Here is a 257,018-nt window from a genome sequence, read left to right on the forward strand (position 1 = left end):
TCCTGTGAACTGAAACGCTGAGCAAATGCGCGTTATTTCCTGTGAACTGAAGTGCTGGGCAAACGAGCTTTATTCCTGTGAACTGAAGCGCTTGAATGTCGAGGCCTGGGGCTCTTTATCAATATGGCCTGAAACGGTTTGCTCGTTATGCTAAGAGGGTGCTTTAACTTCAGAAAAAACAACTCCCTTCTAGGTTGGGCTCACCAAGCCTGTGAATGGAAGCGCTTTAAACGTCGTGTCAAGTGCACTTTACTCCTGTGAACTGAAGCGCTGGGCAAATGCGCTTTATTCCTGTGAACTGAAACGCTGAGCAAATGCGCGTTATTTCCTGTGAACTGAAGTGCTGGGCAAACGAGCTTTATTCCTGTGAACTGAAGCGCTTGAATGTCGAGGCCTGGGGCTCTTTATCAATATGGCCTGAAACGGTTTGCTCGTTATGCTAAGAGGGTGCTTTAACTTCAGAAAAAACAACTCCCTTCTAGGTTGGGCTCACCAAGCCCTTACCGCCACGAGTACGACCTACTCGTATCTGAATTCACCATGGAAACAAGGGTCCTCTGAGTTACTGCCAATCTACTCTGAAGGAATTCTGCTCTTCTTCACAGGAAACCCCCATGAGGTCTGACTGCATCGAAGTCTTCAAAATAGTGAGTAACGTGCTTAGGTGTGGCTGGGCTTAATTTGCCTGCCACACCCCAAGATGGCTGCTGCCTCTAAAAACATGGGAATTGTAGTCCCTTCATAGGATAGCACTGATAAGTGCATCTTGTCCACCAATGCCCTGAACCTGCAGCTACATGAGCTTAACCACAGGTCAGACGACGCTGATGGCCATTCTTGGAACAAGCGGGGATGACCAGTGGTGCGCATAAAGCGCCACAAATCTGCGCAGCGGAGTTTCGGGTGGGACCTGGACCGCGCACAGCCTTATTCCTGAAGTTAATATGCCTTCTGCAAAGAATGTGTTCTAAGCAGATCAGAGTGCATATAATGTAAAAATGATACCGCCGATCGAGTTCGGGCTGTGAGCGTCATGCCAGCTGTGAAGCACAGACAAAAGAAACAAGCATTTGCAATGCAAAAGGTTTCGCATTTACTTGAGATCAAGCTACTGGCATTGGAAATGCATAACTGGACTTTTCTTGCCACATAAATTGGTCAACCCTGCTGCATAATTTGGCCCTCTCTGCCACATAATAGCAGTGACCCTGCCTATAACCAAAGCACTTCTATTTACCATCTTCTGATATCTTCAGGAAAATATTGCCAATATTTATTATATTTTTTATATTATTATTTTGGGGTCCCACCCCACCCAGTCTAGTGTGGGGGACCCAGAGATGACCTAGACATAAAGAGAACATTGTGTGTTGTTATGGGCAAAAATGTTTTGTAAAAGGAATACCCCACAAAGCACTTCCAAGTGTAGCGAATATTATAGTAGCTTGGCTGTAATGTTCAGAACAGCCACTAGAGGGCACAAATAAATAACATTTGTAAGAAACATGGTTATGTAACCATATAGTCAGCCCCTAAAGAGCATAACCACATGAAAACAGAATGGCAGAATGTAATGCAGTGTAACCATATATTTAGCCCATACAGGGCATAGTACATTACACATTTTCTGGCCTACTAGAATAATATTACAAACAAGGCTCTTAAAACACAAACTATGCCCACCTGTAAAACAAGTGTTCGAGCCACAAGAGAACTTAAAGACACTGACTAGTAATGCAGTGGAAGTTAATAAGTGTGTCATGCTCATTATTTTGGTGGTGGTCCCATTGTCCTAGGACCACAACACGGTGAGTTATGTGTAAAAATGTTTTGTAAAAGGAATGCCCTGCAAAGCATTATGGTGCAAGTTTCCGAGTGCAGCAAATATTTTAGTGTCTTGACTGTAATACTCAGAACAGCCACAAGAGGACATCATAATGAAAATAGCATTTGTAAGAAACATGGTCATGTAACCATATAGTCGGCCCTTAGAGGGCATAACGACATGAAAACAGAAGGGGTGAAAGTAACGCAGTGTAACCTTATATGTAACCCCTAGAGGGTGTAGTGCCTTACACATTTTAACATGCACACACATACACACACACACACACACACACACACACACACACACACACACACACACACACTCTACAACTCATCAGAATGAGACCATAAGATATTGGAAATGCACAGACCTGGTGAACAAGGGGCAGCACCCAGTGCTTAATTTGATCCGGTGGTTGCCAGTGGGCAGACGTTTTTTGCAAGCAAAGAGGGAAAAACACACAAAGGGGAAAGATAAAGGAAGTGAAAGATGGAAAACTCACAAAGGAAGAAAGCAGGAGCCCACAAGAGAGAGCTCAAGGGACACAGAGTGTCTGACAGTGGATTAAAGATGCGAGGGGTGGATTCAAGAGACTGCAACCTTGCTATTCAGACCATTGACATTTAATAGTGCCGGAGTGTAATTATGTTGCATGGTATGGATTAATGTGGACTGGCTTAGATTGGAACTATGGGGCATATTTATAGTCCCCTTGTGCCACATTAATGTCATTATTTTTTACATTAATGTGGCCCAACGAGGCCAAAATCCCTGCGCCGTATTTACAGAGTGGCACAATGCATGCATTGCACCACTCTGTAATCCTTTGCCCTAAATTATGCCTGCGCCAGGCATAATGTATGCAAAGGGGGCGTTCCCCCATTAGGGGAGCCGGAAAAATGATGTAAGGAAATCTTTGAGATTTCCTTTCGCTATTTTTTACAGCACTTTTTAATGCCTACGCAAGAGCAGGTGTTAAAAGGGGGCTACCATTCTTTAGAATGAGCCCCTATGTACACTGCAGGTGTAGTGGCAATATTTTGCCACTGCTCCTTCAGAGTACATCAATAGTGTCATGAAAAATTATGCTACTGTCCTTACCCTGCGCCATGGTGCACCGTATTTTAAATATGGCGTACACGTGGTGGCGGTCGAGGGTGCTAAGTGGCGCAGGTAAAGTGGCGCTGCTTCCATAAATCTGGCCTATGTGTTATGATGATGAATTATATTCTGTGGATTATTTGTGGAGTGGAATTATGTGGGTTTCAGTGGAAATGTGTGGTGTGGAATTGTTTGGCTTTGAATTGTATGTGCTTCAATTATGTGGCATTGAGCTATGTGTATTGAAATTATATGGACAGGAATTATGTGGTATTGTGTGTAGTGGAATTATGTTGAGTGGGATTGTGTGTCATGGAGTGTAATTATGTGGAGTGGCATGTGTTGTGGAGTGAGGTGAGGGAGATTTATGTGGCATGACATTTAATTATATAGCATGCTGTGGAAGTTTGCAGTGTATTGGATGTATGTGGTGTGTAGTGAATGTGATGTGCAACAAACTGTGCTGTAAAAGGCCGATAAAGCATCAGAAATCACAAGCCCTTGAGGAGAGTCGAGATGATTGCACTATCTAGTGTAACAGTATGAAAAGTCTTGAAAGCATTCTTGCTTCGCATTTCAATGAGCAGAGCAGCCTGAGAAGATTTATGCCTCAAGGTAAAGGAAATTAGCTATGCCCTCTGTGCAATGTCGCGAGTGCTGGTTTGGTGGGGCCTGGAGAGTGTGACTCAAGGTGTGATGTGAGGCTAAGCAAGTTTCACATCATTGCTTCTAGGTTTAGCTACATCCTACCAGAAAGGGCATGTTGTGGTTTTGTGAGCAGTGAGCTAAACAACCGGGGGGTTGTTTTGTAAAATACGCTTATTTTAGGAGTCAGAGGTAAACGAGGACAGCACAGGAATAAAGCCAAAACAAATGTCAGCTACATGGGAGGAATGTAATGCTGCAATAAAACGGAAGCAGCTACCAGTCTAAAACACCCACAGTGAAAGGGGAGCACCAGAGAAATAACAAAAAGACACCATCACAGCAACAGATAAAGAAACCAATGTGGAATAATACAGTAGTTGGTCACTGCTCTGAAACATAAAAAGGAGTGAGAAAAAGACAGAACTGACCACTAGCAAGGAAGAATTTTTAAAGGACACTGCATCCAACAAATTAAATCGCCATAAGAAGTATACTAAAAGTTAACACATGAGGTTAAACGCTTACGCTCGACCTATAAAGTAGTTTACCCTCGCAGAAGTATATCAGCAATCATGCAATTATCCCTGTAACAGGGTCGGTGTCCGAGGTGGTAATCAAACCACCCCAAGGTGGGACAAACTAAAAGTATTTACTCATGACATCAAGTGATTTTTGAAAGCCAAGCCTACGAACAAATGAAAGTGATGGGCGTGAGGTGGGTGTGGTTAAAAGTCCACAATATTTACAACAGGTCAAAGCGCTTGCAAGCCTGACCTAAAACTGAGTACCTGTAGGAGCCTGCGGCCAATGGTAGGACACTGCCCAAGAAGCCCAGGAGGAGGTCAGAGGCGAGGAGGAGTTGCGGACCGATAGGAAACGAAAGAGATGTGGCAGCCAACTAATGGTAAGTAAAGGTATGAAAGCCCTTTTTAAGATTGTTTTTCTCCTTTACAAAATATTTGTAAGGGCTGTGCATGGGAAACCTAAAAAGGAGCTGTGAGCTTGAAGGCCACCCGGTCCCCACTCTGGGGTTGGCTCAAGTTCCACCCATTCTGGTTTTATTTGCATTCTTCCTATACCAGCAGAGAGAGAATGGGAACAATATCCTGGTGACAAAAGTAGTCTGCAACCAGTTCTTGTGTGGCTTGCCTGAGTCACGAATAGTCAGACACAAATTGGAAGCGTGGTTGGAGCTGGCTAACCTCCGCATGGGTGACTGTTCATGATTTAAACATGGTTTTTTTTAACCTGACCTGGACAACCCATTTTATGGGTGAAAGAGAAGACTGCTCTCGCAGAAGACACAGGTGCATATTCTAGTCGTACTGGACTTGCAGGATTTTTTATTCACTTGCTGTGCTTTGGCTCCCTCTTCTGTCAGAATTTGTAACTACAGGTAAGGAAAACACCTAGGTACAGTGGTTCCCAACCTTTTGACTTCTGTGGACCCCCACGTTATCAGTACTGGAGCATGTGGACACCCCCACTGAATGATTATTGGAATCTGGGGCCCTCCCCAATGAGTCATTACTGAAAGCAGGGGACTTAATCTGTTAATATTATTGGATAGATTTAAATTTTCTAAGCAGTTGCGGCCCCCTAAGGAGGCTTCACAGACCCCCAGGGGTCCCCGGACCACAGGTTAGGAACCACTGGCCTAGGGGCTTTTCTGGTTAGACCCCAAAATAATAAACTTAGAAACTCTCCTGCAACTTTCAAGCACTCTTTGGCTACCTTATGCCCGGGCTGCTGCTGTGCCTGTAGTGGGTGGCAAAGAGATTTACAGATATTCTGGACCGTGGTGAAGGTGGGTCATTCTCTCACCTCAGGAGAAGTGCATCCACATTACAACAGTCTGTCCTTTTGCTAAGACAACCTTTTTCTGACTCATTTGTGTTAAAAAATAACTTTTCCTCTTTTGCTGAGCTAGCACAGCTATCTCGAATTTAGAAAAGCCCCTTGTCATCTCACTGCAGGTTTTTGTTTACTAGTTAGAATCTTCTACATGACTGTCGGGCATATTTTCACTACAGAAGTGAGATTGTCAGTTCACAACTTTCCTGTTGGGGTGTTGTATATCCAGTGGCAGCCTGTACTCTTTTAAAGTGGTTGGGCGAGTAAGGTGCCCCACCATTTTGCAACCCCCCCACCCCTCAAACCCTAAAGTAAACCACCTCTCCCACCAAAAGCCCAAATAACACTAACTAAAACTTAAACACTTCACTTACATACACTACACATTTACATACCTTACATACATGCATTACACAGACATGTATCACACACAAAAAAAGGTACTTAAAACAAGCGGCGCACCCTGCTCCTGCTCTCCGACAGAGGAAGAGCTTCCCTAACCAATCCAGACGCTGCTCTCATGCTGTTAACCAGCATGAAAGATGCGCTTGATTGGATGGAGTATCTTGGCTGGACGGTCCTTCAGACCCTGAAGGCCTGTGCCTGGTCTCCACCCAGCTGTCTAGAGCAGCCGGCCAAAGTGACATGCGCACTTTGGAGCATCCAGGCCAGGCACTGCTCCAGCCCTCTGCTGCTGGAAGCAGAGGCAGTCCTCTGCTACCTCTACTTCCGGCAGCAGAAGGCACATCCCACGTCCCAGCATGTGTCTGGGATGGTGTACACTGCATAGGAAGAAATAAGATGGCAATGAAATCTTTTCATTTTCTATTTCTTCCACCTTGGATCACGAGGTGGGGTGGGGGGGTGATGCCCCCCCCCCGATGAGAAACTGCCACTGGGCTATATCATGCGACTTCTAAAGGATGTCCTCCCTTTTCAGCCTCTTTGATCTATGCAAGTCCTTTGGCAAGGTGAACTACGGCCTTTTGATTTCAGCTACTTCTGCCTCAGGGATTGCTCTGGGGTTTTTCATACTTTTTAAAGGGCAGAGAATTGAAGGTGAAATTGGGTCATTTGTCTTCTCGCTGCCCCTTTGTGGACAATGGTCTTCCCAGGTTCTTCGCCCACTATCCTTCAACATTTGTCTGGCACCCCTCATGTGCTTTGTTTTTCAAATATGTGGTATGACAAACTTGTGTCAGTGGTCCCTAGAAGAACGTTTTTTCAATTTTCGATCTACGAGCTTGTCTCATATGTAGAGTTATCTGTAGGAGTTTTCAATTTCCATCTGGAAGAACACATAGACTCGAACACCTCCAACTTCTGAGACCACCTCACCTCACTCAGACTCACACATTGTGTGAAAAGACCCCAGCTAGATTGCAGGACATCATCTCTACCCTATCTTCTCAAACTTTGAAAGCATCTGGACAGATCACTCCCTGGTCAGCTTCAACCTACACATCCCCACCAACGTGGACCCTCACCTTCCATGACCATGTATAACAACTGGAGCAGAAACTCGGAAGAGGCCTGGATTACAGAACTTTAAACCAACCACATGCAACTCTCACAATCCATCACTCAATTCAATGCCTGGATAACCTCCTACATGGACTTACTGGCCTCTCTCGAAGCCACCAGCACTTGCAGAGCAAGACCACATGCAAGTTGGTATAAGGAAGATCCCAGTTTCTACAAACACCACAGACACACACACAGGATTACGCTGCCTGAAGAATCTTCTAGTCAGCCCTCCAACACGGTCACCAGCAAATCAGAGAAATCATGCGCTCAGCCCTGACTGACCAAATCACAAACAGCTTCTACAATGCCAAAGAAATCTTTGAGACTGCAAAAGACCTACACCTCTCTTGCTGCCAACACCACCACTACCACATTCCCCCTCACAGGATATCTGCAACAAGCACTCCAACAACAAAATCAGCTATCTCTCCAACAACTTTGCAAGCCACCTGGACACATTCTCCCTCACCAACTTCCAACCCAACAAGACGATCTACCAGGGAAACACCCTGACTTGCTGGCCCACAATATCTGTGATGGAAGCAGCCTCAACCATGTGATGCATCCACTCTGAAGCCTTTTTATACCCTTGCCTGCACTTCATCTTCATTAGAAGACTCAACCCCACCTGCTCAGTGCTCGCACCAATACTCGACAAGTCCCTCACATCTGCCACCTGCACGGAAGCCTGGAAACACATCACCAGTCTTCTCCAACTGAATCTCGGCTAACCAACAATAGGGGTGAACTACCGGCTTATCTCACTGCTTTCCTTAACTAGCAGAAATCATTGAAAAACTCATCAACAGACATCCGTCTGACCACCTCAAAGGCACACACCTTCTCTACCCCTCTGAATTGATTTTGGGACCAACCACAGCACCGAAATAGCCTTCATTTCTGCCACCACCCTTATTCACATGATCATGGACAGAGGGGACACAGCAGTATTCATCCTGCTCAGCATCTTCTTACCCCATGCTCATCCAACTCCCCCACAGAAATAGATGGCCTGCGCTCCAGTGGATTTACTCCCTCCGTACGGGGGAGCACACCATCAGTCAGCTGGCATCTTAAACGTCCACAGTCATTAAACTGATCTGCAGTCACTCAGGGTTCCTCGCTCAGCCCTGCTCTCTTCAATATGCACATGACTCTACTCGCCAGCATCATCAGATCCCACAGTATAAACATCATCTCCTATGCATATGACTTCCCCTGCCTCTCCCTCAACACACCCCACACCTGGCCCACCTTCTCCACCTGCACATCTGAAGTCAGAAACTGGATGAAGGTCAACTGTATCAAGTGCAACTCTGACAATACAGAATTTTTGCTGTTTGGAAATTACGCCACACTCTGAAGTTCATCCTGGTGGCCAGCAGAACTTGGTCAACCTTCCTAGCCCACCAATCAACTGAGAAACCGGAGTATATTGGTGGATAAGCAACTCCTGACCAGCAGAGCTAACACTGTGGCATCATCTTGCTTCTACACTCTCCAACTCCTGAAAAAGATCTTCAGTCACACAGACCTTATAACCAGCAAAGTTGACTATGGCAATACACTCTATGTTGTATCTCCACTTACCTTATCAAATGCCTACAGGTCACTCAAAACAGAGCAGGCAGACTCACAGTCCAGCTCTCTTACCATCCTCCTCACCAGCCACCTCAAAAAGCTTCACTGGCTCCCAATTCACAAATATGTGGTCTTTAAACTTCTCACTCACACTTGTAAGGCTCTTTGCACCACTGGCCCCCCGTACCTGAAAAGGGGCTCTCACTTAGCCTGAGGTTAGCTCACATATGCCATTCCGCCCACCCACGCACAGCTATATTCAGCAGGTGCACGTCGACTACTTTGCTCCAAAAGCCTGGAATGCCCTCCCTCTGCAAATGTAGCTCTTTCTTTCAGTTTTGCAAGAAACTCAAAACCTGACTTCTTCCTCAACTTGGGTCCCAGCCCGGACACATGTCTAGTGGCACCAGGGTATCGCTCCTGGGTGACATGTGCACCCTAAAAGTACTTTTACCATTACATATGCTGGAGGAAAATGACCCTTTCATGCAAACAGATGGTGGTTCCTGTGCTGCTTGCAGTATTCTTTATTTGGTCGGTACAACATGGGGTTTGAGGAGACCAGCAGATTGACTAGTGCCTTTGTTGAACTGGACCTCCATTTACCCTTAAGAATGCTTAGCCATCAATCCAGAAAATACGTTTTGTAAGTTTCCTCAAGATCTTGATGTTCGATGTCTTCTGTTTCACCGCTTATGCATGTACACACCCTAGTGCTAGTACTTTCTTAAAGTTCACATTTGTTGAAAGGCATGGACGAGAAAGCCCGCCTCCTTTTGAGGTGCCCCTTGGTCAATTGGAAAGCTTGACTTTTCTTATTACGCAGTCTGCTGATTTCAGATTACATGTTTTATGTTCTTGGTGATTGCGCCTTGAAGCAGATACTGATTTCTTATGCACAATATGGTCTATCCTTTTTGATGCCCGTAGCACTGTATAAAAATATACTCCTTTTGATGCCTATAGCACTAAGAGTATATCCCTTTGGATAACTGTAGCACGGAGTAAATGTATACCTCTCTTGTTACCAGTAGCACAGTAAGGGGCATATTCAGGAGCTCCTTCTGTCACTGCTGTGTCACTTTTTGTGATGCAATGGCAGCCCCAACTTTGAAATCATATCTAAGAGGCCACGCAAAGCCACCTTGCATGGCTTTGAATGGCCTCATAGATCTGGAGTAAGACAAGGCAGTGCAAATCTCTGCGTTGCCTTACTCTGGGTCAAGGGCTAGGTTCCATGGGAGTTGCGGTGGGGGTTCAGATGCAACACCCATGGATTTCAACACAGTGGCAGATTTACAACAGCTTTTAAACCTGGGTATGTACCAAAACCTTGTAACTCCCCAGGGAAGGTGCATTAAGGAGAAGTATCTTTATTTCCACCCATTTTTTCCTTCTGTAGCACGCATTGGATGTGCCCCTTTCTGCACAAAAAGAATCCTGCATGCAATGCACGCAACCTTGCACCACGGTGCGAGGGGTGGGGGCTGCATTGGGGCTACACAGCCAGCACACCGGGAAATGACAGGAATATGCCATATTGCTTAGGTATGGCACAGGCCTGCCGCTTCCCTTTGATGTATGGCAGCGCAGTAAGGCGACAAGAGCCCATACATTTGGGCCAGAGATTTCAACACTTCTAGCAAATGCTTCAGACTACCTTTCGTCAGCGTTGGCTCTCCTTTGTTCTGTGCCCTTTATCCCTGGATCATAATCGGAGCACAGGATGTCAACCTGCTGCCAAGCAAAGCATTCTTGGTCACCAAATGACAACTACTTCGCATCCTCCTGGCGAACATGAGGGTAGGTCTCAGGTGAAGCCCAGGAACGTGATGATCACCAGAGCCTCAGGTGTTGCTCAAGACCTGCACACTTCAGTGCTTCCCACTATATAAGCTATGGTGACTCCTAGCTAAAATTAAAAACCTTCCACAAAAGTAGCTCTGGAATATGTTTCGTCTCATTTGTCCTGGTTCACTTTCAGTAGCAACCTACAGCCCCCATACCCGCACCCCACCCCTCCCGGGCCTTGTTGGTAGTTGCAACATAAAAAGCCCCAGAGTTAGTTCCACAGAGCAATCCAGAGGAGGTATCTCGAAAGTCCTTTCAGGGCACACCCCAGAGGTCAGATAAAGGGGGTATTACAAGGGAAAATGGTCCCATAGTCTTCATTCAGTGCCTGGGTGTGTCCCTCAACCTGGCTTCCTCCCTTTATTAGACTTGTCTTTCAGCCAAAAAGATCTTTGTAATCCCTTATTGAATTATTGTTCTCCCCACAGTGTTGTGAAGCCCCGGAGAGGATGACACCCCTCCAATGTACTGATCAGACCACTTCCCACCTCAAATGTCAACTGACCGTTTTTGTCTTGGCCGGTGCATTGGTTTGCTGCTCTCAGGGGTGCCTATGTTTTCATGCTCATTGGAGATGCCCAGGCTGCTTCTTCATTGACAACCGCCTCCCCCCTCGAGCTTTCAAGGGCAGGAGGAATAATGGGTCTGAATTTTCTTCTCACTTCCGGTCTTGTGTAGCACCACTGGCAGGTGGTGACTTCATTAAACTGCCCAAAGCTAGTAGGACACAATGACTCGAGTGATAGCCATATTAGGCTCCCTCAAGCCACGCCTCCATGGACACTGTTCTCATATAAGGCGACCTGACCCTCGCAGCCCAGGTGTAACATGTAGGCCCAGATTTATGGGTTTCTGGGGCAGGGCAGTGCATCAAGTCACCTCACTGTACTGCCCTGTGTCAAAGGGAAGGAATCTGCCATATCTATGCCCCATGGCACTGTCCATTCCCACTGGGCTGGCACCGTTTTGGCAGCCTAGCATCAACGCAAGCGCCATAGCGATGTGGTGCAAGGGTGTCTGTGTTATAGGCAGGATTGTTTGTGTGGAGGAAGATTCACTTTCCTGCACAAGAACAATCCTGGGAGGCATTTTTCTCTTCCTATGTATGATGCAGAATGCAGCACATATAAAAAGACTAAAAAGAAAGAAAACAGAAAATAAATAAATATTTCTCCTCATTGTGCCCCCCCCTGTGGAGACGTAATACTTTGGTGCAATTCCAGGTTTACAGTCTCTTGTAAATCTGGGGATACGTCAAAATTCACAGGTGTTACATGGGAACACCCACAGAACGCTTCCTTTGCGCAGAGTAAGGCAACAAAGTGATTTGTCCTGCATTGCCTTTCTATGTACAAAGTGGTTTTACATTGCCTCATAGATATGGTTGAAAGGTTTGAGCCCCCGTTGCGTCAACAAAAGTGACACAATGGTGGTGCAATCCTCTCGTAAATATGCCCCATAGTTCTTAAAGTGTTAACACTTCAAAGCAGAAAGAACAATTTGTCTTTGTTCATGGCCCAGAGTCACAGAAGTATATTTTCTGCAAAGATAAGCATGTCCTTCCTTTCACTTCACTTCAAGGAACTGTTACTGGGGCTCTACACTCAATGAAGATGTTTGCGCTGATCTAAATCAAAGACTTAGAACTCTGAGGTAGGTCACCATCTTGACACCTAGGCCCTAATTTATTAAGGAGTGCATCCCCTTTGTGCCATGCAAGGTGACACAGGGCAACGCAAAACCAAGAATCTGATTTACCATGTCACGCAGAGGCACCCTGCGTGGCTCGGTAAATCTGCTGTAATGCAAGTTACTGCCTTGCCTTACTTTGTGCTGGGAAGGCAGTACATAGGTGTTCCCACACATCCACTCATGTGTTCTGAAGCATTCCAAGATTTACTAACACTGGTAGATGTGGGAACGCATCCAATTTGTACGTCTTCCCGCCAGAGATGCAACAAGGAGAAATATCTTTATTTCTTTGCATTGTTTCATCTTTCTAATTGTGCTGCATTCTGTACTATACTCTACACCACTCTATGCTACTCTACTCTGTACCACTCTAGGTCACTGCCCTCTGCATCACTCAATTCTAAGCAACTCCATTTTGTACCAATGCACACTACTCTGGGCCACTGCAGTCTAATATGCACCACTCTAATCTATGACACTGCATTGTATGCCTCTGCACTCTTAACACTTTATGACAAACCACTCCACTCTACGCCACTCTAGTGTATGCAACCCCACACTATGTCACTCCAATATACAACACTCTCTGCCACTCCACTCTACTCTTTGCCACTCCACTCCACTCCATTCTACAACATCCCAAGCTACTCTCCTCTATGCCACTAACTTTTAGCCAAGCTCAACAGTGAACAGAAGCCACAATGGCGTATAACATGGTTAAATACATTCTGCATAGATGCAACCTATTGGCTTTGCCAATGCTTTTTTTTTCCCCTTGCTACAAATCACCTATTGACCAGATTGCCTACAGTGCTGCTCATGGGGTTTGGCGAAAGGTCTCTGATATTTAAGTGACTCTACTCGTAGTCCCATAAGAAATGATGCTCTAGTACTTGGCACAAGGCTGCGTGCAAGGTGACCTGGGCTCAGATGCATGGCATTGCAGCTTTTGCTTCTGGTGTTTCCGACTTGTTGAATAGGTGCTGGCAGAGCATACTGAAAGAGCTTGAGACCCGTAGGTGACGACGTAGTTGACTGCGGCGTAGCACACACGTGACCGCTTATATAGTTACAAGATACAGTATTGTGATTGCACAATTTTCCAACACCATTGAGAAAATGCCCCTTCTCATTAGTGGACCTCTGAGGTTAAATCAAATCAAATCATTAACATTTATAAAGCGCGCTACTCACCCGTGCGGGTCTCAAGGCGCTAGGGGAAAAAGGGGGGGTTATCGCTGCTCGAACAGCCAGGTCTTTAGGAGTCTCCGGAAAGCGGAGTGGTCCTGGGTGGTCCTGAGGCTGGTGGGGAGGGAGTTCCAGGTCTTGGCAGCCAGGAAGGAGAAAGATCTCCCACCCGCCGTGGAGCGGCGGATGCGAGGGACAGCAGCGAGTGCGAGGCCAGAGGAGCGGAGGAGGCGGGTGGGGACGTAGAAGCTGAGGCGTCTGTTGAGGTATTCCGGTCCCTTGTCGTGGAGGGCTTTGTGTGCGTGGGTGAGAAGTCGGAAGGTGATCCTTTTGCTGACTGGGAGCCAGTGCAGGTGTCTCAGGTGTGCGGAGATGTGGCTGCTGCGGGGTATGTCGAGGATGAGGCGGGCCGAGGCGTTTTGAATGCGTTGCAGGCGATTTTGGAGTTTGGCTGTGGTCCCGGCGTAGAGGGTGTTGCCGTAGTCCAGGCGGCTCGTGACGAGGGCGTGGGTCACGGTTTTTCTGGTGTCGGCGGGGATCCAGCGGAAGATCTTGCGGAGCATGCGGAGGGTGAGGAAGCAGGCGGAGGACACGGCGTTGTCTTGCTTGGTCATGGTGAGAAGAGGGTCCAAGATGAAGCCGAGGTTGCGGGCGTGGTCTGTGGGGGTCGGTGCGGTGCCGAGGGCTGTGGGCCACCAGGAGTCGTCCCAGGCGGACGGGGTGTTGCCGAGGATGAGGACTTCAGTTTTTTCAGAGTTCAGCTTTAGGCGGCTGAGCCTCATCCAATCTGCGACGTCCTTCATACCCTCTTGTAGGTTGGTCTTGGCGCTGGCGGGGTCCTTGGTGAGGGAGAGTATAAGTTGCGTGTCGTCGGTGTAGGAGGTGATGATGATGTCGTGCTTGCGTACGATGTTGGCGAGGGGGGTCATGTAGACATTGAAGAGTGTCGGGCTGAGTGATGAGCCTTGGGGTACGCCGCAGATGATCTCGGTGGGTTCTGAGCGAAACGGAGGGAGGTAAACTCTTTGGGAACGGTTTGAGAGGAAGGAGGCGATCCAGTCCAGGGCCTGGCCTTGGATTCCGGTGGAGCGGAGGCGGGTGATTAGGGTGCGGTGACAGACGGTGTCAAAGGCAGCCGAGAGGTCGAGCAGAATGAGGGCGACTGTTTCACCGTTGTCCATCAGGGTTCTGATGTCGTCAGTGACTGAGTAAGTACCAGTAATGTCCACCATCTAACTGAGGCTGAGCATTTCTGTAGCCCAGGATATCTTGTGGGGTGAGAAGCTTTTCACAAACTGAAATTTGCTGAGTGAATAATTGTAAAACCTTGTAAATTGCATTATCACATTTGATTTTTACCTGCCTTGTATCTGTGCTTGCCTTCTTCACTGTTAATTGAATAAAGGAACAAAAAAACAGGGAAACACGTACAGTTGTCCTGAAGTATTGTAGGATTAGAGAGCTAATGAATTGTCAGGGCAGGAAGCTTCAGATTGTGCTTCTCCTGCTTTACTGTTTATTACATACAAAACTACAGAAGCCAATGAAAATGAAGCTCTGTATAGAACTACATTTTCCAGAATAGTTAGTATGACATCATGACCTCTGCACCAATCACAGCACATAACCATCTATATAAACTTGTTGGCACCATAACTCGTCCTCTTTCTTTGCTGCTTTCGCACAAGTACTCTTGGATTTCCCATTTACTTTCATGGTGTTTCATGCTCTTATTTTCATGACTGGTTTAGCTTTCCTGCACGAGCACTCTGGGTTTCCCGACCTGTTTGGGCCAAGCGAGTGGACGCGCGGCTCTGCAAGAGTGAGCCCGGCTCCCACTCAGTACAAGCATTAGAGCAACAATTGCCTCCCCCACACCCACACGCTAGGGCAAGTCAAATGGCTATACAGGTTCTCCTGAGGGGCTTGAGACATCGCATGTTCAGGCACCGTCTCCTCTGACACCTTGCCTCCGCCTACAGCCATCTAAGGGTTGCATTCCCCCCCCCCTTCACCTACCACAGCTTTCCATGCTGTCTTTCTGTTTTCTTCAAATTTGACTGCACCCCAACTTTGTTCTCCTCGTGGCCAGCCGCTGTGCCACTCCAGAAAGATCCCATCAGCTCGAGAGGTGCACAAATGGTCAGATACTACTACAGAGGCCTCGGATGCATCCATGCCTCAACCCACCACTGTGACCTTAACGGAGGTTCTACCACCATTCCCTCCACACCCAAGCCAAATTTTAGGTTCCACTCTTTCCCCCACAAGTTACCATGCCCCATAGGGACAAGGGTTGGCCCCCACTCGACAGCTCATCGGTCCTGCCCTCGTGATCGCGCTTCACTCTTGACCACTCATTCCTCCAAACATCGACACTGACAGTTTTAATTAATTTTCCCCCAGACTCCGGCAATGACTCCACCCTAGATCACAATCGAGATCGTTGGGTATTTCGGGAGTAGTCCCAGTCAGCTGCCTTCTACAACACTTCTGACTCTCCTCTGGACTCGGCTTCTGATGTGTCCCTACATCCCCTTTCTTCTTACAGGGCTCCCACTCCTGTTAACACTATGTTAGACATCTGTGACATACTCCACTCAGACTGCCTTCAACCGGACGACCCCATTATGGTGAAGTTTGACCCCATTTAGGCCACCTTCTGTAAAGCTCCCTATATACAAGATACTTGTGATGGCGACTCACGCCAAGGACACAGATAACCGAGTGGATCCTAACATCCTTATAAGATGGGGCCTAAAGCACGTTGTGTACTGTCTATAGAACATCATCGCTCGGTGTCTTTCCAGGGCAACCCCAAAAGGCAGAGATTTGTACCACAAAGACAGACCTTTTGGACCAAAGGCGTCTTATTGGCAACATGTGCCAGAGACCTCCACAAGCTAGATCACACAATTATGACCCTTAAGGGGTCCCATGCGCTCCACCTCGAAATATCCAGCCGATGTATTTTGCCACATCCAGTTGTGTTTATGGATCATCAACTGGCCGCACACACGTATGTGGTCCCCAGTCATACCTTCTGCCCAAAAGACCGAGGTCCTTCCTTTCACACACAAGACACCTCCTCCCACCCTGGGAGTTGTTCTTTATTTTCCCAGGGCAGCAATAACACTCGATTAACTTGCCAGGAGAAGTGCGATTCAACCTTTCCTCTTGTTTTAGGCAGCAGAACAAAGTATATTCCTTTAATCTGGAATTCTCTCATTACATACCAGTGAGTCCTACATACAAATAATGTTCCTCAGTGGAGGGATTTTTTTTGTTTTCCTCCCTCCAAGATTTTCTGTAGGAAACACCCTGAAGAGTTCACATTGACCCATAAAACACCTATCTCGCGCTTAGATATTTTCCCCTCAAGAGAACCATTCGCACAAGGCCATAATAATTCCCTGTGTCATAGTCTACTCCTTGGCCATTTTATCATCATCATGTGTCTGGTGGTCAACACTCTTTGCAACAGAACCATTGGTCTAATTTGCCATCTTGACAACATTCCTCTTTGACACCTGATGAACAATTTCGGCCCTGTCATTACAGCTGTCCAGCAACACCCCTACAGGACCTAGACTTCCTGGTGCAGTGGAAGGCGCCCTTTCTGTGTCTGGCTGTCTCTATCTATGCGGGCAGTTTTGTTTCTTGGTTTTCCAGTTGATTTGCGGTCAGCCCAGTTGCTCCCACATCAGAAGGGTTTACACACTATCCATAAGGTATCTTGGCCCACCTTTCACTTTCACAGGATATTCTTTATAGTTTTTAACCCGAATTGTAAGCCTTCGGACAGGCTGGTACCCACCTTTTTTCCCTTTATCCAATGCACTGCAGACTGCCCCAACACACCAAGGCCCATATTTATATTTTTTGATGCAAACCAGCACTAGCGCAGATTTGCGTCGAAAAGTTTACTGCCGGCTAACGCCATTCCAACGCGCCAGCTGGATGCCTTATTTATGGAATGACATTAGCCGGCGATGCAGCCTGGTTAGCGTCAAAATAAATTACTGTAACCGGGCAGCGGAGGCGAAGGGAAGACTGGGGGTTGTGTGCCAAAGAATGGCGCAAGTCAGGTTAGAGTAAAAAATCGTGTCTCTAACCTGACTAGCGCCATTTTTTTGACGCACAACCCCCATGGAAATGACTCCCTGGCTTAGCAAAGACAGGAGTCATGCCCCCTTGGGCATGGCCATTGGGCACAGTGGCATGTATGGGGGCCCAAGTTAGGCCCCCCTATGCCACTTAATAAATAAAATAAAAAAGATATACTTACCTGCACTCACCATGGATGGGCCCCCCCCTCCCCACCATCCATGGGTGTCTTCCAGGGGTGGGTGAGGGTGGCAGGGGAGTGTCCCTGGGTGCAGGGAAGGGCACCTGTGGACTGTTTCCATGGTCTCCCACCATGGAAATGAGCCCACAGGCCCCTTAACGCCTGCCCTGACCCAGGCGTTAAAAAACTGCACAAATACGGCTGGGTGCCTTGTTTTAAGGCCCGCCTCCTCCTGTACGTCATTTTGACGCTGGAGGATAAATAAGGTGCACATGCCTTAGTCATTTTTTTGCACGGGAAAGCCTACCTTGCATGTCATTAGCGCAAGTTAGGTTTTCGCGTATAAAAATGACTCAAACTCCATAACTTTGGCACTAGACACATCTAGCGCGAAAGTATAAATATGGAGTTAGGTTTGTGCTGAATTTGCATCAAAATAAATGACGCAAATCCGGCGCAAACAGAGTATAAATATTGGCCTAAAATCCTTCCTACACAGAAGGGATTACCTTGCACTGAGCTGATCAACCAGACTCCAACTCTAAGTTCGGACTACAATGGTAGTTACTGCTCAGGACCGCCTGAAACGGCTGGGGCATCTTTGGCTTCCGTCGGGTCAATCTAGAATTCAGATGGCAGCGTGAAGGGGTGACAGGATTAATGCGGTAAGATCCCTACTGGAGTTTGGTGGTCCATGGAGCTAGCCTCTCTTTTTCCCCCGGGAACAGCTTAGAGGTATTGGATATCCTGCATGAGAGCTCCCTGGTTCCTCCCTCCAATTGCTGAGTTCAACTGACATTAGATATTATCTCAATTGTCCATTACATGCCCATCACTTAGAGGGATGAGATCACAACTTTTATTAGTATGTGCGAGTCATTTTGGCCAATGACCTTAAACTTCGTACCACACTGACATCTGTCTATCTGCCAGGTCAGAGCACGTAGTAACAGACCGGTATCCAAGTTTGGATCTCACATGTTTTTCAGCCTTTACACAGTAGCTGGGGTCAGCAATAGGGAGAATATTCTTGCATTATATGTCCGTCCCTTTTCTGATCCTCCTGCAGGTGTCAGCATATACTCTCTGTCCTCAATTGGAACTGATGCTAATTACTCCAATAAGGAAGTCTTGCACTGATTCCTGGTTCTCTCGGGATGGCCCGCGATAACCCAGTCAATGTTTCTTTACTCTTGGACTTCCTTTTGGGATCTGACCGTTCTACCATGCCTGTTGTTCTCCAGGATCATCTTTTCACGACCTAGGGCATCCCAGGAGATGCTGTTTTAACTCCCAGCCCTTTCTGATCCAAAAATTCTCCCTCATTTCTATGCAAATCCTGGCTTGTTTCTTCTCACAGGCAGTTTACCCCACCCTGGAATAGGTGCTGGGTCTGGTAAGACTGACTGGGTTTTTTGTTTCCCTCTGGGTCCCAATTGATTTTCTTTCTTCCAAGTCCTACCAGAATTGGTTTCCATAATTTTGTGTAACACTTTCGGTCTGCAATTTCATTAGATATTTCCCTCTTGAGCATAGATCACTTGGCAGACTTCCTCTAGTCAGCAGAAACAGGCAGGCTATTCCATCCCTTCAGATATATCTGTCTTCTGAGAATTCAACATGGTCATTGGGTTACTTCAGGGATAGTCTCCCAACTTTAATTAATCCAGGAAACAATTTTGGCACATCTGACCCATTGTAGTATATTTAGTGTGTAAGTCCTGATCATCCCAGATAAATTGTTTATGGTTTCCCAGACATGGTGTCTCTCTCCTCCCCCCCCCCCCCCCCTCCCTCCCTCCCTCCCCCCCCTCCCTCCCTCCCTCCCCCCCCCCCCTCCCTCCCTCCCTCCCTCCCTCCCTCCCTCCCTCACCGCCCCACCCCTCCCACTCGCAAGAAGGCCAACAATGATTTCTAAGTAGACTACTTACTTACTTGAAAACCCCAGGTTGTCCAGAGTGTGATGTCGGGGAAACAAGAGTATCATATTAGGTTTTCAGCACTCAAACGGGGTTTCTTCTTATTGACCCTTCAGCTATCTTCCTTTCAATCCATTGATACTTTAGTTTGTCGAGTGAATTGGTTTTCTCCAAAGCAGCTGTTTACATCTCTAAGTTTAGAGTCTACTACAGAGGTTCTTAGATACAAGAAATCAACTGAGCAGCACCTTGGTTTACTGACAGTACTTTGAAATGTATTATTACTTTTTTTTTTGCAAGCTGATTCTAGGTGTGGTTTCCATTATGTTACAAAAGCTTTAAAAAGGATATGCCTCTGGTCTTAACTTATCATGAACTCCATCCACTCAGGAGCACCGTCGGATCGGTGCCCACATCACATTTGCCCTGCACCACCATCGCACCAGAGCTCTGCAGGACTATCAACTGATCCTTCGAGACCGTCACCTTCCCATCCAACTGGAAGCACGCCAAGATCAACCCGCTATTCAAGAAACCTACCCCCGACCCAAGGGAGCTGAAGAATTACAAACCCATCTCTCTGCTCCCTTTCCCAGCCAAAGTAACAGAAAAGGCCGCCAACCAACAACTCACCGAATTCCTCACGAGACACCAGATTCTAGACCCATCCCTATCCAGATTAAGGAGCACCCACAGTACCAAAACAGCACTCCTAGCAGCCACCAACATAAGTGCCATACTGGACCACAGAGACATGGCCGCACTCATCCTCCTCAACCTCTCCGAAGCACGCGACACCGACTCCCACTCCCACTCCCACTCCCTGTGCCAGACTCCACAATGCCGCCATCCGGGATGAAGCACTGGAAAGGATCAGATCCTTCCTTACCGGAAGGTCAGTGTCAGATAACCACTGTTCACATCGGAGCCCAATGAAACATTTTGAGGTGTACCCCAAGGATCCTCACTCAGCCCGACACTCTTCAACATTTACATGGCCTGCTTGCCAAAATCATCAGACAACACAGCCTTACCATTGTCTCCTACGTCGACGATACACAACTGATCCTCTCCCTGACGGACGACCCAGCAAAGGCCAAGAGAAATTTCCACAACAGAATGACAGCAGTCGCTACCTGGATGGAAGCCAGCTGCCTCAAACTCAACTCTGACAAGACAGGGATCCTCGTACTTGGCTCCCCAACTCCTGGTGGCCTACCGCTCCCACCGACCAAGCACACAATCTGGGCACCATCCTGGACTCCTCACCCATCAAGTCAATGCCATCTCGTCGTCATGCTTCCACATCTTTGACTCCTTCGAAAAATCTTCAAATGGATCCCAACCGAGATGAGGAAGACAGTCACCCATGTACTCGTCAGTAGCAAACTGGACTACAGCAATGCACTCTATGCCGGCATCACAAAGAAACTGCAATTAAGCCTACAAAGAATCCAGAGTACAGCAGCCAAGCCCAACCTGGACAACTGCAGCCACAGCCACAGCCACATCTCCTCCCACCTCAAGGATCTACACTTCCTCACAGCCAACAAACATCACTTAAAGCTTCTGACACACACCTCCAAGGCACTAAACAACATAGAACCAGCCTATCTCCAGCACCGCCTCACCTTCTACACACCCAACAGACAACTCTGTTCTTCCCAGCTTGTCTTCGTAGCCATTAACTGAATCTGAAAAAACACAGCAGGGGGAAGATCCTTCTACCTCGCAGCCTGGACATGGACCACACTACCACTCTAACTCAGACAGAATCACGGAAGCAGTTCAGGAAGGACCTTAAGACCTGGTTATTCAAGTGAACAGCACTCCCCCAACAGCGCCTTGAGACCCTACATGTGATAAGTCACGCTATAGAAGTACTGATTGATTGACAAAGAGAAAAAAAATATTCTAGCGAACGCGTCAATAATTTTTAATTCTATAGAGGGCACGGAGGCAAGGATTATCCAACCCTTTCTTGTTAAACAATGTTGTTTATCACACTGATGTGCTAGCAGTTTGTTTATATTATTACACCCTCAGATTTGAATGTATTCATACGGGATGTCTTCTAACCTACATAGCATTGGGTATTATGTATTGATATGTTTTATGGGGTATTTTGTCCCCTACATGATTGTGCACTAAGGTATTCAAGTGTGATGTTTTGTAGCTTATCTGGCATTGGATATTAGCGTTTTCTTTCTATGTTCTTCCCAGATTATGATCAGCAGAAATTTCCAAATCTGATCAAGAGAATAGATTCTGATCAGCATGGGTAACCAAGATATGACTCTCTTCACACCTTAAAATTTCAGACTCAGTTGGTCCTTTGATGACTTAAAGCTCAGAGTTAATTCCGCTGGGTTTTGCAGTAGTTTCTACGGAAGGCATTAACTGACTGATTCAATCAGTGGGCGCTTCAGCTTTAAGCTCTGAAGCACCAAGAGTTGAGTGTCAATCAGGGACACATTGTCACAGAGTAGGGTGGGGTCAGCAGTCTCACTGACTCCATCCCATGACATGGTTGGGACTACTGCCTGCCCTCATTGGCTGACCTATGGTCAAGGCAGCAATCCCAACCCTCCTGGGACCTCCAAGCCTTAGGACTGCTGCCTTTCCTCACTGGGTGACTTAAGGTCAACCATTGAGGGAAAGAAGCCATCCCAACCCTCCCACGACATCAGAGGCTGAGCTGCAGGTATTTTTTTAAAATTATAAATGTATGTTGATGTATGTATGTTTTAATATTTGGTAATGAGTGTTATGAATGATATGGGGGGAGGGATTTCTGGCCACCTCCCTCCTAAAATTACCAACCGGCACTGGTGACCCTACACTACTAACAAGGTTCTCACTAACTAGTCACGTGGAGAGTTGCTTTGATGCTTTCTAGGACATGTTACCTTCTTACACCTCTCCAAAAAGCCTGTCAAGTGATGCCATATTCTGCAATAACAATGCATCTAAACTCTATTCGCAGGAGGGTTGGCTCTGTGGTATGAACAGAAGTACAAGCTTGAATAAGCCAAAGTATGCAGCCAAGTGAGGATAGCACAAACAGAAGATTTGGAGCCCTTGGCAATCAAGGTTTCATCCCGGGCATGAGAGTTCCTATGTCACGTTATTTGAAATGACCTGTTGGATTGTAGGTGGAGGGACCAAACTGTCTCTTATGTTTTGGGATCTACTCCGTTTTCCTAGATTGTTCTTCAGGCCAACCGTATTAATGATGAAATAATGCATAAATTTGTATGGCAGGACCAGCACATCTCTGCAGGTAGTGAATGATGCCAGTGCACCAGATGTAGAACAAGGAATGCCTAGCCAAACGAGCTGGGCTAGGTGCCAGATAAGTTGCCTTTTCTATCCTCCCTTTGCCAGAGTTCAGCTGTCACATCACTTATACGGCTATGCTTTTTTCAGAACTCAAATTCCATGAATATGACATAACCATCAAACAACATTTTAAAAAGAGGGAAGCTCCTTTAGACTATAGTGTGACAGTTTCAGGCTTACACCAGAGATTAATCATTACTTCTACTGACACAACAGTAGCTTTTGCTCCAAACAAGGCCTGTATAAGAAATGGGAGTATTAGTAAGGGTGGCGAAGGCACCTCAATCACAATCCTTGTCAGGGTGAACTACAATTTTCACTACATACACCTGTGCTTCACTCTCTGGTAGCTAGGCACAAAAGCAGTAAAGCTGAACCTGGAGCAATGTATAAAGTATGTATACAGTACTCAGACAGTAATAAAGTGAAACAAATCCCAAACCAATTTAGAAAAAGAGTAAAAATCCAATCAGTAGAACAAGAGTTATGAATTTTTAGAACTTAAAGTTAAAAAATTGCACCAAAAGAGTTAATTGTCTACTATTGTCATTTGCTTGACCAGGACAAAGTCAAAGGTTAAGATTGACCACGGTGGAACACGAGGCAAGTACCAGGTAAGTCTTGGTGAAAAGTTTTACTTTCAGACAGTCTCTAGCATGGAAGTCAAAAATCCGCAACTGGACGAGGAATGGAGGTTGTGGCTGAACAGATATCCATGTTGTTGAATAGCCACTGGTGAAGCTGTTGACTTTTGACTGGAAAACTCAGAGTGGGAGAAATTTGAATTTTGTGCCCAAAGAATGTACCTCCCCAGCCAGATACGTTTCATACCTTTGCCCAGTGAACATTTCTACCTTTAGACTTAGTCACATTAAAGGACGGGGCTCAAAAAATCTGCCTATAACCCAGTGCGCTGACATCAGTTACTTTTCACAACTTTTCGACACCAAAAGTGTTGAGCCACAAAGGTTGCTGATATACGAGTGTGCGGACACTAAGGATCTCATAAATTACCCTATATGGAGAAATCCATCGCAGGGCAGGAAGAATGGAAGTGTTGTTAAGGAATCTGCAGCTAAACAGTCTCTCTACCAGATAAGGCATTACTGAAGGAAAGTAACTTCTTTTAGTCCTTATCTTAGATTAGATACTCAAGCAATACCGCTCCAGAGGTTTATCTGCAAAAGAATTAGACCAGGTAGTCCTGTAGGACTGTACAGGCGAAGTGCCTGTGACGATGGAAATTACTGTCCAGGCAGTAATACTTGGTAAAAGTGTACAGAGAAGACCACGCTGTGGCCTGACAAAAATCCAGGATAGGGACTCTGGAACTGAACACACCAGTGCAGTTTTGACTCTGGAGGAATGAGACTGCAAGCCCTTAGGGGGTTGCTTTTTGGCCAGCACATAACAGATTTTAATGCAGAGGACAATCCCGCTTGAGATGTCAATTTCTGCACATCACTTCTTTTCTTTGCCCCAGCAAACCTAATGAAGTGGTGATAGTCTACCTGGAACTCTTTGGTACGATCAATGTAGAAGTAATAATGCTCTTTTTGAGTCCAAGCAGTGGATTCTCTCCTCCTCCTCGGAATGGCAAGGCAGGACAAAGAAAGCCAGCAGCGTGATGGTCTGACCTATGTGAAAGTGTGTCATGACTTTCAGTAGCAAAGGGGCATGTGTTCTCAGAACCAGATTATCTGGGGAAAAAAGTTGTATTGGGAGGGTGCACAGGCAATGCCTACAGTTCGCCAACCCTCCTTGCCAATGTAATGCCCACTAAGAGCACCAGTTTAGTGATCAGCAGACGCAAGAGGTAATTGTTCATAGGCTCAAAGGGTTAGCACTTCAAGATTCAAGTCTAGCTGGGGAATGATGAAGGATCTTGGAGGGAACATGTGTTATCTTAAAAAGAAAAAAACTTATCACAACAGGTGACAAACGGGGAGGGCTGGTCCTGCATCACCCAGAAAGAAGACATGGCCGATAGATACCCTGTAACAGTGCCCAAAGCAAAGCCTTGCTGGGATAACAAGAACAAATAACAAAACTTTAGACAAAGGTGCAGAAGGGGTATCAATATTTTTGGTAGCACACCAGGCCACTTTCTGTGCTGAAAAAGGGCACCCAGCGCTTGATGGATTGGAGATGAGGACCAAAGAAGGACTGTCCTACTGCATTCCAGACCCGGCGAAGAGGCTAAACCAGCATATTGATTCTCCTATAGGAGACGTTGGGCCTCTCACACTTCTACCTCTCATCTGGATCAAAAGGTTGTGAAGCTGTGGAGTCTGTTCCGGCCTCTAGGTTGATGACCTCTGACTTGCTACACGTACCTGGGTATGGGGGTAATGAGTGCTTCAGCGGAGCTGGTGTCTGCACTATAGACTGCATCATTTTTATAAACTGGCCCACTGACTGCGGCATGAAAATGATGAATGGTGCGGAGGGACGAACCCCTGGTGGAAGTCCACAAGGGAGTCCAAAAGGAACAATGCAGCTCAGATTCACTGCAGAGGGGACCATAGCTAGCTGACTACCTACAACATTTCATTGAGGTACATCATGGGATCAGCTCCAGGTACCGAGAGGTCAGGCTACCGAGAGTCTGGCACCAGGGCAGGAGGTGGCAGAGGTGCCAAGGGCTCCACAGACACTGGTAGCGCACTGTCCAGAGTCACAACCAGCTTGGTTCCAAGAGGAGACAGATGGGCATGGATAGAACCCCTGTGTAATCTACCTCTCCTTCCCTGCTGCTATCCATTACTTTTGTGCTTGCTCCAGAACAACAGATGATGATCCCAATACCAAGGCCTTGGCTTGCATCTGCCTAACCTGTCATCCTTCTCTCAGGTCAGAGTTTAGATTCTATCTCTTTGATGGCCTTGGATGCATACTTTGGCATGACTTATTAATACCAGAGCATAGACACTACAGGCAAACAGCATGGGGGTCTGTCACCAACATCTGCCACCCACAGTCTATGTATGGGTTGAATCTTGACAGCTTGGGGGTGACTTTCACTGTTGCACTTACTGACTGAACAAGAAATTTGTGTAGAGAAAAGAAAAACATCTGTAATGGTTTCTGGACACCGTTGAATGAACAGGGGAAAAAAAAAAATCAAATTGACATGACAGTCGGGGTGCCTAATGGCTCCTGCAACATCACATGGATGTCACTTTTGGTGTCAATGAGAAGCTGGTACTCCTGATTGTCGCGGAAGAGCGATGGAAAAAAAGTTTCCTTGACCTGTATCATACCAGGAGAAGATGAGGAGCTGTAGGTAGAAGTATCCATCAGAAAGTGCTTGCAGTTCAGTCACATGACGAGCTTAAGTAATCGCAAGAAGAAGAAAGTTTTCAATGTCAAGAGACAAAGAGCAACTATACATAGACTCAAAGTGTGTACACATAAGAAATTTCAAGCCCAAGTTAAGACCTTGTAGGAATATTCATGTAAAACCCTTAATAAACTGCTTGACAACTGGTGATTTAAATAAGGACATCTGGTCTGGCAAACATAAAAGGGCTGAGAAATAACCTTTTTACACTGCCTACTACAAGGTGAGGTGGCTGGTTACTAGAAAGATGTTCTGGTGCTGGAAGCATTTAAAAAGATATAAAGACTTTTGTCACTAGGTCTATGATCCCACTCCACTCTGCTTGTTGCAGTACCACTGAGGCGATTTTGTCCAAGAGAAATGCACCAGCCCTCCCTGATCAACAGCAGGAAAGCCATCATGGAACAATGAATGGCATGAAGCTCCAATAAGTTGATGTGGAGTTGGCACTCCAGATAGAGATGAGGCCATGTATAGATTATCTGCCCAATCAAGCAGCCATGCATGGTTCACCACTGTGAGGTCTGGCTGGGGAAGGGAAAGCAATCTGACACAGGACAAATTATGATCGGTCAGCCTTTACTTCAGATCTTGGGTTGTCCCCTTGGAGACCTGGAGGGAGTCAGAGAAGCAGTCTGATGGTGTTTCCACTAGTATTTAAGGTTCAATTGCTGGTTCAGCATGTGCCATCTGCCATTGCTTACAGGGAAGATGTACAAGGGCAAGAGACGAAGAAGCCTCAGTGAGTCTCAATGAGATCCAAGACCAAACCATAAAAGTCAGGATCATAACCCATATGTCCCAGACATTTTGTGGAGGAGGAAAGGTCTTACATCTCACCATATCGGGGATCACCCTTACTGAACAGAAGCCTCTATGATGGAATCTGGTGGGGCTTCGTCTCGTTTACGACAAAGCCCAATAACATTACGAGTTCAGTCATCATCCAGAGGTGCTCTATGACTGATGGTGGTGAACATGGCTTCATCAGTCAGTTGTCAGTCTCCCGACATGTCAAATAGGAAGCGAAGGGGAGCACAGCAAACTGAAAGTGTATTGTTGGCCTAACAAACTGCAGGTAACACATGTGGGCCTGCAAGATAAATAGCATGTCCTGGAAGTCATGGGACGCCATTGATTCAACCGGGCCAATATGAGCACTTACAATTTGTACTCCCACAGGAAGGCATTAAAAGGCAGAAGGTACAGGATACCCATCCTTTTTTAGGATGACATGTATTTATCAATTCAACAGGCAGACTGCATTTATATACTGCAGAGCCAAGCTGGCAGAAGAAAACATTTGCTTGCTAAAAGTACTGATCTGTCTGAATTCTCTATCTGATGGATTGGTCGGAAAAGAGTTAGGATCAATCGTACTGGCTGAAGCCTGCGCAATAAGAATTTTCACAGTAGACTGCTAGATGAGGAAATCTGTATCCCTGGGTGCAGCCGTGGGTTACCCCTTTATTTGTCGACCAATAGGCAGATAAGAACATAGTTTCAACCATGTAGCCATTAATGGATCTGTGAGGGCATCAATGAGTGGGAGTAATGGCTCCAATGTTGCCCACCTAGGTTGGAGAATCTACGTCATAACATTTGTCTTAGTCACAATGGAGCGCAACTACAACTCCAGCACCATATATGAGGCATTTTCCTCCACTGGTGGTCCATGTGGATAGTCAAGCTCAGTTTCACGTGACATCTCAAGTCAAGTGACATTTGTAAGTCAAGGTATAAGGCAGCATCAATATCAGGGGGACACGAGCCACCCCTATCATCAGGTGGTCCCAGTTCTGACACAGGGTCAGTAAGAGTCCAAAAGAAAGCACAAGATGTCTAGTTAGAATCAGGCAGTGGTTGTGTTTCCAGCAGGTGACACGGATGAACTCTGGCCAATGTCTGTTGGGGGTCTTACATGGGTATAGGCCAGAGGTCTTCAAACTGGGGGGCAGGCCCGCTAGGGGGTCCTCAAATGATCCTGGGGGGGCGCCAGACTCTGGCCAAAAGCAGCATTCTACAGATAACAGGCCTTTGTTTTAAGCAGAAGCATGTTATTGTTTTTTTTTTTTTAAATGTAACATTACTTAACTGCAATGTTTAAATAGGTCCAGACATACTTAAACATTGCCATTTTTATAAAATAATTGTGAAAAATTCTGGGGGTGGGGCCAATGATTTTTATTTTTCAACTAGGGGGGTGCGGCATAAGAAAGTTTAGAGACCACTGGTGTAGGCACTTGTCATCATTCAACACTGGTGCAGCAGAAATTAGTTGGGAACAGAAACAGGTGCCTAGGGGACAAAAAAGCTTGCTGGCAACAACCAACTAACTGTCCCTGTGGCAGTAGCTGATGAAAGCCAGGACATTCATGTGAGTGCAGCTTGGACATCCTTCCTCAGTTCTTGGTAATAAAAACTGGTCTTACCAGTTTGCATCTGGAGTACACCCATGACTTTGGCCATGTCCTTTGTGATCATTTTCCATCATGATATCCACCTGGGTGTTAACCATCAAACACACCTGTGCTATTGGAACTCAGGATGGAAACCAGACACCTGTTCCCCCAGCTCTCTCCCAACGCTCACAGTAATGCCTCAGAAAGATGCTTAACTAGTTGTTTCATCTCACAGTGGTGTCTGTTGTACATCAAGAGGATGCCTAAAGAGATGGCTATGCACCACTGTCGCTCCTCGCACTGCAACACACTTTACTGCTGTGACAATCCTATGGCTTTATCTGTAAGTGTATATCTCCTGTTCCCTGGGTATATGTCCTTTTCCTAGTGGTACATCTTACAGAAGAATACAATGGTACACGACCTCTGATGTTGACCTTGGCATCGGGGGCTGGCTTATAATTCGATTTGATTCCAGCTGCAATCACCGTGGCCACGCCTGGTTCCTTAAAATGTGCATTTTTCATGCTCAAGCATAGGCAGCAAACGCACAAACCTCTGCCTTAACTAAGGTCGAGCCACAGAATTAGTTTTCCTCTGTGAAGTGCAGTTTCATCTTGTGGTTGTCTACTACTGCTCTTTGAATTACAGTATGATACTCTATGGGGTTGGTTGGAGAGGACGCCTTCGCCAGATATAGCTCCAGGCTGGTGGCACCCTGTGGGTCAACATAGACCTGCAAGCATATTCACCTCCTCATCTCGAGTTCCAGGAACACAGTAATTCTCCTGCAGGTTAAAGTGGCTATCCTGAGCTAGTGTGTGGACTGTTCATGGGTGGTGGTGGAGGAGGAGGCTTGGTGAAGGCAGGGGAGCAGGTCTTCTGTCTTTATGCTTACATCCATTTGGTATCGGGGGGAATATCTGCAATTCCAAAGGAATAGCCTACTCAGCTTCCTCTGAGGTGTGATAAAATGTTCTCTGCTTGACGTCAGGCTGTTCCAGGAGCTTAATGGCCAGAGTTGTGTCACAAAGCATGGAGTATGTAATTGAGATGTGTTTTGGCACCCATTTCATGGTCAACGTTGGCACTGTTGGTCTCAGCTTGAAAAACTCTGGGCTAAGGAGACATTGCTTGGTTGTGAGGCGAAGAGCCATTAATACGGGTCTCTTGAGCCGAGGAGGGTACACTGTCAATAAACCTCAAGTACAATGGCCAGAGTAAGGGTTGAGGTCTTTTCAAATAGCCTCTAGCCCCAAAGAAAGGCACTCTCAAGAGCAGAGCTTGGTTTGGAGCTGCCTTGTTATATTAGATCCTCAGATGACTCGGGAGGTGTCCGCCCTGAAAGGTTTTCTCGCTACATCCTATATTGGGCCCAAGAGATGCTTGATTCAGTATTTAATAATCTTGGTTTATTAAAGACTAGCAGACAAACAGCTCGATTCCTCAGGGTCTCGAGAGAAGCAGAAGTTGTAAACACAGTAATGGCCCAACCGGGGGAACTTGCTCTTGCACTTGGGACAAAATTGGAAGGACGTGTTCTCCATAACCCATCATTCAAGAGTTATTCCAATACAAGCCATAACCAAGAGAAACCCTCCAGTCCTGACTGAATAGGAGCTGTCATCAGTAGTGGTGGTTCTCACAATTTGCAGTCACTGGAGTTGAACCATTGTTGATTGCAGCTCAACAGTCCCGAAACTCCACACCAGATGCAGTCACTGGAGTTGAACCATTGTTGATTGCAGCTCAACAGTCCCGAAACTCCACACCAGATGAAGGGAAAAAAAAACTTTTTCCTGATGCATAATCTGTTTCTGGGAGGGATCACAAGTTACCTTAAAAATCAAGACTTATACTTCAAAGAAAAACAACTTGAAACATCCATGTCCAACACTGAATGGCAGGAGCATACAAAGCATATGATGCTACACATTTTACAGACACCCAAACTCTAGGATTCAGGTGCCAAATTGTAACATTATGCGATTTGGGATCTGGATGAAGTGATGACCCACTTGAGTTGTTTTAAAAGGCCTGGATTCCACAACATAGTTTTTGTGAGTGTGAACATACATGATGCTATAGGTGCTTGCTGTATTTTCCTGATCGCATATAGTATCAGTTGAAATAGGGGAAAACTAAACAAATATCTCCAACCAGCTGATTTATAAGAGATTTCCCGGTGCAGCGAGTGAGGGTACCTGGACATGAGGTTTTCAAACTTTGCACTCTGTGTGACAAACAGGTCACTCGGTGAAATGTCTCAACACTAGACATAGTAATTTATCACCTGTGGAATTAGTTCCCATTCATGTATTTGCGGATTGCTCTTGCTGAGATTTGCAAAGCTGGTATCCACCCTTGGGGTATGTTCCCGTCAGCAAGGAGTCCTGCTGGCATATGAGCAAATGCCAAATCAGTTGTGCAAATCATTATAGTTGTAGAGAAGACTTTCCCAGTGTTTGCATCTAAGAAATCACATTCCCTTCTCTGTGCGAATGAGAACTAATTTGCAGCAAATGTGTGGCAGAAAGCCAGACGAGCAAGCTGAATCGTCGCAAGTTCCTATACATTAACATAGAAATTTATCTGTGTGGACCAGGAGCCCAGATTTTTATGGATTAGCATGAGCTTCCAAACTCAGTAGGGACGCATCCTAATTGATAGTGCTTATTGCCCAAGAAACCACCTGCCCAGTAGTATGTCCTTTGTAATCCACCATTGCTGTTTATGCTGAACACTGGATGCTACCTACCAACAGTAAATTCTTCCAATCCCCAGTCACTTGTGATCACTCTACAGACATTCCTGAAGCACCCACATCTTTAACGTGCCAAGCTGCACCAAAGACATGCAAGAAGCCATTATTCTTAGCAGCTTCAGGATCATTTTCATTGTAAGCAGATGCTGTATGTGGTGACAGGGAAGCAGCATTTGCAACACCTCAACTCTCTCTGGACTGGTGTACACTTTGCCTGAAACTGCATTCACTTTGGCTCCTAGGAAAGCATGTCCACTGGGAACAAAGATGTGATTTTGCAAGTCTTCAAGGAAGAAAATCACTTGCAGATTATGAGCAATGCATTGTGCCACACTGCTCCCCTTTAATTACCAGTCATTGAAGTAGAAGAACACATGGATGAGACTGATCGAGATGTCAGACATCAGCCACCAGACACAGATGAACACCCTTGGTACCACTGCAAAACCCATTTGCCAGATATCTAGTAGTGGTGGTGGCAATAAGTACGAATAGTAATGCCAAAATATGCATCCTTAAGATCGAATGCTACTGCATAATCCTTATATTGGAGAAGAATGGTGTCTTGGAGAGTTGTCACTCTGCAGTGATTGCATGCAATACAGTGGATGCACACTCAATTCAGGATGGGTCGCAGACTTCAGGCTTCATTTGGAATTGAAACGTACAATGAGTACACTCCAGTCTCATTTTGATGTTTTGTCTGCATCTCAATGCCCCCTTTTAAAGTAGCATCAGTCCTTCTTTCCAGCATGAACATGGAATGTTCTGGAGTCATGCTGCATGGGCCTAGGTGTATGTTGGTGGTATAAAATGGGCGGCGCGGTGTGGAATTCGTAGCAATACTCTTGAGTGGTGTTGGAAATCACCCACTGATTAGATGTTTTACTCAGCCATGTAGTGCTTCAGTCACCCCCTACCCACATCACTCCCCAAAACAGGTACCGAGTGGTCGGGGTGAATGATTATTGTCAGGCATTTGGTCACTGTTTCGCAGCAGGGGCACATTTATCTTGTCCATCTCTATGAAATGCACACTGCTGTTTTCAGTTTGGACTGCAGATTGTCCCAAAAGGGCTGCTACTCGGCCCGATTCAGACCTCTGGGAATGAGGGATGCAGATTTGGATCAAGCACAAAACTGTGGGCTGCAAAACTCAGTTATGGACTACTGGTACTGTAATACACCGATAGCTTTAGCTGGGCTGCTCATTTTATCAAGCATCTCATACACCCGGGGATATGCCAAAGCAATGAGATACTGTTCAAGTATGATGCAGGAATGGACGCACTTACTGATTTGCCTGGAGGCTGTATCTACTGTACTGAACACGTCTCTAGAATTGTTTTAAGCATAGTGAAAAAAATAAGCACCTTAGCTTCTGAAAGGAGTTCGATTAGGAAACCACCCTCTTCCAAATGCATAGGAACTTTTGAGGTGTGGTTTCTCTCCCTAGGACAAAGCAAAGCTTTCACAGAATGTGGTTCCAAGGATAGGGTGTCCTCGAGATCCACCACATAGTCATGTCAAGACTCTTCCTGGTCATTAGTGACCCTTAATCTTGATAACTGCAATGGATCAAATGCAGGTCCCTTGTTTCAATCGTGCAATTAACCTGGGGCAAATGCGCTGGGGGTGGAAGCAAGAAGGTGGAATTTGCTCCCTTTGACAGGCAAGAACCCTGTCATATGAAATTTAGGAAATTGGTAAAAACTTGGCTTTTTCCTCCTTAAAATTTCTTCCTGGTGGTTTATGACCAGTGTTTCAGGTTTTCTCTTTTCTTCTATTTAGTGTGTGTTTTATAACTTTTTTCTTTTTTTTTCTGGCTAGTGCCCTTTATTGTGTCCGCTTCTTCTCACGCTCTCTCTTCCTAGCGCTTCGACGCTCTTGAGTAGGAATGTGCTTTATAAATCACGGCATACATACATATGTCAACTTGTTTTCTTGTTACGTCTCACCTGAAGACAGGTTTTAGCTTTATGTTATTGAATAGGATTCAGGCCAGCACACTGCTTCTCATAGGTTGGCGTTCTTGTCAGTCTCATTTGTTTGGTGCTTATTCAATGGCTTGCCTTGCTCTTCTTGTCTTGCCAGCCACTGGAGCACAGCTTCTTTACTATCCTTTCGATAGGATGACTTGTATCCTTTCACTGCTCACATTCAGAGAACCATGCTTTTCTTTTGCCTTTAGTACTCAATAGGAGTGCATGTTTTCATGCTCTCACCTTCTGTTGCTTCCCCCTTCCACATTTTTTTTTTTCCAATTTTATTTTTTGTTGTGAGCCCTGCAACTGTTATTTGCTGTAGAATCGCACCTTTCTTAAAACATGCTTTGGTGAGTGTTGTTTTTTTTTTTTTTTTTTTCAATTGCCCTCTCCAAAACGGTCCTACACCAACTAGGAACAGTACATTTTAAAAAACACACAATTGCGCCTACAAGGTGACGCAGACAAGTCATCAGAATTGGCCGCAACACAGTCATGACACACGTGATGACTCATGCACACAAATCACTTTGTTAATGCTGTCCACCAGCACTGAAAACATTTTTTTTCTTTTTGCCAATATGGAACATTCTCACTTCGAACAGCACAAAGTTACTTCAGACGCCCCTCGGACGTGAGCTCTGAGTCACGGCCCTGAAGGTTTCCACCATTAAATGGGGTCTAATTTAGTCGGTGATGAAGACTGTCAAACCTTTTTGAAGGGCAGGTCCTTTATGAAGGCACAGCACTCTCAGGACGTTTCCTTGTACAGAGTAGAGGCTCAGGTCGAGTTCAAACTCCAGAGGAAGGAGTGTCTGCAGTGGAAAAAGCAAGATGTGGCCAGCAGCAGCGTTGTAGACATCAAGGAAAAAGTCTTAATTTCAAATAATGTGGGTCTCAAGATTTGCAATGAAATGTGCAGGTATGGATATCAAGTTCTTGTCTGTGAAAAAGTTGTTTGGAGAAAGGAGCTTCAATGCAGGGGAAGGGCCTCAAGAATGGGAACAACCAAGGATAAAGCTGAGGAAACAATAGGGGACAAAGGTCTTACCTAGGAAGCAAATGTAGGGATTGAACAAGTACCACAAACTGCACAGGGATCAACCTGGATATCAGACTAAGAAAAGACAGAATTTCCATTTATAGAGATTAATCAAAAAACAAAACTAGGACTTTAAGGACTAGTACTTTCCTGGTTGCTATTCCTGCTCCTAGTGCTCTTTCCTTAACATTTTACATTGAATGACATTTATGAAACTGAAGGACTGTACTCCTGCAAAATGGAGTTTCATCATCTGGAGAGGTAAGAGATTTCTTTTTTTCCCCAAGAAACAGTTATTTAAGACTCATTTCCAGCGGCTGCTTCGGAAATATAGGGGTAATTAATTATTTTAGGCTTTTAGTGGTTGTTCCATTAATAGTCAGATGTTAATGATGGAAAACCCTTGACAATTCTTTATCATGATATGAGAAAAACAAATGCTTTCACCACGATATTTTTCTAAATTGATCTTTCTGTGGATGGCACTGCTTCAAAAAGACTGTTAAGCCTTCTCTGGTTTCTGTCCTGTTGAGAATAACCTTTTCTGGAGTGTGGCAGAGGCCTGAAGAATATAAGTGAAGTATTCAAGCTTGCATTCGGAATAAAAGCAATAAGGTCTTAAAGCAATATTTTCTTTTAGGATTGAAAAATCTCACAAACTTACCAAGAGCACAACTTAGGAACCCCATATTTGACTTGCTGTGACAATTTAACATGGTGTGGCCCTTGTGAGCAGGGTCTAACCACCCATTGTTAAGAGTTTTAAATGATATTATTTTACTATTAGCACCGGTTGGATATTAATGTACTGATGACCCCCGCCTGATGTGGGGAGAAAATTCCAAAGATGTAATCTGTTAAATAAATCTAACTTTAAGAAAAATGTTGCCAATTCCAGCGTAAAATTCAGTTTACGGTTTTGGGTAGCCTTGCTCATCTTTGAGACTAGCCCTGAAACACCCTCCTCACAACTCTTGCGTTATAAGTACTGGAGTGTAAGGAGTGTAAAGTGGGAGACTCTGAAGAGCCCTTCATCAAAACTAGTAGGGTGCTAATTGCATTGAAAGGCAAGTTATCCATCCCTAAAGTATTGAATGAATTAGTGCAATGCTCCCTGGCATCACTCAAATCCCCCAAACAGAACAGCGCACCAAATGGATTATCTACAAATAACACTTAGAAGCTACTGTATGCATCGAAGAGATGCCAGAATGGCCAAAATAGATTTCATACGTAGGTGGCTGCCTCAGATGCTATTGCTCTTCTGATGCAGATCTTAAAAAATACTATTGTATAAAATGCTACCCTTTTCTGGGTTTTAATATTCACTAATTGGTCACAGTATCTTGGTAAAACACTAGTAAAAGGTGAGTTTCTCCTTGCAATTGGGTGGTGCACAGCTGGGTGCACAGAGTAATATTCAGCCAATTCATCTTCGTTCAGACCACATCTTATGCTGGCTACTTTGACTGGGAGACACAGGAGTTGAATGTCATCAGTTGAGTCATGGGGGTGGCTGGTTCCAACCTTTAACTACAACCCTCCTTTTTGCTGCCAGAGCTCTGGTCCACTGTATCAAGGTTGTTTGTCCCCGATCCTGTGTCAATCATTTGGCTGATTTGGAATGTGACTGCACACAGCTGTCCTCTGCTCAAAGCATCTGTGAACATCACCAATGTCCAACACTCAGCTCAGATAGGCTTCATGCCGGACAGGAGCAGCAACTCAACCTTCGACGCCTGTTTGGTGTGTTGCACCTGACCACGGGGCCTCATGTGGAACAGGCAGCTCTGATGGAGTTGGAAGCCAAAATGGCGTTTGACTCCCTGGAGTGGAACTATAGGTTTGCAGTCCTGGAGCGACTGGGGTTCAGGCCGCAATTCTGTGCGTGGACCAAGCACTATACGCCTTTCCCATGGTGCACGTGAGGGTCAATGGGGTGGTGTCACGAGAATTCAAGCCATGGAGCGCCACCCGTCAGGGTTGTCCACTGTTCCCCCCCCCCCCCCGCCCCGACTGCTCACTGCTCTAGCGCTTCAACCATTAGCAGCATGGAGCCGCCAGGATCCCTTGGTGAGGGGAATATAAGCTTCGGGTGGCTAGGAGGAGCGTATATCATTATGTGCAGACAATATTCTCCTCTATGTTTTAAGGCCCTCACTGCTGATAGGCAGGCTCATGCAAATATTCAGAATATTTGGCGACCACTCGGGATGTATGATAAACTGGTCAAAATCGGTGGCGTTTCCCCTTTCGGGGGAGTGGCCCTGCCTTTCACGAGATTGTGGGGCTACGACTGTGATGGAGGGCTTTTGCTACCTAGGAAATTATGTAAACAGAGATCCTGGGGGCTTTCTGGGGAAATATTTGACCACTCAGCTGGAAAAACTTAAGGGGGATGTGACTCATTAGCACGATCTCCCCTTGACCTTGATGGGGAAGGCTGTTCTCTATAAGATGAGCCTGCTGCACCTCCTCTATGTCATGCAAAACACTCCATACAGCATTCCACGTGAAGTCTTTGGCACAACAGAATCAGAGGTACGGAGACTGTTGTGGGGACAGGGAACACCACGGATTGATCTGGCCAAACTGCAGAGGGGACTAGATGTGGGGGGTGGTGGGGAATAGGCGGTACCGGACATTCAGAAATACTATTGGGCATCCCACCTTCTCGTAGTCAAAAACTGGGTGTTTAGGGACCTGAAAGACACTGCATACAGGATAGAAAGACACCCGATGGGAAGGGGGGGACCCAAAGCCCTATTACACAAAACTCGACGGGAGCGAGCCCTACCACACCACACGAGGGCAGTGACCCGGGTCTGGAAAGATGCAACTAAACACTTGGGGTGGAAAGGAAAACTCACTGACCTCACCCAGTTATGGCATAGCGACAAATTGGATGACGTGCAAGGCCTACAAGGATTCCAGAAGTGGGAAACAATAGGCGTAGAGAGCTTGGAAGATGTGTGGAGGGAGGGAAGGAAGGCATTTGTCAGTCTTGAGATGCTTAGAGAGGAATACGCATTGGCATCCAGTGAACACTTTTGGTACATGCAACTGGGACATGCGTTGAGGAGACACATCAGGGAGTGGGATCATCTGCCAGACGCTTCTCCTTTGGAAGACAGAATCCTGCTGGAGCCCCTTCCTAGGCGGGGAATTTCTGTAATTGATAAAAAAATGAATCAATAGCTCCCCCCGACCCGCTGAGTAACTTGAGGGAGAAATGGGAGATTGACCCGGGTCCACTAGAGGAAGATGAGTGGGGGGGAGGCCATTGCCAGCACCAAGGATATATCCATCAGGGCTAGATTCAGGCTGGGAGAAATAAAAATCCTGCATACAGTATTACCCTCGTACTTTGCTATTTAAAATTGGCAGGGCAGAGAATCCGTGCCGCCTGAGGAACTGCAACGAAGACGGCACATTTATACATATACTATGGGAGTGTCCCAAAATAAGGGAATACTAGGCCGGATTAGTTAGAGAAATGTCCCAGATCACTGCACCGGACATCCCGTTGGACCGTAAGTGGCTTATCGTGAAAATATCAGGAGAACATACCTGGCCCAGATTAACAGAAATTTGGCTGAGACTAGCAGCAGGAGGGGCTAAACGTAACACTGCAAGAGCCTGGCGGGACACAGTCATCCCTCAAATAGTAGACTGGCGATGCCATCTGTACTGGGGTCAGCACATTGAGTAGGTTATATATAATGGCAGGGGTTGCCCCAGGAAATGGGGAAAGGTATGGTGGGCGTGGGATACGGTTCAGGGCCCGGGCCTAGGCTGTGACCCATAGGAGGGCGGGGAGGGCAGGTAATGGGGAAGGAAAGCAGTCTTTTACCCAGACAGTGAGGTGGCAGTAAAAGCACCATGAAGGACTAGATGGCAAATTCCTTAATAGGTTGTGAGATGTTATGTAACTCATGTATGTACCCTCTATGCATTGGTGTATATGTCTGTGAACCCGGTTTATGGTTTGAAAAACTATTAAAAGAATAAAAATAAAAAAACTCAACTCAGATGACACAAAGATGGCTCCGCCCTTAAGATGCTTGTCCCTTAAGCTCACAAGGCCACATCTGTCTCTACTTAATAGTGCATTAATTTCGGCACCACCTGTTTTTGGGGGGGGGGGGGACCACTCGAGAAGTAGATGCCAACACTCTGGAGTCAGGCAGAACATGTTACCATGAGGTATGCCACCACTACTGCAATCTCTCCTGGAGAGAAAGCCTAAAAGAGCAGGAAAAGTTTATGCTGGACCATAATAACAAGGCAATGTTACTCCAGAGTCATCCAGAGCAGGATGTTAATGATCATGTCAAAGGAATGTCAAAACAATGCTTCAGATTGCATTATCGAAGCGTCAAACAAGCACTGTTCGCAGAGAGATGAGGAAAGGGGTGAATTTAAGCCATTATGGGGCAGAGTTTATGGTGGCATATATAAAGCAGCCTTAAAGGGAGTCTTGGTGCAAAGTAGGGCCTTGCCATGTATATTTCCTCACTATGATGTCACGTCAGAAAAAAAAACCTTACTGTTTTATGGGCGCTCTGAAGTTTTGCTAGCATCAAATCAGCTCAAATATGTTAAAAATAGAAAACAAGAGTGTTAAAACATAAACATTAATGTTTTTATTCTTATTCAAGGCATGCAAAAATAACAGCATCAAGCATCAGTCTTTCTGCAAAGCATCATGGGTCACGATATGCGAATCACAAAGGTTTCCCCGAGAGCTGCAGGCTGTTGATAGGCACAGTGGGAGGGAAGGATGCAGAGGAAATCTTGGATAGACCAGATAACTCTTCTCACTTTCCGTTTTCAACAAATATTCCACTGCCTTCCGCTTTTCCTTCCCTCTCACGTCCCAAAAGCACCAGGAAACATTGGCACAAGTGCCGACAGCCCCGCCAGCCTCTTCACTTGGTGGGCAGAGCAGGGGGTTAACCACATACGACAAGCGACTCGTTACAAGGAAGAGAAACTTCCCCTTCCTTTTAGGCACTGGAGAACAGAAACACCGAAAACACATATCTTACACCTCAGTCATCAAGAGCAGGAGGATTACAAAGAGTCTTTGACAAATCCCACAGCTGGTCTCAGTAACCCAATGGCACTCCCTCGTTATATCCCGACATGGCTAGGACAGTACTTTAAGGAATTTGTAAACAGGTATAAAAAGGCTGGTGGTAGGTCAACTGGCTAGAGGATATGAACTCTGAGAGCAGCATGGACTCTCTCAGCCACTCTGGTCTACTACAGGTCGTTGGAGACCGCTGACAATGCTGGAAAGTCACAGGTGGAACTTCTGAGCTTGTGAAGCTGTCCAGCACTGCATCAACGTCTCAAAGGGAGATGAAACTGATGTAACAATGGATGTAGAAACCCTGTGCTCGTCAAAATAGGCCATGTCTGAGCCAACCCCGTATTTGTCTCCACAGGCACTTACACAAGGCACCTCCTGTGACCAATTCTGGTTTGGAACCTCTAAGCCCTTGAAAGAGACATGGAGCATCAGAGGAAGATTTAAGCTCTTGAAAGTGACATGGATCGTTACAGTAACCTAGCTTTATGTCACTAGCACCTCCGGTTACCAAATCAGAGCAGCAGACCAATCACTACCTCTACAAAGAATACAAAGGTGGCCATTCTCAAAATACATTATGTGCCTGTTTTGTAACCCATGGCACCCATTCATCCAGATGGCAACGGGCCATGGACTGCTTGTGCTTCCTACCATGAGAATGAAGCGTCAAGTGTCAGGGGCGATCAGGCAGGGGCTGTGATGTTGAGTGTTACCTCAGGAACGACTCAATGTCCAGGCAGTCAGGGTGCTGTGTGATGAGTTATATGGTGACAATGCAAGTGTTACCAAAAGAATGCTGTAGGTCAGTCAGCTTGCGACATGTTTGCATGGAGGCGTTTGGATAGCTCGTAACTAGGATTACTGTCTTTCATATGGTGTGAGTTATTTAGATTGGGTTTGTTTCCGTACCAAACCTAAACTTAATTTTGCCACTTGCCGAATTGGTGCGACTTGTTTCAGTTGGTGAGATGTACGTATTTTGTGCAACTGGATATCAAACTTTAGGTTTCTGCTACTGAAAATATTCAGCCCCCTATGTTTCTTTCGTGTGGTGTTTTTTGGAAATATACTGGATATAAAATCTTGAAATAGGGTGCAGGCTTCTACAGGTAATTGGAAATTATAAACATGTAGGGCTCTAATCCAAGACTATACCGGAATGCAGTATCATCTTAAGGATTTCGGTGGATGTGGGCCTTGTAAGTAACATATTTTAATGTTAATACAATGTCTTGCTGATCCAAGAACGTATAGTGCCAGACAATACTATATTATATGTTAAACTTCAACAGGGTCATACAAAAATAGCTGAACCTGGGACCCCAAAAAGTCCTTAAAATGACACTGGGTAGATACAGCCAGAGGAAGGTAGAGAGGTTTAGGTAGAAAAACAGACTGGACAGAAGTCAAAGAGAGAAAGTTCTCTTTTTCCACTGGGCCTCTAAGAAGGAGGGGTCCTGGGAAATCGCCAATTTTGTTCATTCCTTAAAACATCTCTGCCTTAAAGCTTGAGCTGCCTTATTTGTGTCTCCTTTAGGTGAGACAAATCAGTCTGCAAATAGGCCATTACCATTATCAATTCTGCTCCTGTGATGGCTGCTACACCTTTTTAATTTTTGGGTCAGATGTCTGACAGTCACATTACAACTTCTATGGAGTAATGTCAATGCCTATTTCCACAATTTCATTTTTCTGTACTAGGCTTTAAGTCGACTAGCATCGCTACGTATTTCTCAGGTTTTGCTTATGTGTGTTGTGAGTAGGCTCTAGTTTGGGATAACAGCAACAGGAAGAGTTTTGGTGGTGTTAAGGGTGCAGCCCCTTGTCTTGCATGCAGTTGGTGGTAAGTGCGGTTCTGGTTCGGACAGTCCTCAAATGTAGGATAGAGTATGCTGCTATAGTAAGAGGTTTACCTGCTATTTGAGCCTACTGTACATCTCTGAAGTTTAGCTGCTGCTAAACAGTTACTTCAACATACAGTCCAAGTATCAGCTCATGTGTTTTACAGTCTGAGTCTCCTGTGATTCTGAAAAAGTGCTGGGTTTCTCCGGCCTACTTATTTGGAGCCTGACAATGAAGTTGGACAAAGATTGTGGAAAGGATTTGTGCAGTTACTGAAGATCATCATTTAGCCAGCTGGAGATTCTGCACATCACCTCAATTGTCCCTATAGTGGAAAACTTGAATAACAAGAGTATGCAGAACATGTGTATCTACAGTCACACATGCCATCAAACACTTTGTTAGTTCAGGGATGGTATTACAGATGAAGCATTGTAGTGCTTGTGCACCATCGGCCCCTTCACACAGACAAACCCTTTGCTAGTAGGAAGATCAGTGAGATCTGCCAGCTCTGACAGGGGGTGAGTCACAGAATGACAGAAACAAAAACTTTCTGGTCTCGGGGTAGCTCACTTAATGACACTGATTAAAGTGGTGATTATTACAAAATGGACACACCAATACTAGAACATTGCCAGTGCAAGAGTAGTTTGGACTGACAGCTGGTAGTACAACCAACACACCACTGATGGTTGTATAAGCTGAATATTTTACATTTCATCTATTTTGAGAGCAAAAGGGCACCTTTCACACATTTCAGATTTGTGTTTTAGCCTGTCAGCTGTCTCTGATTCAGTGCACGAGCCACACATACTCTGTACAAACACACATCACAAACAGGCAGCAATAAAGAAAAAAAAAATCTTTTTTTGATTCTCCAGAACCTTAAATCTCACAGGCAGATGTAATTTCTTCCCAGTAACTGCTATCAGATTGGTACAGCCAATGATAGAGTGGCAGCTCTGGTCAATTAACATCTATTCTCCAATATCCTAGTGGATAATGAGGCCATATCTGCACCTCATCGCAAAATGACATTTTGGAGGAGAAAGATGGACTCACATGCCCCCATATTCGATAAAAAGGTTGCAACTGCGAGCCCACAAAACCCACCCTGTATCAGAACACTGAGGAATGTGGGAGTTCTTGATTTTTAGCTCTCTGTTAAGTTTTGTGCTGCTGCCAATATAAGACGTTTTGCCAATATGTGATTTTACCTATCTAAACACTGTGGGATGCCCCTATACTAGACAATAAACAGGGCAATTTTAGGACAAAGACTCCTCTGATGACAGACTGAACCCTCAGACACTGCCTGCTGCCTTCAACTGACCTTATCCCCCACAATACATGGATATCACAGACTGAAGCAGCAACATTAGCCCTCGGGTAGAACAGATAACGCAAACTTAGGGCACAGACATCAGGAGTTATGTCTCAGGTTACACAGATGTCTCAGACTGGGGACTCAACTTTTCCATCTTAAGATTACACAGAACTTCCAAACTCTGGCTCACATTTCAGAACTCAGACCTTACTTTCAAATTGCACTGCCCTTCCAAAATCAAATTTGATACAGCAGAGCTACCACTCAGTTACATATCATAAAAGTTCGGGCCATAAAGAAGCACGCCCCTGTATTAAACAAATCTAATTGCTTCAGGCATTACAATGCATTGCTACCCCTCAGGTAAACATCCTACAGGCTTTAGACAGCAGAAGATTACTTTGGGAACAAGTCTTTGAAGTTGTACGGAGCTAACCTTAAGGCTTTGCAAACCTTAAAAGCTCTTGCTTTAGGTGTAAGTGCTATCAATCAGGTCACACAGATCTTACAGGCTCAGGCCTCGTAGAGCTACATTTTCCGGTCACAGACTGAACAGGCTCTTGTCCTAGAGGGCACAGCAAACTCTCTCCCCAGACCACAAAAGTGGACCTTTCTGGCAGCAGTTAACTTTCTCCCCCTCTTGGGCGTGAACAGTCTGTTGAAGCAATCTGTTTGGCTGCAGCCAGGCAGGCGGTGTTGGTACTGGAATAAAGAACCGTTATCTCAAAAGTGCCTCAAATTCCCTGTGTTACCTCGGTGTGGAACCCCCACACCCTGACAATGTCGGGTTGAAGGACTCCCTGATCCTCTCGTGCCACGCTCCGTTTGACGCAAGGCCCGCTGCCAGAGGCAGGCTGCAGCTAAATCCACGGCAGAAGTTTCTATATAAGGCCAATGTCCTCGGTGGCTACCGCCTTCCTCAAGACGCGGTATCTCCTCCTGCTGGCTGCATTATATTATCCTAAATCCTTTCTCCAGGCACCACATGTACCCTCGGCGCATGGCGGTACTAAAATGTCACGGCATGGGAAAGGGGCAGAAGGAGGATTGGGCATGTAATTAAGCAAAATAAAACGAACAGGAAGAGAAAATTAAAAGGAGGCCCCTTAACGCTCCCTCCTTCCCAGCTGGGTATTCTCAAGCTTCCGGTCTCAACTGATTGTCCGCTGCTGAGATATATATATTTATATATTTATATATATTTACAGACAGGCTTCACTCCTTAAACTTCTGTCTCTGTCTCTCTCTCCCTCCTTCAACTCGCCCAGTGCTGGACAACAGAAAGAGGGATATGGATTGTGCAGATCGCAGTGCGGGGGACGTGGCCCTAAGCAATAGAGTCCCAGTCGAAATCATCATGAATCTCTTCGCTGTTGCTGGGGTATCTCATGGCATTGCGGTGATTAGAGTAGGTGGGTGCCCGCGGGGGCAGTGGCTGGTGATGGCTCATACGATGTCCTGTATGGAAGAAATGACAAGAAATGTTAAGCATCATATCCATATAAAAATACCTGCAAAGATCACTTTCCAGAATTGGGCTGCTGCCCGCAAATGCCCTCTTGGAACCCTACACCAGACTTGGGGATTTCCTCCCAGTATAACTTTGTCAGTGCCTCAGGACATCACCAGTGTGAGCTCGCCACAGCAAAGCTCTGTGCTGGAGCTTCCTTCCTTCTAAGCTACACATGTCCTTGCTCTACTGAGGAAGTTGGATGGGCGAATGTTGTGGAACTGGCAGGTACACCAAATGGTACACTAACTAGATGGGGAATCTAAGTAGCAAGCTCCTTAAGTCAGGTGGGCTAATGCATCTGATTTAATTGTACCATACTGTTACTGAATAAAGAAATATCCTTCCACACATAGAAAGCCTACCTGTTCCTGTATATTGTGGGCTTTTATGGTAATGTTAAACCTGGGCGCAAGCAGTTTGAACTTCCTGCTGATGCCAGACATCCCTGGTTTGTGCTTTCTGCCATCCATGTCCCCCAGCAATCCTGTCAGTGCCCAAGGAAATAAAAGGGGTCTGTTTCCCTAGCTGAACACAGGAGTCCACCAGTTTCTAAAATCTCCCAGTATTACCGCCAGTGTCCAAGGCAATCTCTAGTTTGAACTTGTTCCCATCAGTACTCTGTCAGTGCCATAGGACATCAGTATTAGTCCCACCCGTACCCTAGGGATGAGCCAACTCAAACTTCCCCCAGCAGTACCCAAGGACATCACAGGTGAACGCTTCCTCCTAGCTGTTCTTTTGGAGTACAGCATTCTGAAACTCCTCACAGTATTACTCTGCTGTGCTTCCTTCCAGCTGTACCTGAAGACACTGGCAGTCTCAACTTCCTTCCAGCTGTACTTTAGGACACCCTTGGCGAGCCTCTTCACAGTACCCTTGTACTTCATTGCGCTAAGCTTCCCAACTGAAGAATGCGAGTGTCCTAGAACATCAAAGGTTTGCGCTTTCTCCCACCACAATAGAGGGGTGAATTTTACTTTTCTGTTCTTTGTGTTCCTGCACTTTCGGGGTGGTGTATTGTACCTTGCAAGGTTTCTATGTTATGTTGAGCGTGGAGCTGGCATTTACACCTGCTCCAGAGTACGGTGGACATTAATTGCAGATGCTACACTGTAGGTGGTCTGGGCTCCTGGAGTGTGAGCAGCCTCAACCGAACTCTTGCATCAAACTTTATCCATAAACATTTTTCAATATCAAGTCACTTATTACAGGTGCCACCGTTCAACATGGTTAAAGCTGCACACCCACAATAAGTTGGAGGTAGTTATTTTGAGTCAAGATAGAGATGTGCTGTATCCTTTACCCTAACTGTTTCCACAACCACAAAGAAGCAAAAGACAGACAAGACAAAGTAGTTATGTGTATCAGCAATTTCAATAGCCTTCCTCGGGAGGGGAAGCTGGCAAGCAATATGGACTCTGCGTGAGCAATGATATACATCAGAAATGTTTCCAAGGTATGTTTGTTCTTCTAATGGATCCCACAATCCTTATATGAAAATGTACCCACACAACCTTGAAAGAGGGCCAAACGGTGCATGCATATATGAAATCATACCGTAAGGCTTCGAAGCACCACTACTCCAAACTGGGACCAAGGCCTGCCTTGCCTTACTGTCATCCAGACAGTAGAGCTTAGTAAAATTCTTCAGAGGCCTAGGTCACGGAGCATGGCACTTAAAGACAGAAGACAAAGATATGATGTGTAGTAATGTTTCCAGTAGCCTTCCTCAAGAAAGTAATCTGGAGAGCAAAAAGGACTCTGCCCTGATATCCATCTGAAAGCAGCGTGTCCAAGGTACACTAGTGCATTGTGCTGGTCCAAAAAACATCGCTATGTCAAGTGAAAATGTGTGCTTGTTGAACAGCGATGGTGCCATGCCTGGAAATCCTCTAAATTAAATCTTTCATGGGCACAGACTTTGGCAGCACAGGAACCAATGTCAGAGCGTGTCGATCATCTGGAAACCACATAGTTGAGTGGGGTGCTATGGCTTGTGATGCCTCAAGGGGGAAGACTAGGCCATCAAAACCACAGCCAAAGCAGTCAATGTTGCAGCAAAAGCCAAAGTTTTCAGTGTGTAGAATCATTTGGAGTCCCAACATGGCCTCTTTGTGAGGCACTGACTTATACACGTACTCCAGAGGGAGTATAACCTCTGCTGGAAAGAGCTGAAGCTCTTGTGCCTCAGATAAGCAATCCAGTTCATAAGCATGCCCCAAGAACCTTTTATGTTAATTAGGCAATTGGAGAAAATGAGTTTTTTTTTGTTGTTGTATCAAGTATGACTGTATGGGGAGCTTCAAGAGTGCGACTTGGAAGACTTGTTCAATTTCTTTCTCACTGCTGCTCCCTGATGGCCTTACGATGCATCAAATCACAGTACAATGCATTTTGTAACAGGCCTATGCACCAGAGGCAATACTTGCATAAACCAGCCATAAACACCTGCTTACAAAGTTTAAAGACTGATGACTTTGGGGGAGACCTTGTGAAGGTTTGTTAAAGGAAATTCTCCCCAAGAGATAAAAATGACTTGGAAACTATCAGAGGATCCATATTTTGTGTCGGGTGAGGTGCAGAAATTGGCAACTGATGTCCCTCGTTGAACATAACTACTTCCAAAGTGCCTTGTCTTGGGTATGTTATTGCATGAGCCACATCGAATAGTTCCACCAGCGATTTATCACTGAGAAAAAATATTCCATCTTCAATCTGACACCCTGAAAGGGGAAGGTGGGGTTTATAGTAGGGATCTGTATAAGTTAATAGCTGGAATGGTGATTTACAGTAGTGTTGGATAGCTCCAAAAGCACGAACTTCCAAAGTGTCCTGTCAGCCTCTGCCCCATCTGTTTTACATTAGGCACTTCATTTGAACACCTCCACCCACGCCATGTCAGTGCTACAGGCCACGAAATGTGAGCTTGCATGTCCCCAAGAAACACCAATCTCCTGTATTCTCTATACTCACCTTGTGGACTGTATGTTGGTGAGGTTTGGATGGGGTAGCCAGGCAGCACGGTGTAGGACGGCTGACCACAGGGGATGGCAGACGCTGGTGAATGTCCGTAGGATGTGACTGCAAGACAAGGACATCACAAAACCGTGTTTACAAATGCGCCCATATAGTACATTACTCCAGGGACCACACACCACATTACTAATCTGACAAGAGGACAGAGAATGTGCTCAACCTAGGCAAAGTGAGTTTAAAAATAAGTTACATATTATAATGACTAATTTGGAAGTTTAACATTCTTTGTGTACAACACCTTCTAGTAATTTAATCTAGAATAGCCTTTGACTGCTCGTGTGCATCAACATAAGAATGTCTGCATCTAGATCCTAATAATCTTGAAAGTAGCCCATGTTCTTGTGCATATTAACAGCACGCTCATATTGCTTGCTAAGCAATAATTCAATTTATTACTACCCCTTGTGGAGAATGAGTCTGATGAATCGGAATCCACTTCAGAAAGATGTTACTAATCTGAAACAATAGTTTCACAATTTAATATTGGTTTAAAGTAACCACTTTGGGGGGCACATCAGAAAGCAACTCAAGAGGAACGTCAGTCTCTCTCTCTCTCTCTCTTGTTTTTCTTCAAAGAAGCTTTTTCGAGTCACAAGATCGAGTGACTCCTCCTCTCGGTGAATGCCAACTCTTTTGGGGTAACACGGACACCAGCTACAAACAAACCCCCTCCACTCTCCTAGCCCCACACCCCAAATGCTCCTTCATGTAGTACTGTAGTTCATTGTTGTCACGTTGTTTGTCTTGGTGATCACTGGTCTGTCGAAAATGAGATAAAGAAATGCCACAAGTGGCAAAAGTATAGCGATGAGCTCCAGGTAACTGATGTGGCGTCGCTGTCCTGGCATCCAGGGTACCAGAACAGTCATACAGTTAAGATCTGTTCTTCACCCTTTCAGTGAGGCTTCCGTGGGAACGGTCACCTGGAGTAATGGGGTCAGGAATTGCCAGGCTAACAACAAGCTTCTTTTTTTCCACCACAGGACAGTGCCCTGATTTCTAGGCACTACCAACACCAGATCTTTCCATTAACACTCTCTTTGTAACAATTGCATCGCTAATTACTCATGCAACAGATTCATGTGTAATTCTTCATACAGCACTGTGCCTATGCATGATGCCACCATCCCCAATAGTTTCATTACTGTCCTCAGAGGGACAGAACATGACAACTAAAAAAAGAAGTAGCCATTAACCCTCTCTTGATTTGGGTAGGTTTTTCCCAGTACAGAGTTTAAGAAAGCTCCAAGAAAAGGTTGGATCTGCTTAGGCATTAAATGCGACTTTTTGGAACAGACAGTGAAACCTAGCCTGTGTATAACATACAATGTAATTTGAGTGTGTGCTGAGCACTGATGTTGGTTGCTACTCTTAGCCAATCTTCTAGGTAAGAAAGCACAAGTATTGTATTATCAGTGATGTACGTACGTATTGCCATCATGTCCCTTTCTCACTTACATGTGACAGGAACATAATACGCTCTTTTAAGGGACTGTTTATGTAATTGTTGACAAGTCTGCCGTGTTATCAGTTATTTAGGAACATACCTGCGTCAGGGATCCTACATGATCAGTATAAATACACCTCACACAGACAAGGTCATTAAACGGGTTCCTTCCAGATGCCATCTATGTTGCACGTCACCTTGCTGCAGAACTCAGCCTTTGTGTCTTCACGGAGTCTGATCTAGAGACCTCATTCCAAGGTAACGGGGTGGGGTACTCCTCATTGACATGGTACTAGCAGATTAGGATTTTTAACACCTAGATCTCATTAGGGTAGAGATTAAGCATTCTTTGCTTAAAATGTCATCTTACAATATGGTGGGGGGTTTCATATTCACAACTTAATTCACGATTTTGCTTTTATTATTGCTCATTATCCTAATCATTGCAATTCATGCATTTTACCGAAGATTGCAGTCCTTACAAAATATACATTTCAAACTGCATCTCCTTCATTGCCTGTGTGTGTATGAGACTGATTGTCAACGTGAGAAAAGGGTAACTTCCGTTTCACCACGACTTCCCTGAGAGGTCTCAGCTAGAGTCCATACATAAGGCTGCCAGAAATCCCCTTTACTGTCAGAGTTCGCTGAGGTACTGCTAGTGAGCCGGGAGGGTTGGGCCGATAGTTGTTGCTCGTTGTAGGAGTCACTCAGTCACCAAGAACATAAGTGTTGTCACCCCTAAACCAGCAGTCTTGCTTAGGAGCTAGAGTCCAACTACGACAGTGTCATCCACTTAACACACAGCAAAAGTATCAAAGTGTGCTGAATTTCTGAGGTCATGGAAGCTTCTGTCATTCATGTCTAGAGTCACCCCATAATATCCTTCGTGGAGCAGCTGGATGAGGCCATGTAGGGTGGAAATCTTGAAGTGCTCCAACAGGATCTGGGATCGGACAGAGTTCCATGCTTCTTTGGGGGGGGGGGGGGAGGGGGAATAAAGAGGTGGAGGAAGTAGACTGCTTGATCCAGATGGGTGGATACCATTTATGGGTTGCTTTAGTCAGAAGCACTTGAACTTCGTCCTTCAATAGTTGTAGGTGGTCTTAACTCATTGCATAGTGGTGTGGAGGCATGTATGGTGTTGGGGTGTGGAACTGCAATACCTCGGTTGCACTGGTGATAGCACCTATCTGTTAGAGGTTAATTCTTGCCAAAGTATCACAGGAAGAGCTTTGATCATCCTGTTATGCAATTTTGGGAGAGGGGAGAGAGGGATTCACCGCTTAGAGATATAATCGTTTCTATTGCTGCAACCTCTCCGCTTGCCACAATCACTGCAGTTGTGTTGCCTTTTTTGAATGAAATGGATCCTAGCATTTCCTGAAAAGATTGCTGCTACTCCGGATACCCCTGCCTATGAGTAATGGTTGATTCTTTGGGGTCTTCCCATACCTGCTGAATATGGAAGGCAGACCTAGGAGTTTGGGTCTGCAGAACCCATCACTTTGGCAGCATCTGATGATGACACTGATGTTCACTGGTGTCAGTGGAGTCCAGGCAGCACCTGATCATTACACTGAAGATTACCTTCTGTTCTGCATCCATTTCCAGCCCCCGTTTGCAGTAAGCATCATCAACTCCTCGGTCTCCTCCCAGTGAAACTGAGACAGCAGCCCAACCAGTCCAATCAAACTGGCGATCCTGCAATGTGTGGCTGCCCCCCTAGCCAATCGTTCAATTGCTGCATACATTATCTTGCTCTCAATTAGAGCATCCTCTGTTGCCTGCGTCAAGGCCCTTTTCCTTCTATTATATACCACTTGAGAGCCTGGTCGAAACTGCCCTCTGATGTGACCAGGGTATTCTGGGGCCACCTTATTTTTCTGGACCTATGGTGTGACAGCTCAAAGCTTGCCTTCATCTTTGGTACACTTCATTTGTTTTTTTTTTTAAGCATGACGACATACTTGACTGACGTCTCTGTTCTACAGTGGGTTTCAACTAAGAAATTACAATTTTGCACCATATTTAGGTTTACTTTGTAGTGCTACATAGCCCTTTTTAGAATTGCATGGTAGGCAGGGTTGTCATCCAGTGAAGAGGCTTTCACAGTACAGGGTTCAAGTTTGTCGGGGGAGGTGAAATCTACAGGTCATTATTTCAATTGTCATCCTATTACCCAGGTGTGGCATGGTTATGTTATGGATCCTGAGGTTTGTAAGGTCTCCCATCGTCACAGTCAGAATGTTCTGAATGGAAAGAGGACTATGTTGACTAAGGAAGTAGCGTTGTACGAGACAGAACTGTTGTAAGACTGAGGTCGTGCAGGTCATGCTGCTGGTGTGAGATCTAAGGGTTGGAGCTTGTGGTGGCGAGCCAGTGGCCTTGTACCAACCATTCTTGGGGATTGGAAAGGTTTTAGACTCTTCTGAAAACTAGTCTCAAATGTGAGCCTTCTTTTCTTAATCACCTGAAGCAAGTCAAGCTGATATTGGGTGGTGGTTGAGCTAAGATTTTCTCAGTTGAGGTGTGGATGAAAATCTCTTGTGCTAAATGACTTCAGACTTCAGCAAACTCACCAGTAAGTGCAGCTTCACCAGAATTCAGTTACAGATTTGAGACTGTTTCGGCACGGAGTGCAGTGTTGGTTTCGACATACCAGGCCTGTATGTATTTGACCAACCAGCATGCTATACACGCTTTACAGAGAGCATGCCCCTTGTGTAGTTTGGAAAATGAGACATACTGCTGTGTCTTACTAAGGGTTTTGTTCTGCCAATGTAATACATAAGGGCTCTCTTAACATCTAATGTATGTAGACCACATTCTGCAATTGATTCTGGGCATGGAAAGAAAACTGGGAGTTTGATGGTTTGATTACAGAAAACTGGGAGTTTGATGGTTTGATTACAGAAAACTGGGAGTTTGATGGTTTGATTAAGGTGAAAGCTAGAGACCACCATAGGATAGAATCTTGGGTTTGTCCTGAGGACTACTTTATAATTGTGAACGTGGACAAAAAATAAAAATAAAAAAAAAGATTCTTCTAGGGCAAGAGCCTGAAACTCATATACATGCCTTATGGAAGAGACAGCTATTATGACCGCTGCTTTCCAGAAAGGGAACTGCGAAACAAACGTGCCGTGGTTCAAAAGGTGCACCCATAAGCCTTGTAAGAACAATGTTTATGTTCGCACAGGAACAGATGGGACCCGTGGAGTGTTAACCTTTTTGAGCCCCTCTATGAAGGCCTTGATTACATGGACCCTGAAAAGTGAAGTGTGTGCTCCGTTTTGAAGGTAAGCCTCGACAGCAGCTAAGTGAAATCTGACAGACGTATAAGCTAGACGTGACTTTTGCAAGTGAAGAAGATAATGACTTGAACTGCTGGTCTAAGACGATTAATATGTCTAAGAAGACCGTGCACAAACCGATTCCATTAGGCAGGCTCTGGTGGTAGGCCTTCACAAGTCTTAAAGGATGCTCATATACACTCTACAAGTAAACAGAGACATCCAAACTATAGGACTTCAGGAGCCAAATTACAAAATTGAGTTGTCGGGGTTGGGATGTCTTAGTGTTCCATGGTTTTGTGAGAAGATCCGCCTGACTGGGCAGATTCTCATGGGGCACAATAGACAGGTCGAAGAGTTGAACCAGGGCAGTCTGGCCACGTTAGGGGATACTAGGATGAGAGCAAAGGGCGTCTGCTTAAGCCTTCAAACCACAAGATGAAGTGGGAGACGCAGAAAAGCACAGGCAAATATTTCTGATCAGTTCATCCATTGTACATTGGATATAAACTGGGGGTGTTGGAACCTGGAGGTAAAGTCTGGGGATTTTGCATTTTTGGCAGTGGCAAAGAGGTCTTTGGGGGGAAAATGGGAGAAATATAGGAGTATGTGTTAGGGGTGGCGTTCCCACTCGTGTCCCTGTTGCTGCATCCTGTTGAGGTCTGCAAAATCTTTGTTCATTCTGTATTATATGAGCAGATAAACTATGATGGATTGCTCACTGCCAAATGCTCTGGGCTAATTGAGAGAACTGGAGAGAGTGCATCCTGCCTGCATTTGGAGGTAGAACACAGCAGCTATGTTGTCTGTCGAAGAAAAACAACATGTAACCTTCCGATCAAACACTAGATAACCAAAGTGTACAGAGCTGTGTATCTACAGCCGAACACGCCATCGAACATTATGCTCGCAGCTGCATGAAAAGAGATTCATGTGAAAACTGGCATAAAAGTAAAAAGTTTAATAAGCATGCTTTTTGTGAAATGGTGTAAATAGTTTCAGTAACATTTTAGCTTATTTATTTAAAAATATTAGCATTTGAAAAAGGTATTTTGGCTTGAAAGGGTGAACAGTTTTATATACTGGCCGTTTACAACTGCGATGTGTGTGTGTGTGTGTGTGTGTGTGTGTGTGTGTGTGTGTGTGTGGGAAGAAGGGCCTCAGAGGCATGAAGAACGAAGTTGAAAACGGAGAGAAAAAAACAAAAAAAAAATTTGCGACAGTAAAACCACAATTGTACCATTTTAAAAATACAATTGGTATTAAAACTAAATTAAATAGTTATCAGAATAACTAAATTACTTTTACTTTGAAACGCATTATTAATTTTTAAATATTTTTATTCAATTACAATGTAATTGTACAACTGCATTAATTTTATGTATGTGTCTGCTGCTTCAGGAATATTTTTAAAAAAGTTTTTGTTTTAAGGCACAAACCTTTTCATTTTTTATTTATTTCCGGGGGGGTGGGTAAAAATCCCCAGCCCTTATTACACAGTGGCAATAGCTTTCCTTCAGCATCACAATCCCTGATACTTCCTTCCTGGTGATTATGAAATCAGAGCTCCGCTTTCAGGACTGTTTTCAGTGGCTAGAAGCATTCGTGGTCATAAGACTTTAGTTCCCCACTGGAGTGCGCCACGTTCACTTCACCCATGCCTCCAAATTAGCTGCAGCCATACTGCCACATCATGCCTTCTGCTTCAATAAGGAGACAGTCTGGTGACTAGCCGTCATGGGATGCAGCAGCTGATCCTCTGCCAGAACCAGGTCCGTTTCCTCCTCCACAGCCTGCTCCGTCTCCACCTCCTACAGCACCAAAGGCCCAGAAGGCCTTCCCACTACCACCAGCATCACTTGCTCCTGCGAGCCCCAGATCTCGTTCATGTCATCACTTACGTCTCTACTCCAAACAATGTCAACATTGTTCAAGGCGCTCATCTGCATTGTCAAGGCTCACAGCATGAGCCCCAGTCAGGAAGGTCTCAATCCAGACACCATTGATGCCTCCCAATACTGGGAGATATTCACTGACTCTCTAAATCCCCACCTCTACGCATTTCACCTGTGGATGACATTTCTCCTTTTCAAGAAGCTTTGGTCAGGGGTGCTAACAAATTAAACATTTCGATGTCCACTCCAACACTCGGTCATCTTCGAGACCCTGCAACACGGGTCAACCTAACATCCTTTGCTATCTCTAGCTCCAGGTCTCTTAGAACATCCATTGGACCTCTTAACCCCATAATCGGTCAAGCCAGCCCCATCAAGGTTTCAGAAAAGTACCATTCTCTAGACTATGATCCGGCCTTCCCACCGCCATACATTATCATTGTAGTGGCTGCAATGAAAGAACAGGTCACTGCTTCTGCCTCCACAGTTCCACCGGACAAAGAGTTGCAAGGCTCTGAGTCAGAAGGTCTGCAGTACTGAGAATGCTTTACTAGGCAGATATGGAGGCGCTCTCTTGGAATCACTGCAACAGTTCATTGAGCTTCTCCCTAGAGACGAGAGAGAGGACTTTATTGAAATTCTCAATGAAGACCTAATTGTTTCCTATCAAGTCATTAGCGCAGCAGCGGATTTCTTTCTGCTGGTGGCGCATGAATACTGCAGTAGCGTCTCTCTCGACTTCTCTCTCAAGCCAGAATCACAACAGAGAATCCTCAATTTACCATTTTCCGGTGTAGCTCTTTGGCACTCACACCGATGATGAGATGGCGAGGATGAAGGCAGAAATGGAGACACTAAAAGCAGTTGGCTTAGAGAAACCTAAAGAGCCAAGCAAATGTTTCAGGCCATTCCACTGCCGTTTTGCTTCAGAGGGTTCAAACCCCTCGTTGGTATCAGGGTTGCCAACAAATGGGTACAAAGTCTCAACAATATCAACAAAATTACCAGCCCTAAGAGAGAAAGCAAGCTAGACGAAGATCAAGTCAGTGGCCTACTCAGGCAAGTAACCAACAGGATCAAAACTCATAATAATTTTTTACACCTCTTTTGTTACCCACTCCAGTAGGGGGAAGCATTCAACATTATCTGGCAGAATGGCAAAACATTAAGCAAGACGCCTGGGTTCTGAATATTGTTCGCAGTGGATATGGTCTCAGGTTCACCAGTCCTCTACTGTCCATTACTCCAAAACTATCCAGATTCCAACTTTCACAATCACAAGCAGGGGTCGACATCCTCTTACAGAAGCAGGCGGTGTAGCCTGTTACCCCTCACCAACGAGGAACCAGGATCTATTCCAGGTACTTTCTGGTAAAAAAAAAAAAAAGGAACAAATTCAGACCCATTCTCTATCGCAAAACGGCCAACAAGTGGATTTGGCGAGAAAAGTTTCAAATGCTGGCATTATACCAAATTTACCCTCAACTACACCAAAGGAGATTGGCTCTGCTGCATCGACCTTCAAGGAACATAATTTCATATACCAGTTGTCAGAAAGCATCGAAAGTGCTTAAGGATCGTAGTGGGGCACAACCATTATCAGTACCAAGTACTTCCATTTGGCTTGAAGTTGGCACCCTTGACCATAGATGTCCGCAGAAATGTTTTCGGGGGCTGGGGGGGATTGCGGCCGTACTAGTGCAGGCAGCGTAACACTACGGTGGCCGTAGTTTTACACTACACTGTGAGCCTGTACACCATGCTGTACCTCAATCCAGGGTGGGGCCAGTGCCCATCCATGCCAACCCTGTGGGTGCCCAGGACGTTCTTCAAATGCATGGCAATAGCTGCTGCCCATCTCCGAAGACACAAAATATTTGCTGATCAAAGTGTCCACTTTTCAGGAAGCTCAGCTTCACTACAATTGGCCTACGACCTTCTACAACGCCTGGGCCTCCATTGTCAACTAAGCTAAGTCAACCTCTGTTCCAGTGCAACTATTACAGTATCTGGGGCCCCCATTCAACACCCTCCAAGCAAGCATTGGAGGAGACATGATTATCAATCCTTTAGAAATCTTAAGCTCTCACGAAAGCCTCTACAACCGCGAGAATGGTATCCTCTCTCCTAGGTTTGATGGGCTCCTGCATCTTCTTACACCAAATGCATGTCTCCACATGAGAACCCTACAGGAACGCCTTGAGGACCAGTGGGACCAACTGACAGGACGACAGGATTCAGCTATCCCATCACACAAAACTGTCCTTGAAATGGTGGTGCTCTCCAATAAATCTGCAAGGTATACCATTCCATCAGGAGATTCCTCCACAGACCATAGTCACGGATGCCTCTCTATTAGGATGGGGAACCCACATGGACCACCTCCAAATTCAGGGCAAGTGGTCGCAGAGAGAATCAACATATAACATCAATCTCCTAGAGATGCGCACTGTCCATGTGGCGCCAAAAGCATTTCATCCATAGTTCAGCACCAACTCCCTGCTTGCTCAGATGGACAAAACAACAACAATGTACTACTTCGACAAACAGGGAGGTATGAGGTCCAGGCCCTTGTCTCACAAAGCCCAAACAATCTAGAAATGGATTCTGGCCAGAGACCTCTCATTCACTGCGACTCACCTTCCAGGTGTAAAAAAAACCTCAAATCAATTCTCTCAGCGGAATCCTGCAAGAAAACCATGAGTGGGTCTTAAACGATGACGTTGTCCGAGACATTTTTCAACGGTAGGAAACTCTGGCCATCGGCTTGTTCGCCACCGCAGAAAACAGCAAATGCCAAAGCTTCGCATTGAGGTAGTTCCATCCATGGACACTGGGGTATGCCGTATGTATCAACTAGTCTGGCAGATTTCTCTATGCTTTTCCTCGGATTCTCCTAATCCCGGCAGTCCTCATCAAGCTGTCCCACTCGAGAGCCAAGATGATACTCATAGTTCCAGGGTGGCCACATTAATGGTGGTTCATGGACATCCTTCACCGGTCCGTCCGTCCACATCTCAAGCGGCTATGCAGATCAGATCTACTGATGAAATTTGGAGGCCAGATGGTGTACCCTAATCTCTCCTCTGAGTTTGGCAGCATGGCTCCTAATCTAGTGCAGTATGGACATTTGAATGTGCCGCAAAACTGCATGGAGATTCTCAGAGAGGCGAAGTGGCCTGCCACACGCGCCGCATATGCCTTCAAATGGAAAAGATTTTACATATGATAATCTAGGAACAATGACTCATCCACTTACCAGGAAGATGTCATTCTTCCACTCTTACTCCATTTGGCACTCTCTGACTTTCAATTCCCTTCTATAAAAGGTTCATCTGGCAGCTGTTACTGCCTACAGAAAATGTTCTTCACAAACCTTTTTTCAGAATCCCTGTGATCAAGGTTTTCCTAGAGGGTTTGGAAAAAGTTTTTCCTCTCATTAGGCACCCTTTCCCTCCATGGGAGCTCAATATATAGTCCTTTCACTCCTTATGCAGGCACCCTTCGAACCCATACACAAGGCCTCTCTCCAACACCTGTCTTGCAAAACTGCTTTTCTTATGGCGATCACATCTGCCCACAGAGTTTGCGAGATCCAGGCCCTCTGTTGGCTTGAACCATACTCCAAATTTCATTCTAGCAAAGTTGTCATGCGGACTCACTGGAAAGTCCTCTCTAAGGTTGTTTCAGACTTCCATTTCAACCAGACACGCTCTTTGCCATCATTTTTTCAGAATCCCTCTACTCCAGCAGAAAGAAGCCTCCATTTCCTGGATGTGAGAAGAGTCCTAAAATTCTATTTTGAAAAGACACTGGACATCCGCAGATCGGACCAATTGTTAATCAACTATTGTCCCCTCTGTACAGGCTTAGCCACCTCTCAGCAATCCATTTTGCAATGGATAATCTCATGTATTTTATTGTGCAATCAAAAGGCTAACAAAACACTCTCTGCTATACCAAAAGCACACTCTACTAGAGGAAAAGCGGTTACTACTGCTTTGCTGTGTAATATTTCTATTCCAGAGACTTGCAAAGCAGCAACCTGCAAATCAGTTCATACATTCACTAAGCACTAGTGCCTAGATTCTGGCACTAGAGCAGATGATCAAGTAGGGCAGGCTTTCCTCAGAAACCAGTTTGTTTACATAGTTAATAATTTCTCCTCGTCTGCGCTCTGTAGGGATGGGCTTGCTATTCTATTCAGTGCTTATGACTATACACGGAAATCCCCGTAGAGAGAAAAGCGATTTCACAGAGCCTTGTGATGCAGTACAGCCTGACTTGAACCATGGCATCAGAGGAAGCTCCATACAACCACACTGGTTCCTGCCCTAGATGTTTCATTTTAATGAAGATTTTTAGGAGCTTTGCGACCTGGAGAAGGTGAGCTTCACCTCAGCCATGCATCAGCTGTTGAGGGCAACACAACCAAAGAAACATTCTGTTTTTTTTCGGAGCCTTGACACATTTGGGTTCACAAAGTACATCAAAGATGCCATGGCTTCCTCCTCTCAAAGAATTCTGCTTTGGCTGCCTCTTACAATGCACCCAGCTCCCAACTCCTTCTAAACATCATGGCATACAGTATCCAGAGCATTTGTTTCGAACGCTTCAGTAATAGGGGTCAAAAATATATCGCAAATCATGCACCATCCTGAGCTACTTCCAAAGATATGCACTATTTACATATACACTGTTTTTGCTAACCATGCATTACCGTGGACAGCTACAACAAAACCTAAATGAAACATTACCCTTAACATCAAAAGAACATATGGAAGCCATACATTTCTGAAACAGAAGTTAACGTAACCTATATATAAAAAACTGTCATAAGTAAAACACCTCAATTCATCATCAAATCCTGAAAAAGACATTGATACATTTTGAAAATTTGTTCCCGTCAACCCCAAAGCTCCATTCCCTTCTAATCAACCCGAAGGAGACGAAAATCTAAAGAGGGCTACAGTTGAGCCATCATGGTGCCCAGGTCGACATCATAAGAGGCTCATTACGAAGAGCCAACTGGCAAATTAAACATTTAGAAAGATAAAAAAGTTACTTTCTTAGACCAACACCTAAATAGCAGAAGCAAGCAAATCAGGTGAATCTTCAATGATTCACAAGTATACCCCTCTAAAAAATACGTGGGGGTAAAGAGTCTGGCAAAAATATTATAGGTCCTTGGCCTGTGTTCCCAGTCTTGATATAACTTTGTAAATGACTAATAGCAATTACCTCTCTCCCTTCCTCTTACCTTCTCTCAAATTTGTGTAGATTAGCTCAGTTAATGTTCTGACTACTAAAGTACCTGTATTAGGAACAATCAACGTCCTGAACAATTTTGTTTTTGCTTAGTTGAGTCCATATCAGTGAATGTGCATTGATAACCGCTAAGTGCTCACTCTGTGTTATGTCCATGTATTCTTTGCTAATTTGACTATTTGGAATAGTTATCTGTCCACCTCAGGCCCATACCTTGGTTGAGTCCATGCTCTGCTTTGCCAGAGTTCATGGCACAGGAGCTAGATGTTGGCGGCATGCAAGCCCCTGTTCCTGCATGGCTCTGGGTCTGGTTGGGCGCCAATCCTGTATGGTTCAGAAAGTGGTTGAGAGAGTCACACAGGTTGGCAATGTGGTGCTGGTCCAGGCTCCAATTCCTCTGCTCGGCCTGCCGCAGGCTGTCCATCAGTTCTGGAGATAGAAAAGTGAGCAAGAGGGAGATCAAACAAGGGCCCCCAAACCAGCACTTCCACACAAATTATCAGCATACCCATTAACTCTTCTTTCTTCATCTCCTTCAACCTCTTACCTACAAATATCTTCTATCCTAGTCTACGCGGACTCTCCTTCCTCCTTCACTTTCTCTTCACTTTTTGTCTTTCCCCAATTTTACTCCACTATCTCTGCTTGAACATTTTACTCCTTATGTGTATTTGAACCTTTAAATAGTACAAATAGCTCCACCTTTATTTCCTCTACTTTCAACACTTGCATCTCTTTCTCACCTTATCCCTTCAACTGCTATTCCCCTCTGTTTTTAATAGCCAGTTTCACATTTTTTCCCCTTAATCATCCACTCTGCCTTCATCTTTCATAACCACTTTTCCTTCTGCCTCCCCTCTTCTGGGGTTTTTGTCTCTGATTACAGACTAAAGGAAAACATGCACTGATTTCCTTTCCTGTTTTTTCCTCTCCTTTTTGTCTGCTTGCATTCTTTCCAACCCTCCCAGAAAGTCCAATCCGTCAACTACCATCTTTTTGTCCAAGGAGCTTAACATTTCTCTCTGGTTGACCCCAAGATCTTACAGCTCTCAGTCTGTTGCCCATCTGTTTACCACTATACGCAGCCCTTCTACTCCTTTCTTCCTTACTCTTTCACATTGTCGGTTAACCTGTTCTCTCACCAGCCTTGTCTTTTCGCTCAAAATCTGTTACAGTCAGCTCCTCATCTTTACCTTCCCCCAATATACTGACTGTGGCAGGAATATTTAACAGCTGAAGCTTCTCTTGACTTTTTCAAACAAAAGTACCTTTATTGAAATTAGGGTGGCAGACCACTCCTCCTATCAAGCTAATGTTCTTATCAGCTGCAGATTGAAAATGTCACTTACCCAGTGTACATCTGTTCGTGGCATCAGTCGCAGTAGATTCGCATGTTCTGCAATAGCTCGCCATCTGGTGTTGGGCCGGAGTGTTACAAGTTGTTTTTCTTCGAAGAAGTCTTTCGAGTCACGGGACCGAGTGACTCCTCCTTTTGTCTCCATTGCGCATGGGCGTCGACTCCATCCTCGATTGTTTTTCCCCGCAGAGGGTGAGGTAGGAGTTGAATTGTAGTAATAGTGCCCATGCAATGGAGTGACTAAGTATGCACTTATTTAAGGTTGAGATGATACATATATAAATAATTGAAGGTAACTTCCAAACTGCTACAGGCTCCCGGGGAGGCGGGTGGGCACATGCGAATCTACTGCGACTGATGCCACGAACAGATGTACACTGGGTAAGTGACATTTTCAGTTCGATGGCATCTGTCGCTGTAGATACGCATGTTCTGCAATAGACTAGTAAGCAGTTATTTCCCCAAAAGCGGTGGATCAGCCTGTAGGAGTGGAAGTAGTCTGAAATAATGTCCTTAATACAGCTTGACCTACTGTGGCTTGTTGTGCGGATAGCACGTCTACACAGTAGTGCTTGGTGAATGTGTGAGGCGTAGACCATGTGGCTGCCTTACATATTTCTTGCATTGGGATGTTTCCTAGAAAGGCCATGGTAGCACCTTTCTTTCTGGTTGAGTGTGCCCTTGGTGTAATGGGCAGCTGTCGTTTAGCTTTAAGGTAGCAGATTTGGATGCATTTAACTATCCATCTGGCTATACCTTGTTTTGAAATTGGGTTTCCTGCATGAGGTTTTTGAAATGCAATAAAGAGTTGTTTAGTCTTTCTGATGTTCTTTGTTCTGTCAATGTAATACATTAATGCTCTTTTGACATCTAATGTATGTAGTGCCCTTTCAGCTACGGTATCTGGCTGTGGAAAGAACACCGGAAGTTCCACTGTTTGATTTAGATGGAACGGTGAAATAACCTTTGGCAAAAATTTAGGATTGGTCCTTAGGACGACTTTATTTTTGTGTAGTTGTATAAAAGGTTCCTGTATAGTAAACGCCTGAATTTCGCTTACTCTTCTCAGGGAAGTAATGGCGATGAGAAATGCCACCTTCCAGGTTAGGAACTGTATGTCGCAGGAGTGCATGGGTTCAAAAGGTGGACCCATAAGTCTAGTTAGGACAACATTTAGGTTCCATGAAGGAACAGGTAGTGTTCTTGGTGGTATAATTCTCCTAAGGCCCTCCATGAATGCTTTAATGACTGGTATTTTATATAGGGAAGTTGAATAGGTAGTCTGCAGGTATGCAGATATTGCTGCAAGGTGAATCTTAATGGAAGAGAAAGCTAGGTTAGATTTTTGTAAGTGAAGCAAGTAACCCACTACATGTTCTGGAGTTGTGTGTAATGGTTGTATTTGATTAATATGGCAGTAGCAAACAAACCTCTTCCATTTACTTGCATAGCAGTGCCTGGTGGATGGCCTTCTTGCTTGTTTTATGACTTCCATACATTCTTGGGTAAGTTGTAAGTGCCCGAATTCTAGGATTTCAGGAGCCAGATTGCTAGATTCAGCGATGCTGGATCTGGGTGTCTGATCTTTTGGTTGTGCTGTGTCAACAGATCTGGCCTGTTGGGCAATTTGATGCAGGGTACCACTGATAGGTCTAGCAGCGTTGTGTACCAGGGTTGCCTTGCCCAAGTTGGTGCTATCAATATGAGTTTGAGTTTGCTTTGACTGAGTTTGTTTACCAGGTAAGGAAGGAGAGGGAGAGGAGGAAAAGCGTAAGCAAATATCCCTGACCAGTTCATCCATAGGGCATTGCCTTGGGATTGTTTGTGTGGGTATCTGGATGCGAAGTTTTGGCATTTTGCGTTCTCCCTTGTCGCAAACAAGTCTATCTGAGGTGTTCCCCAGAGTTTGAAATAAGTGTTCAGTATTTGGGGGTGAATTTCCCATTCGTGGACCTGTTGGTGATCTCGAGAGAGATTGTCTGCGAGTTGATTTTGTATCCCTGGTATAAACTGTGCAATTAGGCGAATTTGGTTGTGAATTGCCCAATGCCAAATTTTTTGTGCTAACATGCTTAACTGCGTGGAGTGCGTCCCTCCCTGCTTGTTTAGATAATACATTGTTGTCATGTTGTCTGTTTTGACGAGAATGTATTTGTGAACTATTATTGGTTGGAAAGCTTTTAGTGCTTGAAAAACTGCAAGAAGTTCTAGGTGATTGATATGCAGTTTTGTTTGATGTACGTTCCATTGTCCTTGTATGCTGTGTTGATCGAGGTGTGCTCCCCACCCTGTCATGGAAGCATCTGTTGTTATTACGTATTGTGGCACTGGGTCTTGGAAAGGCCGCCCCTTGTTTAAATTTATGTTGTTCCACCACAGAAGCGAGAGGTAAGTTTGGCGGTCTATTAACACCAGATCTAGAAGGTGACCCTGTGCTTGAGACCACTGTGATGCTAGGCATTGTTGTAAGGGCCTCATGTGCAGTCTTGCGTTTGGGACAATGGCTATGCATGATGACATCATGCCTAGGAGTTGTAATACCATCTTTGCTTGTATGTTTTGTGTTGGATACATGCGTTGTATGATGGTGTTGAAATTTTGAATTCTTTGTGGACTTGGAGTGGCTACTCCTTTTGATGTGTCTATTATGGCTCCCAGGTATTGTTGTACCTTGCGTGGCCGAATTTTGGATTTTGTGAAATTGACGGTGAACCCTAGTTTGAAGAGGGTTTGTATGATATGATTTGTGTGATTTGAGCACTCTATTAACGAATGGGCCTTGATTAGCCAGTCGTCTAGATATGGGAACACATGTATTTGCTGCCTTCTGATGTGTGCAGCGACTACCGCTAGACATTTGGTAAAGACTCTTGGTGCGGTTGTTAATCCGAAAGGCAGTACCTTGAATTGGTAATGTATTCCTTTGAATACAAACCTTAGGTATTTCCTGTGCGATGGGTGAATTGGTATATGGAAATAAGCATCCTTGAGGTCTAAAGTTGCCATGTAGTCGTGCAGCTTTAGCAATGGCAATACTTCTTGTAGTGTGACCATGTGGAAGTGGTCTGATTTGATGAAAGTGTTGACTACTCTGAGGTCTAGGATTGGTCTCAGTGTTTTGTCCTTCTTTGGTATCAGAAAGTACAGTGAGTAAACTCCTGTGTTTATTTGTGTGTTTGGCACTAATTCGATTGCATTCTTTTGCAATAGTGCCTGCACTTCTATCTCTAGGAGATTGGAATGGTGTGTTGTTAAATTTTGTGCTTTTGGTGGTATGTTTGGAGGGAACTGTAGAAATTCTATGCAGTAACCATGTTGGATAATTGCTAGAACCCAAGTGTCTGTAGTGATTTTCTCCCATGCTCTGTAATAATGACCTATTCGTCCCCCCACTGGTGTTGTGTGGAGGGGGTGAGTGACATGTGAGTCACTGTTTAGTAGTAGGGGTTTTGGGGCTTTGGAATCTTCCTCTATTTCTAGGGAATTGCCCTCCTCTATATTGTCCCCGAAAACCTCCTCTATACTGTCCTTGGTAACTGGACGGTGTGGCTTGTGAGGTGCTGGCTTGTGTGCTTTGACCCCGAAACCCCCCTCGAAAGGGCGTTTTACGGAATGAGCTGTAATTCCCTCTGCTCTGCGGGGAGTAGAGTGCGCCCATGGCTTTAGCAGTGTCCGTATCTTTTTTGAGTTTCTCAATCGCTGTGTCCACTTCTGGACCGAACAGTTCTTTTTCATTAAAAGGCATATTGAGAACTGCTTGTTGAATCTCTGGTTTAAATCCAGACGTTCGGAGCCATGCATGCCTTCTGATAGTTACAGATGTATTAATTGTCCGTGCAGCTGTATCTGCAGCGTCCATGGAGGAGCGGATCTGGTTGTTGGAGATGGCCTGTCCCTCCTCAACCACTTGTTTTGCCCTATTTTGGAAGTCTTTGGGCAGATGTTCAATGAGATGTTGCATCTCGTCCCAGTGGGCTCTGTCATAGCGCGCAAGTAGTGCCTGGGAGTTCGCGATGCGCCACTGGTTTGCAGCTTGTGCTGCGACTCTTTTACCAGCTGCATCAAACTTGCGGCTTTCTTTATCTGGGGGTGGTGCATCTCCAGATGTGTGAGAGTTGGCCCTTTTCCTAGCTGCTCCTACAACAACAGAGTCTGGTGGCAGCTGTGTTGTGATGAAAGCCGGGTCTGTAGGAGGCGGCTTATACTTTTTTTCCACCCTTGGTGTGATTGCCCTACTTTTGACCGGGTCCTTAAATATGTCTTTTGCGTGCCGGAGCATACCAGGGAGCATAGGCAGGCTTTGGTAGGAGCTGTGGGTGGAGGAGAGTGTGTTGAACAAGAAATCATCCTCGACCTGTTCTGAGTGGAGGCTTACGTTGTGAAATTGTGCTGCTCTAGCCACCACCTGAGAGTACGCGGTGCTGTCTTCTGGTGGAGATGGTTTTGTAGGGTATGCCTCTGGGCTGTTATCTGACACTGGGGCGTCGTATAGGTCCCATGCGTCCTGGTCTTGGTCACCCTGGCTCATGGTGGTGTGAGCTGGGGAGTGTGATGGCGTTTGTGCTGGTGAAACGTTAATCACGTGCGGAGGAGAGGGTGGTGGTGTAACTCTTTTCACCACTTTTGGTTGTGGTGCTTGTTCCGTCTGGAACTCCAACCTTCTCTTTCTCCTAATGGGGGGAAGGGTGCTTATTTTTCCTGTCCCCTGCTGAATGAAGATACGCTTTTGCGTATGGTCCGCATCAGTTGCTTGTAGCTCTTCCTCAAACCTATGCTTCTGCATTTGGGAGGTTAGCGAGTGCTCTTCTGTATAAGAGCCTGAAGCTGGGTCGCTTGCAGTTTGTTTCGGCGTCGAAACTTTGTCTGCGTGTTTTTTCGGCTCCGAGGTGACTTTTTTCCTTTTCGGGGCCGAAACCTCTCGGCGTCGATCTGTTTCGGTGCCGCTGTCTCGGCGTCGAGCCGTGTCCACACCGGCATCTCGGTGTCGAGGCTTGTCTCCAGCACTTTCTCGGTCCCGAGAAGGCTGCGTGCCGGTGTCTCGACCGGAGTCGGACGATCTCGGCACTGTTTGGGCCTTTTTCGGTGCCGACGGTCGGTCACCGATTTTATGGGTTGAGCCATGGCCTGGTGGCAGTGGCGTCCCCTGGGCCTTGTAAATGTTTCTTTGTGTGGTTTTCGACGTCTTACTCACGGTTTGTGTATCGTCGAATCCTTCGGAGTCTGAGTCTTGGATCGAGAAGGTACCTTCCTCTTCCTGTTCCTCGAACTCCCGTCGGGCTGTCGGTGCGGACGCCATTTGAAGTCTTCTGGCTCGACGGTCTCGGAGTGTTTTTCGGGACCGGAACGCACGACAGGCCTCGCAGGTGTCTTCGCTGTGCTCAGGTGACAGGCACAGGTTGCAGACCAAGTGTTGGTCTGTGTAGGGGTATTTATTGTGGCATTTGGGGCAGAAACGGAACGGGGTCCGTTCCATCGGCGTTCTTCAGCACGCGGTCGGGCCGACCAGGCCCCGACGGAGGATCGAAAAATTACCCCGAAGGGCACCGGAGCTCTTCGATCTTCGATGCGGTGTTGAATGTAAGTATGCCGATCCCGAACGCAACAATACCGACGAAAATCTTCCGAAATTAACTATTTTTTCTGTTCCGAAACTCGGAGCGACAGGAACACGTCCGAACCCGATGGCGGAAAAAAAACAATCGAGGATGGAGTCGACGCCCATGCGCAATGGAGACAAAAGGAGGAGTCACTCGGTCCCGTGACTCGAAAGACTTCTTCGAAGAAAAACAACTTGTAACACTCCGGCCCAACACCAGATGGCGAGCTATTGCAGAACATGCGTATCTACAGCGACAGATGCCATCGAACATATATTTTTTTCATTTACTAAGCTGTGCTATAAGATATGATATATGTAGGACAAGAGTGCATAAAGCATAACGTAATGTGGCAGAACACAGGCATATATTCCAGAGCAAGAGTTGTCAACAGAAAACCCATTTGTTGCAGTCTGTCAATGGTTCACTATAGTCCAGGGATGCTCAAATCGTGCAGGGCATCAAAGTAGTCGCAGTTTACTGAGATATTTGGAGAGTATGTCAAGTGGGGTAGACAATTCTTGGTCCTTCTTGGAGGACCAAACACAAAGCATTCGTCTGCATCAATGGGGAGGGTTCTCTATGTGGTGGGATGCAAAAAGGAGAGAATTTTGATTTGTGATGCAGCAAAAGTGGAGAACTGATTAGAGACTCAGGCTCTGTGAAGGGCATTCAATTTAAGCCATTGGCTAAGTGATCCACTGTGCACTGTATCGAAATCATATGCAAGGGGAATTCATTAATGTATTTAAGACAGCTTCATCCACTCTCCCCTCTACATGATCTGCGTCACCCATTAGCAGACTCACCTGAAAACTGCGACAGGTCGATGTTGGACCAGTCCAGGCTGCTGACTATCTTGAAACTCTCCTTGAGCGAGTCAATGTTCGAGCAACAGTCAGAGGGCAGCCCTGTAGGGAAAGATGATTACAGAAAAATGGGCGCTGTGTGAGTTAAGAACAGTATAAAGACAAGTTTTCCCACAGTGTGAGGCCTTCTAATGGGGTATTCAGGGTTACTGGGCAGTATTCTTTATATGTACTGTTGTTTAAAACTAGTGCATGAGGGTCACCAATACTTCCGTCCTACATTTCGAGGAATCTGCTCCCTTTTGAGATTTGAATGTCAAGGATAGTGAAACCCATAGGAGTCCTATGGGCGGTGAAACGGACGATACAGCATGATACAATAAATAATCCTTAGTCATCCAATATGCCAGCACTGTTATAACACTTACAATTACGATACAAAACAAGATTACTCTAGCCAAGACCAAAAAGTGGGTCCTGAGTCGTCATCTTTGCCATTTGTAATGGCGATAAAAATATATTCAAGTTTAAAGGCCTTATTTATCGGTCAAGTGTTAGTAACATAAACGGTTTCTTAAGGTGACTTCTTCAATATGTGTGTTTATGTTCTGAGAAAGAATCGATTCTAAGCATGAAAATGCCAGTCGCCACCTGTGTATAGCTTAAGAAACCCATGTATTAACCTGCACAGTATATATCCAGCTAATAACAATTTGTATTTTATTGCCTGTATAACTACCTCTCCTCAACTTGCCCCAGAAAATTCGATGAGGCTGTGCAGCAGTCAGTCACATATCTACTTAGAGTCACGAAGTCTAGTGGGAAACCATCAACCAGTTTTTGCCTAATAGCAGAGGGCTTCATAAGCAGCGATATGGAGTCCCAGAAGGCTTGCCTAAAAGCCCAGAATGGCTTAAGGTGTCATATTTAGGAGCAACTAGGAAGCAACTTCATGGTCATATCTGAAAGGCAAGCAGGCGTGGAGCAGTCTCTATCACAGGCTAGTCTTACCATTAGTAGGCTGGCAGACTTGAGGAACAGTCTCTCACATGCTAGGATCACCTCTAAAAATCCTGTAGGGGTGAGTAGGGGTTAGCCACATGATTTGTTTCTAAAAAAAACTGATAAAGCTGGTTCAGATTCAGTACCAGGTAACAAAGATTAGTCGAGATAGACATAGTCATGTCAGGATCACCACTGAAAATTCGACTTGTGCATAATCAGTTTTGCATCTGAAAGGGAAACAGAGCTGAGGCAGTCACATCACAAGAACCATCATGTATCTGACTGACACCACCCCAGCACTACTGCATCGTGTGATGTCAACTTAGTAGACACTTAAATCAAAGGAAATCAAAGGGAAGGCCACATCCACTCTGAGGGATCTCCTGGTCCTACTGAGAAATAATGGATATTTATTGTTGCCATTCACAACTATAACCATTTTATTAACGTAAGCGGGATAAAAGGCCGCATGGACCACTGTTGATCACAGATTCCGCCTAATGATTGCATTAGTCAACTCAGCCACTACCCCAACTTAATGAAACATTTTCAACAAATGTAAATACTGGTCCAATAGATCAGCACTAAGGCTCTCTTAGGGACCGAACTCTGACACACTTGGGGAACTTTGGCACATTTTGCATTCACTACAGTATTTAACAATATATGTATAGAGGAATATAGACATCTTAAAACAATATGTAGGGCCTCCTACTTTTATGGTCACTAGTTTGTTGTTCAGTGTTGCACAACTAAAGACTGAAGACTTAAGTTAAGGAGTTTATATTTTTTTTTAAACAGAAAAATCCCTTTATTAAAAAGCTACCACGCAAACAGCAAAGTTCACATGCTGAGGGTGACAACAGACTTGGCATCCAGCTCATGGCCAGCTAGGATACAGTAACAAGTACTATGTTTAAGATTTTAGACTCCCATATATAACTATTTTTCACATTATCAATGGGCAGCAAATGTTGCATTGGATCAGCACATTGACACCAGCAACAGTGTCAACCATTAAAGTGTACAACTCCATATTTGCTGCACATTTGCATCATTTGGTGGTGGAGGGTATACTCACAGCAATGGCATCTTGCACTGGAATAAACTGCTTTGGAATCTGAAATGTCTGTTTCAGCCATCAGTATCAGAATGATGGTGTAAAGGTTCCACTTTTCCAGGGTCATTTGGCTATGGGAAAAGGCAGAGATGGGCATCCTAAGCGCAAGGAGAGGATAAGGATTGCACATGCTCACATATCCTGATACAGAAAAGCATTCCTATAGCTTGATTAACAAAATATGTATCACTGGTGTTTGGAGTATGTATTGCTTTCATGTCAGCCAGGCTGCATGGATCTCATAGCTCCAGAGCGATCTTGGTTTGCTGGAGTCATCCTCTACAAAGATCTTCAGTTTGCTGGTCTTGTGGAGATTACACAGTAGTCATTGCACCTCCTTTTCTTACATGCCAGTTCAACTCCTCTTCTACAGGTAACAGCAGCAGGGCTTTCAAGAATCCAAGTTTGTGCAATCCCCGAACGACATCAACCAGCAATAAGGATTAATTTGCTGGAAATTCATTTGCTGTTAATTGTTAATGGTCTTCTCAATGACCACACAAAGTACGAAGTTCTGTAATTGGAGGCCATGTATTTAGGTTTCTTTGGAAGTAAGGCGGTAAAGCCTCCTACCATTTAGAGACACATATTTCTGTATTTACCCTTGTGTTAGTAGCTCAATCTGAACTCGATAAATCACCTATGCAGATTACGGCCAGCTAAATTCTAATAGAAGGCTATCAGTGATAGTCAGTAGAACGTTACTTATATTCTGTAACTCTTTCGAGTGGATACTCCTTTTAATCACAATCAGGACCTGTACTAAGAACGGCCTGAGAGCAGGAACGAGTATGCCACCTTGATTTTGAAAAGGGAGGGGGAACAGGACTCCTGCGACTTCTTTCGTTGTTCAGTAACACGCAGCATGGTGTTCCTAGATTGCCTTTGGATTCACACTCCTCTCATAAGACTTGGAAGTCATGCCGAACCCAGACCAGAGAGAGGCCTTGGGAGGGTCTGTTAAAGACATTAGTTTGCAACAGTCCTTCAAAGGTGTGAACCCTGAAGCTTTAGGATGGGACATGTTACCTTGCACACAGGAAGAGAGGAATCATGAGGGGGGAAAAAAATTGTTAACTGACAAGGAAAAAGAAGAAACAAGTGAGCTCTGGATCTGCGCATGATGGCACAGAAAAAAAGAAACCGACAAACGTGTGGGTTGGCGCTTATATGTGGCTCCATCACTTTCAGGCTGGAACAAAGTAAAAGCAGAGTGACAAGACACCACTTACTGCCATGTGGGTCTCCCGGATCAGTCTGGCATCTGGGGATATTCTCAAGTTGAGGAATCTGCAGTTAGAAGTATCCATGAGGAAATGCAGGATTAGAGGGGAGGGCTAGCTTCACTGCATTAATGGAACTATACATGCAGAAAAGTGAAGGGGATAGTTACTTTCTTCACCCTACAGGTAAGAATGGCTTCAGGGATATTGTCTCAGTACAACCTGTCATCACTACCATGGACATGGAACAGCCTGGAGGCAGATTACTACCTTCTGTACCCATGTACACAGTATGTAAAATAGACACCTTACATTCATTTGGTTACATGGAACAGCAAACACACACCCTAACAAAACATGAAGCCAGGTGGCAGGATCATAACAGAGAGGCAACAGACAGCCATCCCACAGAGGTATACTTAAAAAAAAAATTAAAAAAATTATCTGTATAAAGAATCAGTCTCAAAGCCCAGACCTAAAAAGGGAGATTTGAGTTATTACAGTACATTACAACACATGAGGTCAGATCTTGAATGTAACACCTAGTTCTGCAGACCTCATCTAAAGTAAACTGGCCAGACTGGGGAACTACCTCAGGCGTATTGCTGCCAGTCCTGGATTCAAAGGCTTCAGAATGAAGAAAGAAGAAGAGCGGGAGCTGAAAAAAAACTATGACCATAGCCAGGATCACTTACAAGTATACAGTGAAACTGAGGGATAGAATACAACAGAGCCCTACAAGCCACTAACCAGAGAACAAAATGCTTCCTCTTGCAGACACAACTACACTTAGAAAGGAAGATGCATCTAGAAAGATATAAACGTGTCAGCCCTGCAGAAGTGGTGACTATCCAGGAAAGACAACAAAAGATTCTGTTAGTCAGGCAGAGGAATGGGGCAGAGGAAAACCATCTGCAGGTGTTGGCGGTCATCAAACTGAGTGGCTGAACTGAGGGTGCTCGTGCGTCTGTGACCAAGAATTGAGACTGCAGCTGAATCTGTGCCACTGTCACAAGAGAAGTGAGCAGGGATACTTTCTTTCAGCTGTGATGAAAAAACAGTGCAACCACAGCCAATCCGTGCTGAGAACCACAGACTGTTGCTGCCAACTTGCACCTTCACACAACAACCACTGCCCAGAATCGAGGAGGAGGGCAACTGACCACACCTGCCCAGTGGAGCCACTGCAACTCCAAGTTACCTGAGATTCCTGGCCAGCGGTCCTCAGACACTAGCTCCTGATGCCGCATCACAATGGGAGTACACAGGAGATGGAGGGCTGTATCTGATTGGGAAGCACACCATCTCTCTGAAGTACTGTGAGGGAAAGGGCGTTTCTGCACATGAATCTTGATTTATGCTACTAGAGGCACTAACTCAGAGGGGAGAACCGATTGGTTTAGAGAAGGGGAAGTGAAGGGGAGAGGAGCGGAGCGAATAGACTGAGGTGCAGTGACCCGAGCCCAGTTCTCTAAACTGTGCCTGTTCACTATTATTTGTATCTAGTTTATGAGTAATGAATTGAAGCACTGGGTTGGACAATCCGTTCATGCAGTGCTGGATGATTGTGGAGCTCTGTACCTGAACACACCCAAACTACCTCCATGAGACGCCTGTGACTGCTCGCCATCAGTACCACTAACAGTAAGTGCTCAAAGGGTTGGACTTGGCCCAGTTTGCATGCCATAGTAGGATGCACCCAGAGATATCCCAGGCACATCACCCCAATAAATGAGGCTAAGTAGCCCCTGCTTGCCCCATGGATCCTTAAATGGGGTCTCACAGGTATATAGCTGAAAATAAATCCTAGCATCATGCAGATGCTGTTGAGGGCACATGCTGAAAAATATATTACAATACGGTTTCATGTTATAAAGGAGACAGTTACTTACCTATAACAAGGGTTTCAAAGCATCGATTAACTCTAGATTCACATTGTGTAGCAGTTAAAAGGTTGGGCTCGCACGTGTATCTTTATAAAACAAACCTTTCATGAGAGGGATCTACCTAGACAGAGTCAACATGACTGCTAAGATGTTGACACTTAGCCCACAATGACCTTATGGGGACCTCAATTTCACATTTACTTTTTTTTATTTTAGATTTACCTTGTTATTTTTAATGCATTGCATTAACTTCTCTCCTTGATGGGGATTCGGGAGGGTCACTATGAACCTAGAAGAGCTTCAAGCTGCAAAACTATTGTTAAAGCTAAGTTTCTTATATAGTGTGTAACGGAGAGCTGAAGGAGAAGTGACAAATGTTTAAGCACCCTTTGGCCCAGGACTACTCGTTTCTGTATCGGCATGGAAATGTTTAGCTGAAGTTTGTTTCAAAGATCATGTGCTGCCACCTAAGCCTTGTAGTGATACATTAGATGTGATTGCTAAGGTTGCCCCATTGTCTTCTAGTGGAGTGTACTTCTAGCTTTACTTTGAAAGGTTAACTATGTTCTAGCAGGTATCCACTGTTTCAAGTGTTTATTTGGCTTAAGTTGCCTTCGATATTGCTGCTGCCAGTGCCTTTTCTGCATGTTCTACAAAGACATGTTTTACTTTGCTGATGTATTTACCAATGTATTTTGTCTCTTGGATGTAATACATTGTGCTTTTCTTGAGTCTGACGTATGGGGGACCCTTTCTGATCCATTTGTTCCTTTTTTAAAAGACTGATAGTAATTATATTTGGTTAACATTAAGAGATCAATTTTGTGTGTGCTCTCATAATTTCTAATAATAATTTTTGCTCAAGCTTAGTTCTTGCACTAAAAAGTGCTTGCTGTTCACTGACTCTTCCTAAAGAGATGGCAACTCAGAAGTCTGTTTTTCACATCAGATGTTTAAGAGAGGCTATACGCATTGACTCCAAATGTGGCTTCCTTAGATCTGAAAACAGCAGAATTTAACAGAGCGTGGAATTGAGGAAACAAGATTTGCTTACATTCATTAGTGAATGTAGCAATTCCTGATAATTGTCTTTTAAGGACATATAGCAAAGAATCCACTGAAGTTAGTGTGCAATGTATCTCTCCACAACAAATGTGTTTGTTAAATTATGCTGAAAATAATTCTGAGACACCAATTAAGGCAGCATATGCATTTTGATGCATAAGATCTTCTAGTTGCAGGTTTATGTTCCTCCTTATTATCACTAAACATTTCTAAAGTTACTACAATTTATTTGAGGAGCCAGGCTGATAACTAATGCTTTGGAATGGGATGTGATCCATCCCTCTCTGAATTGTTAAAGCAACCTTTGTAGAAATTCAGAGGACATTCTCTTGCGCTACTCGCATGAGGTGTTTTTTTGTTTTTTTGCAGTTTTAAATAGTGGCAGGTAAGTTCAGGGGCACTGGAGTGCTTTACATGAACACCAGCTACATTGCACAAGGTAAGATTAATTATTTTATCCACGGGGAGATTAAGTGATTTGCCCAAAATCGCAGCATATTGGACACATGCCGGGACTCCGACCTGGTTCTGCAATTCCAAACTCAGAAGCTCTGGTGGTAACTCCACCCCTCTGGTGTTATAACCATATATGATGTTGCTATCATAGTACCACTTTGGAAGCTTTGAACATCTCTATAAAGAAAGGAATTAGCATTATGGGCAGAAACACATATGCAAACATTCTGCATAGGTTAATTCACTGTGCATTTCCGCTTTGATTGGGGATGGTAATGCTCAGGTGCTAAGTTTTGGATTTTTGGTTTTCTTCTGTGGCTATTAGAGTAAAGTGCGATGCTCCCAAAGCCTGGAAAACCGTTTACACCAGTAACTGCTTTGAATCCCACCCATGTGAAGTGCCCGTTGAACAAGTTACTTACTTTCGGTAACGCATTATCTGGTAGAGACAGGATCTAGCTGCAGATTCCTTACTTTAGAATCTTCCCCAGGCGTCAGCCTGAATTTGGAAACTTTCTCATTGCACGTCGGAAGAGGGCATCGTGCGACTGTCTCGACGTTGTCCACCGGATGTGACGTCATAGTCCATTTAACCCCCTTGCTAAAGTCCGTTTCTTCCGTTACTATTTTCAGAATGTGGAGTCTCAGTGAAGACATCCCTGTGTTGAATAATCAGTGAATTGCTATTTTAAGGTGTTTATTTCCATAATGAAATCTTCTGAGACAAAAATAGACTCTTTTCTCAGTGAGGAGAATCTTTGAGGAATCTGAGGCAAGATGCTGTCTCTACCAGATAATGCGGACCCGGAGGTAAGTAACTTGTCCATCTGAGAGACATCTAGCCGCAGACTCTTTACTTTAGAATCCGATACCAAAGCTATAGTAACTCAAAGGAGGGAATGCGAACTGAGGCCTCCCAAAAAAATAATAATGGTCAAGTATCATAAAATCGGTCTAGAACAAGACAAAACGGACGGACAATCAGAATTAAGCTGAGCAATAATATACTCTACGACAGTGGTTCCCAACCATTTGACTTCTGTGGACTCCCACTTTATCATTATTGGAACCCAGGGACCCCCACTGATTCATTATTGGAATCTGTGTACCCCTACTGAGTCGTTACTGAATCCTAATCAATTAATATTTTTTTTAATTTTCTAAGCAGTCGCGGACCCCCTGGGAAGGCTTTGTTGACCCCCATGGGTCCCCGGACCACAGGATGGGAACCACTGCTCTTCGACATCAAAACCTGTAGAAGAAACCACAGGTAAATAAAACTTTAAGGCGTGAAAAAACACGGGAATAAGCTTTGTATGTCAGAAGCGACCCAACAGAGTCCCTAACCAGATGAAAAATGGTCTAGTACAAAAAAAATAGAGATAGGCCACCCATAAGAGTATCTATGAGGAAAGACATCCCTGTGAGTACCAGAACTGTCTAAGAACCACAGTAATAAAAAGTCATAAGAATGTTAATAGTGTGGAGAAGGCATCACCCATGGTCATTATTAAAAATATGTTCTTAGAACAAAACCAGTCTGGAAGAATTCAAAAAGACCGGGCATTCATATGAATGTTGGTGATCCCTAACATTTTACAACGTGAAACTCGTGGGAGGAACCACTTATGAGTTACAAACATTCAAAAACATAGAATAAAAAAAAATGAAAATGTCACTTACCCAGTGTACATCTGTTCGTGGCATCAGTCGCTGTAGATTCGCATGTTTTGCATAGCTCGCCATCTGGTGTTGGGCCGGAGTGTTACAAGTTGTTTTTCTTCGAAGAAGTCTTTCGAGTCACGGGACCGAGTGACTCCTCCTTTTGTCTCCATTGCGCATGGGCGTCGACTCCATCTTCGATTGTTTTTCCCCGCAGAGGGTGAGGTAGGAGTTGAATTGTAGTAATAGTGCCCATGCAATGGATTGACTAATTATGTACCTATTTAAGATTGGGATGATATATATACAAATAGTTGAAGGTAACTTCCGAACTGCTACAGGCTCCCGGGGAGGCGGGTGGGCACATGCGAATCTACAGCGACTGATGCCACGAACAGATGTACACTGGGTAAGTGACATTTTCAGTTCGATGGCATCTGTCGCTGTAGATACGCATGTTTTGCATAGACTAGTAAGCAGTTATCTCCCCAAAAGCGGTGGCTCAGCCTGTAGGAGTGGAAGTAGTTTGAAATAATGTTCTTAATACGGCTTGACCTACTGTGGCTTGTTGTGCGGATAACACGTCTACACAGTAGTGCTTGGTGAATGTGTGAGGCGTAGACCATGTGGCTGCCTTACATATTTCTTGCATTGGGATGTTTCCTAGAAAGGCCATGGTAGCACCTTTCTTTCTGGTTGAGTGTGCCCTTGGTGTAATGGGCAGCTGTCGTTTAGCTTTAAGGTAGCAGATTTGGATGCATTTAACTATCCATCTGGCTATACCTTGTTTTGATATTGGGTTTCCTGCATGAGGTTTTTGAAATGCAATAAATAGTTGTTTAGTCTTTCTGATGTTCTTTGTTCTGTCAATGTAATACATCAATGCTCTTTTGACATCTAATGTATGTAGTGCCCTTTCAGCTACGGTATCTGGCTGTGGAAAGAACACTGGAAGTTCCACTGTTTGATTTAGATGGAACGGTGAAATAACCTTTGGCAAAAATTTAGGATTAGTCCTTAGGACGACCTTATTCTTGTGTAGTTGTATAAAAGGTTCTTGTATTGTAAACGCCTGAATCTCGCTTACTCTTCTTAGGGAAGTAATGGCGATGAGAAATGCAACCTTCCAGGTTAGGAACTGTATTTCGCAGGAGTGCATGGGTTCAAAAGGTGGACCCATAAGTCTAGTTAGGACAACATTTAGGTTCCATGAAGGAACAGGTGGTGTTCTTGGTGGTATAATTCTCCTAAGGCCCTCCATGAATGCTTTAATGACTGGTATCTTATATAGGGAAGTTGAATAGGTAGTCTGCAGGTATGCAGATATTGCTGCAAGGTGTATTTTAATGGAAGAGAAAGCCAGGTTAGATTTTTGTAAGTGAAGCAAGTAACCCACTACATGTTCTGGAGTTGTGTGTAATGGTTGTATTTGATTAATATGGCAGTAGCAAACAAACCTCTTCCATTTACTTGCATAGCAGTGCCTGGTGGATGGCCTTCTGGCTTGCTTTATGACTTCCATACATTCTTGGGTAAGTTGTAAGTGCCCGAATTCTAGGATTTCAGGAGCCAGATTGCTAGATTCAGCGATGCTGGATCTGGGTGTCTGATCTTTTGGTGGTGTTGTGTCAACAGATCTGGCCTGTTGGGCAATTTGATGTGGGGTACTACTGATAGGTCTAGCAGCGTTGTGTACCAGGGTGGCCTTGCCCAAGTTGGTGCTATTAATATGAGTTTGAGTTTGTTTTGACTGAGTTTGTTTACCAGGTAAGGAAGGAGAGGGAGAGGAGGAAAAGCGTAAGCAAATATCCCTGACCAGTTCATCCATAGGGCATTGCCTTGGGACTGTTTGTGTGGGTATCTGGATGCGAAGTTTTGGCATTTTGCGTTCTCCTTCGTCGCAAACAAGTCTATTTGAGGTGTTCCCCAGAGTTTGAAATAGGTGTTCAGAATTTGGGGGTGAATTTCCCATTCGTGGACCTGTTGGTGATCTCGAGAGAGATTGTCTGCGAGTTGATTTTGGATCCCTGGTATAAATTGTGCTATTAGGCGAATTTGGTTGTGAATTGCCCAACGCCAAATTTTTTGTGCTAGCAGGCTTAACTGCGTGGAGTGCGTCCCCCCTTGCTTGTTTAAATAATACATTGTTGTCATGTTGTCTGTCTTGACGAGAATGTATTTGTGAACTATTATTGGTTGGAAAGCTTTTAGTGCTTGAAAAACTGCTAGAAGTTCTAGGTGATTTATATGCAGTCTTGTTTGATGTACGTTCCATTGTCCTTATATGCTGTGGTGATCGAGGTGTGCTCCCCACCCTGTCATGGAAGCATCTGTTGTTATTACGTATTGTGGCACTGGGTCTTGGAAAGGCCGCCCTTTGTTTAAATTTATGTTGTTCCACCACAGAAGCGAGAGGTACGTTTGGCGGTCTATTAACACCAGATCTAGAACATGACCCTGTGCTTGAGACCACTGTGATGCTAGGCACTGTTGTAAGGGCCTCATGTGCAGTCTTGCGTTTGGGACAATGGCTATGCATGAAGACATCATGCCTAGGAGTTGTAATACCATCTTTGCTTGTATCTTTTGTGTTGGATACATGCGTTGTATGATGGTGTTGAAATTTTGAATTCTTTGGGGACTTGGAGTGGCTACTCCTTTTGTTGTGTCTATTATGGCTCCTAGGTATTGTTGTACCTTGCACGGCAGAATGTTGGATTTTGTGAAGTTGACGGTGAACCCTAGTTTGAAGAGGGTTTGTATGATCTGATTTGTGTGATTTGAGCACTCTATTAACGAATGGGTGTTGATTAGCCAGTCGTCTAGATATGGAAACACATGTATTTGCTGCCTTCTGATGTGTGCAGCGACTACCGCTAGACATTTGGTAAAGACTCTTGGTGCGGTTGTTAATCCGAAAGGCAGTACCTTGAATTGGTAATGTATTCCTTTGAATACAAACCTTAGGTATTTCCTGTGCGATGGGTGTATTGGTATATGGAAATACACGTCCTTGAGGTCTAAAGTTGACATGTAGTCGTGTAGTTTTAGCAATGGTAATACTTCTTGTAGTGTGACCATGTGAAAATGGTCTGATTTGATGAATGTGTTCACTATTCTGAGGTCTAGGATTGGTCTCAGCGTTTTGTCCTTCTTTGGTATCAGAAAGTACAGTGAGTAAACCCCTGTGTTTATTTGTGTGTTTGGCACTAATTCGATTGCATTCTTTTGCAATAGTGCCTGCACTTCTATCTCCAGGAGATTGGAATGATGTTTTGTCAAATTTTGTGCTTTTGGTGGTATGTTTGGAGGGAATTGTAGAAATTCTATGCAATAACCATGTTGGATAATTGCTAGAACCCAAGTGTCTGTAGTGATTTCCTCCCATGCTTTGTAATAATGACTTATTCTTCCCCCCACTGGTGTTGTGTGGAGGGGATGAGTGACATGTGAGTCACTGCTTAGTAGTAGGGGTTTTGGGGCTTTGAAATTTTCCTCTATTCCTAGGGAATTGCCCTCCTCTATATTGTCCCCGAAAACCTCCTCTGTACTGTCCCTGGTAACTGGACGGTGTTGCCTGCGAGGTGCTGGCTTGTGTGCTCTGACCCCGAAACCCCCCTCTAAAGGGTGTTTTACGGAATGTGCTGTAATTCCCTCTGCTCTGCGGGGAGTAGAGTGCGCCCATGGCTTTAGCAGTGTCCGTGTCTTTTTTGAGCTTCTCAATCGCTGTGTCCACTTCTGGACCGAACAGTTCTTTTTCGTTAAAAGGCATATTGAGAACTGCTCGCTGAATCTCTGGTTTAAATCCAGACGTTTGGAGCCATGCATGCCTTCTGATAGTTACAGATGTATTAATTGTCCGTGCAGCTGTATCTGCAGCGTCCATGGAGGAGCGGATTTGGTTGTTGGAAATGGTCTGTCCCTACTCAACCACTTGTTTTGCCCTATTTTGTAGGTCCTTGGGCAGATGGTCAATGAGATGTTGCATCTCATCCCAATGGGCTCTGTCATAGCGCGCAAGTAGTGCCTGGGAGTTAGCGATGCGCCACTGGTTTGCAGCTTGTGCTGCGATTCTCTTACCAGCTGCATCGAACTTGCGGCTTTCTTTATCTGGGGGTGGTGCATCTCCAGATGTGTGGGAGTTGGCCCTTTTCCTAGCTGCTCCTACAACGACAGAGTCTGGTGGCAGCTGTGTAGTGATGAAAGCCGGGTCTGTAGGAGGCGCCTTATACTTTTTTTCCACTCTTGGTGTGATTGCCCTGCTTTTGACCGGCTCCTTAAAGATTTCTTTTGCGTGCCGGAGCATACCAGGGAGCATAGGCAGGCTTTGGTAGGAGCTGTGGGTGGAGGAGAGTGTGTTGAATAAAAAGTCATCCTCGACCTGTTCTGAGTGGAGGCTTACATTGTGAAATTGTGCTGCTCTAGCCACCACTTGAGAATACGCAGTGCTGTCCTCTGGTGGAGATGGCTTCGTAGGGTATGCCTCCGGACTGTTATCTGACACTGGGGCGTCGTATAAGTCCCATGCGTCTTGATCTTGGTCACCCTGGCTCATGGTGGTGTGAGCTGGGGAATGTGATGGAGTTTGTGCTGGTGAGACGTTAATCACAGGTGGAGGAGAGGGTGGTGGGGTAACTTTTTTCACCACTTTTGTTTGTGGTGTCTGTTCAGTTTGGAACTCCAATCTTCTCTTTCTTCTAATAGGGGGAAGGGTGCTTATTTTTCCTGTCCCCTGCTGTATGAAAATACGCTTTTGCGTATGGTCTACATCAGTTGAGTGTAGCTCTTCCTCAAACCTATGCTTTTGCATTTGGGAGGTTAGCGAGTGCTCTTCTGTATAAGAGCCTGAAACTGGGTCGGTTGCAGTTTGTTTTGGCACCGAAACCCTGTCTGCATCTTTTTTCGGCTCCGAGGTGACTTTTTTCTTTTTCGGGCCGAAACCTCTCGGCGTCGATCTTCTTCGGTGCCGCTGTCTCGGCGTCGAGCCGTGTCTACACCGGTATCTCGGTGTCGATGCTTGTCTCCAGCACTTTCTCGGTCCCGAGAAGGCTGCGTGCCGGTGTCTCGACTGGAGTCGGACGATCTCGGCACTGTTTGGGCCTTTTTCGGTGCCGACGGTCGGTCACCGAATTTATGGGTCGAGCCATGGCCTGGTGGCAGTGGCGTCCCCTGGGCCTTGTAAATCTTCTTCTGAGTGGCTTTCGACGTCTTACTCACAGTTTGTGTATCGTCGAATCCTTCGGAGTCCGATTCTTGGATCGAAAAGGTTCCCTCCTCTTCTTGTTCCTCGAACTCCCGGTGGGCTGTCGGCGCGGACGCCATCTGAAGTCTTCTGGCTCAACGGTCTCGGAGTGTTTTTCGGGACCGGAACGCACGACAGGCCTCGCAAGTGTCTTCACTGTGCTCAGGTGACAGGCACAGGTTACAGACCAAGTGTTGGTCTGTATAGGGGTATTTATTGTGGCATTTGGGACAGAAACGGAACGGGGTCCGCTCCATCGGCGTTCTTCTGCACGCGGTCGGGCCGACCAGGCCCCGACGGGGGATCGAAAAACTACCCCGAAGGGCACCGGAGCTCTTCGATCTTCGATGCGGTGTTGAATCTAACTACGCCGATCCCGAACGCAACAATACCGACGAAAATCTTCCGAAATTAGCTATCTTTCCGTTCCGAAACTCGGAGCGACAGGAACGCGTCCGAACCCGATGGCGGAAAAAAAACAATCGAAGATAGAGTCGACGCCCATGCGCAATGGAGACAAAAGGAGGAGTCACTCGGTCCTGTGACTCGAAAGACTTCTTAGAAGAAAAACAACTTGTAACACTCCGGCCCAACACCAGATGGCGAGCTATGCAAAACATGCGTATCTACAGCGACAGATGCCATCGAACATCATGTTACTATGGCCAATCGGTGTCAGAGGCGAACTAACAAAATTAATAATATGCTACTTACCCCCATTAATGGGATGTGAACCCATGCACAAACTCCCTACCGAACTGTGGATGGGCACAGCAATGACATCAAGACAAAGAAAACCTGGGTTCAAAAAACAAAAACACACTACCCATGACCGTAGGAAAGCATCGCCAAATGAGCTACTGAAGATAATCTATTTTCTCTTATATGTAGTCAGAAATTACTTGTTCTACTCAGTTAGAACATAGAGCAGCATTAACATGCCACTGAGCAATACCCCTTACCATGTGGAGGTATTTTCTACCAGCCCTATACTATAAGACACACAGAATATTTATCTTGTGCAAGGAAAACATACAATTGCCTTCTTTTTAAAAGAAGCTTAAGAGAACAATAACTATTTGGCATAGAAATATACTTTTCTCCCGGAAAAGTAGCTGGAGATGATTAAAACATCTTCAAGATATTCTCAATATATACACTTACTGAAAATAGGAGTATAAAAAAAAACCTATGTAGCAAAAAACTAAATTTATAGATGTATGTTTTTTTTTAAAGCTGAACAAAACAGCAATCATGAAAAAAGGGGCCTTGGTAGTGTGGCGGAAACCAAGCTGAGTATGTGACTAATCTACAGATGAACTAGAAAAGGTGAAAATGAGGCAAAAAATATATATTTTTTAAAGATCTTGAAATAAAACAAATCTGTCCGATTTTGTATAATCTCTTATGACAACACTTCTCAAAGTGTAAACCCAGCCTACAACAACTTGAGTCAAGTAAATGAACAACTGCACCTAGATGAGGTATTAACATAACCCGTTAAAGCACAACAGATTTGAATATCTCCATAGAGAAGAAGATGAAGTACCCCTGAAGAAGGTAAAACCTTTACGAAACAAGGAAGTCTTGAATGCAAATGCTCAGGCGCCCAACAACTCCTAGGCAGTCAATAATATTAATTATTCTATACGATACAGAAAAAAGATCTACAGAGAGATACATCTTAATGAAGGCCCATGATTAACTCATATAGTCCAGGAAAATAAAATAATGTTCAAGAACATGTTGATACCCCAATGACTACACTAAAAGTAGAAAAACTAATATTACCATATGAGACAATAGTAGACGCACACCACAATTAGTGTAGATCAACAGCAACCTTATTTGACAGTAGAAAAAGGATTTCATAAACAGACACCCTTAGTGATGTGGAATCCTTATAAAGAACCCTCAATGAACAGAGATTAAACAATATACTGACACTTCCAAGGAGATGTTAATATTTCAAGCTCCCTATAAGGGACACTAATATCATTTTATAGTCTCACAAGGCAGAAAAAGTAATTCTGCAGAGGGAGCAACTCTGTACCCTCAAATGAAGGTATAATAGCCCACAACGTAAGGAATCCCAACTGTGCACATATGAATGCTCACCAGCATAAAGCAAATACTCAAATACTCTACTTAGAGTATGGTATATACCATAAAGGTAACAACTCTTAAGCATAAGCCTTTTTTCAGAGTGAAGTAAACTAGATCACCTTATATCAGGTGTAGTAAAAAGTGATAACCCTCTAAGAGCTGTTATTGAAAAACTTGAATTAGAAGGTCATTACTTTACGCCAAGTAATGACGATAATGAAAGTAGCCTTGACATCAGGCATGAAAAGCCCCAAAGGGTTACAGTGCACTACACACCCCAGTAACAATTAAAGGAAAAATAGCACCTGCAAAGGCAGGAACACCCACCGGGTGCCACAATTAGGCCTGCCGAAGTATGGCTCTCCTGTGGAATATGTAAGAAGAAATAACATTGTACTAGACAATACATGAGTTATAAACCAGGCCAAAAGGTAGACAGGAACCAACTTAATTCGCTTCACCCCTACTGTCACGAAAACGCCGTAAAGCGGAGTCAGCCTGTGCACCAAATAAATGGGTACCTCAAATGGCATGACAAGCAATGTGGCTTAGACTGATTCTGAAAATCCTGAGATACGTAACCAGGCACATCGATGTACAGAAACTAAGGAAGCCACCTAGCACGACCCACGGAGTCCAAGATACCAATGCCACAAGCAAATGATTAGTTTAGCTGCTTGCTGGCCATCCTGAAGCTTTGGAGTAATCGTACTCCTGATTTCCTCCAGAAGCATAGGCAAGATGTTAGTTAATGAGTCGCATAAACAATAAGAGAAACATCCAAAAACACAAATTGTCTTCACATAGAGGAGAGCACAACTTGTAGAGGAAAAATATGCCTGTCACAGACAGCTAGACTGTGTCACTAAATGTCGATGAGCAGGATGTCTTATTAGACAAGCTGGGCCACCCAGGGCATGTCGGTGCCTGTGAGATGTAGCCCAGTCACCAGGGGCCCCTGCATCAGGCTTAGCCCAATCCCTAGACATGTAGGGCTTTGCAGTAAGGAAGTACTGGTCCAACCCCTGTTTCGCTTTGACTGAGGACATCAATTAGGGGATCTGGAGCTAATGCCACTAAATGAAGTCAGATACAACACCAGCGCAACCCTCTTCAGCATGTCTGCATAAGAGAAGCTCGTCTCCAGAGCAAATCCATGGGGTGAAAGTAGGTCTGAGGAAGGAGAAGAATCGAAGCCACTAGTCGTCGCTAGGTCAGTTAATAACCAACTGTCCTCTCTATGAGGGTCCAGCTCCTCCACCACCTCTCCACAATGCCTTCAATAGGTTAAACCTGATTAGACTCTTGTGAAGGAAAAACAGGCATAAGTGGCACCATTCCAGACGTTGACTGGCATCTAGAAGGCCATTCTTTGATGTTGATCTCTAACTCAGAGAGAGGGATTCGACTTCGATTGGCGCCACCAGCGGAGTTGCGTAGTCAGCTACTAGGATACCGGCGCTGAAGGTGGGAACCCCAAAATGCTGTATAATATTCAAACAACTGGTCAAGAGTCGCGGGGTAGACTCTGACCTCGTCTCCTCGACCAAGGAATTGTGGGAGGTTGTATGCAGTGAAGACGGCAACTTACATGACTTCCACCACTTGCGTCAACAGTTACATCTGGATGCCGATGGAGAATGGCATCCAGGAGAACGACTTCTTGAACAGCCCAGCAAACAGACGTCAGTCCAAGAAGGAGTCCACATTCGACAGAAAGACCAAGATGACTGATATCCACCCTGGTAGAAGCTTCATTCAACTGTCCTGCAGAGTCTTTGGCCGAAGCTGCTGACAGGAGTCCCACTCTTCAGCGTCATGGTGCTCACCCAGGCACCACATACAAACCGAGTGGGGGTCCATAGCCGACATCTGTCGTCCACAGGACCCATAGGGTTTAAACCTCAAAGACCGATAAAATGCACACTGTTCCCATATGACAAAAAAGTTGAAGTAGGCTGCAAACAGCCAAGTTACTGGATCCAAATTGCAAGTGCGGAAAAGAAGGAATTGACATCAGCGGGGGGGGGGTGAAGGGGGAGTTTCCAGGTCCAAGCTGGCACCTAGGGGATATTCTAAAGTAAGGAAACTGTGGCTACATGTCTACTAGATTGCCAGTTTAACTCAACTGCTTGCATTATAAACCACCACTGAACATGATTTGTATGATTTGCATCTTGCGTTTGCCACCCTCCAAATGCCTTGTGCCAAAAGTTTGGGAGGCGATAGGCCATCGTGACCCCCTGCTTGTTCAGATAAAACGATTGCAGTTGTACTGTCCACTAAGACTTTTACAGCATTGACAATTTGATCTTGGAATGCTTTTAGTGCTAGATAAATTACCTCATGTTGCTGGTATTGCATTTGTTTCAGTGCCTTTTGTGAGTTCCACTACCCCTTACCTTCAGTTTTCCAACGTGCGCATCCCATCCCACATGATATGCATCTTTCATAGTGTCTTCAAATTTCTGTCTACGATTATACTGCTTTTGCTGCACCAATTAAGTTCCATGTGGGTCTTTCTAGTTCCCTTGTTTAGTAACCACTAACAAAATGCATGGATTGTTTTGGGATGCAGCCATGCATATGGAATCAAATGAATACAGGATGACATCATACTCAACAGTGCCATTACAGTCCTCAAAGACAGAGTCTGACAATTCTGGTAAAAGAACCTGTACTACGATGGCTGCACACCCACAAGAAAACATTTTTCTTTTCTAGAATGAAAATAGGAGTCTGAGGTTTATGGCAGTTTGACAGATGTTTTCTTCCAATAAGGGCATCAACTATTGACTTAATGTTGAACCTGTGTGCTTTAAAGAATCTGTTCATAATGGGCAGGTCCAGAAAAAGTCCAGCAAATTCAGATGTTGTTTTGATCATAGAATGTACACCAACTGTACTCCTGCGCTGATCTCCATTAGAGCATCTGTCTACTAAATTATTTTCTAACAGTTCTTTAATTGTTTTCTAGGTGATTTAGTCTTTCTTGAAATTGTGTGTGTGTGTTTTTTTTTTACTGTATGCAATAGCTGTCTGTTTAGATTTGGTACCATATGTCAAAAGTTACTGAATCCCAGAACGCTGGCAGTTCATTAGTCTGTTCCTTGCTGGGTCAGGATGATGTGTAGACAGAATGAGGTAGTAATTTTGCGTTTTCAAAAAATAAAAAGGTAACCCTCTAGTCGTGCCTCTTTCTTGGAAACAGCTTTTGTGTGATGGGGCTGAAGAAACTGTTGGGGTTATGAATCAAGTGTCTAAGACAAGCTGACTTTCAAAATGCAGTTTATTGGATTGTCTACTGTGAGGCTTCTAGTCTGAAAAGCTCCCATTGCCTTAGTTGTCTCATTGGCCTTTCGGTGACTGGATGCGTTGTGGGCCAAGTAAATGAATACATGGGAAGAGCATGCTTGCATTTTCAGTATAAACCGTAAGTTGCCAAACCATGCGTGACTATGCAAAACTATTCCAGTTGTCGGATGTTTGCTTACTCTTTCTGCAGTCTAGAGCAGACATGAAGCAAAAGCTGCATATAATTCTCCCTTTTCTACAATGGATGTAGTCTTATTGTGAAATGCTTCAAGCAAGAGTGTTTTTTTTTTTTAACCCTTCCTGTCATCCCATTGCTGAAGTGAATACCTAATGAGTTGTGCACTTGAGTTAGCTATGTATCAATGGGTAGCAGCAGCTCTCTCTTTTCCTCCCCACAGTTTCTAGTCTTTTGCTATTTTTATCTGGAAATGAGCTTAGAAAAGCTAAGGACTTCCCTCTTGTTGTTAGGATTATAAGAGTCTCTTTGCACTATGGATGCTGAGGAGATGGTTTATATTTCAGCTATCAGAGGGAAGGCTTGCATGGACTACCTGTACTGAGTGGTCAGCCTCTGCCGCACTGAGCTTGTTTTTCCATCTGAAAAGGATTTGAAATATTAACTCCTTGAAGACGAGATCTGGGGTTAAGAACCCAAAATGTACTGAGGGATTAGAGTTGAACAAATAGTAACAATGGTGACGGAATAATGGATGCAATCCAGCAGGAAATATAATTTTATAAGAACAATTATGAATGTAAAAATCACTGAAGGCATGTAGTGGACAATACATTTTATTGTATAAAATTAAAGACGAAAACTGAAAATTCTGGCTAAAACCAAGAGGTCAATCGACTCTGAAAAGGAGTGCAACGAGGGAGGACACATCCCCGGTAGGTGAAAGCACACAGCTGGTCAATCCCACAGTGAGCGATAGTAATGCCACAAAGGTCTACGTCCAGTAGGAACATTTTATGAAATAAAGCACTTTCCGGCCCAGCCACTAGATGCCAGAAGATGCATAGCATGTGAATCTAGGAGATCTGTGCTAAAAAAAATATAAAATACTGAGGCACATTTTCAGACAAAGATGTAATTCTTTCCATTCATTCTCATAGCGCCATCAGTACCACCATTCCATTATCTCCTTTCGCCCTTCATCCAGTGAAAGCACTCACCCATTGGAACGTTGTTGGATGGAGTACGAGGCGGCAGCGGTTGGTGGTGGGGATGGTAGGCCTGCTGATGCATTGGTGGATGCAACGCCTGCATTCCCTGACCGTAGGTGTCTCCAGGTCCCTTGCCTTGGCAGCTTCCCTGATTCGAGTTGTGGATCTGGGGTGGGCCCGGTGGAGGCCCCTGCTGCTGATACATACAGTAGCTGTGGTTGGGTGACTGCATGTCGTTTGAGATAGGAGAGAGAGCTGCTTGTTGTGAGGAAAAGAGATAAAAGTAAGCAACATGTTAAAACATGTGTGGCATTTCTTATATTTCCAGATAATTTAAGCACATTTCCATGCTAACTTCTGACACCCTGACTGCAAACTTCGACACATGTATTTCATAGTCCCCAATACTGTATGGAACTTTTTGACTCAAATAAGCCTTGAACACAAATGTAACCTGTGACGACAGAAAATAGTTCTTAGAAAGGAAAGTAGGGGAAGGGCCATTAGAGGTGATGTTCAGTTTCAGAAATGTTTCTGTGTGTCCCAACACAACCATTAAGCTGCATCAGGGTCATTGTTTTGCACTGCAGTCCTTAACAGATTTGTTTTAAAGTGGAAGCAGTAATATGAGATTCTGTTCATTGGCACAAACAAATGTGCACAGCACCTTTATGTGACTAGATGAGCAGACAGATGTGGAGATATCTGCAGATAGGTGGTGGAGATATTAATCATAACAACAAACAGTTTACAAGCATGCAAAAAGTGATTATTAAAGAGCTAAATGGGAAAGATGTTCCATAGGATAGGGACCAGGTGGTTAGGTGACTAGAAACTGGATGTGGTAAGGGATGATTTTGGAACAGTTAGCAAGTCGAAGACAGCATAGTTCAAATTATGCACTGGCGTATATCAACAGAGTTTATGGGAGAGGTATAAAGTAGAATATCCATGCCTGTTCTTCATCAGGAGTATCAACAATACATAACAAATCCAGAATTTAGCAAAAAAAATCCATGTCTGATTTCAAATACTGAGTTAGTGAAGTTAAAAACCTTTCAAAATACCCAAGACAAAGTTATTTACCTAGTCCAATATGATAAAGAAAACTGAGGTAGGTCATAGGGATACTACTATAGGAACAAATGTCTTACTTTTGTTAACGCATTATCTGGTAAAGACATTCTAGACCCGACTGTCCAGGCAGTAGTGTTTGGTGAACCTGTCCAATGATGCGCCCAGGACTGGAACTCCACGTGCTAATGCAGTGGCTGCAGCTGTTGCTCTTGCGGAATGAGCATGCAAACCTCCGGGGTTGCTTCCTAGCCAATGCGCAGCATTTTAATGCAGAGAACGGCCCATCTGGATATGATCCTCTTCTTCACTGCCCAACCTTTCTTCACACCCACATAACCCATTAAGTCTTTGGTACGATCGAGTTAGAAAGCCAGAGCTCTTTCGGGGTCCAGGTGGTGGAGTCTCGCCTCTTTCTCAGAAGGATGTGGGGGCATGTAAAAGTAGGTAAGACGTTGGACTGACATACATGAAAGGGTTTGACCACTTTTGGTAAAAAGGAAGCCCTGGCACGAAGCATCACCTTGTCAGGACTGCTGGAAATGAAGGGTGGCTTCCAGGAAAGGGCCTGCAGCTCACTCATCCTACAGGCAGAAGTGATGGCCACAAGGAAGGCTGATTTTAGAGTGAGAAGCCTGAGCAGACAGTTATGAAGCAGCTCAAAAGGAGCACGCATCAGAAAAGTAGGAACCAGGTTTGAATCCAATTGGAGCATTATGAACAGGGAGGGTGGAAACATATGGGTAGGACCCTTGAGGAATCTACCAACAATAGGAGATTTAATCAAGGAGTGTGGTGGCGGCGTGTGTGTTGGGGGGGGGGGGGTGGGGGGGGGGGGGGAACGAGTCAGATATTCTCAGGAAAGCAGAGAGCAGACAAGCAACCCTTGAGAGTGCCCAAAGCAGAGCCCTGCTAAGCTAGAGAAAGAATAATCAAGAGGACTTCGGAGGGGCATTGAGGGGGGCATCAACAGACTTGTCTGTGCACCATGCCACAAATGTGTTACAGACTTAGGGAGGAATGTCAGAAGTTGTCAAGTGCTGCCTCTCAATCCCCACGCAAGGGAGAGGAGACTGGACAGGTTTGGGTGGAGAAATGTCCCCTACTGCTGCAACCGAAGATCCTCCCGAAGGGGCTGTCTCATTGGAGGATTGACAGCCATGCTCAATAGCTCCGGAAACCAGACTCTTCGTGCCCAGTCTGGAGCCACAAAAATTACTCTGGCGCAGTGGTTCTTGATAACTCTGGGCAGACGTGGTATTGGTGGAAAGGAGGCCCGGGTTCTACTCGAGACTAAAATCGCTGCCAACCGAGTTCCGCCTTGGAAACTCCAACGTGCAAAACAGATGACATGGGTGTTCTCTGAGGAGGCGAACTGATCTGATCAAGACTCCCCACCCCCCTCCGCCCCACCTCACTGCTAAAAGAGACCTTGTGCCAACTCTGGGTTGAGACACCATTCATGATCGGCCAGGAATGGACTACTGAGTTCATCCACTCAGAGAGACCACCAGATGCTGAACCACCAGTGAGTCTGTCGTATCCAGTCCACATCATATTGTGAACTTAGCTGCATCTCTCCCATCAGCAACAGCTTGGGAAAGTATTGCCCAGTACTCCTCCGGGACCTGTGGCAGCACCTGCGCAACTGTGTCCCAAAACGTATTGGAATTAACAGTCCAAGAGGCATGCGGTGTTCACGGATCGCAATGCCAGACTAGAGTTAGATAACATCTTCACAAGCTGATCCAGTCTTTTGGATTCCCAATCGGTGCGTGCCGAAGGTAATGGGGATGTAGAGGCCTGGATAACCAAGCCACGATAGGGAGAGAAAGCATGCCAGTGTCAGCGGAAGTGTCCAGACCACTGGCTTCACCCAGGTCTGTAGCTCAGTCCATGCAGTCATCAAGTTGGTATTTTAAAGGGCCCAGTGACCCCTTTAACCCTGGAAGGCACGGAGCTGACCAAGAAGTAGGCTCTGAGGACTGAGGTCTAGAGTGTCAACGTTAATTTTCCCACATTGCATCAGCCGGCCAATGGGGCAAAGACGAAGAGCACTTGCTCTTCTTCGACAACTTCTTGTGCTTACCCGAACATCCCGAGAACTGAGTGGGATGAAAAAATGCGAGCGGTTCGGGGCATTCCTCTCGAGCGAGACCAGGAGCGATGCGGAGCAGAGCACCAGGCCACAAGTAGCTCTAGGGACCGCCCCCTCAAAGCTTTCAGGTTCATGGCCTGGCACTCTGAGCACAAATTCGGGCCGTGGTCGCTCTCCAAACACCAGAGGTATAGGAGATGGACATTATCCGGTGACATGAGTCCCAAGACTCTAATCTGATCTTCCATGATGATATCTCGACGCACGAGAATGTTTAAAAAAAAAATAAACTTAAGTCCTGTCAAAAAGTGACTGTAGGGTTAGCTCTTCTTTGGATCGGCTTGTAGGCTGGCACGGAAAGAAGGGAACTGACATCAGTGTGCCCGGGTGGTGCATATATAGATCCAGTGACATCATACTCGGCAAGCAGAGACACTGAGCCAACCAACACCACCTGACTGCACACAGGAGTACACTCGAGAAAATCTCCGGATCCAGACTGATGCCTGGGGGAAATTCTAAGGTAAGGAATGTGTAACTATAAGTCTCTATCAGATTAACCAATTTTATTGCTTTCTAGCCCATTGATAAGACTGTTAGCTGTTTGAAACCGAAGCAGGCATTCTCGCATATTTTCAGCACCTAGTATCTACATGCCTTTGCTGAGATGTGGTAGAGATTATGACCTCTTACTCTGATCAGAAAGCAAGCTAAGCTCTGTAACAGGGGTGGGCAGGAAAAATTGATCCAGAAAGACTTCTGACAGAGCATCTAACTGTGGAAGCCAAGAGTATCCAACTTTTGGATAAGTTAGAAAGTAAGAAGAAAGCTATTCATACTGTTCGAGAAGTGTTGGAGGTGGTTAAGAAAGTAATAAAACTGTTAGCTGTGTTAAGGTGATAAGGGAATTTAAATTATGAAATGATAGCAGTCATGGCATCATCATACAGAAAGTGTTCTCAGATAGCCTTGTGAGACACAAGCAAAAGGTTTAAGAATAGGCAGAGAAAGAAAATCACAAGGGCACAGGAAAGAAATGGTGCTTCAAGACAATCAGTTTAACACTGCGTTGGCGATATGCGAGTCTTGTGAGCTGTGTAACTGATCTCAATCTATGAGCCTTTTTTCACATGGGGGGGGGGGGGGGCTCCATGAGGTGTCATGGTCAGTCTGTAGCTAGTGAGTAGCAACAGTGTGAAGTGTGAGTACGTTTTTACCAGTTGACAAGATTTCATAAAGGAGAGGCAGCGGGTTTCACCAGTTGCCATACAAGCCAATGTGTCATAGATGTATGTCTGGGTTGTCTTTTTGCGGCACTTCTTATTGGGCAGATATGGCCTTTCTGATCATCTGCCTAGCCCAAGTAAGCTGCAGAAGTGTGTTCTATTGTTCTGAGTCTGGTCATACTCAGAACTACACTTGACAGTTACTTTTCTACAGCTCGGTCTTGAGTTAAAATATTAAAATACTTGTGTATGTAATCATGCTGGCGAATTCTGAGAAAGTATTAAAAGCTACAGTCAAAATGTAATTTTTGTTTGACATTTAAACAAAAACCCACCCCCATTCCCACAACCAATATGCGATGTCGAAGCAGCGGAGGATGCTAGCTGGTTACCAGTACTTCTTTTTGCAACAATGTGGGTGTGCAGCTAAAACTTGAAATAACCACTGTCCTGATGAAACGATCTCATCTCTGACTAGTGCATTCATTGAGGGGTAACTACTTTGTGTTCCACTTGTAAAAGGTGATTCTACTTGAATGTTGGAAAAAGTAATTATAACTGCAAGCTTGGAGTGAATTTGGTAGAGCAGAGAACCATGTTAAGCTGAAAGTTAATTTCTTGCCGTTGGCATTAGCCTCACATTCCCGGTCTTTGAGGCATGCAGTGAACTTCATAACATGCAAAGAGGGTATGTGGGAATCCCAGAAACAGGACAAATTAGCACATATAAATGCAAACCCCACCACTCCAAATAGGAGACTAAGCCTTCAGAACTTCACCTTGTTGATTGGATGACCGTTCCAACATCGACTTGTACAAGCTACGAAAGGAGCAACTCAGGTCCTGGAAATTAATTTCAGAGAATGAAAACTTGTAGCTGTCAGTGGCGCTGTACGGGGGAGGAGGGATGTCCGCTGGCCCCCGTGACGAGACATCCATATGTCCAGACGCTCCCTGAATAGGAAATGAAGAGGAGAGGTGGTCAGCATCTCAATTGTCAACTAAAGGTTTTATTCATGTCAAATAGCAAAATCCTGCCCCTCAACTTGCCAATATTACCAACCTTAGTTTATCTGCAGTCATTATTGGATCTGGAAACCTATTTACTCCCAGCTCCATTTGTGACATTTCCAGAGTTTTACCACAATCCTGATGTGTCACTTCTTCCCTAAATTACATTTGCTTGTTGCACGTATGGAATTATGAAGACCCGCAGTGGACTGGTGCTGGCTATCTCCAAGCATAGGTGGAGGAAGAGAGGACTAAGGGGTGGAAGCCCTTCCCTTACAGTTCTCAGCCCCTGTTTACTTAATGATTTGTTTTTTGAACATTAATATCCTGGGTTGCTTTGTTTGCAATCTGGCTGGCCGCTTGATCTTTCTAACATAACAATTTAAGAATAGCGTTCATTTTAGTTGACCAATATTAGGGACAGTTTTACACAGGGAATCGCAAGCCCTCACGCACAAAGCTGTGGAAAGCTTTATCATTGGGCATTCCTACACTAAAACTCATGAGAGTTCAAGTGGGCTACAATCACCATTAGCAGACGCAAGGGATTTTTTCTGTGAACGAGAAGAATTCTCCCGGTGACAGAGGAAGAGTGAATGTAAAACAGTATTCGATACGCCAACTTAATAATTTTTCCTGGTTATCTTTACTGGATAAAAACATAGATTGACCATAGCTATTAGTATCCTTTCATCTATGATGGTCCTCATGTTTCAGAATTATTCACATTATGGAGAAGCACACTCACGATTAAGAAAAGACAACAGAATAAAATCAGTGGACACCAGAGTCAAATATGATTGGTTTTAGAAGTAAGAAATTATCCATGTCTATAATCATATTTACATAAGTATGTGGACTGAGGTCCACATGTTCTAATGCATCCGTTAGCTCCCTTTCTGAGTATATTCTTGCGGCAATGGTTAAACTCTAAATTCATTCAGTTCCTACCAGAAATCAACAGACTAATGAGGAAAAAAGATCAAAGATCAATTTTTGGTGTAGCGAAGGAACATTCTTCACTGTTCTCAGCATTGACATTCTAATTCTCCTTTCTAGAGGATGATTCCTGATTCCATTTGTGAAATATACATCAGGGATGCAATTTGTAAACATAACTAAACCACGTACATTTGTTACTGCATTTTCATTTTTTTCTTCTATTTCCAATCACAAAACTGTCTGGACTTGAAATACATCTGAAAACAGTTCAATAGCTCAGGATGTTGTATTTTTAGGTCAAAGGTATTTTGTGTTTTGATTTTTGAAAATAGGCCGGACCAACAGATTCCTTCTGTTTTAGCAAACATCACTTGGTGTTAGCTTCAAGATCTACCAGCAAATGAGTCTGGAGTCTTTAAGCTTGTTAACTGGGGAGCATTTGTTTTTGGGATATCTGTATTGCCAGGAGAACTCATGTATTGAAATCTACACAGTCCAACACGCAACACTTATCTTTTAGGCCTCATAATTGCAGCAGCAAAGAAAGGAAAAAAACAGCTCTGCAAAAGCATGTTTACCTTCTAGCAGCTTCTTACTCTCCACTGAGCTCCATCCAGGAAAACTTCGTTATGCAATTCCAGGTGGGCTTTGTGAAGGGATAAACCACTGTGTAAAATTTCCACACAGCGCAGAATAGCGGGGTTGGGAATAAACATTGCTCCTTATTCCCTAGACACTCAGACCCAAGCAATTGGTGTCCACAACATTTGGATCAAGAACCAGAACAACCGATAGCAATGGAACCTGATTGCAAAAGACATTTGATATGTGACAATACTAATAATTCCCAAGGCAGCTATAGCATTTGGAATTGAAATATGACATTTAAAACTGCAGTACACCATTCCAATTTGAAGTATGAAAATCCCAAAATTTGGTGCTATGTTGAAGGTCATCATCTTTATTCGATTATTAAAAATAATCACACAAGAACGTAGCACAAAAAACATTAAATAAGTCAATACATACTTTAGTAAGTTTAAAATTCTACATTACCAGGCCATCGCAAAAAAAAATTTAAAGCCCCCCACAGCGGTCCCCACATCAGGCTCAACAGCCATACACAAGTGATAAAAGGAAGACCTGCTTTGTCGGAACCCGAGAATTTTAAGACGTAACAAATACTATGTTCCTAAATGAACTGCTGAATTGTGGGAAGCATTCAATATCTAATCGAATTCTGATTTCAAATACACAATTGCAAAATTCAATTTGGAATTCCAAACTGAAATACAGTATTGCTAACTGAAATGCAGACTGGATTAAAATACTTGATTCCATAAAGAAACTCAGCACTCTTACTCGACCACATTAATTTTCTCTGCCACAGCATATTTTTGTATTATGTATACACTATTTGTAGAAGTGTTATATTCCATTACATTTAAAATACAATGTTTTGTAAACTGAGTTATGGAATATGGTATTCACGGATGAGATGAATAGATCAACTGTAATATTGGATTTTACACACAACATTTCAAAGTGAGCCAGAGCCTTCTAAATCTTAGTAGCGAGTATAAAAAGGAAATACATTTGTAGGTCGAGCATGCAAGCGCTTTGACCTGTTGTAGGTATTGTGGGCTTTTGCCCACGCCCATCACTCATTTGTTCGTGGGCTTGCCTTTCAAAAATCCCTTGATGTCATTGGTAAATGCTTTATGTTTGTTTCACCTTGGAGCGGTTTTGTTACCGCCTTCAGGACAGACCCTGTTACATGGATTATTGTAAGATTGCCCAAATACTTCAGCATGAACGGACTACTTTATTCTTTTGACTGCACTCCATGGCGCTCACATCACGAACTCAATTGGCGGTATTGGAGCGCTGCTCACATTGTTTACACTGTTACCTATAATAAGAGTCATTTCATTTTTTGCTTTTGGCTTTTATTCGAGTGATTTGTAGGTTTCAGGATTACCTTATTGGATAATATGGATGGTAAATATTAATGTATTTGTTTCTATTAGCACTAGCGCTTCCAGGCACAACAGAAAGCATTTTCTTTCCGGGTCCAAAGGTGTGTTAAAAGCACTGTCTCCCGTCATGCCTGGGTAAACTGTAGGTGGGTGTTACTGTGTCCACTGTGGTAAATGAGATCGCTGTGGAGGCAGAAGCATGGGTTACGGATCGTGGACAAAACAAGGGGTCACCGTGACACACAGCAGAGACCTCAAGTGACTTCATAGTCGAGATTTGACCCGGAGGTGGTAATACAAAGCTGTTCTTCTCTCCAGAAAAAACATGAATTGCCAGAGTTAGTCTGACATTTTTACATTACATGAACTTTGTGATCTGCCTAGTACACGTTCTTTGCAGCAGGCACATTAACCCTGTGCACTACCTTGAGTCGAAGCTTCCATTAGACAAAAGTATCTTCTTTCTCCAGAAAGAACATTAATCACCAGCGTTATTTAGACATTTTCACATTAGATACACTCTAAATAGAAGAACGTCGCAAATGGAGAAGAAAAACAGCTGTAACAGTGAGCTGAAGGAGCCGAGAGTGGCTGGATATGGAATCTGTAGGCCAGATATAGCTTTAAAATTATGTTGGCTCAGTATTTAGTGCGTTAACACTTATACGGAGCATCCGTGTAACTGCATAGCGCTTTAAAGCTATTTTCTGCTTTGAGGACGTTTGTTTTTTGGGCCTCCAGGAATAATGAGTTATTTGTTTGAGCACAATATTATAACTTTACTGAACTCCTTAATAAATACCTTTGAAATTTATGCACTGAGGCTGCTTCCAAATCCTATGCAGGCAGCCAACCCCAGCTCATGAGCTGTAGCCCGTGATGAAAACAGTCAGGTAAGGGGCTGAGATCCTGGTTTTGCCATGTTTTTACTATGATACACTCCTATTCAAGAGGGCATTCCAACTGTAATATCGTAAAGTTCAAAACATTCTGGGACTAGTAGTTTTATTTTTATAACGTGATACAAGCTGCAAATACAAAGCAGAAACCTGACTAGATGAACTACACATGTTTGAGTCTGAAACTTGAGCTGTGTGCGCGTGTATTTCTAAGTTAACCTTGAAGAAAGCTCACAGTTGATTATGCTGTACAATGGTCAATATTTTATAACTAATATTTCATTTCAAGACACAAGTTCATTAACATCATGTGAGGGGGCTCTACTCCAGCATGTGAAAAATCATGGGTGTTTTGTTCGACTCCCCAGACTGCAGTAAAGGGACAATGATCCAGTAAGCATGCATTCCTGGAGTACAATTATTTATTCATTGCCCCGTGGGCAATGTCGCCTGTACCAACTGCATAGTAAATATGTTTTGCATCTGGAAGTAGTTTGTGTTTTAAGGGCCTTCCAGAAGGCCGACTAGCCCTTTACTAATATGCAGGGCCACTGAAATTGTGTGGCAGAAAGGACCGAAATATGCGCCAGGGTTGACCAATTATTGTGGCACAAAGTCCAGTTATGCATTTACAAAGCCAACAGCTCCAACTCAAGTAAATGCGAGACCTACTGCATTGCAAAAATGCTTGTTTGAAATGCCACCAGAATGTTGTACTGTAAAAAAGTGTTTTCTCCATTACTGCTGTGTGCTTATTCAGAAATCGTTCTCCCAGACACATGCCTTATAACAATTTTAGTTTCTCCTAGTTCAGGGTATGGCACAACTGTAGCTTTATAATGACAATTATCCTGGCAAATACGGCACAGCTTACCTGACTATAATTCTGTAATGGGGTGGTGCTGTCCAAAGATAGATGCTGCGTTCCTTCCGATGCCAACGACACCTCACTACTAGATACACTGCATGGGCTTTTGCTGACTTCCTGTTCTAGGGAATCCGGAGATGGCTGTACAAAATGGGAACAGGGCGTAAAGGTCATGAAAATTCTGACATTCTTTTTAGCTTAAGAGCAAAATCAGATTATTGGCAGGCAACAGGAAATGCAGCATATCACAAGAAATTGGGTTTGTTTAAGAGAATGGTGTTGAGAAGCACCTGCCAACAACCTACAGGATGGTATGTGGCCGGAGTTACCATAACACCTCTCAGCACTATGATTGGCTGGGTTTAAGTAAACAACTATTCAGCCTCAAGGCTGCATGGGCTCTATAGACTGGCACATAACAATGGACCATGTCATTAGGGCTGAATGACCTCAGAGTGATGGTGCAAGGACACAGAACCTGACAGTGGTACAGGAACACAAAGCCTGTGAACTCCTCGATAACAGCTATGATACAACTGACAAATGTGATGACTCAGGCACCACCTAGTAATTCAAACCTTTCCTAGAGTTTCTCTGCTGTTCCACTTACGTCTTACCTCATCATCAGGGTAGGGCCGCTTCCTCCGTGGCAGGGTCAGGTCATCCTTCGGACAGGTGTCGATAGTCCAATAGGACCCCTGTGGGTGAAAAGATCTCTGGGGTTATTCGTGCTCACATGTGTTGTTGAAGATAAAAAAGAAAGGTTCCTGCACTTCTGTATTTGATTTAAAAACCAGGAAATGAGTGAGCTGCACAGCACTGTAAACATGAGGAACCTGACCTCATAATAGCATATATATTTTTCCTCTTCTATTCCCAAGTGCAGTCGCTGAAGTAAAGAACTATTGAATTTTTATGGCACAAGAGGAAAGACAAGCTGGCCTGGGTGCAGCCTCGCTCCAGACCCTGAGCCACTCAACAAAGGCTCATAGGAGAACTGACAGTAAGAGGTACAGAGAAACGGAAATCATTTATCTATACGATGGACAGGTTTTTCCCCATAATTGTTCAGTGCAACAGTATAGTTTCAGATTGTTGTAACACGGTTATATACTGTGTTCATTCCTACAATATATTGTATGTAGATATGCTGAGTGAACTATGCTGTTTACTGCAGCCGATGCTTGTTGGGAGGGTCTATCATTCACAAAAACCCAAAGACCGAGTGGGTCTGGAGACCCCTCCACTACCTCAACTCTGAGCATCTGAAATTTGAATTTATTGCAATGGCATTGTATCAAGTATACCCGTGTTAGTAAATATATATACCCAAAAGCAAATGGATACATTTGTGCAGTAAGATAAAATTATACGGGAAGGGGACTTTGCGAATATTAGGATAGTTGAATCACTGGGAGGCACTAAACCGTGTTTCTTGGTACAGTTTCTCTAATACTGCTGGACTGCATTCATATTAGCTACATCAAATAATTTTTGAGCTACATATGGGTAAGTTACTTACCTGTAAATCCTAGTTCTCTTCCAGGGGATCCTCATCAATAGTAAAACACTGATAGTCCCGCCAACATGAGGGGACCCTGGAGCATATACACACATGTATATGTATGAAATATATATGAAAAATAATATTTTAGTAGAGAATTTCAATACAAATATAATATATACATGTGAAAAAAGCAATGCAGCCTATGTTGAGAAACAGGCTAAAAATGCTTTATTTTTTAGAGTTTTGTTTTTTTAAACATAAAATCTTCAATTAAAAGTAAAAACATCCTGTAGTCAAAATAGAAGGCATAGAAAGTGTAAGCAATCCATTTAAAAAGAGAAAAACTAAATTGAAAATAAAGGAGCATTATTGGCCAATAGGCTGCATGCAAGCCAATACAGTAGAACCAAAAATAAAATTGGCACCGTGCCTTTAAGACCCTGAGCACCTCCAGTATCCCACCATGCCTCAGGGGTGAGAGTGAGGTGACAGTTGGTTCATAGTTAGGTCAGTATTTTTTTTCTGCTCCTTCTGTGAGGCTCCTGGAGCATTGAGCTCTCATTTTTCTGGTCATTTGGCTAGAATAATTGTCTAAAACTAATTTTTCTCTGCTTTACTTAACGGCTCTCCATATTACCCGAGTAGAGTGGACATTTTTTCTCTCAAATATGAAAGAGAAGACTTCATCCTCCTCTCTACCTAGAAAGATTTCTAAAGACTCTTCTGAACAGTGGCGAGCCAGATCGACATCAGCCGGTAGGAAAATTCCCATCTGTTCACCGTCGACGTCATCCCTTCCATTGTCGTTTTTTTTTTTTTTTTTTTACATAAATAAAATCTTCAATTAAAAGTAAAAACTTTCTGTTGTCGAAAAAGAAGGCATAGAAAGTATAAGCAATTCATTTTAAGGGAGACAAACTTCACTGAAAATAAAGGAGCATTATTACCAATAGGATGCATGCAGGTTAACACAGCAGAACCAAAAAATTGGCAACGTGCCTTTAAGACCCTGAGCACCTCCAGTATCCCACCATGCCTCAGGGGTGAGTGAAGTGACAGTTGGTTCACAGTTAGGTCAGTACTTTTTTTCGGTGGTAGGGAGAAATAGAATAGACAAATTAGTGCTGCAATTCTAAAAATCACATCCGGGGAGGAGGGTGGTTTGTTTATGACTTTGATGAGGATACCCCTGGAAGAGAACTAGGCTTTACAGGTAACTTCTCTTTCTCTTCCAGGGGATCCTCAACAATAGTCAAGCACTGAAGAGATTAGCAAGTACATCCCACCCCCTGCGGACGGAGTGACAGAAGTGCAGTAAATTTACTTGTCTTATGCAAATAAATTTCTTAGAGAAGCCTGACCCGGAATCTAGACAGTAATGCCCAGTAAAAGTATGTACAGATCTCCATGTGGCAGCTTTGCAAATTGAGGAGATGGGTACATTCTTAAGAAGGGCTGCAGTCGCCGCTTTCCCTTTCCCTTTCATGGAGTGAGCTTTAGGTTTAGCCGACAACTACTTGTTAGCCAATTGCATGCAGTCACAATACACAAAACTATCTATCTAGAAATAGCCTGTTTTGAGGCTAATACCCCTGGTCTCATATGTCCATAATTAACAAATAAGCGATCAGATTGTCTGATTGCCTTAGTCTTATGAAGGTAAAATTTGAGCACCCTCTTAAGGTCCAGGGAGTGCAAGGCTTTCCCTGCCGGAGTAACAGGTTTAGGAAAAAACGTTAGAAGTGATATCGTTTAGTTAATGTGGAAGTCCAACACCACCTGGGTGGTTTCTTAGAAATTCTCTTATCGTAGGAAAACCGTGAAGAGTTCCCTTGAACAGACAGCCTGAATATCACTGACCCATCAAGCCGAGGTAATGGCTACCAGAAAAGCTGTCTTCCATGTAAGATGTTGCAAACAAGCTTTGTGGATGGGCTCAAAAGGAGGGGCCATAAGTCTAGACAAGACCACATTCAATTCCCATGGAGGTGAGGGTTTCCGAATTGGTGTAAATAATTTTTTCAAGCCCTCTAAGAAATCATTAACCACTGCCATAGTAAAGACAGACTTTTGAGAGGGCAACTTATGATAAGCTGTAATGGCAGATAAATGTACCTTAATGGAGGAAAAATGCAGCCCTGATTTCGCAAGATGTAACAGGTAAGGTAAGATTACCTCCCTCCTGGGCCAAAATAGGATTGTAATCATGCTGCCGGCACCACATGTAAAACCTCTTCCATTTGAACGCACAGGAGCATCGTGTCAATGGTCTTTTAGACTCCTTTAAAATATCCATGCGTTCCTGCAGGAGCCCTAGATGTCCATATTGCAGTTATTCAGGAGCCATACTGTCAAGCTCAGCAAGGAAAGGTTGGGATGCAGAATTTTGCCCCCTAATCTGTGGAGAAGATCCGGTCTGCACGGCAGCCTCTTGTGAGGCTGTTCTGACAACTAAAGGAGATCTGTGTACCAGTATTATCCTCTTTTGGACCTGTAAAACTTGTTGATCACCGCAGGTATCAGGGGGATCGGTGGAAAGGCATAGAGAAATGTCCCTGACCCGTCTACAACAGGGCATTCGGCTTAATCCCTGGCCGGTAAAACCTGGATGCGAAGTCTGGACATTTTTTGTAGATGTTGTCTGCAAACCGGTCTATTTGAGGCTGACCCCACCATTGGAAAATGTCTGCTACGACATCGTCGTGAAGCACCCAGTCTTGGGAGTCTATTAGACTTCAACTTAGGAAATCTGCTTTTGAGTTTTGTTCTCCTGGAAGGTGGACTGCTGTGAGCGAGATCCTCCTTGCTATTAGCCAGTGCCAAATGGTCTGATACTCTTGAGACGGAGAGCGAGATCTTGTCCTCCCCTCCCCCCGTCTGTTCAGACAATACATTGAGGTTGTATTGTCCGTTTCGACCAGAAAAGACTTTCCCTTGAGAGATGGAGCAAAAGACTTGAGCCAGATGGACTTCTCTTAGTTCCAGCAGACTAATGTGGTAACTCTGTTCCTTGTTGGACCATAGGCCCTGTGCTTGGAGGGGCCCCAGGTGAGCTACCCAGCCTTGTAGTGATGCATCCGTTACAAGGACCTCGGGAGGAGTGCTCTGGTGAAAAGGAACCCCTCACCAACAGGTGTTGACAGCGCATCCACCATAGTAATGATGCCGGTGCCGCAGTTGAAATCGCTATTCTGTCTTCCCATTTGGCTGTGCGTTGACTCCACTGATCCTCTAGATTCTCTTGAACAGGTCTCGTGCAATCTGGCGATTGGGACAATGAAAATGCAGGAGGCCATGGAGCACAACAGAGATGCTATTTGACGGCCAGTAGGCCTCAGAGTGTGGAGAAGTGTGTGGCACTTCTGCGCTATTGATGATAGTCGTTCCTCCGAAGGATACCCTTTCAAGATTGGTGTCTAGCATTGCCCCCAGGTAATGGAGTCTCTGAGTTGGGGTGAGATTGGACTTTTGGAAATTGACCTGTAGACCCAGAGAACTGAAGGTGTTCAGAACTAAGTTGAGATGATTTACGGTCTGCTCTGCGGTGATGGCTTTTAGCAGCCAAACGTCTAGGTATGATAATATAAGATATTCCTTTCTCAAGTGCGCTGCTATTGTTGCTACACATTTGGAGAATGTCTGAGGGGCGGATTTTAGTCCGAAGGGCAGCACCTTGTACTGGTAGTGTTGTGATACCACTACAAAGACATTTTCGGTGCTTTGCTATGTCTGGGATGTGTTAAAGTCCGCATCCTGTAGATCTATGAAGCACATCCAGTCTCCTCGATGTAGCTGAGGGAAAATCTGGTGAAGGGCCAGCATTCTGAATTTTTCTTTTCGGATGTATTTGTTCAGATGCCTCAGATCTAAAATGGGTGTGAAAACCCCTTCTTGGCCTTTCTTTTTCACTAGGAAATATCAGTTCACTCCTCTTCCTCTTTGGGAAGATGGAACCTTCTCCATCGTTCTTTGTTGAAACAGGATGTGAACCTTCTTTCGTATTAATGACTGGTGAGCAGACTTTGTCCTCTTTGGTAGCAGGGGGGAGGTGGAGACTTGAAATGAAGAGAATATACATTCTCTACAATGTTCAGTACCCATTTGTCTTTTGTGTACATAATTCGTAATACTTCCCCCCCACTGGAGTGGTGGACAGGATTAGGGGAAGCAAATTCTCATTGCTTGCCCAATGCCTTGGGGGTAAGACTGATGTGGTCTGCTTGGTCCATGATCTTTCGTCGTTTTGCAGGACTGAAAAACTGGTCGTCCTTACTTCTGCTGATATCTTTGAGACCAATAAGGAGTTTAAACCCTCTGTTGATAAAGGCGCCTATCATAAGGCCTGTATCTCCTTCTATAATCTTTGCGCCTATCTAGCCCCACTGCTTTCATTGTGTCAACCTCTGATTTCATCTTCACCATCTCATCATCAGTATGAGACCCAAATAATGAGTTCCCATTAAAAGGCAGGTTCAGGATGCGGTGTTGTGCTTCCTGTTTCAACCCTATAAGGCGTAGCCACGAGGACCTCCTTGCACAAATGCCATGTGCGTAGCCATTAGCCACCAAATCTGCACCATCTGCAGCAGCACTGATAACTTGGTTGGACACAAAACTCCCCTCCTGAAGGATCTCTTGGAAAACTTGCCTATCTTCCCTAGGCAATTTTTCTACGAACCTGTTCAGAGTGTCCCACAAAGAACGGTCGTATCTCCCAAACAGTGCAGAGGCACTGGAGACCTTCATGAATGCTGCGGAGGTGCCACACATTTTTCTCCACAATGAATCCAGATGTTTGCTCTCCTTATCTGGAGGGACCGTTGATGATGATGATGCCACCGAATTAGTCTTACGGGCAGCAGCTAAAATCACAGTCTGGTGGTGGATAAACCCTGAGAAACAAAGGATCCTGGTCTGGGGCTTTAAACGTTTTTAATATTCTAGCCAGAGCTGAACATAGGCTAGCAAGAGTCAGAAATGTGTCCACAGCCGTTTGTAGAAGACCAGGAACCAGTGGCAATAACTGTCTGGACGAGGCATGATGAGGTAGGGTCTCAAAAATCACTGACGAAGTAGTTGGTTCTGGAATATTTATATTAAGTTTCTGGGCCCCTCTAACCAACACCTTGTTGAAGGTTGTAATATCGCCCACTAGTGATACTCTTTCCAGAGGGGAGTTAGTCAGGGTTGGCGAATAATCTTTGATGGAAGACTCCGATGCAGTCGACCACAAAGGAGACCTGCGTCATTGTTGTTGTGATCTAGATCTAGACAGCCGTCTGGATTCTGACCTACTCCTGGTGGGTGATTTTGACTGGTTGCGCCTGCGTCTCGGACTGGGCTGGTCAGATGTTGGCCATGTGCACTCTGCGGGAGTTGTTGGTGAAGGTGTTCGTGGCAACGACGCAGATGGTGAATAAAGGCGTGAATATTGAGAGTCTGGAGAAGCTGGTGTCTTGTTAAGGCTTTCCAACAACCTCGGAGACAAGTTTGTAGGTGAGAGGTGTCCTGGCGATGATACACTTGATGCCCCGATGACCCACTCTGAATAGTGACCACCGGACCTTGGTGAGGAAGAGCAGTCTCAGAAGCCTGTTGCAGTCCTGTAGATGGCTTCGGAGGGGGGCTGGTATGTAGAGCAGCTCTTTGTGAGACAGGCGTCACAGGCGATGGTTGTCTCGACGTCGATTGACGTTGCACTGTCAGACGGAGATCTGCGAGCTCCTGACGTCGAGCAAGACTTCAGAAGACTTCTAAGGTCTCGACATCGAATGTCTCGACGACAAGTGGTGGCCTGTTGCAGGAACATGCTTCGACGTGGAGTGTGTTAGAATCCATTTTTAATTGATTTGTTTCTTTAACACGTGTAAGTTTGAGCTTTTTCCTCTCTGAACGCACTGTCTATCACATATGTTATCTTATGTATATTTAAGTAAAATAAGCCTGGTTCCACACCATAGGCTTGCAGCTGGTTTCTTTCCCTAACTGGGGCACGTTACTCATTATAATCATGTGTTCAAAATAACTAACTGACCTCGGCTGTTGTATTTTGGGGAGGGAAAGGCTGATATCTATACCTTTGAAGGGTCTCAAGAATGTGGGGAGTCAGGCAGCTGCAGAAGGGAGTCGAGGACAAAAAGCTGGGAATGGAACCGGTGTGTGGAAAACTGATTAACTCCTTAAAATATCTGTATGACGTATATCATTATTTACACACTTTATGTATCCTTTGATGTATGAGTATAAATATCACTGTTAAACGCTTCATGCCAGCACACTTTACTTCGGGCCTGGGATGCCAGTGGTAAACCTGTCCTCTTTGCTGCAGCAAAAATAAACAGACCTTTGGTCATTGATTTTTTCACTCCGGCTCTCCGTGTCAAAAACTCCTTTGTAAATGCATTTGTAAGTATCTGCAAATATGTGCATTTGACAAGTGTCTTGATGTTGGGTGGACAACGACAAGTGCCTTGACGCCGCATGATGCGGGGACCTAGACCTTGTTCTCAAGGCCAACTTCGACGGCACATGCCCCAACGTCAGAGGATGACAACCCTCCTTCCATGGCGTCTGAGCACTGATGTGCCTGCTCGATGTTGTTCGGTGTGCGTCCATCGACTGAGAACTAATCTAATGAGGGAGCGGAGTCTTCGCCGTCACGTCTCTCGACATCCCTTGAATCGACGGCAGTGTGCTCTTCGACATCTGGTGATGCGACGATGGAAGGGATGACACTGAACAGACGGGAATTTTCCTACCGGCTGATGTCGATCTGGCTCGCCACTGTTCAGAAGAGTCTTTAGAAATCTTTCTAGGTAGAGAGGAGGATGAAGTCTTCTCTTTCATATTTGAGAGAAAAAAATTCCACTCTACTCAGGTAATATGGAGAGCCGTTAAGTAAAGCAGAGAAAAATTAGTTTTAGACAATTATTCTAGCCAAATGACCAGAAAAATGAGAGCTCAATGCTCCAGGATCCTCACAGAAGGAGCAGAAAAAAAATACTGACCTAACTGTGAACCCTAACTGTGAACCCTAACTGTGAACCCTAACTGTCACCTCACTCTCACCCCTGAGGCATGGTGGGATACTGGAGGTGCTCAGGGTCTTAAAGGCATGGTGCCAATTTTTTGGTTCTGCTATGTTAACCTGCATGCATCCTATTAGCTAATAATGCTCCTTTATTTTCAATTTAGTTTTTCTCTTTTAAAATGGATTGCTTACACTTTCTGTGCCTTCTATTTTGACTACAGGATGTTTTTACTTTTAATTGAAGATTTTATGTTTAAAAAAACAAAACTCTAAAAAATAAAGCATTTTTAGCCTGTTTCTCAACATAGGCTGCATTGTTGTTTTCACATGTATATATTATATTTGTCTTGAAATTCTCTACTAAAATACTTTTCATATATTTATTTCATACATATACATGTGTGTTTGTATATGCACGTGGGCAGGAATATTCAGTGTTTATGACTTGATGAGGATCCCCTGGAAGAGAAGAACGAGTTACTTACCTTCGGTAACGACTTTTCTGGTGGATACATTAGCTACCTGTGGATTCCTCACCTAATGAATACTCCCATGGCGCCAGCATTCGACGGAAATCTTCTTACTAGTCTCTGCACGTCGACGAGGACGTCACTCTAGCCCACGTGACGCCGTCTGATGTCATACAGGCAATAAGAGGTCCTCGACGACGTGCGGACGTCAGTACCAATCATTTTTTACGTGCATGAGAACAACCAGGCAATGCAATGAAAGAGCAAGGCAACATCCCATTACATTGTAAAAATACACAACATTGCATGAATAACTGTAAATCTTTTATTTATATATATATATATATATAACTCTCTCTTTAAAAAAAAAAATATATATATATATATATATACACATCAAGTATATACACAAAGATATATACATATATAAATATAATATATATACATCTATTGCACCCTCAAAGACCAAGAGGAGCGTACTCAAGGATTACTTGGTAAGACCAGAAAGGCAACGGGGAGGCGGGTGGGACCGTGAGGAATCCACAGTAGCTAATATATCCACCAGAAAAGTCGTTACTGAAGGTAAGTAACTCGTTCTTCTGATGGATACAACTACCTGTGGATTCCTCACCTAATGAATAGAGTCCCAAAGCAGTACCACGCCCGGCGGTGGGTGCCTAAATGGTCAAACCAAGAAATCCTGCAGCACTGACCGTGCAAAATGGCCGTCCCTTCTAACCTCAGAATCCAAACAGTAATGTTTTGCAAAAGTGTGAAGGGACGGCCAAGTTGCGGCCTTGCAGATGTCGACCACAGGAACACCTCTGGCCAAGGCCGAAGTGGCCGACTTAGCTCTGGTGGAATGAGCTCTAATGCCCTCAGGAGGATCCTTCTTTGCCAATGAGTAACAGATTTTAATGCAAAGAACAACCCACCTGGATAGTGTTCTCTTGTGGACTGCCTTTCCTCTCCTCTTGCCCACGTATCCAATAAACAGCTGATCCTCCAGCCTGAAATCCTTTGTTCTATCAATAAAGAAGCTCAACGCTCTCTTTGGGTCCAGACGGTGCAGTCTTTCTTCCTCTTTGGAAGGAAGAGGCGGAGGATAGAACGTGGACAAAGTAATTGCCTGAGCCAAATGGAAGTGTGAAACAACCTTCGGGAGGAAAGCAGCCTTGGTCCTCAACACCACCTTATCCCCATAAAAAGTTGTATAAGGGGGCTTCACTGATAAGGCCTGCAACTCACTCACTCTCCTTGCTGATGTTATAGCTATCAGGAAGACTGTTTTTAAAACCAAATACCTTATGGGGCAAGAATGCATAGGTTCAAAAGGGGACCCCATAAGGAAAGTCAGGACCAAGGACAAATCCCATTGCGGCATAATGAATGGCTTTGGAGGATATTTATTTAGAAGACCTTTCAAGAATCTAATAACAATAGGGGATTTAAATAAAGATGGTTGGTCTGGAAGACATATGAAGGCTGACAAGGCCGATAAATAACCCTTAATGGTAGCCACTGCACAACCTTTCTGCGCTAGAGACAGAGCAAAAGACAACACGTCCGATAGATGAGCATGCAAAGGATCAATCTGCCTCTCTCCACACCACGCAACAAATTTAGACCATCTATTAGCGTAGATAGATTTAGTGGAGTGTCGCCTGGCCGCTAATATAACATCCACTACCTCCGGTGGGAGAGAGAAAGAACTCAGGTTGCCCCGTTCAATCTCCAGGCATGTAGGTGCAGACTCTGGAGGTTGGGGTGTAGAACCTGCCCCTGCGACTGCGAGAGGAGGTCTGCCCTGAAAGGGAGACGGAGCGGAGGGCACATTGAGAGTTGGAGAAGGTCGGAGTACCATACCCTCCTTGGCCAATCCGGAGCTATTAGGATGACTAGAGCCCGGTCCTGGCGAATCTTTCTCAATACTCGAGGAATCAAGGGTATGGGAGGAAACGCGTAAAGCAACTGGCCGCACCAGGTTATTTGAAACGCGTCCCCCAACGCTCCCTGCATCGGATACTGGAGGCTGCAGAATAACGGACAATGCGCGTTCTCTCGAGTGGCAAACAGATCTACCCGAGGAAACCCCCACCTCTGGAAGATTAAACTGACTTGATCTGGATGGAGACGCCACTCGTGGTCTGCCGAGAAATGGCGACAGACTGTCCGCACGCACGTTCAAGACTCCGGCCAGATGGTTTGCTATCAAGCAAATCTGATGGTCCTTTGCCCAGGACCATAGTCGAAGAGCTTCTCTGCAGAGAAGGTACGACCCCACTCCTCCCTGCTTGTTTATGTACCACATCGTGGTAGTATTGTCCGTTAGGACCTGTACCAACTGACCACGAAGGGAAGGGAGGAAGGCCTTGAGAGCCAGACGTACAGCCCGTAACTCTAACAGATTGATGTGAAACATCTGTTCCTCTGGAGACCAAAGACCTTTGATCTCCAGATCCCCCAGATGAGCTCCCCACCCTAGAGTGGAAGCATCCGTTATGACTGTGGTCACTGGTGGCGACTGCTGGAACGGCTTTCCTTGTGAAAGATTGTTGCTTGCAATCCACCACTTCAAATCCACAGCAGCATCTCTGGAGATCTTGACAGTACCCTCTAGATCCCCTTTGTGCTGAGACCACTGCCTTCGGAGGCACCACTGAAGAGCCCTCATGTGCCAGCGAGCATGCGTGACCAACAGAATGCAGGAGGCAAACAGACCGAGCAGACGAAGGACCTTGAGGACTGGAACTACCGCTCCATTTCGAAACATTGGAACCAAATCCTGAATATCTTGAATCCGCTGAGGCGGAGGAAAGGCCCGACCCAATGTTGTATCCAGTACTGCCCATATGAACAGGAGGCGCTGAAAGGGCTCTAGGTGAGATTTGGGCTCGTTCACCGAAAAACCCAGGTCGAACAACAACTGGGTTGTTGACTGCAGATGATGCGACAAGCTCAGGGGACTTGGCTTTGATCAACCAGTCGTCCAAGTAAGGGAATACTGCTATCCCCTTCCTTCGGAGTTCTGCCGCAACCACCGACATCACCTTCGTGAAGACTCGAGGTGCTGAAGTAAGACCAAACGGAAGGACCGCAAACTGATAGTGCTGCGATCCCACCACAAACCGGAGATACTTCCTGTGTGACTTGAGTATCGGGATATGAAAGTAAGCATCCTGCAAGTCGACAGACACCATCCAGTCTTCCTTGTTCAACGCCAAAAGCACCTGTGCTAGGGTCAGCATCTTGAATTTTTCCTGCTTGAGGAACCAATTCAAGATCCTCAGGTCCAGAATTGGTCTCAAACGACCATCCTTCTTGGAAATCAGGAAATACCTTGAGTAACATCCTCGACCCCTTTCCTGCTCTGGGACCAACTCCACCGCGCCCTTTGAAAGGAGGACTTGTACCTCCTGTTCTAGCAACAGGAGGTGTTCTTCTGAACAATAAGAAGGGCGGGGCGGGATGAGGGGCGGGAACTCCCGAAAGGGAAGGGTGTAGCCTTTTCCCACAATACTGAGAACCCACGTGTCCGTTGTAACAGTCTTCCATTTCGTGAGAAAATGCTGTAATCTTCCCCCTACAGGAGAGGAGTGAGTGGGAAATGGCAGAAGCCTAAGGCTGCTTCCCCTGCTGCACCCCGCCAGAGGATGAGGAAGAGGCAGAGTGCTGCTGAGAGGCTCCTCTGGTGCGGATCCTACCTCTCCCCCTAAAAGATCTATAGGGATGGGAAGAGGCAGGTTGCGGATATCTTCCCCGAAAGGAAGAGGAGGAAGAGCCACGCCCAAATCCACAAAACCTCCTGAAAAATCTGGAAGAGGCCGTGGCAGAATGAGCTTGGAGCCCTAACGACTTAGCCGTGGCCCTGCTTTCCTTGAAACGTTCCAAGGCCGAATCAGCCTTGGCCCCAAACAGTTTGTCCCCATCAAACGGGAGATCCAACAATGTGGACTGTACATCCGCAGAAAAGCCAGAGTTACGGAGCCAGGCCTGTCTCCTTGCCACCACAGTTGTGCCCATTGCTCTGGCTACCGAGTCGGTGGTATCCAGTCCCGTCTGGATAATCTGGGTCGCAGCAGCCTGGGCATTTGAAGCAAGATCCAAAAGACCCTGGGGAAGCTCTGTAAACGATGAGGAAATTTCATCCATCAGAGCATGAATATACCTCCCCAGGATACAGGTTGCATTAGTGGCTTTTAACGCCAGACTGCAGGACGAAAAAATCTTCTTGGACTGCGCCTCTAGTTTCTTAGAATCTCTGTCCCCAGGCACCGTCGGGAAAGAACCAGGCGCTGACTTGGATGAACAGGAGGCCTGCACCACCAAGCTCTCCGGCGTAGGGTGCCTAGATAGAAAACCAGGGTCAGTCGGAGCCGCCCGATACCTCCTGGCCACGGCTCTGTGAACTGCTGGGGAAGATGCCGGCCTCTTCCACACCTCTAACACCGGATCCAGCAGAGCGTCATTAAATGGCAAAAGTGGCTCCGCCGCAGCTGAGGCCGGATGTAACACCTCTGTTAAAAGGTTTTGTTTAGCCTCCACCACCGGCAAAGGCAGGTCCAAAAAACTAGCTGCCTTCCGTACCACTGCATGAAAGGAAGCAGCCTCCTCAGTATATTCTCCCGGGGACGAAAGATCCCACTCAGGGGAAGTGTCCAGCCCACTGGCCGACTCCAGACCACGCAGCCCATCACCCGAGTCCTCTAGCTCTCCTTCCTCCAGGGCTCGTTGGTACTCCTGCTCCTCTAATACACGGAGAGCACGTCTCCTCGAATGAAGTCGTTGTTCAATACGCGGAGTCGACAATGCCTCCGCCGAAGATCGACACGATCTTCAGAAGCCACCGACGCCGCGTCCGGCGCCACATGTAACTTCGGCGCCGACGAAAGAGCAGCTGAAGCAGATGGACCCACCGGAGTCACAGGCCGAAATCCCGACGTCGACGGGATGGAAATCCCCGGGGCCAATCCTTCTGAAGCCACCGGAGCGGCCACCGGCGCCGAGCCCACGTTCCCAAAAGGGAGAAAGGGCATAAAGGGTGCCGGCCGAAGAGGCGCAGGATCACCCAAAGAAAAGGCCAAAGGCCCAGCCGGAGCACCCCCTGGAGCCATCTGTTGGAAGATGGCATACATCGCATTCAAGAATGCAGAACTATCGGCTCCAGGGGTGGGAAAAGCCGGATACTGAGGTGCCTGTCTCGGAGGCGACCCCGACGCCGGCCTCGGCGTGTGCGCCGGAGAAAACACCTGAGGCTCCAATACCTCAATCACCGACGCCTGTCCAGGTGAAGTTGGAGACGCCGGAGAGGGCAACGGCGTCGAAGGATGCGGCGTAACCGTGGGACTAATCTCCCATGTCCTTCGGCGCCGATCCGAAGACCTGGAACGAGTCTCCTTCAAATGACGCCGAGAATCCCTACGGCGCCGGGAGTCTCGATGATGCCAATGTCTTGGAGAAGAAGACTTCTTGTGATGCTTCTCCTTCGATTTTGCCATAAACAGCTTCGCCTCACGTTCTTTGAGGGCCTTCGGATTCATGTGCTGGCATGAATCACAAGTCGAGACGTCGTGGTCGGAGCTCAAACACCAAAGGCAATTGGAATGAGGATCCGTCACCGACATCTTGCCTCCACACTCACGACAAGGCTAGAATCCAGACTTTCTCTGCAACATTATTACCACAGCGAAAGACTACGCAGCAAAAAAATACACTGTAACCACAAAAGTAACAGTTGCTCCCTCGAAGATAACCGTTTCGAATGCACGGAAAAAAGGGAACTGACGTCCGCACGTCGTCGAGGACCTCTTATTGCCTGTATGACGTCAGACGGCGTCGCGTGGGCTAGAGTGACGTCCTCGTCGACGTGCAGAGACTAGTAAGAAGATTTCCGTCGAATGCTGGCGCCATGGGAGTATTCATTAGGTGAGGAATCCACAGGTAGTTGTATCCATCAGAAATAAATATACACACATACACATATATATATATACATACATACATATACATACATACATACACATATTTATACATACACATATTTATACATACACATATTTATACACATATATATACATACACATACATACACACATATATACATACACACATATATACATACACACATATATACATATCTAAGAAAGAAGTGACTCAAACAGATGATCTCATTAAAGAACAAAAATATATTTCTACTACAACGTTTCAGCTTCCGCCTTCCTCAGGTAGTACAAGATGGTTTGCTCAGTGGCTGCAGTGTGCAGCCACTGAGCAAACCATCTTGTACTACCTGAGGAAGGCGGAAGCTGAAACGTTGTAGTAGAAATATATTTTTGTTCTTTAATGAGATCATCTGTTTGAGTCACTTCTTTCTTAGATATTACATTTTCTTGTGGCTCTTTGTATCCTTTGGGATCCAGATTTTTGCCCTGGCTGGCTGTTTTCTTGTGATCCTGCATCTTCCAGTGTCACATATATATACATACATATACATACACATATATATATATATATATATATATATATATATATATATATATATATAGATAGATAGATATCTATCTATATATATCTAATGTCACTTACCCAGTGTACATCTGTTCGTGGCATGAGACTCTGCAGATTCCATGCTGTGCATTATCCTGCCATCTAGTGTTGGGCTCGGAGTGTTACAAGTTGTTTTTCTTCGAAGAAGTCTTTTCGAGTCACGAGACCGAGGGACTCCTCCCTTTCGGCTCCATTGCACATGGGCGTCGACTCCATCTTAGATTGTTTTCCCCGCAGAGGGTGAGGTAGGAGTTGTGAATATACTAAATGTGTCCCTGCAATGGAGTAGGTATGTATGTACATAATGTGTATTAAAATAATATTTATGTACAAATTTACAATTTTCATCCAACTCCTAACGGCTACAGGCTCCTGGAGAGGTGGGAGGGCGCATGTGAATGTGCAGTGTCTCATTCCACGAACAGATGTACAATGGGTAACTGACATTTACCGTTCGGTGGCATGTGTAGCTGCAGATACACATGCTGTGCATAGACTAATAAGCAGTAATCTCCCCAAAAATGCGGTGGTTTTGCCTGTAGGAGTTGAAGTTTTCTGAAATAATGTTCTTATTACAGCCTGTCCTACTGTTTCTTGTTGTGTTGTTAAACACATCTACACAGTAATGCTTCGTGAGTGTATGAGGCATAGACCAGGTGGCTGCCTTACAAATTTCTGTCATAGGTATGTTCCCCAGAAAAGCCATTGTGGCGCCTTTTTTCCTAGTGGAATGCGCTCTTGGTGTAATAGGTAGATCTCTTTTTGCTTTAATATAGCAAGTTTGAATACATTTAACTATCCATCTGGCAATGCCTTGTTTGGATATAGGATTACCTGCATGAGGTTTTTGGAAGGCTACGAACAATTGTTTTGTTTTACGAAATTGTTTTGTTCGGTCAATGTAATACATTATTGCTCTTTTTATGTCTAATTTATGTAAGGCTCTTTCGGCTACTGAGTCTGGTAGTGGAAAGAAGACTGGGAGTTCCACTGTTTGGTTTAAGTGGAATGGTGATATGACCTTTGGTTGGAATTTGGGATTTGTACGGAGAACCACTTTATGTTTATGTATTTGTATAAAGGGTTCTTGTATAGTAAATGCTTGTATATCACTTACTCTTCTAAGTGATGTGATAGCTATTAGAAAGGCTACTTTCCAAGTTAAGTATTGCATTTCAGAAGAGTGCATGGGTTCAAATGGTGGTCCCATGAGTCGTGTTAATACAATATTAAGATTCCACGAAGGTACTGGTGGTGTTCTCGGGGGTATAATTCTTTTTAATCCCTCCATAAATGCTTTGATGACTGGGATTCTAAAAAGCGATGTTGAATGTGTAATCTGCAGATAGGCAGATATTGCTGTGAGATGTATCTTAATTGAAGAGAATGCTAGCTTAGACTTTTGTAAGTGTAATAAGTAGCTTACAGTGTCCTTTGCGGAAGCATGTAGTGGTTGAATTGGATTAGTGTGGCAGTAATAAACAAATCTTTTCCATTTGTTTGCATAACAATTTCTTGTTGTAGGTTTTCTAGCTTGTTTAATGACCTCCATACATTCTTGTGTAAGGTCTAAATGTCCAAATTCTAAGACTTCAGGAGCCAGATTGCTAGATTGAGCGGTGCTGGATTCGGGTGTCTGATCTGTTGTTTGTGTTGTGTTAACAGATCTGGCCTGTTTGGTAATTTGATGTGAGGTACTACAGATAGGTCCAGCAGTGTTGTGTACCACAGTTGTCGAGCCCAGGTTGGTGCTATGAGTATTAGTTTGAGTCTGTTTTGACTCAATTTGTTTACCAGATAAGGAATGAGTGGGAGAGGGGGAAAAGCGTAAGCAAATATCCCTGACCAACTGATCCATAACACATTGCCCTTGGATTGAGGATGTGGGTACCTGGACGCGAAGTTTTTTGCATTTTGCGTTTTCTTTTGTTGCGAATAGGTCTGTTTTTGGTGTTCCCCATCGTAGGAAGTAATCCTGTAGGATCTGGGGATGAATTTCCCATTTGTGTGTTTGCTGGTGATCATGACAGATTGTCGGCCAACTGGTTCTGAATGCCTGGTATGTATTGTGCTATTAGGCGAATGTAATTGTGAATTGCCCAATGCTAAATTTTTTGGGCTAAGAGACACAGTTGTGACGAGTGTGTCCCTCCTTGTTTGTTGAGATAATACATTGTTGTCATGTTGTCGGTTTTGACAAGAATGTGTTTGTGGGCTATTAGTGGTTGAAATGCTTTTAATGCTAGAAACACTGCCAACCGTTCTAAATGATTTATGTGGAGTTGTTGCTGTTGATTGTCCCATTGTCCCTGTATGCTGTGCTTGTTGAGGTGTGCCCCCACCCCATCATGGAAGCATCTATTGTGATCACATCTTGAGGCACTGGGTCCTGGAATGGCCGCACTTGGTTTAAATTTATAGGGTTCCACCATTGAAGCGAGTAGTGTGTCTGGCGGTCTATCAACACTAGATCTTGGAGTTGACCCTGTGCTTGTGTCCATTGTTTTACTAGGCACTGTTGTAAGGGCCGCATGTGTAATCTTGCGTTTGGGACAATGGCTATGCATGAAGACATCATGCCTAGAAGTTTCATTACAAACCTTACTGGGTAGTGTTGGTTTGGCTGTATGCTTGATGTTATATTTTGGAACGTCTGGACCCTTTGTGGACTTGGAGTGGCAATCGCTTTTTGTGTGTTGAGTGTTGCTCCCAAGTATTGTTGTATTTGGGATGGCTGCAGATATGATTTTTGGTAATTTATAGAAAACCCTAGTTTGTGTGGAGTTTCTATAACGTATTACGTGTGAAGAAGACACTGTTGTTGAGTGCTAGTTTTTATTAACCAGTCGTCTAAGTATGGGAATACGTGCATGTGCTGTCTCCTTATGTGAGCTGCTACTACTGCAAGGCATTTTGTGAATACCCTTGGGGCTGTTATCCCGAACGGCAACACTTTGAATTGATAGTGTACGCCGTGTATTACAAACCTTAAGTATTTTCTGTGAGAAGGATGGATGGGTATGTGAAAATAGGCATCCTTGAGATCTAACGTTGACATGTAGTCTTCCTTTTTTAGTAAGGGAACCACGTCTTGAAGTGTTACCGTGTGGAAGTGATCCGACTTGAACAGATTCAGTGTTCTGAGGTCTAATATAGGTCTTAACATTTTGTCCTTCTTTGGAATTAGGAAGTATAGTGAGTAGACGCCTGTTCCTTTCTGATGGTTGGGTAGTAGCTCTATTGCTTGTTTTTGTTTTAATGCTTGGACCTCTAGTTGTAATAGGTATAAGTGTTGCTTGGACATATTGTGTGCCCTTGGGGGCACATCTTGTGGGAAATTTGTGAATTCTATGCAATAACCATGTTGGATAATGCAATAACCATGTTGGATAATGGCTAGGACCCATGCGTCCGTAGTAATGTGTGTCCAGTTTTGATAGTTTGCGGTAAGTCTCCCCCCCACTGGTGTTAAGTGTTGGGGTTTTGTGACATTGAAGTCACTGTTTGGTTTGGCTTGTTTTAGGTGTCTGGAACTTTCCCCTTCCTCTTGGGAATTGTCCACCTCTATATGAGCCACAAAACCCTCCCCTCTGGTATTGTGCCTGATAGGTGGGTCTCGTTTGCGAGGTGGAAGGCTCTGGTGTTTGCATTCAAACCCCCCCTCTAAATTGTGGCTTTCTAAATGTGCCTCTGCCCTGTGGGGAGTAGAGCGCGGCCATGGCTTTGGCCGTGTCCATGTCCTACTTTAATTTTTCAATTGCTGTGTCCACTTCCGGCCCAAACAATTGTTCCTGGTGAAAAGGCATGCTCAACACTGCTTGTTGGATTTCTGGCTTGAATCCAGAGCTTCGTAACCATGCATGCCTGCGAATGGTTACCGCAGTGTTCACCGTTCGTGCTGCCGAGTCTAATGCGGACCTTATTTGGTTGTTGGATTTTGCTTGTCCTTCTTCCACAACCTGCTGGGCACGTTTCGGGTGTTCTTTGGGCAAGTGTTGTATAATGTGTTGCATCTCGTCCCAGTGTGCCCTGTCATAGCGAGCAAGTAGGGCTTGTGAGTTTCCGATCCGCCATTGATTGGCTGCCTGTGCTGCCACTCGTTTGCCCGCTGCGTCAAACTTCCTACTCTCTTTGTCAGGCGGTGGAGCGTCTCCTTTCTTGCTGCTCCTACAACCACTGAGTCTGGTGTAAGTTGCTGTGTTATAAACACAGGATCCGTTGGGGGAGGCTTGTATTTTTTCTCCACCCTAGGCGTGATAGCCCTTCCTTTGACTGGCTCCTGGAATACCTGTTTTGCATGTTTGAGCATGCCCGGGAGCATTGGCAGACTGCTTTGTTGGGTAACAGTCTGGACTGTTGTCTGATACTGGTGCATCATACAAGTCCCATGCATCAGGATCATCCTGCGTCATCCCAGTATGCGTAGGTGAATGCATAGGAGGTGTCCCACCGGAGACAATTGTGGTGAGTGTAGTGGTGAAGGTTGTGGCGAAAAACTTGGTGGTGGTGTTTTTTCTCTGGCCACCTTCGCCTTTGGCTGCATTTCTGACTCTTGAAATGCCAGTTTTCTTTTTGTTTTAATTGGAGGAAGAGTTTGTATTTTTCCAGTCTCTTTCTGGATATGCAACCTCCTTTGCATATGGTCTGGCTCAACCATACTTATTGCCTGCTCAAATCTGTGCTTTTCATGCATTTGGCTGGAGAGTCCTTGCTCTTCTGTGTAAGAGCTTCTTTTTGGCTCCGAAGCTGCTTTTTTCGGTACCGATGTTTCAGATAAAGTCTTTTTCAGTTCCGACGTTCTTTTTCTCACCTTGGGTGAGTCGAACTCTCGGTGTCGAGATAGTTCGGTGCCGGAATCTTGACCGGAGTCGGAAGTCTTCGGCAAATCTCTGGCCTTTTTTGGTGCTGATGTTTGGTCACCTTCTTTTCGATGGGTTAAGCCATGGCCTGCTGGCGGTGGCGTCCCCTTGGCCTTAACGATCTTTGTGTGAGTTTTGGACTGGGCAGTTTTACTCACTGTGTTCTGCATCGTCGTGGTTCGCTCACTTTTGGAATCGTCAGAGTCCCTCCCCTGGATGGAAATTCTTTCTTCCTCCTCGGCGTCAACGCCATTTGTAGTCTTCTCGCTCGTCGATCACGAAGGGTCTTTTTTGATCGAAACGCTCAAAAGGCCTCACAAGTAAACTCCCTGTGTTCTGGTGATAAACACAGGTGTTGGTCTGTATAAGGATACTTCGAGTGGCACTTCGGACAGAAGGGGGTCTGATCCATTAGTCTTCATCAATGGATGCGTTCGGGCCGACCAGGCCCAGCTGAAGATCGGAAGCCCGAAGGGCCTCTGTGATCGGTGCCGATACGATAACACTAACCCGGTACCGAGCGATAACAATTCCGTCTAATTTTTGATATTTAGCTAACTTTCCCGATTCGAAATACAGAGCGAAGAGGAACACGTCCGAACCTGATGGCGGAAAGAAAACAATCTAAGATGGAGTCGATGCCCATGCGCAATGGATCCGAAAGGGAGGAGTCCCTCGGTCTCGTGACTCGAAAAGACTTCTTAGAAGAAAAACAACTTGTAACACTCCGAGCCCAACACTAGATGGCAGGATAATGCACAGCATGTGTATCTGCAGCTACACATGCCACCGAACATATATATATATATATATGTATATATACACACACATATACATACACACACATCTATTCATTGGAATAAAAATAAAACATAGCTTAACGGAGCGTTATAGTCCGGTGAAAATGTCAGTTACAACATACCGTTTTCAATTACCAAACACCACTGCATTTTATCAGTTATCTCAAGTAACTAACTCGCACCCACCCATGCGCAGTGTTGTCAGTCATTTCAGATGTCGCAATGATGTTATCAATGATATCAAAGAACATGTCATGAGTGATGCAGTTTGTGGGGTAATTAGCAGTGACTGGCAAGGGAGCCAGTTAAAGTTAATTTAGAGCACAAGTTGTATTTGTGATAACAAAACCATTGAAACTTGCCAGTTACAGTGCAGCAAGCGAACTATAACTTCCACCACAATCTTTACTGTGTATGACCTCCTATCATCACTCAGGAGAAGTTCAGAAGTCATTGAGGATATCACTGATGACATCTCAAATGACTTCATTGTTGACCACTAATGACATCACTATGGATGTGACAGTTTGCTATATGTTTATACAGGAATGTATTCAACAAGGTACATCTAGATCCAATTTTCTATAGCCTCTAATGATAATGGGTGTAAGCTTTCACAACATGCTTGGCCTTCCAATGGATCCAGAATACCTAAAGGAAGAGATTCTCCATAAATGGTTGTGCACAGGGCTAAGGCCATGCATAGCAGGGACTCGCCCACCCAAGTGTGGTTGTTTGCCAATAATAATTGGCCAACCTTCAGTACAGGGCAAAGGCTGTGTGTAGTGTACCCAAAGAAGCTTTGGCGCCTAGAAGAGTGGGCTCTCACTTGTGCCCACAGGAACTTGTTATTTTTTTATTTTATTTTTCAAGGGCCCCAGGGTACCCTTGCAGACAAGTGTGAATTGGGTGGAGTTCCATGGGACCTCAAAGGGTCCCGCAGGTTAGACTTTTTTTTGGAATTATTTCTTTCACGGGGCCTTGTAGGGTACTTCTTGAACACCCCCACCACTGTAAGGGAGTCAGGGTATTAGTAACCTGGTGCAGATTCCCAGTGTCCTGTAGTGGCAGGCACAACATCTCTCTTTCTGTTGACGCCAGCCAATTGTATCACTCGGGGCGTGGGACTGAGATGGCTAACCAGAAAATAAAGCCCTTTTGCCAAATCAGATTGCTCTATATATTTTTTTTATTTGCTGTACCACGGAACTCCCACAGGGCTAACCATCCAGGCAGCACTATCTTTTGACCCGTAATTTCTCAAATGTCCGAACAGATTCACACCAAATCACAAAAGCACCAAGTAAATATTTAGCCTTAGTGTAATTTTGTTCCAAACTTCTATGGGAAAGTTTCAGAAAGTAGCGGAGGTGGGTGAACTTATTTTTTCTTTTTTTAAAGTATTGTGAAGACTTGCCAAATGGTGCCAAAGGTATTAACAAACGATCTAAGCAGTGGCGCAAAGAGTTTGATGAAACTTAAAATACCAATGAGGAAACAGGGCAACCTTGCTTTCCGTAGTGCAGTTCCTGCCCTGGAACCGTAGTTGTGAAAGGGACAATGGGAGAAAGTAACTGACTCACACCACCTACCATGCACAGCGTCACCATAAATTATCTCATTTAAGGTATCATCAGTGATGTTATTAGTGTCAAAGAACATGTCATGAGTGATGTAATATGTGAGGACATAAGCAACTAATGGTGAGGGGGCAAGTTATAGTTACTTCAGCTAACTATAGTGAATTTCAGTGCCTTTTTTCTTTAAAATGTTATGCTGTTTGCCTTACTATAACATCACGTTAACCTTTGATTTTTTTCACTGACTTTTTAAGGTAGACAATTACCATACCTTACTACATATTCCCCCTAGGCATCCAATATCCCTTCGGCAGCTGCACATGGCGTGGGGCAGGCCCTGCTCCCAATGCTATGTGGCAGCTAACCTCCCCCATGGTTGAGCAACAGCAAGGCTGTGGTTCCCCAGAAAATATACAAGGAGGGGTGGGGGAGCGTCACATTGGGCACTGCAGTGGTTCAGCAGTTCTACGGAATGGCAGGAAAAAATATGAATTTGACCACAGGGAAGTTCCCATCCCTGACACCCCCCAACTGATTGCTATGTTCAGTAGATTTTCTTGCAAAGACAAACCACCCCCCCCCCAAAAAAAAAACAACAACCAAAAAAAAAAAAACAGCATGTCTACTAAGATCAAAATAGGGCGTGGCACAAGTTATACCATGTATTGCACAACATCAAACGACAAAAAGAACAAGCTACCTCGGTAACGCGGTTTCTCGTTCGATTGCTCACTTTTTAGACTTCTACAAGTGGAACCTTTTTCAGAGCAACTGCTACAGCACATCAGCAGCTGGTGTCACTGGAGCCTGAGGACATCTGCCCTAGCGTTTATAGATCCTGTCAGGTGCTGTATGACTCCTGGCACATGACCCATTTCACCCTGCTTGTTGCAGCAGTAGAGGACAGTGGTGTTGTCGGTAAGAACCTGCAACCGTTCTTCCTTGATGACCTTCAATGTGAAGCAAATCGTCCACAGCTCCAACAAGTTAATAAGGAGGCGGGTTTCCGCCAGTGACCAGAGTCCTCTGAACACCACCACTCCCAGATGACCTCCCTAAAGTAGCAGGGATGCATTCAACACAACTGACAGTTCTGGGTTTGGTAGGGCTCGGAGTCTGCCACAGCTGAAGTTCTGTTGCAGTCGCCTCTGACGCCTGGAAGACATGTGCAATAGTATCCAATGACTGGGTCCACTGAGACTTGTCAAATATCAGGATGCCTGAGGACAAGAAGTCTCCCAGCTACTTTCACTAAGCCCATGTCAACGGATGAAACATCAAGATCATAGCCCAAATATCATGGACTTCTTGAGGCAGAGAAAAGCCTGAAACACCACTGTGTCCAGAGACCATTCTCCAATGAAAGGGAGCCTCTGTGGAGGAGTCAGATGTGATTTCGGAATGCTGATAAAAAATCCCGGAGCTGTCAAGAAGTTGGCAGTCGTCTGAGGTGGTTGAAGACTGTTTGAGGGGGATCAGCCTTCAGCAACCAGTTGATGTATGGGAAGACTGGTATTCCTAATTTCAGAAGAAGGGCAGCGACCACCAGCATCAATTTCATGAACAACCAAGGGCAAGACCAAAAGGGAGCACTATGAACTGCAAACATTCATAGCCTACCTAAATCTGCAAGTAACTTCTGTGAGACTACATGTCAGGAAAACAGAGATGTGTCCTGCAAATCCAAAACCACCATTCAGTCACCTGCATCCACGACAGTCCAACTTTGGCCGAGTTTATCATCTTGAACTTGCTCCTCTTGAGGAAGAAGTTCAGAGGATGGAGGTCCAGAAGGTAGAGGGAATAGCAGCCAGTCCCAACCTCCGATGCCAGTACTGTCCCTTCCCCAAGAGAACTTCAATTCCCTTTCGCAGAATAGACAAGAGGTCCTTAAGAAGATGTCAGGGTATATGTGGTTTACCTAGAGGAATGTAGCCGTTTTGGATGATTTGAAGCACCCATCGGTCTGATGTGATGCTTTGTCACCTGTGGAGGTGATTATGTATCTGAGCCACCTACCAGGTGAAAGTGCGCCACTGAGAATAAACAAAAGGGATTTTACAACAGCAGCAGCAGGCTTGGTACTTTACTGCCCCGGAGATACTGAATGCTGATCCCAGACCTTTGCTTTGAAAGGCCAAGAGGTGTGCGGTTGTTGAGACAGGGTTTTTCGTGGCTGTTGGTGTGACTCCCTTCTAAATAGTGGAGAAACTGCATTGCAGGTGATCAAAGGCCAAGAAAACATGCTGTAAAGCATTCAACACCTAGCTGGCCTGGTCACCAAAGGACAGTACACCTTAGCACTGGCAAAGTGGATAAAAGGTTGGTCATCCACATGTTACTATTCTGAGTACCGTGTGTAAAAGCTAAGAGCTCTTTTATTTGGGCCCCGTCAGTAAAGCTTCTCTCCCCGATAGTGGTGAGGCTGTGGTTAAAAAGCATAGATACTGATGGACTGTCTAACATGAAAGCATGATACCACTTTGGGCAAAAAGAAAGCACAAGATAGGAGCACCAATTTACCTGGGGAAAAATATGGTTATTGAGGTTGCACGGATAGCCAAGAACCTGGCTGATGGAGTAGTCAGAAATAATTACAATGAGAAATACCGACTTTATGGTCCGGAAGGGTGTGCATATTAAGAAGGCAAGGACCAAATTAAAGTCTTATTGAGGCTTAATACAAGGTGCACTGGAGAAAATGCATGCAAAGCGCTTCAAAAAAGCCATCACAAGTGGGGACTTGAATAAAGGGTGATCAGACATGAAAAGCCAGAAGTTGTCCCATATAACCTTTAACAGTGCCCATCACAAAGCCTTGCTGGACCAGAGCTAAAGTTAATAATAAACAATTTAGAAGATTGGACCGCAGAGATTCAACTTGATGATATCCACACCATACCATAAATGTTGACCAATGACTGGAATGAATATTTAGTACACAGGCATTTAGCTACAAGGACATCATCTATTAGTTCAGAAGGTAAATCAAATACACTCAGTCAGTGCCACTCAATATCCACTTACCATGTAGGATGAAAAGATTCAGGTGCAGGATTCTGCCCTGCTGCTTAGACAGATGGTTATCCCAAAAAGATAGCCAAACTGAAGGCAAGCACTTAGATGAGGGTAACACACACTATGGTCCAAACTGGAGCTATTAGGATGATCTGAGCCAGTCATTCCTGATCAGCTTCAGAACCCTCAGCAGGAGAGGCAGAGGCGGGAATCCATACAGGAGACCTGCACCACACTGCCGTAGGAATGATTCTCCCCAAAAACATTGGGTGGAAATTGCAGGATGCAATAATTGTGACTATGGGTGTTCTCACTGGTGCCGAAAAGATTTAACCAAGGTATACCACAAGGGATTGGATGAAGATACCATTTATGGTCCAGAAACTGACATCTGCTGAGGTCATCTACACCGGCGTTCTGAAATGCTACCATATTATTGGCTATCACGAATATCCATTGACATTCCACAGCTCCAAGACCGCACACCGCCACAATGGTTTCAATATAACAGGATAGTTGTGTTGTCCATTACGACCTTGAGCTTCCCCTAGCTGGATCAATGGAAGACCTTCAGAGCCAAACAAGTGGCACAAAGCCCCAAAAGGTTGATGCAGAGCTTCTGCTCTACTTGGGTCAGAGGGTACCTGATCTCCACCTCTTCTAGGTGACTGTCCTAACTGATAGACTATGCATCCATCACTACCCAGAGATCTGGATTAAGAAGGCAGAACGGTATGCTGCAAGCTAGGCTGGTGTTCAAGATCCACCACTAAGGTTCAAATCTGCCCTCTTCAAAATAAAGATGTTGTTCGAAAGGCAGTCACAGTGCTTTGTCCGCTGGTTGCAAAAGTTTGAGTGTAAACCCCATGTTCCAGCAGGTTAAGGGATCAGTAGGATGAATGCCAAGCAGCCTCAGAACCATATATACCCAAAAAGGTGAGTGACGGTGAAAAATGAGGGTCATAACATGAAAGCCCAGACTCACTACAGGAGTGAAAAGTTGTTGAACGCCACCATGTCCACGATGGTTCCTATGAAGGTAATACTCTACAAAGGGTGGGATTCTGGCTCATTGATGGAAAACACCATGAATGACAGAATGGTGACCACTCTTTAGGTGGTCCACGACAGACTGTGCCAAGCTCACCTTTAGCAGCCAGTCATGGAGCTACAGGAATACATATATGCACAACAAGCGAAGATGGGCCACAACTACCTCCCTCACATCTGTAAGCACCTGTGGGGCCAATGTGAAGCAGGCAGTTGAATGGCAAACTGTGTGCTTGGACGTCACCACAAACTGAAGGACCCAGTACATCATGCAGTCCGCTGGATTTAGGGCGGAAAGAACACGGGCCAAAGTCAACATCGCCAACCTGTCCTTTGGCTGAAAGGTGTTCACAAGCCTAATCGTTAGAATCAACCAGAGTCTTGCTCTTGCATCTGTTTTTGATTTTTGCTTGGTGCCAGAAAAATACAGAAGAAGCATCCCCTGCCCTTCACCAGCTCTAGAACTATGGTGCCTTTTGTCAGTGGCAACCACACTTCCTGCGCAAGGATTGAAGCATGAACCGCTTAAATGTTTTGAACGATCTGCAGCACCCAGTGCCCTGAAAACACAGCACCACAGCTGGGCAGGCAGAAAATAATTCTGACCCCACCTGGTTGCACATAACCATAGTAGAAGGAAATCAAAGCTGCTTGGCTGCCGCAGTGGCAGAGGAGGAGGAAAAAGACTGCTGTCTCTGGTGGTGTCCACAGTCTTTGAAACAGCCACGTGCTCTTGAGCCACGTAAGGACAGTGTTAGCTGGTTTAAGTGTTGCAAGGGCTGCTTTTGGTGATTGCCAAGGTCTCAAGATTATCTCCTGAATTTTTAGTATTGATGAAATTGAGGACTGGAAAGCGCAAACCAAATACCAGCAGTTGGGCAGCTGACTTTAAAACATTCCAGCACAGAATACAATCTCTCGCAAAAAAGCCTGAAACTGTCAAATGGCTTAGTCATATAGACCCATGAATATCACCAGAAAATCCTCTCACCTACTTCCAGGCATAACACCTGATTGGATTTGTGCTTATGATGTTACCCACACTTTGTCAAGCATGCCTAACATTCATCCCTTCCTTCCCCACTGCAGTTACCCCTTACCCATCCACCCTTCACAATTCAAGATACTACACAATAAGATATAAGTGTGCATTTTACCAGTAAAGGGAAGCCATACAAAGTGTTACTGATATTTGTGTTTTAAGAAATTCTTACTTTTACCTTAACAACTTTGCTAAACCAACTTTATGAGCGTAGTATCCGGTAATTAACGCTGCAATAAACAGCAATGCATTTACTGGTGTGCCACTACCATCAGACACTTCTACAACAGATTACTACATATCTAAATAGACTTTGGTAATGTTGTGTTCCATGTGGTTAGGATTCCAATCAACACTATTTCTGGGTAGAGTAATCTGAAACAACTGACAGGCTCAAATATTAGAAGGAAGAAAGGAAAGAAGAGAAAGAGAAAGAAAAATATAGAAACAGAGAAAGCAAGAGAGAAAACACAAAAAAACATTAATCTTGCTCACAGTTTTCAGGAAGTCAAAACTCACCTTTCCAGGATCATCTCTTGGCCTAGGCACCTTTCGAAAACATTTGTTGAGAGACAGGTTGTGGCGAATAGAATTCTGTGAAAAAATAACACCAGCTGCTTACTCAAATCTGAACTTAAGGGCAAACATAAGCAATGTTTGTATACAAATACAAAGTTTAAATAACTGCACCTAAAGCTATTAAACAATAACTAAACATGAAGCATCAATAACCTGAAACAAAACTTGACAAGACAAACGGTCATTCATTGAACACCAACAAAATAATTTAAAGTCTAACACAGCAATGCCATCCACTTCAATGTGGCTTTTAATTACCCTCCAAAGTCCAACATATACAATAAATGACCCCTTTCATGAACCTTCAATGAAATGCATCATGATCATTTTATGCACATAAAACTTAAAATAGCCTAAATGGGACCATTCAATAAAAGAAAACAGCCATTCACCTTATACCTTAAGGTAGGCACTGACTTATACCCAACATATCTGTTCCCTAACGTGTCTATTCAAAACAAACCAGGAGCACTGATAAAATTCAAAACCAGCAAATAAAAAAAGCTCCAAAATGACTATTCAATAAACTCACAAAAGCCATTCTACACACTCAAACATAGTCATGCCATAAACCTTTACTTGAATACTGAATAAGTGCAATCATCATTAGATATAACCTCTGTAGCCCTACTGAGTAAACCATAACGTTACTATACAATAAACCCAACAAAACGAATCAAACTCCAACGTGGTGATTTGATAACACTTAACAGGGCCATAGAACATAAATAAAGAACAAGTTACTCACCTTCGGTAACACTCTTTCTAGTGGATAATATATCTACACAAAGTTTACTCATGTTGTGAATATTCATCCAGGCGTCAGTATCAGGAAACTCAAAATTAATACTCCTGCATGCCAGCAGGTGTACTGTGCTGCTCGGCACAGGACTACGTTCCACTCTAGAAGGGACATGCAGGGCTGCATGTAAGTGGTTCTTAGTTGATTTCTGAGCATTGTCGGCACCCTCAGAAACAAATATAATCAGCAAATTGGCATCATCAGTATGAAGCTCTCTAGATTGGCATATTTTTAGACGGGAATAGAGTCCATTCCACCAAACAGGGAGCCGAGAAGACCAGTGAGGAATCTGTGGTAAGACAAAAATCCACCAAAAAGTGTTACTGAAGGCAACCAACTTGTTCTCAAGGATACTTCTCACCATAGAGTCCTGACTTTGTGAATAGATACAAAAGCAATGCTCGTATAGCAGCTGGCTCAAGTAGATTGAGCCCTCAATTCTTCAGGCAGCTGGTTTTTCGCTAACATTTTGATGTGGAACACCATTCACAGAGAAGCTACATTTCTAAACTGCCTTGCTCTTGTTAGCTCTTGAGAAGCCTACACAGAGTTGATCATCCTCCTGATGTTCCTTGGTATGTGTTCAAATTAGAAACAGTTCTCTCTTGGGGGCCAAATGGTGTAGTCGCTCTTCCTGTGTCGAAGGGTGCAGCTGGGCAAAGAAAGTCAGTAGAGTGATCGCCTGCCTGGCATGGAAGGCATTACTTCCTTCAACAGGCATGCAGCTGAAGTTCTCAGCACTAGTTTGTCAGGGAAGGACGTTGTATAAGGAGGCTGGACTGAAGGGCCATTCTTGTGATGAACAGACATGATCACAACCAGAAAAATAGCTTTCAGGATCAAAAGTCAGAGTGGATAGCTGTGCACTGGCCCTCATAGGGTATGTATCAGAAGAGTGTGGTCCACTGTGGGGCTTGAATTTGGTTCTCAAAGGGCATTTCCTGTAAGCCCGTACGACATCTCATCACAGCAGGTTATTTATATAAAGAAGGCTGATCCAGCACCTAAAAAAAAACAAATGAGCAAATAGCTTTCAACAGTGCCCAAAGCACGTCCCTGATTGGCTCAGTTGGAAACTACTACATGTATATGCTCCTCTTTTGGACCAGACGGCATCCGCGTCTATGAGAAAGGAATCATTGCAGAGAGCGAGTCAAGACTTAAGTAGGAGCCAGTGTGGAACCAGGTGGGGATTCAAGAGGCACAGACAGTGTTGAGGGCCAGCCTGCTGGCAAGATCCTGACTGCAGGCCTCTGAAGTGCGTCGGGCCCCAAGGCACGCCAGACATAGCTGGAAGCATGGCAAACAAACACAGAATTGCATCCCTAACGGCCTCAGTTTGCAGCAACTGACCCAGAAACTTAGGCTGCATCTGGATTAAACATGGGATCTACTCTTCAGGAGTGACACTGGTAGGCACACTGACACAATAGCACCCTATCCGGAGTTCAAGAGAGAAGGGAAAGGGCTGATTCCCATTTAAATTTCTTATGCTTCTTCTTGGACCTGAAAACTTCAGCAGGAACGGCTCAGGGAACAGAACCTTCCTTTCGACTTCAACTGGTCACAGCGCACAGTCTTCTGAAGCTTGGCGTCGTACAGTTTCGCCTTGCTGGACTTTATGGTCTTTGGGTTCATCTGGAAGCATTCATTGCAGGCGTAGGAGTCATGCTCTGACTCCAGTCACAGAGACATACCCTGATGGGATCCATCAGACATTTGCTTGAGACAGTCTACTGTTCTGCAAAGTGACCTTGTCCTTTATACACTGGAAAAGAACATTTGTGGAGATAAATACTCAAAGACAAGAGGAGCAGATTGGTGTCTGAAGGCATGGACAGAAAGGAACTGATGAAAGCCTGCCTGGGTGGAGCCTATTTCCTGCCTCGCTCATCACTCCAGCAGAGCAGCGCAGAGCTGTTCCAAGTCCAGTCTGATGCCTGGAGAAATAAACACAAGGTGAGGAGTCTGTGTTAAGAAGTAACTATCAGAATAGAGCAATTCCATGCAGCCCTATAGACCTGAATTCATGTCACATTTTTACATAATTTTGGCTACAAGTGTAGACAACATCAGTGCAAGTTAAGAAGAAAAACCCTTGGCACAGAGCTGGGCACGCACCTTGACCCAAAAAATGATTAATAAAGCTCAAAGTTAATTCATTAACTATGGCAGAAGTCAGGACATAAAACTCCATGGCAGCTGCCAGGCCTTAAAAGGGAAAGTCTATATCAGAGCCAACAACTAAGGTTATTAAGGCTTATAGATTCATACTGACCAGGTCAGCGGCTGAATGACCATTAGGAAGACTGGATGAATGAGCAAAGATGATAGTAAAGCATTTCCCTTAAGTACCCTTCTTATACCATTGAGAAATTTAAGATTACAAATGCATTATGCTGTAAAACTCTCAAGGGTAAACAGATTTAAATCAAATGTCCATCAATTACATTGATTTGTACCTAATGCTCAGTAGCATCTTACTACCAGTACACACAGGTACTCATTGTCAGCCAGGAGCAATTCTGTGCAACTTGTAAATCCAAAGAAAGTCCACAGCGTTCATAATCCATTGCGATTTATACACCTCAGAATGGGCAATAATGCACTATATGTCAACATTTTATTTTTATTGTTTTTGAGAAATCTTTGGTTTTGAATAAATACCTTCCATACAGGGGCTAATGAAAAGTAGAACCCATCTACAACACTTTACTGATACAGGATTGTGTCCCACAATCCTTTTTTGCCACTGGTGCCTATAAAAGACAGCAACTGATCATGGACCAAAGCACTGAAGGGCTATCTTCTGCACAAGTTTGCCTACTTCAAAGGCAAAAATGAGAATAACGTATTGGGTCTCTGAGATCACAACTTCAGAACACTTCTGGACTGAGGACATTCTGCCAGGAAGAAGAGCTGGATGCTGTATGAGGGACTGCCACTCTGCCTGTTGCTTTGCTGTGCTGGCCTGCAGTTTCTTTCCTGGGAGTGAAAGGACTAAACTGTGCTTTCTATATACAGCTATCCAAGGACATGAAATGAGCTTGCCTCCGGTTAAGAAGTTTCAGGGACATCAAACAGATTTCATCTGCCAGCACCTGGCCTCTTGCTGAGAGTCCTGACTCGCCAAGTGGTGACTAATCAAGTCCCTTGGGAGTGGGTTCTGATGTAACCAAGAAGAAACCAAGTGCATCGACTCCAGAGTGACTTCAAGAACCGGCGCTGCTGTATGACTCTACGTCGCTGCGTGCACCAGGAACCATGGTCCCCGCTGAGTGCAACGACCGTGACCGACGCCACTGCAGCGCCCCTGAAATTCTGCCACAGCACGAGTTCTGAGTGCTGTGTCCCCGACAATAGGGACACCAGACTGACACAGCTCCTGTGGCCCAGTGGTGTGATCACGAAGGAGCAAAGTTGCAGAATGATGCTTTGACCTGCTGAATTTATCGACTCAGCCGGATCGTAAGGAATCAATGGCACATCACCTCCCCAGCAAAAGTAAGGAACCGACGCCTCACCTTCCCTACCTAGCAATAAGGAACAAAAGCATCACCTCCCCGGTAGCAGTGAGGAACAGACGGTGCACCGGCTGCGACACCTCACCTCCCCAACTCTGTGCAACAGCTTTGTTTCATCTTTTAACAAAGGTACTGTGCCTGGGGGTCTGTGCGACTCCGACCGGCCTGAACTCCCTCGGTCACGCCAGACTGTTAGGAACGACTCATTCAAGATGTCCTGATAGCCCCAAATGGAGCTATTGTGTTTCTAAGCACTTTTATTGAGATTTAACCTTTAAAAATTCATATTTTTTCTTGTGCATATTGGATTTTTGTCGTTTTGGTCTTGTATTATTCAGATAAATATTGTCTATTACTCTAAACTGGTGTTGAGTCCTTTCGTAGTGTTATTAGGTGTGCATGTGCGTGCGCCCACGTGTGCACGCTTGTGCACACCCGTGCGTGTACGCATGTGCGCTCCCGTGTGCGTGCCCATGCGCAGGCCTGTGCTCGTGTGCACATATGCGTGTGCGCGCACGTCTGTGTTTAAGTTGTTCCTTGCCTCTCCACCCCTCTTAGGAGGGCACCCCCACCCCTAAACTGGCCCAGTCATAGGGGAGACTTGTGATGTATCAAACTTTTTTTTATTGGATGGGTTTAGCTTGTATGTACCAGTGATCCCTTCTCCTCCTGGTGGGACCAAAGGAGACTTTGATTCTAAGATTTCTCTATAGTAGGGCAATGACAAGACATCTGTGGTTTTTCCTATCTGTAGGTGGTAGGATTTTTTCCTCCTAATGATGATTTAAGAGTTGGCATTATAAAAGGTTAAAATCAACATAATCGGTAATATGGAACATTTATAATTGTTTACATACTTTTTTGGAGGGATTATAGAGATAAAAGTTCTTCTGTCTCATTGGAAATTACAATGTACACTTATGTAGGGGTGCTTCTCAGAAGCACAACGGTCCATTTATTTAACAGATAGCGCCTTACACATGGAGCGCAAAGGTCAATGATAACTGAGTCAGTAATTTATCATTTTAACATAATATTCCCTTTTGACAAGATTGGATCTTACCCAGAGCACCCTATCCCTCCTACTTTTAAAGGACGAGGATGTTCCTCCGTGATGGATTTCCTTTTTGCATCTGCATCTTTGAGAAATCTTGTGAAGTCTACCCAAATACCTAGTCTGAGTTTTAATGATCATAACCCTATTACACAATAGACTGTCTTAAAACAGCTACTGGACCCCATCGCCAAGGAAGGGGTACAAAGACAATGGGTAGGGATTGGCGTTTGAAATGGTTAGAGGTTGAAGTGGGTAACTTTAAAGCTAATTATTTTCCTCCAGAACTCTAGAAGTCAAGATTTGTCTTAGTGATGATTCCACTGATTATACTGAGTTTCTTTGTTCGAATTTCTACAAAGATCTTCTGACTGCTTTGGGTACCTGTACAAAGGCACCATTCCATAGGTGGTTTCATATTAAATCTTTTAGGACACCCCAGTGGATAATGAGTGTTGAGGCTTCTGGCAGGAATCATGATATGGTGTCTCTCTGCTGGCGTAATTACAAGGCTGCGTTTATAAACCAACAGAAAACCCTTAAAGAAGAAGTCTGACTTCATCTACTTCAGGCTAGTTGTCCATCTAATAGTTCTGCATTTTGGGAAATTATCAATCGGCCACTCTTTTCTCAGTCCAAAGAGGGATCACTACTTATTCACATTTCCCCTGATGCTTGGGTCAAGCAGTTTATGCTCTGTATAATGGTCTGGTGCAAGATTATTCTACTGGATCTACGACATATCTGGTGGGCGTTGCGAAAGTGTTATTTTAACTTGATGAGGTGCATGAGGCAATTCTTCAGTTGTCTAAGAGTATAGCCCGGGATCCAAATGGGATCCCAGAAGATTTGTTTCTGAACCCCAGATGTTGGCACTTCTAACCCAACCCATCAATGCTTCAGGGAAAAAAAGGGGGGGGTAGGGGGGATGGGGTGTTAAACTTATCAGGTCGGAATAGGCTAAAGTGTTGATACTTAAAAAAAAAAAAAAGGTAATCTACCCCCTGTAGCTACTGACCAATTTCTGTAATCTATTCTGTTAATACTATAGGAAGAATGCATACGAACAGACTTACAACCTGGACTGAAAAATAATTATGTTTTTGCTAATATGTAATAGGGTTTTACACCTAGATCAGGAACAACTTGTAATGTCTTAATCAGTATCATTTGATAATTAAGTGGTGGGCAAATCTCGTTCCATCCATATGGCATTCATAGGCCTTACCTCTGATTTTGATCTCTTGCACTACGAATCTCTGGCTCATTCTAATGTCACTGGGAGCCGAGCATGATATAGTTTTGTTATTGCGAATTCTGCTTCCAAGTTTGTTGGCAGAGGTGAGGTAGAATAACGATGGCTCCTGTACAAAATCTTTGCTTATTAGGAGAGGAGTCAGGCAAGGGAGTATCTTAGCCCCACTTTTAGTCACTCTATATATTAACCCCTTTGGAATTGGCCTTATTGAAGGGTAGCATTGATTTCCTGAGGTGCATTGTTGTATGCGGATGATGCATTTTTGTCTACAACACCTCTGGGACTGCAACAGCAGCTGGATATCTTTGTTAAGGTTATGAACTGTTTGGAGTGGATGATAAATCACTCAAAATCTTATACTGTGGAAGCTGGGACCAGAGCAACAAAGACTGAGCAATTAAGAGTGCACGGTAGAGCAATTAAGAGTGCACGGTAGAACTCTTTCTCCAGGCGATGCATTTCCCTACAAGGGCATTTTGTTTGATTCTTTAGGTACATGAGCCCAATTGACAGTTAAGAATTTTTTTGCTGCGGTCCATCAAGGGGTTTGTTGGTATTGCCACGAAATCAGGGAACAAGCCTATTAAAGCTAAAATACATATTTATTGAGCCAAGTGGGTGTCTACCCTTGTTACGGAAGTGACAACTCTCCAAGTTATAGAAAACTAATTTACAAGACATCTGCTGAGCTTGTCACATTCTATTTCAGTATGCATATCAGGAGTTAGGGTTACCGTATCTCTCGGACATCTTAGCTTTACGTCCTCTGATCAGATGGCTCTCAGTATAGCCTAAACCAGAGCCCGGGCATAGCAGGGAATTTACCCAGCATCATGTAAATCTTGACAAAGACATGAATATTTCCTGGTTTACATACCTAAAGACCTTGGTTCGATGTCTTAGGGAATCTTGACATGTTTGGCTACCTTGGTTCTTTAACAAAGATATTGTGTGGACAAGAAAGGCCTCCCTATGAATTAATGAATTAAAAGATTTATAGAGCGCTCAGTTACTCTGACAGTGTCCCGACGCTAGAGTCATCCAAGGTCACATTGCTACATCAACCTAATGCCAAAGCAAACTGATTTCTCTTAAAAGCATTCCTAAACGGGAGTTCATAGGAGATGCTCTTCAAGACATGAGGCAGCGCATTCCATTTCTTAAAAGCCAGCACTGAAAAAGAGCGACCCTCATATATGGCTCTCAGAAAGAGTGACGCTCTAATCTGAAGCACGAACTAAGATGGGTGGGATGGAAAATAATGAAGTATTTTTGTCGGATATTGAGGGCTCAGTATTTTGAGAGGACGATGCTTATAGAAGGACCAATGAACAAAAACCAAAACCTTAAAAAGAACACTTTTCTTAATAGGAAGACAGTGTAATGCGTATGGATGTCTAGTAACCAACACCAGTCTGTGAAAGCCCAGAATCAGGCATGCAACCGCACATTGTACTGTTTGCAGTCTTAACTTATTTATCGCTGGTGTTCAATTATAGTATGTTCCTGTAATCCAACCTGGCTGTTAAGTGTATGAACAAATTCGAATTGAGCATGAACACAAATCCAGTACAAGCTACCAAAAGGATGTGAGAGAAAAAAGTGAGCTTGTTGTCAATAACGGCACCAATATTCTTAGCTATTGATGGTGAAGGTGGTGGTGGCGGTGGGGTTGGGTTTAGGTTCAGGACTGTGTTTTTTGGTCAGCAGCTGTACACTCACTGCTCACCTACCTGCCCAAAGAAAATATATATATATATATATATATTTTAAATCAGCAATGCATAGTAAATGGCTCTGTTGTGGCTAAATCAATACATTGCCAGGCACGAGTAAACAGAGCCTATGTCTGCCAAATTGTGATCAAACGTCAGGAGGATCTGGGCATCATTTTCTTTCTATAAACCCCAACAGGCCCTTAAATTATATCCAGTGTGTCACAAACACATGCATTTAAACCACCTCAATACAGGCATTTAGTTCACCCAAACCCAGCTACTCAGAGGACCACACCACAATAGTTTTATTAACTTAACCTGCTCATGCAATAACCGTTAAGACGTTGATACAATTAATCCAAAACACCGTTCAAAAACAAAACCTACAAGCAGCAAATCTTATGACACAAGTTATACAAATTTCAACATGGGCCCAAAAGATTCAATGAAGGGCATTCACTAACAAACACAGCAGAGGTTAAACTCAAGTACATTAATCCTTTGTTGATAATAGAGTGGAACAACCTCCTCCCTAAACAGTAGATTTCTCCAGAAAAACAAAAAGGTAGACCACTATTTATGAAATCAATCAATTGTAGTTCATGAAAGAGGACAAACAAATCAGAACATGCATGTATATTTGTGCTCAAATTCAATTCCCTAGTGCGCACACGGTGCTTGTGAAGTAGTCAAAAAAAGAAAAAAGGTAACAGACAACTCAGATGCACTTGAGGTCAAGGATGGCTGCCTATGAGTTTTAGAATCCGGGTTAATTTATAATGTAAAGTTCCTCCCAGAGGGTTTTGTAAACCAGAGCATGGCAGTCTAATCGTCAGCACCGTCAATGTTTCAACACCTAAAGGTCTTCATCAAGATGTCGGCATAAATGCCTGTCCATCAACAAAAGAAAGACACTTGGAAAAATCTGTCTGTCTAGCTGGTGCAAAACAATCATTCCAAATATCTGGAAAAGTGCAGCCTACAGCAGCCAGGTTAGAAAATATTGCCCATAAAGCAACCGGGTATAAAGTCTCAATGATGGTTTAAAAAACGTAGCTGGAAAAGCAGGTACTTCCTCCCTGATCAGCGCTGCACTTTCAAATTCATGAAAACAAGTTAGGTCCATCACTTGTCTTTATGAACCAGAAAGCGTGCTTATCCGAAAATAGACAAACCCATGATCAAACATTATCAACACAGCCATTTGATAAATCACAATCATGCATAAGTCCCATCAAAACAACTCAAACATCACTGATTTAACAAACCTGAAGACAGCTATTAAATATCCCTTAAGAGATGCATCTACAAAGCCATCACAACCAGAACCCCGGTCAATTAGCTAACAAACTCACTACCTATTGCAGCCCTCTGCACACACCCTCCTCTGGCACAGAATGGAGATGAACAAGTATAAACAAATCAAAAGGGCTTCACCATTAATGGACTCAGGATCTGTAACAGCATGCCTCTATCCATCTGGACTGACCACACCTCTCTTCCAATTTAGACAAAAGCTAACGGCACAACTCCTTAAAGAACACTACATCCTGGCAAAGTAAAAAGTCTACATTCACTCTATGCTCTAGTTCCTGCTTTATCGCTGACTCGCTGTACATCTGCCTTTCAGTCTGTACAGCACCCCGTTGCTGTTTGGCTATATTTGCTCTACATAAATAGTATATATATATATATATATATATATATATATATACATACATATACATACATACACACACAGTCATCCAATACACCCCAATGACATTCAATTAACCCCCCAAAAGAACCATTCAACGCACTACCCAAACACAAATCATTATTAAACCCCAACAAAGGCACTTAACTAGCATTAACACCCATATTCAGTAAACAAACAAGACAACCATTTGAACAAAACCATGCAGTGCTATACTATAAACCCCTTCAAGGCTGGGTTACATACCCGAACACCGTCATCCAGTAAAAGCAAGAACAGGCATTCCCTTTACATCAGGATAATCAGTAAATAAAACCTTACACAATCATCATCACAATCACACATTTCAGTAAACCCTGTGACAATCAACTAATCCAAACCACAGCTATCACACTAACTATAACCAGCTCAGTGAGTGAACATCTAACATAGCTAGTCAATAATACCCCCCAAAAGGGTGCTACATTAACCACAAAAAGCCACTGGATAAATCTCAGCAGGACGATTCAGTAAACTAACAGAGTAATTCCATTAACGTTACAATGGCCATTCAGTGAACCCAAAACAGCTGTCCTAACAGGTATGTGACGATTCAATGACCTCCCACAGTCATTAAATAAACTGATAACATACTGGAATCATACAATTAATGAACTCAATAAATATAAAAGAAATTAAATCAAATTCTATTTAAAAATATCTACATATCAGTTCAATAAAAGCTAACAGGCCCACTAATTAAGGCCATAAAAATGCATCGAAGAAATCCCTACATTGCTGTTCAATTTATCCCAACTCTGATGTCTGAGGAACCGCAGCAAAGGGCTTCAATAACATCAATAATCCCAACATTGTCATTCAATAAATTCCAACATGGCCAATCAATTAACTCCAACACTGCCATTAAAATATCCCTCGACAATCAATTTAATATAGAGAATAACCGACATAATAAAACACACAACCACCATTAATTAACCCCCATCCCAGAAAGATGTTGAATGTACACCAACAACTTGCTCCAGTAAGAGCAAAATATACCTATTTGTTAACCCCAGACACAGCAAGTCAATCAGCTCCAGGTACTATCTAAAACAAAGCCATTAAGGATTCCACAAATATGCCTTTCGGTAGCCCCGGAAGTAGAACTGAATTAACTCCTGTAGAATAATTCAACAGTTTCAAACACACCCATTTCATAAACACAGGCAAAACGTGCTTTCAATATATCCACTGCCACTTCAAATAGGCTATTCTGCTGCCAGCATATTTCCCTCAATTAGATTTCTGCACATGTCGCATAACCTGCTGTGCAATTTGCAAAGTTTCCACCCAAAAAATATTTCTACTTTGAATCATTAGTAATTAAAACCATTACACATTAAATGCACAACTGTTCTTGGATCTCTGCAAAAATTTAATTATCACCTTTCACCTCTTGAATGTGGACTTTAGATATTAAAAATGTGAGTCTTTTTACCCAACACAGATTGACAGAGCGAAGGACGTGCCTGCAATAGGATACCAAAACATGTACTTAAGAATAAAAAAAATGGACATGACTTGAAGACGGTGTAAAAAAAAAATATATATATATATGGAATGCACAGAAAAAAGACGCACATTTATCAGATGGTGTGTATATAGGCACATTTTTCAGTGGAGTGCAATATAACATTTGTTTTAATAAAATTTGAGTCCCTTTGCTCCCTTGAAAATAAAAAATTATTAATTTTGGTAAAATCACAGCCACGTCATAAAATGTCAAGACAGCTAGATAACAGTTCCACAGAATGTGCCATTTAATTTGCCTTTCCTAGTCATCGAATGTATTCAAATAGGAAAGAGGGGACCAATTTGAGCCAATGACTGATTTGGCCAGGACACCCTCGAAGGTGAAAGTGCGCTTTACAAATACACGTGACATAACTACTCTTCTGGCTAAGTAAGGCATTGGGTGGGTTAATTTTAGAATGTCTGTCTGTTCCTCTTCTTGTTGAACGAGAGGGCTGGAGAAGAGTAAGATTAGATTATGTGGAAGATAGCAGTCTTTACCGTGGTTGCACAGGTGTTCAGGAGAAACCCAGCATTATGGTTTGTGGAAGAATGCTTCACAATGTGAAGAGTATTTGGCCAAGACACCCTCGCAGGTGATAGTGCTCTTTGCAATTACACATAACATAACTACTCTTCTTGCTAAGAAATGATTGCAGATTTCAAAAGTTTCCATCACAGAAATATAAGGAAAATGGGTGATTTCAAGCAAAGTTTGAAGATTGCAGGCCACTGTGGGTCAGAAAACCAAATGGGATCCACGCAGGTCCCACTCTCCTGATTCCCCTAGCTATCTAGTTAAAAAAAATATACAGGTTGTCTAGATTTCCCTAGGTGCCAGCTGAGCTAGGGTCCAAAATCTAGACCTGCCCACATTGGAATAAGAGGGTCAGTTTTCAGCGGAATGATGCTCTGTATACATGTGTTTTTGGTTGTTTCCCATTGCGGACATTAGGTATACCCACACTAGTGAGGCTCATTTTATCTGGAGACTTGGGGTATTGCTGGGTGTGGCTCCCCCCAGTGTCCAGAACTTTCCATCACAGAAATGTGAGGAAAACGTGTTCAAACAAACTGAGGTTTGAAAGAGATTCTGAGTAAGAGAACCTGGTGAAAGCCACACAAGTCACCCTATCCTGGATTCCCATGTGTCTAGATTTTAAACAAAATATACAGGTTTGCTAAGTTTCCCTAGGTACCGGCAGAGCTGGAGCCCAAAATCCATAGCTAGGCACATTGCAAAAAAAAAAAAAAGTTTTTAGTGGAAAAATACACTGTGACGACATTGCGTTGGCGGCATTTCCTGTCAAAGAAACTAGGCCTACCCACACAATTGAGGTACCATTTTTACAGAGAGACTGAGGGGAACAAAGAATAGTAGAATAAGTGTTATTACTAATTATTTCGTTTTATTTGTGCCTTCCAAATGTAAGACAGTGTGTAAGAAGTGTCATTTTTAGAAATGCCCTCTAGTTCGCATGCAAGTATGGGTATCCACAAATTCAGAGATGTGCAAATAGCCACTGCTTGTAAACTCCATAACTTGGATCCATTTCGGAAATACATAGGTTTCCTTGATACCGATTTTTCACTGTTTATATTTTACCAAATGAACTACTGAACGCCAGGTACACAATGAAAAACCATTGGAAGGTGCAGGTCAGTTATCGGCACTGGGTACCCAGGGTTCTTTATGCACCTATAACCCCTATTTATCCCCCCCAACCACAAGGGTCCAGTGGATGTGAAGATATATTGCTTTTGAAAATCTGCGATAGTTAAAAGAAGTTACAGATGAAAACGCAGACACAAATGGTTGTTTTTTCCACTCAATTTCAATATTTTTTCATTCAACTGTTACTTTGGCTGAATTCAGAATTTTGTCTACTTTTCAGAAATATTTTTAGGCCTTTTCAGTCAAAGACAGGTCAACAATTTTGTTTGGTTATAAAGGTTACAGAAAGAGGGAGGTCAGGAAACTATCATTAAATTCAGAACGCTTAGGATACATTTCAGTAGAAGCCAAAAGGCTAAATGAAGTGTCTGGATTAAACTTCTGAAATTGGTTTCTTAAGATTTCCCCTAATTTAAGTGCTAGTCCTAGTTTTATTTTTTATAAAATCGCAGGCCAGTTGTTTCTCATAAATGTGTACCCAAGTTGAACAAAATTGTTGTTAGTTTTGATACCAACACTGAGCCAGTTTTTGGAAACACCTAGGACATCTAACTCAAGTGTTTGTAGTTCATGAACTTCAAAGGCATAAAGGACACACATGCAGGAACTAAAATAACCAACTTTCAGAAAGCGCTTCATTGGAAACAATGGAACAAGAAGTGGTAGTAGAAGAATGTAGTTATGGTCACTTAAAATGTTTGTGAATTGTTCACCGATGAGAGCCAAATGGACAAGAAACCGGTAGGTTTAAATTATTAAACTTACTTAGAATTGACATTGATAATTCTGAAGCTACAGAGTGCAGTTTGAGAAGGTCTGGTGCTGAGTAGTTAATAAAAGTATAAGAAGAAGTGTGGAACAACCTGCATTACGACTGCACCCGGGACCTCAACTGACCTGGAAGGACTTACTTCAGGGGTGCCCCTGCCTGCAGGCTGTTTTATAATGAGTTATAGTGAGTTGGGCAAATAGACTGGTGCGAGGACAAGAAACTGCTAAAACAATTTACCACCAACACAAACAACCGCTACCAACTAGAAGGACTGGTGGGCACTATTCAGGGCTTGAATTTACTAGGAAGGAGGCCTCTTAGGAACAGTACCCTGGATGTCAGGAACTACAAGTCATGCACGAAAGGAGGAGAGGGATATAAAATAACCAGAAACATAAAAACTCAGCCACAAATGGCAATGGCTGAGAACAAACGAGATACCAGAAGGTAATTTAAAACAATACATAAAGAGCATAATTTAAAACCGATTTCACAAAGCCACACAGGAATAATAAAGGTTAAAAAATTAGTCTCAATAAGAAATTGTGGCAAAGAGGTTAGTATTAGGCACTATGGGGAGGTGTCAAATGCGGTTGTGCGCACCCACTTCTACGGGCTGTTTTTATAGGGAGCTGGACACATGGTGGGGGTTCAATATCTAGACTATGAAGTGTCACGTTACATAATAATTTGATTGTAACACTGACCCAATGGAAAACACCATACTACCTTGTCTCTGCCGTGCTAAATTGTGCTCAGACAGTGGCTACCTTGCACTGCAGAATGTTGTGCAATACCATAAATATAAGTATCATGCATTATAAACCCTGCAACATAGGTTGGTATGCCATTGTTGCCTAATTCAAAGGGGCCTGTATACAATTCAATATCAGCTATCTCAATAACACTCAAACCACCGAAATGAGTCATTCAATTATGGCTAGGTTTGGCCATTCCAAAAACCATAACATTGCTACTCTAAACTCCAGCACTCACATTCAACAACCTTCAAACATTCCATTCAGTAAGCCAAATCAAATCTATTAAAACAAATAACATAGGGATATAACAATAAACAATATATATGTTAACTAAACCCCAAATCCACTACTTAAAGCCAATCAAGGACATTTAAAGCCCCCTCTGACCTAAAGCCATTCAAATAACCTCTTCGTAAAAATGCAATTTCCTAAACCCTACACAGCTACATAAATCTGATCATGCTTATTCAATAAATCACAATGGGGCAGTTTAAATAACTAAAGAGCCACTTAAACTGCTACATGACTCATAATACGTCCCAATATGACCGCTCTATCTCAAACACAGTCCTTCAAAAAAATTAATCCAGGCATTTAAAAAAAATTTTTATATATATATATATATATATATATATATATATATATATATATATATATATATATATATATATATAGATATATAGTTGAGTAATCATTCAATCAAATAAAATCTAACATCACGAAAGTGCCCTAGCATGATGAAGATTGATTAAGCATCAATATTCGAACAGAAAAAGTGGACTAAAAAAAAAAAAATGAGCTTTTCGACAATCCATAATGTACAAGTACAAATGTTAATCATGGGCATTCAATTAAAACTATCACAACACACAATCTTCAGTAAGGTCATTAAACCCAAAGCAGTGCAATGTAACACCTGGCACATAGAAGGGGTGTGAAACGTGGCTTTTTCTAATCCTCCCTCAAAGTCCTTGAGTTGACTTACAACTACACTGTTAAAGAAAGTATTAACCGGAGCTTTGGCATTAATCTCAAAAAGAGCAGGCAATCCAAATCACCACAGCCCAGTGAAGTGAACAACAGTCCCAAATGTAGAAGGAAACATGAAAATATAGTGTGTGAAGAGGATGATAAAAAAGCAATTAACTGATGAGAACCTTATGTAAGAACAAAGCTTTATTTGAAATACAGCCTGAGGCCTGTGCACGCTTGAATCAAAACCTGACACCCCAGGAGCTTTGTGTAGCACGAGCACACACATGCACCTGTATTAAGGAAGGAAATGGAAGACTTCAAGGAGACAACATATTGCAGGGAGTCACGGACTCCTGTGTTCAATGCCTTATAAATGGGCACAATTTACATGGGCTCTGCTACTCGTTACAGAGATCCAACCAAGAACACATTAGATGGGAAATCCAGAGAAATGATCAGAAAATGAAAAAAAAAAAAAAAAATTTAAGTAGCCTCTAATGTTTACCCTTGCCACACATGAACAGATCATAACGTCACAACCCACCAAACTCCACTGTGTTGAATTCATTAAACTTTACAATGGCCCTTCAAAACATTATATGATAAATTATCAAGTGCTTCGAAGTCCTTAGTGGAATCTGTACAGACTTGACACCCTTCAAAATATGTTGGGTTTAGTGACATACCAGTCACTCGTCTTCAATATCTACGGATATAAGCTATGGTCTAATTAATTGGTAGATTTAATTGGTGGGTGGGGGTAACACGATCTACTCAACTGAAGCCTATTCAGGTCATTGGCTTAAAGAAATAAAAGTTTATCAGCAATTCCGATTTACAGTGGCGCACACAAAAATAATGTATGTGTGTGCTTGCATGCCTATGTTTCATCACGCTACGATGGTCCAAGTGAGATGACGTAGGACTGAGTACGAGTCATGATGCAGGGGCCCCGTTTTCACTCTGATTTACCTTTTCAAGATGATGGAAGCACATCTTGAAGCCATTAATTAAAATATTTATTAAAATTGCTCCCAAGCTCATTTTTATTTACTTTGTTTAATAGAAAGTAGAGGGCCAGCAGCATGTTGCAGCTGCATAGCCGGCCAAAAATAAGTAACATTAATAATGGGGGGGGGGGATGAGGGAGGAGGAGGAATCTACGAGGTGGAGTTCCTGTAGGGGGGGAAAAAGGGAAAAAATAAACAAGCAACGGGAAGCAGTTTTGTAGCATACTGTGATGGAGGTTGTTTCTCTATGACAAAAAAATGACTATCGAGGAGGGGGCAGTGGAAGCAACGGATGGCGGGGGGGGGGATCAATACTGAGGCCACAGAGATGTTTTTGGGAGGGGGGAGGGAGTTGTTAAAGTAGGACAGGGGGAGAGGGTGCTACAAAACACATGCACCTCCACAGAGAGCTAGTAGCATTAAAAAAAACAGTTCCATGACGTGTGGACTGTGGAATGATGAGTCATTAATGGAAAGGAGGATTCAGAACGATAGAGAAGCTTTGCTTCACTGGAGGGACAAACCACAACAGAAGGAAAACCTCTAAATAAGATGCAAGCCAACTAGACTGACAAGAAAGCCCATCAATCGTATTAAAATGGCCGGAGTCAAACACCACTTATGTACTGATACTGTCCTCAATAATTTTAACACAAAATACAGGCAAGGACATCTTTGCTGGTAAGGCCTAAAAAGAAGTGGTGGAAGTAGGTGAGTGGTGGAAAGGCTGCGGTACAAAACTGTGGCGAAGCAGATGCAAATATCACAAGTGTGAACCAAACAGATATTTATGGTCCCCTTGGGTCACCATTTAGTAGAGGAGAGAGAATTCAAAGCATATTTTAGGAAAATGTTTTGATGTGAAAGGGGAAAATTCAAGTAAGCACTATACTTAAACGATCTGAGAGTGAACAATGCTATTGTCGCCAGTGGTACTAAGTACAAGATGTAGGTTATGGGTCTATTGTACTTCTTTAAAAATGCCAATAAAATGATTTTAAAAGAAAATAATGTACATTTTTATACTAAACAAATCAGGCCTGTGGTCTTGAAAATTGGCACACCACCCTAACCAACGCAGTTCTGTTGCGCTGGTCACACTTTTCCAGAAGGCACAAAATGTAATACAAGCATTCATTCAGTGGAAGATCGCAACTCTTGCCTAATCAAATTCTGCACGCAAGAACAACAACACGTTGGTGGGGCCTAAGCCCCCAACAGGAGGCGGGGATCGGTGTCTGAAAGCACACTAGTCACCAAGGAGCATTAAGTTTATAGGTTTTTCAGAGTTGGGGGCTGCCCAGCATGGGCAAGGCCATGCCCCACCCCAAATAAAAGGGGAATTAGGCTTCCCCCCACCAACGTGGTGGGGGAGATTGGGTAATGACCCCAGGTTTGGGGGAAGGGATGGCCATAAAGTCCACTAGAAGCCAGGTTTTTTTGTTTTGTTTTTAATTTAGGGGTGGGTGCTGCAAAGCATAACCATGGCTACGCCCTAACCCAAAGAAACTGGGCCAACAGTTCTAAGTCTCCCTAAACCCACCCCAGACTTGGTAGCCCTCCCCAATACTATGTCCCATCCTCACTGCTAAAACTAAAGTCTTTCTGCTCCTTTGCAGACTAAAGCATCACATCCCAATGGCAAGCACAAGGACATTTGATTCTTTTGAGTGTTTTTACATATGGTCCTGGAGAGTTTGGCTAACTCCAGTATCATCCCACTTGCAACAGTGAACAGCTGCACTTTTTGCGTTTCGGTAGGCTGCCACCTGGAAAAACCTACCAGGCCTAGACAGTTATGAAAACTAGACAATTGGGGGAAAGGTGTCAAGGGTGGCGTGCTCAGCATACATCCCACACCACACTGCAAACCTCAAACTTTGACTAGAACACATTTTTGTGAGGAAAACATCTGGCATCTGTATCCAACCACACAGCATTCCCCTAAGTCACCTGATAAAAATGGCAGTGTGTGGGTGGGCCGAGACAGTGACCCAAAAGGCCTTAAAATGCTATTTGGAAGGATCAGCATTAGGGGTAGCGGCAGGATTTGAGGTCAGACTCGGCCGCCACCTATGGAAGTCTACCAACCACAGACATTTTGACAAGCAGACAACAAAGGGATTCTAGGGTAGCATGCCTTGTTTGAATCCCATGAGGTTTTTTTACCCCACACTCAAACTTTGCCTGAAATCACACATTTTCCTCACATTTCTGTTATGGAAACTTCCAGAATCCGCAGGAATACACAAAATTCCTATCACCCAGCATTGTCTCACTTGTGCCGATAAGAACGCTGCACCAATTGTGTGGTTGGGCCTATTGCCAGTAGCAGGACAGGTGAAACCAAGGTCAATAGAAGCCCCCATTCAAGGGCTCCCCCACTAATCTTGTTTTGATCTGTGCATTATACAGGAGGCACTTATTGGAAGGTGAAATAATAAATCACTAGCTGGCAGTATGAGCGGAAAGACAAATACTCCACTGAGTGGATCCAAGCTATAGACCACTCCATGCAGATTTTTAAAAAATGATAAAAAATTTACCCAGACAGCTCCACAGTGACAACAGATCTAAAAGGTAAATTTACCTTACCCAAGTAAGCTAATATAATGACAAATCTAGAACAGTCAAACTAATTTTAATGTATTTTGTCATTCAAGGAGATACTACTTTTGGGGGATTTTTAGAATTTGTGTGACTGCATAAAAAAAAAAAACATTTAAATTTGTGGAAAGTAGTTTTCCATGCATTTAACACTATTCTTGCATCAAGAGGAAAGTACTGTTTTCTGTATCTATTAGCACCAGCAAACAACCAAAAACGTGGTGCTAATTTGACACCAAATACCAAAGAAAGACTGAAGCAATGCTTGCACATTCATCTCTAAACTTGCTTTAGAGATATGGTAATTGGTTGTGGTAATGGTATTCCCAGATTGGGGTACATCATCAAAACATTTGTCAATCTATAAATGACTCACTTAGTGGGGTGCTGCTCATTTCTCCCAAATTGCAATGCAACAGCTCCACAGAAGAATATAGTCCTGAATGTGCTTCCACTGCTACCCAAAAAGACATTTGTCTAACTCTTTAACTATGTAAGCTTCGCTGTATTACTATACCCCACTAGGGGCAGAATTAGGACATCTTGATATTATCGAGTAGTTTCGTCCCGGAGATTACAAAAATGGGGACAGTGATCCAGCAGCGAGGGAGATGGTGATAGAAATAACATGAATCACATGGGGGATCCTTAGACATGAGAAAGCACCGGGGGAAGTTATAACAATCAGGGGGTCTCTGCAATAATATAGCTCCTCCAGTGAAAAATGCATCGAAAATATGCATCAAGCTACTATTTTTTTTTTTTTTTTTTTTTAACATATAGTGATGAATATTTTCTTTCTTAGTATTCAAATAATTGTCTCGCAAGTCCAATTGTTTCTTGCCTTAGGTATAAACAGCATTTTTCTATATTTTCTTTCTGATACGCATAATTTCAGTCTACATTTTCTTTATTAATTTTCTCACACATGATTGTAATTTCTATTAGCCTTTTTTCATATTTTCAATCTTTTTATTCGTTTTCTCATACATGATTGTAATTTTTATTAGTTAAAAACACAACACACATTCAGTGCTATATATAAACAATATTTCCATTCCCCACAAAAACGGAAAGATTAATATTCATCTAAATAAAATATTCACACCCTCACATACCCAAACAAAGTGCTGTAAAATCTATAATATAGTGTGTAAAAAGTCAGTAGACTAATACGAAACACTTCTGAACCTTCCTGCAAGAGTTACAATCAGAAAAATACATAGAGTACAAAGAATCTAATATTCCAAACAATCATTGATTAATTTTCAATTTCGATCACCATATTAAAACATTTGCCCAAAGCAACAAAAAAAAAAAAAAAAAATTGGCTAGACGAAGCTTGAAAACGCTGTGCCTACGCGTGTTTCGGTGTTACTCCCATTGAGGGCCCCCTCTTCATCAGGGGAGTTCCAATTTTACAGCTCTTATCGGGGAAGTGTGGCAAACGCCACTCCTTATAAATTGGACAGCTGCAGATTTTTCAAGAAACAAATGGAAATATCTATAAGGTTCACGAGACAAGTCTTCAAGGATCATTAGTACAAAAAAAAAAATAAACACCAGAGAGTGGGGATAGTGTCAAGATAGAATCCACCACCATACGTGTTCCATGCTGTTAATGTGTCAAAGTGGAACACACGTTCAATAGGTACTGCCTGATGACACAAGCTATGTGTAGCTACTTTGTTTCAGAAGCACTGGGGGGAATCAGCAATTTGATTCACAATTCTTCCCGGTATTTCACCTTCGGGCTCCTCCTGTTTTTAATAGGCAGTCTCTCTGAGTAAGCGTTAAAGGGTAGTAAGGAGTTTGTAAGGTTCAGGAAAGGGTAGCATTAAGAGGTAAAGGGACAATTGGGGTTCATGGAAGAGAAGGGGCAGAAGAAGGTTTGAAGAATTAATGGAAGGGTAATTTATAATTACTGTACTTTCTGTGGTGTGACAGTCTGGTGGATACTGCATTTGAGACTTCTATACTTGAGTAACGCCATGTGGAATGCTGTGAGATGGATGTGCTGTTATGAAGCAAATTGAAAAAAATACTGCACATAAAACAAGTAAATTAATGTATTTTATAAAATACAAAGGCTAAATGTGACGTTAAATATATCAGTATGCATTTATAATAATATAAATTGTAAATTAAAATTAATAATTAAATTAAGTTTTGGAGCAGAGGAGCTAAAATCTCTCCAGACCTGAAATCATTAAACTAGAAAACAGAACGAAAAATTATTCTCAAGAAAGTGTCTTAAGTTGAAGAAGGAAAAGGGCTTAGTGGCTGCGACTGCAACACTAACAGGTGCACCTGATTGCCCACTAGTCATCCTGTGCTGCCGTCAGAGAAGAACAAACACCATAATTATCCAGGAGACCTGTATCCTAGCAGTAGTCCTGTGTGGTTGTAATACAATAGATAGGCTTGATAAACAGCTCTGCTCACAAAACCTGATAAAGGACCAAGGCTCTTGAACAATGAGCACTTTTTTCCTGTGGAATCACACAGGTTCTCTCCAATTACAACATGTGATCCAAAGGTGTGGGTGAGGCTAAAACCCTTCTCTGTGGCTCTCCTGGAATCTTTTAGATTGGTCTGGCAACAACTGCACTGTCCAGTCAGACCTAAAAAACCATTAGCTGGGCAGCACAAAAACATGATCAAGTAAAACAGCAAAAATAGTTTAAACAGTTTCAATCTAATTCAGGGAGTGGTCTTCAACCTGAAATTCTATGAATAAGCAGGTTTTCCTGTGGGAGACAGTATAAAGTAAAAAACGGACAGAGTCAATGGGATAAGCTTGGCCTGTGTGAACAAAATTACCTTAGGGCTTAGTTGTTTTTACGGTCACTCAAACTTCACTAGAAGAGATGTTCACACTGCATCATTTCACTAACGCGAGTTCAGAAAAGCGTGGTGAGATCCCACATTAAATAGGTTACAACAACAAATAGATGAAGCCAGTGCTTAATTTGAGCTGGTGGATTCCAGTGCTCAGCATCGGCTTTTAATAGCCAACACCAACACTTATGACAGCTGCCACAATGTGGCGCTTTTTGTGTAACTTAAAGATGAGCACAACAACAGTAATTCAATATACATTAAAAACTACTAATAACTGCTACCCAAGCCATTCTGAATAACTTTGGGGACCTCAAACAGTTTAAATAGTCGCACCTTTAGCAGTGTGATGGTTAGTAGTAGTTTCATTACCGTAATTTGCAGTGTTGACAGTGGCAGTGTGTGGCACAAGCTGCTGTGGCCTTTTGATGAGGGACCAGGCACTTTTTTTTTTAATAAACAAATTAAGCACTGGCTGAAGCCTATCCATGATTGCCTGTGGATGAATGTTATTTGAATGGACTGGATTGATCCTGTCGGTTTTATTTGTTTAGTTGAAAGACAAACTACGGAAGTACAAAATAGAACTTTCAGAACTAAGGGCAACAGGAGAATGCGGTTTGAAGATTTCCAGAGCCTGAAAAGGCTCTAGTCTGGTGAAAGTGTGACTAAAGTTGAGGAAGATGCACAATGTTCCTTAGACTGATTGTGGTAATCAGTTGTACGAAGTAGCAGTAGCTGAAAATCTGCAGTGAGCTTTTTTCAGTCTTTGCTTTACTGAAAATTATGCAAAAGACTCGAGAGTTCTTGTTCATATCTCATCATAGGGATTTAAGCAAAGAGGCTTTGAACTACAAAGAAAAGCTTCTTCGGTTCTTGAATGTTCTATTCTTACTGAGCTACCTTGGCACTTAGGCTCAAACTGTTTGCAAGCAAGGCACCAAAAGCATAACAGGAATCACCCTTCCCCCAAATCCTCGGTAGTAGGAGGCTTATGGCTTTTTCAACTGTGGTTGTCAATCTGACAGGGATATACAAGGGAGAACAGTTGTTCTATTCTACTGGATTTTGAGTCATGAACACCCCAAGCTTAGCACTACATACAAGCGTGAATGATTATAAGCTTTCCCTGAGCACATCTACATCCACTTTTATCACAGACCAGCCAACTAAACTCAGAAATAAGTCTTATTATCTTCTAAATGTCACATCGTACTTCTCCTGAATTGTCAAATGACAAGTTCCAAGTTGCATGAATAAGGCATATTTTTCCTCACGTCCCATCCCACTGCACTTGAGTACATCCAGTGATGAGGCAGACAGAGGGAAGTTCCTAGCTACTGGACAGTGAGCAACCACACAAGAAAAGAGAAGAATGTTGAGGATACCACTGAAAACAAGAGGCAGCGTGACCTCACTGATGGGATGAGACCCACTTGCCCCACGTGTGTTCATATGTTTATATTCCTGCTATTAAATAATGACAGCAGAAGAGGAAGCCAAAACATTATTCCCTGGTCCTATCTTTCAGCGACAGCAGCCAAGCCTGGGGTATGGTTACTAGATGACTACACAGTCACTCTAAAATAGTCTTTAACACTACGTGCTGGAATAGATGGAAAAGGACACCATATGGTACTCAAACACTTCCAGCAGAACAATCTCTGATAAAGGAAAATGCAAAAACATCCTACAAAGGAACGAGCCACGCCTTCACATAGATCAACCAATGGCTTTGTGGAATGAGCTCGATGTCCCTCAGTACAGATTGTCTGAACTTTATAGTCAGCACTGACAGATTAAAAAGTTTGCCTGTGTGCAAGTAATGCTCTGCTTAACAAACAGTGACTTTCACTATTTCTTATTCCAAAATACCACACTCTTAGACTTCCAATAGCTTTATCTGGTTACAACAGATGACACCACATTCCAGCATGTTATGTCCCATGTGAAAGAAAGTAGCATTTTTAATTATTCTTGAGAAGCAGTAATGGCCATTGTTAAGCAACCATAACAGTACTCATTGCCTGGCAGTGCGGACACTAAGACCAGACAAGACACACATCTGTGCAATCAGCACAAGGAACTTCTCCCTGGAGAAGTAATGCATCATCACTATGGCTGAGCTTAGATCTCAAGCCAGGCGTACAGAAAGAAAACACTGCTGGTCTGCCAGTGTTTTACTTCAGTCAGGACAGTGGTAAGAATGCGAAGGGATAATGTGACATGAGCAGACATGACGCCATCGAGAAACAAGGAGGACCTCACCCATCACACCCACTCACCACAATTGCAGTTGTTTTTGCTTGTTGTTGCATCCCATTACCTGATAACCCCTGCTCTGATGTGATAATAGATTACACTTCCCACATAGGCTCAAAACAGAAACCCTTCCACCACAATATCTTAAGTCCAATGGGGCGGTTAATAGTACTTAGCGGCACCATTGGCATGAAAGCTGCAGAAACGTCGCAGATCTCATCTTTCACCTGGAGAAGTCTGCAGTTTAAAGTCCTGTCCAAAAAGAGAAAACTCCAGTGAAAGAGGATTCGGACTGACCAATTCCTTAGTTAATTCTTCATATCTTAGTGGACCCTCAGGGTACAACTCATAATGGGTTGGATTTCATTAGGACTGCAATGTGCGTATATTTTGTCAGGCTGCATTTTAAAAATGCTCAACAAAAGTGGTGTAGCGCATCAACTTTTCTCAACAGTTATGTCCTTTCCTCAAATGTAAGGTCTTCCACTCGAAGGCAACCACATCTGCAACAAAGAAAGCAAAAAAACACGTTGGTAGAACCAATATACACACAAGAATGTGGTGTTAAACTTAATCTATTAAACAGAACCCCTGAGGCACACCCAGCAGCATCGTTGTGTGGAACTGCTGGATGATGAGGAAAAGTAAATGCAGTTGGGCAGAGGATGGTATTACTGAAGGAGGAGGGAGCAACTGAGTAGTACAGTGGAATGGGGACTACAGATCGGAGTAGAACATGGCGGGCTGCGGTGTTCACGTAGCGCGCTAGGGCGCTTCCGGCTCCGGTTCCTGGAGGGCGTGGCAGGACGCGGCAGCCGAGAGGACGGTGGACTGCCGCTGTAAGCACACGGATGTGCGCGCCGCAATTTTTGGAATCCGAGGCAGACGGGCTGACAGCAGGAGCTGTCTGGTGGCGCCGGGCCCGTAAAAGCGCGGCGCGAATTCCCCTTCGGGGGAATAGCGGCAGCAGTAGCTGCAGCAGCGGAACGGACGGAGCAACAGCCGAGAAGCTGCGGCTAGGAGTGCAATCTAAGGATAATTTAGAGAAGGGAGCCAGGAAGAAAACGGTGAGGCGGGGGGGTGACTTCCCTTCCCCCCCGCTTTTCTTAACAAGAGTGGAGGGGATGGATCAGTGGCTTCGGGACAACTTGGCTGCGACTGCCGAGGAAAAGGGGGACAAGGGGAGGTCAGCAAAAAAAAAAAACTCGAAATCTAAATCTGGGGAAGGATTGCGGTGAGGAAGGCGGGGGAAAGCAAGCTCAAGGGGAGAGATAAGTTGACGCCCTCCCTATATGAACAAGGTCTTTTTTTAAAGTAAGACCAGAGGTAGTTAAACTAACCCCTGGGCAGGTTAGAGTGGCAATGGAGGCTACCACCAGGCAGGTGGATAATGTTGACGGTGAGGGCAGGGGGTGGACGAGGCCCCCCTCGCCACTGCCAGAAGAACGGTCGGCCCCAGTGCAAGTTCAGATTTCAAACGATATGCCCCCAGAGGTGCAAGACTCCGAGCCTAAGACGGCAGTTGTGGAGCCCCCTCAAGCTGCTTTGGGCATCTCCCCTTTACTGAGTTCCTCGTTGGAGGTGTTAATCTTGTCCATTTCTGAGGATGTAAAAAAGGGTTTTGCGAACTCAGAAGTAAATCCAGGGGAGATAAGAGAGGTTTGTGCTAATTTAGAAAAAATAATTGACGGTGTAATGGAAAGAACGCAGGCCCTGGAAGAAGCGATGGGGGTATGAAGGAGGAATTAGCAAAGCATAAGGGTGAGATCGATACATTGAAGGGGAGCGAACAGGCACTAAAAACAGGGTTGAGCAGCTGGAAAATTATTCAAGAAGAAATAATCTAAAACTGTTGAAGGTGCCAGAAGGCGCAGAAGGGAATGATCTTAAAGCCTTTGTAGTATCACTAATTAAATCAGCGGTGGATCTGGAGGAGACCGAGGATGAAATCGGGAAGGACATTCAGAGAATCCATTGAGACCCCTTTAAGCTGCGAATGAACAGTAGACGACCTCGGAAAAGTTTGATAAACTTTTTGTCATACCAGATGAAAGAAAAGATTTTGTCTAGAGCACTGAAACAGAAGTTTTTAAAAGTGAATGAAATTGTTTTTGAGATTAGGTCTGACCTATCCAGGGCTACTATGGATAGGCAGTGGGAACTGGGGAAACGTTGGGAGATTTTCAAATCTTTGGGGGTCTCGGCCCAGCTGAAATTTCCAGCCTTCCTTAGGGTTATGTATAATAACAAAATGTATAATATCAGAGACATCAGTGAAGCGGATGAATTATTGGTAGTGGTTAAAAATGGGCAGTCCACTGAATAAGGCTGCGTTTAAGGATTAATGGTTAAATTCTCCCAGGAACACAGGGGCGCTCTAAAAATTTGGATCATTATGGGCCTTAGTCGGGGGTGGTTCTCCACGGGTGGGGATGGGGGGGAAGGGGATGGGGGGGGTAGGTTTAGGGCTGGGGAGGGAGAGTGGGAAGAAAGTAAAAAGCAGTGCCTCGTTCAACCCAGTTATCTGTTACCTAAGATTGATAGGTAGCTATCAGGGAGAGAAGTCAAGGGGTGCAGAATATATCATTACAAATTCTTTCATGGAATGTTAATGGCTTAAGGGTGCGAGGAAGAAGGGAACGAATATTACAGTATCTGCAGGATTCTACGGCTCAAACTTTAGTCTTGCAGGAAACCCATCTAACAAAGGTGGAGTGTATTAACATAATACAAAAATTGAGATGGGTTCAAACATTTTCATGTACAGAACACAACTACCATAACAAAGGGGTGGCAATTTTAGTTAAACATGCACAGCAGGGTTGTGTGGCAATCCTGGAGTCTAGATCAGATATGGCGGGGCGATAGGTGATATATAAAATACAATTTGGGGGGTCGTAATCTGGTCTTAGCAGGTTACTATGGCCCCAATTGCGACGACATAGAATCTTTAAAGTATCTCTTTTCTCAGCTTCTTTAATTTTCGGACCCGGTTATTTTGATGGGTGACTTCAATGTGGTATTAGACAATGAGTTGGATAGGTATAATTGGAAATCACGAGGTACGCCTAAGTCGCAACAATATTTAAGGAGAATGATGAAGGAATTTGGCCTGTGCGATATTTGGAGACAAAGGGCGGGGAATAGCAGGGATTTTTCTTTTTTTAATAAGAAATATAGACATGCGTCTCAAATCGATTATTTTCTATTAGATACGTGTCTGAGAGAGGAGGTGAAGAATATAGCGTATCTGCCCTCGCATCTATCAGATCACTCTGCGGTGGTGTTAGATATGAGCTTTCGCCAGACAAGCTGTAGTAATCGGTGGACGATTGATCGGTCCCTGTTATTAGATCAGGAGGTGTTGCTAAAGTTGCGTAAGAAAGCCGAATTATTTTTTAGTGTAAACTTGGGCTCCGCACCTTTATCTGTAGTATGGGACAAGTTTAAAGCGGTCATTCGCGGGGAGCTAAGGAGTTGTTCCATCCAGAATTATAAACGGCAGAGAGATGAGATTAATGTGCTAGAGCAGGAAATGCGAAAATGTAAAGTCGAAATAATTGAAGCAGGGGAGACGGAGGCTTTGAGGGCCAGCTGGGATGGGTTGAGAAGCCAGTTGGAGAAGATACTACAGGGAAGAATCCAAAGGAAATGGGAAGCAAGCAATTTGGCCCATTTCGAATATGGGGAAAATGCGGGGAAATTGTTAGCCTGGAAAGGCAAGGCCGATCGTGTTAGGAACTATATCAAGGAGGTTGAAATGGAGCACTCCGGGGAAAAAAAAGAACGGATGAGGTGGCAATACAATCGGCTTTTCGAAACTTTTTTTCAAAACTGTATTCGGAGGGGTTAGAGGTGGATGAAGGTATGGTAACGGATTGGATGGGGGCGGATATATTCTTAGGTTTATCGTCACAGGAGAAGGAAGCATTGAAAGCTCCAATAACGGCTGAGGAAATTAGGAGAACCCTGACTAGTAGTAAGTCGGGGACGGCGCCGGGTCCAGATGGTATTCCTGTGGAAGTTTATAAGGTATTAGGGGACGCAATTAGCCCAGTATTGACCGAGTTGTTTGGGGGGATCCTGGAATCTGGTAATGACATTCCTCTTTCATGGAATGAGGCGGTGATCTCTCTAATTCTGAAACCGGATAAAAATCCAGCGAAATGTGCTTCGTACAGGCCTATATCATTGCTGAACAGCGATTATAAATTGCTAGCTAAGATTCTAGCGGATAGGCTGAGTAAGATAGCGAATAATTTAGTGCACCCTGATCAAAAAGGCTTTTCTAAAGGCAGATACTTACATGAATTAACTTTTGAACTGATCGGGGCAATAGATATGGCCACAACGTTTGGGTCGCCATTGGCAATTATTATCTTAGATGCAATGAAGGCCTTCGACCAAGTAAATTGGAATTTTTGGAAATCAGTCTTGAGGCGGGCTAATTTAGGATCCAAGTTTTGTGGGGTTATTGACCGGATCTATACATCCCCTTGTGCTAAGATCCTGGTGAACGGTAAACTTACGGACCCTATTACAATTTCAAGGGGCACGAGGCAGGGTTGCCCCCTGTCGCCTGTATTGTTCAATCTGTATATTGAGCCATTTGCTAGAAAAATCAGACAAAACCCTCTTATTTCGCCCTTTCGCTGCAATGGCTGGGAAAAGAAAATCTCTTTATATGCAGACGACTTACTAATATATACTAATAACCTGCCTCTAGCCTTCAACACAGTTAAAGATCTGGCCGAACAATTTAGAAGGATATCAGGGTACCGGATTAATGTGGGGAAAACAGAAACTATGCAGTGGAATATGGAAGTAGGGTCAATAGCAAACAAGCAGGAAATACGGTACCTGGGCATTTTAGTGACCCATAATTTGAAGGATTTAGCGGAAAGGAATGCACGAAAGTTATTAGCGGAATGTAAAGTTATGCTACAAAAATGGGCATATCTCCCCTTGACGATTCTCGGGAGGATAAATTTAATTAAGATGTTTATTCTGCCCAAATGGAATTTTGTGTTTTCAGCTATACCCTTGCCAATGCACAAGGGATACCTAGATAAAATGCAACAAGCAATAAGTAGTTTCATTTGGATCTCAAAGGGGCCGAGGATATCATGGAAAAAACTATGCAGAAGAAGGGAAAAAGGAGGACTGGCTCTACCTGATTTGACATATTATGCGTGGGATCTCTTGTTCAAAAACTCAAGGATGTTGTTTCTATTCCCAGACGGTTCAGCAGTGGGCAGAATGTATAAGGCTATGCTGTTATCTGAAAAAGGGGGCTTACAGTCTTTTCTATTTAAATTCGGGGACCCTAAATTTTTCAAAAAAGTTAAACTAAAAGTTCTGCAAGGAATGGCAAGGAGCTGGTACCAGCTGAGACGACGGTTAGGTGTACATTATTACAGCTATCAGGCCCCTATCTGGGATTCCCCAGGCACCCCAGAATGCTGTCAAGATATTTTGGCATTACCACTTAAAAGGGCAGGTGTGGAAAGGTGGGGGGAGCTTGCGCGAGAGGGTACTTTACTTCTTTGGGATGAAATGGCAAGAATAACGAACTGATTTTTGTCCAGGTTAAAATATCTACAGTTTAGAGAGTGGGAAAAAGAAATTAAGGGGGGAGTGGTAAAGGCTCTGGAGGATTCTTTTTTTTTTAGATTTGGCGGCCTCGGTTCCGGTGAAGAGGTTGGCGGTTTGGTATTGGGAAATATTAGAAACTTTGGATGAGAATTTTGTCCTACCAAACAAGTTATGGGGCAAGGTGATGTTAGGCGACAAGATCGGGCTATGGTGGAAGAAGTCGTTTGTGACTTTGTATGAAGTGGTGAAGCCTGCCCCATTAAGGAAAAACCATCTCTATACTCTGCATAGAGCATATATATATCCGGCAAAATTGGCCAAGTTTAAGAAGGGGGAGGTGATCAAGTGTCCGAAATGTGGCGGGTCAGGAGCAACGGATATACACATGTTCTGGGATTGTCCCGCTGTTCGGTTGTTTTGGGAAGAGGTTTTCAGGGCATTATCATCAATGCTAGGCTGGAAAATTAATTTATCACTCCCATTGATTATATTTGGGCAGCTTCAGGATGAGGGGATGTGGAGTAGGGTGAATAAAACTAACCGCACATTTTTGTTCTATGTAATTGTGCTGGGCCGGAATGACATTTGTAAAAATTGGATGAAGGAGCACCCCCCGAGCTACACAGACAGGTTTAATGCAGCTCTCCGTGCGGCGAATATGGACTTAAATGTGCAGGGTTCTAAGAGAAACGTAGAGCTGTGGGCATCATTATTAAATTGGGAAGGAGTAGTCTAAATTTGTTCTCCTGTTAATACCGGTCACACTTTGTAGCTATGTGAAATGGACGTAGTTATTTTCTCGCTCCAGTCCAATGATTAGGCACCGTTTGACGCCCCTGTAGGTTTGCTTAGGCAGACCGGGAGATACAAAGGTGCATCCCCTGACTTGAGTCTCTCTTCTTAGTTAAGAGGGTGAAAAGGTTACAGGAACTAAGAGGTGGCTCAGCAAGCGGGGTTGAATGAGGACAAAAAAAAAAAATGGGGACTACATTTATTTTTAAAAGAAAAAACTGTATAGGTCAGGAGAGGGAGGGAAAACAGCAGAGAAGAGGGTGAGAAACAGTATGGGAAGGCTGAGATATGAGGGGAGAAAACAGCAGTCAAGGAGACAACATGAGAACAGACACACTCCCATGGAGTACTTGAGCAGCAGAAAAAAAGTCATTCAATCAAAGGGATAATATACAAGCTATGCTCTAGGGGAGTAACTAACACAAGAAGGGAAAGCTATCAAATAAGATCCACATGAGATTGACAAGAAAGCCAGCCAATTCCAAGCAAGACGTTGGTCCAAAATCCATTATCAGTACAGGTATTTTTCACAACAGGTCAACAGACAGTTACAAAGCAGTCTTGAGGCGATACCAAAGAAGCACCTAACTTAAATGTTGTGGCTATTTGTTTGCTGCTCTTATTTTAAGTTAAATATGTCAGATGTACAACTGTAAAATACCTATCTTAGGTCACCTACAATTAGGTGTTGGGCTATTAAGAGCAACATTTTAGTTCACAAGACTCCAAGAACGTAGCAAAAGTGTCTCTATTCAAGGTTCCAATTTTATCTCCCTGCTTTGCCACCTGTAAAGGAAAAAGGCATCTTTCAGAATAAAACATACATCTGTATTGTATTCCAGAGAATATTTGAAGAATGTTTACCAATGTAAATCGCAATGGATTTGCTTGGTATGTAACAAATGCAGAAAGCCAGAGCCAAGACAATCAATTTATAACAGTCATTTTTCAGGACCTTTGCATGATTTCTATTGCTGATTATAAGTGTTTCAAGAACTAAGAGACGATAGTTAATACAAGCACTATTTTACAACCTCCAGGCATAAACCAACCTGACAACAGTTAAAGCCAGGATCCTTCATCCGGATATTACAGGATGTTTTGAGTATTCTTGTAGCTGTCGTGATTCAATGTGCAGACGAGTAAAGGCCGGAGGATACTCCCCAGCCTGATTACTTTTCCTACTCTATCCCTGGCAGTCTGACACCTACGACCAGCTTCTAAAAATTCACAGAACCATTATATTATGTACTGTGAAGCAACGGGTTGGGAAGAAAAGCATGGCTTTAGACACACCCAGAAAGCAGTCCTCTAAGATGGGCTCAGGAAAGAGCACTATGTCCTCTTTTCCAGCGGCAGTAGGAACCCCTTAAATCGTAGAGCTCTCTCAGCACAACCAAGGGCACTCTCCTCCACAACCCCTTGACACTCCTAACTTGTAATCCTGCTATAAAACCTTTTGCCACTTGTGTGATTGGCGATAACCCTGAACAGTCTATTATCCCACTGTCTTACAGTGAAACAAATCTAATAATCCAGTAGAGTAGAAGAGGGCACGAGTCAGTTACCTATGGTCGCAAGTTATAGTTACTTGAAATAACTAGCTATAACTGCTGAAATTATAGTTTTGAGTGAGTAAATTCAGAACCTAACTATAACGTCCCTGTAACCTTTGATTTTTTTCAGTGAATTCCTATGGTTTTTTTTTTGTACTGTAAAGTAATTTAAATTAATATACGCTAATCCAACCACTGCCGGCCACTGCACAACTCTTAATGGGCTGGAAGAGAGAGAGAGAGAGAAAGCCAGAGACAGGTCCGCGGGGGGAGCGTGTACGTCCCAGCAGTGCTAGCCTGTTCCCCATGTCCTGCAGGGGCCAGCATAGCTCCCAGAAGCAGGGAGCTGCTTGAGGGAGCAATGGTTTTACCGTTTCTCTGCATGCATATTTGCGTGCAGGGAACCTGATGAAACCTTTGCTTTTGACAGCTCCCACTTGCAGAAAGCAGAGTTATGTTTGCTCAGTGGGAGTTGTCAGCTCCAAGCAAAAGCATACAGCTACCTCCTGAGGATGAGCACCTCAGGAGGTAGCAGGAGCAGGCCCTGGGGAGATGTCTTCCCTGCCAACACCCTCCCCTAAAATGCCCCCCCACGCCCCAACCAAACTTTATGCCAGATTTGGTGTAAATCTGTCCGGTGGTTCGGCCGCTATTCCTGTTCAATATACCTACAGAAATTAACATGGAGAAAACACGATTTGGGACCCCTACTTTTTCTTCAGCCCTGCTTGATGGATCACCCCGAAACTTTCCAGACAGCAGCTGATATGAGTGTCGTATTTCTTTTGAAAATGTTGTGGGGATTCATCAACCGGCGTCACGGATATCAGCAAGTTAAAGACTTTTTCACTAGAAACTAGGGCCTAACTAGAACTACCTATTGGCGACCCCAAAAGGTAATATCCATATGGTCCTTCCCTGTTGTTCGGATCAGAAATATTTCTATAAAATGTTAGAGACTCAAGTTTTGATTATTTGAGACGACAACTTTAATTTGCACCTTGTTTTTTATAAACATGCATCATCACATACCATGTCAATTTGTATGCTTACCTTTCGATATAAACCACAAAAAAAAAAATGGGTTTAAAAGACCACAATACTGGGGTAATCATCAGTCAGTAACTCTTCATACATATCTCCATACCTTCACCACCAGCATCGTCTGTCACGGGCAGCTTAACTGCTAATGAGTCATCAGGTGATTAATCCAGCCAAGTGATACATACAGATAGAATGAAAGGCACTCAAAGAACACAAAGATACTTTGTCCAGATTCAACTACTATACAGGTGGCATGAAACCTCTTCCCCAAGAACGTCAAATCCGTAAAATGTCCGAGCTTCATATTGGGAAAATCTTCCCATTTAGACCACAGATACTCAAAGCACGGCCCGAGGGCTACTTGTAGCCCTCATTACCTTTCCCTATGGCACCGTGGTGACCAGCAGCACTTGGCTGTTGTTTACATTACAGAGCACTAACAAAGCTGTTTAACAGGCAAGTATTTGTTTACAGGTAACACAAGTAAAAAGAAAGAAGCAAAGACCGCGGTTTGTGTCACTTCCATTTAGGAACACGTTCAAAACATTTTACAACAAACACGTAAAACATGATAAACTTTTTTAAAATTCAAAAAATTGTATTTCTTTACCTTGGAGAAATATTTCACCTTAGTAAATCAGATCGTATCACTGCCATTTATTAAAAGTGATAGTTTTCAAAGAAACCTAGAAATATTGATGCCTACTGTGCACTTCCCGAACAGCCCACCCAAGAATTCCATCAATGAAACGAAGAAAATCTTTTGTCATGTGCATCCTCGGGTAGCCTAAATTGTTGATTTTTGGAACAACATTATAGTTCGTTAAATCAACCAGACATCCTGAATTTTTGCACTTCAAGGTACTCACATGTGAAGATGAAGAAAAAATGAAGAAAAAAAAAAGAAGCAAAGTGAAATAAAACAAATGTCTACACAATCACACAATTTAGTCAAGTGAGGACTGATCTTAGATTTTCTAGTTTCACGTCGTGCACTAGATTGGTATCTATCAACCTTGTGGTGTTTTAGATCAAAAACTAATCCTTTGGCTTTAGTTTTTGCCACCCGAGGTTAGTGTGTAAGTGGTAGCCAGAAGCCAAATGGCATGAAAGCAATATTAGTTTTAGGCTTGGTGATCCAGGAGAACATTGGGCGGAGCCACAGCCAGGCCCTCTGTGGTTTGCCCACCTTTATCACAAAATGGAAATTTGACAAAGGCATAGGAAGGATATGGTTTGACTCTTCAAGTAACTCCACATCTCACTATCCACCGCATGTAGATGCTTCGCTCCCTTTACAGTCACCTTACACCACCCACGACCATTACCCTGCTTCCATTCATGCAGCCCTTGCACATACCACAGATCAGACTTTTTGTCCACTGAGAAAATGTTTGGGAGTATCCATGATCAAGACCTCAACACTAAAGGAGTCACTAGGTGTGCCAAATTTTCAAATTAAGTTAGTACTTCACATTACACTCTTCATCCCGAAATTTGCCATTCATGCATTGCTCATATCACACCTTGCATATATGAAAGATCTAACCAAATTGCCTCAGTACCATATAACCCTTTTCTCCACTCTGTATTAATGATGATTACAAGAAAATTCGTACTCATTCAATCTGTAAGCACCTCTAAATGATTATCACTGCACTTATGAGATTGTCTTTCCCATATATCTATACTCCTCTCTGCCACACACTAGAACGGGAACTATTCAGAAACACTAGGACCCTAAGACAATTCCATATTACTTATCTAAAGTCAGTTTAAATAAAATTAAAAAACTCCATGTTTTCTCAGGGAATGCCTCAGATATGGGATAAGCCTTCCCACATACTTAGGACTTGCTCCTTCACTTCAAATCCATGGTAAAATATTTTCTAACCAACCCACCAAACTCACCACTATGATAATCCTGTGTCTCAGTTACCCAACGGGTGCCCAATCGCAGCTTTCTTATGATTATGTATTCTTAGTTTCAGTAATGTCATATGTGCCATGTCTGTAGAAGATCCCGGTATCTACCTCCTGTACTTCGTATTAACTTCTCTTGTAATACAATGTTCGATGTTATTCTAAAGTAACTGCTGTCCACTCATCATTTACAAGGCCTGTTATTGGATAACGATGAACACAAATGCAAGTATACGCACAAAAGTTGCCTTCAACTATACAAAGCTCTTAAAACTATCTTTGGACTAATGCTATTCTGCAGTTGACCTCAAATGCGTGAGTAAATGCATATTTTTCCCTACTACTGTACACCACATGTATATCCATTCTGCCAGCATATGTTCTGCAAAACCTCCTATTGTCTAAATGAATCTTTGATGTTCAATGTTCTGCCAGGCTCCTGGGTCTAGTAAAACTATATAGATAGTTAAAATATACCAACATACGCAGTTTAGCTTTGGATGCAAAGAATGAAAATGTGATTTTTGCAAATTGCCCTAATAGCAGCCTCAATGTCATTATCTTTATGCTGTGGTTCCAAAGTTCTCAAACTTATTCACAAGTTAACGCACAATGCTGATGTACAAATGTAACTCGCCAGAGTCCATTTAAGTGGGGTTAGGTTTAGATACAAGGTGTACAAGGGCCAAATGCCAACATCTAAGCAAAATGCGATAATCAGGGTCCACAGATTCATGCACAATTAACTAAAACATGCTCCTACTGTTTGGGCTCTATATGCTCCCAATAAGGACAGTCCTTCAGTGTTCAAACAATTGTCACTTGAACGTTAACGGAGGATTGTTCATTACTTGCAGAAATTTTATTTTGATAATACAGTTGGGTAATGAATTGGCTAATCTCTATAATACTTTTAGGGCCACACCTCAGCAGATCATGTATTTCTTAGGGCTGGTTAACTCTAGGAAACATCGTAATCCAGATAAACCTGGATTCACATTTTTGTCCCACCTCATAACTCATTCTAGAACAGAGGTACTTTTCATTATGCAGAAGCATACGCAAACTACATCAAATCAGATATTTCATCTTAAATCTAATCCTAGCCCATTGATTCTGTCAAGATCCAGTAACATTCTTATTACGGTTAGTTGAACACATACATTGACCTTCGATAAGGAGCTTTTATCAGACAGAGAATACCTGTCTTATCTCTCTAGAAATATGATGGATTATTGGCTAATAGGAATTCTGCTGGTATTAACAGTTTTGAACAGCTTAAAAGCAGGCATCTGTGCCACAACTTTCCTTTAGCTAGACAGATAAAAACAGAAAATTGAACCTTCAACAGCTAAACTTCTTAATTTAGATATAGAACATGCTGCAGACGTGTGTGTGTGTAGCATCTTTTAGATCTAAACTAAGAGGTGTAGCGCTTAACCATTCTGTTTTCTATTTCATCTGGCCAATCTACACATTTAGTTAAGGAAGCTGTTGAGGACTGCTTTTTTAAGCAGTTCCCAAAAGTCTTCTATCAGTGGTGATCGAGGAATTTGGTTCTGGGCCCAGAGTCGGTCACTCGATTTTTATATAACCTTTTGAAATGTTCTGGTGCCGTTTGTGAGGATATTCAACTCATTTGATTTAAGAACTACATTACCTGAATTTTGGTAACTAACAATCTTTTTTAAAAAAATTGATAAAAATCTAAGGCTGTGTAGATCCTATAGATCTGATTATGTTAGATTCAAAGTGCACACAAAAATTCTGTCTAACGATATCAAAGTCCTATTAAGGATTGAATTGACCCTATGCAGCATGGATGTGTTCCATCTCGGGATACAACTAGTCAAACAAATATTGATAATACCATACTTGATACTGCTTGAGTCACAGGGAATCCAACAGCAATAACCATGATTAACGTTAAAAACGCTTTTAATCGAGGAGTGTGGCCTTTTCTGCTGCAAGTCTTACAGTGCTTCAATTTCAGACATCTTTATTCGATGCACTGAGTCTTTATACAAGAGTTTGAGATGCTCAGGTAAGATATGTGGGTATTATGTCAACTAGATTTCCTACTTTTAGGGGAACATGGTAGGGTTGCACTCATACTTGTTTGCCCTCCATCTCAAACCATATTTGAATTATTTGATTAGAATACAATTATCTCTGCACTAAGAGTTGCTAAAATTAATATCCAAGTGCCAGCCTATGCAGACAATAGCACTACATTCAAGGTAAGAAGATTAACAACGTATCTAGGACTTAAAAGGAGGCAAACCAACTTGGAAACGTGTCAGGGTATCCTCTTAATAAAGATATTCAAAGTTTGTTTAACTGAAAACCGCAACACACTGATACCTGGTAGCTATCTCAAAACTTCTATTTAGGGTTAAATTGTTCCTTCAAATAGAAATAAATTCCAGCCTACCTATGATTCTTTGTGTAAGAAAACCATAGCATCCTTGAAGAGATGAAACAGATTACCACTGGGTATCATGGGAAGAAGAAATGTCATCAAGATGATGATAATTTCTAAATTTGCTCTTGTTCAGAGCATTACCATTCTTTGCACAATCTAAATTCTTGCAAAGATTGACACTACCATGATTATGTTTTAATAACCATTTAGGGCATGCTGCCATGTGCAGCTTTCACTTTCTCTCACAGAGACTGGGCTCTACCTTGCTTTAAGTTTTATTACGGGCCAGCTCTCCACTAGACTATCGCACTTATATGTTTCTGCTACTAAACAAATATTAGTTAAGGATATTCATAAATACTTACCATACTTTAAAAACACTGCCTTCAGGATCCAACCTAATAGTATATGCACAAGTTTGGAAATCCATTATGCAATACTTAAAAATTAAAAAGAAAATTGATATACCTCTCTTTGACACAATCCAGTCTTTCTTTTGTGTCTTTTTGTTCAAGCCGTGCACTCCAACATTTATGTCAGCTACATAAGGGGGTCTTTTTTTCTACCCTGTCTAACTACACAATAACATGGCCCAAACAGAAGATTCTTTAAGTATCTAGAAATGTAGGATTGTTTCATGCAAACTCAGCATTTAAGATAAAGCCTCAAACCAGTTCCAAAAATATAGCCCTTTTAGACACCCAATTTAAAAGGGGAATAAATGTTGTGGAAAAGTTACTCAAAAGTCTGCCTCGTCGGACAAACAGATTATCAACATAGGTAGAAGGTATTACAAAGGAGCAGACTATTGAGAGACTCACATTTGCACATAGTGCACTTAATATTTCACAATTAAAACACCACTATTTTAAGATACAAGACATATTTTTATAAGCCACAAAGTTTATTCTCTGAGTGATTGAGCTGATTGAAAGTGTGTTCAATGGAAAAAACCTGAGGCTGACCTAACACTTTTTATCTGCATTAAAGTTGATTATTAATAAATTATACTTGTGTCTTTCAGGAATTGGATCGACTCACTTAACATCCAATACAAGGTCTTTGAAACAGATGCTCAAAGATACTCTTCCAAATTACAACCCAAATATAAAGGCATTGTTTTTACTGCAATAGAATTAGGCAGAATATTTATACTGTCACATCCTGGCAAGCCAGCAGACCACCAACAATGCAGGAATGGTTGTCACCACCAGCTAGATGGCTATTACAAGAAAGAAATCATACATGGTGCCATTTTTTCCATCAGATGTAGATTCCAATTATAACTTGCCCTAAATTATTTTAAGGTAGATGGATTTCCTGAATTCTTAGAACAGAGAAATTAAATGTTAGATATTTCTTGGTGGTTTACAAGGTTAGTATTTATGAGTGCAAGGCATGAATTTTAATTCTGTCTCAAAAAAATAATTGCTTATATATGATATATACACACACAATTCACTTCTGTGTAATTGAATGACCAATCACATTGCAGGACGAAACATCGATTAGTCAATCCGAGTTTTCTGTAGTCTACAGGCTTTCCAGGAAGCAATGGGAGAAAAATGCAACACGTAGATGTTGCCATGCTGTTCAGCAAGTTTTCTCTATCACACCAACAAACTCGGATATCACCATCCTACCGAAAAGGTGCAAGAGGGAAATGAGTACCTCCAATTAAGATATGGTAGAATTTCTTCTCAAAGCACACAAAAAGCCCATATCTATCAACAGCTCTACGCTATGATGTTAAAACGTTTCACAACACAAGTTGTCACAGACACTAAATTACTCGTTACCCTACACAGATCCTTCTTTACACATTATCAGCAAAACCCATACCGCTTGGAACCAATAATCATTCTTCCTGTAGATCAAGCACTGCATTCTGAAAGAAGACATCAAAACAAAATTCCAAGCTCAAGACTTTGACGCCTGGATAGCAGCAGTGCCCTGCTTTTCTGCATTCTGAAGCACAGTCTGGGCCTACTGAACAGTCCCCAACACACAGCTACAGGCTCAACAACGGGCTGAAGAAATTGGAATGTATTGTTTTAGAACATTCAACACCCGCTTTTGAGCCCCTAATATCCTAAGACACGCTGAATCACATGCGCAGGATGTAGAAATGTGCCACCAAGTTGCTTCGCCAGTTCCAATTGGTGTAATGGGGTGGGAGCGGAGACAAAAGAACGAAAAAAATTGATGGTACATAATCCCAGCATTAGCAATGCCAGCAGATCCGATGCCCACACTGCTACACTGACAAAGACAACAAAAAAGTGAGGCAGAAGGGGGAAAATAAATAAATAAAAAGGACTGTAGGTTGAAGGTTGAGTGGATCAGGCTTGTCAGAGATGCTAAACTTACTCTGAACTCTAGGTTAAGATCAGTGATCACATCCATATCTCATCTCTAGAAGAAGGCACAGAAAGGAGGCAGAAGAAAAAGCAAAAATTATGCCAATGCTAACACATTTATTGCACCATCAATGCGGCTAAAACAGGCCAGCCAGTGGCACCGCAACACTGGTGAGTGTACGCTTGTAAAGCATCAGACAAATTAATGTTACAGAAAATAAATAACACTTTTTTTCTGTCACATGCTTTGCGTGCTCACCAGCAGAAAAACGGATACTGGAGTACCCATATGGGCTGATTAAGATGTTTGAAACAATGTCTCCAGCCAATGGCTCACGTTTCTGGAGCAAAAGAAGCCAATGGCTGATGGCTACGCACCTGAAACACCTTGTAATACGCATAGAAAACAATGTATTTGCCATAAATGGAGCAAGCACAATAAAAGCAAAATAAAATTACAACCATCTGTAATGACCCAACCAAACGTGTTGGTAGGTTTAGAATGGTAAAATAAAGACACTATGGACAACAGCTATTCATATTGGTCTCCTGGTTTAGAGGAAGTAGCCATGTGAGATGAGGTACACTGCAGATGAACTGAGCCTCAAACAAGCCAATCGTCAGCCCTACCTGGGGTGCTGTAGTATCATTTTTAAGAATTTGGGGGGGCGCAAATAATTAAAGAGAACTTTAAAATGGGGAAATTAAAGCGGATGGATTGGCCAACTCTATCCCTGACACTAAAGCACACTCATTTTCGGGTGGATGTGGACATGCGATCTGAAAATGCTGTTGGCAAAACCGCGAGAGGCAATAAAGAATGTGGATTGGGCCATTACCCCATGCAGTATGCAGCACTGAAAGGCAATATTTTAAGACATTCAAAAAGAACAATGGAAGAAGAAAGCTCACCCAAAGGCCTCCCTTTCTATATGGATATATATATGCATATAATATGTATGGAGTATGCAATTATTTTTTATTAAAAGATGCTGTCGGGCAGCTAAGCATTAGATATTCAGAGGAGATTCTAACAAACATTATTACAGTGAAAATCTTCAGACCCTAGGTTTTATCTAAATGTGTGCCCACCAACATTCTTGATTACAAACATTCTATGAAATTTCGTGTAACAAAAACCTGACTGCAAGCTTTAGCATGTTACAAAACAATCCATCCTTATAGGTCTACTGGCTTTAACAAGTGTTAACTGGTAAATGTATAAGACCTACTACTGCCTTTGCCACAACTTTTCATAATAAACAGATCAGACCTACTGCATCCAAAATACCCTTTCCTAGACCTACTGCATCCAAAAATAAAAAGAGCAGGCCTGTAGCTTTCATCATTTACTTTTCACCATAACCAACTCAGGCCTGCTGTAATGTGCTTAGGCTTTCCTACAAGATATACATCAGTTATAGAGTCATAAAATTACAAAAAAGTATACAAAATTACAGATGGAAAAGTGAAATAATGTGTTTCCAAGGAGGGTCTAACAATAATGCTCAGTGTAAATCTTCCATCCCCATTGTTTTACTGACTGCTGTGTATGCCATAAGCATTCCAAACATCGCAATCAGTTATAATAACATTACAAATATGTAAAAAAAAAAAAAAAAGTGGCCAAACACATATACAATCCTTCCTAAGACAGCCTAAGAATGATTAGTGTAGTGCATCTTCTAGCCCAGGTTTTGTTCGAGTTTCTCACCAACACCAAAAACCCTTGCCTACTACAGGAATGTGTGAGAGCACAGGTCACAAAATATCGGTGTACAGCTGTAACACAGTGTGAAAATATCCCACTGATAAAGGTCTATTGGTTTTAACAAACTCTCTCCTCAGTAACTAACCTACACCTAATGCCTATGTCATAACTTTTCATAAGAAGCTAATTCATGCCCGACAGTGGATATAACTTTTCACAGTTCATCAATAAGGCTTGTCACCATAACCAACTCATTCTCGCTGTTTCGAGTGTAAGCTTTTCCACATGGCAACCATCAGGAAATTAGGCATAAAATTACAATGGTGTATATACCATTACAGTTGATAAAACAAAATACTATACTAATGGTTCACTAATGCAACGCCTTTAGTATTAGAGTGAATTGTCTAAATAAACATAAGGCCACACCACACTGACAGGGGTTCAGCTTAAAAAAAAAAAGTGTACACAGGTTTGAAACGTTTATTTTGAGGCTGAGTATAATGCGTCCAGAATGCTCCCTCATTAGATGCAAATTTTTGCAGAAGCCTGTAAGCAAGACTGAGGATTCTTTGCTTTCAAATAAAGAGTTCAGAAAGAAAAAATGCAAGTAGGAAGCAAACGTTTTGGTAAATTACTGTGAAATTGTAGGTACCATTTCTTTGAAGCATCATTTAGTAAAATGTGTTGATGCATTCTAGCATTTCCAAAAAAATATACATAATGGAAAAGTCAGTGTAACCATTTTCAACAAGATTATGGGAAACATGGAAATAAACAAGCACTGGCAAAGCAAACCGATCAGTTACTGGTGGTCATTCTTTTGGTTTTGTGAATGTGTTTCTTGTTTTGACATGGCTTTTGTAATCCTTTGTTGTGGGAGCTGCTAGGCCCTCACCATTGTAACAAACATTGGCAAAAAGCAAAAAAACGTTTTTGGTCCCAAAAGGCACACATTGCCACAGTAGTTTCTGGCACTAAAACTACTTTCTGTGCCAATATGCTCCTTGTGAACAGCAAAATGTTATCACTCACAGTAAAGCCAGCTCACAGAATTTTAATAAAAAACAAAATGTCTCGGTTAATGCCAGACCTAATTAAGGGCCCAATTCTTAAAGAAAATTACAAAAAAAAACACACATGGTATGTGTCTTTGAATTAATGGAGTTCGTAAATTCACAAGAAGGTACACATAAGTAGATGAGGAAATGGTACTCCTAGAAAATATCTGTGAACTGTTATTTTAGTATGAGCAAATATGCATGTGAGCATTTACAAGTTCACTTTCCCTCCAACCACTTTTTTCCTCAGCCCTGAAAGAACTTATACGCCTGAAAAGGGGCAGAATCAGCAGTTCCAACGTTTCTCAGTATGGGAAAAGCTTAGAGAAGGGCTGGTGAAAATCCTTAGAACAGGGAAGTTAATAGGTTTGCACGGACTCAACAGCATTCCAGCCCTGGAAATATTGCTTGCTGCTTCCTCCAGCTCCAGTATGTAGATCTGCAGAAAGTTGGTTAAATAAGGAATTTGGTATAGTATGACTTGAAAGTGCTAGTATTCAAGCCCAACTATGGTATTAGGCTTGGCATAATCAGAGGCGCTATTATCAGAGCTCTTACGTAACGAGATTGCTGCCATTTGTCGCCGCACTACATGGCACCAAAAGGACAAGTATGTTTTTTTACAAGAGTAGATTTAAGAAGCAACCTTGTCCCATGGACAAGTATTTCCACACCAGTGGACCTTCTACCTTTATTGTAGCATTTCATAATAAACATATTAGACCTTTAGTCATAATTGCCTGCTTGCCATCACATCCACATCAGAAAGCAGTATGGAGTGTAATCTTTTCCACAAGCCAAAAAGTGTAATACAAGCACTCTTTTCAGTAGAAGTTCACAACTTCAGCCCTATCAAATCCTGTACTCAGGGAACCCAAATGTTAATGGAGCCTAAGCCCCTCCACCAGCAGTACTCTGCAAGCTTTTTTTTGTTGATCCTACAAGAGCGGATAATCCCTGTGCTGTAAAGTTAGACCTAAAAAATACTTGTAGATTAGTATAGACCTGGGCATCCCATGGTGCTGTCAAACACACAACTGCACTACAATTAATGGTGTAAGGGGAAGGAGAGGGCGCTGGGAATGGAGGCCAACAATACATTCCCCATGACTGCCGCCCTCCAATACATTCCTTATGACTATCCTCCTCAAATACATTCAGAGTGACCGCCCTCCTCCAAACTGTGCTGGTGCCAGAGCAAAAACACGTAAATTATCTAAGAAACTTAATCAGCACTGCAGAGCACTGGTTGCCCACAAAAAGAGGTAAAGCTCTAGGAACAAAGCTTGATACTTTAAGTTAATAAGCTTTCTATTAGCAGCTAAATGTTCTGCCTTCTTAAAAACATCATCTATCTAGCTTTTGATAACTGTATATTAGACTGTGATGGTGCTAAGGAATAACTGATATTTTAATATGTTGGCCACTTTAAGTAAAGCATTTCAGACATGTTTTAAGTAGGAAATCTCTTGCATTTATGTTGTACGTAAGGGTATTAGGACAATTGAAACCCAAGCTAGAGAACACAGGACCACTTTACAGGGTGGTTCTCAAGGAACACCTCGAACATACATGAACAAAGTGGGCCTCTGCTCCTATGCCAAAGATTCAACCACCTTCCCCTCACCCTTATACGCAAATGTAAACTGTTCTCTCTTCAGTTCTTGCACACTATCCTGTAACCTACAAACACCACGCATATATGCACATAAGAAAGTAGAGAAAATATGTCACGTTAACACAGAACAACACTGCACATGAGTAGTTTTCCTCTTGGGGTAAGTTAGGAGACGGCCAATTGCATCATGTATGCATGTGATTTAGCGGTTTCATATCAGGCCAAAAGAGGTCAACAGCATCAGCTAAATATGTCACAGAAACATAGTCAGTGGCATTTTCTAGTCTGTCAACAAAGTATACGGTCCTCGTTTTTGGAACTAAAGCACTTTGTGGTGTACAAATCCTCCACTTGTAAGGCAGAGATTATGAAAGGTGGACCTCGGTCTAGAGTGGCACAGAGGGGGGGAAACAATGAGCTAGAATGCTATCCAGAACGACTGAGAATATTTTAGAGCATGTGGAAGCAGTGTCCCCCTCATTTTTTGTGTGTTCCACACATTATGAAAGTGACAGAAGTCAAATGAAGCAAGTCCGGCCAACAGAGGTCTAACATGCTACATGGGTTTTTATTCAGCAGAACCTTCGTGCCCTGCATTTCTAGCAATACAGTCTTGAAAGCAAACTCTTGCATTACTCATGCGTGGGGTGAAATAATGCAGCAGTGAGGACAATGACTGCTTAGCAAGCCTGGAAAATAAGGTTCGAGCATTGCTCTAGTATTCCCAAGTGCATGCCTGACGATGCATTAAACTTGGGGATGGGTTTGAAAGCCTTTGTTTCCATTCAAATAAAAACAAAAAATTGTTGTGCCCTCATTGTTAAGTCTAGGGTGGGTAAATGTCGGTGCGCATGGTCTGGCCTAAGACTTCAAGAGAAATGATCTTTGGGAGTCAGACTGATAAATTATTCTGTAGCCCAATGCCTGGATTTACCAGTTCACCTCTAGCAGAGTTAATGGAGAGAATGTTCATAAAACTCAGCATGACCCCTGCCTGCCAAAAGATACCGGATGAATGGGTTTAACAGCCTGGCTCACGCACCCGCTTGTACTTGCTTATTGGAAGGACTTGATATTTGCTTATCTGTCCTAAACTTGTGAAATTCAGGAATGATTCAAAAGAGCTTCTATTGTCAAAGGAATCTGTCACATAGGCCCGGTCTCAAATTATCTATTGCCTGGGTCTGATCTCACAAAAATCACCGGTAAAGTGATTCAAAGCAATACTATATGTAGCCTTTAAATTAGTTTGCAGGGCTTTCTTTCAAATATTCATTATTTTGAATATTACATAATGTGTTTTAGTAACAGATGCATGTTTTTGTAGGTCATGTATTGAAAGTAAATATTAAGCGGGTTCATGGGCGTTTTGGCAATTCTTATTGAAGTGACTGAAGATGTTCATTATTTCGTGGAGATTTTAAGACCCAAAAGGCAGCTACGACAAGTGTCATAGGTACCCCGAGAACGTGTTAATTATTATGGAAAAAGCTGCAGTACTGCTCTATTTCCGGTCACTTTATCTCATGGGTACAATTTGACTCTCCAGTTCCGCACCTCTTGTTCTCACTGTGGTATGTACCTGCTAAGGATTTCTACAATATTTAATTAATTCTACAGAGCTAGACAACGCTGTGTAAATCATTAATGCAAGAGGCACCTAACAGCTGCTTTGGGTAGCCCCTACAGAATGGGTCAATTTAAGTTTGCATGATTACTGTGTTTGAACCTTATTCGCAAAACATCAGATATCTTAGAAACAATCCCAGGTTACTTTTACAGTTCACGTTATTCTAGCAATCAAGATTGTGCTGTCAAACGCCATACTTATGTCTATCAAGGCCAAACAGCCAATCCATGCCCTATGGCAGTACAAGAGGTGGCAGACTGCTACCATCAGGCTGATGAGCACAGTTCCATTGGAGGTGGCACTAAAAACCCACGAGGGACCCTTTAGGGCAGTGGTTTTCAAACTTTTTAGTACCGCGCCCAACAGATGGAAAAAATAAATAAAATAAAGTCGGGCCCCCTGATAATTTTTTCACAATTATTCTACTAAGCTGGCAATGTTTGAGTATGTCTAGACTTATTTAACCACTGCAGTTAAGTTCTGTTACCATTTTTAAAAATGCAATAAATTATGTTCTGCTTAAAACAAAGCACTGTTGTCGGCACCCCCTCCCCCCCCCCCAATCAAATCACTTGACAATGATCAGGATTTCTCACATCTGCCAGCTTTATGTCAAAGGAAGAGGAAGATTGAAAAATCTCTAGAATACTCTAGCCTTCAAGGATGACAAGCAACCCAGCACCACGTCAGGGCACATGTAGCACATTTGGGGGCACAAAGACGCTTTGTCAACTTGGTGCTACTGAGCCCACTAATGGCCTGCAACCACCACCTCTAATACTAAACAGGATAGTGAGTAACGCTGTTCGATGCAATATTTTAGAAGTCTGGAAAGACCTAGAGCTACATTTGCTTTTTATCACGTTACCATTGACTCTGACATTCTTCAGAGGGGTATCATTTTGAGTGCCACCTATTCACCTAATAAAACACTTCCCACGTTTCATACAAGCCACAGGAAAGCAAAGGTTTTAATATTTTAGTAATTACACCAGATTACATTGGAAAAGTGAACATGTTTGATCATGTTAAGTCCAAAGTTGTTAAAATCCTGTGTCATTGTTTGAGAATTTTACACAACTTTATCTTCATGCTTTTTAGGCCTTGCCTACCAGCCGGTGCAAGCTCTCTGATCGTGAAAAGAAAGTTTGTCAGCTAGAGATCCCCACTGCTTACCACTCGTTAGCTGTATTGACACTCATTTAGTTTTTTTATTGGTTAGCTTGTGCAGAATGTCCTTACTCTTCTTGAGTTTGTCCCTCATAGGAGCATTGTGCTTACTTTTCAGGGACTACATTTTTCATTTTTGTTTAAGCTCTAAATGTGTTTTCCAGCTGTTTCTGTCCCCTACACCTTCATCTTTCACCTTCACACCTGATGCCTTCTTCCACAAGCCCCCTGCCCGTTACTGTCCCCCTCCCATCAGAGCCACACTTCTGCCCCGCTCCCAAGCATCACTGCTGCTGCTCCTTACTAAAACTGCTGTCCATGCCCATCTCAATGGCTGCCCTCCCCTCCCAACCATGGACTTTAAATAGTTTTTTTAAGGGCAGAGGACTAGCAAATTGTTGCCGTCCCATCCTACTGAAAATCATTTTACCCTATTCATTTTTTTAAATTTTATTTACCACTTGATCTGTAAAAAACAACAAAAAAATAAATAAAAAAATGGCACCCACGTCTTTTTGTAGGTGTGAACGCGTAATAGAACATGAGCTCTTACAAAATTACGCAGCTGTCTTTTTTTTGTTTGTTTTTTTAACCTTCTTGCTGTGCTGCATGCTCGCTTACTAAAGCTGTGTAGCATGGCTAAAAGACTTTGACAAAGCTAATATGTTCCAAAAGCGAGATCCATTTGCTTGGTAGTGATTAGTTAATTCATGATCACTTAAAGATTTTTTGCAAATATTACGAAATCCAACACAATATTTAAAATAATTAAAAAAAAACACGTTTACGTGGTCATTCAGTAAACGTTAACACAACTGATGGAAAATCTGAAAGAAGCAAATGATTGAGGTCTCATTCAAAACTCTGCCCGACACTAACACAACCTTTCAATAATTCTAACCTGACAACACCAAGAGGGGACATTTGTAATAAAACACTCAACCCCAACAAGACTAATACATACACCCATGACAGAGATTTATTAAAAATGGGTGATTCAATTACTCTTACAAGGCTCAACCAATACAGTCCAACGTAGTCCACCCACAAACTTCAAAATGCCAATTAAACTCCAAATGTCCATTACAGCTGCATCCATTCAACTAAATCGCAAAACTAGACATTACACATCCTTGGGTAAAATGGTTAATCTCCTGCATCATTATTAACAAACGCTCTTAATAGGTGGTCAAAAATACACCACGGTATGTAACATTGCTGACTTACTTTCCATCCCACGCCAGCATTCTTGTAGTAGGGGAAGTTCTCACAGATCCATCGATAGATCTCGCTCAGGGTCATCCTCTTAGCAGATGAGGAGTTAATGGCATAGGTGATCAGGTTAGCATAGCTGTAGGGGGGTTTGCCATCCCGATGGGCTGCCGCTTCCTCTTTGTTGAGGATAGCATTGGGGTCAGTGGGTGAGCCAGGGCCCTTACGGGGTCCAGTGGGGGCTTGGGCAGCATGTCCCTTCTCCATGGTGGCCCTTAGGGTAAGCTGAGGCAGCCAGTCTATGGAGGTGAGGCTACTTCCAAGGTCTGACGTCATCTTGAATCTGTCATGATAGAAGACAAAATAGAAATGTAGATTAGAGACTCTTCAAACCACAATAAATCCAACCACATTCTTTTGTAAAGGTGTTTTACAGTGTGTCAGCTGAAAATCTCATTACAGAATCTCTAAAGCATCACTCTGACAGGGAGAAAGGAGCTATTCAAGGGCCAAAAAAACAAGTACACTAGCTGCAAGTAAGACGCATCTTACTTGACCCCAGAAACAAGAGATGCAGGCTTCTCAACAACAACAGAAATTCACCATTAAAGTGGGTGACCTGAATTTCGCAGATCCGACATGCAGCAAAAATCTAGAAAAGAGACCTTCAAGACCAACCCATTGGCAAAACCAGGCAGCCTTTTCGCTTTACCATTGTTGGTTTTGTTTTTTAAACTTTATTGAGGTGCCTAGGGTACCCACTAATATGAAAAATGAACATTTGATAAAAGCTATTTATGATCTCAAAAAGCACAAGCTTTGATAGTGCCTGCCACCAAAAGGGAGCTATGTTGATTGCAGATTGGAGAAAGAAAACAAATGCCGTAAATCACAACGAAGTTAGTTAATGGGGGAAGTTTGTCAACTCACTGCCCCTTGCTGTAAGGGTATCATTCATACTTCTGTCACAGATGCAGACCAATGGATGAAGATGGAAGTCAAAAGCCCCTTTTAGTGTGTATAACACATCTTTTTAGTAAAATAAAAAGGTATTGGCCAACCCCAGCCCTAAAAATTAAACAGATAGGAAAATAAATAAATGTACACACTGAGAAAAGAACAAGAACTCTCACTAAATACAGAAATTTACATGTGGGGCAGCTCTCTTAGGAACCAGAGAAAACCTTATTCATATTTGATAATGTAGGGCAAATTTAATTGTATTTATATAACACTTACTACCCCTGACAAGGCGTCAAAACGCTTTTCGGCAAGTAGAAAGCTACTCCAGAAACCAAAAGGATTAGTGGTGGATTAGTATAGGGAAATACGGGTACAGTATTACTATGAGTTAATTTAATCACAGGATATGGCAGTTTGTTAGTTGGAATGATTATAGTAATGGAGGGATACAGGAGGGAATAATCCAGAAGTGTTGATTGGGAGTTTATAGTAATAGGATGAGGCTTGGGATGAGTAAAGGAGAGAGGAGGAAGGGAGATTCTATAGAAAGGGGTTAGGGAGATCAGTGCAGTAGAAGGGGTTTTAAATGAGTCAAAGGTGAGATAAATGAGGGAGAATTTTAGTAGGGTTGATTGGGAGATCATAGTAGCAAACTGAGGTTTGTGGTGAGCCAGGAGCGGTAGAGGAGGGAACAGCTTAGGTATGGTTATTTTGGAGATTATAGCAGTAGAATTGGTTTGGGGTGGCAGAGTGGGGAAGGAGGATAGATTGATAGAGATATAGGCTGATGGGTAGACAGAGTTAAGCTTTTGAGAGAATATTTTTTTTTTTTCTCTTGTACAATAGGACTAAAGTAATAAATAAACAGATACGAAAAAACGTAGAATGGGAAGAGAAAGATGTTTCTACCTCAATGGCAACAGAGAAACATACACTGGCATCTATACTTGGCCCCTTCAAAGTCAGGCACACAAACAAAATGAAAGTAATAATAGTAGGGCAGGACCCTCCAACCAGTAACCTGCTCTCCACCGACCTGTGAGTAGCTCTCCTGTGTGCAGTCCAGCCTATTAAATTAGATACTTTTACTTGATTTAATTAATGTATGTGCACCAAAACTGACTGTATTTGAGAGGAAAATTGTGTATTTGCATAACTAATTAGCTGATGTTTCAAGAAAAATGGCTCCGTTTTCAACACATACTGAAAGGGAATATTTGAGTGATAAATCATGTGGTGTGGGGCAGATTTATTACTGATATTATAACCTTGGTGTCAGAGGGCATTTCAACTATAGCTATGTTGAGGCATTTTAAATTGATTACTACTGGCAATCCTCCCTGATGTACTGTGGTCATCACTACCAGCAGTCTTGCATATGGTGGCCGGTAATGTAATCTTATCTGCTGTGGTCACTGTTACAGCACTAATAGTGGTAGCTTGCGGTGATTTTCATTAAACATAAGTAGCTCTTCTGGAAGAAAAGGTCGGAGGCCCCTGCAGCTGGGTCTCACAGAGCAAAGAAACCGAGTGTAGCAGTTCAAGGGTGACTCATGGACCATAGAGTATAGATATCAAGTGCATTACCTCTTACTCACCACACAACCATACATGGATAGCACTCACCACAAAACGTTTAAATTATCAGTAATACTTTCCAAACAAAGCAAACATTAAGACACATCTCCCTTACTTAGGCCTTTCTCAGTGGATGCAGGAATCAATAGCTCTCTTGAGGTTATGTCTTGGTTAATCTAACAGGTTCTATGAGAGATTTTCAGATCTCTAATCAGAATGCTATGCAGAATTACAAAGACAGATAAGTAAACCCTGCCCTCAAGGCACTGCAACCTATGTATGGCATAAAGATGATCGACTCCAAAGTTCTCTGCATTTCCCATCATATGATGATACACAGTGCAGGCACAGTCTTGCTGCAATCCAAACACATACTTTTTAGTCAAAATAAAAAGTCAGATGCACAATAGCTCCACTCCAGATCATTCTCGGTTTAAAAAAAAAAAAAAAAAAGATTTACTGAAAATAAATAAGTAAATATTTGTAATGGTGGCACTCTTTCTCTCCTCCGGAACACGCCCCTGAACAGAATAGGTTGCCCAGCAATCACTCAGAATTCAGAGCGGTGAAGACTGACGTTCACAAAAATCAGGAATTATGTTTCTGACTACAAGTTAAAATTGTTAGTATATGTAACCTGCAAAACTATACCTCAAATGTTATTCTGCATATCAATTCATGGTTAAGACACTGTTACATGAACCCACAAAAATTTTAGCGCACAACTGCAAGCACCATGCAGGATATCAAATAAGGGACAATTTTTTTTTTTTTTGGGGGGGGGGGGGGGGGGGGGGGGGGACATTTTATTCATTTCGTTATTGAATTTTAGGTAAAGGCAAATGGACCAACTTTAGAATTAACACTAAAAAAGAAAAATACAAAGAAAAACAAAACTGTCTACAAGCTCAGTTCCCCACACCCACCAGCCCAGCAATTAATATTTTGGCAGTACCTGGAGCTGCCTACTGTTACTCAATGTCCCACAGTCTTCTCAGCAGCGTTCAGCCCGTGCATGTTCTGATTTCGTTATCTAGCAAAGAAACTACTGGGCCAATAGTCTCCAGTGCGATAACTTGATAGTCAACCCACACCTGCCCTATTTTGGTGTGTTTCGGAGGACAACCTGGTGCTTAATAAGGTACACTTGTTTGGTAACACTCCACCAACACTTTCAAATATGCACAAATACGCTACTTACTAGACCGTCCAAAAATTGCTATATGGCCTCGTCAAGGGAAAGGAAACCATTACACACGGGCGGCTCATTCGCAATGGCAAAGGAGTGTCGCACCACTGGCTGAGCCAGCAGCTGAAAAATAAAAAATAAACAGCTATTTTACTGTTTTATTTTTCAGCTTCTGACGCAGCCAGCATGTGCAGGGAGGGGCGGGGCTGGGGCATGGGAAGGGGTGAAGAGGGAAGAGGGAGTGGAGTGCACCAGACAGGCGAACTTAGGTTTCTGCAACCCGGGTGAGTTGCAAAGCCGAGTTGGAGAAACTGCACAGATTCCTATTTAGTGTCTGAGTGGCAGACCAAGCCACTAAGACCAATCCTGACACTGCTCTCATGCTAGGTATAGATGAGAGCAGGACCAGGGCTGTGTGGAGAGCCTATGCTGGTGTCCCAGGGACTGCTAGGACACCATCAAGGGAAGAGAAACGGGGGCCGGCAGCAGCGAAGGTAAGATTTTTTTTTTGTTTTTTTAAATATTATTTTATTTTCCCACCATTCCTCCTCACCCACTCCGAGATTTTCTGCCGCCGCTGCCATTACACAAATGCTACAATTAAAGACAACAGCAAAATAATGCCTTTCAATGGTCCTAGCATTATACATACTAACAGTCGTAGATGTGCTTCTCATACAGACTGACACTTGTACGCTGATAAGCCAAAAATGCATTTTATTGACCTCAGAAACACCTCTTATTGCTCAATTAGTCCTGGGCAAAGCTGTCGTCAAACACCTGCCTATTCACCGTCGTTTTTGTAGTTACAGAAGAGAACCCCAGCTCTGCCCTCATGAAGCCCTCCATTACTTCTCTCCTCACCTCCCATCTTTGTCCTGGTCTTTTTTTCCTTCCACAAACTACCTCGTCAAAGTGCTACCTGGTCATTGGTCCTTTCCCACTGCAAATGGGTTTCCTCCTTCTTCTCACTCCCTGTGGCATCCTTCTAACCGGTTTCATTTCATTTACTCGCCGGTTGCTTTCAGCTTCTTTGTGCCCATTCTCTATCAAATTCGACCATTCCCTGTTTTCCATGCCCTGCCTACCACCTCTGAATCCATACCTTTTCTCCCTAGTGTTTTTTATCATGTCCGTTCACCTACCTGCACATCCATTTCAAATCTGTCTGGTGGCCACTTTCGTATATCTTCTCCGTCTCACCTCTTGCATGTCTATTTCACTTTTCTCTGGTGGCCACCTTCACATACCTTCTCCATCTCCTCTCTTGCATGTCTATTTCACTTCTTCCTCTCTGGTGGCCACTTTCGTATACCTTCTCCATCTCCTCTCTTGCATGTCTATTTCACTTTTCTCTGGTGGCCACTTTCGTATACCTTCTCCATCTCCTCTCTTGCATGTCTATTTCACTTTTCTCTGGTGGCCACCTTCACATACCTTCTCCATCTCCTCTCTTGCATGTCTATTTCACTTCTTCCTCTCTGGTGGCCACTTTCGTATACCTTCTCCGTCTCACCTCTTGCATGTCTATTTCACTTTTCTCTGGTGGCCACCTTCACATACCTTCTCCATCTCCTCTCTTGCATGTCTATTTCACTTCTTCCTCTCTGGTGGTCACTTTCATATATCTTCTCAGTCTCCCCTCTTGTACGTATATTTTGCTTCTCCCTGGTGGCCACTTCTATATACCTTCTGCCCCTTTTGCCCCCCCCCTTTCAAGTCTGTTCATTTGCCTCTTCTTGCCATCGTCATCTCACTACATTTTTCAATTGTCTCTCTGCTCTGATGCGCTGCTTACAGATGCAACAGGTATGCATTTCATTGTGTTCTCAGCTGCATTTGGAATTCACTATAGAACACCTTACACTACTGTAAAAGAAACATACATACATGGAAATACTGTATGAACTTATACAGTGGCCGCGCGAGAGGCATCTCGCAATGACCCTAGAAGCCGATATAGCAATAATAAAAGAGGCATCTTGCTGATCACAGAAACAACTAAATTAACACCAAGCGAGCAGCCTCCGAAACCCAATAAACACACACAAAGCATAAGCAGTACTTTTCAACCACCATAGAGACAGATATACAGTCAAAAAGTGCAGCTCGATGTATACACACCAGTGCAGTAGAAGGTACGTTATTGGCATTACTATATTATTTTTCTCCAGTAGCGGTCATTTTCACATCAATGTTTTACGCATCTCTCTTACAGTGATATTTACAGACAGTAATGTGCTAGAACAGCAGCTTCCAACCAGTGGCCTGGTAACCCCGGGGGGACTGCGAAACCTTCTCAAAGGGTCCATGACTGCTTGGAAAATTAACTATTTATAAACACATCATTTATCTGTTAAAGTGGCTAAATGAATGTACAATTGGAAATTTTAAAACCTATTGTAAATGTCAATGAATTTGAAATTGGAGGCTAACACTTAAATTAGTATCCTCAAATTGATTCATTGGAGCAAGTGCAGGTGCGTCAAACAATATACTATGGACGATGTGTGGCTTCAATGGAATTTACAGAAGCTCCAACCTTACTATTACATTTTTATTTTGTTTGCAAATTAAAGCGTGTTATCATCTGGGTGTGTGTTTGATGGAATGCATGTTTCTGTATTTTTTGTGTATTGTTTTGCAGTTCAAATCATCGACAACGTATAGGCATAGGTCCCCGGCTTCCAGTAACAACTCTGAAGATGATCCCCAGATTCCAATAATGATTCAGTGGCGGTCCCTCCCGTGTTCCAGGAATGATAAAGTGGGGGTCCACAGAAGTCAAAAGTTTCGGGGCCCAAGGTGCTAGAACCCATTTACGTGGTGTCCTCTCTTAGGGAGGACACCTTGAGTAACCCGCTAAAGGAGTTGAGCCCTGAGCCAGTATTTGTGCCAATAGCTCGAGACCCTGAGATGGTTGCTCAGATTCACTTTATTTTTAACAGATCTTAGAAAAAATGAATTTAAACTCCATTTTATTTTTAGTTTGAGTTTGTGCGTCCTGACATCGTACCCTTTAGATATGCTCTTCCAGATGCACTTGCAGTGACTAAATCCAAGGAGGCAGCACGTTCCAAACATGTCCGTTCAATTTTGTTGACTTGTTTCTAATTAGCTCTAAATGCCGCCACTACATGCAGGGCTTTAACAGCACAACTGAAATAAGGACCTGATGTAACTTGTCCAAACACGACAGGAGTTCCCTAGCTTCTCAGTACTTGTTGGGGGAAATGGAGTTCTGAAGATTTGCACAGTCAAGTAACTACTTCCTCCAAAAGTAACAACTATTTGTGAAAAATTGAGATTTTCCTTTCCCAAAATTTAGCAGAAAAAAAAATGGGAAGAGGGCTATTCTCCACTAGGCAAATGCAGTTTATCCCAACTATAAAACCAAATACCATTTTTTTCTACTCTTACTTGAGTGTCGCAATTGATGTCCTGTGCTTATTTTTAGGCTCATTTAATGTTAGGAATGCAGATGCCTTACTGTTTTGTTAAGAAGTTTAACTTCAGTTCTTCCTTTCAAGTTGTTACTGAACGTCGATTTGTTTCTATTTCTTCACGTGCCAGGCCTAAAGATAGGATCCTGCAAAGTTGCACAGGTTCTAAAGGTATTTCTCAGCAAATATGTGTGATAAAGTTGATTATATGGTATCTCCCCCCACCCTCCAACACACATTTGCTGTGAAATAAAAAAACATCATAGTCGTGTTTGGGGATGGGTTATTAATGCATGTGATATTGCAAAAAATCTTGATTAGCAGATTAGTTATAGTGCTCAACTTTGAGACACAGTTTTCAGTTGATAAATAGAATTCGTACTAAATCCAAAGGGGGTGTTCAACATTAGCCGTTTGCATTAATCTTTAAGATTTAAAGTGCAACTGCATTTATTTTTGTTAGATAAATGTGCTAAATTATGTGTTATTGCTGTTATGCGCTAAAATGTTTTGCATTTTAAGGACTAGTATAGAAATAAATTTAAAAAAAAGATTAATTACCAAGTAAATTAACCCCACTTTTGGGATGTGAGTGAAACCCCTTATAGTAAAAAAAAAAAAACTGAAAAAGGTTGTACAATGAGCCATTTTTCTTTTGGAATGGACCTTGTAATCTAAAAAAGGAAAAAAGGTGGAATAGCCTTTCTCTTTCCAACGTTGGTAGAATGGAACCAACATGGGAGGAGCATAAACAAGGGAGGCATGGGTGGAGTGGTAGAAGCAATACACAGGACACAGGAGGGGGAATCAATACAGAGGATGTGGGTGGGTGGTAGAAGCAAAACAGAGGCCGCAGGCAGAAGAAAAATGCAAAGAGAAGAGAGGAACACAGTACATGGTGGAGGGGGAGAGAGGTACACGAGGGAGACAGATGGGAAACACAATTGTGTTGAGTGATTAAATAAAAAGTAGTGCTTGATAAAGCGAGCAGTGAAAGGATGCAAATAACTCATCCCTGCAAAAAAAAAAGGGGGGAGGAGGGAGCAAACACAAGAAAAGAAAGGAAAGCCAGCAAAAGATTATGACCAAGAAGCAAGCAGATGAGCAACAATATATCCAGTCAATGGTAAGCAATAAGCAGACTCCAAGTCCACTGTAAGCTAACAATATTCTTGCAACAGACCGCACGAGCTGTCTAGGAGGCGAAACCTAAAAAGTGCCTCAAATTTTGAAGAAAAAAAAAAATGATTGTAGGGCTATAAAAAGAAAAGTGCAAAACAGAGGACTGTAGAAAGACACGGGAGAGGGAAGTGAATAGGCCAGGAGGGAGTCAGAAGGGGATTGAGACCAGCCAGCTCAAAAGTACACCAAAACGTTTTGGAAGGGGTGGAGGTAGGTGGAAACAGCACACACGAGGGACAAAGAAAAAACATGCTATTTCAATGATTGCTGAAAAAAAAAAAAATGTAATTCTCCTAAAAGCACACAGTGGATGGGAACTTCTTTCAGCCCTGCCTCCTCTTTCTAGGCACTGAAGAGAAAGACAGGGACACGTTTTGATATGGTTGAAATAAACGTCATGATCTGGGTTATCAATACTTCCCTCTCACGGGCACATACCAGTGTGCATTACTGTCCCCTTCCTACTTGTATATTCCTGACCCATGAAAGAAGCGAACAGCACGAAATAGAGTACAGATCTGAGCGAATCTTGGCACGTCGGCATTAACTGCACATAAAACACAATCTGAGGAAAGTTTATCCTCAAAACACGTCTTCGGTATATTCTTCTAACTCTGCGAAACTGGGTAGCGAAATAAATTGCTTAGAATCATACATTTTAGAAATGTGATGCAATTATAATTTGAAACATCAGTAGTTCAGGTAAACATAGGGAGGACTACTCACATTCAAGATTGTCACAATTTTATCCTAGCCTACTGTCTGTCTTCTCTTTTGACCTTTCACACTCTGAACTTGGTGAGAGACCTTTTTAGGGTCGAGCCTGTGTTGCATGCGCTCGCGCATGCGTAAAGCAGGGAGACTCTTTAGGTTTCAGAAAAGGGCTCCGAGCCCTGTCAACATGACGTCAGTGTTTTTTATTGGTTCGTGGGCTTGCCTAATAAAATCTGCTTGCTTTCATTAGTCGAAAGCACGCATATGTCATGCCTTTTCCAGTGGCTAGCCCTCCTCCAGCGCAGCGACCAAGTACAGAAAACATGCGAGGCTCGCTGTTTTCCATCGGGCTCGTGGACTTCTTTTTCTCTAATTTACGAGCGCGATCTCGCGTGGCAGAAGTCGAGCGCTTTACATAGTTAATTTCACTTTTCCGGGTTATGTACATAAATGCACTTTTGCCCGATAGGTGAAAAGTCGGGTTAGGAGTTTACAATGCGATCAGCTCTAACGTGAGCAAACGCAAGACCCGTTGCATTGTAAATGCGTGTTTGGAGTTGAGGGCACAAGCGCTTCGTCCCTATTGTAATCTCTCTTTGGGCTTGTAACCACGGCCATGTCACACCTTTCAAATTCATTGGTTCGTGGGCTTGCCTTTTAAAATCAGCTTGCTTTCATTAGCAAAAGGCATGCATACTCATGCCTTTTCCGGTGTTTAGCCCTCCTTGAGCGCACCGGCCAACTACAGAAAACTTCGAGGCCCAATGTTTTGAGCCTGGTTTCTGCACTACTTTATCTTTTTATTTTCCACGCAGCGTGATGATGCTGAGTTTTATATAGCGCGATTGTTTTTTTTTTGTTTTTTTTCCAATTTCAGCACGAATGCGCTGCATTTTACATAGCGCGATCGTGCTCATTTCTTTCCTTTCAATTTGTGTGGCAAGAAAAGTCTGGTTAGGAGTTTACAACGCTAGTAGCACTAACTCAAGCAAATGCAGGAACCATTGCATTGCAAATGCTTTTGGTATCTGGTATCCATAGTTCTGTACATCGGACATCTGTCCTCGTTCCTTGCCACAGTCACTTCCAGGATACAGGTGATAGCTGATGGTCAACATCCTGTGCAGAAAGAGGGGGAGAAAATTCGAAAGAATTTGTGATCATCCGCGTGAGGAACAAATCTCCCAACTTTGGCCAGGACAGCACAGGTGAGCCTCACAGAGACTGCAGGCACTGAATACAGGTAGGTGGTGTGAAGGTGCATCAGCAAATGAGGATGGGGTGTAGATGTCACGTTGAATGGTGGGGTATGGGAGGGAGCAATTAAACGATCAGGTAGCGTAGGTAGTCAGGGAAGGTAATGTTTATAAGAGGGATACATCGTGGAACAGATGTCTTCTCCTGAAAGCAGGTCAAGCACACACCTGCCCAGGCTCTTGACTTCATTTATGGTCATTTCAATTTTCCTATCCATGTGTATCAACGAGGCACCTTGGCTGCTAGGAGAACATTGAAACTTACTAGCAGTTGCATCTTGGAGTGCCCTGTGGATGTACAGAATACATATGCGGCTTTGCTTGCGACTGTGGAAAACTGGCTCTTCAGGTTGCGCTTTTCCTTCACTTGTGACTTCTTGGAGACCTCAGTGTGACCTGACTTTCCAGAATAACAATGAGCTTCCTAACCCAATGCTTGTGATTGGTGGTGTGGTTTGTTTAATGTTGTCATTTTGTGCAGTGGAATAGTAAAAGTGAAATCGAGGGCAACAGATCGTTTTACATGCTTGCCAACACTAGCTTCCCTCCTGCCTGCGTTTACTCTCTACTGGTGCACAGCTGCATGGTCAACTGACTGTTTCAGCCACAACTTTTTGCAAAGGAATTCCTGAGCTCTAGCATCTCCAGATCTATAAGAAACAGAGGTGTAGAGCTAGAGTTAGGAGTCTTAGATTAGCCATTTTGCCTCATGTTGCTTCTAAACTTTAGATGCAACTATTGATGTGTGTGTGTGTGTGTGTATATATATATATATATGTGTATATGGAAAATGTCACTTACCCAGTGTACATCTGTTCGTGGCATTAGTCGCTGCAGATTCACATGCTGTGCACATCCCGCTATCTGGTGTTGGGCTCGGAGTGTTACAAGTTGTTTTTCTTCGAAGAAGTCTTTTTTCGAGTCACGAGACCGAGGGACTCCTCCCATTTCGACTCCATTGCGCATGGGCGTGGACTCCATCTTAGATTGTTTTCCCCGCAGAGGGTGAGGTAGGAGTTGTGTGTGCTAGTAATAGTGCCCATGCAATGGAGTGAATACGTATGTACATAATGAAGTTTAAAGTAATATATTTACAAATGTTCAAGATCAACTTCTAAACGGCTACAGGCTCCCGGGGAGGCGGGTGGGCGTATATGAATCTGCAGCGACTGCCACGAACAGATGTACACTGGGTAAGTGACATTTTCTGTTCAATGGCATGTGTAGCTGCAGATACACATGCTGTGCATAGACTAGTAAGCAGTTATCTCCCCAAAAGCGGTGGTTCAGCCTGTAGGAGTTGAAGTTGTTTGAAATAATGTCCGTAGTACAGCTTGACCTACTGTGGCTTGTTGTGCCGTTAACACATCTACACAGTAGTGTTTGGTAAATGTATGAGGTGTAGACCATATTGCTGCCTTACATATTTCGTTCATTGGAATATTTCCTAGAAAGGCCATGGTAGCACCTTTTTTTCTGGTTGAGTGTGCCTTTGGTGTAATAGGCAGCTCTCTCTTTGCTTTAAGATAGCAGGTTTGAATACACATAACTATCCATCTAGCAATGCCTTGTTTAGAAATTGGATTCCCTGTATGAGGTTTTTGGAAAGCAATAAATAGTTGTTTTGTTTTTCGAATTAGTTTTGTTCTGTCAATGTAGTACATTAGTGCTCTTTTGATGTCTAATGTATGCAGTGCTCTTTCAGCTACAGAATCTGGCTGTGGGAAGAACACTGGTAATTCTACCGTTTGATTCAAGTGGAACGGTGTGATCACTTTTGGTAAACATTTTGGATTTGTCCGTAGAACTACTTTATGCTTGTGTATTTGAATAAATGGTTCTTGTATGGTAAATGCTTGAATTGCACTCACTCTTCTTAGAGATGTGATGGCAATCAAAAATGCAACTTTCCATGTTACGTATTACATTTCACAAGAGTGCATGGGCTCAAAAGGTGGACCCATGAGTCGTGTTAAGACAATGTTGAGGTTCCATGAAGGAACTGGTGGTGTTCGTGGTGGTATAATTCTCTTTAGGCCTTCCATAAATGCTTTTATGACTGGTATCCTAAATAATGAAGTTGAGTGCGTAATTTGCAGGTAGGCTGAAATTGCGGTCAGATGTATCTTTATTGAAGAGAAAGCTAGCTTTGACTTTTGCAATTGTAGTAAGTATCCTACTATATCTTTGGCAGATGGTTGTAAGGGTTGAATTTGATTATTATGGCAGTAATAAACAAATCTTTTCCACTTATTTGCATAGCAGTGTCTAGTGGTAGGTTTCCTAGCTTGTCTTATGACCTCCATACATTCTTGTGTGAGGTCTAAGTGTCCGAATTCTAGGATTTCAGGAGCCAAATTGCTAGATTCAGCGATGCTGGATTTGGGTGTCTGATCGGTTGTTTGTGTTGTGTTAACAGATCTGGTCTGTTTGGTAGTTTGACATGAGGTACTACTGAGAGGTCTAGTAGTGTTGTGTACCAAGGTTGTCTTGCCCATGTCGGTGCTATTAGTATGAGTTTGAGTTTGTTTTGACTCAATTTGTTTACTAGATATGGAAGGAGTGGGAGAGGGGGAAAAGCGTAAGCAAATATCCCTGACCAGCTCATCCATAACGCATTGCCCTGAGACTGATCTTGTGGGTACCTGGATGCGAAGTTTTGGCATTCTGAGTTTTCCTTTGTTGCAAATAGATCTATTTGTGGTGTTCCCCACATTTGAAAGTAAGTGTTTAGTATTTGGGGATGAATCTCCCATTCGTGGATCTGTTGGTGATCCCGAGAGAGATTGTCTGCTAACTGGTTCTGAATTCCTGGAATAAATTGTGCTATTAGGCGAATGTGGTTGTGAATCGCCCAATCCCATATTTTCTGTGTTAGGAGACACAACTGTGTCGAGTGTGTCCCTCCCTGTTTGTTTAGGTAATACATTGTTGTCATGTTGTCTGTTTTGACAAGAATGTGTTTGTGGCTTATTATGGGTTGAAAAGCTTTGAGCGCTAGAAATACCGCTAACAGTTCTAAGTGATTTATGTGAAACAGTTTTTGCTGTATGTCCCATTGTCCTTGGATGCTGTGTTGATTGAGGTGTGCTCCCCACCCTATCATGGAAGCATCTGTTATTACGTATTGTGGCACTGGGTCTTGGAAAGGTCGCCCTTGGTTTAAATTTATACTGTTCCACCATTGAAGCGAGATGTATGTTTGGCAGTCTATCAACACCAGATCTAGAAGCTGACCCTGTGCTTGTGACCATTGTGATGCTAGGCACTGTTGTAAGGGCCGCATGTGCAACCTTGCGTTTGGGACAATGGCTATGCATGAAGACATCATGCCTAGTAGTTTCATCACTAGTTTGACCTGTATCTTTTGATTTGGATACATGGTCTATATCACATTGTGAAATGTGTGAACTCTTTGTGGACTTGGAGTGGCAATCCCTTTTGCTGTGTTGATTGTTGCTCCTAAGTATTGCTGTGTTTGACACGGCAGAAGGTGTGACTGTGTAGTTGATTGAGAAACCTAGTTTGGGAGGATTTCTATGACATATTTTGTGTGTTGTGAACACCGTCTTAGCGTGTTGGTTTTGATTAACCAATCGTCTAGGTACGGGAACACATGTATTTGCTGCCTTCTGATATGTGCAGCTACTACTGCTAAGCATTTTGTAAAAACTCATGGTGCAGTTGTTATTCCGAATGGCAACACTTTGAATTGGTAATGTATCCCTTGGAATACAAACCTTAGGTACTTTCTGTGTGAAGGATGTATTGGTATATGGAAATATGCATCCTTTAGGTCTAGTGTTGTCATGTAGTCTTGTTGTTTGAGCAGTGGGATTACGTCTTGTAATGTAACCATGTGAAAGTGATCTGATTTGATGTAGGTATTTAATGTTCTGAGATCTAGTATAGGTCTCAGACTCTTGTCTTTTTTGGGTATCAGAAAGTACAGGGAGTAAACTCCTGTGTTTATTTGTTGTTTTGGTACTAACTCTATTGCTTCTTTTTGTAGCAATGCCTGAACTTCTAGTCCTAGAAGATCTATATGTTGTTTTGACATATTGTGTGTTTTCGTTGGGATGTTTGGAGGGAATTTGAGAAATTCTATGCAATAACCATGCTGGATAATTGCTAAGACCCAAGTGTCTGTTGTTATTTCCTCCCAATGTTTGTAAAACTTGGTTAGTCTCCCCCCCACAGGTGTTATGTGTTGGGGATTTGTGACCTTGAAGTCACTGCTTGTTTGGAGGAGTTTTGGGACTTTGGAACTTTCCTCTATTCCTTTGAAATTGTCCCCCTCTATATTGTCCCCGAAAACCTCCCCGCTGATACTGGCTCTGGTAAGTGGGCTTTGTTTGTGAGGTTGTGGCTTCTGTGGTTTGCCCTCGAAACCCCCCTCGAAATTGTGTCTTTCGAAATGTGCCTCTGCTCTGTGGGGAGTAGAGTGCGCCCATGGCTTTGGCCGTGTCAGTGTCTTTCTTAAGTTTTTCGATCGCAGTGTCCACCTCCGGCCCAAACAACTGCTGTCCGTTGAATGGCATATTCAGCACAGCTTGCTGTATCTCTGGTTTAAATCCTGATGTACGCAGCCATGCATGTCTCCTTATTGTTACTGCTGTGTTGACAGTTCTAGCAGCTGTGTCTGCAGCATCCATTGCTGACCGTATCTGATTATTGGAGATACCCTGTCCTTCTCCTACTTGCTGCGCTCTTTTTTGGAACTCCTTGGGTAAATGTTCAATAAGGTGTTGCATCTCATCCCAATGGGCCCTATCATATCTGGCTAGCAAAGCTTGCGAATTTGCAATACGCCACTGGTTTGCTGCCTGTGCCGCCACCCTTTTGCCTGCAGCATCGAATTTTCGACTTTCTTTATCTGGAGGTGGTGCATCTCCTGAAGTATGAGAGTTGGCTCTTTTGCGCGCTGCTCCCACTACAACAGAGTCTGGTGTTAGCTGTTGTGTAATGTACACTAGGTCTGTTGGTGGCGGTTTATATTTTTTATCTACTCTTGGAGTAATGGCTCTCCCTTTAACAGGCTCCTCAAACACTTGTTTGGAGTGTTTTAGCATTCCGGGTAGCATAGGAAGACTCTGATATTGGCTGTGTGTGGACGACAGTGTATTAAAAAGAAAGTCGTCTTCAATGGGCTCTGAATGAAGGCTGACATTATGCAATGCCGCTGCTCTTGACACTACCTGTGCGTAGCCTGTACTATCCTCTGGTGGCGATGGTTCAGCTGGATAGCATTCTGGACTGTTATCTGACACTGGTGCGTCATAAAGGTCCCATGCGTCAGGGTCATCTTGACTCATTCCTGTATGAGTTGGGGATTGCATTATTGGTGGAGTGGCTACCGGGGATGGTTGCGGAGAGTGATGTGGGGATGGTGGCGGTGTTACTTGTTTAGCCACCTTTGCGTGTGGCTGTTTGTCCTTGTCTTGGAAGGCAAGCTTGCGTTTCATTTTGACTGGAGGAAGAGTGCTGATCTTCCCTGTATCTTTTTGAATAAAGAGCCGTCTTTGTGTGTGATCTGGCTCTATTGCCTGTAATTCCTGTCCAAATCTATGTGTCTTCATTTGTGTGGACAGTCCTTGTTCCTCAGTGTAGGAACTTGTTTTCGGTTCCGAGGCCGGATATTTCGGTACCGAAACCTTTTCGGCTGCTTTTCTCGGCTCCAACGAAACCTTTTTTTTACTTTCGGCGTCGTGCTCTCTCGGTGCCGACCCGGTTCGGTGCCGAATCTTCCCTGAGCCACTATCTCGGGCCCGAGATTGCTGTGTGCCGGTATCTCGACCGGAGTCGGATGACTTCGACACCAGCTTGCCCTTTTTCGGTGCCGATGAACGGTCACCTACTTTTCGGGTTAAGCCATGGCCTGTTGGCGTCCCCTGGGCTTTAGCGCTTTTCCCGTGAGTTCTTGGTTTCAACGTCTTACTCACAGTTTTAGGTGTTTCCTCGGGATCGATCTCCTCAGAGTCCGACTCCTGGGTGGAGAATGTTTCTTCCTCCTCCTCAAAACGCTCTTGTCCTGTTGGCGCCGACGCCATTTGCAGTCTTCTTGCTCTTCGGTCCCCGAGTGTCTTCCTGGACCGAAACGCTCGACAGGCCTCACAAGTATCCTCCTTGTGTTCTGGTGACAAACACAAGTTACAGACCAGATGTTGATCTGAATATGGATACTTGTTATGGCATTTTGGACAGAAGCGGGATGGGGTCCGTTCCATCAGCCTTGAAGAGACACGTGGCCGGGCCGACCAGGCCCCGACGGGGATGGAAAAAAAACCCAAAGGGCCACCGGAGCTCTTCTTAATTCGGTGTCGATTTGTTGTAACTAACCCGATACCGAACGCAAACAATACCGACGATTTTTCCGAGATTCTAACTAACTTTCCGACCCGAAACACGGAGCGAAAAGGAACACGTCCGAACCCGATGGCGGAAAAAAAACAATCTAAGATGGAGTCGACGCCCATGCGCAATGGAGTCGAAATGGGAGGAGTCCCTCGGTCTCGTGACTCGAAAAAAGACTTCTTCGAAGAAAAACAACTTGTAACACTCCGAGCCCAACACCAGATGGCGGGATGTGCACAGCATGTGTATCTGCAGCTACACATGCCATCGAACATATATATATATATATATATACACACACACACACAGGTTTTGGTTGGGAATTATATTGGAATCTTACCAACACCTTTTTTGTAATTCTGTTCTTCATTAGTGGATTAGTGGAAAGGGTGTCTTAATAGACCACTATTTAAGTTTAAAATTGTGAGGTACCTAGATGTCTTTAACAGTGCTACAGTCCTCGACTCTGGCTTATGCAAGGACATTGGACAGTAAGTTTACGGCCTCATTTCTTTTCAAAACTTCAGAAATATATGGGAGAACAAGAATGCCTCTGCCTCTCGATATGTGCGGGAGAAGTTTCACACAATGATGACTGCATCAGCGTTCACACACGGGTCTTTTCATTAATCCCATAGCCTTTTCTAAATTAACATGGGCTTTATCACCCTCTAATCTACCTCTATTTGATCTTCAGGTCCATGAACAAGTTGGATATCAAATTTGATATTCCCTCATTTTTTACGGCAATGCCTAGGCAGAGAGGACTGTGGATCAACTTTGTGACTTAGGATTTCGATTAATGATTATGGAGAAAATGTACAATACTTAATGGTGACCTCTAATAGTACATTAGTCATGCTTTACTTTAGTGCTGGTTCTCATTTTGAAGACTTAACATTTTATTTTGGTTGGGATTTTTGTAAAGCACCACAAAACAAATTACAAAGGCCTTCAAAAGTTGTGGGACACATATATATAATGGTGAATGGAACACTTCATTGGGTAGACTAAAGTATGCAGTTATAATACAAACTGCAAAGTGGCTGGGTTAAATTCTGGCACACGCCTAGGTGCACAATATAAAGTAACAGAACATCCTCATAGGGTGGTGCTCAATAGATAAATGTGGCCACCATAGCAGCCTTTAAGAAACAATAAGCATCACTATGGATAACGCCTCCGAGCACAGAATCCCATCAAATCAATCAACAACAAAACATTGCTACTCTGCGCCACTGCACCCTACTCTCTGCGACTCCAGTACATGCCACTTTACGCAACTCCACAATATGCCACTCCAATACACAACACTGCCACTCCACAACACTACCCCACTCTGCCATTCCACGCCACCCTCCACTGTGCCGCTAAGTTTTAGCCATGCTAAACAACAGCAGCCACTCTGGTATACAACATGACGAGAACTCATTGGCAAATCCAATAGCTCTTGCATAGGCGAGACGTATTGGCTTTGTGTTATGATGTTAGTATTTGCATATGTACACTTGTTATTGCTCAAATGCCTTTTCAATTCTGTGTTATAGAATTTCAGATTCTATATTCTTACAAAGAAAGTTTAACGGCGGGGGTTCCATTTGCCGGCAGTTACCTGCTGACTGGCTAAGGGAGCACCACACTGGACAGTATTTGCTCAGTCATTAACAGCTTATTACTTCTACCGAAGTATATGGTTGCATCACTACGCTTTGCCCATGCTTGTTGAATTTGGAATGATCGTATTTGACCACCTTCTTCTACGTGGAGATGCAATGTGTAATGCAGCTCCTCATGAACCATTGGAAATCAGAGAAGACTGTTGGCTGACGGGCAGACATGAAGGGATAGCGCTGTAGTGGCTCTGCAATAAAGGACGTCCTCGCCCATTCTGCCTCTGGATTTTCACTACATTGAGCATTTTGCCCTGCCATTATAGGCTTTGAATGTCCCATTACCTACACAGTTTCCACTGGTTCACTATGAGGTCATGTGCTTTCTCTATTTCCACCAGAGGATTGTCTTGAGTTAATGTAAAGTTTCTTGTTGAATGCCTATCTGGGACTGTCTGTTTTGTCAGGCATCATTTTATTTATGCCCCAGCTGTGTCAAAATGCATAATACCTTTAATGGGCCCGTGTGTATTTTGTTAGAAGAACCTACATATTGCTTCATTTTTTGCAGTAAGTTCTGAACTATGTATCCAGTGCCTTATTAATGCATGGCAATGTCTCTAATGATTACGCTGAAGTCACCACCAGCGTTCCATTTACATCCGACAAGTCTGGTTTCTGTGGGATGGGGTTTGATTAAAAGATCTTTTAAACGAGGAATTTGTCATACTTTCATGTAGTTCGCTGCTATGGAGAGGCAGATTTGTCTTTTTGCTCCCACGTAAACGCAGTGGGGAGGTTGTGAGGTTTCTTGGTGAAGGTGTTTTTTTACTGTTTTAATGTATATTGCTTGGCACTGGTTTGAAAGAAGTTAGAATTTTTGATAGTTGAAACAGTGATGAATAGTCAATTATGCTGCCCTCTATCCTACTAAGAATATGCAGACCTTGATGACTGCAGCTATTCAATAGCTTCTTGACATCGGAATGCGTGAAAAAGTCAATGACTCCTGTACCATAGAGGTATACCCTGATAAAAAAGATGCCTCTTACTGTCAACAGAAACAAACTGCGACAGAGAGATGTCTCTCAATGTCCACAGGCATCCACAACAGGTATTTTGGCAACCATGGTAACATATACAGAGAGTTCGAGAAACCTCTTCACAACAGTGTAAACGTGTATTATGACAGTAACAAAGCAAATTCTCACTGACCAAAGATACAAATCTTTACAGCTTGAGAGGTGTATTTTAGAGATCAAAGAAATGTACATTAACAAGAGGAAAATCTCTCACTAATCAGTAACCGCGGATGACCTCTGATTGCTGGGACAAGAAAAGTGCTCTGCAGAGTGACAGATGCTTAGCCCTGCCCCAAGAATCACAGCTGCATGGATATCTAGACCCCTCGTATTGTTTTTTGTTCATCAGCAAACATGGATCATGCATGTGCACCATGACCGCCGACTGTCTCCTAGTAATGTGGTCTTGTTAGACAGGGACGAGAACAGCAAGCGCTGCCCTAGCTAGGTCTTAGGAAGACGGTTAACAGCCTCGCTGAGAGTTAGGTGATACTAGCGAAGTTGTGGCAACATAGCGGTTTTATGTCGTAACGTCAGTAGTTTGAACAGGCCCATTTTCCTATGTCACTGGAGTGATGGGTATTGGCCCACTCTTGCACAGTTCAGCTGCTGTGTACTTAACTGACCCTTGTCCTACATTAAGAATGTAGGAAGCGCCTGATGCCTGCATGTGAGTGCTGTGTTCCAATTATGAGTGGTACATTACATGGAGGCCCATAAGATCCCTTTTCGAAGGCCAGGGCCTGGAGAGTCTAACTGGGGGTGAGGCCTGCAAATCCTTAGTGAGGAGATGTGGATTTGCAACACTCCTGAGGTTGGGGTGGAACCACCCACACTGGAAGAAAGGGAGAAGAGCTTCCTCTGTGCACATCAAAATCCTCTCATTGAAGTTTTTGGTCAATGCTCCTGGGCTCATTTTCAGGCAAGATCGTGAGTCTGATAAACTTAGCACTGTAGGGTCAGGGAATCATAACAGACGAGAAGGACTTAGGCCTCTGATCCCTTGTGGGGCAGGTTTCAGTGGAAGCTGGCAGCCAGGTGTGAACCCCAGTTACTCACTCAGTATGTGTTGTGGGTCAATAGGAATTTGACAATGGTACTGCTGTGGCAGACTATCCCTTTGAAAAAGAAATAGAACTTAAAATAAGCTGACACCCACAACACAAATGTCTAAAGGACCAAACACCAAATTACAACAGTGTCTAGATATCGACTATAAATGTGGGAACAACGCCCACAAGACTTCAAGCTGCAGTAACCAATACTGGGGATTAAGGCTTGCTAGTCTCCATGTTATATGAGGGACTATCATCAGGGAAGTCAAATCCACTTGCCCTGAGCATGCAGCACCCGCCAACTGCCATCCACCCCTCTTCATGTAAAGTCAGACTCCTGTATACCAGATGGGACATCACCGTGAAGCGTATGGCCATTGCGATGCTGTTGAAAATCTGTGAGCACTGTACGCCAGGTTGTGGCCAGTGTGAAGCATAGGGCTGCTGCCCTTGAAAACAGCACCAAGATCCCTGCAAAAAGACCAACAAAGACCAGACCTAGAGACCACCACCTGTTTTAAAGCTTACCATTCTTTTAGGAAGCTGCAGAGGAGTCATGCAACACAGGAGTGGTGGGCCAGACATGCCATCCAGAGAAGAACGAGAGAAGCTGCAACTCTGTTGCATTGAGAGACCAGAGCCTGAGAAGACGCAGGACGGTCCTCCCTCAACTGGTTGGTTGTCCTTAGTTGTGTAAGACTGATCTAGGCCATCAGGCCATCTTGGGACTTATACAAATTTACCACATAGCATTGCTCAAGTTGGCGCTGAAGGGCAGCAACAATATGATTCACAGTGACTAGCACAGGCCATACCGGATAGGCGTATCCGTTATCAAATGGGGAATAAAAAGCCCTATTCGAAAGGAAGAGAGGTACTCTTGGACACTGCCCGGGATGACACTAATGCGTCAATTTTAGGAGACTGTGGATATTATTTAGAGTGATGTTGATATACTTGGTCTGCGTTTAATAAATATTACCACAAACGTGAGTACTTGACTGGACAACCAGCTTACTAGTTACTGTTCAGTTTTGTGTCTGTGTAGGCCTTGCACCTACCTCTCCCCTGGGAATCCTTGGGCTGCTTGACACACACTACCACAGAGTCCAGGGCGGACGTGATAGCACTTCGCCTATCTTTACAGAATGCATAGAAGGTTGGGCCCAGCACATAAGGAGTAAAAGGCATCAACCCCCATAGGGGGCCCAGGGCCGACTTAAGGGAGGTGCCACGGTACCAGGCTCTATGGGAAGGAGTGGGGTGCATGTGGCACCAAAAGAATGCACCACTGACAGCGATGTTCTCTGCAGCAACTTTCCTTTTCCTTTGCTTCCAGAGGCTGTGGGAGCACACTCACGCCTCTCCAAACACCAGGATTAACACAGAGCTGCAGCCTTAAAACCTGAAAAACGTGAACGCTTGCCTCTTGGTGGCAGCAGGGAAATTCAGTGGGGACGCGGCACGGGTGTCATAAGCCTGTGATGGGAAAACGAGGTATTTGCAAATGCTTCCTGCTGCAGGATTAAGCTCATCATTTTCAAAAGAGCCCGTACCTGGCTCTGTGTTTCGGTCATTAACTTTCGGGTCCAAAACACAATCAATTTCGCAGCAACACACTTTGAGGAACACACTTTGAGGATTCTTTCAGTTTCCAATTCACATTTTACCTCATCTTGCAGCCATAAAGATTGTTTACAATGTAGAGATGTTTGGTTCTGTGGATTTTTCATGCTAAATATGTACATCTAGTGCACATGCTAAAACAAGTCACTTTTAGGTGTCTTGGTGATTTCAGGGCAAAAGGAACCGTTCACCACAGGGCATGAACGACAATTCTGGAACGGAGACTGAAGAAATTGCCTGTTTCTCAGTGCCTTGTAGTTGGTCGTGGAGGTGTGCAGGCTATACGAGCCTGTAATCATTGGCCTCTGCATCGCAGTGTCCAATTGTGTGCCAAAGTAATAACTATTTTATATGAAATTGTGTGAAGGAGGCACGCAGCTGTGGGAAGCACCTGCAAACGGTCAGAGTGAAAAAATAATGACGAAGTTGGAACCGACGTGGAAGATAAGATGGAGTATTTCGAAAATGTGTAGAAAAATAATTTAAGGGTGGAGCAGAATGAGAGAATGCAAAGGAAATGGTGCAGAAGAAATGATTAACTCCAACCCTACCCCTTTTCCGCAGAACTGCTTAATTCAGCCTCACGGATTAGAAATCCCTCCAATTATTCATAACATCATTGGTGTTACTCATGTATTATAACACACTGTAGGATTGTCGGCAGGGTATTTACAGGCGCCGGAAGAACACCAATAACCAAAGTGCTGATAAGATGGTTTATTAGGATAGAAGTCTCGTATAAATCCCTACACCAGCCGCCGTCCTCTCCGCTTCCCGTCAACCGTCGCTCTCACTCTCCCCATTCCATCAGCCTCACTGCATTCCATCATGACTTCAACATTCTCTCATCTCTCGCGCACCGAAGACACGTACTTGCGCATTACTAGGATACCACACCACCTTCCCCATATCAGATTACAAACAAGCTATTATAACACCATTAAATATCAAACACTTAGGCCCTGAACAGATTGTGTTGTCTACAAGCTGAGACAAAATAAATTGAACATATCAACACAAAGCCCATGAAGAGAGAACAAAACACAAAGTTCACTTAACATAGTCCTTGAACCATGACGGCTTTGATACTTTTCTTTTTGGCCGAGTCTTAGATGGGTTTCGCATCACAGTGACGCCTGGATTTATTTGAGCATCTTGAGCAGTAACTTCCGGTGAAGTGTCTAGAGAGACATGAGCACCTCCATTGTGTCCTAAACACTTAGACACTCTATTCAAATTCCATATCTTGTGGTCTTCTGTTTTCACAGCATTCCTAAACAGTTTTATGACCTTAAATGGACCTTTGAATTTAGATGGCTTTACCTCTTTCCTTGGAGACCTTATTTTCACATAATCACCTTCACACAATACCGTTCTTTTTACAGCTTTACGCTCATCATATCTCAGCTTCCTTTTTCCTTTCACTTCCCTTTCTCTCTCTCTCCAACCCTCAATGTTATCCACCTGATCATTAACCTCTTTCCTTATTTTTATTACCCACCTAGGCTCGATTTCACTGTATGGTGCCCTACCTTTGAACAACTGGAAAGGAGTCACCCCTGTGGTTGAATGTGGTGTCAATCGATATTCTCGTACTTTTCTTCTCACTTCACTCTCCCACTCAATGCCATTAACAAACGCTAATTGCATGCATTCTTTCAGCACCTTTATAAAGCGTTCCACGACACCATTAGATTCTGGGTGATAAAGAGCTATTCTTTTATGTACCACATCCCTTTCTCTTAAGAAGGAGTTTGTTGCTTCCGAGACAAACTGCACCCCATTGTCAGTCAGCAAAGTAGAGGGAAACCCCTCTCTCTCAAACAACTCATCAAGAAAATTGATTATATCTCTTGACTCAACTGAGCTCACAAATTTGATTTCTGGCCAACGTGAGTACATATCAATGCATACTAAAACATATTGGTCAACAGATTTCAGTCTGATTGGACCTAAAATATCTAAAGCTATGTCAACCCAGGGTCCGGAGGACTCTTCACGCGTGACCATGGGCTGAGTTCTACATTTCAATACCTTATCCGAACGTGCGCACTCATGGCAATTTCTCACTTCTCTTTCTACCATCATGTCTATGGCGGGCCACCAGTAGGCGTTCCTTAATCTCTCCTTTGTTTTGGAGATACCCATGTGGCTTGAGTGGGCACGACTTATGAGATCTTTTCTCACACTAGCTGGGGGAACCAATTTGCTGCCTCTCATCAACAGCCCATCCACCGCAGACAATTCATTTCTAACTTGCCAGTACCCTGACATCTCTTCAGATTGATTCTTTCCAACACCCCAACCATTTACTATATTATTTAGTACTTTCTGCAAAGTAGCATCTTTTAACAATTCATCCACCCACACTGGTTCTGAAATCGCTCCCTCAGTAACAAAACAGACCTTCATCTCCTCATCAGCTGCGATGTCAGCAAAACACCCTCCTTCAATAATCTCTTCATCTTTTCCTGTATCTTGACAAAGTCTCGAAAGGCAATCAGCCTGAACATTTAATGCCCCAGGCATGTAAGAAATCACAAATACAAATTCTTGCAATGCTACAACCCACTTCCTGATTCTATGTGAGATCATCTCTATTCCTTTCTTAGTAAATATCTCTATGAGAGGCTTGTGGTCGGTGACTATCTGAAATTTATGTCCCCACAAAAACTTCCTCAGCTTTCTCACCGCCCAAAAGACACTGAGCGCCTCTTTTTCAACAACTGAATAATTGAGTTCTGCTCCCTTCAAACATCTAGATGCAAAAAGAATTGTCCTTGTTTGACCGTCTTTCTTCTGCATTAAGACCGCCCCAAGACCTTTTGAGCTAGCATCAGTCATCAAAATAATTTCATCATGTGCGTCAAAACTCCCTAAATCTGCTGCCTTATCAAGCCCGATTTTGATATCTTGGTACTCTTTTTCACAAGCATGGTTCCAGTTAAACTCTGCCCTTTTTTTTTTAACAATAGTCTCATACTATAAGATCTTTCCGCAAAACGTGGGACAAACTTATTGTAAAACTCCGCCATTCCTAGAAATTTTACAAGCTCCTCTTTATTTTGTGGACTGGGTAAATTTATGATAGTATCCACTAGACTCGCCTTGGGACGAATCCCTTTTGCCGAAATCTCATGACCTAAGTACTCTATCGTGGAAATATTTATCTTACATTTCTCAGCTTTGAGCGTAAGACCATTGTGTCGTAACCTCTCTAAGACCAACCTCAGCCTCTCATCGTGCTCAACCAGATTGGTACCTGTGATTAAAAGATCGTCCTGATACACTTTCACCCCTTCCATGCCCTTCAGAATTCTTTCCATGGCCCTCTGAAACACCGACGCCGCAGAAATTAACCCAAACGGCATTCTAAGGAACTTGAATGTTCCAAAAGGTGTTATAAAAGTGGTGAGTTCCTGAGAAGACGCATGTAAATTGATTTGATGGTAAGCGGAAGTCAAATCTAGAGTTGAGAAGTGCTTTGCCCCACTCAGTGAACACAATAACTCCGTAATATTCGGGAGTGGATAGTGGTCTATGATGACTGACTTGTTCAAATCTCTGAGATCAACACAGAGTCTGGCCTCGCCGTTGGCCTTCCTAGCCATAACTACTGGTGCCACCCATTCTGAAGCCTCAACCTCTTGAATGATACCATTCGTGATGAGTTTTTCAATCTCGGCCTTCATTTTATCCTTTACAAACAAGGGAACATTCCTCACTTTTGCTGCCTTCGGCAGTGCTCCTGGCTTAAGCCTAATCAGATGTACGTAGTTCTTAAGACATCCTAATCTCTTGCTGAACACATCTGGAAACTCTTTCACCCATGCACACACCTCTTCTGAGACGGATTGAACCGTGTGGTTATCCTTAAGTCTGACAGGAGGATCTTCGTTAGGATCAAGCAGAATACGAAGATCACGTTGATGAAACCAACTAATCAAAGAGTCCCCTTTTACAGAAACATACACTTTTGCTGGAATGAGTCGACCTCTAAATTCTATACTTCCCCAGAAGTAACCCAGCAACTTGATTGGTTCACCCCCATATCCCTTGGGTAACACATCCGGTTTCAATAAGTCAACAATCCCCTTCAGACACTGATCATAGAACGTTTTTGGTATTAATGTGATCTTTGCCCCAGAATCAAATAGAATTCTGAGAGGCTTACCATTAACTAAGATTGACTCCACAGGGCCATCAAAAGACCCAACACTTGTTTGTAAGATCTGAACAACATTCACAGCTTCAGCATCATTAACATCAGTATCATTAGCATTACCATCACACCACACTTCTCTTATTTTTTTTAGTGCTATTCTTCACCCTGCAGCATTTTGCAAGATGTCCAACTCTACCACAGTTTCTACAAAATATTTTCCAGGCAGGACAATCTTTGTTATTGGCCATGTGACCGATGCCCCCACACCTAAAACACTTCCCAGCAAAAGTTTTCTTTGTTTTTACAGACTCCCCAACACCTCTATTGTCAATATTGTTGCACCGTATAGCTTTCAAGGAGGTTCCTTCTTCCGTTTTTATGTCAGGAACGACGGAGTCTTTTCTAAGTACTTCAACGCATTTCCTGGAATGTTCACAGGTTCTGGCTAAAACTAGTACCTCATCTAGAGATGGGTTATCTTTTTGCCACATGCTTTCCTTTGCCTTGTCCAAGGAGCAGCCGAGCATGAATTGATCCCTTAAACGTTCCTCATAAGAATTCCCAAATGCACATGTGGAAGCAAGTCTTCTAAGCTCCGTTATATATTGTTCTGTTGTCTCTCCTTGGCGTTGTAGTCTCTTTCCAAACTGGTACCTTTCAAGAACTGTACTTACTTTCGGTAAGTAATGCAGATCCAATTTTTTTATACAAATTTCAAATTCATTGAGGCCATTAGAGTCTGATAGATCAGGTAGATTTTCAAAAACTTCTTGGCCCTCTGTGCCTAAACAATGCATTAAAAGTGATGTTTTCCTTTCTGTGCTCAATGAAGTACCACACACCCTAGCATAATTGTTAAAAACTTTCTTCCACTTTTGCCATTGAATAGGTGGGTCACCGGGAACAGTTAAGAAAAAAGGTGCAGCTGGTACGTTCTGCATTATAAGCAACAAAAGAGAATACTGTGATTGTTGATGTAGATTGATTCCCTCTCTGTCAAACAAATTCGGTTAAATTCTTAGTATGACACCAGGCACAATTTTCACAATGCAAGGATCTCCGTAGGTAACATTTCACCATAAATTTGAACTTCAGTAGGAGATGCGTTAGTTACACGAGTGTACACGAGCTGTTCGCGAAGCAGGCACGCAGTAGGAGGCGCGTTTCTTGACGTGTCAATAGAACACGAGCTTTTCACGAAGGACACACGCAGTTGGGGACGCGCCAAAATAAATACTTCTGTACCTTAATAAAATGCTTCGGCCGTGACGGAGAAGCCTCCTAGTCGTGTTGTTAGGGATCAGTCACCATCTGTTTTCTTCTCACCAGCGTTTTTTTTTTTCCCTCTGTAGTGTACAGTCCAGCGTACCGTTTCGCACACTCTCCTCACGTTCCGCCTCAGAGATCCTTTTTACCATCTGTTTTTTTTTTCTCGCTCGTCGCCAATGTAGGATTGTCGGCAGGGTATTTACAGGCGCCGGAAGAACACCAATAACCAAAGTGCTGATAAGATGGTTTATTAGGATAGAAGTCTCGTATAAATCCCTACACCAGCCGCCGTCCTCTCCGCTTCCCGTCAACCGTCGCTCTCACTCTCCCCATTCCATCAGCCTCACTGCATTCCATCATGACTTCAACATTCTCTCATCTCTCGCGCACCGAAGACACGTACTTGCGCATTACTAGGATACCACACACACCCCTCTCACCAATTGTTTCACCCCGTTTAAAACACACAGAATGGAAGGGAAATGCAGCTTTTAAGGAAGAAAGAAATCTTTTAAAAGTCTAGTATTGCTTTATGCTGGGAAGCGTCCTGCTAGTCAGCACCAGCAGTAATTAGAAACTGACATTGAAACATGTCTCTATGGGGCACTGTATTCAAATTCTTCGCTATATCCATGAAAAATCGCTGATCTGCAATGAGCGCAAGAAGCTTAATGTAATCCACGCCATCAAAGTGGCCCCTATTTACGTTTCACTAATTTCCGTTTATGTTGCATGGTATGCGTGTCCCTAGCCACCAAGAACACATTTTTCCAGGCTTTGTGTGCCTGTAGGAGTCTTGTATGCTGCCTGAGAAAGAAATGCCTCGAAGTGCGTTAGGAGTATGAATGGGTTTGGAGGATGGGATATGAGTCAAACTAAGGATCCAGAATACAATTCCCTACAATCCTTGGTCTCTCTGCAGAGCAGAGAAGAAGTGAATGTCATACAAGGGCCAAAGCCCACTGTTTCCCCCTTTCATCGCGTGTATCTCTCTGGTAAAAATAAAAATAAAAAAAAAAGGAAATAAAAATAAAATAAAAAACGTGTTGTTTTATGTGGTGTTAATAGGGCAAAAGAGGTTGTCGCACCAGGCTCCAACAACGCAAGTGCCGGACCAGGTTGGCTCAGTAGCCCTGGTCTGCACGATGGGCCTCTAAAAGGGGGTCAGACACACAATCTATACATATTCCATGGTAAGAAAAGCGGTGTCATTCAAGGTTCACGGACATAACTAGACATATGAGCGAGTCTCATTGTGTACGGTGACAGCAAATGGAGCTACCATACAAACAAGTATATGCGGACACTGGGAAGCTCGTGCAGACCACAAAAAAAACGCACTGACGCCCATAAACTCAGTAACATATGAAATGTATATGCCAGACTATATGGTCCATTAACTATGTACCGACAGAACGGGAGATATTCCCTCACTAATCACAAACATATGATCGGATAGCACTCCCTTCAAGAAAAGCGTATCCTTTAAGGTACCACAGCTTGAACCACGTCTACCACAATATTATGCCCGTGTCTCAACAGATATTACCCAGCAGTTACCACGCAGTCTTTATATCCCGCACATTAACCATCGGACCTATCAGGACTGGAACCTGCAGCCCACGCCCACACCTTTCACCAGCCTCGTGAAATTACCCCCTCTGTGCAGGCTTACTGGGATGCGACCTCGTGGCTAGCAGGCAGAGACCTCAGCAGTCGGCACGTTATCCCACTGAGACAAATGGCCGCATGTTTATACGGCAGGTTCAGCGGTGCCGCTGGTCATGCGAGACGCCCCCCGCCAGACTAGCGTTTTAGCAAGCACAACTCCGCACAGTGGGACGTGGGAACCCACACTTATGAAAAACACAATGTAAAATAAAGTTGGACTGACTGGGGGTGTCCAGATGACAAACGTGAGGGGGGTGATCTCAGAATATTTTCACTGCCACCCTGCCATGGCAGCGCATCCTAAGATTTATCTCAAACGTGCACTGCTTCACCACCGTTTTAACAGTTCTACCTGAAAAGAGTCCATGTTCCGCTTTCAGTGAACAAAGTCCAGTCGGCAGCGGTCCTCTGGGGCTGGGCGATGGGACCATCTCCGCAGGCCGCCACGCCCAGCCCGGCTGGACTCGGTTATCGAGAGAAAAATACGGAACCGGATGTGGTGAAAGGTGAACGGCGGGGGTGATGGAATAAGTAGACTGCTCCTTCCACAGTCATCGTGCACGGATGATGTACTCTCACAGCCACTCCACCCCAAAACAACCGCGGATACTAAGAACCGGCCGGCACGCGTGCGTGGCTCACACACAAGAGCCTGGACGGTGGATGCAATCACTAAGAACGTGTTGGGGGATGATCTTTAAGCCCAGGTGATAATTCAGCTAGTTAGTATGCTTCATAAATGGCCCATATCACTGCTAGCCATCACAGCTTGTGGTCGCCATGCCGCAGGGGAGCGAACTGGGACAAGGGCACCCTCATCTCCCATCGTGAGGAAACCGGGGACCTGTTCCATAATGGCCTTTTACTTCACACTCAAAATTCAGGGGCTGTCTACCTAGGTAATGTGGATCTGTGGCCCCCTCGCCGACCATTAGGGTGACCCCCCGCCCCTCATCTCCACGGAATCCCCCTTAGTTGGGTCTGAAGTCCGTAAACATTATTTTAAACAGATGACATTTTTCAGTAATTTCCCTGTCCGCCCTCCTCAGCAACTAAAGTTACCTGCTAGCCCTGCTCATGCTCCCAGGCCGGACATCACTCATGAGACGTGTTTTGTTCCCCCACTTCCGGGTTTGAAGTGGATTTAACAAACACGCATGCAACAGTGAACCTGAGTGCACTGGTTGAGGGTCAGTGATTAACCATTCATAAACGGTTACCTTTTTTTTTTTAATAAACTGTTTTTGTAATATGAGAAGGTTTGGGAATACCATTACCAATACGCCTTGTTCACTTTGACCTCTACTCATTCCCTCCAGCCCACACTGGTGCCTCCCACCTTCTGCCCCATTCAATCTTTCCTTCACCTCTACCTATCCATCTACTGCCGCCGCCCTCCTCCCTCTTTCTAGCCCGTATTCCGTTTTGCACGACGTCTCCATCTAACTTACCCCCCACTTGCTGCTTTCCCAACCGCAGGAGTGTCTATCTCCGTTACCTCCCTTCTCAGGCTCTTCTTGTGCTGTCCCGCTCCAGTCTCTTTTACGCCCCCTGCCTTAACTTTGCAATAAGTAGGTCTTTGCCTGCGTGGGGGTGGGCCATGTCAGCCTTCCAAAGGATGACGCCGCAGGCGTGGCGAGTAGAGTGGGTTTTCCTAAAGAGCCCCAAAAAATTAGACTGCGCTTTTCACTAGTTAAACCGGAGCATCTCCTTTCCCTACATGGCTTACAATTCGTAAACAGGTTACCAGCACTATTTATCATTTTAAAACAGCGCCGACACTGACCTTGGCATTTCCATATTTGCTAGTCACCCATTTTTGCATCCTTAAGTGTTCTCATTTTATTGATGAGGTACAGTTGGATCCCTGGGCTCACAGTGAACGTAATTAGGAAAAGAGGCTAATACAGGCTTGGATCTAAAGTCTTACGTTCTTTTCAAAATGGTACTGCGTGGGAAATATGGTCTCAAAGTGCCACGCACACCACTAAATAAAATAGTCTATTGGGTATAGTATGCATTAACAAATCTCGACTAAGAACCATTTTGTGTAGCATAACCACGATGTGCTAGGCCCATTTTAACACATGGATGGAAGCTTTCAAGCTGCCTAATAACGATCTTGCTGTGCTAATAAATGCTTTGCCCATAGCACGTCCCCCCTTAAGAACAGTGTGCCCCATCGGTTCACCAGTGACAAGCTTAGGCTAAAACTGGCACAGTATAGGAATGGGTCAACAGCTGAGATATCACCAAAATATGTTCGAATGAATATAATCCAGTACAAAGACTGTGCGTCACAACCAGAAACACAACTAAGAATTCGACAAAGTTGCATGGTTACTGCCTTTATGTGCTACCAATGAACTGCGGACCCAAACTACTGAGAGTGGCATTCTACTCAGGAACCCAAGGTTAATGATGATTGATCATTACCGGGCAGATAAACAAGCTGATCACTGGCAAACGGTTACACCCAAGACTCACGGGCTCCAGAGTAGTGCGCGTTTTACACACTTGGCACTTTCACTCGCAAAGTAACTCTTGACGCGACCCTGTAAATCCTCGACAGCGCCCCTCGACTCCCAGTGGTGGGAGGAGGATGCGCGGTGGGGCATGGCAGAAAGCAAAGCCCTGAGTAGAAAGGGCTACCTAGGCTCACAGAAGCAACCCTAAGCACTGGAATGAGATGCATTGATGGAATCATGCAAGGCCCAGGAGGCGTCTGAAGAGTAAATCTTCCTTACCAAAGGCACCTTACTAGGCGCGACCCCCTCTCCCCCCCATGTAGATTCTTTGCATAGCCTACCGATTCTAGCACACTCCACTTTTTTATACCGGGTCACAGTGGGTTCAGTGCTTCCACCAGTCGTACCCCCAAATAAATATTCATACCCAACTGCATAAGTGTATTGCCAAAAGTTGTAACATTGTCAATGTCGGGTAAGGGGCGAGGCAGGGTTGTTCACTTTTGTTATAAGTTCACACCGATTGCATCTTAATAACCATATGTATGGCGGGAGTGAGCAGACACTTATTTTCATTATAAATGTGGACGTTATCTCCTTTCATTTCCATGATGTCTATGAAAAGAACTGTGGTCCACTGTTTTCAGCCATGTGTATTCACGTTTTCATTGAAATGCAGTAAAGTGTGTGTAAAAAAAAAGAAAAAAAAAGTGGCTATTGGTCAATGCAGGCTATCGTGGAAAAAAACGTGCTCTCAATGAAAACAGTCCATGCATTTACTCCAGTTACTTTGTTGTAGATGTATTATTAGGAATTAGGTGTGATCATTAGTGAGGGGTACTGGAGTTCTTGCACGACTGGTGGGATAAACCGATAGGCTACAGCAGAGTAGAAACTGTTTCAATGAATGAGATGATTTATGGGCAATCTTCAGAAGTTCAACAATAGGGATTAGGGTCGACAGGATAAAGCTTAGAGTTCCGTACGTTATCTCGGAGACAGACAGCCTACAAACGGTGGGTTGCAAGGAAAAAGTCACAAATTAAAGAAAAGAGAGGGAACAATCAGAGGTTTGTTGATGTACTCATCATGCTGAGTTTGCCTTTATGCTAGTACCCATCCCATCCGTCTTGTAACACCTGTCCTTTTCAATGCTCCACTGCCTTTTGGCTAGGTTTGCGTTATAGAACTATCACACGTACATATGCCAAAGACCCCTACCTCCGCTACCCATTACAGTAGTGCCCTCCATGATGCTCTATTCCTCTGCTCCAATGCCAGCCCCCACTCTCAAGCATCTCTCACTGGATAAGGCTTTTTTTTTTTTTTTTTAAACTTTGCGACAAGCAGCACAAGTATGATGAGGCGAAAATGATAAACCATTATTTTTATATCGACTGGGGGGGAGGGGGGTGGTTGCAGTACAACACAACCTTTATTATGCCTATTGTGTTCTCGCTAGCAATATGTAGTTTTGGCACATGTTCAAATGACTTAAGCAAAGACGCAACACATACCTAAATGCCTTTAAAACACATTGTGTTCCACAGTAGCAGATTCTTTATGCCCTCCAGTTAGACTTGTCATCCTTAGGGTGGTATTCCCCAAAACATTTTGCAGTTTACCTCCAGTTTTTGTTGATTCTTTTTGTTGGGTTTAGAGCACCACTGCTGACCAATGCTAAAGTGTGTGTGCTTATCCTCTATACATGGTGACATTGGTGTATACACAATTGGCATATTTAATGTACTTGTAAGCCCTTTGTAAAGTAGTATCCATATACAGAGAGCCTGTAAATTAAATGCTACTACTGGGGCTGCAGCACTGCTTGTGCCACCCACACAGGTAGCCCTGCAAACATGTCTTAGGCCTGCAACTGCAGAGTCTGTGTATGCAGTTCTACTGCCACTTTGACTTGGCATTCAACACTCTTTGCCAAACCTTAAACTCCACTTCTATTACACCCAACTCACCCCTAAGGTAGGGCCTAGGTAGCAAATAGGGCACGGTACAGTGCAAGTAAAAAAAAAATAAAAAAAATAGGACATGTAGTTTTAAGTTTTGCATGTCCTAGTAGTGAGAAACACATACATTTGTTTTTTTACTACTGTGAGGCCTACTCCTTTCATATGATAACTTTTGGGATTCCTTATTACACTTCTAAGCTGTAACTGTTGATTGAGAAGGTGTAGCTATGTTAAGTTCCATATAATTGGAATACTGGTAAAGTCAGATTTAACATTGCTTTTTTAGAAATGCCACTTTTAGAAGTGGACACTTCTCTGCTCTTACAACTCTGTGTGCCTGCAACCTGTCTCCAATACACGTCTGGAGTGGGTGACAGCTACACTGTGCGTTCCCTCTAGACATCTACAAACACAGGAAGGTTAGGTGTGTCTGAGCACTCATCTGCATTCCGATGGCTTTTCCTGAGCAGGAAGAGAGGGAGGGGCTGACATACCTGACTAGGCAGTGCTCGTCCTCACACAAAGGGCTGATTACCCCCTAAGGATAGCCTGGAGTCAGGGCCTCTATACACTGTTCTCTGACCCCACAAAATCAGACACTTCTGGACCTTCAACCAGACTGTCAGAATAATTGCTGTGCTGCATCAATGACTGTTACTCTGCTTGATAGCAGACCTGGAAGGACTGCTTTTCTGCTGTGCTGTCCTGCTGAGGAAGAGCTAGACACTGCCTTTCAACTGAAATGATCTCGAATGGCTTACTGGCTTGCCTCCTGCTGCTTGAAACTCAGGGATATCAAATTCTCTACCCTGCTCCCCTGCAAGTGGACCCAGATACCTGCACCAGAGAAAGCAACAAATCTCGAGTCAGCTTGAAGCAGAACCAGTGCATCAACCCTGTTGCTTGCGTAGGACTAACACACTGCCCTCGGAACCAATGCCTCACTGCCAACAGCCCAACGCTCTGAGCTGTACATCCCAGTCACTGCAGCTTGGACAGATCAACACATCCCCTCGTACCTCGACACCACGCCCCATCATTGGAACCAACACATTGCCACCATTGTATGGAAGATAAATCAACATATCACCTCGACTCCGGAGCTCAATACATGGGTCGCAACCCACATCTCGCTGTTGTGACCAGGATCAAGGTCCTCTGTATGACTCTTGTCCCAGGCCTGCGCTCCATCCCTGTTGGCCTGAACTGTTGACTTGACCCCTGTCCAGTGCAACCGGATAATCCCCATTGGTGCTTATTGCTTCTAAGAGAAAGAAAGTTAGGGAGGGAAGAGGGAGTGAGGATGAGGAAGCAAGAGAGAGAGAGAAGGAGTGGTGTGTGTGTGTGGGGGGGGGGGGGGTGGGGGTCACAAATACGTTACACATTGCCTCTTTGGACTAGCCTGACTGCTCTGTGCCGAGCTGCCAAAGGGTAAGAACAGGTCATCTCTAAGTGTGTATCAGACTTACCCTGACTGGGATTGTGGTTCCTTCTTGTACAGGGTGCATACTCTGACAACCATAAACTCAATTTCTAACATCTCCTTTTTCCCAAGTGGAGGTAGCAGGGAATTTTCAGCAGCGAGCAGGCATATGGCGCACAACAAAAAAAAGTGTGCACAACATTAAGAAGATAGTGACACATGGCCAGTTTGCATTCTGCAAACAGGAAGCATTTGATAAGGTTGAATGAATTTTAACATTGTAGCTGAAGCCATATGAGACATTTGTGACAGTAGTCAGTATTCTTATGGACTCTGGGCAGTACAGACAAGGAACAATTTCCCAATCCAGTTAGAGACCTATTTACAGAGATGGGGGCAGGACAGTCAAACATTTACAATCAAAGCCATGGATAGCAGTAGTTTAAAGTTGCTTAGCCTTGTGTCCTAGCCTTAAACTCTGAAGAAATTACCAGATGAATAGTAAATTATGATGACACTATAGCCTCAGCCAGGTTATCCAGAAAAAAAACAGACAGCCACTACTGTCACACAAAACTCCCTACAGTTTAATGGTATTTGAGAAAAATATAAAATTGTGTTTACAGACAAGAATGAAAGCTAAACGCAATTTACTCTGTCGACTTGCACATGGTTGGGTTTTGAGCGCCTCAATAAATGAATACAGGACAATTTGAAAACCCCAGTACTGTAATACAAATGTCAGAGGTGACATGGTAGCTTTAAGGACTTGCTCTTGCAGCCAACACCTCCCTCAAAACAGTTGCATGTAGCCTGCATCAGATATGTCAGTGTCGGATAAGGGTGACCTCACTTCCCCATACTACAACATGCACCCTTTTAGTTAACCTGCTTGAAGCTGTGTATTTCCTAACCCTTAAATAAGTCCATCTATGTATGAATGTTTGATCGCTAAGGGTATATATTACAAAAGACAAAAATATACATTTATTCTGACTTGCACGTCTACAATCTATTTACTTTTATATTATTCAGTGATTTCCTCAGATGTGTCTATAAAACTGAGCTTTTGTCCTGAAACCTGACCCTTTATCTTTTATTTGTATATTCACTGTCCAAAGGTTGCTTCCATGCCAGGTGGTCATCCTAGCTTCCATAGCAAGTGCCGTCTCCAGGCTTCATTAGCTAATGTCAGTACTTGGGGCTGCTCGTCTATTGATGGGAGTCATGTCGAAGGGCCTTACAGCGGGGGTGGGTGAGCTTTCCTTAAGATCGCACTTCATCTCCCAGACCTCCCCGAGGACCACATGACAGGAGGTGCATAAAAAGTGGCAACGGACCTCACCCCCACCCCCACCGCTGCGTGGGACAAGCTAACAGCAGAGGGGGTGGCCTTGCTAAAGCCTGCATATCATCTCCCAGACCAGCCTGCGGCTGGGACACAAGCTGCCAGGACCACGTGCCAGGAGGCGCATAATAAGGGGCAGTCGGTCCCGCTGCACAGGGCAAGCTTCTGGCGCGCACCCTCCCCATACCTGGAAAGGGGCAGAAATAGTTCCTCTTTTAAAGCAGGGCATTCCTAGTAACTCAGTTAATTTACGGCCGATAATTCTGATTGGTAACCTCCCAAAGATTTTTGCTAAACAGATTTTATAGCGGCTGATCGTGTGGATTGAGAAGAGTGGAGCTATTTCAAGTCTGCAAGCTGGATTTAGACATGCAGTTAGTGCAGTAGATCAAGTTTAGAAATTTATGGCAATTCAATGGAAGACTGTGGGTATCAGTGGAGGGAATTTATATGTCGCCATTATCGACCTCCGAGCAGCTCTTGACTTTGATCAAAAGGGACAAGTTGTGGGACACGCTGAAGAGAATGGGTGTTCCACGTGAACTTCTATACTTAATTATCCACCTACATGATTGTACATATGCTCGAATTAGATGCAGCAATAATGGCACACTGAGAGGCAGTGCGGCAAGGTTGTGTTTTGGCCCCAACCCTCTTCCTTCTATATAACAACTGCATTGAGTAAATAATTGTGCGAATAATTTCTTTTGCCTGGCTAGTCAGAAAATACCGGGGCTGTTCTATGTGAACGACACTCACATCCTGGAGAAGTCAGCCAGGGACCTCCAGAATTTAGTCTATAATTTTTGCCTCTTTTGCAAAGACTACGTCAACTCTAGGTCACTGCTGGGAAAACAAAATTGATGGCCTGCAGCCATGGGAAGAAAAAGGTGAATGCCTGAATATCAATATATTCTGTTAATCTAGAAAGAGCTACTGAGATAGATTATCTGGGGGTAAAATTAATGGATTCTGGAAGATGGGATGCACATATTAGCAAAAGTTCCTATATAATATTATGGGAGAGCTTTAGGCCCGAAGGTCAAAGTTGCAGAAAGTCCTCCATTAAACCCTGTAATGGAAGTATATAAAGGCCCAGTTTAGGTGAACTGCCTTGTATGGTGTGCAACTGTGGGGTTTGATAACCAAAATATCCTTTTAGTAAAAAGAAAACAACTTCTTAAGAAACATCACAGAGATGAGGGAAAGGTACCCCATCTGTGCCTTTAAGATTAGACCTTAGGCTGCACACTATTTCAGATCATGCATCCCTGAAGCCCCCACTCTATTAGATTCGCCTCTGGAAGAAGGCTGATTTGGAGCCCTATAGGGAGGGTATTAGAGATACATTGAGGTTTTCAAATTGTTAGGAGAAGGTTAGCTAGTTGCAGAAAATGAAAATCAACATGGCAGAATTAGGTTTCCCCAAGTTTTGGGATAATCACAAAGTGATTCCAGCCAATTCAACTTCCTTTGTTAAGCAGAAACTTTGGGAGAAGGTCAATACCAGAGTTTTCCAGACAAGTATAAAAGGGCAGTCTGACAAGAGAATTTCTGCTTGTTAAGCAGGAACCACTTGTTGAACCTTTTATGGATCCAATTAGACCTGCTTGTGCTTTGTTCTCATAGTTTCAATTTGGCACTTTACCTGTGGAAGCCTATATTGCCTGGTGTTTGCCAAATGGTCTTGGTGATAGTAAATGCAAACTATATATGATAGGCGAAGAAACAGATCAATACTTTTTCTTCTGCCCCAAACACATAGCTCCCCAAGGAGAAAGTGGATTGTGCTTCTATGCAAAAACCTAACAGTTTTTGATGGTGCTAATGCCTTTAGGTTTTGTAAAAGTGATCCATCACTGGTGATGGAAACTGCCATTTGTAAATATATTTTTGCTGCCTGGCTTATTTGCCATAGAGCACATAAGGCTCTTGTGAGAGATTGCCCCGAATTGGGGGGGGGGGGAATACAGCGATATCCATATATGGCCGTTGGGGGCGCGGCCACGGAGCCGAGCATGGCGCACGCTTGACGGATCGGCTCCGGAGGGGCCGACTGTGCAACGGTGCCTTGATGTGCTGAGGCGGGCGGTCCGGTGTTCGGAGCGGAGTGCGGCGACTGCTGGACAGACCCCCCATACAGGCATGGAGAATGCTCCCGACAGCGCTTGAAGATCAGGCATATAGGGAGGAATTAAGATGCGACCTAACAGAACTTATAGAAACTAACCAGGGATCCACTTCCTCCAGAGGCATAGAGTGGGAGACACTCAAAGTGGGGACGCGGGGTCACTGTCTTGGTCAGTCAGTGGGGATAAAACGTACGCTCGAGAGAGAATTAAACGCGCCGGAGAGAGTCATACACGAGGGGGAGCTGAGACAGGGCTCTGCAGGGCAAGTGGATGAAGAGTACGATCGTGCACGTAGAGAGTACTCCCAGGCTGAAGAGCGACTTAGATGCCATAATATGCAAAGACACTTGGCATCCATACAGTCAGAGGAGGGAAGGTCTGGTAGACTATTGGCATGGTTGGTGCGCCCAAACAGAGATAGTGACCCTATTACAAGTGTATTAGACAGGGGAGGAACACGCAGACTTAGTCCAGAATCCATTAACGACGCATTTAGAGATTACTATACACACCTATATAGGAGGCCCACAGACATGGAGAGGGGGACCCTTGACAACTTCCTAGCTCGGATACCTTTACCAGTATTGAGCCCGGAGGGCAGGGTCGGCCTGGGGGGCCCAGTGACTGCGGATGAGACGGCTGAGGCAATTACACAATTGGCCCCTGGGAAGACGCCGGGTACAGATGGTCTTCCTATGGACTTTTATAAAAAATATAAAACCTTATTGGTCCCCAGACTGATAGAAATGTATACGGAATCGGCAAAGAACAGAGAACTCCCACGCACATTGCGTGAGGCATTGGTAGTGTCCTAAAACAAATAGCAAGGAGGCATCAGTGACAGACTATCGCCCGCTATCAATGCTAAATAGCGACTAAGATCCTCAGTAAGATCCTGGCCAACCGGCTGTTGCCCCTTATGCCCACCCTGATACATCCTGATCAGAACGGTTTCATACCTGGTCGCAGCACCTCCCTAAACCTTAGGCGTATTTTCTCTATCATACATATGCCTAGTGAATCGAAGCCGCCAACTGGGACCCTGCTAGCAGTGGACTTTGAAAAGGCCTTTGACTCAATTAGGTGGGACTACCTGAGGGCGACAATGCTAAAGATGGGTCTGGGAGAGGGCTGGGTCGAATGGGTGGACCTGTTATACTCATCCCCGCTGGCAAGGGTCAAGACAGGTAGGACAATTTCTGGTGCCTACCCAGTACATCGAGGAACCAGACAGGGGTGCCCCCTATCCCCATTGTTGTTCGCTCTGGCGATGGAGCCCCTAGCGGCCTGGGTACGAGGGGAGGGAGCTGACAGAGGGATTCAATGGGGACCAACTGACCACATTATATCGCTATATGCAGATGACATCTTGATCTATCTTAGAGACGGGGCGAGTGGCCTCCCCAGGGCCCTGTCCGCCCTGGAGGAGTTTGGAGTAGTGTCAGGATTACGACTTAATCGTAATAAAACATATGTGTTCCCCCTGGTGCCCGGATATAGTTGTCCTGCAACATGCTCAACAGACCTGAAATGGGCCCCACGGACATTTAGATACCTGGGGATCCAGATCTATCTTGACGTGGGAGACTTAAGAGAGGGCAACCTTGGTAATGCGCTCCGGTCCCTGAGACCCTCGGTAGAATTTTGGCGCTCTCTGAAGCTGTCGGTGATGGCCAGGGTGGCGCTCTCAAAGATGATCATGCTCCCCCGACTTCTCTACTACTTTGCCAACTTGCCACTACTAATACCCCGAGCATGGTTTCGCGACCTGAATGCAATACTCAGAGAACTAATATGGGACAATGGGCGCAGACGAACTACACTTACAACTATCTGCAGACCACCCAATGCGGGTGGCCTGGGAGCCCCCGACTTTGAAGCATACTATTTGGCATCCCAATTACAGTGGATATCCGGCTGGCTTGTGGGCCAAGGCCAACTTGATTTATACACAGCCCAAGGAACAATAGACCTGGCGTGGATTGCGACATGCATGACAAACAGAAAGATAACCCCCCCTGGGAACAATATAATGATAAAAGTGGCGCTGGCATGCTGGAAAAGATGCATGAAGAGAGTGGGAGTGGGCCCCCCATACTCCCCAGCTTTACCACTGGCGGTGCTTGCCATAGAACCCAGGGGGAGAGGGCCGGGAAACACCGGACTTGGCCCCTGGCTGTCAACTGGAATAGAATTAGTGGGAGGACTCTTCAAGGAGGGAGTGCTGAGGGGATTTGCTGAATTAATGGAAAAAGGGGATCCCGGGGGGCAGTTCCTGCTTTATGGGAGGTTAATACATACTCTTAAGACCCACTGGGGCACAGTGAACGCGGAGCCTACTACACACGAGGTCCTGCATTCGCTGTTGACATTAGGAGAGGAATCACATCTGATCACTAAAATATATCGGGCCCAAGTTGGGGCAGCCTTGGATCCACTACGGTCGCTGAGAGGAAGGTGGGAGGGAACAATTGGGCGGGAACTGACTGACTCAGAATGGAGGAGAACACTTGCCTACCCCCAGAAAATATCACATAATACACGGCTAAGATACATTCAGTATAATTATTTGCACAGAACCTACCTCACGCCTCACAGACTGTTCCGTAAATATGGAGGGGCTTTAGGGAATTGTCCGAGATGTGGAGGAGGAGGGGCAGATTTTGACCACATGGTTTGGACTTGCCCTACGATCCAGACGGGCTGGAATGAAATATTGCCTACCCTGTCTGAATTGCTTGAAACTGAGGTGAGACCCACCCCTGAACTGTGCCTACTGGGCCTCAGGCCAGCTGCGCTCTGCGGAAAAGTGGAGAGGCGTTTTTTGGACCTTTCCTTGGCCCTTTATAAGAGACTAATCTCGAGGGGCTGGAGGGCTACGGATCGCCCTCAACTGTCTGACTGGAAAAGGGATATATCAACATGGTCCAGAGCTGAACTGCAGGTCCTAAAGGCGGAAGAAGCCAGAAATATTCGCCAGGTTCCTATAGCCCCGGGGTGGGAGAATTTAATGACGAACTGGGAGAGTATAAATAGGAGACTGGCAAGCCCAGTAGGAGAAACCAGCGCAACTCAAACCACACCGAGGATGGAACCAAATGGTGGAAACGCATAGACAGGCACCCAAAATCAGACCCAAATCACACATAGATCGCACCAAGAATAAGGGTGGGAGGATAGTTGGATCCCTGACCCCTGAACCACTGACAATAATAGTAGGCAAAGTGAGCGACCCGCCGCCTTCACGGAGTGCCGGTGCGCCCTGGACTGCCATCTTCCCTCACCCAAAAACGAGCACATTACAGTACCTTCAAGCTAGCAACCACAAAAGCCAATCACACAAGGCCGTAAAAGTTGACCGTTTATGGTCTTTTGATTTTCCTTTTTTCTCCCCTTCCTCCTTTCCCTACCTTCAAATAGCTCAAAACGATTGTCAACAGAAATTGTACATCGTACATCTTGGGTCTCCCTCCCCCCCACCTTTTGCTTCCCGTCCCGCCACCCTTATCTTCCTGTATCTAGCCCCAAGCACCACCCTCCCAAGTTACAAAGAAGAAGGGGTCCAAGTTTGTTGGTTGATTGTTTAATACACAGCACAGCGAATTGCAGAAAGGAAATATAATTGAACAAAGTAAATGTGCATAATTTATTGAATAAAAAACATTTAGATTAATGATAATAAAGAGTGCAAACAATGAGCAAAAAGAAGATTATAACAACATAAGCAGAATTGCATGTAAAATGAACAAACATGAAAATGTGTAAAAACAAAATGTTAATAAAAAATATATTTAAAAAAAAAAACACTGTAATACACTAAAAAAAAAAAAAAAAAAAAATCCATATGTGGCCGTTGGTATAGACAAGAGATTGAGTTTTCCCTACCCATGCTTCTGTAACTTCGAAAATCCCTTATCTATGGTTTAATTTCTTGAAAATTTCGATAAGTCAATAAAATTTGAAAATGTGTAGGGACCTTGCACCATCAACCTCTTAAGCTCTTCACAGGTAACCAAACAAATTGCATTTCAAACTCTATGTATAATAAAGGAGTATAATGGGCACCAGGGTATGTATGCTTTTAGTTCATCATTACTGTAATGCTTGTAGATAGCTATGCAACCCTGTTATGATACAATGGCTAGGACCTGCATTTCTAAAGAATTGTGATCTGCTCTGGGTATGCTGATATCACAACTCTTGGCCCTCCAGTTAAAATTTTCATATTAAAAAGGAACATTATTCTGGTGGAGAACCCACTCCTCCACTTTCTCCAAAACCATACAATGAACTGTCTCTTAAAAACTCAAGTCTACCCCCTAATGAAACCACATTTAGGGTGACAATTGTCCTTTTTCCAAGTTAGCACTAAACACAATCTCCTATGACTTTTTTTTGTCATTTCACGTAAGCTTTTACAACACCAAAATATTATAGGATGTTTGAATACATTACAAAAGTTTTTAACAAAACATTACTATAGTGCCATCTCTTTTGTTGTGAAGATAATACCAAACAGCAATGTGAAATTGTTTTATATACACGTATTGCATAACATACATGGAGTTCGAACTAGCACTGAAATGCACAGCAGGAAAAAAAAACACAATTCTTGTACCAGACATTTAGGGAACAAAGAGCTCCACCTACTTACAGTCCAACCCTATGTGGGTATAAACTGAGAAACATCTTGTCACCCTAACCCATTAGGTCTATCCTCAGTTTGGTTAGATTCCACATACCTCACTCTCATATCCTTTCTGACAACGCAACAGCTCTGTTCAAATTAGATACCAAATTGACTAAAAAGATGCACACACCCAGGTCCATATAGAACGGTAAGTGCATCAAATTCCTAGGATTTCTAATTTGTTGGGACCAAAAAAAGACAAATGCCTACACAGGATTTAGGAGATTAACTGAACCCACAGTCATATACTAATTTCTATGTCATAGTTCCTCTAGATTAGCTAGAACAATGATCCTAAGAAGCTAGGGATCAAACTTAAATTTTAGCCTCCAATTCCTTCAGTTTTACAGTATGTATATTCCACTTTACTACTCTCTTAATTCATTTCTGAACAGTTGCAGAACCGATGAGAACAGGTTCTTTAACCCCAGGGTAATAACCGATATACTAGTCTATACACCGTATTAGTACAGTGCATGCCAGAAAAAGGGCAGGTGAACCACTGGGGCACCAACTGTACCATTGGCACAGAAAGTAAACACCCATTAGCACAATACAGAAATTTCCAGAGATCAGTACTGAAATGCCTCATTGTCATTATAAAAAATTTCCAAAGCTGCAATAAGCCCAGGAATCCCAGTACAGTGGCGCACGCACAAAAATCGCTCCAAGCCACGAACTCAAAAACGCCACATGTCTCAACACAGAAACGCTCTGTTTTGTCAGCAAAAAACACCTGTTGCCATTTGAACAGAAGTGTCCAGTGTATCCATGGATATTTCTACATCCTCAACCCATCTGGGGATCACCAAACTGCTGCAAAAATGAGCCATCTTTCTGAAATGCATCAGAAAGGGTTAATACCTTATGTACAGAGCAATGTTATTTTAGAATGAAAGTGCACAGAGGAATAGAAGTTGCTGACAGAAAACAAAGGAACCTATTGCCACCATTATCAACATTTTTAGGTCTCGTCTGTGACAGTACATGCGCTGTAGCTTGAGAGACATTTTGCTTACTTACAGGGAGCCCGAAAAATGCTTAACATTGGTTGGCTTCAGTAGCACTTATTTCTTTGCATCACTTTGGTCTGCATGCGCGGGCTTCACTTCCTGTGTGTTTCTCCACACCTGTGAGCATGGCCCAAGCACTGCTTCCTCGCCCATTGTCCTTTCACTGATTGTGCTTTTGAAAGCTACTTTTCTCTTGTAGTTGTATATAGGTGAAATCAGAGTGCGGTCATAGGATCGCTTTACATGAGCATCAGATTATGTTACACAAGGTCAGATTAATTTCTTTCTAAATAGCGCAACAATCAGCCAAAGGCCATCTTACGCTCTTACATGAGCCCCAGATTGCGTTAGATAAGGAAATATTTCGTTTTTTTTTTTTAGTTTTGTTTTTTAGTTTGTTGCTTGTCCCTTTTTGCTTTACCAACATACAAGGTTGCTTGACGGCTTTGAGTTGTTTCTCCTCCCACCTTTCCTCATTTTGGTGCTTGAATCAGTGTTTACCTTATCCCACACTCCAGTAACTGCTTCCTCCACTATATCATTGCTTTCACCTCTCCCACCCTCCATCCGAAAAAGGACTGGCACAACCAAAAAGGGGCTGCCTGCACAACCGACTGGCTTTGTTAAAGTTTCAACTGTGCTGCACAGCATCGTGGCAACTGCACAGCATGGCTGAAAGATTTGTTTAAAAGACCATAAGTATTGACTTTTTAAACAAAATAACAGTACAATTGATTAACTGGTCCCATCCTCCCTCCCTCCCCCTAAACAAGGAGAGCAATGTGGCTACGTCTAGCACTTTTTTTGTACTGCTGACAGGAAGGGTGGGGAGAGAGGGGCATCTACACCTTCGCGTTGCGAGCCCCTCCTCTAAGATATATCCAAGCCCACTTTCCCACAATTTAAAAATAAACAAACACAATGACGGCGGCCAGCACTGGGGTAGTGCACAATTAAGATGCAACATGACAGGATTGTACATGTGTGTGTGGGTACACCAGCTGATGAACAGAAACCACCTACAAATACCTTGCTGTGTTTGATAGATCTGACTCCAGAGCCATCATTACAGAAAAGTCTCATTGCCACCAGAACACAAACGTGACCACAGAACAGACAGCTTAGAAACGTTCATCCATCCTAGGAGTAAATGAATATGAGTGCCACCAGTGGAGAAACACTATCAGTGCAAGTTCTAAAATACGTCCAGTGCCATGGGTGTACAGCAAACAGCATCATCATTACTAAAAGTATTCAACTCCAAAAATACCGAAAAAGATTCCCAGGGTAGCAATGTTCACCAGTGTCCTCAGTACAGAAATATCCAATGGGGTTAGTGCATGAACAGGATTCAGAGATAATACTGGGTCAACAAGCGGACATGCCATCAGTGTAGGAGCATCCTCGGAAACAGCAGCACAAATGCCTCAAAATACTTCAGTTTGGACAAGTCTTGAATGACGTAAGTATGAAACATCTCATGCTACATAATTAAAGAAATGCTCTGCATGGTGTTCTGAACATGCCAATGTCACCAGTTCAAAAGCCTCTGCGCAACCGAACACCACATCAGTATACCACACTATACATGACCATCTCTATTACCATAGCAAAGAAATGCCACAGTACAAACAGTTCTGAATGTCAAATGCCTTAGAACCATAAGAGATTTGCAGCTACCAACACAAAATGACTCCACTGACATTGAGGAAATCCATTGAGTTAATGATGGTCACTGACATCTGCAGTGATCTGAAGGTCAGTCTGGATCCCAGCAACACACACTACCATCCATTCTTTCTAGGTTAAAACTAGTGCAATTAAATTATGCTAACAGCCATGGAATTTTCACAGCGCTTAAAGGCAGAAGTGAGCACTCCGAGGATCAATTTACAAAAAGTCAATAATGTTGTTATGACAGTGCCATCAATATGGATATGTCTCACTGACAACAGTAGATAATACCAAATGCCTAAGAGCAGTAGTGCAGAAATGACCCTTCATAAAACTCCGAAAGCAGCCCGATAGTATAAGTACCAAAATACTATGTCGGGAAATAATCTTAATGCCCAAAATTATTACAAGCATTTGCAATGCAATGGGTCACGCCTTTTGTTCGAGCTAGAGCTACTGGTGTTGTAAATTCTTAACAGTAATTTTCTTGCCCCATAAACTGAAAATGAAGTGTAAAGCATTAGTTGACAGTAGTGAGCCAATTAAAAGCGACATGATCAAACGAGGTAAACAATTTGGCACCTTCTAAACAGCACAACATTGCTATGATGCTTGGTAAAGAATATCGATCTGCCATAACAGCCTTATTTAGTTCCCTCAAGTCCACACATACTCTCACCCCACCATGTGCTTTCCGAGCCATAACTTCTGGTGACAAGTTCCCCACACTCATTATCCGCATCACACACTGCTTAACTCACTTTACTTGTATTTTTTACTAATCTACAGCAAGACGTAAAGTTACCCTTCTACAAGTTTTGCATGTAGCCTTCCACCCAGGGCACTGTTTGAAATTTGAAACATGACACACATTACCAAACCTAAAGCATTTAATTTGAACTTTCTTTTCTAGCTTGTTTACTCATAGCCATTGTTGACCTTTGGATTTCACTGCATGTACGGTATCCTTTTCTTTGTTCTCATCACTAGGCTTACTATTCCGAATAATCTCCACACATGCTTGTGAATGCTCACACAACTTAGTCTAGGAAATTACTTCATTAAGTATGGGATTGTTCTTTAGCCACAAAGCCTCCCTTGCATTTTCCAAGACACATCCCAACATAAATTGACCTCTCACCCTCATCTATAGTTCTACCAAATTACATGTGGACACAAGTTTCCTTAAAGCAGATAAGTATGCTTCCACTGACTCACCCGCATGCTGCATTCTCCTTCTAAACTGATACCATTCTAAAACTGTGCGTAACTTTGGTAAATAGTGCAGATCAAGTTTCTTCAGACAAAATGTCATAATCACTGAGGCTATCTGCATTCTCCATGGACAATTTAGATAAGTGCTCAAATACCTCTTGCCCAGCCAGACCCAAACAGTATATACATAAAGACATTTGCCTCTCGACACCAAGAGAGCTACCACATAACATGGCATAGTGAATGAAAACTTTTTTCAGTCTCTGCCAAGATATTTGAGGTTTACCTCAGGAGGGAAAACATGTAAGCGCAGTGACATTTTAAATGTTGACCTTGCAACGCGATGTAGACTTATAATAATAACAACAAATCAATAACACTTCCCTTAGAAGACATGCTGAAGCAATACTCTCATTAAGTTTATGAGCACATACACATTTTAAATAAATATGTTCACCTGATTTCTGGACAGTAACAGCACATCAAAACAGTGTTCACAAGTTTATCAAAGTGTGTGTGCACCACTGATAACACACACAGCCAATGATGAACACTTGTGTTCGTGTTACAGATAGACTTGCAATTGGACACAGTACTTAAAAAACATCCTGTGTGTGCTCGTCAAAGGCTGTCATGCTGTAGCAGTGGCTCCACTTGAACATGCTGCAACAGAAAAGAAGTTCACCTGTATAATGGCCACAGACTGCAACATGTCAGAACTGAATTTCAGCTCTTGCCAGATGTATCACAGAACGTGATACACTACGGAAGAGGATGTAGCAATCGCTGCATATAGTAATCACCGACGCAACAAAAATTTAAAGAAGCTCTCTTTCTTAGGATGGCCGCTATGTTTCACCTCATTCACACAGATCATTGAGTTAGTACTTGAACATGGAAATAGGCCAGAAATGTTCCAACACGGACACAGACTTCAATGACGCAGTGGCACCAGCACCCAGAGCCCTGATGCTTCCGACTGGACGGAGCAGAAAGAAGACTGGCATCTCACATGCGGATAGATGAACGTGTGAAACTTCCGAACAAGCACAGGACCCTCCAGTCAGTCTCCGTCCGCTCGGTCACCATGCACTTGGCAGGCATAAAAGAGTAAACAGTTCTGCTTGTGTTGTTGCCTTTAAGCGTGCTGGTGAAAAGTGCTTGTGCCGATGCAATCGCCACACAGTTGAGTTATCTATTTGAAACGCGACTCACCCAATATGATGAGAGAAGATGAAGTCTAAGGCAGTTAACAGATAAAGTAAGCCTTCAGCAGTCCAGGTTATGGTCAGTTTTCTCTCTTTGCTAACTTTCCTCTTGTCCTCGTCGTATTCAAATAGATGTTGAGTTCTTATGCATACGTTTCTAAGTCCATTCATTGCCAATGTGAAGATGTAGAGTCTCTCAAAACTTTAAGTAAGATTTTTTTGTTGTTCAAGTAACGGTTCCAATATAAAGACCCCGCCCATCAGAGGTCTGAGCAATTGAGCTTCTCAGCTCCAACTCATTATCCTTTTTGAAACAATTCATTCCATTCTGTAGTGGTCAGTGCACAAACCATTCCATGCTATGTAATACAACATAGCACACCCTACAATATTTAAATGGAGGCTGATTTACATTCCAGATCCTGCTTGTGAAGAGTAAACAAAATAAATTTGAGCTTGTTGGGTGAAATAGTTTTCCTTATGTAATGCATTGCAGTTTGTCTACTTCCTGTGAAAAGTTTGAAGGAAAAGCATGACAGACATACGAAATAGTTGGGATCAGCTTTGCTTTAACATCTTTTATGATTAAGCCTGCCGAGAGCTGTGTAGCTGTGCTTTTATCTTGCACAAGGCCTGTGCTAGTGCGCTGCTTTTTTCGTGATGTTATTCATCTCAGCAATGGCGCTGCCACTGCCCGACAGCCAGACTCCAATATAGTTGCACGTTGCTATGTAAGTGATCCTGAACTAGCCTATCTTCTGGAAAGGTTTATTCTTCTGGTTTCCAAACACCATTACCTTAGTTTTGTTTGAGATCACAGTTAACGTGTTAATAGCGTTTTATTCATTCAATTCATCTAGTGTCGTTTACATGCCTACTTTGGTCTGGTCTAAATTCACGAGATCCTCTGTGTATTGTATAATCAACCTCCTGTCCTCCTACCCGTAGGGGAGCAATGGCAGTAATTGAGAGCGCTTCTGAGGTCTGCAGTTACTAAGTTGACTAAGGGAGGTTCCCAAGACACGACCATGTCTTAGACCCTAATTGGTTTCCATTTATTGTGTAACCATCACCTTTACACACTTTGACAGACACCCAAGTGTTAGAGTAGAGAACTGCAATAGCCTTCAGTAGTGCATGAACTATACCCTACTCAAGTTTTATCAGTAAGGAAATGTTCAACTAGGATAGAAAGGTCTTCCAATGCTGTTGTTTGAAACGCACCCAGAGCAACCAGCACAGAAATGCTTCAATGTCACAAATCAACAAACAGCAACAGCTCTCTTATTTAGCTTCCAATAGTGCCTTTGGTAAAGAAATTTTCTTCAGGGCCACCAGAAGACAAATGCACCCTTGCGCCAACTGAAGAGAAATTCTGAGTACCCTAGGTTAAAACCAACTGCTTGAAATGATGCCTAAGAAATGTCATTAATGGATAAGTGAAAGGGTAGATCACAGGCAGTGACAGCGTATAAGGTGGGGAATACTTTTTTCACCTTCCTTCTACAGATCTCGTTAGTAGAGGCTCTATTTCACTGAAGCTTGCATTTCCATTCACAGAGAGCACACACAGTGAGGTGCCCTGTTTGCTGCAATACCCAAGGGGGATAAGTATTTCCCAATTAAGGTAAGAAATACAAGACACCTTAGTCGCTGCTTTGAAACTTCTACCACCAGAGTGTGGGGAGTGCTTTTTTTTTTTGTCTTGGTTGTCCAGTGTCTTTGTGGGTGGCATTTTGCATTTGCCATTTTCTCCTTGATTGCATTTAAGCTGAATGCCAGTGCACTGATTTCACTTGACATACTTTCAATTATCAACACAATATGATGCCTAACAATATATGCTTCTCTTCTCATTTTTATTTTTCAGGTTAGACGCTGTCCTTTTTTCAGTAATTTCAGTAAGAGTTATTTATTGGCTTTTCCACACTCCACAGACGGCGCACTCTGGCATGGCAGCACAGGCCCAATGAGAAGACATCCGATGATGAAGCACGCTACTCATGTGGGTGGGTGGTTGAGGTATCTTGCTACCGAACATTCGTTTTCCACCGACCTCTTGCTCATGGAATTGCACTAGGAGTGTCCTTCTATGAAATAGTTTTAGGAACTGCACACTAGTTATTTTTGCATAAATGCCATCAATAAACAAATCTTATCAGCTCAGAATGTTTCCAAGTACAAAATGCCATCTGCAAAAAAAATGTGCCAACTGCGCTGAGCTTATACATATACCCCAGTAGCTTAACTACAGAAATATACACAAGTGGCATCCGCTTTGAAAGCAGCAGTGCAACAAGAATATATTTTTCCACAAGTGACTGGTAGAAAACGTACATCAGCACAAAATTTACATCATTGCCCAAAGTCCACTCATGCCATTAGTGCAGCAATGCAGCCTCCATGCCATTCATACAAAAATGGTGCCTCTATGCCATAAGGACCAGAAAAAAAGCCCTTGTTGCCATCAGAAATATCTTGTATCGCAGAAAAAACACCAGTGCAGATATGTCTTTCCCTGACACACTGAGCTTCTCTGGTAAGATGATCCACAAAGAAACTGATCAGTAACCTTCCGCTGAGTGAAACTTCAGTAGTCAATGACTTAGACCTGGATAAAGTCCATGAGACCCTGGATTGGAAGTTCTTGGAGGCGATGAAGAAGGAAATGAGAAAAGGGACCAAATTTTGGAACTGCATCCATCTGGTATATGCTAGACTGACCACACGGGTCTATAGGGGCTTGGTTTTTTCTAAGAGTGCAGAGGGGGACAATGCAAGGAAGCAGTTGTCCCTATGGTAGTTTGATCTTCCAACAGAACCTTCAGCTGCCACGCTTATGAGAAGAACTTGATATAGGGGGCCATAAGCACATCCTATCGCTATATGCTACTGATTTCTTGCTGTACTTTAATAATCCAAAGGAGGATCTACCAGTTTTCCTTTACCATCTTGACAGGTGTGAAGCACAGTCAGGACTTGTTGGAAAAGTGTGTATACAATGAGGGAAATCTAGTTAGACTGATGAGACACGAGAATCTGTTCAATTCTGGAATAAATTATCTTGGTTAAACTTATCTTGGCTAAAATGGTTCTCCTGTCTTGTTTCTTATAGTTCTTGTCTAATGCGCAGATGGTTATACGTGGCAGGGTTTCAAAGGACCCAAGTAAATTACTGTTGGATCTCATGTATGGCTGTCATAGAACTAACATAGCCTTAAGTAAACAATAACTCGAGTCAGCTGGTGAAGAGCTTGCAGTTGCCAATTTGGAAAATTATTATTTAGCTGCACAGCTCCGTTGGGTAGCTTGATGGTTGGAAGACGCACAAATCAGATTTCACTTACATGGGGGAATCAGAGTGCTGGTCTCAGAGGTGCTGGATCCTAACAATAAAAGTCCCCATCAATCCAAACTTCCAACAGTGACCAACGTTGGTTTGAAAAATATCTTGCTCGCCAAGGAGCGGAGAGAGTGATTTATAAGGGAAGGGAATGCACAAAAAAGGTGGGAGAGGGTATGGGGGGTGTGGATGGCACACAGGAGCGCAGATCAGGCTGGCACACGGGGGGATTAAGGTGAAAGGGGGAAGCGGTGGCTTGGAAGCCTCAGGAACAATGTTTTGGCCTTACAAGTGCCACGGTTGCGAATTGGTGAGATTATTTATCTCTGTTTACTGTTATTGTAGGAGGCCACAGTACAGAATGCAGTGTACTGTGCTGCCATGATTTTCTACCTCCTTGGTTCAATAAAAAGAAGTTAAAAAAATATGTTTTATATATATATATATATATATATATATATATATATATATATATATATATATCTTGTTCACACAAAGATGGCTGAAGCATTTACCCCAGCGCTTCCATTATGGATGCCTCCTAAACTATGAAAAATTGCTACTGGATCAGCAAGGGAATGGTGGGACAATTAGAATTAATGTGATTGGGGAGGGCGTTTATTTAACAGTCTCAAATTTTAAACATTCGATGAATCAAAACAAACCAGGCAAACGTCCCCTCGTGTCAGTTACTAACCTATTGTGCTGTAGCCAGGTGATTAAAATTGATCTGGAAACAGAGACCTCCGAATCACCTGTGCATGGCACACTTAGAAATGTATTAACAGACAGCACTATGAAAAGTGCCTACTGCACCAGTCTAAAGTGGATATGTCACTGCTGAGGCAGTACTGGGTATTACCAAGACAACGGATGCTAAACGAAAGGACACAAATTATTGAATATTCCTCAAAGGTTTTGTGCAATTAGAGAATCAATTGATACAATTTAAAATTCCACACAGAGCTTAACTTATTCCACAACGGCTTCATAAGATCTACCCCAATGCTCCAAAAGAATGCCCTGGATGTTGTCATAGTAGTATGGAGTTGAACACATGATTTAGAGTTGTCCGGAATAAACCCAGTCCTGCAAATCAGTGCGTTTCCAGTAATTCTGGAAATTGTCTGGAACTATGCTTCTGGATTTGAAGGAAACATTCTAGGCTTATGTAAAAAGGTTTAAACGGCTAAAACGGACAACAAGTTTGCAGATAACGCATGGTTGCTGGCTAAGCGCCAGCGTGCATGCCAGTGGAAAGCAAGCCAGACCTCATCTTCGGAGCACTGGGGGAAAAACGAAGGTGGCAGAGACAGATTCACTTGCTGCACTGTAACGGAAAAAAGAAGGCAGAATAGATGTAGCGATATTAGATGCAGTGATTGCAGCATTAAAGTCCAAAACTGATGAAAGACTTCCATGGCAGACCTACCCTCAATTCTGGCACATTTTCAGGTCATGTAATACATCTTTCAGATGTTGCATTTAACTAAAAAGTGCTCTTAGACCAGTGGTTTTCAGAGTTTTCAATTTTGGGCCCCCTTCCAGGTGGAAAAATATCATCAGTCCCCCAGTTTGAAGACCCATGTCTTAGACAAGTCCTACTATCCCTAATGTTTCACCATAGCTTCATTATTTTATTAAAAATATTCTATTGTTGTGTGTTCTGAATGCTGTGCTGTATTGATTTGATTTTCATTTATTCCTGCAGCACTGAGAGCTCCCTTGCTGAATGCTTTTTTTATGTATGTTTACTCGCTCTCCTTCTACACACCCCTCAGACAATTCTGCTCTACTCAACTGGCCCACGCCACCATCCCTACGATCCGGAAGAACATGGCTAGTGGAAGATCCTTCTACTACCTCATCACGCAGAACTGGAACACGCTGCTGCCTCAGACAGTCACCCTCGCTGGCTCAGTTCAGGAAGGACTTCAAGACCTGGCTCTTCGACAGACTTGCGCCCCCCTTCAGCATCTTGAGACCCCCCAACCCCCAACAGGGAAAAAGTTGTGATCTACAAATATCGGACTGATTGATTACTATATTCAGATCCAAAACTTAACAAACTGACAGCATTTGCTGATGCAACGGATTTGAAGATACCAAAAGCTGAATGGGTGATTATGTTTAAGAGATAAATATAAAGTTTGTAAACTTGGTGCAATACTGAAATGGAAAAAATAATTCATAAGAACATAAAATCCTTCAGAGCACTGAAGCACATACACCATGTGCAAGTCTCTCACTTCACGTGAACGCAGAATACAACGTGTTCCAAGACATCGATTAACAACTATAATTTACAATACAGTCCTGCAGCACCATCTGCTATTGAAATACTACAGCCAACATGTAACTCTGACAATGTCATCTCAACCCTGGAGTGTCACCTTAAGCTTGTCCCGCAGTGGTACCACCACAGAACTCTACCACTGCACATTAGCCACGACTTGATCTCAGTTACCCTAAACGGCTTCCAGCCAACGCATTCAGGCGTTTCGGATAATGGAAACTTCTGGAGGCGTCTGCCTTGTTAGGGCCACATACCATGCCATGCACTTCAGAGATACCGTCCCCTGTGTGCAGTCTTCTAGTCCCTTCAATAGCTGATCAAACACAAATCGATGACGACCAGACTCACCCGCATTAACGTAACTTATTATCTGTGCAATAGGGTGGAGAAATCTCGCTTAGGTGCAGAAAGTGAAACCTTCCACAAGGGTTGATTGCTCCGCACCATAAAATACAATGCTCATTAAAAAATTGTTCTTAAAAGAACTATTTCCTTAAAGCGATTTCTGCAGACAACCGACATTACAATGCTAGGAAACTGACAAAGCTCTTCAAAAGTACAATTATTTACCAGCTCGCGCCAACCCAAAACTCTTCCATTTCACCTCGTTTGAGACTCGTACTCTTTGCCATTTTAGTACACAGGGCACTTTAATCAGCACCTGCTAAATCAGTACTGGTGCCCACCCGCCTGTCAGAGCTCAGTCAACCTCTCCAGTGCCAGTATTGGACCCTAAACATAGCTTTGCAATTCACCACAATTCAGACCTGGCCATTCTGTACTATCCGGATATTTAGAGACGCGTGCAGCTGTCAGTGCACCTCAGTCAGGGCCTGCAACATCCGCTGTTACTCCAGCGCGGCCCTGCCCCCCTCTCACGCCCCAGTCTGGAGCCGCACAGCCGGCAGACCCCGGCCCAGGGGCTAACCCCGTCGGCTGTCACTCCCATCGCCAGGCTAGTCAGGAGAACGCCCACCAGACACACGGACACGCAGACAAACAGGACGTGCGGGAGTTCCGGTCTGCCAAGCCTGGCAGTGTCACTCTTCCCAGGGCCCCCGGGGCCGGTGCCGCCCACCCCTCGAACCACCCCCAACAACACGATGACACCCGCAGGGCTCACGCACCTCTGGTTAGCGCCTCGCGGGTGAGCGAGTGCGGGTCCGCTGCGAGGCACGCGTCGGCGGGGCTGTCAGGCGCCCTCGGGGGTCCCCATGCCGGGCTCGGCGCGTGACGGAGGGTCCCACTCCCCACGGGCGTCAGGGAGCCGGGCCTCGGCGGACGGGAGGTGAGCGGCAGCGGGGCAGGTGCGGCGGGGCCCCCGAGGGGGGCTGCTGTCGCAGTGCGGTGCAGGGAGCCTCTCCCGGGCTCATGGGGCCTGCGTGTCAACAGGCGGCGGGACCCGGCGAGGCCTCCGGGCGCTCCGCGGCTACGGGTCCGCCATCGGTGCCTGCGTGTCCCGGTACGCGCCGATTTCAGGAGGGGAGGCCTCAGCGGCAAGGCCTTCTCGCGCCGCCCGGGCCCTGTCACGGGATAGAGGCGAGCCGCGACTCTGGCGCGGGACGGCGGCGGCGGCCGGCTGCACGGACGTCGCGGGGAGCGGTGCCCTCGCGGGCCTGGCCGGTGCGCGTCTTCAGGCGGCCCCGGTCTCCGCCACGGAGGGCAGCGTCGGCCTCGGGTCCTTGCAGAGGGAGGTGGGGGGAGGGCAGAGAATCCAGACTGCGGAGGGGAGGGGGAGGCGCGCGGGCGGGGGACGTACGTGCGTCGCGGGAGGCGCCGCCCAGCCGCTCCGTCCCGAGCTCTGATTGGTCGCCGCGAATGCTCGTCGGGTGACGCCGTCCCTGCGCCTCCAGCCAAATGGCTGATGGGAAAAAAAAAAATGGGACCCGGCGAGTGGCGAGGCGACGCCCCCGGAGTTAAAAGCGGCGCTCCCGCCCGGCCCGGGGACAGCTAGTCCCGCTGGCGCGCCGGTGGGTGGTGCTCGGCACGGTCCTGAACTGCCGCTGAGGTTTACGTCTTCGGGAGGTGGGTCTGAGAGCATGCAGGAGGTGTGGCCCTTTTATGTTTACTCTCATGGCTCGGTGCTAAAAATGATTAGGAGCGGGCGAAACAGGACGCGGAGGGCTGGGTGTGAGTATGCGGGCGGACTCTGGGGTGGTGTCGTTTTGCCGCACGTCTCCAAGCGGTGGGGAGTCTGACCGCTAACCGGTGCTTTGAATGAGCAGGTGCTGTCGGGTACGGAGTTGTTACCTCTGACGAGGCGTGGAAGCGTTGTTTGGCCAGGAGCACGCTACTGTGAGTACCTGTCCGTTTTTCTAAACTGCAGGGGAGAGTACCTGCGCCTCTCAGCACAACTGCAGTATACACAATGAGAGTACCAGCACTTCTCAGCACAGCTGCAGTATATGCAATGAAAGAGTACCTGCACTTCTCAGCACAGCTGTAGTATATGCAATGAAAGAGTACCTGCACTTCTCAGCACAGGTGTAGTATATGCAATGAAAGAGTACCTGCACTTCTCAGCACAGCTGCAGTATATGCAATGAAAGAGTACCTGCACTTCTCAGCACAGCTGCAGTATATGCAATGAAAGAGTACCTGCACTTCTCAGCACAGCTGTAGTATATGCAATGAAAGAGTACCTGCACTTCTCAGCACAGCTGTAGTATATGCAGTGGGAGAGTACATGCACTTCTCAGCACAGCTGTAGTATATGCAGTGGGAGAGTACATGCACTTCTCAGCACAGCTGTAGTATATGCAATGAAAGAGTACCTGCACTTCTCAGCACAGCTGCAGTATATGCAATGAAAGAGTACCTGCACTTCTCAGCACAGCTGTAGTATATGCAGTGGGAGAGTACATGCACTTCTCAGCACAGCTGTAGTATATGCAGTGGGAGAGTACATGCACTTCTCAGCACAGCTGTAGTATATGCAGTGGGAGAGTACATGCACTTCTCAGCACAGCTGCAGTATATGCAATGAAAGAGTACCTGCACTTCTCAGCACAGCTGTAGTATATGCAATGAAAGAGTACCTGCACTTCTCAGCACAGGTGTAGTATATGCAATGAAAGAGTACCTGCACTTCTCAGCACAGCTGCAGTATATGCAATGGAAGAGTATCAACCCTTCCCAGCACAGGTGCAGTATGTGCAATGGAAGAGTACCTGCAGCTCTCCGCATTGCTGCAATAGATACACTGGAAGAGTACCAGCACTTCTCAACACTGCTACAGTGGGAAAGTGCCAGCGCTTTTCAGCTCAGCTTCAGTATATGCAATGGAAGAGTACCTGCAGCTCTCAGCACTGCTACAGTAAATGCAATGGAAGAGTACCAGCACTTATTAGGAGAGAACAAATGCTCTAAAGTATCTGCACTTATATATGTCCACTTAAATCACAGCGGTGAATGCGTAAGGTCAGTTCTCCTGACCCCTGCGATGCTCTCTTGGCCATTGTGTGCATCCTGTGGTGGACACAGGTTTAGTCATTTTTTTTTCCGTATGTGGAGGGACTATAATAATAAACAAAACGCTATGACTTGGAGTCCATGTTGTGTCTGGAGTGTACTTAATTCTTTTAACATGAATGTGCTAACTTATAGTGCGAAGACCTTGCTATTAAATAATATTGTCATGGTTTGTTGATGCAGTAGCGATGATAACGTAGAATGTACTAAACGTTTTCTATGTTGGCCCCACATTTAAACAAACATTGGCAAAGACAATATATCTCAAGTTTGCAGCCACCCTTTTGGCTTTGCCAGTGCTCTTTTGTTAAAGATTTTGGAGGATAATTGCTGTTGAAGCTGCTGTTGGCCCCTGTCCATCTAAAAGCAAAACGTTTTTTTTTTTTTTGGTTGGGGGCGGGGTCAAAAAAACACCCTGTGCCATGGTTTGGCCTGACACCTAAAGAAACTACTGTGTGTTGATGGACTCCTTCTAAAAGGGAAGAATGTTGTCATTCAAAATTAGGCAGTGGCTCAATCGGACTGCCCAGTTCCTCAATGCTGTATGTTGTAGTGGTTGGTAGAAAGATGTGAACGAGACAGTAATAAACCAATTAAGGAAAATGACATGCTGAAAGCACCTTTAGGTGGCAAATGCCAGACCTACACCATAAAACAGTATCTTCTTTTTGAAGGTGCATCAGATGTAGAGGACATAGCATAAGGTCTGAATAGGACATAGCATACGGTCTGAATAGGACAGGGTACCCTGTAAAACCTAGTTAAGATCGATTTTCATTGATAAAGCAGTATTTTGGGCTCTTTCCTGTAGTTCTTAACGTAGCAGGGGGTGGGTCTTGATTCTGTAGGAAGTGAGTTCCACTTGTTGGAAGTGCATGCAGAAAGATAGTGATTAGGCAAATATTGTTTTTGGGAGGAGTCACTAGGAGTTTCATGAGATTCATTCAAGGTGACGGAAGAAACACATCTACACTAATGGCAACTGAAACATAAAAAAAACACTCGTCAGTACCGCATGCCTTTTAACTACATCCTAATTTAATAGATACATGCTCTCTACAAGTAAAAGATAGTTTAATTTAAGAGAGGGAAACCATATCATACAAAAAGACTATACTGTTTCTGCATATACTTTACCAAACAGCAGCACAAACCAGTTAAAGTGAAAATATACACATCATGCCACACTAATATTTATCCATCTAGAAGCATTTGTGTGGTTCTTGCATACATCTCTCCTATTTATTTAATATACATGTTGACATGAATTGATGTACAGACAGCTTTGTTTTTTGAACGTTTTAGAGGGCTGATAAGCTCTTTCTTTTGGCCAATTTTCCCCTCTGTGGGACTCTACATGTGGCCATATGGCAAGGAGAGTGGCGGTATTCCATTATTGCATTTTGGATGTGTTCCACGAGGAGAGTAGACGTCTGTAGTACTGAGTACTGTCCAAGGAGAAGGATGTTGAGGTGTGGAACTGTAAACATGCCGAATGAGCCCTCATTCGCAATTTCAAGTAGATCGTGCCACACGTTCACTAGTGCAGTTATGGCTCTTATTTGGGTCTGAAGCCCACTATTTACAAGTGTAGTAGTTTGACCCGTGTTTGAGTTCTCATAAATACTGATGTGGCTGTGCAAATTTGTGTACCATTTAGCTCCAAATTGTATAGTTATTGGTGTACGTTTGCATAGAATTATGTGTTGCACATGAACACACGTTTTTGTGTATAACTCGTTTGTGTATACATATTTCGTGTGTGTGAGTATAACATGCCTACTTTTTTTCTAAGTAATATGTGCGTGTGAGGTATCTATGGTATGTGTTTAAGTCTTAATATCGGTTTCGATGTCTGTGTACAAGTTTGTACATGCGGTTGCGTGCTGTTTAATGCGCGAGGTGGTGAAAACGTACTATCCTTCGTTTCCAAGAGTATGTGCTCATCACTTAAATTAACATTTGTTTGCAGTGTCTGCTCTGCGTGAGTGATTTATACCGCTGTCGCAGAATATATCTGCGTTGTGTGTCTGGTACACTTTTTTTTTTTTTGGAGGGGGGGCAGACTTGGAGAGAGAGAGTGTGTGTGTCATGCGAGAGAAGGGTGTCTGGGCCTTAAAGTGTTTGTGGCATGACTGGAATTGTCCCCTGGCCTTCGCCCCTCACCACCTGTGTGCCCTCTGCAGCTGCCAGGCGCTGTCCACCCCGGCCCTCTCTCTCGGCGCCGCGGGCAGCAGTGGGTTAACATTGCCCGCATTCCTCTCACACACGGATTGGGTTCCCCGGGAGGGACCGAGCCACGCTGTGGAGAGAGGGGAGGAGGAACGAGAAGGACCGGGGGCCAAGTGGCCTCGAGTCACATGGCTCCTCAAGCAGACCTTGCTTTTAGCAACACCATCCCCAGCCCTGCAGTTTCATTTTCATTTCTTTATGCAATATAACAAACATCAGTTCTATAGCTCACACTTCCCTTAACATCTTCACTGTCTTCAGCAACAAAATCAATGCCTTTTCAGCAACTTTTACAGGCAGCCAGGCCTCACTAAGCACCTCCTTATCTTATCCAAAGAACTAATGCTAACCATGTGGCCCATCCTCTCTCAAGAAGAAACCGCAGCCACCATAAAGTCCATTCACTCAGGGGCCCCATCGATCTTTTGCTCCACCACATCTACTCCACAGGACTGCACCCCATCTGCACCATGCTCACAACAATTCTGAATGCCTCCACCTCTTCCACAGCCTTCCCAGATGCTTGCTGATATAAGGAAGTATGTACCCAGGAGTGTCTGCAGACAGAGGTATTGACGAACAAGTTACTTACCTTTTGGTAACGCATTATCTGTTAGAGACATATTCTAGTTACAGATTCCTTACCTTAGAATTTCCCCCATCGTCAGTCTGGATCCGAATATTGTTTTCGAGCAGTACCCCTGCGTGCCGTTGGGTGGTGTCGGTCAACTCTGTGTCCATCTGCAGTTTCGCAAACACCGGATATGACGTTGCAGGACCTATCTAGGCGTCACCCCGGCGCACTGACGTCAGTTTCTTTTCATGACTTTCCGTGCCAGAAGTGCAGCACCATGAAGTTGAACACCCGAGGGGTACTGGTAAGGCCAAAGGGGAGCACGGTGAACTGAAAATGCTTTTGGTCTACTGTGAACTGCAAATAACGTCTGTGGGCAGGCAATACAGGAATATGGAATTATGCGTGCTGCAAGTCCATCGCTACCATCCAGTCTCCTGGGCCCAGGGCAGATAGGACCTGAGCCAGGGTGAGCATTTTGAACTTCTCCTTCTGAAGGAAGAGATTGAGGGACCGAAGTTCAAGGATAGGGCCCTTTTTCCTATTTGGGCACAAGAAAGAAGCAGGAATAACAACCACAACCTACCTTTGCACATGAGCCCTCTTTATGGCTCCCTTGGCCAAGATAGCTGTAACCTCCTTGCGTAGAATTTCCAAATGATCCTCCACCATCCGATTATAGGATGGTGACATCGATGGAGGGGTAGTCTCAAAGGGCGGGAGTAGCCCCTTCAGACTATTTGCAAAATCCACCTGTCTGATGTGATGGATTACCAGCAGGGTAAGTGATTTCCAATCCTGCCTTCAACTGGTCCCTGATGAGGAAAGTGTCATACTAGGAAGGTTTGAAGGCTGCAGTGGGAGGGGTGTTGGACTGGGCAGACTGCTGACCCCCTGATCCACAAATACATTGGACTCCCCGGCCAACCAAAGGCTGGGTAGCATGCAGGGTACAGTGGCTGCAGGGAAAGGGGTGTGGCTGGGCACCCCGTCATTAGCCATGAAAGGTGCGAAAAGCAGACTGAGTGAGGCGAGGAGCAGCTGCAAGGCCTAAGGACCTGGCCGTAGCCTGGGGCTCCTTCAAGTGCTCAAGCACAGAGTCTGCATTGTCTCGAAGAGATGGGTGCCATCGAAGGGCATGTCCATAAGCGTGGATTAGACGTCCCCGAAAAAACAGATGTCCTTGCCAAAGTGTGGCGTCTCAAGGCCACAGTCGATGCAACCGATGTACCTATTCAGTAGGTCCTATCCAGTCCACATCTTATTGTGAAATTCGCTGTCTCGCTCCCATCCGCAACAGCTTGGGATAGAAAGGCTCAGGCCTCCTCTGGGACCTGTGGCAGGACGTGTACAACTGTGTTGCATAAAGTGTGGATGTAACCTCCCAAAAGACATGCGGTGTTCATGGACAGCAGTGCCAGACTGAAGGAAGAAAGCATTCTTTTCCCAAGCTGATCCAGTCTCTTGGATTCCCTATCTGGAGGTACAGAAGGAAATGCGCCTGGGGCTGTGGGTGCTTGGATAACTAAGTTCTCATAGGCTGGGTGTTGCATCAGGAACCAGGACGCTGGTCTATTGCGGCTGGCCATTGTCCTTTTAACAGGAGTCCCTGTGCTGGGTTTGGACCAAGTCCCCAGCAGGATATCAGTGAGGGCTTCATTAAAGGGCAAAAGAAGTTCAGAAGAGGAAGCCCCGGGCTGAAGCACCTCAGTCAGGAGGTTAGTCCTGATGGCCACTGAAGGCAGCTGGAGGCCCAGGACCTCTGCCGCTCTCGTTACCATGAAATACAACGCTCCCTTCTCTGTATCCTTGGTAGGGGGAGAAAGCATGCCAGTGTCAAGGGAAGTGTCCAGACCACTGGCTTCACCCAGGTCTGTAGCCCTGTCCATAGGACTGCCAAGTTGGTATTCTAAAGGGTCCAGCGAGCCCTCCAAACTCTCACCGTACCCCAGAAAAAAAAGGCCAGCTGTCAGGGCACTCATGATTAAAAGTTAATACGGTATAGAGACTTTAGCTTTGGAATGGCAATAACACCATAGAGAGTTCATACACCATTTATTTTTGCAGTACAAAGTTCGCCATCAATATAAGACAAATCATCCTTAAATTCGGATATTCATGCAGTAGCCAAAGCTTTAATGTTCATGTAGCAACCATAGCCAACACGTGTTTCGTCCTATGAGAGAGTATTCTCACGGACTTCATCAGGGCTTGATTCAAAATAAGTTTTATATAGGAAATCAGTCCTAGTAAGACTCTGTAGAAAATCTATAATAAGTACAAAACATTCCATAATACGTCGTATAATAGAGAAATCTTCATGCGTTACTTCAATGCGCAGTGCGGGGAGAAGAGTAATCGATAGCTAAGAATATAGCTGGGAAACCTTGCTCCAGACCCTTGCGTCCCTCTCTTAACTTCATGGCCAGAAATCTTCTCTCCCTGTCTTCAAGAATAGGATCCTCATCCAAAAATTCTATTTGATTTATGCTCTTGATTTAATTCTGAACCTTGTCTCCGCGTATTTCTTATCAGTTGTCTCTATCTGTTGTAGTATCCTAGTGTCGGCGAGTACGCTCCCGAATATCTAAATAGTTTTTTTTTTGTTTTTTTTTTTAGATATTCGGGAGCGTACTCGCCGACACTAGGATACTACAACAGATAGAGACAACTGATAAGAAATACGCGGAGACAAGGTTCAGAATTAAATCAAGAGCATAAATCAAATAGAATTTTTGGATGAGGATCCTATTCTTGAAGACAGGGAGAGAAGATTTCTGGCCATGAAGTTAAGAGAGGGACGCAAGGGTCTGGAGCAAGGTTTCCCAGCTATATTCTTAGCTATCGATTACTCTTCTCCCCGCACTGCGCATTGAAGTAACGCATGAAGATTTCTCTATTATACGACGTATTATGGAATGTTTTGTACTTATTATAGATTTTCTACAGAGTCTTACTAGGACTGATTTCCTATATAAAACTTATTTTGAATCAAGCCCTGATGAAGTCCGTGAGAATACTCTCTCATAGGACGAAACACGTGTTGGCTATGGTTGCTACATGAACATTAAAGCTTTGGCTACTGCATGAATATCCGAATTTAAGGATGATTTGTCTTATATTGATGGCGAACTTTGTACTGCAAAAATAAATGGTGTATGAACTCTCTATGGTGTTATTGCCATTCCAAAGCTAAAGTCTCTATACCGTATTAACTTTTAATCATGAGTGCCCTGACAGCTGGCCTTTTCTTTGGTAGTTTCCCTTGAAACATTGGAGGAGTAAGGAAGATCCTCTTGCCAGGAGCACCGTGCCACATTTAGAATTCGAATTTTACCATATGGACTCACTGTGAGCGCCCAAATCCTATGATTTTCTTCCTATGTGCCTTTGTTCTAATTCTCACCGTACCCCAACCCGTAATAGTGTCAGTATCCGACCTGGGTCCTTGTCAAACTCCGAATTGGCGTTGCACGACACCGTCTGGCTCCATGTCTGAGTTGGCACTGAGAAAGGGATCAACACTGACTGTGGGCACAGGCAGTTTCAGAAGTGTCGCCATCTGAACTGCAGTCAGGGAATGTTGAGATGGCACGACCAATGGCGATTCGGATCTGGGAACAGGTCCCTGGGTGCCCTCCGGAGCTGAAGTTGCTGGTGCTGAGCCCGAGAGCCCCCTGCCAACCCCGGGAGCCTGAAGGCGTTCCATTGCTTTCAGACTGCCCAAGATGAGGCCCATGCCTTCGTATAATTCATGAAGTTGGGTAGGGTGGCTCTGGCTCCCAGAAACTCAGGGAAGTGCGAAACAGACCCAGAAGTAGGCTCCAAGGACGGAGGCATAGAGTGATGAAACTCCTTTTCCCGTGTCGTATCAGCCGACAGACTGATGCGAATGCAAAAAATGCATGCTTTTCTTCAACTCTTTATGCTTGTCCAAACGTCCCAAAGACTGGATGTGGCATGAGGAAAAGCGGGAGCTCCGCCACCGATCTCGGGACCTTCCTCTCGACTGAGACAGGGAGCGACACAGAACTGAGCACCGGGCCGCAAGTAGTTTTATGGACTGCTCCCTCAGAGCTTTCTGATTCATAGCCCAGCACTCGGAGCACAACTTCGGGTCGTGGTCCTCCTCCAAACACCAAAGTCAAACCAGATGTAGATCTATCGCAGACATCATCCGATGACAAGGAGTCACAAGGCTTAAATCTGGTCTTCTTTGATGACATTGCGGCACACCGGAGTGTCAAAAGTAAGCTTTGCCAAAAGTCCGTCCAGTCAAAAAGTTACTGTAGGGGTAGCTCTTTGGATCTGCGCGTAGGCTGGCATGGAAAGAAAAGAACTGACAGCGTGCCTGGAGGGGGCCTATACAGGTTCTGCAAAGTCAAATCCAGCACGCACAATGCTGACTTAACACGTAGCTGACTGACACCACCTAATGGTGTGCAGGGGTACTGCTGGAGAATGATCTTCGGATTCAGATTAACACCAGGGGCAAAGTCTAAGGTATGGAATCTGCAATTAAGTCTGTATCGGATACCTCTGATATCAACTCGACCACTAGGAAGTTGCTACCTTCATTCACTTCATACAACCAAAAAATATTCATCAGCAGCATACTAACATATTTTTTATTTTGTATGGTATAAGCTGCAATGGAGAGATGGCATTAATAAATGAAAGTAAAGTAAGAGTTAATGTAACACTATTTTGCCCTGATGTTTCGTGCCTTTTTCGTCTTAACTATTGAAGACAACAAAAAAGTTGTGCTTTTTCCCAAAGCTGAATTAGAACATTGGAATGTTGGGAGCTCAATTGGGGACAGCTGGAGTGCTCTGGGCTTCTAATGGCTGGTAAAAGCCCAGCGTCTGAATATTCCAATGTTCTTTGTTCACAGCAACAGCTGTGAAGAAGGGCTTCATGGACCCAGAGGGGATTTCAATCCCCCAGGCTCTGTGAGATCTTTGTTTTATTCATTAGAACATTCTGCCCTCTTCTGGAATGTTCTAATAGCCTTGTAGTCCTTCATTGCTGGGCTATAGCCAGGGGCGACGCCTCCTTAATGGCAGAGGAGTGTTGCCTCCCCTGGTCAGTGACAACTAAAAATTTTTTTTTTTTTTAAATGTTATTTTAGTTGTCAGTGTATGACAGCACGTCTAGGGTCCGGCCATAGGGAGGAGATTAGATGGGCACTGTAAAATGAGGATGCTGGTTTGTCTGGCCATCTTAGGACAGTCCAAACTGACATGACCACTTAAATTTCTCCAATGCAGCTGGGTTGGAGAAATTACACAGGCTACCTGTGCCTGTGTGAGCATCAAACAAGCCTGCTGTACGAGGCTGGCCCTCTATGTAGTGTGAAAACTAGGCACACTGTGCAGGGGGTCCAGGCAACCACACGTTCATTTCCAGAGGTAAAAACTAGATCACCTAATGCCATCATTTTTGAGGTAGCTTAGTCAAGCAAGGAGGCTCATCTTGTTGAAGTGCAAAGCATTTGTTGTACTCTCAGTATCAACCACGCACCACACACAATCTAAGGAATAACTCTAGGACAATTAATAAAACTACTTCAGATTTTTATATAATTTTTAAGACCAAGATTGTTAAAATTGGTTAAGTACTTTTTAAGATATAATTTTTTTTACAACTTTTAATAAATGCAGTCTTTCTGCGCGTAATTACGCACCATAGGAATCAATAGGCAGTCACTATTAAAAATACATAGAAAATCGCATAGTGGGATTACCAAGTTCCGCTTTTGCAGGTTGGTCGATGTCGTCGGTGGGCCCGCTGTGCCAGCTGGAGAAGTTCAGGTGGTTCTCAGTTCCGGCGGGAGCAGTGATAAAAAGACTCTTGAAGCTGGCGCACGGTCACTGAGGGGGACCACTTGGAAAACGTCTGTTATTGCAATATCAAAGGTGGTTCCTTGGGCTCCTCTTGTGTTTATAGAGGTTGCAAGGGGCAAGGTAGCCTTGCAGCACAGCTGGTTCCTCGTTGCAGGGCGCTGGGCAGCCAGATGAGTTACTCATCCAAGGACTGTGTGCAAAGGTGCCTCTCAGGTCCAGAGGTAAGTCGCTTTCAGGGTGTCTTGCAGACGGTCCGTGGTGTTCCTGAAGTACCTCAACTGGGGCTTCCTATTGGTCCTGGGGAGCTGGTTTTCTTGGAGTCCAACTTCCATTGACCAGTGCCCAGGTTATTGGAACAGACTGGCCACAAACTTGGCACACTTGCAGGGTTTGTCCTTGCGGTCGTCTGTGTGCCAACTGTTCCAGCTGCGACTTCTGGTTCGCGAGTTGTCGGCCGGTCAGTGAAGTGACCATCACTGGGTTGGTGCTGCTCTGTGTCGCAGAGTGGTACCTCTAATCTGGAGGGAGATCTTGGGTGATTGACAACACCTGGAGGTCCTCAGGGTTTCTTGAAGTCAGTCCAGGGGGTCAGCTCCTGCGCAGCTGCAATTGTCGGGACCCAGGTGCAGCAGGGAGGGTTTGGCGCCTTCCTCTCATGCAGCAGGTCCACAGTTCTCGTGCTTTGGTTCTTCTTGGTGCTGTCTTCTTTTTGTCCTTTTGAATCTAGTTTCTTGGTCTAGGGGTGCCCACTAAATACTTTAATTTAGTGGGCATTTAAGGGGGAACATGGTAATGTCCAATGGGACACTTATTTGTGTGGCTTCACCTATTATAGTGACCACTTCCTGAGGGAAGGGTCACTGCCCTAAACCTAATTGGCTATTTTCCTTCCATCCAAGATAGAGGCAAATTAAATAGAGGGTCCACCTTGCAGGCAACACTTTAGGAGTGGTGCATGCCAGGTGAGGCCACTATTCCTATCCTTTGTGATGTTTCCTACCAAAAGTGGGGGTTTGCAGAGGAGGAGGCCTTCTGCTGCTAGAAGCAGTCTTGGGGCTTGAGTTTCAAGGGTGGTAAACTCTTTGAAGCTCACTGCCAGGGAAGTGCATAGGGGGTGTTAGCTTCTCCACCCAGGGAGGGCATTGTCTTACAACTGGTGAGGCAGGGCTCTTCCCCCCCCCCCCCCCCCCCCCTCCCCCCACCAAAGGTTTGTATATGGGCTGTCTGGAGGTAGCTGACTGGCTAGGACCAGTCAGCAACCATGCCTGGATAGTTAGCTTTTGCAGGGTGCACCTCTAATGTTTGGCTAAATCCAACACTGGCATTATTTTGGATATATCATTCTGAGTTGTTTGATACCAAACAACCCAGGGTTCAGAGTGGCCATCATGTAGCTGGGAAACTCATGTTGACCAGTACCCAGCACATGTATTAAAATGACTGATCTGTTCAGTCACTATGTCCCAGGTTTAGCAAGGACACAGTGGGGGCTTATTGCTCATGCAGGTATGCCCTCACATATAATATTGAGCAAGCTGCCTTAGGGCTGTAAGGCCTGCCAGAAGGGTGTCTTATCCATAGTAAATGCAGTTTATGGTGCCATGTTGAGTTTGTGTTTTAGGTTTGCACCAGATCGCTCAGCCTGCAATGGCAGGGCTGGGTGCATCTGGTTGCACGGCCCTAGAGACTGGCACAATCAGTGCTGCTGCCCTTAGGGGCCAAGTATTGGTACCCCATGCCCTTGCTAAGTACCATTTACTAGGGACTTATAATAAGCAGTTAAAGGTGTTCCAAATACATTTGAAATTTTTAGGGAAAGAACACTGGCACCGGGAACCTGGTTAGCAGGATCCCAGTGCACTCCTGTCCAAGTTGCATTCAGAAACACAACAAAAAGTGTGTGTGGGTGGAGAGGGGTGGGGCGGGGGGTACTGCTCTGTGCCCCAGTGACTGCTAGGAAGAGAGGAGTGACAGGGGCGCCTGGGAGCAGCAGGCAGGTAAGTGTTTTGTTTTTAAAATTATTATTACTATTATTTTTAAAAAACCCTTCCCCCCCCCCCCCCCCCCTCCCCCCTCAACAGTAAACCACAACCAAGCCTCGCCACCCTTGATCAGCGGCAGCAGCCACTGGCTATACCAGCAATTAAAGTCCCACTCTCTTGTTAAAGGGCTTGGGCCTTTAACGCTGCAGTAGGCCTTTCATGGCCGGTATTGCCCACTATGGCAGCTCTAAGGCTTTAGTAAAAACAGAAGATTAATCTGGATAGCTTCTCATAGTTTCCATTTGTTCATCTGTTGGTTGATGCCACTGAATAGAGTCTAGCCAAATCCACCAAAGGCTGATCCATTATACTGATCCATAGTTAAGACTGGATGATATGCAAAAGAGTGAGTCAGCCACAAAATCAAAACTTGAAGAAACCATCTAGGAAGGTGGAAGGATGTTCAAAGTTTCCATCATATTGGGAACTGCAGAATGGAAATGCCTGGTTGTACGATTAGGTACGTGCTCATTCTCAGAATCAGGAATGTCTCAACATTTTGTTTGCAGCAGAATGTTGTGCGGGTTCCTTCTGGAGATATTTGTGAGCAAAATAAGGGACCTCCACAGCACAACTAAAACAAAAAGAAGTATACAATTTGTTTACTCTTTGTAGGTGTGATTTCATATAGCCTTATAGCCCGCCATAGCAGGCTATACCAGCCATTAGAGGCCCTCTCCAGCGTTAAAGGCCTGAGCTGAAGGCAAAGGCCTTCAACAAGGGAACAAGGCTTTTATGCCTGTATAGCCCCGTTATGGAAGTTATAAGGCTATGAGAACATTCTGCCACTAGAGGGCAGAATGTTCTAATAAATGAAACAAGGGCCTTTACGGAGCCCGAGGGGATAAAAATCCCCTTGGGCTCTGTGAGGCCTTTGTTGGCAGCAGCAGCTGTGAACAAAAACATTGGAATGTTGGAGCTCCGGGCTTCTACTTTCAATGGTGCTATCAACATTAGAGGATTAAAAGTTTTTGGGTTTCCATTGTAGAATTACAGGCACTAGGTAACCCTGGCCATGGTGTTGAAAAACGGGACAATTTCCTTTGGAAGTTCACAGTGCAGGCATTTGATAGTGGATGAGGTATGCACTGCACATAAGACAAGCAAGTGGGGAACTCCAAGCACATTTTATGCTCTTTTAGCAAGATATATGTTTTTTGTTTAGTGGCTTATGGATCTCTTTTTTTTTTTTTTAATTTACCTATCACAATATATAAATATTATCATAACTATTTTATCTACAAGTACTTCACTATTGTAATATTGCAGAAAATATAAAAAACATATACACATAAATTAGCTCCAAGTACTGCAACACCTGAAAGTCTTAGTTTATACTATACAACATTATCTTCCTTATACATGTGTACCCTTTCTATGTAGATATGTACCTATATATTTATTAATTTACTTGTACTGTAGAAGAACAAAACCTTTCACTCTCCAGTGCAAATCCTATTCCTCTCACTATATCCTCTACTTTCAATCTCCGACTCCTCCCAAACCTCATTCTGCTACTATGTTCTCCAAATTAACCCTTCTAGACTCTTCCCTCCTCTCTCTCCTTAGCTCACCTCAAACTTCGTTTTACTACTATGATCTCCCAAACAACCCTTTCTAAATTCTTCCCTCATGTACCCCTTCTCTGACTCATACCAAACTTCATTTTACTCTGATATCCCTAATCCCTTTCTACAGAGTCTTCCCTCCTCAATCGCTCCTTTTACTCATCCCAAACCTCATCTTACTACTATGATCGCCCAAATTACACTTTCTAGATTATTCTCATCCCTATCCCTCCATTATGCCATTCAATCCAACTAACAAACCAGCAAGTCCATTGCTCAAATTAACTCATATTTCCTTATACTAATCCTTGTTGGGTTCTGGAGTAGCGTGCTACTTGCTGAAAAGCACTGCAACACCTCGTATAGTGTAGTAAGCGATATTTAAATACAATTGCTATTCTTTTGTCTTCAAAATTTGCAGAAATGAGCCTTCGGTGGTTTACCTCTTAGGAGACTCATGCAAGCCCTATAGCATTCACTCCTGATCTATAAGAGCACACTACTCAAGCACTCAGCTCAGCACACGTGCGGCCTATTGGCACATCTCCCTGATTAATGGGGAAATTAAACTGTTTGCCATGATACTAGGCACTCAACATAAAACAGCCAGGACTACCCTTATCGACCTTGACCAGAATGGATTTATGCCAGTTAGGGGTATGAAGCATTCCCTCAGGCGGCTTCATGTTGCATTGGCCTGTCAACACCTGGCATCGTCCATAGACCTACTGCTGATAGATTTTGGAAAAGCATTTGACACAGTGGACTGGATTTTTCAGTCTTCGGTCATACAAAGCGGGCCTCCGTCTCTGTGGCTACGTCAAGCTGCTTTATTTCAACCGGAATACAAATTAATGGTGTGGTCTCAGACCCGTTCCCTATTCGCAGGGTACGAGGCAGGGATGCCTCTCATTCCCCCTCCTCTTTGCCCCTGCCATTAAGTCCCTAGTGCAGCTTATTTACTGCGATGAACAGGTTCAGGGCTGAACGGGGAACACGGACCACGATGACCGTATTGCTTTATACACGGATGATGCTTTCCCTTCAGAGACTGGCCCGCACTGTCTTCATATTCATCAGCATTAGGGGCCTCAAGCTTATGTTTTAATCATGCCAAGTCTGTTCTGGCCTACTCTATCCCTCTTGGGAGTGTGTTGAGTGGCAGACATCCATTCCCATGGCACGCTTGAGCTTTTGTTAATTGGGTATCGATATTGCACTCCTTCCCGAAATAGAGTGGAATCTTAACTTCACTTCGCTGATCCGGAAGGTGAAAGCAGATCTGAAGAAATGGGAAGCCCTCACACTTAACGTAATGGGAAGAATTGCACTCTTTAAAATGATTTTGTTTCGGTTTTTATGTCTTTTTCAAACTTTTCCGCAGGTGGTGCTCTGCCAGTGGTTCAGGGCGATGGACTTCTTGGAAACATTTTTTCTCTGGCATAAATCGAGACTGAGATTAGCCCTAGCTTGATATCAACAGACACCATATTACAGGGACCGGGGTATGGCTCCCAACCTCTACTACCTGGTGTCTCAGACCCTTGTTTTCAACAACTAGTTCAGTAAGGGCTGGTTGGACCCTGCATACAGAGTAGAGCTGACCAGAGGTGACCAGGATGGTTCTTCTCAGCTTGCATGTTGTGCTTCTTCACATGGGCTGTGTTGGACCTGGTCGTTTTTGCAGGGACCTCCCATAACTTTTTGCCTTCTTCCTCCTATATTTTCTGACCTTTTTGTTGGCTTTAGGACTCTTGGAACTTTATCACTGCTAACCAGTGTTAAAGTGCATATGCTTTCTGTCTATAATGTATTGGTGATTGGTTTATACATAATTGGCATATTTGATTTACTAATAAGCCCCCAGTAAAGTGCACTCTGTGTGCCCAGGGTCTGTAAATCAAATGCTACTAGTGGGCCTACAGCACTGACTGTGCCACCCATGAGTAGCCCTGTATGTGTGTGCAGTTTTAACTGCCAGTTCGACCTGGAAAGTACACCCACTTGCCAGGCCCATTACTACATGTAAGTCACCCCTAAGGTAGGCCCAAGGCCGTCGAGTGTGTTTAAAAGGTAGGACATGTACTGGTGTGCTTTACATGTCCTGATAGTGAAGTACTGATACATTTGATTTTCACTATTGCAAGGCCTATCGCTCCCATAGGGTAACATGGGGATTGCCTGTAAATACCCTTTTAGTGCAATTTCCCATTGGGAGCAGATAGAGATATAGGGTTTCGGGTCTCTGAACTTACAATTTAAAAAATAGATCTTTTGGTGAAGGTGGTTTTTAAATTGTAAGTTTGAAAATGCCACTTTTAGAAAGTGGGCATTTTCTTGCCATTCTGTGCCTTTGCCAAGCTGTGGAATACACATCTGGGTCAGGATGACAGTTGGGCTGTTTGTGTAGTCACTCTAGACAGTCCCACAAAGGGAGCTGAAGTGTGCCCTGCATATCCTGAAGGGTGTTCCTGGGCTAGAGTAGTGGTGGCGGTGACACTTGCACCGGAATAGGACTGTGTTTACCCTTACAGAAAGCAGCCTCCAACTCCCAGGAGTGTGCCTGGGGGACAGGGCAGGAAAGCCAGGGTCTTGTGCACTACAAAGACTTTCCATTGAAGTTTGCCTACTTCAAAGGCAGAAATTAGTATAAGTATTAAGCCTCTGAGACCACAACTTCAGAACGCTTCTGGACTGAGGACCGTCTGCCAACAAGGAGTGTTAGATGCCGTAGGAAGAACTACCACTCTGCCTGTTGCTTTGCTGTGCTGGCCTGCTGTTTGCTGCTTCCGTCCGGTGAGCGAAAGGACTGTGCTTTGCTTTCTACATCCTGCTTTTCAGGGTTCTCCAAGGGCTTGAACAGAGCTTGCCTCCTGTTAGAAGTCTCAGGGACATCAAAGACTTGACCTGCCAGCCCTCTGGCTCTCTTGCTGAGAGTCCTGACTCGCCAAATGGTGCCAAATCCAGTTCCTGGGTCCTTGGGAGTGAGTTCTGGTGCAACCAAGAAGAAACCAAGTGCATCGCCTCAAGAGCGACCTCAAGACCGATGCAGCTATCCGACTCTGCGCCACTGCCTGCACCAGGGCCAGGGTCCCTGCTGAGTGCAACAACTGCAGCCGATGCTGCTGCAGCGCCTATGAACCTCTGCCACAGCGTGAGTCCTGAGAGTCGTGTCCCCAACGTCCGGGACACCCGCCTCCATCTCTGCTGGATCAACTGTGGCGTGATTGCGACACCGCAAAGTCAGGGCCTCACGTCCTGACCTGCTGGATTCAATGAGCCTACCAGCTCTTAAGGAACCAATGCCTCAGCTCCCCTGCCTTGCAGTAAGGAGCTCACCTCCACGGTAGCAGTAAGGAACCAACACTGTACTGGCTCCAGCGATGCCTCACCTCCCAACTCTGTGCAACATCTTTGTTTCATTGTTTTTCAAAGGTACTGTGCCTGGGGTCCATGCACCTCCGTGAACGGCCCGCAGTCCCTTGCAAGTGGCACCGGACTGTTGGGAACAACTCTGTCAATCACCTTGTGATAGCCCCAGTTCGAGGTATTGTGTTTCGAAGCACTTTACTGAGATTTAATCTTTTAAAATGTGAATCCCTGCATGTGTATGTTGGATTATTTTTTTCTTTCTGTGTGCTGTCCCTTCTCGGTCTCTAAATTGTCTCGGAGACAAGCCTGACTGCTCGTACCAAGCTACCAAGGGGGTTAGCGTGGGTTATCTTAGCTGTGTGACTCCCTTACCCTGACTACAGGGTGGAAACCACTGCCAACTACAGACCCCATTTCTAACAGGCTATAACTACAAACTCACACTGCAGACGTCTGTGTGAAGAGGGGCATGATTGCATGGAGGAAGTTACCCAGTAGAACACAATAGGCATTTCCTTGCTGGGGGACATCTGGTCTAGTACCCATATACACTCCTTTCAAGAGCTCCAATCAGCGTATGTTCAATCATCTACACAGTTCCATAAATACCTTCAACTAGAACACATCTTAAGGTAACATGTCTCACCAGGCATGCCACTCCCCTGGAAGCTAAACTCCTGATGGGTGCACTACTGAAAGGTGGCATCTCCAAACCCTACTGCTCTTCAATCATTAACGCCTCATTTGAACTGCTGCAAACCCAATGGAAGGAGTGGGTGAGACACTTGGAAGCTGAATATTGGAGGGATGCCAGGATGGCCCCCTTGCCATCACAATTTTCTATAGGTTGAGATTAGTGCAAATGTATTATCTGAACTACAAGTATCTCGCTCCAGCCATCTGCATAGTGTACACCTCTTCCATAGCCCCACATTTCAGGTCTCCCCACATGCCAGCAGATTTTTTCCATAAGTTCTGGACACAAATCATTCTTTTAGGGGGTGGGAGGCATGAGGGGTTGACCAGGTGTTGTTTGGGGTGGCTCCCATGGTTGCAATACGAGACATAGCCTGTAGATGGAAGTCTCCCACTCCACTCTCACTGTCTCAATGGCATCAAAGTGTAGACTGATGTGTGCAACAAGAGGAGCCAGTATATGAAGCCCAGGGCTGCCCCAAAAGCATGCTAACATATGGAGCAAATAGTGGGACCATTTTGGGTTTGGCACTTTGTTATAAACTGTTTGAGAATATGTCCTTAAGAGTTTTGACAATGCAGACTGTGTTGTTGAACTTTTGCTGAGACTACCTTCTGTACTTCTGGTAGTGACCAGACATGGCTTATCCTGAGATGTTTTCTTATTACCAAAAATAATAATAATAAAGTTGTTTACTAAAAAAATGAAGCACACTATTCCTTCTCACCCTCTGCCTTTATCCATGGAAAAAGGTGCTATTTTGTCTTTTGGATTCTTAGCTTCAATCATTTACCTGCAGTGTTCCTGTTTTTGGCAAGCTTGTTTAGGGCAAAAGGTAGGACATGCCTGTGTGGCTATGTTGTCAACTTTCACCTCATATGTGTTGGCTAAGCTCATATTTGGAACTTACCAGTTCGCACAAAGACTAGCAAACAAGTTCCTTTGCCTTCTAGATGAGGTCCACGCAGCAAGTGCCAGGGAACCAAAATGTTGAAAAACATTTTGATTCGCACAAGAAGAGTTAATGGAGTTCCATCAGGATGAGGTGATGTGATCATTTCTTCAGGCCCTGGATAAGACATGCTGCACTGTCCACGAAGCCCTCAAGGAGTGCCAGTGTGATCTTTTGTGGCCATGGAGCAGGGCACTAAGCAAGAGCTGGAACAGCAAGAGAGCTGATACCAAGCAGCCTTTGTTGTTGTTTTAAAGCAGTATTTTCCTTGAGGGCGAGGTTAGTGCCATGGTGAATCCAAGTGACCTGACATTTGGTAAAAGTTGGTGCTAGGAGTGTTATGTTTCATACCAAAAAGATAGGTTTGACTGTTTATTGTTCCGGGAAAATAATAATCCTTTCTTGCTTGGGTTGAGTTTCATGTAGGCACAGAACATCACGGTCTGGAGGATGTGCATGTATTGTCTGAGGCATTGGATGCCTGAAGCAGAGGAGACTTACAAGTAGAGTTGTGCCTCATCAGCATTTTACAGAATTTTTATGCTGCTATCTGTGAGTAGATCACCAGGCAGCTGCATGTAAAGGTTGAAGATGAGTATCACACCCTGGTGAGTGCCATTGGTGCTATGTATGTTTTGTGACAGTATCAGCCCATGTTAACAAACTGGTGTCAGTTGGAATGCTAGAAGTCCTGTAAAGGATGCTACTGCTGCTGCTGAATCCCTTTCAAGACTACAAAGTGCATATGAGGATTGGGTTTTCGACTGTGCATCATCAACAGCAAATTGTAAGGTAGCGGTCTGTGTGCTGCAGCGTGATCTGAAGCCAGACTTGTAGTTATGCAGGATACGGTTAGGATTGATTTGATCATGGTGTTGAACATAGATGGCTTTTTGAATTATTTTACCTAAGAATGGTAGGTGAGTAATGGCTGGCAATTTCTGAGATCATTAGGGTTTAGCGTAGATTTCTGAAGAAGAGGTATAGGAGCTGGCCTGCTTTGAGAGCTTCTAGGAAGAGGTCTTGAAAGAGGGAGGCATTGACAATGGTCAGATAGCATCCCCCAGAAAGAGCTTTGAAGAAGGACAAGACATCACTTTAATAAATAAAATAAAAAGAAGCTTTGAAGGACTTGAGTATGCAAAATAAAAAAGAAGCTTTGAAGGACTTGAGTATGTAAGAGAGCGAGATAGGGCTTTGGAAGCGAACCATTATCAGATACCATGGGAAGGAAAGGGTTTTTAGGATATAGCAAGCTTAGTGTTGTCACTATGCTGCCAAATCTTCACTATTTCATTTTACTAGGTATTCTCAATACTAACTTTTTTTTATGATTAGGAGGTAGTGCTCACACCATTTGCTCAATGCATAAATATAAATCGGGCTACTGAGGCCGCCGTTGGCATGCTGCAGATTTGAACCACGAATACAATACTTTAAAAGTAGGTGGCACTGTTTAACTCTGCATCGAAGCCATTTCCGTCTGAAGTGATGAAAGTAGGCATATGTAAGCACACCCATGTGCTCTGACAGTTTCTTTCAAGACCTCCTCCACGCTCTCAGGTGCAGAGCCCATTTGTGAATTGAATGAACAATTGTGCAGATTCCTAGATTGGGATCTTTTTAGATGATAGAGACCATACCACAGAATGGCGAGGTGGGATGCCGGCGAAAAATTTCCAGTGAGGAATCTGCAGTTAGATAAGAATATCTGCCTGTAAGGTGCTACATAAGATAAGTAAGTTGTATTTCTGAGGAATATTTTAAACCATAGATTATTCAGCTTGCAAATAGATACTAAAGCACTGACTCCCATGCAGGAGTTTAAAGATCCAACCTGGTGGTGTACCACTAGGGAAATCCCTTAACTAATTGGCCAGGTCCGGAGGCACAGAGCCTCTTGGCACAGGACTCTAACCTGTGCCGCTTGCTTGCATATGGTGAATTAAGTTGAAAGAACCACAGCACATCCAAGCATTCCAAATGTAAGTCCTTTGTTCTTCTTAGGTATTCAATGAAAACAGCAAACGTTGTACCAATCCATGCATATACAGCCGACACGTGTTTCGTCGTGAAAATGACTTTTTCAAGGCTCATTAAAGACTGTAAGTTATTTGATCTCTGTCACAATATGGTCATTTTGTAATATTCGCTGTAGAATTTGCTTATCACGTGTGGATATATCAATATATATTTGACGGTACACCTTGGTAATGATTTGACCACTACAAAAAAGAAACGGGATCGAATACACAACTGTTGGACTTATCATGGTCCTGGTACAAACCTTGATTCATTACCAAGGTGTAACTCATTGTGGACCTTCGGGATCACAATCTACACACCTTGTGGCTGGGTGTGGAGTCACTATGGCACTCCGTATATTATATATGTCCAACTGTCAATAATACGTACTTTTTTAGATTTTAATACCAGCAAAGAAGAAAAAGAAATTTGGAAGTGCGCCCCATCTTAGTACACAGCCACTGGCTATCTCTATGCTTGCATATGGTGGTTGTGTCTGTGAGAACCAGCAGCAGCCATCCCTTGTTGAAGGCTATGAAGGCCTTCAATGTCAACCCAATCACCAGTAACTCCAGAAAATTGATGGAGACGGATCTCCACCTCTCACAGATGACTGCCCCAACCCAGTTTTGTATCTGTCACCACCATTAGCTATAGGTTGCTCAGGAAAAGGGGGCTGCTGCTGGTCCTTTGGTGTGCAAGCCGTCACCACTGTAAACCTTTTGCAGTCTTCAAAATCTCGCAAGTCCCCTGGGTGCTTTGGGCCAGGGCGGCTTCAGGTCCTACTGCAAAGCTTGCATGTGCCTTTAAGACTGCAGAGACCACCAGTATCCCATCATGCTCAGCAGGTGGCAGTTGCCCCAGTTCTTTTTGACGATGAGTACTAGTGATAGGTAAGTGTAATACTATTCTCTGTTCTGTCCACAGGGGAGGAGGGAAGGCTGCTTATGACTTCAATGGAGATTCCCTAACGAGAGAACTGGAGATTCAGGTAAGAAACTACTCCTCTCGTAGGGGATCTCCATTGACAGTCATAAGCATTTGAATAGAATAGCAAGCCCATCCCCAATATACTCAGACAAGAACAGAGGAGAGAGGATCAGACTAGGCAAATACATTCCTGAGAGGCTTGTCCTACTTGAGCATCTGCCTTAGCATGGAGTCTAAACAGTAGTGGTTGGAGACTGTGAGAACAGATCTCCATGTAGCTGCCTTGCAAATTTTAGCCATGGGGACATGCCTCATCAAAGCCGTTGTGTCCGCTTTGCCTCTTGTAGAATGGGGCCTTAGGTTTTGCCAATAAAGGCTTGTTTGCCTTTTGGTAACAGAAAAGTTAGATGCAGGATACTATCCAGCATGAGATAAACTGTTTGGAAGTGCTCCCAAGCTGTGCGGGCCAGCCCATACGGCACAAAAAGCTGGTCTGATCTGCGCAGGTTGCGCGTCTTGATCTCATATATGATTTGGCACAGTCCATTCTCATAGGTATAAATGATTATAATGTGGAACAAGGAAGGCTCCCTTGGGAAAATAACAAGTGAATGGTAGCTATTTGTAAATATGTGAACATTATGTAGTTTCAGTAAATATACTGTGAAGCTTTTGTATGTGTTTTGATTTTTTAATATGGATAAATTGTGTATTCATATACTTGTAGCTCTGAAAAAGCCCACATGGACGAAACACACTGGCTACAGTGAATTGAAGACATTTTTTTTTTATTGTAAAATACTAGAATAAAAGAATATGTTTCATTAAGAAAGGAGTCTTGGGAGTGTCATCCAGAAGTGGAATTGAACTTCATTGGACCTTTTATTATGTTATGCAGGTCATGTGAGTGCTGGGTCGCAAAAGAACATTTTGGCTATATAAATGCAATTAATAGGAAAGCTGCTGTCCAAGATAGATGTTGTAAGAGACGCCTTATGAATAGGTTCAAAAGGATCTTGCATTAAATGTGAAATTACCATGTTAAGTTCCCAGGGAGAAGGGTGTTTAATGGGGAAAAAAAGTTTTCAGCCACTCAAGGAAATCTTATTAGGAAAAAAAAAAGGTTTGTGAGGGACATTTTCAGTAGGCAGTACGAGCCACCAAATGCACTTTCATTGATGAGAATTGTAAGCCAGATTTTGCCAGACAGGAGATAGGGAAGGATGGCTTCCACCTGGCAAGATGTAGGATTATGATCATGGAAACACCAAATGCAGACTATTTTCCATTTGAAGGCGTAAGCTGTACGGGTTGACAGCCGTTTAGCTTATTTAAGAATGATCATGCAGTCTTGTGGCAGATTTGAGTGTCCATACTGTACTAGATCAAATTCAAAGAGAGATTGGGGTAGACCATCTGTCCTCCAAACTTTGTTAGTAGGTCTGGACATGATGGCAGCTTGAGGTGTGGACACTGGCCAGTGAAAGATGTCCGTGAACCACCACTGACGTGACCAGTCCGGTGCTATCATTATGAGTCTGGGTCTCAACTGGGACAGCTTGAAGAGGACTGCCAGGATCAGAAGGATTAACGGAAAGGCATAGACACATTTGCCTGAACAGTCGATCCATAAGGAATTTCCAGGAGTCCCTGGTTGGAAGTACCTCAAGGTCGAAGTTTTGGCATTTTTTATTTTCTGTGGTGGTGAACAAGTCAATGTGCAGTGAGACCCATAGCCAGAATATTGTTGATGACATCGTCATGAAGGACATATTTGTGGTGTTCTTCCAGAGCCCTGCTGAGGCAGTCTGCCTGCACATTTTGCACACCTGGGAGGCGAGTTGCCGTGATCCACAGGTTTCTGGCTATGAGAAATCTCCAAATTGCTTGGGCTTCAGGTGACAACGGTCTGGACCTCATTCCCCCTGCATGTTGAGGTAGTACATGGTGGTTGTGTTGTCCGTCTGAACAAGCAGGGATTGAGTTTTGAATGATGGGTAAAATGCTTTCAGCGCCAGGTGGACTGCCCTGAGCTTGAGGAATTTGATGTGATAGATAATTTCTTTCTGATACCATATGCCTTGTAATTGGAGATGATCCATGTGTCTCCCACCCCAGTAGTGATGCTCCCATTATTATGGTTTGAAAAGGGGTTTGTTGGTGGAAAGGCACCCTTGAAGAAGGTTGGTCGGAGAGCATCACCACATCAGTGACCGCTTCACATGAGAGGAGAGGATGATCTTGTCTTCCCAACTGCCTGTTGCTTGATCCCACTGATCCTCAAGACATTCCTGAAGGGGACACATGCGAAGGCCAAGAAGAAAGAACACTGACCTCATCGTGGAGAGGCTATCATTAGAGAATGACATTTCCGACAGACTGATGAAAATCTCTTCTCCGAAGGAGACACTTTTGCCCGTATGTGTCGAGACTGACTCCCAAGTACTGGGGAGACTGTACTGGATTGGGATTGACTTGCTGTGGTTGATGTGTAAACCCAAGCGTTTGAGGACTTCGCGAGCCCAGTTGTAATGGTGCTGGGTCTCATGTGAAGTTGAAGCTTTGACTCGCCAATCATCCAGATAGGGATAGGCAAATATTCAGTTTCTCCTGAGATGTGCAGCCACTGCTGCCATGCACTTGGAGAAGGTACTGGGAGCTGACTTGAGGCCAAATGGAAGAACTTGGTATTGATAGTGGTTCTGCCCCACTACAAACCTCAAGAATTTGCAGCGTTTCTTTGCGATGGGTATGTGAAAATATGCATCTTGGAGGTCTATAGAGCATAGCCATTCTCCCAGACATAGTTGAGGATCAATCAGATGTCATGCCAGCATCTGAAATTTATCTTTGTGAATCCTTTTCTTGGCCACCTAAGTCGAGAATGGGTCTGAACTTTTTTCTGTACCAGAAAGTATCTGGAATAAATACATTTGCCCCGTTGTTAATGGGGGACAACCTCCACTGCTTTCTTTTGAAGCAAGATGTTGACTTCTTTTTGAAGCATGGGGAAATGACTGGATGGTTTTGGTGGCATGGTCGGGGGAAAACTTGTGAACATGAGACAATATCGATTCTGAACAATATTCATTTCCCAGGCATCTTTAGTGGTTTGTTTTTTTGCCACTCTGCCAGACAATGTGAGATGCTTGCTCTAACTCCCCCCGCAATCAGAGTGGGTAACAGACAAAGTTTGGGTTGGGGGTTGAGGGAGGATTCATTGCTGGGTGGCCAGCTAACTGTTGGATAGAGTCCTAGAGTGTTCTATAATATATTCCAAGAAGGGGAGTGCCACTCGCGGCCTTCATGGTGATTGCAGCTGTTTTCAGACCTTTCACCCTACCAAGTCCAATTTCCTACTCTCCATGTCAGTAGGAACTGAAGAAGCCGGAGTGGTGGCATGATATTTCTTATCCATCAAAAATGACTACGGAATCTGGTTGTGGGTCTGTTCTGAGGAAAAGCAGATCTTGTTCTGGAGGTCTGTATTTCTTTTGAAGTCTTGAAGGAGCCGATTTGGTGGCTGCTGGAGTAAGTAAGAGCTCCATGGCAGGCTCCAACAATCCTGGTAGAAGTAGCGGCCTTGATGACAGTCTTTGTTGAAGTGTTTCAAAAATAACAGATGGTGTAGGAACCAACATCTATATGTTTAATTTTGCTACTCCTTTTACTAAAAGCTCTTGGAAGGTGGATATGTTATCAACTGGAGAGATGCAAGGAGGTGGTGAGTCAGTAGGGGTTGTTGAGTAGTGTCTTCTTGACAGAGATAAGGACGATGTGTGTCTAGATCTATGCCTAGATGGTGTCCTTGTCCTCAAACTATGGCTACGATAGTGAGAGCATCAAGTAGATGAGGACCGTCAGGAATGGTGTCTGTGGTGTGATCTATAGCGCGATCCAGGCTGTGCCTGTGTCATAGGAGCATGAGGAGTTGACGCAGGAGCTGCAGGTGTAGTTGGTGTAAGAGTTGCAGGAGTCACAGGCTGAAGAGGCGGAAGCAAAATTATAGGTGGTGACTTTGGTAGTACTACTGGGGATGAAGGGGAATAAGCACTTGAGTACTCAGTCAGGAGATGAATAAATCCTTCTCCTCAACGCCCCGATGGGCTTGAACGTTGGCAGACCTCCAACGATGCCTCAAAGTCAATCCTCGATGTTGTACAGCGCCCCGTCGTTGAGGGATCTGGTCACCTTGACGTTGATACACACCTTGATGTCAATCGCATGGTGCGTCTATGGCATATGCCACATACCTTCTCTCGTCTTTGATCTATGCCGTTTCCTTAACGGCGATCCAGTCCTCAACAGCGAGCAAGTTGGTCCCGTACCTGGTCTCAATGTCGACCGGGAAAGATGACAATTTCTTGCTGGCACTCTCTTTGTGGAATTTCCTCGTCTCTTAGAGGTGAAAGTAAGAGCCCTAGAGGAGTGCCCCTCTCCTCACTCTGAGGTCTCACCATGAGACTGGTTTTGCTGTCTCCACCTTTCTTCTGCTCCATGGAGTCAAATCTTTTCACTCTCTCTGTGTATGTTGAGAATTTTTTGTTTTTTACAATGATTGCATTGATCTGGAAAATAAGAAGAGGTGAGTCGGAGAATGCAGACATTATGAGAGTCTCAAACAGAGCAAGCATAATGTTGGAGAAAATGCCTCAAAAATCTGTCAGGAAAGTCTAAAAATGTGAGAGAAAGTTGAAAAACGTCAACTGAGGTATTGAGAATGAAAATTCACAACTGAATTTGGAAGGAAAAAAGTCTAGAAGGCCGAGCTCAGTGCTCCAGGTACCAGAAAAAAGAACTGAGGCAACTGCCACCTGCTGAGCATGCCGGGATACCAGTGATCCCTGCAGCCTTAAAGGCACAGTCACTGTTTTCCACTAACATAATAGCAGTCTATGAGGCTACACTGCCTTCCTATTCTTCATCTCTTACTTTGTTAGAAAAGGGTTTGTGATGGAGATTGGAGGTCTGGTGTACACCTTTACCTCATATTGTACATTTCTAAGGATGTTTTTAATTATTTTCTAGTACAATCTGAGGAATTACACCACTGTAGCCTGTCTGCATAGGCTCATATGTTCTTTCTGAAGTGTCTCTGCAGGCC

General features: G+C 44.0%; 1 protein-coding gene across 1 annotated transcript; it reads right to left on the minus strand.

The window, feature by feature from the left end:
- Positions 1 to 38,978: 38,978 nt before the first annotated feature.
- FOXJ2 (forkhead box J2) lies at positions 38,979 to 229,923 on the minus strand. The gene is made up of 11 exons (XM_069243016.1): positions 229,333 to 229,923; positions 174,287 to 174,614; positions 125,606 to 125,680; positions 97,802 to 97,882; positions 97,191 to 97,325; positions 92,265 to 92,439; positions 87,097 to 87,342; positions 66,841 to 66,942; positions 59,291 to 59,506; positions 47,109 to 47,216; positions 38,979 to 44,080 (listed from the first exon to the last, which is right to left on the minus strand). Exons 2-11 carry the CDS (start codon positions 174,605 to 174,607, stop codon positions 43,950 to 43,952), a joined length of 1,590 nt encoding a protein of 529 aa, XP_069099117.1. The 5' UTR covers positions 174,608 to 174,614; positions 229,333 to 229,923; the 3' UTR covers positions 38,979 to 43,949.
- Between the last annotated feature and the right edge of the window lie 27,095 nt (positions 229,924 to 257,018).

Source organism: Pleurodeles waltl, chromosome 7 (assembly GCF_031143425.1).
Source record: "Pleurodeles waltl isolate 20211129_DDA chromosome 7, aPleWal1.hap1.20221129, whole genome shotgun sequence".
NCBI classification, from domain to species: Eukaryota; Metazoa; Chordata; class Amphibia; order Caudata; family Salamandridae; genus Pleurodeles; species Pleurodeles waltl.

Bases quoted from the DNA above. Each gene is read 5' to 3' on its own strand.
- FOXJ2 (XM_069243016.1), bottom strand. From the start codon at position 174,607: ATGACGTCAGACCTTGGAAGTAGCCTCACCTCCATAGACTGGCTGCCT. The intron at 47,217-59,290 runs GTATGGGCCTGA...CTTGTCTTGCAG, and splicing joins AGAGCATGGACTCAACCAAG to TCACATCCTACGGACATTCA. The intron at 44,081-47,108 runs GTGAGTATAGAG...TCTTCCATACAG, and splicing joins ACCAACATACAGTCCACAAG to GACATCGTATGAGCCATCAC.